Here is a 288,358-nt window from a genome sequence, read left to right on the forward strand (position 1 = left end):
ATTTCCTCAAGCGTTCTATTGGTGCTGGAACACTGGACCGGTCCCTTCAGAATGAAGAATGGAGAGGGGAAGATATGATCGGTGGAGGTATGGAACCTTATAGAGTGGGTTACCGCAGCATATGAAATGAATTTAATCTCACGTCTTTGAATGTGCTACCACAATATGGCCCGGGATCAGGAGCTAATATTCTGCAGAAAGTCCCTTTATAGAAGCAGCACATTCCTTTAACAGAAACCTTCGCAAAGAGGTTCAGAGAGCTCTTCTGACAATGCCGGTGTGGGAGTGTTTGAATCAGCTGATCATAACAGCAATGTAAACACTCCCAACAGCACACGGTAGTTGGTACTGGGTGTGTCATATTTCAAACACAACAGTTTTGCTTGGCTGATAATTAACTTCTTCCTGAGGCCCTTCCACATTTTAGAGCTGAACTGACAGGCACTCCTACAACTATCATGATCTTGAACGTTCAAGGAGAGAGAAACGTGAGGGAGTACAACACATGAATTTGCACTGTGGACTTTCTCAGGTATGTATAGTTTACAGATTAAGAAATTATGTATATGACTGTTCCTTTGACTATGTCTGTGTTAAATTGGTCCAGGAATGAGAGATCAGAATCGAAACGTATTCACCAGGTTAGTTTTGGTATTCTTTGTATTGAAAGGTATTCACCAGGCTAGTTTTGAACAAAAGCATCCAGATCAAGTTCTTGTACTAATCCTGAAATTTTCTCAGCTCCTTAAATTTTAATAGCGTCTGTTTGATGTGTGTAGTCATGGCAAACAACAGCAAGCCCTGGAGTAGGTTTACAGCTTTCAACGCTATCTGAAAGGCACTATGTTTACATCACAGGATGAAAGCTCATAGCACACTGTTGCAATAACACTGGTCATGTATTAATTTCCTGCATCATATTGAACAGCAAAGTAAGATTCTGCAGTGCTGTGTCTCTCTACATAGTTTATACATCTGCCACGTTGGCCTGATCAGTCTGGACTTCATTGCAGAGCTCGACATGTTATAACTTGAGAATGAAATAGCATTCCTGCTACTTAATCTTTTGCTTTTACTTCTTATTCGTGACTGAAATACTTTGTGGCAAATGCATGGTTTACTTTATTAATATAAATTGTGAATGGCTAATAAATAATTTTTAAATCTGTATTAAGAGAGTATGTAATGTAATCAAGTCCTTTGCTATTTATACAGCACAATCCAATGTCCCTTTTGCCCTCTCAGGTTGAAAGTGTTAATCATACAGCCAATATATGGTTCAGTTTTCCTTGTCTCCTGGTTAATATTTAGCATCAGACATCAAGGTTATATCTTAGTGCTATTTGTGGAACGTAAAAATTCTATTTTCAGCTGTGTTCTATGGCTAATGTAGGGAGACCTTTACCCAAGGAGGGGAGGGGGGGGGGGAGGGGGGGATCTAGAACTAGAGGGCATAGGTTTAAGGTGAGGAGAGAACGATTTAATGGGAACCTGCGGGATAACTTTTTCAGTCAGAGGGTGGTGGGTATATGGAATGAGCTGGCAGAGGGGGCAGTTGAGGCCGGGACTATAACAGAATTTAAAAGACCCTTAGACAGGCATATGGATAGGAAAGATTTAGAGGAATGAAGTCCAAACGCTGGCAATGGGTCTATTTTAGATGGAGCATTCTGGTCAACATACACAAATTGAACCGAGGGACCTGTTTCCATGCTGTATGACTACTCTCATCAATTGTTTAATTGTCAACCAGCTTGCTGGCTCTTTGTCGATGTGTTTTCTCTTAATTTGTTTCTCCTGATTAAAACCTGTTGTGTATTTTGGTTGGTGAAAAGTACAGCAAATGGCAATCTTTCAGATTTCAGATATTTTTCAGCACAGTGATGCTCCTAGTCAGAGAACTCCCACATGCTCACTATCAAAACACCACCTCATTCTCAAAATTCAAAAAATGGATTCATCAATTTGATTTAGTTTTTTGAAGAAGTCACCAATGAGGTTGATGAGGGCAAGGCTGTATATGTTACCTCTATGGTCTTCAGCAAAGCCTTTGATGAGCTTCTACGTGGTAGGCTGCTCCGGAAGGGTAGATCGCATGGGATCCAAGGATCCCTAGCTAACTGGATAACAAGCTAGGGTATCACAGATGGAAGCAGAGGATGATGGTCAAGGTTATTTTTTGGACTATGGTCTATGATGAGTGGTGTGTTTGAGAGATCGGTGCTGAGCCCATTATTCCTCTTTGTGGTTTATAGCAATGATTTAGATGAGAACGTACAAGATTAGTAAGTTTACAGGTGACACTAGAGTAGGTGCTTTAACAGGTGTACCAAGGTACAGTGAAAACATTTTTTTTGATTGCTATTCGAACAGATCAGACAATACTGTACATAAATACATTCAAGTTCTATTCAAGTACAATACATAGAATACAGGGGGAGATACAGAATGCAGAATATAGTTTTCAGCATCAGTTCCATAGACAAAGTCCAATGTTTTTAGATTAGATTAGATTAGATTAGATTAGATTAGATTAGATTCGTTTATTGTCATTCAGACCTTTCGGTCTGAACGAAATTTAGTTTTCCTGCAGTCATACATATAATAAAAAATGACAAAAACACACAAATTTAACATCCACCACAGTGAGTTCACCAAACACCTCCTCACTGTGGTGGAAGGCAAAATCTTAAAGTCTCTGTCTCTTCCCTCTTTGTTCTCCCTCTGCGCCGAGGCGATCCAGGCTCCAGATGTTGTGACCCCCACCGGGTGATGGTAAATCCCGCGGTTCAACCGTGCTCCGCGAACGGGCCGGTTCAATGTCTGCAATAGGGTAGAGATTGATCAGACAGCACGCTAGCTTTTGGAAGGACCATTCAGAAGCGTGATAACAGAGGTGAAGATGCTGTTCCTATGTCTGGTGGTGAGCACTTTCAAGCTTCTGCATGTTCTGCCGATGGGAGTAAATGGGGTGATCTTATTGCAGTGGATAAAATCGTGAAGGGAATAGTTTGGGTGAATGCACAAAGTCTTTTACCAAGCATAGGGAAATCAAGACCAGAGGAAGACACAGAATGCTGGAATAACTCAGCGGGTCGGGCAACATCTCTGGAGTACATGAATAAGTGAGGTTTCAGGTTAGGACTTTTCTTCAGATCAGAGGACATTGGTTTAAGTGAGAGGGCAGGATTTAAAAGATGCCAAGGAGCAACTTTTTCACAGAGGGCAGTGGGTATATGAAATGAGTTACCAGGGGAGGTAGTTGAAGCAGGTTCTATAATAGCATTTAAAAGACACTTAGCCAGCTACATGTTTAGGAAAGGTTTAGAATGATACAGGCCCAATGCGGGCGAATAACACTAGCTTAGATAGGGCATCTTGGTCAGCATGGATGAGTTGGATCAAAGAACCTGTTTCCATGCTGTATGACTATGACTACAATGGCAGCTGAAATGAAAATAAGAACAAAATAAGTACCATGGATGAATTATGTATTAGAGAAGCGGGCTGAATATGTGTTGCGATGAATGAAGTAGCATCCGATAGTAATCCGCTGAGTGTTAAAGGTTAGATACAATTCAGAAAGAATACTTGGTCTCCAATCATCTTTGACTATTGGCCATTGCAGGAAGATTGAGTGGTACAGTGGTGCAGCTACTAGGGTGCAGCTTCACAGTGCCAGAGATGTGGGTTCAATCCTGAGCTCCGATAATGTCTGTATGGAATTTGAATCCTCCCTCTTTGACCCCATGTGTTTCCTCCTGGTGCTCCAGGTTCCTCACACACTTTGAAGATGTGCAGGTTTGTAGGTTAATTTGCCTCTGCAAATTGTCCCTAAAGTGTGGTGTATGTGAAAATGGGATAGCATGGAACTAGTGTGATGGGTGATCGATGGTCAGTGTGGACTTGATGGGCTGAATGGCCTGTTCATCTCAAAATTAAGCTAAAAAAACTAAATCTCACTGAATCAAGGTGTGAAACAGCCATGACAACTTAAAATAATTTATTTCACTGTGGGAGTAATCATTGACCTGAAAGGACTGCTCAGGAGGAAGAAAGAGGCATAGATTAGATTGCATTGATCATTTTTCAACAAATACAAAGCCCCTTGTAAAAAACAGGACAGGACAGGCTCTACAACAGGTTATCCATTTGCTCTTTCCTGGCCAAGGAAAAGCTTCTAAAACTGTTGTGGGTCATTCAACCTTTGCCTGAGGGCTTGAACTTTCTCCACGAGAATAGTTTGCCTATCATTTCCACATGATACAAACGTAACCAGCAAAAATTCTATTTTTAAATATCCCTACCCAGAACTTGTCTGACCATTCTCTCCACAGATGCTGCATGGCCTGTTGAGTTCCTCCTGCAGTCTGTTTTTACTCAAGTGTCTTGTATCTGCTGTCTCTTGTGTCTACAGAAATCAACTTTCACTGTTTGCAATTTGTTGTGTTTAATGCAAGGTTCTGAAGTCTCTAATTTGCAGACATTAAAATCATTTTACAATACATCTGATCTCTGGAATTTAAACTTCCCCTGGGCCATGCTAGACAAATAGTAAGAATTGGAGTAGAGGCAATCTAAACAAACCACTTGTAGACACAAAATGCTGGAATAACTCAGAGGGACAGGCAGCATCTCTGTAGAGAAGGAATGGGTGATGTTTTGGGTCGAGACCCTTCTTCAGACTGATGTCAGGGGAGTGGGCAGGGCAGATAGAATGTAGTCGGAGACAGTAAGACTAGTGAGAGAACTGGGAAGGGGGAAGGGATGGAGAGAGAGGGAAAACAAGGGCTATTTGAAGTTAGAGAAGTCAATGGTCATACCGCTGGGGTGTAAGCTTTCCAAGCGAAATATGAGGTGCTGTTCGTCCAATTTGCGCTGGCCCCAACTCTGAAAATGGAGGAGGCCCAGGACAGAAAGGTCAGATTGGGAATGGGAGGGGGAGTTAAAGTGCTGAGCAACCGTGAGATCTGGTAGGTTAAGGCGGACTGAACAGAGGTGTTCAGTGAAACGATCGCTGAGCCTGCGCTTGGTCTCGCCGATGTACAGTAGATGAGGTTGGTGGAGGTGCAAGTGAACCTCTGCCTCACCTGAAAAGACTGTTGGGGTCCTTGGATGGAGTCGAGGGGAGAGGTGAAAGAGCTGGTGTTGCAGGGGAAAGTACCAGGGGAGGGGGTGGTTTGGGTGGGAAGGAACGTTGACCAGGGAATTGAAGAGGGAATGGTCTCTGTGGAAAGTAGAAAGGCGGGGGGGAGATTGGAAGATGTGGCCAATAGTGGGATCCCGTTGAAGGTGGCGAAAATGTTGGAGGATTATATGCTGTATGCCATGGCTGGTGGGGTGAAAGGTGAGGACAAAGGGGACTCTGTCCATGTTGCGAATGGGGGGAGGGGGAGCGAGAGCGCAGCTGCAGAGCTCCTAGTGAGTGCCTCATCTATAATGCTCCATCTGCTCCAACATGGCCCATCTGCACTAGTCCCACCTGCCTGCCTTTAGCCCATATCCCTCTAAACCTATTCTATCCATGTACCTGTCTAAATTTTTTTTTAACATTGTAATAGTACCTGTCTCAACCAACTCGTCAGGCAGCTTGTTCCATACACCCACAACACTTTGTGTAAAAATGTTATCTCTTCGGTTCCCATTAAATCTTTCCCCCCCTTACCTTAAACCTATGTTCTCTGGTTCTCGATTCACCTACTCTGGACAAAATAATCTGTGCATTTACCCAATCGATTCATCTCAAGATTTTGTAAATCTCTATCCCTCATCCTCCTGCTTTCCAAGAAACAAAGCCTTAGCCTGCTCAACCTCTTCCTGTAGCTCAGTCCCTCAAGTCCTGACAATATCATGGCAAATCTTCTCAGAACCATTTCAATCTTGACATCATAATTTCTATAACATGGTGACCAAAACTGAACACAATACTCGAAATGTGGCCTCACGAACGTCTTATATAACTGTAACACAACCTGGCAACTTCTATGCTCAATACTCTGACTGATGAATCATGATATTTTTCTATAGCATCCCTCAGGGTTGATTTAGTTCCATCTGGTTCTGAGATCTCTGAGGTGACTGAAGAGTCTTACATAGTCATACAGCATGGAAGCAGGCCCATCAGCCGAACTCAACCATGCTGACCAAGATGCCTCATTTAAGCTAGTCCCATTTACTCAGATTTAAACATATCTCTCAAAACCTTTCCTATACATGTTCCTGTCCAAATGTATTTTAAATGCTGCTATAGTACCTGACGCATCCACATTGACGGGCAGCTCATTCCATCCACATACTACCCTCCCTCTGCGTGAAAAGGTTGCTAATCAAGTTATAATAAAACTTCCCCCCTCTCACCTTAAATCTAAGCCTTCTAGTTCTTGATCCCCCATCCCTCATGGAGAACAAAAACATTGTGTATCTACCCCATCTATGCCCATCATGATTTTATACACCCCTAAAAAAAACCCTCAGTCTCCTACAATTCAAGGAATAAAGTCCTAGCCTGCCCAATCCCACCCTATAATGCAGTCCTGGCTACATCCACGTAAATCTTTTCTGCTCATTGCAGATTAATGATATATTTCATGTGATCCATAGATTCCGGTACAACAATGATAGGTTGAGTTGAACCAGATTGGCAGGTTTGTGATGTTATACACACGCTCCACTGTTTCCAAACATCCTCACCCTGCTCCCATTGTAGAGACAGGAGCCACTTAGTTATTTTGAGCAGCCACAACTCAGGGAAATGAATCAGACATTCCGTCAAGAAATCCAATAAATAAGGGATGACAAAGAAATTGGAATATTCATTCGGCAAAAGTATTCTACTCATTCTCATTTCTGTTTCAAATTCTCATTGGAGTTATCTTTGTTGACTTAATAAACCAAGGTATCACCAATGTCAAATGCCAGACGAGTTTTGAATGTTTGTGTACCCTTAGGTTGCTAGACTGGTTCTCCTCCAAGTGACTGAGTCCTATTCTAAGGTTTCTCCTTGCTAGCAAATGAATTGATGTACAGTGTTACTGGAGTGAACACAGCAGTAATCCCGGGCAGATGAAGTGAGCCTTCAGGGAGATGGAGGGATTCTGGTTACCCTCTGTGCTGTGGCAGGAATAATATAGAGGCTTGGCACTAAAGCAGGGGAGGTGGATTGAATCAGTGTTTTGCAGTAACATCGAGGAGCTTGCAGTCCCTTTGCTGGGGATCGACTTTTGGGAGCTCCAGCCGCGGGAGCCTGCGGACTTAACATCATGGAGCTGGCAGTCCCTTGGTTAGGGATCGACTTCGGGAGTTCCAACCACAGGAGCTTTGACTGCTCCGATCGCGGGAGCTTCAATCGTCCCGACGCGGGAGCTTCGATCGTCCTGACTACGGATGGTTCGACTGCCCCAACTACAGTAGAAAAGGAGGGAAGAAGATAATACGTTATTGCCTTCCATCACAGTGCGCTGTGGTAGATGTTTATGTTAGTTTTTATGTAGTTGTGTGTCTTGTTGCTTTTTTGGTATGACTGTATAGCAAATCAAATTCCTTGTATGTTTTTACATACTTGGCTAATAAATTAATTCCAATACAATATAATTAACATTTTATTATTCCTGACTTTAAAAAAATATATAAATACTGGTTCTGTTATGTTCTGTTGTTCTGTTGTTTTGCACAATCCCACAGGCACTGCTACTTTAATTTCACTGTACATCTTGAATGTGTATGTGACAAATAAAGGTGACTTGACTTGACTTGACTTGACTTTACAGTCTGGAAGTGACTGTGTTTGGTCCAGTCACATCTTTTTTTCAAATTATATTAGTTCAATGTCAGGGATACATGCTGACAGTGGCGTAGCGTGAGGGGGGGCCAGAGGGGCGGTTGCCCCGGGCGCTAAATTTTTAAGGGCGTAAGAAAATTGTTGGATAAAAAAAATTATAAAATGGCAAAAAAGTTTGTTCTAAAGGCACGCTGCACCTCTTTGGCAGGCTTCCCCTGAATTATTGTAATAAAATGTAATTTTTTTTGCCATTTTATAATTTTTTTTAATCCAACAATTTTTTTGCGCCCCTAAAAATGTATCGAACAATTTTAACCAACCAGTGATCTCTGCGCCGAGGCCGCTGCCGCTGTCGTCCACTTGCCCGCAGTTGGGTCGACTGGCCGCTGCCGCCGGAACGTGCCCCAGCTCCGAGTTCTGGTCGCCGCTGCCGCTGCTCCAGCTCCGATGCCGTGTGGCCGCTGTCGCTGATCCCGCTCCGAGGCCAGGCCGCTGCTGCCGCCGCCCCAGCTCCGATGCCAGGCCGCCGCTGTCACTGCCACCGTCCCAGCCGCTGCCACCGCCGTCCCAGCTCCGATGCCGTGTGGCCGCTGTCGCTGATCCCGCTCCAAGGCCAGGCCGCTGCTGCCGCCGCCCCAGCTCCAATGCCAGGCCGCCGCTGTCACTGCCACCGTCCCAGCCGCTGCCGGGCGGCCGCTGCCGCTGCCCAGCTCCGAGGCCAGGCTGCCGCTGTCGCTGCCACTGCCACCGACCCAGCCGCTGCTGCCGCAATCCCAGCTCCGATGCCAGGCCGCCGCTGCCGCTGTCCCAGCTCCAAGGCCAGGCCGCCGCTGCCGCTGTCAAAGCCGCCGCTGCCACTGCCCAGCTCCGAGTTCTGGTCGCTGCTGCCGCTGCCACTGTCCCAGCCACCGCTGCTGCTGCCCCAGCTCCGAGGCCGCCAGCTCCGCCATTAGGCCTCGGCGCAGGCGGAGACGGGGGATACGACAAAAGAAGTCGCATCCCCCGAAGGAAGAGACCAAAATCGTGTTCACCCCCCCCACATACACAACATAATAAACCAAAAATCAACTAAACAGGACAAAAGAACAACACAAAAAAACACAAAAAAACCAGACAGACTGCAGGCGAGCCGCAGCTGCTAAGGCAGCGCCGCCATCTTTTTGTTAGGTTGAGAAAATAAATACAAAACTTGGATTTATAACAGCTCATGGGCCATGGCTAGCCGCTAATGAGGAGGCGCAATATTTTAAACTGCCCCGGGCGCTCAAAACCCACCCTAAGCCATTGCATGCTGATGACAGTTTGAGGATTAATAATGGCTGCGTATATGATTTTTCTGTGGAATTTTGATTTGATCTTGAGTCAAGCAAAGTTCTATAGGCACATGTCAGGCCCTGTATGGGCATTCAGCTGTGTTGCTGAAAGGAAGTTAGAGCAGTAGGTGTGAAACACAAAAGCAAACACACAACATTTCCTCACTCCAGGATATCGACAAAGGTCAGTGTCATCTAGTCCTTTCATTAGTTACTTCTTCCTACAGCACCTTTCCCAACTTACTGCATAAGAAGGAAGTGAGAATGCTCAGCAAATGAGGGAGAAAATCAAATTATTTTTCTGAAAAAACTCCCTCGAGAGATGCTGCCTGATCCAGTGAGTTGCTCCAGCAGTTTGTGTTTCAAACAGTAAGAACCTTGTCTGCTCACAAGGTCAGACGCTTTGTTGATATATATACAATGTTTTTTTGGTCTCTACATTTTTCCTGGTGCTGCCTTAGGGAGAACATCTTGTCTATCATTGACCTTTCTGCCCTAACGCTCCACCGAGGCCCGGATGCATTCAATGAGTCGGCATCTGTGGTGTCTTCCACAAAACTCCAGCAAATTGTTTTCCCACTGTGTGTGTCAAAGAAATCCCTCAGACATTGTCACAGTTGCTTCAGTCCCCTTTGTTCTTATAACGTGTCACTAGGTTTACATCTTTCACATCTCGTGGCACATCACGACATCAGCATTCAAGGAACAGTTTGCGTTGCCATGGCAGTGCGACCTTCTTCTCACGTTTGATCACGGAATTCCATCGCCGGCTGCTGCTTTGTTGTGTGTGCGTGTGTCTGGAATTTGATTCAGTCCTTACACATTGTGCTCCAATTGTTCCGTTCACCCACCTTTCAATGGCACATAACTCTGAATAGCAAGATGCCCCTCAAATTAGACTGCAGTCCCTAAGACGCCAAAAAGGGCATTGTGCAGGCTGGAGAAAGTGCTTAATTTTATAGAGGGCAATATTAAATTGCTTTACACTGGAGGAAACAAACAAGAGAGGGGAAGAGAGGGAGATGAGAAGTAATAGTTAGGAAATGTAGGGTGACAATTAGAGGCTTGAAGAGAAAGGGAGAGTAGCAAGTGAAAAGAAAGTGACAGTGGAGATATCCCCATCCAAGGAACAGGTCAAGTCAAGTCAAGTCAAGTTTATTTGTCACATACACATACGAGATGTGCAGTGAAATGAAAGTGGCAATGCTCGCGGAACAACAAAAAAACAAAACAAATTATAAACACAATCATAACACACATACTATTTTACATAATAAATAATAGAAGGAAAAAAGTTACATATCCTAAAGATCTGCTTCTCCACCTCTTATAACAGATGTTAGGTTACCAGAAGGCATCTGATCAGTACTTTTGATTTGTGTCAGTCTCCGTCAGGAGAGACTGTGCTGCAATACTGTGAAAGGCAGAGCTAAGAGATTGCTTCCATCCTCTTACCCACAGGGCTCAGGCCTTGCAGCTGCCCCGCACACACTCCTGGGATGCCAAGATTACAGGCAAGATCAGTGGTGCCATATCAATGGGAAGTTAGTTCATAGTTTACCATATATATTAATGATTTGGAAGAGGGAATTAGGAGCAACAATAGCAAGTTTGCAGATGACACAAAGCTGGGTGGCAGTGTGAACTGTGAAGAGGATGTTAGGAGGTTGCAGGGTGACATGGACAGGTTGCGTGAGTGGGCAAATGTGTGGCAGATGCAGTATAATATAGATAAATGTGAGGTTATCCACTTTGGCGGCAAAAACAAGGGGGCAGATTATTATCTCAATGGGGTTAGGTTAGGTAAGGGGGAAGTACAGTGAGACCTGGGCGTCCTTGTACACTGGTCACTGAATGTTGGCTTACAGGTACAGCAGGCAGTGAAGAAAGCTCATAAGAATGGCCTTCATAAGAAGAGAATTTCAGTATATGAGTAAAGAGGTTCTTCTGCAGTTGTATCTGGAGTATTGTGTACAGTTTTGGTCTCCTAATTTGAGGAAGGACATCCTTGTGATTGAGGCAGTGCAGCGTAGGTTGACGAGATTGATCCCTGGGATGGCGGGACTGTCATACGAGGAAAGATTGAAAAGACTAGGCTTGTATTCGCTGGAGTTTAGAAGGATGAGGGGGTTCTTATAGAAATAAATAAATTATGAAAGGACTGGACAAGCTAGATGCAGGAAAAATGCTACCAAATTTGGGCGAGTCCAGAACCAAGGGCCACAGTCTTAGAATAGTGGGGAGGTCATTTAAGACTGAGGTGAGAAAAAAACTTTTTCACCCAGAGAGTTGTGAATTTATGGAATTCCCTGCCACAGAGGGCAATGGAGGCCAAGTCGCCTACAGGGATGAGGTGGGACAGCTGACAGTGTGGTGTGGAGAGAATAACCTGCTCCTCAACACCTCAAAGACCAAGGAGCTCATAATAGACTACAGGAAGAAGAAAACGGACATTACACCATTAATCATCTGAGGGGACTGTGTGGAGAGGGTGGCGGATTTCTGCTTCCTGGGAATCCACATTGAGGAGGACCTGACGTGGAGCGTGAACACCTCTGCGCTGCTGAAAAAGGTCCAGCAGAGACTGCACTTCCTGAGGGTGTTCAGGAAGAACAACATCACCCAGAGACTGCTGCTGTCCTTTTATCGGTGCTCCATAGAGAGCATCCTAACATACGGTGTATGCGTGTGGTACACCAGCTGCACATCGGCTAAGAGGAAAGCGCTCCAGAGGGCTATTGACAACGCCCAGAAGATTGTCGGCTGCCCTCTCCTTACCTTGGAGGACCTACACAGTTCTCACTGTCTCAAGACATCCCAGAACATTATAAAGGACATTTCTCATCCCGGACACTCCCTGTTTGAACTGTACAGATCAATGAGGACAAGGACAAACAGACTCAAAAACAGTTTTTATCCCACAGCAATAACTACACTTAATATAGCCACCAAATGAGCGCGGGTGCGCTACATACCAAAGGGATTGTGCAATTGACAGAAGAATGTATGGTTGTGTGTTTATGCTTGTTTTTTTTCATGTTATTTATTTTAGTTGTTTATTTCAGATATTTCTCTTTTACGTATCGTTAGCTTTTAAATAATGTGTGAATGGTGCACTGACTGGTTGGCATTTTTAATTTCGTTGTACATGTTTACATGTTATAATGACAATAAAGAACCTATACTATACTAAGTCACTGGATGGATTTAAGAGAGAGTTAGATAGAGCTCTAGGAGCTAGTGGAGTCAAGGGATATGGGGAGAAGGTAGGCACGGGTTATTGATAGGAGACGATCAGCCATGACCACAATGGGCCGAATGGCCTCCTCCTGCACCTATGTTTCTATGTGCTCTCAGTGTAATTACAGGTCTCCACAACACTTCCCATGTTTAGACCCAAAGGATTAGTACTTCCTCCTTTAATCTTATTGTCAACCAATTGTGTTATCAGGCAACTGAACATTATATTTGGTTTAAACCAGCATCTGCAGTTCATTCCTACATATTTTATCTGCTCCACTGCAAAATCTCCTCTAGGTATGCCTGGTTTGAAGAAGTTCTCATCCTGTCTCTGACAATAGTTTTGCAGCACCCTCTCTTGCTGCTCCCCTCTGTGACCTCCTGCTCTCAATCACATTTTAACCCAGACTCGCTACCACTGTATAACTCGTTATTGCCTACTCCACAGCCAACAATGAACCATTGTGGGCTCCACCTTTCCTTGATCATCGTTGTTTTTTGCATATATTTTATTCATTTGTTCTATTTACCATTCATATCTCCTGTTTTCCTTTCACCTGACTGTCTGAAAATGGGTCTCGACCCAAAATGTCATCTATTATTTTTCTCCAGAGGTGCTGCCTGGCCCATTGAAGCCTTTTGTGTTTATCTTCGGTGTAAACCAGCATCTGCAGTTCCTTCCTACACAAGTCCTCTCATCAGTTAATGCAGCCCTGAGCTCCCATCTACCTCATTGGAGACATTTGAACTCGCCTTAAATTGGACTTTTATGGATTTCAATGTATATCTTGCACTAAATGTTGTACCGTTTATCATTTACCTGTGCACAGTGGACAACCTGGTTGTATTCATGTATAGTATTGTCTTTGATTGGACAGCACACAAAACAAAAGCTTTCCACTGTACCTTGGTATACATTTTTTTAACCTTTATTTAACCAGGAGAAGTCTCATTGAGATTAAAAATCTATTTTACAAGAGAGTCCTGGCCAAGACAGGCAGCAGCACAGTTCCACAGTGACAGACAATAATTTAAAAACAACAGAGAACATATAAATAGTCACAGTCAAAACATCATCAAACAAAGCATGTACAGACATCATTAACATCATTAAGAAGGGATTTAAATCTGTTTATAGAAACCAGCTCCTTAAGTTTCAGTTCATTCTGCAGCTGGTTCCATGCGAAGGGAGCAGCATAACTAAATGCCCTTTTCCCCAGTTCAGTATGGACTTTAGGTACAGTTAGTAAGAACAAGTCCTCAGAGCGCAGCTGATAAGTTCCTGTGCTTTTTTGAATCACATACTTCTGCAGGTATGAAGGAAGAACACCAAGGATAGTCTTATAAATAAGGATATGCCAATGATGGAGTCTGCGGGTGGACAGGGTAAACCATCCAACGAGCATACAAAGAGTAGAGGTGCGTGAGGGTTTTAAAATTAGTAACAAATCTCAGTGCTCCGTGGTAGACCGTGTCCAAAGACTGTAGGCATTTTGAAGATGCATCCATATATAAAACATCACCATAGTCCAACACAGACATAAACGTCTGTGTTGGACTATGACGATAATAAACTAAACTAAACTGTCAGGCACTTTAGAATCTAGAACAGTACAGCCAGCATAGGAACAGGCTCTTCAGCCCATAATATCTGTGCCAAATATGATGCCAAGGTAAACTACTCTCCTCTGCCTTCACATAAGTAAAGAGTAGGAGTAAACGGGTCCTTTTCACAATGGCAGGCAGTGACTAGTGGGGTACCCCAAGGCTCAGTACTGGGACCCCAGCTATTTAAAATATATATTAATGATCTGGATGAGGGAATTGAAGGCAATATCTCCAAGTTTGCAGATGACACTAAGCTGGGGGGCAGTGTTAGCTGTGAGGAGGATGATAGGAGACTGCAGGGTGACTTGGATAGGCTGGGTGAGTGGGCAAATGTTTGGCAGATGCAGTATAATGTGGATAAATGTGAGGTTATCCATTTTGGTGGCAAAAACAGGAAAGCAGACTATTATCTAAATGGTGGCCGATTGGGAAAGGGGGAGATGCAGCGAGACCTGGGTGTCATGGTACACCAGTCATTGTAGGCATGCAGGTGCAGCAGGCAGTAAAGAAAGCGAATGGTATGTTAGCTTTCATTGCAAAAGGATTTGAGTATAGGAGCAGAGAGGTTCTACTGCAGTTGTACAGGGTCTTGGTGAGACCACACCTGGAGTATTGCGTACAGTTTTGGTCTCCAAATCTGAGGAAGGACATATTGCCATAGAGGGAGTGCAGAGACGGTTCACCAGACTGATTCCTGGGATGTCAGGACTGTCTTATGAAGAAAGATTGGATAGACTTGGTTTATACTCTCTAGAATTTAGAAGATTGAGAGGGGATCTTATAGAAACTTGCAAAATTCTTAAGGGGTTGGACAGGCTAGATGCAGGAAGATTGTTCCCGATGTTAGGGAAGTCCAGGGCAAGGGGTCACAGCTTAAGGATAAGGGGGAAATCCTTTAAAACCGAGATGAGAAGAACTTTTTCCATAGAGAGTGGTGAATCTCTGGAACTCTGCCACAGAGGGTAGTTGAGGCCAGTTCATTGGCTATATTTAAGAGGGAGTTAGATGTGGCCCTTGTGGCTAAGGGGATCAGGGGGTATGGAGAGAAGGCAGGTACGGGATACTGAGTTGGATGATCAGCCATGATCATATTGAATGGCGGTGCAGGCTCGAAGGGCCGAATGGCCTACTCCTGCACCTAATTTCTATGTTTCTATGTTTCTATGTTTCTATAACAATATCCCTCCATTTCCTGCATTTTCATGTACCTATCTAAATGCCTCTCAACTCCACGGTCGAAACTGCCTCCACCACCATCCCAGGCAGCAAGTTGCAGACACACAGTCTCAGTGTAAAACATCTGATCCCATACATTTCCTTTAAACTTTCCCCCTCTCACTTTAAACCTGTGCCCTCTAATCTTTGACATTTCCACTCTGTAAGAAAGGTTCTGACTGTCTACTCTATCTATTCTACCCAATATTTTATGAATTTCTACCAGTTCTCCATCCGCTCCTTGTAGCTAATATCCTTCGACTGCCACATGTCCATGGCTGATGCCATCTCCCTGTTGATGTTGCCAGGACTCGAAGGACTGAGCTATAGGGAGAGGTTGAGCAGACTGGGACTCTATTACTTGGAATAACACTGGGTGGCGCTGTACATGGCAGCCTCGCCCACAGCCTGTCTCGTCACTTTCTTCTTTTGTTATTTTTAGTCTATTTTTATTTGTACGTTTTAGTGTATCTTTAGTTTTTGTATTATGTGGGGGTGGGGTGGGGGGGTTGAGGGAATTTTTTTAATCTCTTCCTTTGACGGAGATGCAACTTTTTCCGTATCGTATCTCCATCCGCACTGCCGCCTTAACATCGTGGAGTTGGCGATCCCTTTCTTAGGGATCGACTTCAGGAGCTCCAACCACAGGAGCTTCGATCACCCCGATCGCGAGAGCCTCAATCACCCCGAGGCGGGGGCTTCGACCACCGACTGCGGGAGGTTCGATCGCCCCGACTGCGGATTTTCAATTGCCCCGACCGCGGGAGAAAAGTTGGAAACAAGGTACAAATTATTTGCTTTCCATCATAGTGGGGAATGTGAGGTCCCCGAAAAACAAAATGGACGTGCAGACTGCACTGGTGAGAACTCGGAGGGATTGCCGTTAGTGCACTGATCTCAGTATTTGCTGGGACATCGCTCCATGAGGACATCCTGGAGTCGGCCGAACAGGCTTTCTGACTGTTCGGGCGAGCTTGGACTGCAGAGAGAGTGACAGCGGTCGGTACAACTCTGGTCATATCACGGTGAAGGTGCATGTGTGTGGCCCAGACATTGAACTGATGGCTCTCTGTCTCCGCTTATGCTATGTGCCCTGGGGATTCTCACATGCCACCATGGTGGCTGTTTAAGTCCATGTTTAATCTTTACGTGTTTATTTATCTTGTTGCTTTTTTTTGTATGATTATGGAAAATCAAATTTCACTGTACCTCGGTACACATGACAATATAGTACCATTGAACCATTGGTTCACAAATGGACGAGGGGTGACCTTATAGAAGTGTACAAAATCTCAGCGGAATAGATCGGGTAAATGGGGTAAAAGTCTCTTGCCCAAAGTAGGGGAATCGAGAACAGAGGACATAGGTTTAAGGTGAGAGGGAAGATTTAATAGGAACTTAAGAGGTACCATTTTTACATGAAAGGGTGATGGGTGTATGGAAGGAGCTGCCGGATGGGGCCGTCGAGGCAGGTATTATCGCAACGTTTAAGAAACATTTAGACAGGTACATGGATAGGATAGGTTTAAAGGGATATGGGCCAAACGCAGTCGGGTGGGACTAGTGTGGATGAGACATGTTGGTCGGTGTAGGCAAGCTGGGTCATAGGGTCTGTTTCCATGCTGTATGACTCTATCATTTTGTCCTATTCTCATCATTTCTCTGCAAGGTATCCGGTGGGCGGCGCGGCTCTGGCCAGCAGCGGCCTCTGCAGCCTGTCCGCGTTTTTATTATTTTATTATTATTTTTTGTCTGTGTTTTTATGCATTTTATGTTGGGGGGTGTGTGTGTTGGGGGGAAGGGGGGGGGGAAACTTTTTGAATCTCTCCCTGCACTGGAGACTCGTCGGGTCTCAGGTGTCGTTGAGGCCGCAACGAGGAGCGGCCTCCAACTGGAATAGACCGGGGACTCAAGTGTCGACTCACCGTTGCCGTCGCGGAGCTGGCCGAGACCGTCGGTGGAGCGGTAGAGGAGCGCTGCTGCTGCTGTGGCTGTCGTTGCTGTCATGCTGCTGCTGCTGCTGCTGCTGCTGCTGCTGCTGCTGCTACCGGAGAGTCGGAGGCTCCAACGACGGGTCTGTGGACGACGGCTCCGGGGCCCACGGCTCCCTGGAGGGAGACCGCTTCTCAGGGCTCCTGCAACGGCGACTTCTCCTGCCCGAGTTGCGGGGTTGAAGAGCTCCTGGAGCGGGGCCTGACTCCACTGCCCCCCGCGCGGCTGGAATGGCCGCGGAATTGCTAGCGCACACCGGGGGCTCTAACACCAAGACCCGGTGTGCGACCTCGCACCACCCGGCGTGGCTTTAATGGCCGCGGGACAATCGCCATCGCCAGCTGGGGGCTATGACTTTGACTCTGACATCGGGGGGGGGAGAGTGCAGTGGAGAGATAAGTTTATTTGGCCTTCCATCACAGCTATGTGATGGATGTTTATGTTAAATGTAATTATTGTTGTGTCTGGGGTCTATTTGTATGTAATGTATGGCTGCAGAAACGGCATTTCGTTTGGACCTCCAGGGGTCCAAATGACAATTAAATTGACTCTGACTCTGACTCTGACTCTGACAAGACACTAATCCCATTAATTGTCTGCAATCCCCTACATACCCCCACACAAACTCATCTGTCCCCCTAGTTGTCGTCTCCATTTGTCTTCCCTCCCACCTCTTGTCTTCTCTTCACCTGATCCAATCTGTTCACCATTCCCTCCTCATCTGTCTCCACCTGTCACGCACCAGCCTCTGTCTTCTCCCTCACCCCCTGCTCTGCTCTATATTGGAAATCTTCCCTGTTCCTCTCAGTCTTGATGCAGGGTCTCAACCCGAAATGTTGACCTACATCATTTGCGTCTCTCGCATCTGCCCAACCCGTTGAGTTCATCCAGCCTTCTGTTTTTGTTACTTCTGAATCTATAATTGAAAAATAAACTGCAGAAGCTGGAAATTTTAAAATGTTGGAAACACTTAGCAGTTCAACCTGTGGAGATGGAAACATTCTAGATGGGCTAAAAATGATAATTTGAGAGGTATGAATGTTTGCTGCCCCAAAATAAATAAATCACCTGGATTGCTGAGGGAAGGAAGGGAGAGTATTGCAGAAGTCCTAGTCATAACCTTTCAACTCTCTACAAACTCTGCTGGTTTTAAAAACAGAAAATGTTGGAAAGGATCAGCAGATCAGGTATCATCTCTTCAAAGAATTGATGATGCGTTTTCTTCCCTGTCCCACTTAGGAAACCTGAACGGAAACCTCTGGAGACTTTGCACCCCACCCAAGGTTTCCGTGCGGTTCCCGGAGGTTCCCGGAGGTTTTTGTCAGTCTCACTACCTGCTTCCACTACCTGCAACCTCCGGCAACCACCCGCAACCTCCGGGAACCGCACGGAAACCTTGGGTGGGGCGCAAAGTCTCCAGAGGTTTCCGTTCAGGTTTCCTAAGTGGGACAGGGTGATTATTATTCAATCATGGTTGATCTATCTCTCCCTTCTAACCCCATCTAGAATCTTCACCATATCTTCCTATGAATTTTTATATAAATAAATTACGGCCTGATAACTTTGCCTCAAGGCATTGGAACTGGATAGGAAATCTCCGCCATTCCGTGTTGTGCTAAAAACATATATCTACAGTTTTTTAATTATTTGTGTTTGCTTTAATTGTCTTAATTATTTGATAGTGTTTTTAAGTTATTTTAATTGTAATAATTTTAATATTATTTGTTCACTTAATTAAAAAATATAAGAACAGAGGGTATATGGCACGATCTGTCAGAGGAGGTGGTTCAGACAGGTACTATAGCAACATATAAAAAACATTTGGATAGATACATGAATAAGAAGGATTTAGAGGGATATGAGCCAAACATAGTCAAATAGGCCTAGCGTAAATTAGGCATCTTGGTCAGCATGAGCAAGTTGAGCCTAAGGGCCTGTTTCCATACTGTATAACACCATGACTCTAGGGGCATTCAGCCAACTTCAGCAGCATTCACACAGCTGATGAAAGCCAAAAGTGGAGATGGTATTTTAGAGTTTATTGATTTCAAAAGTTTCATGAGCTGAGCTTGTTCGGGCCAATGTGACTAGTCACACTGTGCAGGACTCGGACTGGGTGAACTAGATGTTGTCACTCAGGGAGTTCAGCTTCCCAGTTATCACCTCAGCATTGAATGTGGATACTTTCAGAAAGTTTCAGGACTATATATGGCTCTGTGAAGAATATCACAATAATCATTGCATGTTGTAATATAAAAATCATTTTCTTTTATTTAGCTCCTTAGGTTTCCATCCTCTCTGAATAAATGTACTTGTCATGAACACTGTACATCTGCAGCCTGAAATCCAAGTTCAAAAAGGCAAGACTATTTCCAGGTACCAAGATTCCTTTTAGAAGGCTTACTTATCTTTGATTTCTTTGTAGTCAATACTATAAAGTAATGATTTTTGGTGGAGCATCCTTAATATATGAATGAAAACAATATTTGTAATACAAATTCCTTGTTTGTGTACGTACTTGGCCAATAAACGTATTCATTCATTCATTTTTGGCTGTAACATAGTATGCAAACATATGAAGCACATTCATGTTGAGTTAGAATATTTGTAATTGAAAGCTAACAAAAAAATATCTGGATGCCTTAAGTCTTTTAGAGTTTTTCCTGCCATGTAGCTAACAAGAAGTAATCCAATCCTCTGCTTCACGCATGCTAACCCTCACCCCTTAATCATGACCATTCATCACCAAAATTGTCTCCTGCATAAGCAATACCTCGATTGCAAATCATGGAATTCCTCCTTGTTATTGTTACAACCTTCTATAGCTTTTGCCCTCGCAAAATATCTGCCCTCCTATAATTGTGCATACAATTTGATCATATTTAATGACTCCATCTGTAGGCTCTGCTTTTAGTCGCCAAAGCCGAAAGTCTGGAATTCTCCCCCTCAACCCCAGGCCCACCTCACTTTCTTCCTTTAAAACCTACCTCTTTAACTAACATTTTATTCCAGACATTACTTTAAATGATTCTATGTAAATTTTTGTTTGATAATCCACCTTGCAACATTTTTCTGTGTTAAAACTATGATGACAATAGATATTGTTACTGAGGGCACTTATCGGGAACTTGGTTCCAAAAGCCATGAATGCCAGATTAAGATGATGCGAATCAATACAATAATTCAGAATAATTCAACAGAAGAACATAGAAAATTGTAAATAGAAGCAGCAGACGATAAGGCTTTTTAAGACTTTTCAGCCATTTGGTATAATCGTGGCTAACCTGGTCTCTATTCTCCTGCTTATGCCTTCAGTCCTCAATGGCTCTCTGAACTAGAATATTCAAGATACAAGAAACAAGATACGAGATTTACATTCACTGAGAGATTAAATTATCCCTTCTTTCGAAATCTCTGCCATCTGATTCAAGATATTCTGTGTATAGTCACATTTCCTGGTAATGTCTGCCAACTGGAACTAGAAATAAGCAACCCCTCTGCACTGGATCCTTGACTTCTTGACCCATAGAACACAATTAGCAAGCACAGGCGATAAGACATCCTCCACAATAATTCTGTAAGGATGGGTTCTTAGCCCCTTCATATACTCCATGTACACACACAGTTTGTATGGCCGAATTCTGCTCTAAATGCAATAATAGGTTTGCAGATGACACCTCTGTAGTGGGTTGGATCTGAAACCATGACAAGATAGAGTACAGGAAGGACATAGACAAAAAATGCTGGAGAAACTCAGCGGGTGAGGCAGCATCTATGGAGAGAAGGAATAGGCGACGTCGGCTATTCCTTCTCTCCATAGATGCTGCCTCACCCGCTATGTTTCTCCACCATTTTTTGTCTACCTTTGATTTTTCCAGCATATGCAGTTCTTTCTTAAACAGGCAGGAGATAGAGAGCTTAGTAGCTTGGTGCCTAAAATCATTCTTTGCTGCAAAAGAGTTGGTCATCAACATCAGGAAGCGAGATAGAGTAGACACCCCAGTTTGCATTAATGGTGCTAAAGTGGAAATGGTCAAGACCATCAAGTTCCTAAATGTAAATATTCCCCTGATCCAACCACATTGACACTAATAACCAAAAAAACACACAAATGCCTCTACTTCCTCAGAGGTCTAAGAAAATGTGGCATATCTCCAATGACTCTAACCAATTTCTAATTGCATCAGAGCTTGGTATAGTAACTGCTCTGCCCAAAACCACAAAAAATTAGAGAGTTGTTAGAGAGTTGTTGAGAATTAGAACGCATCCCAGTACATCATGCAAACCAGACTCCCTCACATCAACTTCATTTACACTTCAGACTACTTTGGGAAAGCAGCCAAGAATCACTCACATCCTGGTCATTCTCTCTTCTCCCTCTCTTGTCAGGCAGGAGATACAAATGCTTGAAAATACATACCAGAAAAGTCAAAATAGAAGGATATGAGTCAAACGCAGGCAAATGGGACAAGCTTAAATGAGCTTCTTAGTTGGCCTGGATGAGTTGGGTCAAAACTCCAATCTCCAATCTACCGCTTTGCACCCCTTACTTTTAACTGCCCTTTCTCTGTAGCTGTAACATATATTCTGCACTCTGTTTCTTTTTCCCTTTTGTGCTGATGTCCACATGCATGAAATGATTAACCTGGATATCACACAAAACAAAATTCTTCACAAGAAACTGCAGATGCTGGAATCTTGAGCAAACACAAACTGTGGAGAAACTCAACTAGTCAGCCAGCATCTGTGGAAGGAAGGTTTTTCTCTATATTTCCATATAAAACAAACAACGCCAAAATAACCTTATTTGAGGTTGTAGTGTTTAATAGCCTAATGGCTGTAGGGAAGAAGCTGTTCCTCAACCTGAACATTACAGTTTTCAGGCTCCTGTGCCTTCTTCCCAATGGCAGGAGTGTGGCCAGGGTGGTATGGATCTCTGTTGATACTGGCTGCCTTTTTGAGGCAATAACTCTGATAAATCCCTTCGATGATGGGGAGGTCAGAACCCGTGATGGGCTGGGCAGTGTTCACAATATTTTGCAGTCTAATTCGCACCTGGGCATTCAAGTCGCCGAACCAGGCCGTGTCGCAACCAGTCAATATGATCTCTACTGTACACCTGTAGAAGTTCAAGATAATTCTCTCTGACATAATGAATCTCCATAATCTTCTCAGTAAGAAGAGGCATTGATGTGCTTTCTTTCTTATTATGACTTGTTCTTACATGGAGAAGTTATGAACTCAACTCATGCCTCCTTCTGTGCTGTAACCATCTGTGATTCTTAGGGACTTTGCCCACATTAACAGATCCAACATTTTCCCAACAATGGATGTTAGACTAACTAATTTTGTACTCTATCTACCCCCATTTTAATGACTATGGGTATATATTTGCAATTTTTCTATTAACTCTGACCTTCCAGAATGTAGGGAAGAACAGAACTAACATATCTGCTATCAGTGCTAACATATCAGACTATAGGATGCAGGTGGGAAGGTCCAGAGGATCTGCCAGCCTTCATATTTATTTGTACTCTCTCCATCACATTTGAAACAATGATTATTAATGTGGAATAAATCTTTCCTATTATTGGAATGCTTTAACATCTTCAACTGTCAAAACAGATACAAAATACTTGTTCAAGATCTCATCGATTTCTTTATTTCCTATTATTCAAACCTCGAAGAGAATAATATTTCATTGGTCTCTCTCTTTTTGTAGTGTGGACACTCTTATTGCACAATTTTATTTATCTTGTTAATTTTCTCCCGCAATCTATCTTGCCCCTCTTATTTTCTTTTATCACCCTAACAGTTTACACATTTTCTTCACTACCGCTACCCTTTTACTATCTTCTATATTACTAAAAGTCTGATCTTGACCGCTTTTGACTCGCTGTGCTGTGATTTCCGAGAGAACGCCGCCACCTACAGCCGTCATTTTTGGCCACCTCGCTCAGAGCCCTCCTCCGCCTTTCGGGACCGGAGGACGATTTTCCCATCGATGAAAAATCAGAGATATATTAATGTTTTTTTAAAATGTTGCCATTCTCTCTGCTGCCCCTGCTGGTGGGAGGGGGGAGGGACTATAAAACCTGGAAGTTGTGTGCCTCACTCAGTCTGTGCAAGATGGAGGAAGCGAGAGGTTCATGTCTCTCTGAATAACACTGAACACATGTCTACTCAACTGTGAGTGCCCTTAATGTGGTTTGAAAATGAAAATATGGTTGGTTTGAAGTAAAAAGGCAGTGCAAATGGTTGTTTGGGGGGGGTTTGGGTTGAAGTAAAAAGGCAGTGCAAATTCCAACAGGTCCCACTTAGTCTAGTTTATATATATTTCCTTTCAAGCTGACACTATTCTTAGTTTTTTTAAATATCCATAGATCAATTATCCTTCTTGAAGAATCTTTATTTAGCAATGGAATACATTTGTGGGGAGATGTAAAATATTATCTTCAACATCTGTTAGGTGCTTCTCCACTGTCTTGCCATTTCACCTTTTCCTAGTCTGCCTTAGTCCACCTCATAATTGCCTTTCTAAAGTATAGGACACTGATTTCAGACTTAGTCTCTCAATTTCAAACTGAATATGAAACTCGATCAGTTTATGATTATCCTTTCCCAAAGGATACTTTCTCATTACACGTGACTTTATTCAAAATGATCTATTTTCTGATTGGTTCCTGGATATACTTAATGAACTCATCTTAAATTTCACCTTGGTAGACACAAAATGCTGGAGTAACTCAGCGGGTGAGACAGCATCTATTGAGAGAAGGAATGGGTGACGTTTCGGGTCGAGACGCTTCTTCAGACTGAAGAATCACCTTTTTGATTTATCCAAATAATATGAACATTTAAGTTACCAAGAATATTCCATACAAGCTCATTATTTCTTGATATAAACACTGTGCTGCACTATGGTTACTTTTGCTCTGGTATTTTATTTAATTCACATGTCTAATCAATAATGATTTATTATTAATGTTTAATGTTTATTGTATTATTCCTAACTGTCACTGTATGTCTTTTTGTCACTTGCAGGCGGAGCACCAAGGCAAATTCCTTGTATGTGAATACTTGGCCAATAAACTTATTCATCAATTCATTCATTATGGGGCTCATTCAACCATTGCATGTGTTTATTTCAAACTCCCAAGAAAACTGACCTTGTGATCTTCCCAAGATCATTTATCCCCAGGTTACAATCAGATCATTGAGATTTCACTCACATCAGCCATGACCTTATTATATGGAGAAGCAGACATATGGGGTCAAGCAGCTTATTGCTGGTCCTAATTCTGAAGTCTGTCACTTTGTATGTTCTCCTATATCAATCCAATCCTTTATGAAGAGACCCACCACACTTCCTATTCATACTGCCTCTCCTTTTAATCACATGAATGATAAGACAGTTTCATTACAAAACTATGAAAAACAATTCTGATAGCTGGAATGGATTCTGAAAAATGCATTTTTCTATTCCTCAGGCTTGAGTTTTTGTCATTGTTAAAAACATACAATTGCTTTCATGAAGATAAGAAGAATTTTCAACTGTCATATTATGATGTAAGTACAGTATATTTTATAGACCATTCATATTGTCCGGAAGTTAAAGTTATTTAATATATCCGCCCATTTTCTGGTAAAAAATAGTTAATCTCCAAGCATGAATGGAAGCAAACCTGGAAGCAAAGTACAATGTAATGGTAAGAAAGCAGCTAACATAATCAATGCAAACAGATACGATCGACAGAATTAACTGCCCAACAGTACCTGTAAGAAATGTAAGATACATTCACCACTTCTTCTAAGGTATAATTGTCTCCATCTTTGACTCTGCCTAATCTATTTCATTTGTTCCGAAAGAATCCTGGAGTATTCATCGTTGATATCTGGCTTTGCCTTGGTGTGTTAACATAAATCAAGATTACTAACCTCACAAATCAGATAACAGATATACTATTCCCACATAAACATTGATAAGTGAAATGAAGTGGTTGATGCAGCTTGATTCATCCACTCAACATAAACTGTAAAAAATGGTTGGGAATGGCACTGAAAATCCAAAGGCTAAATAGGGATATGAAAGTCAAATGTTTCATTTGTAAATGCCAGCAGGAAGAATGAGAGCAACCTCATCTGTGAAAAACAGTGCAAAAAGAGTTAAGAAATGGAATTGAAATATTTTGGGTATAATCTTCGAGAAGTAAACACTTCATGGAACGTGAAGAGAACATATTTCAGTTATAATAATAATAATGGATGGGATTTATATAGCGCCTTTCTAGATACTCAAGGCGCTTTACATCGCATTCTTCAATCACTCCTCAGTCACACTCGGTGGTGGTGAGCTACTTCTGTAGCCACAGCTGCCCTGGGGCACACTGACGGAAGTGTGGCTGCTAATCTGCGCCTACGGCCCCTCCGACCACCACCAATCACTCACACACATTCACACACATTCACACGCAGGCAAAGGTGGGTGAAGTGTCTTGCCCAAGGACACAACGACAGTATGCACTCCAAGCGGGATTCGAACCGGCTACCTTCCGGTCGCCAGCCAAACACTTAGCCCATTGCGCCATCTGTCGCCCTAAGCTGTTGAGCTCATTAGGGGGCTGAGTGTAATGTTTGAATCTATTTAACTAAAGTTAAGCATTTAACTTCAACATTTCGCTATGTAGATCAATGGAAGGATTGTCTTGGAAGGATTACTGGATATTTCGTGGGGTGTACACCAACCAATAAGATTACAGATAAATGATGAGAAATCCAAGTCACAAGCAAAAGGTGCCCAATCCCCAGACCCTGTGATGAACAAAAGGTGGGTTAAGCTCTGCAACATGGTAGATAAAATGTACAGGGTGATACATTATCCCAGGCAAGTTTCATTGTGGGATTGTTGGGCCAAGAATTATATTACATATATTACTGTATTGTTGTTCTTCAGACTATACGTCTGCCAGATTCTATCCTCATACTCCAGCTTCAATTCTACCTGATGGTGTCCTCTGTACAGAATAGTACTTATTCTCAGTTCCCCAAGCTGTACTGTCCTTCTAGACTAACATCTTTCTCCAGAAATATCTTACCCCATCTCCCTTGGACCTCATACTTCAGTGCTGTCAAACCAGCCCCTCCCCCAGATTCAATTCACCCTAATTCTCCATCTTAATCCACCAATAGGCTATTCCCCACCACCCTCAAACTATCTTTCCTTCTCAACCCAATGGACATTATCTCCATCACAACCCCACCATTCATTGCAGTACTACCTTTGAGTCATTTTGACCCACTCCTGAGTCTTATTCAACAAGTGGTTAGTGAACATATATGCACTGCAATGTTAGGGTTTCCATATTTTGAATGAATTGTTAAATTGAGATCCTCAATTGAGATCTGCTCTCCTCAATGGATACAAAAGATCACGTGGTGCTATTTGAAAGAAAAGCAAAACCATTGTGTCCAGCGTCCTGGTCAATCATTATCACTTGAATCAATTATCAGGTCACTCAAACATTGCTGTTTGGGAGAGCAATTATGAGCAAATTGGCTGTTGCATTTCCAAATTTGAAATACTTCATTGGTTGCAAAGGCATTTTGTAGGTTTTGAAAAGGACACAACAGAGACCTAAGGTAGCCACAAAATGCTGGAGCAACTCAGCGGGACAGTATCTCTAAAGAGAAGGAATAGGTGATGTTTCGGGTCGAAACCCTTCTTCAGAGACCTAACATCTTCTTTGCCATTTCAGTAAATTATTTAACTTGTGCTTGCAGAGGAATGACGCGATGGGGAGAGTTTGATAATTTGTGCAACATTGCAGAACTAGAAGAGGAGTCAGGGTCGGAAACTGATGAACAAGAGGCCGCCCGGCAGCCGGGTAAGGTTCCTGAGTCAATATTTAATGGCTTTCCACAGCACTGGTCTTCATATGCTGGAAGATTGAATGTTGTTGGGAAAGCAGAGATTTTTTAAATTTAGGTCAATTTTGATTAAAAAACGATGCCATCAATCTTTCTGGATAATGTTCCTGAAATTATGACCAATTGTGCAAGTGAATAAGAAAAGTCTCTTTCTTCCAGTGTACATTAGTAACGGTGAGGGAGGGTCAACAATGTAAAATTGCACTGAGATTGAAGAGGGAGACTTAGGAAAAATATATTTTCATTAAGTCTACAATCCTTTAAAACTGTGGTGCTGAACTCATCTTTCCATCACACCACAATCTGGTGTTTCCAGTCATTATTCAATTAATTTCTGATTTAAAGAAAATATAGTAGATAAAAGTGCTAGCAGTCAGCTTGGTTCTGTAATTGGATATTCTCTTAACTTAGAGTTATGATCAGAAAATTCCAGCAGTCTGATTTTAACAAGCATTTATGACGTTTGTTCATTTAGCAATGATTTTGTTCCAGACAATGTGAGGACAAAGGATTAACCAGCTTGAGCTCTTGGGGGGAAAGGTGGGACATAAAAGTTGCAAATTAATCCATTCTTCTCTCATTTTTAAGTCTTTGAAAGCAGTACATTAAAGCCTCAACGGAACCGAGAGCCAGAAAGTGGCATTTTAATACGTACCCGGAGTGATGTGTCGCTGGTGAAGATGAGGGTAAAGAACCAGGCAGTGGCTGCAGCACAAAAAGCCAAACGCCATCGCTCTTCCATCAATGGCCATTTTTACAACTACAAGGTATGAGGACAGAATCCAGTTATTTTCTACAAAAACAAGGACAATAGACAATAAGTGCAGGAGTAGGTTGTTCGGCCCTTCGAGCCAGCACCGCCATTCACTGTGATCATGGCTGATCATCCACAATCAGTACCCCATTCCTGCCCTCTCCCCATATCCCTGGTCTGCATTATCTTTAAGAGTTCTATCTAACTCTCTCTTGAAAGCATCCAGAGAATTGGTCTCCACAGCCCTCTGATGCAGAGAATTCCACAAATTCACAATGCTCTGTGTGAAAAAGTTTTTCCTCATCCCAGTTCTAAATGGCTGACCCCTTATTCTTAAACTGTGGCCCCTGGTTCTGGACTCCCCCAACATCGGGAACATGTATCCTGTATCTAATTGTGTCAAATCCCTTAATAATTTTATATGTTCCTATAAGATCCCTTCTCATCCTTCTAAATCCCATTATATACAAGCCCAGTCGCTCCATTCTTGCAACATATGACAGTCCAGTCATCCCGGGAATTAACCTTGTGAACCTATGCTGCATTAGCAAGAATGTCCTTCCTCAAATTTGGAGACCAAAACTGCACACAATACTCCAGGTGTGGTCTCACCAGAGCCCTGTACAACTGCTCCTATAACTCAACTACCCTTGTTATGAAGGCCAACATGCCATTAGCTTTCTTCGCTGCCTGTGTACCTGCATGCTTACTTTCAGTGATTGATGTACAAGGACACCCAGATCTCATTGTACTTCCCCTTTTCCTAATGACACCATAATAATTTGCCTTCCTGTTCTTGCCACCAATGTGATAACCTCATATTTGTCCACATTAAACTGCACCTGCCATGCATCTGCCCATTCACCCAACCTGTCCAAGCCACCCTGCATCCTCGTAGCATCCTCCTCACAGTTCACACTGCCACCCAGCTTTGTGACATCTGCAAATTTGCAAATGTTAGTTTTAATTCCTTCCATCCAAATCATTAATGTATATTGTAAATAGCTGCGGTCCCAGCACCGAGCCTTGCAGCACCCCACTAGTCACTGCCTGCAATTCTGAAAGGGACTTGTTAATCCCTACTCTTTGTTTCCTTTCTGCCAACCAATTTTCTATCCATGTCTAGCCTCAATACCATGTGTTCCAAATTTGCCTACTAATCTCCTATGTGGGACCTTATCTAAGGCTTTCTGGAAGTCCAGGTACACTACATCTACTGGCTCTCCCTTGTCCATTATCATTGTAACATCCTAAAAAATTCCAGAAGATTAGTCAAGCATGATTCCACTTCGTAAATCCATGCTGACTCGGACCAATCCTATTACTGCTATCCAAATGTGCCGCTGTTTCATCTTTTGTAATCTCCAGCATCTTCCCCACCTGGTCTAACTGGTCTATAAATCCCTGTTTTCTCTCTCCCTCTTTTCTTAAAAAAGTGGGATAACATTAGCTACCCTCCAATTCACAGGAACTGATCCTGAATCTATAGAACATTGGAAAATGATCACCAATGTGCCCACAATTTCCAGAGCCACATCCTTGTACCCTGGGATGCAGACCATCAGGCCGTGGGGATTTATCAGCCTTCGATCCCATCAGCCTACCCAACACCATTTCCTGCCTAATGTGGATTTCCTTCATCACCCAAGGTCCTCTGGCCATCTGGGAGATTGTTTCCTTAGTGAAGACAGATCCAAAGTAGCTGTTCAATACGTCTGCCATTTTTTCCCCCATAATAAATTCACCAGTTTCTGTCTTCAAGGGAGCCACATTTATCTTAACTATTTTTTCCTCTTCACATACCTAAAGAAGCTTTAACTATCCTCAAGTTCAAGTTCAAGTTACATTTATTGTCACATGCACCAATTGGTACAGTGAGATTTGAGTTGCCATACAGCCATACAAATAAGAGTTTAACATGAACATCCCACACAGCGGAATGATCATTTCCCACTATGAGGGAAGGCAATAAAGTTTAGTCATCTTCCACTTTGTTCACCCGTGGTCGGGGCCTTTGAACCCTCTGCAGTCGTTGCTACAGACAGCCCGCTGTTTCAGGCCCTCTTGCCGGGATGATCGGAGCTCCGACGTTGGAACGGAATAACACAATCAGCAGCTTGGAATTTCCGAATCGGCTGCTTCCTACCAGAGACCGCGGCTTCCGAAGTCCACGGGCCGAGCTGGGCAGAGCTCCAACACTGGCGACGCTCGGCAAGGGATCCCAGACCTCCGCGATGTTAAAGTCAGCGCCGACCGCGGTTAGAAGCTCCGCAGACCACAGCTCCACTGTGTTAAAGTCAGCAGGCCCAACACTCCGGAGCTCCAACACGGGAAATCCCCAACAAAGGATCAGCCCACTCCACGATGGAATTCAGTGCTGCATCGGCTGCTGAAGCTCTAGCTGGTCTCCAGCTAGAAAAGGCCGCACCAATCCAGTTGGTAGGCCCCAAGGGGGGGGGGAAGTTGCGACATGGGGAAAAGACGCATCTCCGTCCAGGTAAGTGACTGAGAAACGGTTTCCCCCTATCCACCCCCCCCATCACCCACATCAAAAAAGACTAAGAAACCTTTAGAACATACTTTTAGACACATTTAAAATAACAAAAAGGGTGAAAGGACTAACAGCTGCTGGCGAGGCTGCCATTACGGTGGTGCCACCCAATGGAACTTGAACTTGAACAAAGATCAGCAAGGATATCTTCTGGCATTCTGTAATCTCTCAAGCAACATCAAAAACAGAGATTAATTGCTTACACAATTTGATGTGCGTGGAACACATTTCATGCAAATTAACTACCACATCTAACAAAATAATGGCAGAGATAAAATTTCAAAATGTTCCTTATTGATGGTGAAATGCTCTTTACATCCCAAATATGTAAGAAGCGCTTAAAAGGTTTATTCTTCACAGAAAAAATCAATCAAATCAAATCCAGGATTTTATTATGCACGTAACAACCGAACATTAAAATTGTAGAGTAATGCCCCTGTCCCACTTAGGAAACCTGAACGGAAACCTCTGGAGACTTGCGCCCCACCCAAGGTTTCCATGAGTCGCCAGGGGTTTTGGTCACTCACCTGGAAAGACTCGACCGAAGCGTGAGCTGCATCTACTGACCAAAGATCCTATAGGATCATTGCTACCGACCACACACACACACACACACACACACACACACACACACACACACACACACACACACACACACACACACACACACACACACACACACACACACACACACACACACACACACACACACACACACACACACACACACCGCGAAGGTGGGGGCCAGGGACAACGGAAGAACGCTGTCTGCGCGATGAAGAGGAAGGTAAATGGCTGCCACAGAGCATGGTAAATCCTTTAGAGAGTGCGGGACGGAGGGAGAGAAGGGGAAAGAAGCGGAGAGAAGGCCAGAGCAGGGGAGAGAAGGGGAGAGAGAAGGGGAGTGAAGGGGAGAGAGAAGGGGGGAGAGAAGGAGTGGAGACAGTTTTAAGAAGTTTAATAAAGTCATCGGGCATTTTACCTTCCAGCGGATCTTCTAGGTCCTGAAAACCAAAGATCCTACAGGATCTTTGCTGAAAACTCCAATGAGCCTATCAAAATGTCCGGTCAGCGAAGGAGATTGCCTTCAACTGCCTGTAAGTAAATAGCAACCCCACTCCACTGGCTTCGACCAAACGGCAACCTATTTTAAGTCGAGGCCGGTTTTGGTTTTGGTTTTGTTGAAATAATCGCAAGAACATAGATTAAGCCTCGACTACGCGGAAACCACTTTGGACCATTAGGAGAGTGACCAAAACCTCCGGGAACCTCACGGAAACCAGAGATTTCCGTTCAGGTTTCCTAAGTGGGACAGGGGCATTACTGCCAACAGTTCCTCCACAACACTCCACTAAGTTCTCATAAAGCAAGACTAGTGGCCATAGGTCCCTGATGTCAGGTTACCTGTGCCCCAAGATGTAATTCCTCCTTCCCCATCTCCCAAGTTGAAATGGATCTTGTTTCAAGTGCTAATTTTCTTCACAGGTAACACACCAAAGTTTGTACCTCGCTCCCATTCCTAATAATTTGTATCTCTTAGAAGGTAATGGGGCCAACCTCATGTGTAACCCCTTCCAAAATAAATCTTGCGTATCCTTCAGCAAGTATGAAAGTTTACATGGATAAAATCAGAATAAACGACATTGTTTCCTTGACATAAGCCATTATTTTCCTAATCCCCATCCACTAAATAAAAATTAAGTAAAGAAACTGGACTTAGGCAAGTTCTGAAGATGGATTTTAATAATAGCGACAACTTCTGTCCACTTTAAGCAGATTCCTCATTGAGATTCTTTAAAAGCTTCAGAATATTCCACAGCAAAAATGAGCACAAATTGTATAGGAAAGAACTGCAGATGCTGGTTTAAATCAAAGATAGACACAAAATGCTGGAGTAACTCAGCGGGACAGGCAGCATCCCTGGAGAGAAGGAATGGGTGATGTTTTGGGTCGAGACCCTTCTTCAGACTGAAATCCGAAACGTCACCCATTCCTTCTCTCCAGGGATGCTGCCTGTCCCGCTGAGTTACTCCAGCATTTTGTGTCTATCTTCAGCTGCTGGATAAATGGGTAGAATGTATGGATAAAGTGTACACTCACAATCTTTATTCCCAGAGTAGAGGATTCTAAAACCCGAGGGCATAGGCTTAAGGTGAGAGAGGAGATATGTAAGAGGGACCTCAGAGGGGGGGACTTTATCTCTCAGAGAGCAGTCCATATCTGGAACAAACTGACAGAGGAAGCTATAGCGGACACTCTTACGTCTAATAAAAGACATTTGGACAGACATGCACATACGAGGGGTTTAGAGGGTGATGAGCTAAATGCAGACAAATAGGACTCACCCAATATGCCAACTTGGTCAGCATGGACAAGGTGCGCCTCGTTAATATATAATTTGTCATGAGCTTGCTTCTACTTTTTCCTAATGTAGACAGTCCTGTAAATCAATATTTCATGCTGCTCAGGTGCAGTTTAAAGAGTAACTGGACACTGACCAAATGTTGCTGTTCATTCAGGCGGTGTGGCTCACAGCACAATCTGAAGAAGGACTTTGTTCATTAACAGTTAAATGAAGCAAACACCATTAATCATTTTACACACACACAAATCTTAGTTAAAGGTCTTACTGAATATATTATTTGTGGTGAATGGTTTGAAATTATAATTGGAAACATTTGGGTATAACTTTTAAATTCATGTCACCTTGCGCTGGCGAGGATGATCATGAAGTTCACACATGAATAATTCCACCTATCCAAAGCATAGAAGATAGATTAAAGAAAAGTACCATATGTTGGAAATAATCCCCATCAACTATATTCAGTTTTCCCAGTGATCTGCCCATATTAGTCAAACAGTAATAGCTTTTTCTCTTCATTAAGAGTGTCAATTACAATGGTGTTATTTAAACCTTATTAAGGGGGCAAGCTATTTTAGGCTGTTGAACAGCTGTTCAATAGTTATATCATGCAATCCTCTCAGGGTGCCAAGTGACAAACACGTGACCAAGCCTGGTGAAACTCATTCTGTATTCACTGGAATTCTGGGATGGTAGAAAAGGCCAAAGGGAAACATTTTCTGAGGCACAGCTTCTATAGAACTTTTTAGCAAGTATATCAATAAGAAATATTAACAATGTTGAATATATCACTGAAATCACATTTTAGCTAGGAGGAGGGGGGAAATGAAATACCTGGAATATGGCCACTTCCTGGCCATTGAACGAAAGAATATTGAGATATAATTTCTAGAAATGACAAAACATTAAAGTCAAACAAGTTCTCGAGTTGGTAAAATTAACTTGATGCAGGGGTCAGGTTTACATGCATGTTTCCACTGTAAACAGCAGGAGCTAAACAATCTCTGAGCACTAACATCCCCATTGGGATATATTGGACTTTGAAGGCATGCAATGCATTTTGATTTTGAAGGTCATAACAAAATGAAGGCAGAGCAACATTCTCATTACTTCCCTTTAAAAGAGAAAGGCAATGGAGAAAGTAGTCTGGCATTTGTTCATGTGTATTTGCTTATTCCTTAGAAAATGTTGCATAAAACAATCCAATCAGAAAGATTATTATAGTCATACAGCATGGAAACAGGCCATTTGGTCCAACATCCCCATGCCGATCAAGGTCCCCCATCTACGCTAATCCCACTTGTCTGCGTTAGGACCTTATCTGATCTTCTGGCAGCATACACCATCTACCCACTACCCTCTGTGTGAGAAAGATTGCCCCACAGGTTACTATTAAATTTTTCCCCTCTCACCTTAAACCTCAGTCCTCTGGTTCTTGATTCCCCTATTCTGGATGTAAGACTGTGCATTCACCCTTTCTATCCCCTCTCGGGATCTTTTACATGACAAATAAAATGAATCTGGGTCAATTGGTCTAGTGTTCATAAGAATTCTGAAGAATTAGAGGGAATCTCATTGAAACCTACACAATTCTAACAGAACTGGACACATCAGATGCAGGAAGGATGGTCATGATGGTGGGAGGTCATTGTCTAGAGGTAAGGGATAAGCTAACAAGGACAAAGATGAGGAGAAACTTCTTCACCCAAAGAGTGGTGAACTAGCTGCACAGCGGCTCAGAGGAAAGTGCTCCAGAGGGCCATTGACAACGTCCAGAGGATTGTCGGCTGCCCTCTCCTTACCTTGGAGGACTTACACAGTTCCCGCTGCATCAAAAAATCCCAGAGTATCATAAAGGACATTTCCCACCCCGGACACTCCCTGTTTGAACTGTTGCCGTCAGGCAGACGGTACAGATCTACAAGGACAAGCACGAACAGACTAAAAAACAGTTTTTACCCCACTGCTATAAAAGCACTAAATGTAGCCGCCAAGGAACGCAGGGGCGATACATACTAAGGGACTGTGGTACACTGTGAAATCGACAGAAGGATGGAGGGTTGGGTGTTTATGCGTGCTATTTTCGTGATATTTATTTAAATCTTTTAATATTTTATCTTGTATGTATCGCTAGCTTTTAGAAATGTTTGAATGGTGCACTGACTGGCTGACATTTTTTAATTTCATTGTACATGGTTCATGTTACAATGACAATAAAGAAACTATTTTATTCTAGTGGAATGTTTCACCACAGAAAGTAGTTGAAGTCAAATAATTAAATATATTAAAGGAGGTGCTGGCCTTATGGTTATTGGGATCCAAGGATATGGGGAGAGAGCCGGAACATGGTGGTAAATGTGGATGATCAGCCATGATCATAGCGAATGGCAGCTTAGGCTGAGTGACCTACTCCTGCCACTGCTTTTCATGTGTCATGAACTCTCAGGCTGCCTATGATTTTTGTACCGGGTGAGTCTATGGGTCACATGTGGACTGACTGTAAGAGATGCCAGCTGGTGTTATGCTACATAAAAAGTCTGCTTTCTTATTTCTGATTTCTCTTCTGTCTCAAGCTCATGATCTTTGGCTTCTTGAATTAGAGGAAAGCTGACATGGTGGAGAACCTTTCATAGATTTTCTCCAGGGCCTGGCAGGAAGAATCTATGACCTTTCACTGTGGCTGATTACTGCTCTTCCACCAAGTAACCTGGGAGAGAGACATTGCTGTGTCCACCGGTGTAATTGAGGCCTTCCGGAGAAGATGATGACTATTATGGGCACTGTTTCATGTTTCTTTTTTTTAATTTTATCATTTGGATGTTTATTTTTGTACATCTCCAAAAATATTATTTTTATCTGAGTTTATTTCTATTTGTTTCTGACAATGAGGCTACTCCATGATTCCTATTGGTCTAATGAAAATGACAAACAGTTAGCTCCTGATTGTATCTACCTATGCTATCCAATAAAGATCCATCCCAATAAGTACATATTTGCAACCTATTATTGCTGCTTATAAATCAAATATATTCAGATTTTAACCAGAAGCAGATTTCTGGGAGAAGAAGGGTATGCAAGTGTCTAAAGTATCCAATGTGTTAGCCTGAGGTTTCAACTCTTTAACTTTGATAGAATGCCTAAAATGGAGTTTTGCAGTGCAATACAACATACAATAATTAAAGTGACAGTCCAGACAATTAAAGCTTATTACCTGCAGTATAAAAGTATTGGTTTTGTGTTTTGCAGACATCCATTTTCACACCAACCAAAGGCTCCGTAACCAGTGTGAGAATCAACAGCACATTGACAACCAAGGAGGTGATAGCACTGCTCTTACAAAAGTTCAAGGTACATTTTTTAAATTCTAAAGCATCTGTAATGCTTCTGATCACCGCCATATGCTAACACCCTCAGCACCCATTTATTTATCACCCTTTCTTGCTCACTCGTTGTATTTTCTCGGTCTACTATTCACATATTCCTTCACAATCATTCTCACTCACATTTTTTTTTGTTCCCACACCTCTCCTTCCAATCCTCTTGAGCCTTCATTCCACAGACCCTCCACTCCCAAAAGTTCTTCGTTTCTACTCACCTTGTTGTGCCAATCCCCTTGTCGTCCACTCCTCTCCTCTCACCCATCTAACCTGCTACAACCCCTCATTCTCCCAATCTTTCACATGGACCTGCTTCCCTTGCAGCACCTATTTCCGTCATGAACCCGCTTGTGGAGCTATTCAATCTTTCACTCTGTTTTCTGGGTGATGTACTGACTTACCCTGTTTCTCCTGGATAACAGCCGCTGTTCAAACATAGCTTGTGTGTTCCCTTAAGCCATTGCTTTTCCCAAAGCATTAAAAATCTATAGTAAGAGCAAAACTGGTATTTAATTTTCTGACACTCAACCCCTTTAAAATATATAAATGATGGACCAACCTACAGAAAGCAGTGTAGGCATTCATACCCAACTTAACTCTGTTAAAACCAAATGTGGCCACTATAATTTCTATTCCAGGCCAGACAGGTGTCTGGGAGTCACTGAAGTCTCTGATATTTTGGGTAGCACGGTGGCGCCGTGGTATATTTGAAGCCTTACGGAGCTTGCAGCGCGAGACCCAGATTCGAGCCCGACTATGGGTGCTGTCTGTACAGAGTTTGTACATTTTCCCCGTGGCCCCGTGGGTTTTCTCCGAGATCTTCGGTTTCCTCCCACACTCCAAAGATGTACAGGTCTGTAGGTTCATTGGCTTGGTGAATGTGTAAATTGTCCCTAGTGTGTGTGGAATAGTGTTAATGTGCAGGGGTCGCTGGTCGGTGCGGACTCGGTGGGCCGAAGGGCCTGTTTTGCGCTGTATCTCTAAACTAAACTAAAATATCCCTGTGGTGTCTCCAATCAATCTTTAAGAATTCTACCTCAATTCTGTTTTAAAAAATTGTGTTTTGGATTTTCTTTAAATAATTAGGAAATCATTTGAGAAGAAGTGCTAGTGTTCTTAACCATTAACTTATAGCTCCTGAAGTTATGCACACTGAACCCAACTTTAGCTAACACTGCCAAAGAACTGGGATAAATAAGTCCCACAGTTCGAAGTTAGATCTTCTGGTAGAGGAGTAACAAAATCAGTGGATAAATTGTAATACTGTAATTATTGTTTTCTTTTGCTGGAAAACATCTATGGTCATGAGAAAGTTTAGATAGTGGGAGGACATGTTCACAAAGCCATTTTAAAGAAGCGTGAGGACATGTTGCTACAATCTGAACCAGAAAGTGATTTTTTTACAAGAAATTTAGGGTAAGAATTTATGGAGAAAGCTGACAAATTAAGTGTGAAAGAAATATGATGAAAATAATGTAAGTAGCACAAATAAGACAGTGCTCGTGTATAGCACGTGGTTGTGGTATATCATAATTTATCCTCCCTTGACACATCTTTATTTCTTGACAGATAGAAAATGACCCCAATGATTTTGCACTATATGTTGTTCATGCCAGTGAAGGTAAGTGACCTGCACAATTTTCCATTTGCTATTGGCTGAGCCAGTGGCTGGAGTGGGGTGAGGGGCCAAGCTGACATGCGTATGTGCACAAACTAATGTGTCCTAAGCCCCTGTCCCACTTAGGAAACCTGAACAGAAGGTCTTACCTTCCACTACCTGCAACCTCTGGCAACCACTTGCAACCTCCGGCAACCACCTTCAACTAGCATCGCAAGCGGCTTAGACTAAAAAATCACCGATTTTTAAAACGGCAACCTATTTTTAGTCGCAGCCGGTTTTGAATTTTTTTAAATAATCGCCGGAACATAGAAGAAGCGGAAACCACTTTCGCCCATTAGAGAGACTGACAAAAACCTCCGGGAACCGCACGAAAACCTTGGGTGGGGCGCAAAGTCTCCAGAGGTTTCCGTTCAGTTCATTAAGTGGGGCAGGGGCTTTAGTGTGTGTCACAGTACCTTGGACCTCCTTGCAATTGCTCTTAGACCTCGCTCTGTCAGGTCCATGGGGTGTATGGTGTGGAACAGCCACGACACATTAAAGGAATTTACACACGGGAATCTTCCCCTTTTTGGAACAGGAGTGGAAGTATGCCAATTTGTATCCTGAGGAACATCCCGAGAAGAGGGCCAAGTGGCAGCAGCAAGTAAACTTCAGCTTGCTGGTTGTTATTTGCCTGCGCAGACCCCGAACCTCCTCGCCTCCTCGCCTCCTCGACTCCTCACTGTTAACCCATAGAATTTAGCAGGCAGACGCTAAAGACACGAGGTTTCTCACTCCTCCCACAGACAAATGTATGTTACCCAGCAGTTCATCTGAAGCTCCGCTGTAGGGTCTTGTCACACCTTTGCTTACAGGGGCCTTAATCTAACCCTCCCTGCAGTAGGTAAAAGGGGATATCTTTTAAAAAGTTACTTTCTCTGCAAATAACATTGTTACAGAAAAAAAAAAGCTCAAAGATACGTCGTTTCCATTATGGGAGAGACTGCTTCATGGACCATCACGGAAAATAGTCAAAATATATTTAATGGACAAAGATGCTGAGGAAATTAGCATTGACGTAAGTAAGAGTTTAGCAACCACCCATCTGTATTCTCCTCCATGAGTTTCAAAGTTCTGCATTCTAACTGCTGGTTATTGTTATTGTTCCTCTACAGGTAGCTCAGTACATCAAGTTTGAGCTTCCCGTTTTAAATGCAATTCTTCAGAAACTAAATGAAGAGGAGACAAAGTACATTGAAAATGCTCTGCTACGGTGAGCTTTTAATTGTAATGAAGTATTTTACGTTTACTCTGTGAACCATGTGCTAGTTTCTTCAATGATTTGTTGAGCAAGAGGAGGCATGATAGTCTCAGGTTTACTTTGGCAGTTCAGCTTTAGGCTTGAAGAGACGGTGTCTGGATTATCCTGGTGGCTCAGCCTTTGCCTCTGTGGGTGGGCACAGTCTCTCGTTGCCCATGGGCAGGACGTCTCAGGATCGCCCCGGTCACTCAGTCATAGCCTCGGGTAGAGCCCTATCAGTAAAAATATGTTTCTATATCATCCTGCTCCATTAGCTTAGTGTGAGCCATGGCCATGGGCTGTATGTGCGCTCCCACCTGCATCCCTGGGGCAAGTGCCTTCACTGGCACAAAGCAAGAGTGGTTCCATTACTCAAACAAAGTTGTGGGTCAACCTTTGAGTGGCCCACTGTTGCTCCAGGGAGACTTGCAGTAAATGCTGGATCAGCTCCTTCATCATGTGAGTAACCAGGTGGCATCCTGCCCGCATTCTCCACCATTGTGGCATTAGGGATGATGTCGGTTTGACAATGACTACACTGACACACTCGTGGTAGGGGGAACTCACATGATAAGATTTATGTTTGGTGAAGTCTAATGGTGACGAGAAAGTCCAGGTCTATATGGGGGCGCAGTCACTCATCAACTGTGGGCGAGTGAGAGGTCGCAGGCAATTTCAGGCTTGAGCCGGCAGCTCAGTCTTGGCCTTGGAGAGGAGGTGCAGGCTATTATGGGCTTGTCCCAGCATCTCACTCTTGCCTCAAGAGGAGGCACTGATAGTGTCGGGCTTGTCCTGACAACTCAGTCTTACTCCAAGCCTGCAAAAAGAGGCGCAGTGAGGAGGGAGCCCTCCACTTTATCTCCCTTTCTTTCTCTCCTGCCTCTCTCTCTATGTCCTTTGGTTTACATGGAGGAGGTGATGATGTGCAGGTGAGTTGATCCAATAACAGTTAATTGGGCAGAGCTATTTAACTATGACCTCAGCTGAGACTAGATCTGTGTCCAGGGTGCCAGTGCTTTCCACCAGACAGTTGCTGTTCGTGGTTCTGATTGTTGGCTTCTCCTGGCCTGGCCAGTGGTGGAGATCTGATCTCCTCTTAGGGAGGATGCGTCATCACTCTCTAAACCTTTCCTATCCATGGACCTGCCAATGAATTCTAAACATTGTCATTGTAAACAACACTACCACTTTCTCTGGCAGCTCATTTTATATACCCCCAGCTTCCACGTGAAAATGTTGCCTCTAAAGGTACCCCTTTCACCTTAAACATATATCCTTTAGTTTTACACTCCCTTATCCATGATAAAAGAATGACCATCCAGCTCATACGTATATTTGGTAAGGTCATGGATGTCTTTATAATCAGCTCTAAAGAATATCATCGATGTCATATAAATATACCTCATGATTTTATAAACCTTTATAAATTCCAAGAAAGGCAGTCCCAGCTTATCCAGCCTCCTTATTATTCAAGTCCTACAGTCCTGGCACCTTCTTGTAAACCTTTGCTGCATGCTCTCTGGCTTAATCACATGCTTCCTATCATGTGGTCACCAGAACTGCACACAATGTCTCATCAATGCCTAGAACAGCTGTAATAGGATGTCCCAATTCTTGTGCTCTATGTCCCATTTGATGAAGGCAAGCATGCCATATGCTTTCTTCATCGCCTTGTCTACATGTGACACCGCTTTCAGGGAGCTATGTAGTTGTATCCCTTGTTCTCACAGTTCCACAATACTCCTCAGGGTTCTGTAATTTACTGTGTATGTCCTTCCTCGGCTAAACTTCCCAAAGTAAATCACTTTGCACTTGACCGAGTTAAATCCCATCTGTCATTCCTTGGTCCATGTTCCCAGTTTCTTCTAGATTTTATTGTAGCCTCAGATGATCTTCTTCCCTGTCCACCAATGGCACCCGGGTTACTTCATGGTAGTTGGTTACTCCGGCTGCTCCTGTGTGGTAGACTAGTCCAGAAGCTGAGATCACATTGGATCCAGGGTGAGTTAGCAATTGGATATTTAATTGATTTTTGGTGGAGAATGCGGGCAGGACTACACTGGCTACTCACCCAACACGATACATCACTTATCCTCCAGAGATGCTGCCTGACCCACTGAGTTACTCCAACACTTTGAGTTTAGTAGCATTTATTTGGTAAGGTCATGGATGTCTTTATAACCAGCTGTAAAGAATATCACCTATGTCATTTTTACAGGTACAGAATGGAGAAAAAGTCTTTAGTTCAGCAACTGCGAAGACGAATGATGGTGAGGGCAGAAACTTCAGTTTAAGAAATTGTCAGGTCACGATGAAGCTGGATGTCAGGAAATGGCAATGTTCCATTCCATTCTTTTCCATTACACACTGAATTGTGAAATTAGTTACCTAAAGGTCTATAATGATGCATCAACAGGTTTTAATTCATGAACAGTGCATGGAGAGCAAATCACTGATGACATTAATTGAGCTGTACCATATTAATTGAGCTGTACCATATTAATTGAGCTGTACCATAGGGGTATTTCTGCTGCGACCTCCATACCATCCGACTCAATAGCAATTACTTGGCAATTGTGTGAAACAGAACCAGTTTACCCACTTGTCTTTATGAATGGCTTCCCACAACATTTATACAAGTCTACCACTAGAAGTGTTGCCTGAATCTGCCTGAGCCTCAACTGCTGAAACCCTTGCCCACATTTGTTATATTTATACCTAAGTAGTCCATAGTCCCATTGACCTGCTTCCCTCAATCTACCTGCTATATTAGAGCTCTGGGAGGCTGGTGGAATCAAGGGATATGGGGAGAAGGCCGGCACGGGTTATTGATTGGGGATGATCAGCCATGATCACAATGAATGGCAGTGCTAGCTCAAAGGGCCGAATGGCCTCCTCCTGCACCTATTTTCTATGTTTCTATTTTAAAGTAATTGAAACTACTTAGTTCCCAATTCCTAACACACACAAAATTCTGTTCAACCACTGTGCTTGCTTCCTTTCTCTGGATCTTACTAAAATGTTCACACTTGCTTTTAACTGTCTCCATGAATGTTGCATCCTGTTCTGCCCTGAGATAGCTTCCTGTTCTGATTCTGGCATCTTGCCCAACCTTAACTTTAATTACCATCAGCCACGAATAACTTCTGGGCTGAATTGCTGCGAGGTTTTGTCTGATTAAGCTCCTGGATATTTTTCTGTGGGGTTTTTTGGTGCAATTCCATAATGATCCTCAAAGAAATCTGAAAAGATGTGGTTGTAGCTCTGCCTTCCAATGTTCATGAAGTTCATGAAGCTAAGTCACATTTTATATTGTTACTCATAAAACTGAAAGTAAAAGAGAAACAATAATGATTACTTTTTGGTTACTGGTTCAATTTTAAATAAAGTCAACGATGCATGAAACTCAAGCAACAATATATTCTGTTTAATTGTTCTTTCAGGTACGTCCCTGGTCCATTTTTTCTAAATTAAAGACATGTAAATACAAGTTGTGATAACATTGAATGGTTCCAAAATGGAGTTTCTGGGGATATATCAATAACATTAATAATCAGGAATTACACCAAGGAGTAAACAATAAACTACTCCAAGAACTTAGTGGGTCAAGTAGCATCTGTGGAGGCAAAAGGGGTGTGTCAACATTTTGTGTCAGGACCTTTCGCCTGCACAGATGGTGTTTGACCAACTGAGTTATTTTTTTTCCCTCCTGAGTTTGGCATCTGCAGTCTCTTGTTTCTCCCATTGTGCCAAGGAGTTGCGTTTACCAGCAGCTGTTCATTTCTTTACTTTTGGGTACAAACAAAAATTAGCTTCAAACAATTTGATTTAATGATCATCTTATTTAATGTTACTTATTTAAATTAAATGTGCAATGGTCCAATTACCGAAGTAAGACCAATGGCTGAACTCTATTCCAGTTATACGTCTTTTCCCTATTATATTTAAATTATATACTTAAAAGTAAACAGTGAACTTTAACGATCAATTTGTTTGACATTCAGTGTTAACCTGGACATTCCAATGCTACATAAATATCTATTGACCTTTTTTACACAAATCAAGTCCATATGAAAAAATAAGTAAATAATAGTTAATAATAACCTTTTGTAGTTCAATACTGGCACATGATGCTCGGCACAAACATTTGGTGAAATCGGGTGTGACTCTACCACAGGAAGATCAGGTGTAACAAAGGGCTGGATCATGCACAATCTGGTCTGATGGTGTGCTTTTTTTCACAGCAGCCCTTCCATTTTGCATCCGACAAGTTAATTACAAGGCCCAGATACCTGAATCATCATTTAAAATGGAGCAGCCTTCAAATGGAAACCAAATCTGGCATGACCCCACCCCAGGTCATTTTTTATAGCCAGGTGCAAAGATTATTCAGTGCGGAAACATGCCCTTTGGCCCAACTTACCCGCGCTGAACCAATATACCCCATCTACATGTCCCACCTGGCTGCATTTGGTCCATATCCATCTAAACATGTCCAATCCATGTACCAGTCCAAATGTTTCTTAAATGTAGCGATAGTACATGCCTCAACTACCTCCTCTGGCAGCTTGTTCTATACATCCGCCACCCTTTGTGTAAAAATGTTACCCTCCTGGTTCCAATTAAATCTTTCCCCCCTGGTTCCTATTAAATCTTTCCCCCGCACCATAAACCCATGGTCTCTGGTTCTCAATTTCCCTACTCTGGGCAAAAGACTCTGCGTATGTACCCAATCTATTCCTCTCATTATTTTGTACACCTCTATAAAATCACCCCTCATCCTCCAGCGCTCCAAGGAATAAAGTCCTAGCCTGCTCAACCTCTATAGCTCAGGCGCTTGAGTCCTGGCAACATCCTCATAAAGCTTCTCTGCACCCTTTCCAGCTTGACAACATCTTTCCTATAAAATGGTGCCCAGAACTGAACACAATATTCAGTTTGTTTAAGAAAGAACTGCAGATGCTGGAAAAATCGAAGGTAGACAAAAAAGCTGGAAAAACTCAGCGGGTGAGGCAGCATCTATGGAGCAAAGGAATAAGCGATGTTTCAGGTCGAGACAGTTTTTCAGACCTTCTCCAGCTTTTTTGTCTACCTACAATATTCAGGTTAGAACTTTAACACAATACTCAGTTCAGTTTAGTTTATGGTCAAGTGTACCGAGGTACAGCGAAAAGCTTTTATTGCTGCTATCTAGTCAGCAGAATGACAATATATAATTACAGTCAAGTCATTTACAGTGTATAGATACATGATAAAGGAATAAAGTTTAGTGCAAGGTTAAGGTTGTTGCTCTAAATGTGGCCTCATCAACATCTCATATAACTGCAAAATGACCTCCTATGCTCAATACTCTGATGAATGCTAATGAGCCTAAAATCTTTTTTACCATCGTTTCTACCTGTGACACCACTTTCAAGGAACTATGTACCTGCACTCCTAGACCCCTCTACTCTACAACATTCCCCGGAGCCCTATTATTTACTGAGTCGGTCCTGCCCATGTTAAACTTCCCAAAATGCAACTACTCACATTTTTTCATTTCATCAACCATTACTCAGCCCACCTGCCGAACCGATCATGATCCTGCTGCAACTTTTGACAATTATCTTCAATCATGCCATATACATTACCATCCAAATCATTGATATAGATGACAAACAGCAATGGGCCCAGCCCAAACCCTGAGGCACACCACATAATCACAGGCCTCCAGTCAGAAAAACAACCTTTCACCATCATCCTCTTCTTCCTTCGATAGACAATTTTCTATCCATTCAGCAATCTCTCCTTGGATCCCTTGCGATCTAACCTTCCAGAGCAGCCTACCCTGTGGAACCATGTCAAATGCCTTGCTGAAATCCATATACAAAACATTTGCAGCTCTGCCCTCATCAACCTTTTTGGTCACATCTTCATCAGACATGATCGGATTCGTGAGACACGACCTCCCACGTACAAAACCATGCTATCCCTAATCAGTCCTTCTCCATCTAAATACGTGTATATCTTATCCCTCAGTAAACTCTCCTGTGTCTTTACAACCGCAGATGCTATGCCCACTGGCCTGTAGTTCCCAGGCTTTTCTCTGCAGCCCTTCTTGAATAGAGACACAACATTTCCCATCCGTATTTAATAATAAATCTCAGCCAGGGCTCCTCCAATTTCCTCCCTATCTTCCCACGGTGTCCTCAGATATATCTGATATGGACCAGGAGATTTGTCTACCTTCAAATGCATCAGGACCTTCAGCACCTCCTGGACCGCAATAATGACTGCTCTCAAGACATTTCCATTGACTGAACCAAGTTCCTCGGTCCTCACATCTTTTTCCACAGTAAAAACAGTGATATACTAATTGAGAATCTTGCCCATCTAATGTGGCTCCACACAGTTGACTGCTCTGATTCCTGAGGGTTCCCATTCTCTCCCTGGTTACCCTTTTTCCATTTATGTATTTATAACATCTCTTTGGATTATCCTTATTGTTATCTGCTAGAGCTATCTCCTGTCCCGTTTTTGCCCTCCTGATTTTTTTTTGCAGCTTGCTCCTCTGTTCTCGAAACTCCTCCAGGGATACACTTGGTAAGGACATCTGTGCAAATAGACATAAACAAATAAAATTATCCAAAATTATAAATTTACTTGAAATCACGTTTAGGTGTTGGAAATCAATTAACAACTTTGTCAAATAGTGAAGGAAAACAAATGACTTACCTGGACTTACAAAGTCAATTACTGTATTTGAATATTTTCTTCAGCCATGGTTGACGTAAACTTGAGGAGCTGATTGCAAAGTGTGCAGGACATTTAACCTCCATGCTTAGTCTCATGGTGGAGTATTGGTTACATGCAATCCAGCCTATTCTGACCAATGTCAGTGTTACTATTCCATTGAAATGTTTCAACATTTCCATCTTGGTTTTATTGTTTAAACAAGAATTTAACATGTTATTGGAAACTCATTGAAGACTATTAATTCTCTCACATGGGCCAAGTGAACATATCACTAAATATGACTGGATCCATTATAAGGTGAGTCCACACATCTACAAATTTGCCACAGGTTCTCTCTGTTGAAATGCATGGGCACGATGTCATGAGGAATACACACTGACATTAAATGACATGCAGCACATTTTTTTGATATCATTGTTGTTAAATTGAATTGTACAACTATGCTCTTTATGTTGACAGGATAGTACTGTTGGCTTTCTGCAGCACCCAGGGATTAGATTACACACCCCTGCATTTCTCGGCTCTCTGTGTTTGAAAATTGAATCCAGAATAAATCACATTTCCAACTATTTCCAACTCAAATTACACCAATTATGAAATTTAACCGTTGATTCCTGATAAGTCACCCTTGCAATCCCAATAACACATGGGATGATGTAATTTGCTGCGTACCTTTTGCTTGGCCCTTGTTAATCCTCTAAATGCAATATGGAAGTCCAACAGTTCATTAAAATGGCATCTAAGCCCCTGACCTGCCATCTACCCTCAAACTATGATAAATCTCCCCCTAAAGATGATCTTCCTAATTCCCCTCTCGCAAAACTGTTCCCAATTCCCAATGCTGCTCTTAATTATACAGTGCCCTCCATATGGTTTGGGACAAAGACCCATCATTTATTTATTTGCCTCTGTACTCCACAATTTGAAATTCGTTATAGAAAAAAATCATATGTAGTTAAAGCGCACATTGTCAGATTTTAAAGGCCAATAGACAATAGGTGCAGGAGTAGTCCATTTGGCCCTTCGAGCAAGTACCGCCATTCAATGTGATCATGGCTGATCATCCCCAATCTGTACCCCGTTCCTGCCTTCTCCCCATATCCCCTGACTCGCTATTTTTAAGAGCCCTACCTAGCTCTCTCTTGAAAGCATCCAGAGAACCTGCCCCCACCGCCCTCTGAGGCAGAGAATTCCACAGACTCACCACTCTCTGTAAGAAAAAGTGTTTCCACGTCTCCGTTCTAAATGGCTTACTCCTTATTCTTAAACTGTGGCCCCTGGTTCAGGACTCCCCCAACATCGGGAACATGTTTCCTGCCATTTATATACATTTTGGTTTCACCATGTAGAAATTACAGCAGTGTTTATACATAGCCCCCCAATTTCAGGGCACCATAATGTTAGGGACACATGGCTTCACATGTGTTTGTAATTGCTCAGATGTGTTTAAATGCCTCCTTAATGTAGGTATAAGAGACCTCTCAGCACCTAGTCCTTCCTGCAGTCTTTCCATCATCTTTGGAAACTTTTATTGCTGTTTATCAACATGAGGACCAAAGTTATGCCAATGAAAGTCACAGAAGCCATTATGAGACTGAGAAACTAGAATAAAACTGTTAGAGACATCAGCCAAACCTTCGGCTTACCAAAATTGTTTGGAAAATCATCAAGAAGAAAGAGAGCGCTGGTGAGCTTACTAATCTCGCAAAGAGACTGGCAGGCCAAGGAAGACCCCCACAGCTGATGACAGAAAAATTCCCTCTATAATAAAGAAAAATCCCCAAACACCTGTCCGACAGATCAGAAACACTCTTCGGGAGTCAGGTGTGGATTTGTTAATGACCACTTTCTGCAGAAGACTTCATGAACAGAAATACAGAGGCTACACTACAAGTTACAAACCACTGGTTAGCTGCAAAAATAGGATGGCAGGTTACAATTTGCCAAGAAGTTCTTAAAAGAGCACCCACAGTTCTGGAAAAAGGTATTTATGGACAGATGAGATGAAAATTAACTTGCTGTATATCAGAGTGATGGCAAGAGCAAAGTATGGAGGAGAGAAGGAACTGCCCAAGATCCAAAGCATACCACCTCATCTGTGAAACACGGTGGTGGGGGTGTTATGGCCTGGGAATGTATGGTTGCTTTAGGTACTGGCTCACTTATCTTCATTGATGACACAGCTGATGGTAGTAGCATAATGAATTCTGAAGTGTATGGACACATCCTATCTGCTCAAGTTCAAACAAATGCCTCAAAACTCATGGGCCGATGGCTCATTCCACAGGAAGACAATGATCCCAAAGATAGTGCTAAAGCAACAAGGTAGTTTTTCAAAGCTAAAAAATAGTAAATTCTTGAGTGGCCAAGTCAGTCACCCGATCTGAACCCAGTTGAGCATGCCTTTTATATGCTGATAGAAAACTGAAGGGAACTAGCCCCCAAAACAAGCATAAGCTAAAGATGGCTGCAATACAGGCCTGGCAGAGCATCAGCAGAGAAGACACTCAGCAATTGGTGATATTCATGAATCGCAGACTTCAAGTACTCATTACATGCAAAGGATATGCAACAAAGTACTAAACATGACTACTTTCATTTACATGACATTATTGTGTCCCAAACATTATGGTGCTCTGAATTGGGAAGACTATGTATAAACACTGCTGTGATTTCTTCATGGTGAAACCAAAACGTATGAAAATGGCTTTTATTAAAATCTGACAATATGCACGCTAACCACATGTGATTGTTTCTATTACAAATCTCAAATTGTGGAGTACAGAGGCAAATAAATAAATGATGGGTCTTTGTCCCAAACATTATGAAGGGCATTGTATATTACAACCCTCATAGAATGTTGCTCCCAAATCCCCATACTTTATCCTGATGGATCTACCTCTTCAATGTTGAAGCCTAGCATTCACAAGACCCCCACCCCCCAAGAAAAGTCAGCCTCCACCATCACCCACAATGGTAAAGGTGAAAACAACCCAAACCATCACCCATATGTTGTGCTCAGATGACCCTAGTGTGAATCTCTGGAATTCTCTGCCCCCCACATTGTGGAGGTTGTTTCATTAAAAGTATTTAAACTGGAGGGAGATAAATTTCTGCATGTTTGATAGATTGAAGGTGATGTTGATTTGGCCTAGAGGAGGGGTTGAGACAGGGTAGGTCATTCATGCCGTGTTTCCACTTTGAAGGAAATTACCCGAAATTTGGGAAATTCTGGTTGTCCGGGTAATTTTAGGTAAATTGAATAGTTTTGGGAAATTTCCGCATCCGGCCCGTGAAGGGGTGTAAAGGTAATACACACAGCACTGCCGGTTTGGATCTCAAAGGTTTAAACAGAGCGCTGTCAGTTTAATGCATGGGAATTTAAACAAAAAGCTGTTGGTTGCAGCGCTATGGGTTCTAAATAGACAATAGATAATAGACAATAGATGCAGGAGTTGGCCATTCGGCCCTTCGAGCCAGCACTGCCATTCAATGTTACCATGGCTGATCATCCCCAATCAGTACCCCATTCCTGCCTTCTCCCCATATCCCCTGACTCCGCTATCTTGAAGAGCCCTATCTAGCTCGCTCTTGAAAGTATCCAGAGAACTGGCCTCCACCACCCTCTGAGGCAGAGAATTCCACAGACTCACAACTCTGTGAGAAAAAGTGTTTCCTCGTCTCCGTTCTAAATGGCTTACTCATTATTCTTAAACTGTGGCCCCTGGTTCTGGACTCCCCCAACATTGGGAACATGTTTCCTGCCTCTAGCGTGTCCAAACCCTTAATAATATTTTATGTTTCAATAAGATCTCCTCTCATCCTAAACTCCAGAGTATACAAGCCCAGCCCAGCTGTTCCATTCTCTCACTATATGACAGTCCCGCCTTCCCGGGAATTAACCTTGTAAACCTACGCAGCCCTCGCTCAATAGCAAGAATATAGCACTACCAGCTGCAGCGCTATGGGCTTTAAACATAGTGCTATGGCCACAGCGCTATGAGTCACAGACTGTATAACAATGAGTTTTTCGAATTCTCTTTCTCAGTGGAAGTTGAGCCTTTGATTATTTTTCAGACAATGGTAGAATTGTGGATAAGCCTAGTGATGAATAGTTACCATTGGGCGGTGGGATACAGTTTCATTGGGATTGGACTTGATTTTACAGAACGGTGGGTGGGCTCAAGGGGCCGAGATGGAGAGAGGGGTGGAGAGAGGGAGGGGTGGAGAGGGGGAGGGGTGGAGAGAGGGAGAGGAGGGGGAGGAGAGAGGAGAGGGAGAGTGGGAAAGAGGGAAACATAGAAACATAGAAACATAGAAATTAGGTGCAGGAGTAGGCCATTCGGCCCTTCGAGCCTGCACCGCCATTCAATATGATCATGGCTGATCATCCAACTCAGTATCCCGTACCTGCCTTCTCTCCATACCCCCTGATCCCCTTAGCCACAAGGGCCACATCTAACTCCCTCTTAAATATAGCCAATGAACTGGCCTCAACTACCCTCTGTGGCAGAGAGTTCCAGAGATTCACCACTCTCTGCGTGAAAAAAGTTCTTCTCATCTCGGTTTTAAAGGATTTCCCCTTTATCCTTAAGCTGTGACCTCTTGTCCTGGACTTCCCCAACATCGGGAACAATCTTCCTGCATCTAGCCTGTCCAACCCCTTAAGAATTTTGTAAGTTTCTATAAGATCCCCTCTCAATCTCCTAAATTCTAGAGAGTATAAACCAAGTCTATCCAGTCTTTCTTCATAAGACAGTCCTGACATCTCCGGAATCAGTCTAGTGAACCTTCTCTGCACTCCCTCTATGGCAATAATGTCCTTCATCAGATTTGGAGACCAAAACTGTACGCAATACTCCAGGTATGGTCTCACCAAGACCCTGTACAACTGCAGTAGAACCTCTCTGCTCCTATACTCAATCCTTTTGCAATGAAAGCTAACATACCATTCGCTTTCTTTACTGCCTGCTGCACCTGCATGCCTACCTTCAATGACTGGTGTACCATGACACCCAGGTCTCGCTGCATCTCCCCCTTTCCCAATCGGCCATCGGAAGAGGGAGGGAGAGAGGGAGAAGAAGAGAGAGAGGGAGGGAGCCGGGAGGGATGGAGGAATAAGAGAGGGAGGGAGGCAGGGAGAGAGAAAAGGAAGGAGGAGAGAGAGAGGCAGGAAGAGGGGGGGTAGAAAATGGGGGGAGAGAGGGGGGAGAGAGAAGAGAGGAGGAGAGAAAGAGAGGGGGAGAGAGGGGGGGGGGAAAGAGAAAGAGCGGAGAGGAGTGAGAGAGGAGAGATGGAGATGGAGGAGCGTGGGAGAAGGAGTGGTGGAGAGGGAGGGAGGGAGGGACGAGGAGAGGGGAGAGAGGGAAAGGGGGAGGGAGGGAGAGAGGGGAAGAGCAGAAACTGAGACACATGAGAGCAGGTTGAAAAAACGAAGACAACTGTTGGAGGCAATGAAAACTGCCTTGCATAACACTGTTAAAGTGAATAACAGAAGCCGGCAGGTACGGTGTAGTTACATAAATCTGTTTTGCCTTGTTCTTCTTTGTGTTGTTAACTTGTGCCCGCAAAAAAACCCAAATAGCACGCATTTTTGAAAATTTCAGGAAATACCATCAAATTCCAGGAAATTTGGGATTCTATTTAAGGATTTTTTTTTGAGGTGTGGAACCACTGCATTCATGATCGTATTGAATAATAGACAAGCTTCATTGGCAAGGCGACCTACTCCTGCTCCTATTTTCTTTTACTGTGATCTGCACTGTAACCTTGGTCACAGGGGTTGACTTGGGCTTCAGGAGATGAACACTTGCAAACAGGTTTGAGCCCGAGAGCAATATTCCGGTTGCAATGAAATGACCACGTTCACATCATGAAGGAAAAAAAATTGGGGCAACATCGCCAAAATGTTTCACCAAAGACCTAAAATCCCAGGGTCAATTTGTCCCATTAAGTACTTGCAATTAAACGCTGCTCGTTTTTTTATAGCAGGCTCTGCAATGCAATAGTTTTTATTTCACAACTTCTGCACTACGAAGAAGAGAAAACGAAAAGCACAGCACAAAGCAAAGATCCTATGGCAGAGCTCTGCTACAGGATCTTTGGCACAAAGCGCGCGCCGCCTGCGTCACAGTCCGTGACGTCATCCGGCCCCAGTCGCCGGGCGGGCGGGCGTGTTCAGCGCATGCGCGTGGGCTGCCGGCGGCTCGGCTGCTCGCGGAGCCATGGACGCGCAGCGGGTAAGTTGCCGGCACCACACGACACACGGCACGGCACAGACACGGGGGCGCCGGGCCCGCCTGGACCACCATCACCATCACCGTCACCGCCGCCTTGCCACTGGACCCCACTGTCTGGGAAGGCGGAGCCGTTGTTCCCGACAAGTACAGCCCCCGCGACCCTCCCCACCCCGGCCCTCTCACCCATCACCTCCGACCCGACCTCATCCCCCCGCTCTATCCCCCCTGCTCTCTCTCTCCCCCCCGGCCCTGCTCCCTCCCCTCCCCTCCCCGCAGCCTTCTCTCCCTCCACCCGGCCTCTTCCCAACGACCCTCTCCCTGGCCCTACCCCCTCCCCACCATCCCAACCCTTCCCTCCCGGTTTTTGAAACATGCTGTGGGTTGGGTTGTTGGAGAAAGCGACAGGTTATAGTACAATACAATACAATACCTTTATTTGTCATTTGTGTTATGAGGGGAGAGGAGGACGGGCTGGGGTGTTTTGGGAGGACAGTAAGATCGTGATGGAAGACTCCCTCGTGTGTTTGGAGGTAGTTGAGGCCAGTTCATTGGCTATATTTAAGAGGGAGTTAGATGTGGGCCTTGTGGCTAAAGGGATCAGGGGGTATGGAGAGAAGGCAGGTACAGGAGTTGTATGATCAGCCATGATCATATTGAATGGTGGTGCAGGCTCAAAGGGCCGAATGGCCTACTCCTGCACCTAATTTCTATGTTTGGGGGTGGGGGAAGAAGAAGAGGTGGGCTGGGGTCTTGGCAGGTAGGGCGGTTGTCAGATTCAGATCAGATTCAGAGAGATGTTGGTTGTCTTGCTTTTGGAGAATCTGATGAAGATAAGCATGGTGTTGTGGGGAAGGGGGGCGCAATGTATGTATGCATGGTCTGATTTGGTGGGGGTTGGTCATGGAGAGGGAGGTAAAGAAAAAGGTGACCTGGTGTTCTTTTTAGGGAGAGTAGTGAGAGCAGAGGATTGAGCCAAAGTTTTTTGGGGACAAAGTAGAGAGAGGACAAACTCCCACATTTTTTGGGGGATGGAACAGGGCAAGAGATTGACTCGAGTTTTGGTAGGGGTGGCAGATGTGATGGAAAAAGAGATTGGATGAAGTCTGTCTTGTGTGCGGATGAGAACGAAAGATGGGCTGCCTGGACGGCTTTGCTAAATGAAGCAAACGGTGTTAAAATCACAGACAATCAACATGTGACAGTCCAGATTCTGAATGCAAGTGGTTTATTTGCATGGGAAACAGCTTGCCGGCTGTTCGACTGTTTCATACGATCACGGTTTCTCTACAGACAATGCAGCTACATACTCTGCATGGTAGACAATTAGCCATTTAAACATTGATCAACAGTCATTCAAGTTTTTTTTTTCTCCCCAAAAATTAAGAGAACGAGTGCTGTACCATGAACAGAAGGCTGTCTCAATTTATTTAAAATTTAGGGGTGCTATACAATCCCAGGTCTCGCTACTCAACGTTATAGACTGGTTCTCACCAGTCTGTAATTGCATCCCAGTTTGATTCCAAGATATTTCCCATTTTGGGGGTGACAGAGGATTTGCATTAAATTTCTTATCTATATTCAATCGTCTGGGACAATCCGATCACCTCTCACTGTTTCTACTGCCTGCATACAAACTCTTCATCCGCAAGACCAAACCTGCAATAAGGACGGTCAAAATATAGCCCGAGGACGCCACCCTACAACTCCAGGACTGCTATGATCGCACAGACTGGGACCTGTTTGCACAACAGGATACCAGTGGTACAGAGGTAGATTTGGAGGAGTACACATCCACTGTGCTCTCCTACATCAACTGCTGTGTGGAGACTGTCACAGTGGACAAGCAAATTAAGATGTTCCCAAACTGGAAACCCTGGATGAACAAGGAGGTTCAGAATCTGCTAAGGGCACGCAACTATGCCTTTAAATCCAGGGACACTTCTTCCTACAGTGCTGCCAGGTCGAACCTGAACAAAGGCATAAAAAAGGCCAAAGACATCCACAGGCAAAGGGTGGAAGACCACTTCAATACCGCGGACACCAGAAGCATGTGTCAGGGACATCACTGACTACAAGAGCAGCCCCGCCTGCCCCCACGGTGATATCACACTGGCCAACGAACTAAACACCTTCTTTGCCCGCTTCGAAATTGGCAACACCACCAAGAGTGGAATAACCCCGGCCATGGCGGAGGGACAGGCCTTAACACTGAGCACTCAGGAGGTACAGTGCGCTCTGCGTAGGATCAATCCACGCAAGGCTGCAGGCCCGGATGAAGTCCAGGGAAGGGTACTAAAGGACTGTGCTGTACAGCTGGCAGAGGTTTTCAAGAGAATCTTTAATTTGTCTCTATCTCTGGCAACGGTCCCCAAGTGCCTGAAAACAGCCATCATAGTGCCATGCCGAAAAAGTCTAAAGTCACCAACCTGAACGACTACAGCCCGGTTGCCCTAACTCCAATCCCAATGAAGTGCTTCGAAAGGCTGGTCCTCTCCCACATCAAATCCAGCATCCCTGCCTCACTGCACTCTCATCAATTTGCATACAGGGCAAATAGATCGACAGAGGATGCCATCTCTCTGGCTCTTCACACTGTCCTGACTCACCTGGACAGACGGCACGTACGTGAGGATGCTCTTCATTGACTATAGCTCTGCATTCAATACGGTCATCCCCACCAAGCTTACCACCAAACTCCACCAGCTAGGCCTTAGCTCGCCGATATGCGATTGGATCCTGAACTTTCTGACGGAGTGACCGCAGGCAGTGAGACTGGGACTGGGCCCGCACCTGTCCTCCACTATCACCCTGAGCACTGGCACACCACAGGGCTGTGTACTAAGCCCCATGCTCTACTCCCTCTTCACTCACGACTGTGTTCCTGCATTCGACACCAACACCATCGTGAAGTTTGCAGACGACACAACAGTGATTGGGCTGATCACCAACGGTGATGAAACAAAATACAGAGCGGATGTGCAGAACATGGCGGACTGGTGTGCACGTAACAACTTGTCACTAAACACCTCCAAGACCAAGGAGCTGATTATTGACTTCAGGAGGTCCCATAATGGAGAATACGTCCCAATCTCCATTTACGGGGAAAGTGTGGAGAGTGTCCAGCTTTAAGTTTCTGGGCACTCACATTTCAGAGGACCTCACATGGTCCACCAACAACGCTGCGATGGTCAAGAAGGCACAGCAACGACTGTTCTTCCTGAGGACATTAAAAAAGACTGGTCTGCCCCAACAGCTGCTGACAACCTTCCACCGCTGCACCACAGAGAGCATATTAACGTATGGCATCTCTGTGTGGTATCTCAGCTGCACGGAGGCGGAGAGGAGAGCTCTTCAGCGCGTCGTCCACAGAGCGCAGAGGATTATTGGGACACAGCTACCTGCCTTGGAGGGCATCTACCACACACTGTCAGCATCCATAAAGACTCCTCACACCCTTGTAACGGACTGTTTGAACTACTTCCCTCCGGCAGAAGTTACAAGGCCTTCTACGCCCGAACCTCCAGACTCAGAAACAGCTTTATTCCCAGAGCTATAGCGGCTCTGAACCGGCCCTGCTGAGTGCCCCCCATCCTCCCTGGACTGTCTCCCTCAGATGGTAACGCCGCACAGTTTATTTATTTATTTATTTTGACATCAGTTGGAAGCTGCATACTAAATCTTGTTGCACTGATGTGCAATGACAATAAAAGATATTATTATTATTATTATTATTGTCTTGGTTTTCCTGCAGATCCCCAAGTCTAACTAAGTGAAAGGCAATGAGTAGAGCATCCATTGTATCTGTAAAGAACCAACCATATATATTACTCCTTACTATATCTAAGTATTATCCATACAGGCAGGTGAGGGTGAATGAGTTGGAGGTAGTGTAGGGAAAAACTGTATAATTGGCAGTGGCCCAAGAGGACTGAAATTAGAAATGAGGTGGGAGATTTTATTTTCTGATGATAAATCTTGTGGCAGAACGAAAGTGCTGTATCACTGTGGTGTACTAGCACTGCCCATTGTAATTAAATTTGAGTCGTTGGTTTGCAGTATTGTATGTAGTATAGTATGTTAGTCTTGACGGAAGATCAATCATTAAATTAATTAATTAAAGTTTTTGGCCCTATTGGAGCCATTGTTATAGTGCGGGTTTACTTTGTATCATTCAGAAAAGCTCAAAAACTTGTATCAATACTCATATTACAAGCTTGCTTCCAAATGACACAATATTACTTTTTCCAATGATTAAATGTTTTTTAAATATTTATGTACCTATGTGTTGACGCTTGATAAATATAGTCTCAGCAAATATTGTCACAGTGGTGTAACTTGTAACAATGCTCTCCGTGTGACTGCGTCGATTTCTTCTGGGAAGTTGGGTGTCCTCCCACATTCCAACAACGTAGGGTTGTAGGTTAATTGGCTTCTGTAAATTACTCCATTGTGTACAGATAATGGTAGATTCTGGGGGAAGTTGATTGGACTGCGGCAAAATTGTTTTAAAAAGTGATTAAACCAAGTAGTTGATTCTGGACTTCAGAAAAGGAAAGCCCAGGGTCCATGAATATTTCTTTATCGGTGGAGAGAGTCAATATCTTCAAGTTCCTGGGTCTGCTTATCATTGCTCCCAGTATATTGATGCAATCGCAAAGAAACTTCATCAATTCCTCCACATCCTCAGAGGCATGAGTAGATTTGTCCAGTTACCAAATATTCTATCTAACTCGTACATGTGCATGATTGAGTGTATACAACCTGGTTTGGTAACTTGATCGCTCAAGAATGACAAGATCTACAGAAAGTGATGTACATTGCCTGGTCCATCACGGATATTGACTGCCCCACTATCAAAGGGATCTACAGGAAGCACTGGCTCAAGAAGCTAGCTATGGGGCAGCACTGTGGCACAGTGGTAAAGTTGCTGTCTTACAGCGCCAGAGACCCGGTTCAATCCTGACTAGTGGGGTGTTTTTTAATGGAGTATATGCATTCTCCTTGTGACCGAGTAGGTTTTCTCCGGGTGCTCTGGTTTCTTCCCGCACTCCAAAGCCGCCCATGTTTGCAAGTTAATTGGTTTCTGTAAATTGCCCCTAGTGTGGGACAAAACTAGTGTATGGGGGTGATCGCTGGTGGGCCAAATGGCCTGTTTCCGTGCTGTGTCTCTATCTCTAAAGTCTAAAATGTAATATCATCAAAGCCACACTAGTTACACTAATCTTGTTGCTACTTGGAAAGAATGTACAGGAGCCTGAGAACTGCTACCTCCATGCTCAAGAGCAGCTTCTACCCGCAATCATCAGGCTCTTGATACTTTGTGTTATAGAAAATTGTATTATATGGACAATTATGTCAATGGCGAGAAGGTGATTAGGGTCTGGAGAGTTTCAAACTTGCATTAGCAAAGCTGCAGGACTTTCAAAAATAAAGATATTTTAAAGAATTAAGTTTTTTGTTAGGTTGGAGTTTACATTGATTAATTGAGTAATATTGCACAAGTGTCAATAACTAATTTTTCAATTTCCATGACTCCCCAATGTAAAATTAGCAGTGTGTTCTTAAGAAACAAGTGTTTGATTTCTGTGGAGCAGCTACATGGAAACATTTATTTTCCAATATAGATTTTATCCACTTGCAATTTCCAAAGTAACTTTCACATGGTTCACCAGTTCCAAATCAAGACATTCAGTCCATGTAATGCAAATAGTGTTCCCTAATTCATTGATCATGTTATATTCAATGTGTAATGGAAACCAACATTATAGCAGAACGTCAGATTGTTTATTGAATGTAGCTTGGGGGTTTCTGCTCATCCTATATAATTGGATCGGCCAGCCCCTATCAGTGTGAATTGGCAAATAGATTTCCTCTTTAATAACTGTCAGCATAAGACCACCTCAAGACTATGCTCAATCTCCTGTTTGAATCCCCTGGTATAGCCTAGACCAGTGGTTCTTAACCTGGGGTGGTCGTGACCCCCTATGGGAGTCGTTTGGGGCTTTGCCGGGGGTCATGAAGGGGTCATAAATAACATAGAAACATAGAAAATAGGTGCAGGAATAGGCCATTCGCCCTTCGAGCTTGCACCGCCATTCAATATGATCATGGCTGATCTTCCAACTCAGTATCCTGTACCTGCCTTCTCTTCATACCCCCTGATCCCTTTTGCCACAAGGGCCACATCTAACTCCCTATTAAATATAGCCAATGAACTGGCCTCAACTACCTTCTGTGGCAGAGAGTTCCAGAGACTCACCACTCTGCGTGAAAAATGTTTTTCTCATCTCGGTCCTAAAGGATTTCCCCTTTATCCTTAAACTGTGACCCCCCCTTGTCCTGGACTTCCCCCAACATTGGGAACAATCTTCCTGCATCTAGCCTGTCCAAACCCCTAAGAATTTTGTAAGTTTGTAAGTAACATATCAATTTGTTGAGCCCATGTTTAGGAATCTAACAAAGGTACATACCACATACAGTATTTTGTTCACGTGTGAGTGTACTAGTGCCAAAAAGGTTAAGAACCGCTGGCCTAGACCCAGTTACTCCATCTTTAAATTTGTTTATGATACCACTGTTGTTGGATAGTGATGAGTCGGAATATAGAGGGAGATTGAAGGTCTGATTTAATGGTGCAAGAACAACAATCTTTCATCAATCGCTAGACCAAAGAGCTGATTGTTTACTTTGGTAAGGGAAAGCCAAGAATCCATGAACTTGTCTTCATCGGCGGGAAGGCAGTGGAGAGTCTACCGCTTTAAATTCCAGCACATGCATATCTCTAAAGATCTGTCCAGTGCCTAGAAGATTGAGGAGATTTGGTATGTCAACAAACTGGTTGCATCACAGCCTGATTCAGCAAGTTGGAAACCCAGGAGTGAGGAGACTATAAAGAGTGGTAGACACTGTCCGGTCCATCACATGTACTGAACCTCCCTATCAGCAAAGTGATCTACAAGAAATACTGCCTCGAAGGCAGCCAACAACGCATATCAGCTTGGCCATGCTCTCATTTCACTCCTAGCGGAAAGAGGTGACCGGAGGCAGAAACTGTTCTCTTCAGGTTCACGAATAGCATCTTCCCAATAACCATCAGATTCTTGGAACACTGCACAATAACTTCAACTATGAACTTCTGTGGACTTTCTATGGCTGCACCGCGGACTTTTATTTTGTACTAGTACCGTTATTAATTTATTGGACGTGTATTATCTGTGTGTGCAGGCTTGGTACACTGCTACAAATAAGAAATTAATTGTTCTGTTGTCAATGCTTCTGACAATGAAACACACTTGACTGTTGAACTTCTTATACATCTTGTTTTTTTAATGTCTGAAATACACACAAAGCCTGTCTGTAAGGCCAGGTCCAAAAATAGTGCGTTCAATTTTAATTTGGGCATGAAATCCACTAGCCACAAATTTGGTGGATTGGCAGACTTCAAATATGTGACACTGGTAACTGTGCAACAGCAATAAAGAGCTTCCAATTTAAGATTTATACTTGACTATTGGTTTGGATAGAATTTGATTTTTGGTAATGAGATGTGTGTATTCTTGGCACAAATGTACAGTGGTCTGCCCTTACTTTTGCCCAGCACTATAATAATATGAAGGTAGGAAGATTACTAAGGATGAGATTAGCAGTGTCAGTATTGATTAATGCAAGTCCAAGCTGTCCTTTTCACTATTCTGGGTAATGAATTTTGGGTGGTTGAGTCTCCATCTTATTCTTTTCTTCATCAACAAACATGCTGGTGGGTAGCAGATTGACTTTGAAAAGAGAAATAAATGGAGCTAAGAGAAACGTCCATATGTATTATGTATCTGAACAAGATGATCAGACTCTTTATGTAGGTTAAAAAATGGGGTAATAATTCTGAAGAACTTGGTTTTGTGAGATTTTTTTACTGACATTAAATATTTTCAGGATGTTACTGGAGACTGGGGTTGCAGTGCCTTAATTCCAATACTGTAGTTAAAGATCGCACCAGCATGTCAAAGGATGAGCTTGTTCTACTGCAGATTAGTTTTTACTGAATTTAATGGAGGTAAATTAATTTTGCATTTTCATTTTACCTTGCACATTGGTGGATTAGATTATTAAGAAACCTAGTTAGATAAACATGACTTCAATCGGACAGAACCAGTGTTTTGATAAAGCTAAAAATAAAAAAGGAATTTTGTAATATATTGAGCATGGGTAAGGTTGGCTAAGAAATCAGGAAGCAAGAGAATAAATTTTCCTAATCCTAGAATTAACCCTAGTTAGATATGGAGCCACAAAGGTTGGGATTGAAATCAAAGAATTCTTGAATTCTTCTGAATTTGGAAACTGAGAGATGAAAGAAGGTAACTATAGACCGGTTAGCAGAGAGTGGCGAAAGTTCAATGTCAACAGTTAAGCAGTTTTTGTGAAAGAGCGTTTAGAATCTGAATCTGCTCGAATTCTTTGCCACAAACCCGGGTGGGGAACCGGTGGATGGGATTGGAAATTTTGAACAAGGTGCCACATAAAAACTTTGCAATTCTTGAATATTCATGGGTAGAGGAAGCAAAATAGGAAGCAGAGATTGGGGATAAATGGATTGTAAACCGGTAACTAGCGGGGTTCCGCAAGGGTAAGAGAATCAGTTGTTCACAATTTATATAATGAAAGAAGGGAATCAGTGTAATATATCAAAATTTGCGGCTGTAGGGGGAGGAAAAGTAGGGGAAGGAGGAAAGGTGTATATTATAGTGGATGGACAGCTTGGCATACGAGGACTGTAATCAAGTTATTTTACAATGATAGACATGCAACGCAAATTAGGGGTATTAGTACATTTGAAAGCTAAAGACATGAGATCTGCCTTTATTGCTAGGGGGGATTGAGTATTCATTTCTCAAACCACATTTGGAATACTTATCAGCTTAAGAAAGGATTACTGTAGGCAGTAGCAGTGAAAATTTGATAGAGAGCAATGAGGGGATGCTGGGACCTTTGAGGATAGAAGATGAGGCGATCTAAAGCGCCTAGAGGGCAAGAACATTCAACTGAGATGGAAGAACTTTTCACCCAGAGGGTGGTTAATTTTGAATTCACTGGAAAATATTGTGCAATGTGCTGTGTCTATGTTTAGGGTCGGAGATGAGCGAATGGCCGGCGGTTTTTGCCCCTCGTCCGCCCGAGTTAAGTTAAGACTAAAAATAGATGGTTTTTTAGCTAGCTGCCAAGGGGATAAGGGGCTACGGGGAGAGGGCAGGGATATGGACCTAGGTATATGGTTAGTATAGTAAGACCCGAGTGATCTCCTGGACAAGTGTCGATCGCCTAGATTGGGGTCGGAGAGGAATTTCCCGGATTTTTTTCCCGAATTGGACCTGGGTTTTTATCCGGTTTTTTGCCTCCCCCAGGAGATCACGAGGTTCTTGGGGTGGAGAGGGGTGATAGCGGTATATAAGGGGAGGGTATGGACCTGGTGGTCTGCTCTCGCACCTACTTTCTATGTAACATAAAGGCTGTAGATTAAAAAAAGGTGTATATTATAGTGGATGGCAGCTTGGCACAAGGACTGTAATCTTACAAATAGACATAATTTGCACTTGCTAAAGACATGAGATCTGCAGATTCATTTCTCAAAATTAGTTATCAGCTTCTTTTGTAGGCTAGGTGAAATGATAGAGCTATGCTGGACCTTGAGGATTGATGGTATAAAGCGAGAGCAAGAACATTCAACATTGGAAAATATTGTGCAATGTGCTGTGTATCATATAGTAATATGAGCATTCTGCATTAAATAGATACCCATTTGACATTTCTGGTGATTCTCATGCTAGACAATAAAGAGTAAAACGTATGGAATGTGTGGTTAATTCATTGTTGTTGAGCAGCGAGAGCAATAACATCGTAATAGTGCACATGTATTGTGTGGTTTTGTTAGGTAGTTAACTTGTGTTTTTCTCTAATTACAGGAAGAATTGCAAAGGATAATCTCAACACTGGCAAACAAAGATGATGAAATACAGAATTTCATTGAAACATTAAATCACACTTTACAAAATGTTCAGGTAATACTCATGTCTAATTATATACTAGCATTCTTTGCTTTGCTTTTGAAATGTACATTAACATACTTGCAGGTTTTGGTTCATTTAGGCCAAGAGTTCCCAACCTGGGGTAAATTCCCAAGGGGTAAATTTTGCCTACCCAGGGGGTAAATTTGTTGATTCTGGATTTGTACATATTTTTTCTCATTGACTGACTGTTTGGTTCTGGTATTGGTTTCTGTTCGTCATTAGTTGTTCATAAATGAAGTTGCGGTAAACGGGATGAAAAGGTTTGGGGACCCCTGATTAGGCTTTTCTGCAGTCTCATTTCTTTTGTTTGGCTATTCAGAAAGTTTTGTATATGCAGCCCACATGTTTAAAAAGTAAACAGGTGAGAGTAGTATACAGTGGTATCCTCAGGATTCAATATTGACGTTGCAATTTCAGAGATGTAGTGCAAAATATCAAAGTTCACAGATGACGCATTTAGAAATGTCAATGGAAAGAGATTTCAGAATGGCACAGGCAAACAGCAGGTAAAATTTACAGAAACATAACAAAAACATTCCAGCAGTTGAAGGCTGTAGACTGGACATCTCAGGATGAAATCAATAGCCTGGAAAACAATGGCTTAACACCTGTTGCCATTGTCACAATGTTCGAGAAGGCATGAGGAGATGGCAGAGTTGGCGATAAGCTAATGTGATGCAAAGGTTGGTTTGCCAATGAACAACAGTTTAATTTTTAACAGCTGGTTTATTGTTCTTAACGCAAACATAAAATGCATATGCAGGACACTCAAGGTAAGCCAAAACCTTTAGAGCAAAGAGGTTAGAACTGGAAAAGTAAGAAAACATTTTTATGCTACAGATTAGGGTGGGGTGATGAGATCAAAGCAAATATTAGTGATAGGGCAGAAAGCAAGTAAATCCAGATGATGTGTTGCCGATGCAGTCAGTGAGAATGTGATGATGGAGGAGGAGGAGGTAAACAGAATGTGGAGGAGAAAAGGAAAATAAATACAACAGATGAGAAAATACAACACATTGGAAATCTGAAATAAAGCTGAAAGTATTCGGGTTGGGTAACATCTGCCAAGAAAGGAAAAACTAAGCTAAATTTGCAGTATTGGAAGGTGGCAGAATGCAGGAATCTTTTCTTGTGGGGAAATTTTTAGGAGCTAATTAAAGATTTAGTGAGTGAGAGCAAAAAGTCAAGTTACCTAGGCATTGTCAACATGGTTTGGTGAAAAGGAAAGAGTCCAATTTATTAGAAGATGCTGCATCAAATGTTATGTATAAATGAAAACATGATATAGATGGTAACCTGCTGGCTATGAAGAGACTGGGTGTAAATGGGCAAGATGGCCCAATGGATTGGCTCTGGTGCATCCACTTTGACAATTTATGTAAATAACTGAAGGGACCGGAGGTATTGTTCTGAAATTTGTTAATGTACAATGACAGCCAATTTATGAAGGAGACGGGCTTCACTAGGTAAATCGGTCAGGAAATGGCAAAAGTTGAAAAAATGTGGAATTGGCCATTATTGTGGAAGTATATTTAAATGACAAGATTACAGAGGAATCTCGTCTCCTGACTATTGGGAAGCTGATATTGCTACAGGAATTAAATGCAAAGGAATAAAATTAATATCAAGGGGATATTATGGGGATGTATGATCAGAATATAAAATGCAACTAGTTTCAAAAATCTAAACTGAAATTATTAAGGAATGAGAGGAGTTGATTGGAAGGACAGTAAAGCCTTATTATTATGGACCACTTTATAATGGATTTCAGATATAGCAGATTGTCTCTTTAAGATCACAGACTGCTAGTTACACTGCAGAAATCATTGAAATTGACAAGCAATTGCTTTAGTATTTAGTATTGTTAGCTTGTAGTAACAAAGATATTTTTTTAGCTGTTAAAAAGAAACTTGTACACTCAACGGGTTAGTGTCTTTGGAAGTAGAAGCGAAGTTAATGTTTACAGTTGATGTCCTTTCACCCTGAACTCCGGGCGGGCAGTTGGTCATGTAATTCTTAGAGTGGGACAGGGTTTCTTCACCCCGCCACACAGTCATTTTGCCGTTCCTCAGCTGCACTAGAGAAGGTGGTTGCCGGACGACCTTGGGCTGCTGCGCTCTGGTGAGGGAGGTTCCACTGTGCTCACAGTGACTTGGCTCCAGGATTGTGACCCAGTGATGTCAATGGAGGGACCTATTAGTCAGTTATAGTGGACAATTGGCAAAAACTGACAACATTTCTCCCCCCCATGGTCTGTAGAATTAGAATTAGATCCTTTATTTGTCATTCAGACCTTACGGTCTGAACGAAATGTCGTAGCCTGCAGCCATACATATAATAATAAACAACAAAACAGACAGTAAACACAAATTAACATCCACCACAGTGAGTCCACCAAGCACCTCCTCACTGTGATGGAGGCAAAAAATCTCAGGGCTGCTGTCTCTTCCCTCCTCTTCTCCCTCTGCGCTGAGACGATACCCCACCGGGCGATGGTAAGTCAGTCCCGCGGCTCACCGAGCTCCGCGAACGGGCCGGTTTAAACTCCGCGGCCCGGGGTGGTCGGAGCTGCCGCCCTCCAGTCCAGCGGACGCAGCTGTTGACGATGTCGTCCACTGGCCCGCGGCCGAACCCCGGACTCAGGCTGCCGCCGCCAGAACGCCGTCTCAGCCACCGGAGCACCGTTCCAGCCCCGAGCCGGGTCGCCCTCACGTGAGCGCCGTTCCACCCTCGAGCCAGGCCGCCCTCACGGGAGCGACTCAGCTCCGCGTCAGGCTGCCCTCACGGGAGCGCCGTTACCCTCGAGCTGGGCCGCCCCCACGGGAGCGCCATTACCCTCGAGCCAGGCCGCCCTCACGGGAGCGTCTCAGCCCCTCACGGGACGGCGTTACCCTCGAGCTGGCCGCCCTCACGGCAGCGCCGTTACCCTCGAGCTGGCCGCCCTCACGGGAGCGCCGTTCACCCTCGAGCGCCGTTACCCTCGGCCGCCCTCACGGGAGCGCCATTACCCTCGAGCCAGGCCGCCCTCATGGGAGCGGGAGCCCCTCACGGGAGCGCGGTTACCCTTGAGCCGGGCCGCCCTCACGGGAGCGCCGTTCAAGCCCCGAGCCGGGCCGCCCTCACGGGAGCGAGCCCAGGGCGAGTCCTGACAGGCTCTGCCTCCGGAGCCTCGAGGTCGCCAGCTCCGCCATTAGGCCTCAACGCAGGCGGAGGCAGAGAAGGGGGATACGACAAGAAAGTCGCATTCCCCCGAAGGGAGAGACAGAGAGCCCTGTTCCAAACCCCCCCCCCCCACCCCCCCCCCCCACACATAACACAAACCTAAAAACCAAAAACGTAACTAAACGAAAAAAAACAACATAAAAAAGTAAAAACAAACGGACTGCAGGCGAGCCGCAGCCATTCACCAGTGCTTGGTATCTGCAGAGATTTATTGTAAAACACCTAATTTTAAGGCACAAACTTCAAAGAAAATTGGTTTAAAGATGTTATTGAATCAAAGATAGCGGCTCTTAAAGATAGTGGAGTCGGGGGATATGGGGAGAAGGCAGGAACAGGGTACTGATTGTGGATGACCTGGAAAACAAAATTAGTTGCATTTACAGAGGATGGGAGGGATGTTTAGGACAAAAGCAATATCTCTAATGGAGAGAGGCCAGACTATCCTAGAGATGGATGGTTGATAAATTAAACAAGACTATTAGAGTAAACAGAGGAACATCAAGTCTATAAAATGCAGTACTTTAGGGAATACCCTGCAGGTCAGGCCAGTGGAGAGGAGAAAATGAGGCAACATCACAGATGGATGATGCACCACAGGCCAGTTTTGATACAGAAAAAGTGAGTTACCTGAAATCGTTGAATTCAATGTGGAGGCTAAAATGTTGTAATGCATAATACCTGAAGGCTCCTCTTGCATTGGCACTCATAATAACAATGTAGGTGCCCACTAACAGCTTTGAATGCAAATAATTCAAGTGGAAAGCTCTGGGTAGCACTTTTGGTTTGAATACAGTACTCTGTAAAACAGTTATCTAATCTGCACGTGGTTTTTCCAATGTAAATGAGTCTGCATTGTGAGCACTGAATGCAATACACTACATTGGAAGAATGCAAATAAATTGCTGCTTCATCTGGAAAGAATATTTGGATTCCTGGATGAAGAACAGAGTGGCTTGTTTAAACAGAAAAACATACTAAGGAACTGTAAAGGAAATAGACTAGAAAGTTGAAAGGGGAGCGGAAGTTGCCTGGTGGTGAAATCTCATTGAAACTGGCAGAAATTGGGAAGGATGATCTGTTGGATGTGAAAAGTGAGAACCAGGGGAATTCTATCCTTCCTCTACTGGGGGATGAGGTGTTGAGACTGAAAGTATGGAAAATAAATAAGATGTGAGCTAGGGCTCGCGACTATAGGAAAGGACACCCATGATTCAGGAAGAAGGCATCTTGAAGATCTGTAGAAAGGCTCATCTCAGTAAGTATTAGGATGGTAGAGATTGTAATCCTTATGGATGCAGGGTGGGAGGAAGTATGGTTGGGTTAGCTGTAGGCTTGTTTTGGATATTTGTTACAAAAATTCATCTCAAAGTTACTGTAAAGTCTCTTGAAGTTAAGATCTATTGAACCCATCATTTTTCAATGACTTCTTCCAATATCTCTCCGTAAATGAAGTGGTATATGGATGGTAATCTCTCAGCCGTCTTCTGAGTCTTTCTGATGTTTTCTACCTAGCTGTATTTAAGTATTAAGCTGTATGCTCAAGCTGGTCCAACCAACAATGTATAAAACTCTACAAAATCTCTTTTGGATTTGTATTAATTCATAACTTATAAACCTAAATAATTACTATGATTATCAGAGGTGTACTTTAGAGAACATAGTTATTTTTTTCAAAAAAAACCTTAATTATTTTAACTTAAATATGCCATTTATGGTTTAAGTAAACCAAAACTCGTAATATTCCAAGTTGAGTCGCATCTATGGAGGTGAATCGATTAACATTTCAGATGTTTGATTGGATAAAGCCCCTGTGTACGGGGATCACTGGCCAGCGTGGACTCGATTGGCCTTTTTCCGTGCTGTATCTCTAAACTAAACTTAAAAGCTCCTTTTAAATACAGCAAGACCTCCTCATCTGTACTTCGAAATATCCTGTTTAACTGCCGTTCCATTTGAACACCTTTGCTACTCTGCCATCCATTTCATCATTCTATCTGTTTTACAAAGTCTACTTCTCTTGCTCTAAGTAGAAGGCATATGTTGAGTGTTCTCTACAAGACTTCCTTGCATTGTACAATAATTTGCGAAATACTGATGATGGTTTTGAAATGCCTGCTTTAAAATGGTAGTAACTGTATCTATTTTCCTAAAATGACCAAATACTGAACCGTATTGTTTAGCATAACTTGTCAATGCTGAGACTTTAAACTGGTTCTCCTGCTCCGTAGACTCTATTCTCTACCGTTCATTTTGCGCGGTTTTTGAGCCTTCTAATTTTATCATTTTTAATATTTAAGTATTCACTTTATTGTCATTTCACTGAGTACTTGCATACACAGGAGAAACGAAAAATTGTTTCTCATCAGTTTTGTCATCAGTGCAATTAATAAAAACAGAAATAAATACATACAAGTAAAAAATTATCATCTCTAAAATAGAACTAAAACAGTCATTCAGACAGAACAATCGATCCCTAACATAGGAACAATTTAAAGTGCTGATCAGTGGCTTCACCTTGACAGGTGACTAGCTGTCAAGGGGTTGGGGGGGTTAGATGTGGGTGTGTGTGTGTATGGGGTGGGGGACACAGTCCGTTAACCATTTCAAAGGTTCAAAGGTTATTTTATTAGTCACATACACCTAGGTGTAGTGAAATGCTTCTTGCCAATGCAGCACATAAAGAAAGAATACAAACATAACAATAATAAAGAAATGTAAACATAAAAACATCCCCCCACAATGGCTCCCACTGTGGGGGAAGGCAAAATGTCCTGTCCCCATCCCCAGTTCACCCATAGTCGGGCCTATTGAGGCCTCCACAGTTGCCTCTACGGAGGCCCGATGTTCCAGGCCGTTTTCGTCGGGTGATGGTGCTCCGGCGTCGGGAGAATCCTCACAGCAGCTTGGGACACCTGGAACAGCCGCTTCCTTTACCGGAGACCGCGGTTTACGAGGCCAACAAGGCCGCGCTGGATGGAGCTCCACAACTGGTGATCTCGCTGAGAGATCCCAGGCTCCCGGTGTTAAAGTCAACGCCGCTGGCCGCTCCACAGACCTGCAGCTCCGTGATGTTTCATCGGCAGTCTCAGCTCACCGGAGTTCCAGTGTGGCGACCTAGGAAAGGCATTGCCCGCTGCTCAATAGCGCTCCAGCGCTGTGCCGCTGCCGAAACCGAGGTTCTGGGCGGTCCCCTCAGGAAATGCCGCTCCAGGCCCGCTGGTAGGCCGCGAGGACGGGTCGAAATTGCAGCCCGGAGAAAAGCTGCCTCTCCGACCAGGTAGGAGACCCAAGAAAGCAGTCCCCCCCCCCAACCCCCACATAAAGGCTAGAACTCCTAAAAACAAAACACTCAACTAACTAAAAATAAGAAAAAAGATGAAAAATAGACAGCTGCAGGCTGGGCAGCCATACCACACAGGACGGCGCCCCCTAGACTCCATTTATATTGCTTGTGGGAAGCTGTTTAGCATCCTGCTGGTTCTACAGCTGATACTCCTGTACCTCTTCCCAGATGGCAGGAGGGAGAAGATGTAGTGGGAGGGGTGGTAAGGGTCCTTAATGATGGAGATGGCTCTGCGGATGCAGCGCTTCTGGTAGATCTCCAACAGGAAAGGGAGGGGGGCACCAATGATCCTGCGGGCTGTCATCACTATCCTGTTTAGCTGTCTTTGTTCGTAGGCCTTGCAGCTCCCAAACCAGGAAGTGATGCCGTAGGTCAGTATGCTTTCAATGGTACCCCTGTAGAAGGTGGTAAGGTGAACAGTGGGGAGACCTGCTTTTCTGAGTCTCCAGAGGAGATGGAGCCGCTGCTGTGCTCTTATTTTTCTGTCCTGTATTTTTAACCTTGTATATAAAAAGAAGCTTGGCAGTTCCTAATTTTTCTGTCCCATATTTTTAGACCTTGTGTATAAAAAGAAGCTGGCAGTTCCTAATCTTTCTGATTCATAGTATTCTACAACATTTTTTCTTGTTTACTATATAACAAAAATATGATTTTAACTTTCACATTTCATGGCAGATCAATACTGCCAAGGTGCTGTTAGACTTGGAGCAAGAATTTGGTACTCTCCAGACCACCCTGGATGAAATGAAGGACAGTATGGCAAACAAAATTAAACAAGAACAAGCATACAAAAGTCAAGAACTCCAGGTAAGTGATATGCACCCATCATGTGTTATACCTATGTTGTTGTAATCGACTGCAAGAAATACATTTTTACCAGGGTACATTGTGTTAAATTTTATACACAATTTTATTCTTGTATCTTAATTATATCTTTTATCAATTCAAACTGCTAATTTGGAAACACTATCATGTTGCCCTTAATTTAGCGTTTCTTGGTATTCAGTTATAAAGATGAATTATAAATTCAAAGCATCTATTTCAACCATTTTGACAAATTTGTTGATGATTTGTAAGTTGAGCACAGTTTGACTCATTTGTCAGCTACCTATGAATGACCTGAACAAACTGATGGCAGAGGCATGGATTTTATTCAGTAACAGTAGAGAATTTACAGATACTTTTAGTTATGTGCGTTTCATGAAAATGCACATAAAGTGCATACTTAAGCACTTTTATATAGTCACAGTCAATGCCTAAATGCAATCAAATAATCGAATCATAGAAAGTTTATAGCCATAGCGATATTCAACACAGAAATAGATCCTTCAGATCATCAAATGCACTATCTACCACCCATTTTTAAGTTAATCTTCCATTACTTTGCTTCTGGATATTTTAGTTGCCAAAATCCTCTTCACATTATGATCAAGATGGACTTCACTGCTGTCCATGTGCTGTTGACACACTGAAGCTCCCCTTTTGGTTGTAAGTGGGTCTTTTAGGCCTTCCACATTGATTTTTCTGATGCACTTTGTTGTTGTCATAGTTTTGGAGCCACATTGATGAAGATAACATACTATGGTCCATGATAAGAATGGGCATATTTGCCATCTCGTTTTGACAAAGATATAATCTAATGTGTCTGCCACCTGCTGTGTCCTAGTGGTGTTGCTTTCCTTCTTGCTTGAATGAAGCTAATCTACTGGACCAATGGGTTACCTCAATCTCAGTGGTGAACTGCAGTGGAAATTATAAGAAAATTGAACAACTTTGTAATATGGTTAACTCAAGAACATTACGGGTGTCACACACTGGCGCAGTATGATGCGAAATCAGGCCAACATAGTGAGCTAATTCAAAGGTCATGTTAGGAGAGGCAGTAATCAGATTAGGACAGTGCTTAGGTTGTAAGGTATAGCTAGCTGAAGTAAAGGTAAACATAGGATATTGGTAAACCAAGCTTACCTTTAATGCCTTGGGGGGGGGGGGGCTGCCATTGGGCATTCCACTGCAGGCACGTCTTTCCAGCACAGCCCGCCTGCATTTCCACCCAACGCATTTGATGGAGGCGATGGGCATTGTGCGTCCCTCCGATAGCCCATGGGCATCACCGCTCCACATGGTCCCCAAGGCGGACAGGGGCTGGCGCCCGTGTGGGGATTACCGTCGCCTGAATAATGCAACCGTCGCCGACAGGTACCCAGTCCCGCACATTCAGGACTTCAATACCCATCTGGCCGGATCATCTGTATTCTCCAAGGTGGACCTCGTGCGAGGGTACAACCAAATTCCGGTCCGCCCAGACGATATCCCGAAGACGGCCATTATAATGCCATTTGGTCTATTTGAATTTGTACGGCTGCCGTTTGGGTTTGGGCAGGCATTTCAGTGGCTTATGGACTGTGTGCGCCGTGGCCTGGACTTCGTCTTCGTATACTTGGATGACATACTCGTGGCCACTCGCTCGCGACAGGAGCATTGCATTCATCTCCGTTGGCTGTGTCAGCGCCTCAGCGATTTTCGTTTGTCCATCAACTCGTCCAAGTGCCGTTTCGGGGTGACGGCTATCAGCTTTCTCGGCCACCGCGTAGCTCCACAGGGGGTGGTGCCTCTGCCGGCCAGGGTGGACGCTGTCCGCAGGTTCCCCTGTCCGACCACAGTTTGGGGCCTACAGAAATTCGTGGGGATGGTCACCTTTTATCACCGCTTCCTGACGGCAGCGGCCGCAGTCATGCGTCCGCTTTTCCACCTGATTGCTGGTCATCGCAAGGAGGTTGAGTGGTCCGTGGAAGCAACAGGGCTAAGGAGGCACTGGCTGAGGCCACGATGCTTGTCCACCCACGAGTGGACGCCCTGACGGTGGACGCTTCTGAGGTTGCGGTTGAGGCAGTGTTGGACCAGCTCGTTGACGGATGCTGGCGGCCACTCGCCTTCTTCAGCAGGCATCTCAGTGGTGCTCAGCGCTGTTACAGTGCTTTCGACCGCGAGCTCCTTGCCCTGTATCTCGCCGTACGCCATTTCCGCTACTTCCTGGAGGGGAGGCCTTTTACGGATCACAAGCCGCTAATCTTCGCGTTCGCCAAGGTTTCAGACCCGTGGTCTGCCCGGCAGCAGAGGCAGTTGGCGTATATGTCCGAGTACACCACCTCCATCTGTTTCGTTGAGAGCAAATTCAACAGGATGGCCCACGCGGTTCTCCAAGTCACTGAGGGTATTCATTATTCCGCCCTGGCAGTCGACGAGGAGATGGCCGCCTATCGTACGGCAGTTTCGGGCCTGCAGTTGGAGGATGTTGTCCGTGGTCCTGGGGGGCGCAACGCTGCTGTTCCGCGACCCATCGTCCCCATCGCCTGCATCCCATGCCCGACTGCCAAGGTGCAACGATGCGTGCGCGCGCCATTGCAGGAGTTCATCATCCCTCGGCAGCAGTTCGACCACATTCACGTGGACATCGTGGGGCGGGGCAGCTGCCGCCGTCCAAGGGCACGACCTATTTATTCACCGTCGTGGACCGCTTCACGCGCTGGCCTGGAACCATTCCGCTACCTGAATCTTCGACGGCCACTTGTGCTCGAGCCTAGGTGGCGCACTGGATCGCCCGGTTCAGGGTGCCACTTGACATAACATCCGACCGGGGGCCTCAGTTCACGTTGGAACTGTGGTCGGCCAAGGCACGCCTCCTGGGTGTTCGTCTACACCACACGACGGCGTATCATCCACAGGCGAACGGCCTGGTGGAGCAGTTTCACTGTCAACTCAAGGATGCCCTGAAGGCACGGCTCACTGACCCAGACTGGGTGGACGCTCTGCCGTGGGTTTTGCTGGGGATCCGCATTGCACTGAAAGAGGACTTGGCCTCCTCCTCCGCCGAGTTGGCGTATGGCTCCTCGTTGACGGTACCCGGGGAGTTCATCCCGCCGGCACAGGGCCAGGTGGAGCAGCCTTCGGACGCTCTGCAACGTCTTCGGCAGACGGTGGGCAAGTTGGCGCTGGTGCCCACGTCTTGTCATGGGTCCTTCCGACCGCACGTACCCTCTGCTCTGCCAGTTTGTCTTCCTGTGCAGGGATGCGCATCGGCCACCTCTCCAGCGGCCGTACGAGGGTCCCTTACGAGCCCTGGAGCATGGCTCGTCCACATTCGTCCTGGACATGGAGGGGGTCGGCGTGAGACTGTTTCGGTTGGGCGGCTGAAGCTGGCACATATTGATATTGATCAGCTGGTGCTGGTAGCACGGCCCCGTAAGCGAGGGCGCCCTCTGTCTAGGGTACCTCCTTCTCTAGCTACTCCGTCCCCTGCACCTGTTGGACAGTTGCCTGTTCCTGTGCCGGGCATTGTATGCACCCGGGCTGGCTGCCGTGTACGCCCTCCAGTCCGTTTCATGCCTCGGGTACTGGGGGGGGGAGGTCCTGTGGCGGTCCCTGGGGGGTAGGCCACTCCTTGGATCATCCCCCTCGCCGATTGGGGGACAGGGGCGTTGGTCTGCCACGGGGTTTCCAGACCACCCTGTGTGTGTGCTCTCGCTGTGTGGATTAAAGACTACTGTTTGAACCTGCCTGGCGTCTGGCCTTTTCCTGACCTCGTCCAGGCTGCTACAACATCAAGTTTTTTGTGTGTTTATGTCCACTGCTGAAATTCAAATTTATCAAATCCTCTTGGGCGGGAGAAGTTAACTTTTTATTGCGATATGTGGACATTAAATTTAAATTGAATTTAATTTTCTTTGATCTTTTTTTTTACTTATCAGAACCAACTGACTATATGCAGCAATGCATTGGAAGGCTCAGAGGAGCTGTTGGAGTATGCAAATAGGACACTGAGCACAAAGGACTCTGAAGCTTTCACTAAGGTATTGATTTGACTATTTGGAGAAATGACCGCGATAATGTTGAACACGGTCGAGAGAAGATTTTTAAAAATTGGCATCTTTTGGAATTTAAATTAAATATTTTTAAGATTGGTTAAAAGTGTCCAATGCAATATGGCATCCTTATTCTAAACCGAGAGTTTATCATCTTTTTCCACTGGCAAACCATGTGGCATTACATCAACCAGGATCAACATTCCTGGCAGATTTTCAATTTGCCCTTTTAAATGGAGACAAATGTCAAGTATCAATGGCACAGTGGCGCAGCAGTAAAGTTGCTGCCTTACAGTGCCAGAGACCCACATTCAATCCTGACCACAGGTGCTGGTTTGTAGATTAATTGGCTTCTATAAATTGTCCATAGTGTACGGGGGTGATTGCTGGTCGGCACGGACTAGATGGGCCAGTGGGCCTGTTTACGTATCTCTAAAACTAAAACTAAATCGCATGAATCCATTTTAGGGCACATTGCAGAAGTGGAAACTAAAGTGTGTCTGAAATAAACCAGAGAGAGAATTTCACTGGGGACTGTTGTGTATTACCTGTGGTTTATAAGATTGACAGATTCTTCAGTTTATTCCCTGTCTCTGTCCCCTGCCTAGGTGCTTTTATTGTTTCTCTACCTGATCTACCCAGTGACATTTACAAAATATGGAATCTGCACTAGGACATTGTCAGGTTGGACATTCATGCCCAAGAAAGGCACTTCCAGCACAGACAAGGTTGCTCTTTCATGTGCACTTTCATGTGCTCTTTCAGCAGCTGTCGTGGCTTAAATGTGGCACTGAGGCAGACCTGAAGCTGATGCCCAGATTCAGACGGTGCTTTCCTGGACTATGTTCCATTTGCATTCCCTTGTCAAGAATCACATCCTGTCATGGACAGAAATAAATTTGAAACATTATATTTGCATCTAGGCCAAGTTAACCCACTTGCTAAATATTTAATTAACACGCTATTAACATGCTGTTGATGGTGACTGATAAAATACTGATAGGTTCTGACCCACCCAAACCTTACATGTAGTTGCTTCCTTCCTATAGATTGGCAATTCTGGTCAAGTAGTCAATCTGTAGGTTTCAAATGGTGGAAAGTACTGGCGGTCCTCGAAGAATAGGTGCAAATAGAGCATAAATGATCCTGGGAATGCTGTGTTTGATCTATAATGTGGGTTTCCTTATCTTGAATATATATATTTTTTAAATTAAGAAACCACATTGATGTATGAATTTTGAGACAGTACTATATTTTAATGAAAGCATTGTTGCTTTCACATTGGCTTAATTATGTGATTACTTTGATCAAATTTTGAGATACAACCAACTTATTATCTGCTAACACTTCATAATACTAAAATCAGAAATTTAAATTTCTGTGCTAACTTTTCTGCTTGTAACTGATGAGAATGCCTGCTTTGGTTTCGGGTTTCTTGTTGATACAGTAAACCCTCATTATAACGGACCATAGTGGGGGAGAATGGTGTATGGTATTCCCGATTGTCCAAGTAAGGTATTATTGTATGTAATAGAAACAAAGAACTGCAGATGCTGGTTAATACACAAAAGAACACAAAGTGCTGGCATAACTCAGCAGGTCAGGCAGCATCTCTAGAAAACATGGATAGGTGACATTGCAGGCCCATACGAAGCTTTTCAAAAAGGAAGGTGGCATGACAGGATTTGCGAAGTTTGTGGAACCAGGGTTGGTATATAGGGTAAGGCCAACAAATGCCCTTGCATTAGTAGAAGTAGTGGTAAATAGCAATATACATTCAGGAGAACCTGTTCCGTTGTTTTGCACAATCCGCAGGCATTGCCACTTTCATTTTACTGCACATCTTGTATGTGTATGTGACAAATAAACTTGACTTGACTTGACGAGACGACTTGACTTGACGAGACGACTTGACTTGACGAGACGACTTGACTTGACGAGACGACTTGACTTGACGAGACGACTTGACTTGACGAGACGACTTGACTTGACGAGACGACTTGACTTGACGAGACGACTTGACTTGACGACGACTTGACTTGACGAGACGACTTGACTTGACGAGACGACTTGACTTGACGAGACGACTTGACGTGATGACTTGACGTGACGTGACGACTTGACTTGACATGAGGACTTGACGTGAGGACTTGACGTGACGTGATGACTTGACTAGATGACTTACCTTGACGACTTGACTTGATTTGGCAGCATCATGCCAATCACATTTTGCAGATGCATTTTGCATTTGCATTTTACTGTCATTGCTCATGGAAGTCCTGGTGTAGTGTTGCAGGCGACGACACTCGTTACTTGGATGACCTGAAATTAAAGCATATAATTAGTTACTTACCTAATTGTAGCTAATTACAAAATTGACCGTTGTGACGGAAATAGTAATAAACACCCAGACTGCCTTGAAAATTCAAAAATGTGATATTCTCAAGATCAGAACTTTAATATTATTGTATTATATGCTGTAAGTCCATAACAGATAGGTAAATAAATTACAATTTCTAGCAATAGTCTTTATGGAGAAGATCAGTTGCTAGCTGGTACAGTGGTATACCATAATCAGTAGCATCATCATACTCCTCAGATTGTAACCAATAAGCAACTCTGTACACATTGTTTTTCTTCAACTTTTCAAGTTTTTGCTCTTCAAACCACGCATGACATGCCTTTCTGCCCACTACTTTCCCCATTAAGAATGTCCTGTAGATTCCATTTCTTAAGGAAAGGATTTTTTTTTTAAATAGCCTAAGTATCCAAAAAAGAAACTAATCCCATTCACACAAGAATTCACAATATAACATGATTTTTAAATCTCACTGCCATGAACATATGCCAGATGGAAGGAATTTAATGTTTAATTCCCATAAATTAATCTAGAAACATCTACTTTCAATATAATCAAGATTTTTTTTTTTTTTTTGCAAAATATCCCTGTTGTGGATATTTAGTATAAAATATTGACTATGGAGACAATTACACAAAATATAGATGATTTAGATGCTCTTATGACATCATTGTCCAAAAAAAAATGAGGATTTAAATCATCTTGCGAGTAGGTGTTTCTGGAATGTGATCGATTGGAACGTTGCATTTGCGGTGAATTTGAACCCCAAATCGGCAGGATACACACGGGCGAATCGTATGGGGCCCAAATAACATGTTTGCAACGTAAAATTAGATTAAAGCCACCCCAAGACGCAAGATTATATGTAAAATAAACGACTTACCCTTTGTTTTGTCCTGTTTTTGCGATCTGTCACGTTATAGGCGTTGAGGGCGTTAGAAGTCGCTTTTTACTTTAATCCAACTATTAAATTGTCCAGCGATTTATTTTAGTAACAAACCGGGAACGCAAGTCCGATCGATTTTTTTCTTCATCGACTAGCAGCCGAGGAAATCCCTCTCCGACAAGCAATACAAACCTGCATTTTAATCCCGCGCGCACAGCCCGTGACAGATCTGCCGCGTTGCTGAAGGTAGGTTTTGTAACATCGCTACATTAAGGCGAATGCAGACAGCTTGTCATTGATCATGGAAGTCCTGGTGTAGTGATGAAGGGAACGGACACTCATGGCAAGCCAGCATATAATGCCATTTAGCCATAAATCATGTTTTTCCAGTTCTATTTACCAAGAATGTAACTGCGCAAGCCTTATCACCACTTTGTCCGTGTTATGGGCAAAGTCATAGTAAATGTGGATTAAGGCACGTGCAGACAGACTGGCATTGTTCATGGCAATCCTCATGTAGTGATGAAGGCGAAGGACATTCTTTGCAGACCAGCATATATTGAGCCACGAGTCACATTTTCCAGTTCCATTTTCCGAGAATGTAACTGCCCAAACCTAGTGTTTAAGAAGGAACTGCAGATGCTGGAAAATGGAAGGTAGATAAAAATGCTGGAGAAACTCAACGGGTGAGGCAGCATCTATGGAGCGAAGGAAATGGGCAATGTTTCGGGTCGAAACCCTTCTTCAGGCTGATCAGTCTGAACGTTTGGAAACGTCATCCCGTCACCCATTCCTTCTCTCCAGAGATGCTGCCTGTCCCGCTGAGTTAAAGAGTGCCCTCACGAGTCACTACGGTAAACTCACGGGCTACTGCATTCTTACAACAAGTTTAAAAGTTTAACATTTTTACTTCAAGAGTAAGTTTGACTCGTGAAAATCTTTCATCATGTTGAAAGATTTTCACGAATTAACAAGTTTCCTGAGTACCTGCCGTTAGCGTTACGAGTTCCGACATTCCCACTACGTTAATTCTATGTGATTACCACGAGTTTGATTTGTTTTAAACTCGGGATCACTCGTAGGTGGTCTCGCACCGTGAGACAGGGCCACTACTTGTGAATTGATGTTGGAGCTCAGATATAATGTGGTCCACAAATGGAATGGTGTAGTTGACCAGGTGGTATCTCTCCACTCTGTGCAAGCATCTGCCAGAATCAACAAATTCTGGTTCCCAGCTGCAGCTGACGGTGCTTGGGGCATTTGGCCACCTTGTTTGTCTAGTGTTGGTTCTCGGGGTGGTTACTGGGGCATGTATCAGTATCACATAGAATAGCATCTACTAGAAATTATGTTTTTTTAATGTGCATTTTTATAGGATCATATTCTTATTATTATAGAATTACATATTCCAACAGATCAAAATAATCAAATATAATGCAATCTGCAGCTTCTTTACCTAGCATATTTAGGAAAAATTACCTTGTTGGCCATTCTGCATGCCTGTTGAAACTACGACTTAAAACGGGACTCAATGTTGTCACACAGCCTTTTGTACGAGGACAAAACGTCATCAACCTGAAAGATATTAAATTCCATATTGATTAAAGGGAATATTAAGTACTGGAGGGGGGGGGGGGGGGTTGGATTTATTACCACATAAAACCTGTTCTAGGTTTTATGTGGTAATAAATTATGTGGAATTATTTCTGGAATGCTGATGTTATTATTAAGATATAAGCTATTCTTCAGCTCAAGTTCATTGTAGGTTTAGATAGACAGCCAAGATTTAGCCATGAAAATGGTTGATATTTAATTAATCCATCATTTTACATTTTACAAACTTTATTTTACACAAATTATCCGTTACAAAATAACCATTAGACATAAACTTTAAGCAACCAAAACTCCTCTTCCTCTTCAATATCAATTGCTGTGCCTGAGGGTCTGACATATTAAAGTTGTATGTTGTATGTAAATCTCGTATTTTCATTTGTAATACTTTGTAATGTATCAATATAAGGAAAAAGAAAAATATGATGCCAATGTGAATGATGAAAGAAGGATTTTTAGCTCCTCAAAAAAAATGAAAGTGGTGAGGGTCCAGCGGCAGCGGAAGATGGCTTCCCCTCTGACCTGTTTCAGGAGCTAAAGACACGAGTCAGTCCTCTTCTGCAGAAAACGGACATCTTCATGAGAAAGGCACTGGAACCAGGCCTGCGCCTGGCCATCACCCTCCGCTACCTTGCATCAGGAGACTCCTACAAGAGCCTCTCCTACAACTTTCGTGTGGCTCACAACACAATCAGCAAGGTTGTCCGAGAGACGTGACACCATCAACAATGCATATGAAGAAGAAATGATTGACTGCCCTAGTACACCTGACAAGTGGAGGAGAGTGGCGCACGGCTTTCAAACCAGATGGAACTTCCTGCACACATGTGGGGCAGTTGACGGGAAGCATGTGTCCATCCGTGTCCACCCAGGGGTGGTTCTATGTACTTTAACTACAAGAGGTTCCATTCCATCGCGCTGTTAGCTGTGGTTGATGCAAACTACAACTTCCTGTTTGTGGATGTGGGCACATCTGGCAGTGCCGCAGATGGAGGGATCTGGAGAGAGACCTCCCTTGGGCAAGCACTGGAAGAAGGGAGAGCGGGCCTTCCTGATCCAGTACCTCTGCTGGGAGAAGACAACCCTGACATCCCCTACGCACTGGTTGGTGATGTTACCTTCGCACTCAGGCCATGGTTGATGAAGCCATACACTCACAGGCGGATGTCAAGGGAGCGAAGGATCTTTCATTACAGGCTGTCCAGGGCTAGGGGGGTCGTGGAAAATGCTTTTGGTATCCTTGCTAGCAGATTCAGGTTCCTGCTGACTACAATGGAGCAGGAGCCCGAGAATGTGCAGAACATTGTCTACGCGGCATGAGGTGCAGCAGGTGACACGTTGGACAAACAGACAGGAGACGTCACACCAGGTTCATGGAGAGCTGGAAGACAGGCTGCACCAATGGTGGCACTAGGCACATTGCAAGGAAACACCTGCAACAAAAGAGCCAAGGACCAGAGGGACCATCTCTGCACTTACTACAACTCCGAGCTGGGCAGTGTACCCTGGCAGAACGACGTGCTGAAGATCAACAGCAAACATCCCACACCACAAACGGAAGATCACCACTACAGATCTAATAAAAGGAGGATCTATGTATGTTAATAGAGGATTTTTGTATGTGAAACTAGTAATACTGTGATAATAATAATAATAATACCTCACGCATCGGACTGTCTTTGAACTGCCATCATTTTAAAAGCGGTTAAATGCCTTTGTCTGCTTTATATGCCCTTTCATGACATTTTGCAGTTCAATGTGTGTGTTTATTTATCTAATAAATCGAGGCTTTTATATGTGAGATGCATTCCATGATTAGACGTGGTTTCCATATGTGAGATCAATGCCATGATTAACAAACTGCTTTTCCCACTACAAGAAAAGGTTACACTGAAGTTTAATAATCAAGTTGTAGGTGAACTTGTAGGTAAATGTAGGCGGCGCGACTCTCGTCAGCAGCGGCCTCTGCAGCCCGTCTGCGTTTTTATTATTTTTTGTCTATGTTTCTATGTAGTTTTTTGTATTTTTTGTTGGGGTGTGTGTGTGGGGGGGTGGGGGTGGGGGTGGGGTGGGGTGGGAGGGAGGGGGTAACTTTTAAATCTCTCCCTGCACGGGAGACCCGACCTTTTCTTTGTCGGGTCTCCGTTGTCGTTGGGGCTGCAACGTGGAGCGGCCTCCAGCAGGAAGACCAGGGGCTCTGGTGCCGACGACTCACCTCACCGTCGCGGAGCTGGCCGAGTCCAGAGAGCGGGTGGAGCGGTGGTGGAGCGCTGCTGCGGCCGGACCTCCGGAGATTCGGAGATTCGGAGGCTGCAACAGCGGGTCTGGCGGACGGCGGCACCGGGAGCCCGCGGGTCCCTGGAGGAAGACCGCTTTTCAGGGCTCCCGCAACGGCGACTTCTCCTGCCCGAGTTGCGGGGTTGAAGAGCTCCTGGAGCGGGGCCTTACGGTACTGCCCCGCGCGGCTTGGAATGGCCGCGGGACTCTGCGAGCGCACTCCGGGGGCTCTAACATCAAGAACCCGGTGTGCGACCTTGCATCACCCGGCGTGGCTTTAATGGCCGCGGGACAATCGCCATCGCCATCGCCAGCCGGGGGCTTTGACTTTGACTCTGACACCGGGGGGGGGGGGGGGGGGGGAGTGCAGTGGAGAGATATGTTTTTTGGCCTTCCATCACAGCAATGTGATGGATGTTTGTGTAAATTATGTTGTGTCTTGGGTCTATTTGTTTGTAATGTATGGCTGCAGAAATGTCATTTCGTTTGGACCTCAAGGGGTCCAAATGACAAATAAATTGAATCTAATCTAATCTAACTTATTTACGATAAATACAAAGACCCATGACTTTATAAGAATTAAATTGTTTATTTAGTGCAAGCAAACAAATAAAGTATTGAAGAACAACAAGAAACAATATTTTAATGTGCAACACAAGTGAACAGAATGGTGAATGTTGGTTAGAGAGTATCATTCTTTACGGCCAATTTGTGCTGGGCCATCATCAATCAAATAGTCGGAGAGATTCAGGTTCAAGTTGGCACTTATGTCGTGACTCTCCAATCGCGCCAGGAATTCTGTTGATCCAGGCGTATCCATGCCAGATGCCGCATGATGTGGCATTGAGCTGGCTGCCCTGACGTTGGGCGGGTGTGCCACAGGCCGTGATCCTATCATTGCCTGTGGGTAAAACACATAAGCCTATCAATATGTATGGGAGGCAAACAAATCATATAAAACAACTCGCAACCTCTCGCAAGCTGTGTGTCACAGACAATCTTGAGTCAGACTCTGACTCAGAAAGGTTTCACAGTGTACCTGGTGAGCATGCTGTGGTGCCATCATCCCCATATGTTGGAGGGGCATGAATGGCATGTGTCTCATCGGACTCTGCAACACCAAGGAATTCGTAGTGAGTAATTCATAAAATACATTAGTCAAACGTTTTATAAATCCAATAAACTTTGTTTAAAAGATTTTACTGGCTGAAGATATCTGTGCGCCCTTGCCAAAGGCATCCGAGGAGAAACTGAGTCATTGCGATTCAGGGATTTACAACATCTCCCTCAAGAACGTTGTGAAGGAGTAAACGTTTCTTTCGTGCAACGTCCTTGGGTGCGACAAGACGTTTATTGTGTCAGCAGTAGTCTCAGCCTGTTGCATGATCTGCAACAAAGTGAGTACAATCCTGGTAAGTATTTTTTTGGGAGGCGATGGAGAAACATGGACGTAGGGCGGATTAAATGAGAAATTTGCTGGTAGTTCACCCAAAAGCACTTACATCCGCGAATATCTCCCGCTGAAGTTGTTCAACAGGCGTCTCAGATTCTGCCGCAGTCGTGCAGGCTGGCTTCCACTTGGCGTGCACCTGTTTGTCCGCAGTGCCGGACCCAGAGGATCCCTCTGGGGGATCCGGCTCGCCCTCACTCGAGGTAGCGCACGAGGATTTCCCCATGGTAAAACTGGAAGAAAGTAAATGTGTATCAGAAATGTTCTAGACCATCAGGACGCAGCAAGCACGGTGACCACCAAGTTATCATTGTCAAATATAATTTTAACTATGTCACTTTCCAACAAATTATAATTGTTACCTTCTTGCCGCTCTCCTTCTCCACTCGAACTATGTGGTTCTGCACGAACCCCCATTTCTACACAATCCATTGCTGTCTGTCAGCTAGACTTACCAAGACTGTGGGACAGCCTCCCGAACCGTGTCCTCTGGCTCTTGAACCATTGACACAGTTGGTCATCTGGGAAAACATAGAATAAATGAAGATCAGTGTTGAGCAAATTGTAATCCTAATTGGAACTGCAATTACAATCACAGAAATGTAGACAAACTACGAAGTATGTACTTACAAGTGCAGCCAGAGAACTCCTTTGCCTTGTCTTCAAGCAGCGCGTTGCGAAGATCCGTGCTCCTGAAATTCCGATGTGCTTTATCGTAGAGTTCTCGGTGGGCCTGATAGCATTCTACCAGGTCTCCCTCTTGTTCCTTGGTAAAATCATAAGGCTTTGTGGCCATCCTCTTTGTAGATGGTTTATGCATGCAACCAATAATATAGCTACCTCAATACCACTAACCACGCCTTAGTTACCAATTATAATAACGCCGCCTTCTACTTCTGCGCGGTACAGTAGCAGACTGGAGACAGTGACTGCTGATGTGTGTTTAACCCTGTGTTCTCATTAAAGACTAGTGTAAAATAAAAGTGTGTTTGATCACTCATTTACATGGTGTCAGTCGGAAAAGACTCGCGTCTCCTGTTTCCCGGGTTTTATTTCTTTTTTTGAGTTTTATTTCTATTTCTCTGAGTTTTGCTTTCACTGACCATGGCATCCTCGTGCCGAAAGCCCGCACCCCTCATCTTTGATTCTGACATCGCAGAGCGCTGGGCTACCTTCGAGTTGGACTTCAGCCACTACATCAACATCGCACATCGGAACGAGCCCGATGCGGTCAAAGCCTCTCTACTTCTCAACCTTGCCGGCCCCGATGCCATGAGAAGAGCAAGAACCTTCACCTACGACCCGTAGGTCTTGGGTCCCGATGATCAGGTACAGATACCTCTAGAGACTGCTGACGACCCGGTATGCCTGCTGCGCAAGTTCAGGGAGATTTGCGACCTGCCCTCGAACCGTATTTTAGAGAGGGTGGGTTTTTTCACCAGAAAGCAGCTGCTGGAGGAACCTGTTGAATGTTTCATTGCTGACCTGTGATACCTAGCCCGTTTCGGTGCAATGACAGACCAGCTTACCAGGGACATTTTAGTGACGGGGATGCTAGATCAGAGGTTAAGATCGGAGCTCCTCAGGAAACCAGATCTGACTTTGAGCGAGGCCATGCACGCCTGCAGAATGGCTGAGGTCGTTGACCCGCAGATCAGTCAGCGGGGGTCGGACACAAAATCGATCAATCTGACCGGGTTTAATAGACCGCGTCCTCGAATGGATAACACAAAATTTGTGCCACGGGCCAGCTACGGTCCCAGCGGGGTGCCCCCCAGTAAGTACCCCAGTTGCAACTACATGCAGCAAAAGCAGTCGCCGTGCCCAGCTTACAGCAAATCCTGCAACTTTTGTAAGAAGTTAAATCATTTCTCTGCAGCTTGCCGCTCCTGTGGGAAAGTTCCACAGGCTTCTAGACCTAACTTAAACATGCTGATGCAAATTGATAACCAGTATGGTTCCCAGTCCTCGCTAGACATGGCCCACGATTCTGATCCAATTAATTCTCAAGGGGAGGCGAGTGTGTTCTCACTCCTCCACGCACCTGGCCAACTACCTGATCCGACTTTCCTGGTTACTGTCAACAATTGCAGTTTCCATGCTAAGCTCGACACGGGTGCCAAGGTCAACGTAATGTCAACAAGCCTGTTCAAGAAGATTAGAAACAATGAGCTCCTAACTGCAGACCGCTCCACTCTGCATGCTTACGGGGGCGAGTTGCTGAGACCGATGGGAAAGGCCACCTTCAATTGCGTGCTGAAGAAAACATCATGGGCCCTTACGTTTTATGTCTTGAACTCTGACTGTGTGACTCTATTGGGCAACCAGGCATGCCAGGACCTGGGACTGGTGTCGTTCGACCGAACGGTCCACAAAGTGCTGATTTTGCTGGATCCGATATCGGAATACCCCGACCTGTTTAACGATGAGCTGGGCAAGCTGCCCATCACCTACAAAATTGCCATTGGCCCGAAGGTGGCGGCCGTGGTCCGCGCACCGCATAGAGTGTCCCACGCCATGAAAGACAAAGTTGAGTCGATGTTGAACGACATGGTTGCCATGGGAGTGCTGGAGGCGGTCAGCGAGCCCACCGAGTGGGTCTCCACCATGGTTGCTATCCTGAAAAAGGACAGAAACGAAATACGGGTGTGCATTAACCCGAAGGATTTAAACCCCGCAATCAGGCGCCCCCACTACCCCATGAGGACCATGGAGGACGTTGCAGCCCAAGCCGGACAGGCCACCGTTTTCTCAGTCCTCGACGCGAAGAGTTCCTTTTGGCAAATACCACTGGACAAGGGCTCCTCCGACCTGACGACGTTCTCGACACCGTTTGGCAGATTTAAGTTTCTGCGGATGCCATTCGGCATCAATTCTGCAAGCGAGGTGTTTCAGAGGGCGATGGAACAGTTGTTCTCCAGCCTGCCATGCGCCATCATCGTGGATGACATCCTGGTTTATGGAAAGGACGTTGCCGAGCACGACATGAACCTCCGCCGCGTCCTGGATCAGGCTCGGTGGATCAACCTGAAGCTGAACTCTAAAAAGTGCAGGTTCCGGGTCTCGGAGGTCACTTACGTCGGGCATGTCCTCACTTCGGAAGGACTAAAGCCCGACCCATTGAAGGCTGCCGCAATCACCGAGATGCCGGCTCCCACCGACGTGCTCGGTCTGCAACGATTCCTGGGTATGGTGAACTACCTAGGGAAGTTTATACCCAATCTCAGCGAGCTGAGCTCATCCCTGCGGCAACTGACCAGAAAGGACACCGCTTGGCCCTGGTTCCCGCAACACCAGCAGGCGTTCGACTGTCTGAAGTCCAAGTTGATCAGCACCCCGACACTAAGGTTTTTCGACCTACGGCGCCCGATCACTGTCACCTGCGACGCCTCCAGTTTCTGGCCGGTGTGGCCTGCCTACAGTCCTTTGATGATGGATCGCTGTATCCTGTCTCGTACGCCTCCCGCACCATGACCGACACCGAACAACGGTATGCTCAGATCGAAAAAGAGCTGCTCGCGGTTGTGTTCGCCTGCTCCAAATTCATGGACTTCCTTTTTGGCAGCCGTTTTACGGTCGAGACTGACCACCAGCCGCTGGTGACCATTTTAAACAAACCGATCCATGTTGCTCCTGCCAGGCTGCAACGCATGATGTTGCAGCTACAGCGCTTTGACTTTAAACTAGTCTACAAGAAGGGCACGGAGATGCACGTTGCCAACACTCTCTCGCGTCCCACGTGCTTCCTGCGACCGCCACCCCTAAGAACAAGAGGATCTACTTGTGCTTGGCGTTAACTTTGTTCCCACTAAGCAGATCCTGGCCGAGCACACCGCTGCTGATCCCGCTCTGCAGCGACTTTCTTCCGTGATCAAATGTGGCTGGCCAAGCAAGCGCGCCAGTGCACCGGCTGAGGGTCGACCCTTCTTCCTGGTCCATGACGAGCTGGTGATCCAGGACGGCATCATAGTTAAGGGTCACAAGGTCGTGGTCCCTTCCTCCCTGTACGACCAGCACATCAACGTGGCCCACAGCGGGCACCCTGGGGCTGATGCGCCGATTGCCCACGCTCAGTGCCAATTCTACTGGCCTGGCATGGCCAAGTACATCCGAGATCGCATCTCGTCCTGCTCTACCTGCAACAAGCTTGCGCCCCACCAGCAACGGCAGCCACGTTTACAGCAACCGGCGCCTGCCATGGCCTGGACTTCGCTGGCTGCTGACATCTTCGAACGGCGTGGCAAGCAATATCTCGTCCTGGCCGACTCATACTCAAACTGGTTCGAGGTGGACCTTCTTACTTCCCTCACGTCCGAGATGGTTATCTGCAAGCTGCGAAGACGTTTCTCCACTTTCGGCAACGGCAGGCAGTTCACAAACAACGAGTTCACGGCATTCGCCAGCAAATGGAACTTCCACCATTTCACCAGTAGCCCGGAGTACCCGCAGAGCAACGGTCTTGCGGAGCGGGCTGTCCGGAGTGCCAAACTTTTAATGGAGCAATCGCGCCTGACAAACTCCGATTTTTACCTAGACCTCCTGAACCTCAGAAATATCTCCAGAGACCCGACCATGGGTTCACCTGCCCAGCGCCTGATGTCCAGGACAACCAGGCCACCGATCCCGATTGCTCAACACAAGCTGCTGCCTCAAGTGTTGGAGCCTGCCTCCGTCCAGAAGCGCATACAGAAAAAGCATGACGTCCAACGGCGGTCCCACGACAGGTCATGCAAACCTCTTAAGCCTTTGCTGCCAGGACAGGTCGTTCGGCTGCAGACTGCCAGCGGCTATTCTCGTCTCGCAACAGTGGTTGGCGTGGCCGAGTCTCCCCGCTCCTACCTGGTTGACTTTGAAGGAACTGTTTATTGCAGGAGCCGTCAACATCTGCTTGCCGTGAATGAGCCGAGACCGCCGCATGACGGTCCATACGCTCCGCCACTGCTGTTCCAGCTACCGACAACCGTCCCGGTTTCTGACCCCTGCATGCCCCAGACCCCTCGCGTGCCGCGATCTCCTCAGCGTGGGTCGCCCTGTGCCGACCGCGTTTTCACCCCATCTGCATGTCGGTCCCCCCTACCGTTCTCAGTTTCCCCTGTGGCTTAGCCGTCTCCAGCTCCCGCTGATTCCTCTGTTCTTTCCGGTGAAGGGGGGGGAAGGCGCTCGGGTCGGGTTAGTAGGCCGCCTGTTCGTTACAGCGATTTTGTTTAACTCTGTTGCCATGGTTCCATACCATGTTTGATTTTCTAAGGGGAAGGATGTAGATGGTTTATGCATGCAACCAATAATATAGCTACCTCAATACCACTAACCACGCCTTAGTTACCAATTATAATAACGCCTTCTTCTCCTTCTGCGCGGTACAGTAGCAGGCTGGAGACAGTGACTGCTGATGTGTGTTTAACCCTGTGTTCTCATTAAAGACTAGTGTAAAGTACAAGTGTGTTTGGTCACTCATTTACACTCTTCTTCTTTTTTGCTGGCCCAGCTGAGGCATCAGTCTCCTGAGCCAAATCTGAGTCCCATTCTGCAGCAGCAGTTGGAGCAGGAGATGGGGCAGGAACTGGGGTAGGAACTGGTGAAGGAGCTGAGGCAGAAGATGGGGCAGGAGATGGGGCAGGAACTGGAGCAGGAGCAGGGTCAGGAACAGCAGCATAGCCAGAAGCAGTGGCTGGACCCTCCAGGATTTGTACCTTGTCCTGCATGGATTGCTTCTTGATGTTCTTTTTGGAGCCATGTGCTCTGTGAATCGTTACAGCTGGGACGAAAAACGACTCTGTGGTGAGTGTGGTGAGGATTTTCAAATCGCGCGCGCTTTTATTGCTGACGTGAAAAAGGCAGGCCAACTGATTGTGGGCGTCGTGTGGTGACATCATCATGCCACCCGCTACGCTTACGATGTCAAGACGCTTGCGTGCGTACGCGCTACGTCAGGCCGGAGGCACGCGAAGATTTTGTTTGCTACAAAATCCCGGAGCGCCGCACGATACCGCGCACAACTACATACCCCTCCGTACTTCTCAGTGGGACCGGCCCCGCGCGGCCACACAATGCCCGTGCGCCTCAACGTGATGAAGAGGTCACGTAATTAGCGTGCCAAGGACACGCAAGTGGGACTGGGCCTTTACTCTTGCTGTCATTGAGGGAGAAGTTGTTGCCTAACAACATGTTACTTAGTTCTCTATCTCCTTCGTGTCCTCCGTGTCATCCTCATTATTTGATCAGGCCTAGAACAGTAGTGTAACCTGCAAACTTGTAGATAGAAGTTGCATAAGTCAAAATGAATGTTACATTATTTAATTGAGTTTTTAATCAGATCTTTGAACTGATTTCTCTGTCTTGTTGGACATTGCCGTAATGGAGCTTGACATGCCTCTTGGGAATCTTGTAAAGGGCATGTGGGGCTGTCTCCTGCAGCCTAATCATGGCCTCTGTACTTCTGATATTTTTCCTGGTTGATGGTGCTGAAATTACTTCACTTATCCTGCCAATGGTTTTGCAAGATTTTGCAGTGACAACATTAGTGCCATTTCTCCATTTTTCTTTCAAGTGCATTTATGCTGTAAGCTTCTTTGGTTAAAACTGGGCATGATTTATTGCTTGCTCTGTAGAGAATGAGCCTATTGCACCTTTTTTGAATTGCTCCCACAGTTGTGCAGGCACACTGGAGGCGAAGATGAATTTCATCACTTGACGCCTGCTGTCATTACAAGGTGGCCTCTCATTATTTACTGGTACTTATTTCTTAATCCAACAGCAGAAAACATATCTCACTTATTTCGTTTGTGGAATTTACAGCGGATTTTAGCTTATCTTGCCAGCATCCTTGGGGAAAAAATAATGCTTACATTGCCTGTGATCATTCATCATCATTGGAATCATTCACGGGCACGGTGCCTTACAATGCTATGTATGACAGTGATCGCAACTTCTACTGAAGATGTACTGTGATCATTTCTCATAGTGAAATATCAATATAGTTTTTGGTGCTGCTTTTGAGATGATGTTGGGTGCATTGCTTTTGATCTGGAAATAAATGTGCTTCTTATGTTATATTGGTGTGAGTAATCTGTTCTGTCCCTTTCCCTTGGGCAGTCTGAATATCTGTCTCTCCAGTCCCTTTGGAGAGCTGTCTAAACTGGGGATTGTAATAGATTAGAGTACATAGAAACAGAAAATAGGTGCAGGAGTAGGCCATTCGGCCCTTCGAGCCTGCACCGCCATTCGATATGATCATGGCTGATCATCCAACTCGGTATCCCATCCCTGCCTTCTCACCATACCCCCTGATCCCTTTAGCCACAAGGGCCGCATCTAACTCCCTCTTAAATATAACCAATGAACTGACCTCAACTACCTTCTGCGGCAGAGAATTCCACAGATTCACCACTCTCTGTGTAAAAAATGATTTTCTCATCTCGGTCCTAAAATACTTCCCTCTTATCCTTAAACTGTGACCACTAGTTCTGAACTTCTCCAACATCGGGAATAATCTTCCTGCATCTAGCCTGTCCAACCCCTTAAGAATTTTGTAAGTTTCAATAAGATCCCCCCTCAATCTTCTAAATTCTAGCGTGTACAAGCCGAGTCTATCCAGTCTTTCTTCATATGAAAGTCCTGCCATCCCAGGAATCAGTCTGGTAAACCTTCTCTGTACTCCCTCTATGGCAAGAATGTCTTTCCTCAGATTAGGAGACCAAAACTGTACGCAATACTCCAGGTGGGGTCTCACCAAGACCCTGTACAACTGCAGTAGAACCTTCCTGCTCTTATACTCAAATCCTTTTGCCATGAATGCCAACATACCATTTGCTTTCTTCACTGCCTGCTGCACCTGCATTCCTACTTTCAATGACTGGTGTACCATGACACCCAGGTCTCGTTGCATCTCCACTTTTCCTAATCGGCCACCATTCAGATAACAGTCTACTTTCCTGTTTTTGCCACCAAAGTGGATAACCTCACATTTATCCACATTGTACTGCATCTGCCATGCATTCGCCCACTCACCCAACCTATCCAAGTCACCTTGCAGCCTCCTAGCATCCTCCTCACAGCTAACACTGCCCCCCAGCTTCGTGTCATCCGCAAACTTGGAGATGTTGCATTCAATACCTTCATCCAGATCATTAATATATATTGTAAATAGCTGGGGTCCCAGCACTGAGCCTTGCGGTACCCCACTAGTCACGGCCTGCCATTCTGAAAAGAACTCGTTTACTCCTACTTTTTGCTTCCTGTCTGCCAGCCAGTTCTCTATCCACATCAATACTGACTCCCCAATGCCGTGTGCTTTAAGTTTGTATACTAATCTCTTATGTGGGACCTTGTCGAATGCCTTCTGAAAGTCCAGATATAACACATCCACTGGTTCTCCCTTATCCACTCTACTAGTTACATCCTCGAAAAATTCTATAAGATTTGTCAGACATGATTTACCTTTCATAAATCCATGCTGACTTTGTCCAATGAATTCACCACTTTCCAAATGTGCTGCTATCCCATCTTTAATAACTGACTCCAGAATTTTCCCCACCACCGATGTTATACTAACTGGTCTGTAATTCCCCATGTTCTCTCTCCCTCCTTTTTTAAAAAGTGGGGTTACATTAGCTACCCTCCAGTCCTCAGGAAATACTCCAGAATCTAAAGAGTTTCGAAAAATTATCACGAATGCATCCACTATTTCTGTAGCTACTTCCTTAAGTACTCTGGGATGCAACTTATCTGTCCCTGGGGATTTATCGGCCTTTAATCTATTCAATTTACCTAACACCACTTCCCGGCTAACCTGGATTTCACTCAGTTCCTCCATCTCATTTAACCCCCGGTCTCTTGCTATTTCCGGCAGATTATTTATGTCTTCCTTAGTGAAGACAGAACCAAAGTAGTTATTCAGTTGGTCTGCCATGTCCTTGTTCCCCATGATCAATTCGCCTGTTTCTGACTGCAAGGGACCTGCATTTGTTTTAACTAATCTTTTCCTCTTCACATATCTATAAAAACTTTTGCAGTCAGTTTTTATGTTCCCTGCCAGTTTTCTTTCATAATCTATTTTCCCTTTCCTAATTAAGCCTTTTGTCCTCTGTTGGACTCTGAATTTCTCCCAGTCCTCCGGTAGGCTGTTTTTTGGCTAATTTGTACGCTTCATCTTTTGTTTTGATACTATTCCTGATTTCCCTTGTTATCCACGGATGCACTACCTTCCCTGCTTTATTCTTTTGCCAAACTGGGATGAACAATTGTTGTAGTTCATCCATGCAGTTTTTAAATGCCTTCCATTGCATTTCCACCGTCATCCCTTTAAGAATCATTTGCCAGTCTATCTTGGCCAATTCACGTCTCATACCCTCAAAGTCACCTTTCTTTAAGTTCAGGACCCTTGTTTCTGAATTAACAATGTCACTCTCCATCCTAATGAAGAACTCAACCATATTATGGTCACTCTTGCCCAAGAGGCCACGTACAACAAAACTGCTAACTAACCCTTCCTCATTACTCAATACCCAGTCTAGAATAGCCTGCTCTCTCGTTGGTTCCTCTACATGTTGGTTTAGAAAACTATCCCGCATACATTCCAAGAAATCCTCTTTATGGTCACTCTTGCCCAAGGGTGGCACAGCGGTAGAGTTTCTACCTTACAGCGTCAGAGACCCAGGTTCAATCCTGATTTTGGGGGGGGGGGGGGGGGGGGGGGGGGGGGGTCTGTACGGAGTTCGTACGTTCTCCCCGTGACCGTGTGGGTTTTCACCAAGATCTTTGGTTTCCTCCCAATCTCCAAAGACATATAGGTTTGTAGGTTAATTGGCTTGGTATAAATGTAAATTGTCCCTAGTGTGTGTTGAATGTGCGGGGATCGCTGGTCGATGTGGTCCGAAGGGCATGTTTCAACACTGTATCTCTAAGTTGAAACTAAACAAAATATATGTACTACATGGTATATACAGACAATCATCCCCTTCTAATACTTCACTATAACTGGAAATTCTGATTGTAGTTGGAAATCACAACTTAAAGGCATCAAAGTTGTAAAACCTGAAATACGTTGTGAGACTAACAATTTATGCTGCAGATATGACAAGAATCAACCTCTCATAACTGCAGGTTTGAACTTCATAATGTGAAAGCAGTTGTTATAAGGTGTTAAAATACTGCAAGCTGTACATCGCTAATAATTTGGAGACACAAAGAACTGCAGATGCTGGAATCTTGAGCAAAACACACAGTGCTGGAGTGAATCAGGCAGCATCTGTGAAGGTGACATTTTGGATCAGACCCCTCCTTCAAGCTCTATTGGGGTTGTCTAGTGTGGTAAATAATTTATACAATCTAAAATATGGAATTAATCTCTGGCCCTAACATTCTATGAATGTTTACCAATGGTAATTATCTCTAGTACAGTTTTATAGTAATTATATCTTTGGATTTAAAGTTGTGCTGTAAAAATTCAAAATGTTGTGTTGGGTATGTAAATTTCAATTGGGCAACTCCAGAATCAAATGCACATTATGTAAGCACAGACTGGTAAGTCAATATTCATATTAATTCTTGGAGGCTGCTTTTTGACAATTGGCTTTAAATGCCCATTGTGGCCTAATGGCACATGGTATAACATTCACAATAATGTACTTTGCAAGCAGTCTCTCTGTAGAAGTTAAAAGTTACAACTGCTTGGGTTTGGGCCAATACATTCTGCTTTTTATGTTTGTCATTTTTGCATGAAATATTTCAATACATCATTTTTTTTTAAATTGGACACATATAATGTACATTAAATTATCTCTGAACGATTGTTGATTATTTCTTTTAAAGCCCTGATCTAAAAGCACTTTCCCTAAAGTTGATGTGCTGCTTGAATAACTGGATATGTTATGTGCTAATGAAAGTAACAACTTTGGCTTCTGCAGCTCTAACTGACTAACGGCTGCAACAATACGTGTATTGTAATCTCTCTGCTGTATTGCATTAATAATAATTGTCACTTTTTTGTTGAAGAAAGACTCGAGTTTCTGGAATAAATATTTACCTTACTTTTGTACTTTCACCTCTTGCCCTTCAGCATGATGTTTCAGTCAACTTGCATGAGTGGAACTAACATCCTCTTTTCCTCTTCCTCTTTCACTCCAAGGCTGCCAAGCAGATCAAGGATAGGTAAAAACACTTATTTATCTTCTACAGCAATTGTACAATAATGTATGTGTGTAATATATATTATAACTTTAATACTGTCAGGCCTGGAAAAAATAGGAATGCGAGTAGATTTTCCGCTATTTTCCTTTTACTGTGGAGGGATGGAATATCTGCATGGGAGGGAAAGAAGAAAAGAAATCCTAATTTTGCAATATAATCCACTTACTTAAACATACTGGCTCTCTATTTAAAGAGTTTGCCACGTGTCAAGTTACTGAGCTGGAAAATGATAAGTGGTGCTTAGAGATAACATTGCTCCAATATTGGGGTATGCAAAATGCTTTATTCATGCCGAATGTCTATGTTTATTAGTAATCACTATAGATTGCGACTTAACAGGTCCCTTGCATTTGCTTACTTGCTTTTATTGACTTTGGGTTAGTATCAGAGATAGTGTCATTGGTTCTTTTTAGCCATCATATAAATTCAAGATCAAAAGCTTCAACGTGTCTCTTCAATTAGATACCTTTGTTATGATTCATTTGGCTAACAGCCACTCATTAATGGTCTGATTATTCTATATTGAGAGCACTAGAATGTTGAACAGCAGAAGCAGATTTTCACTTATTTGCGCCTGCTCTGCCATTCATTAAAGTTATGGCTGATCTTTTGCTCTTGTATGCTTTTCTGCATTAACAATTGTTTCCTTTAGTCTGAAAACAATCTTCTCATCTTTCCTGAATATACCTGGCTACTGAGCTTCCTCACACCCCTAGGAAGATATTTCCAAAGAACTCCCTACTTGGTGGATAAAGAAATATTTTCCCATTTCTGCTCTGAATGGCCAAGCCCTTGTATTAAGATAATGAACCATAATTGTGATCACCCTTGCGATTGGTAACATTGCCCTTGCATCTATCCCAGCAGGTCTCATTAGATTTTTGAATGCTTCTATGAAATCTCCTCTCATTTTCTCAATGCTAGCAAGCACAGGCCCACTCTCGCACAACAAACCTGCCCTCTCAGTAATTGGTGAACTTTTCCAGCTCTTTAATGGCAGTATTTTCCCATTGGTAGGGAGATCAGATCTACACATTTTTACAAAGGTGATCACAACAGGGCCTGTATAACTGGAGCAAGATGTGACTACTTTTGTACTTTTACAATAAAAACTAATGTCATTTAACTTCCTAATTGTTTACTGCCTTGCATATTTCCAGTTCATATTCTAGATACATAGAAACATAGAAATTAGGTGCAGAAGTAGGCCATTCGGCCCTTCGAGCCTGCACCGCCATTCAATATGATCATGGCTGATCATCCAACTCAGTATCCAGCACCTGCCTTCTCTCCATACCCCCTGATCCTTTTAGCCACAAGGGCCATATCTAACTCCCTCTTAAATATAGCCAATGAACTGGCCTCAACTACCTTCTGTGGCAGAGAATTCCAGAGATTCACCACTCTCTGTGTGAAAAATGTTTTTTCTCATCTCGGTCTTAAAGGATTTCCCCCTTATCCTTAAGCTGTGACCCCTTGTCCTGGACTTCCCCAACATTGGGAACAATCTTCCTGCATCTAGCCTGTCCAACCCCTTAAGAATTTTGTAAGTTTCTATAAGATCCCCCCTCAATCTCCTAAATTCTAGCGTGTATAAGCATAGTCTATCCAGTCCTTCTTCATATGAAAGTCCTGACATCCCAGGAATCAGTCTGGTGAACCTTCTCTGCACTCCCTCTATGGCAAGAATGTCCTTCCTCAGATTTGGAGACCAAAACTGTACGCAACCAAAATTCTACTTGCAATCTCTTTTATCACCTTTCAGTCCCCTTGCTTTCTTCGTTTGTTAAATTAATACTAATTTATAGAAGTTCGAGAGAGATAACATGTTTAATTACCATATGTACCGACAACAGAACAATGAAATTATTACTTGAAGCAGCATCACAGGCTCGTAAACACAATACATACATATAATAGATAAGAAATAACAATACAATAGCCCCAACACTACTGAGAAAAGAAAATCCCTGAAGCCTTTAGTTCAGACAACTTGTTTATTTTAAACTTCTTAGCTACATTTCAAGCCTTTTCTTTGATTTTTATATTTACTTTCCTGATAGCTGCACCCGTTTTATTGCTTTAAATGTTAATTAAATTCTACTTGTAACCTATTTTTAAAATTTCAACAGTAGCCATTGTTCACGTTGTTTGTAGTTTTCTTAATCTTCCAAATCATATTTTATGCTTTCATTATTTACTTTTTTCAGTTTTTGTGCCCAGATTTCTGATGGAACAGACTCACTTTCAATTTTTACATAATGTTGTCATATTTTGTTTATTATGCTGTAGCCCCAAAGTTGAGAGCATCATTGCATTCATAACAAAGTAATATGCCTTAAGTCACACCAATAAAAGAAGAAAAAGAACATGGGGACTATATTCTAATAGCTAAGCTGGCATATTTCTGATCCACCTAACATGATTCCCAGCTCATTCACTTGTGTATATATTAAAACTCAATCTTTAGCTAGTGATTTTGCATTCAGATGTTTGTTTTGCTGTGAATAAATCATTTTTTTTTGCATCTGTCATGTTCTCCCAGTGTCACAGTAAAAACATGTATCAATGTGTAATTTTGGACCAGCCCTAACTGTTCCACTGCATATTGAATCTGCAATTAAAGTAGCACTTTCCTCCAATTATAAAATGGCCAAGATTTCTACAATCTGTAGAAGAAGACAGAAGTACTGCTTAACCATTTGTGTAGCAAGGTTGCTGGTAACTATGTGATCCATTAACTTGCTACAATTTAGTTGATGGATTGGGTGGGATGGTGTGGGAAAATAGTTGAGGAGGGGCTTTTTGGAAACAGTTAAATGGCTTTAAATTTGTTTTTCATTCAGCTATGTGTAAATGCATACACTGTACATCTAATAACGTAGAATTCACATTAATTTCATAGGGTAACAATGGCTCCTGCATTTCGACTATCTTTGAAACCAAAGATTAGTGACAACATGACTCATTTGATGGTTGATTTCTCCCAGGAAAAGCACATGCTTAAATCACTAAAATTTTTACCAGGTAAGAATTTGTTTTATTTGCCTATCTAAGTTGATCACATGGCTTCTGTGGTGTTGCTTCCATTGATGTAAAAATGTGAACCATTATAATAGCTGGCATTAAACAAAGGTGGTTTATTTCATAGCGTGCTCTCTTAATAATTGAAACTAGACGACTCGTGCAAATATACGATCTGTTCAGACGTCTGTCCAATGGTTCCAATGTTTAGTTCCATGTCAAGCCAATGGTGCTCTGTAGCTCTGGTAGAAAAAGAAACACAAAACTTCAATATAGACGTGGCAATTATTCTCAGACCCTGTAATACAGTATTTCCCCAAACTTTATCTAGTTACCCATTTGCAAATGCTTGTTAGTTTGCTCCTTTTGAACAATTGTGCTTTGATATCTGGGGAAATATTAATCCTGAATTAAATGAACATTTTTCAAATCTTTCTCAATTCCATTCTGAGAAAATTATATAAATCTGAATGTGTTGTTTAAAAAGAGCTTTTGAGAGCAAGCTTGTGAGCATCATCGGGAATCTAGAAATTCCATAATATAAGGTCGAAATATTACTAAAGCTGTATGGAAGCTCTCAGTTCTTTTTTATAATTGGTTTATAACTCAGATTAAAACCATCTGTAGATTGTGTATTGGCCCTGATATGATTTGACTAATGAATTTGCTTCTTCCTGCAGTTTAATCTGCGGTGATTGTATTGGCATTAAACAAACAAGATAACTAAAACAGTTAAAGTAGAGGCGATGCTGTAATAAATGTTAGGAAGATGAGGAATTTCTTTCAAGGGTGGTAAAGCTTTAGCATTCACTATTCTGGAGAGATGGATAGCTTAATCATTGAATATATCCAAAGCTGAAGGATCGATATTTGCTCTGCAGCAAAGGGGGGAGCAGGCAGAATGCAGAGCTGAGACTGGTCTGATCAGCCATTATTGAATGCTGGAGTAGACTTGAGGGGTCATGCGGTTTACACCTGTCCTAATTTCTTTTTTTTTTTCATACAGACTTTTTTTAATCTGTTCTCTTTCCATATGGATCCTGTGGCGTAATTAATCTATGCTGCACATATGTCCATGATGGAAATATCAACATTTCTTTAAAAACACACTCTGCTGCTTTCAAGAAGATAAGTTCATAAAGGATCCTGCACTGTAGGTCTAGTTATGCCACCTGTCTGTCTAGACTGTACAGACTCACATTCATCAGATGTCTGGCATCTTTCCAGTAAGGTTTTGTCATTTATAACAATGGAGATTATTGGGTTTCCCAGGTGGTTATTTTACTCCCTTAAATGAGTAAAAGATTTTGAAAAACAGGTTGCCATTATTTAGAATATATAAATACCATGCTGGCTTTATCCCATATTTCCACTGGACCTCTTTATCTGTACCTCTTATTACTGAATTGCAATGATCTCTTTACATTCCTCAGGACACAATCTTGTACCTCCTAAATGTTTCTGAACCTACCGCCTTCCCCATCTCCACTCTTCTGTAACCTTCTGAGAAACCTCCTTCCCTCCCCCACCCCAATTGTTCCCCACCTAGCTGCCTTTTTCTTCAAGCCCATCCCTTTCACAAAACTTTTTGTCCTTTTTATTCATCTTGCACTTTCTTATACCATTGAGAAGCATTTAATACATTCCTGTGCAATAGACATTTTATACAGTGGCTATATACATGTTTTAATTTCAAATTATTTTTTATTCATCATAATTATCCAAGTAGATTCATATTCAGGGAAGTTTCTGTTGCATCACTGTGGCCTTCACGAGTGGTACCAAAATCATGATTAATAGACCTGACCGTTATCTAGCAGCTTGCAAAAAAATTCTCTGATCTGTCATTGCAGCTATGGCTAACTGTTATTGCCATTTGGTTTAAGGATCTGTTTGGAAACTTGTTTCTTTCCAGAACAGGAAAGATTCAAAATCAGTCCACTAGTTTTTAATTCCAGACTATGACATTGCCTAAACCTGACTCCTAATTGCCCCTTCATTTGGCACTCAACAGAAGCTGTTTGTGTGTGTGACCAAAAGCAGTAGTTGGCGTTCTTGTCAAAGAGGTAGGTGACCTTAATGATTTCATTGAGTCTTGGGTAAACCGTGTCTCTAATAACTATAATAAGAAGATAGACACAAAATGCTGGAGGAAATCAGCGGGACTGGCAGCATCCCTGGAGAGAAGGAATGGGTGACGTTTCAGGTCGGGACCCTTCTCTAATATCTATCATTATCTTAGGTATCATATGGTCATGTTTTTTTACTATTTGTTTTTGGGGTTGATGTTGTTGGAATATATGGAAAGTGATCTGCTGTCTAGAATTATTCCCACACTGCTGCTGGACTGGGAGTTCCAGAATTGAACCGAACAATGCTGAGATATATCCAAGTCAGGATGGTTTACGACTTGAAGGGATCTCAATTGTGGTGGTAGTCCCATTTGGCTGCTCCTATTATTCTAGGTGGTAAAAGTTGAATGGGGGGTGCTGTAGGAATAAACTGCGTGAGTAACTGGTAAATGTAGGTGTGTACACAATGCAACCACTTTGAATTACTGCTGGGAGAATGAATATTTAAGGGCCTGTCCCACGTGGGCGTCATTTACGCGACATAATTTACGCGTCACGACGCGAGCACATGATGCGCGTAGGGCATGCTTTATGCGCGGATGGTGTGCATTACGTGTGCATGGTGACGTAGACAGGGACGCATGGTCGCGCGCGGTGCCCCAGGATTTTGGGATAGTTTTGTATTATGTGGGGGGTGGTGGGGGAAACTTTTCATATCTCTTTCCTCGACGGAGATGTGACTTTTTCCGTGTCGTATCTCCGTCTGCACTCTGGCCTAACATCGTGGAGTTGGCGGCCTCGTGTTTTGGACTTCTAGAGCTCCAAAATCTTGGAGCCTGCGGACTTTAACATCTCGGAGCAGGCAATCCCTTTGCCAGGAGTCGGCCTTTGGTGTTGCAACCTGCGGGAGCTGCGGACTTTAACATCATGAACCTTGCTGCAGCTTGGAGTACCCGATTTCGGGTACTCCAAGCTGCAGGAGTTTTGACCGCCCCGATGCAAGAGCTTCAACCGCCCAGATGATGAAGCTCGATCATCGGCTGCAGATAGTTCGACTCCCCCGATCACGGGAGGAAAGGAGGAAATAAAATAAAACTTTATTGGCTTCCATCACAGTGAGGAATGTGGAGGAGCCGCTGTGGTGGATGTTTATGTCAATTTTTATGTAGTTGGGTGTCTTGTTGCTTTTTTGTTATGACTGTTTGGCAACCCAAATTCCTCGTATGTTACAAAACATACTTGACTAATAAATTACGATTATGATTATTATGATTTAAAACTTACTCAATCCTTTTCTTGGCAACTTATTAGAATCTTTAACCTCAAGTCATTACAGATAGATATATTTATTGTTAAATGAATTTGTTTTGCATTTTCTAGAAAGCATTAACAATTTAGTTTTTAACTTGCTACTTTAAAAATAAACATTTGAGGCTATTAGCTTTGGCAAGGCTCTTTCTGCTGTAGTGTCTCATTTTGAATGATCTATGGTTAAATGGCTTATCTTGTATTTTCAATGAATCAAGCCAAGTAAAGAAAAAGCTTTTTAGTCTTTCAATCTGGTATGACAATTTAACCAAAAGCAGGACAGAGGCCGGCTATTTTGTGGCAAGTGACTTACCTACTGACCCTCAGAACCTTTGCTCCATCTTCCAGAGCCAAGTTAGGAGTGGGGGAATACTCTTTGCGCATGGATACATGCAATGCTGACATCTCTAAAGCAGCCTAACTCCACCCAGAAACAGTAGCTACTTGACACCCTGCCAAACACCCTAAAGGCCCTGTCCCACTTGGGCGTCATTTGCGCGCCACCTGATATTTCCTTGATATTCCTAATCCATCAGTTCGTTGCTATGAAATGCATCTTGCTCAAACACCAACTGCTTTTGCTTTTTTTATTTATCTTCCACAGATTTTAAATTCTTCTAGATTTTTTTATCCTGCATATTTCCCTCTCCAATTATTATTACTATTTTAAAGGGATTTATTAAGCACTCCAACCACTTCTTCTATGCTCCAACTAGTGCTTCCCGTACTTCTGATCCAAGATAACTTCTCACTACTGATCGTGTGATCCTGTATTATCATGTCAATGATTCTCGGTTTCCCCATTCTTTAAATTGAGAAAGTATTGCCCTCAATTTTTCCCTTAAACATTATTTATATATTAGAAGATTTGGATTTAATAATGTGAACCTGAGTTATTGGCGATACCCAAGAAAGTTGAAGTACTGATGTAAATAATGAAATGTGTAATTCTTCCCACAGTCCCACGAGCTCCGGAGGTAGACCCAGCTGATTGTTTGGTCGCTGATAATTGTGTGACGATAATGTGGAGCATATCAGAAGATGATAAAAAAATTGATCACTACATACTAGAATACAGGAAAACCAACCATGAGGGACTTCCTAGAATTAAGGAAGAAAAGAACTGGGACATCATTGATTACATCAAGACTACTGAATACACACTCTCAGGTCTCATCTACTTAAAGCATGATTATAATGTATGTGAAACCATAACTAGGACATTTCTACTGACCCACAGATGCTCCACTTAATGCACCTGCCATTCTTTCTATGGGTCCTCTATCTGTCTATCAGAATTAGGGCTATGTGGTAAATTGTCATAGATGTAGCTATTCATCATTCAAGACATTCATTAGATAATTGAATTTTTAATTTGTTGATTATTGGTCTTCTGTTTTGACAGAATTTTCTTGATGCATGTGGCAAATGACACTGCTTCGCATTAAGGAAAATTGCAATTCAGAACATTTCTAGCAACCCCCACCCCATGCAGAAGAAAACCATTGTAAATATTTTTCAGGGCCGAACAAAGTGGTTTGCAAATTCCATACAAATCTGAAAATAATGTTTACTAAATGTATAATTGGTATTATTGCTGTTTGACATGAGGTGGAGGAATGTTTTAAAAAGAACGATGGAGCGAAGGAATCTATGGAGCGAAGGAATAGGCGACGTTTCGGGTCGATACCCTTCTTCAGACTGATGTTGGGGGGGTGGGTGGGGTGGGAAAAAAAGGAAGAGGCGGAGACAGTAGGCTGTGGGAGAGCTGGGAAGGGGAGGGGAAGGAGGGAGAAAGCAAGGATGACCTGAAATTGGAGAAGTCAATGTTCATACTGCTGGAGTGTAAACTAACCAAGCAAAATATGAGGTGCTGTTCCACCAATTTATAGTGGGACTCACTCTGGCCATGGAGGAGGCCCAGGACAGAAAGGTCGGATTCGGAATGAGCGGGAGGAGTTGAAGTGCTGAGCCTCCAGGAGATCAGGTTGGTTATTGCAAACTGAGCAGAGGTGCTCGGCGAAGCGATCGCCAAGCCTGGGCTTGGTCTCACAGTTGTAGAGCAGTTGACACCTTGAACAGTGGATGCAATAGATGAGGTTGGAGGAGGTGCAGGTAAACTTCTGCCTCACCTGGAAAGACTGCTTGGGTCCTTGGATGGAGTCGAGGGGTGAGGTAAATCGACAAGTGTAGCATTTCCTGCGGTTGCAAGAGAAAGTACCGGGGGAGGGGGTGGTTTGGTTGGGAAGGGACGAATTGACCAGTGGAGGAATAGTACTTTAATCAAAGCATCTGTGGATTTCGCTAATTTCCACCATGCAATTATCAATGGAAAGCAACTGAGTATAGAGGTCTGGCAGTAGATGTGAGGACCTTGTATTCTGACTGTGTTTTCCATTCCATTATGACCCAAGTTTCGGTCAGTTTTAGAATATAGAATCCTTCAATTAAGCTTTATCAGAATGGGTTATGACCTATTTTTTGCAATATATAAGAACTGCCAGTACTTAGTAACATTTTCTCCATTAGATCGATCACTATATTGATTCTTTACTACAAATAACCTCCTGTTACTCAGCTCCCTAGAATTCAACCGAGAGTAACTGTGTATCAGTTTTTAACGTAACTATTGGCCATGTCCCATGATGCGAGTTCATTCAAGAGCTCTCCCGAGTTTAAAAACAAAATCAAACTCGTGGTAAGCACGGAGGATGAACGTAGCGGGTATGTCGGAGCTCGGGGACGTCTCTTAGCGGCTCGTAACGCTAACGGCAGGTACTCGGGAAGACTCGCTAACAGCAGGTAAGCTCGGGAAGACGCGTGAAGATTTTTCAACATGTTGAAAAATGTCCACGAGAGCCCTGAGTACCGACAAGCGGCCATCACCGTAAATCTCCGACTTCGAATCAGGGCAAACTCGGGAGAACTCTTTGAATGAACTCGTACAGTGGGACAGGGCTTTAAAGTAGGTGAACTGCTCTCAGTTTTGACATTTTTTAAATTGTCAGAAAAACTGAGATTGCAGAGCAGATAAAATCTAGGTTTGGGTTTGCTACAAAGAATAAATCGAAAGGAAGAAAACTTATTTCAGTATGCTAATAATGGTATGAATCAAAACAGGAAATAAGCTGTAATTTATTTTAGAGATACAGCGCGAAACAGGTCCTTCGGCCCACCCAGCCCGCGCCGACCAGCGTTCCCCACTCATTAACATTTACCAAGCTAATTAGCCAACAAACCTGAACGTCTTTGAAGTGTGGGAGGAAAGAGGATCTCGGAGATAACCCATGCAGGTCACTGGGAGAACGTAAAACTCAGTACATACATGATGGAGGAAGATATTTCATATTTGCATGTTTTGCATTTGTGTGGAGCATCGGTGACTTATTGTTGGTCCTTGTTCTTCAGGATTAAAGTTTGAATCCAAATACATGAATTTCCGAGTAAGGGCGTGCAATAAGGCTGTGGCAGGGGACTACTCTGAACCAATAACCTTGGAAACAAAAGGTGATCTGCTTGCATTTATTTATAATTAGAAACGACTGCAGTTCAAATGATTTTCTAAAGGAATGTTTATGATATTGGTAAAAGTCTCAATAAAAACTGAGAATAATTCCCAAAGTGTGTGCAAAGTGATATGTGAACCTTTATTAAATAGTCTTGAATTCTTCAGTAATTATATTTTGTTCCCAATTAGCTGATACTGTTGGACATGTACCCCGAAAATACATTGCAGCCCCATTAAAGAATGCAAGCAACCATTTTAAGTGCAATACAGTCCACTGTTCTTTTCAAGAGGAATGGTTCCCACTGCACACATGCTAAAATGGCATCATGCATTGAATATAAATTTTCATGCAAGATTGGATAACAAATGTGGAGCTACTATGCTGGCTCTTTGCTGCTAACGGGGTCGATAAAAATCAACTAATGACTATGCTAATATTCTGAACATCTTATGAGCTTCCTCCTTTTACAATCCTCCTCCCCATCGAAACATGCTAATTCTTCCTTAATGCCTCCTCTTCCAATGGCTGAAAGGTAGGAAATGACTTGACAAAGTCAATGCTTTTGACTCGGTTTTGTTCAAGTTTTGCAAAATCGGTTGTTTAGGCAAAACAATAGAGGATAGTTACAGGAAGGTATCAAGGGTTGTGGAATATTTCTTGTTGAATCTCTTCATTTGTTGGAACGTAATCAGAGTTTTTGATATTTGCTTAAGGAATAATTTTTCATTTTACTTTCTGATGATCTAGAATTTTGCTTGGTTATTTTTATATTAATTTATTCTCAGGTTTCAACTTTAACTTTGATGGTACAACTTCACACCAGAACTTAAAAGTTGATGATTTCAGTGTTGAATGGGACTCTTCAGGTGGAAAAGGACAGGAGAATAAAGTAAAAGGGAAAGAAAATAAGGGCAGGTAATCTTTGTTGTATCAAGTTAATTTAGAATACACGTTCCAAGGGTTCTGTACCTCATCTGTTACTGTTTTCCAGAATCATTATACATGGAGTGAACTGACTTCAAGAAAAGGTTTAATATTCAAAGATGTTTCTGACACAAAGTTTATTTCAACACGCAATGAACTGAATGAAACAAAATTGTATTGCCACAGAACAAGCTATTTTAAAACATGTATGCTGTAGATGGTGGATTCAGTACAATTTGTTTTTTGGGGGTTGAATATTTGTGAACAGTTATCCTTAATTGGAAAGCATTTGAATTCCTAATGTTTGTCCATGTTGCATGGTTAACAGCAGACATAATTACTTGAACATTTTGATCATTTCCTTCCCCAATCCCCATGGCTCCAACACTAGAATTTCCATTTAATCAGATTTTGGTAAATTTACTATGCAGGAGCAAGAGAAGCCCACGGAAGTTAATTCAGCATTTAGAGTTATTACTACACACAGATCAAAACAGAAACCTCAAGATTATAAGCTTTAATGCCTGTGTTGGCTTGTAGGATCTCAGTATTTGGTTTTCCATGCCCACTCTCACGTAATAATATTGTGCAGGGAAAATATACACGTCCACTTTCTGACCCTTCAGTAACAACAATGATTTGGAATCTGGTTTTCCATGCTCTGGATCTCCTGCTCCCAACACTTTCTCTATTTCCCTGCACCTCACACAACCACAAATTTCCCCTCAACTCTTTTAATAAGCACTAAAAGTGAACTGGTTCTCTTCCTTTTCCCCCCTTCCCTTCCCTTTATCCATTGAGGCCACCTTTCCCGTAACTCCTTTGAAGGTCCACTGTGTAGTTTGCTCTCTCCACTCACTCCCTTCAAGCTTGACTGGTTCCCCTCTCTCTCCCCTTGTTTTTGTTAAGCTGTAAGTGCCCCACCCCTTCAAGCTCTACTGGGGCACTATTTTCCTACGCTGTTGCCTTGGAACTTGACAGGTTAGCTGGAATATTTTTAATACTGTTGTTCAAAAATAAGTATGTTCAAAATGTATTGATATTAATTGGAATAACATCCAATGGTCCAGATATAGTTTATGTTCATAAGTTCTTGGAGCAGAACAAGGCCATTCGGCCCATCAAGTCTACTTCGCCATTCAATCATGGCTGAACTATCTTTCCATCTCAACACCATTCTCCTGCCTTTGCCCCACAACGCCTGACATCCTTACTAATCAAGAATCTGTCAATCTCCACATATCTGTCAGTAATCCAGTGATATTATCAAGTGCATATACAAATGCTGGCATTGCTGATACCTTTCTCCAGATTATACACCACTTCTGCTTTTAGTTTTTGTTGAAAAACATTAAAGTTGAGGTAAATTATGCAAAGGTATCACAGAATTCCCCTAATTCAGTAAGTGCATTTATGGAGTAGTCCAAAATTAAGACTCGCATCTGCTTTTTGCTCTTGCAATCTGAATATATTTTTGTTAACCAAGAACAAAGTAGAATGTAAAAATATGTCCATGTGCAATTTTATATTTTCCCTAATGTTCACGGTATATTGTGCTAATCCCCTTGTTTTCATCTCACAGTGGCCAGGTTTCCTTGCTGAAGAGGAATATGAGGTGAAATGTGATAGTTGCATAGTTTGAGCTTAGTAGCAATAGCGTGCTGATAACCATACTTGTATTTCCTGCGCCAATGGAAATATTGTGATACTGATCTGCTATCCTTGTCCGATTCAGTTGCTTTTTTAAGTTTGGATTATATCCACTTTATCCAAGTTGCATTTGAGAAGACCAATCCTTGGTTTAGGCCACAAATACTAATTTTATTTGACCAAAGTTAAGGCTGTTTAGATTAGATATTTGGCCACTTTGTGATATATCACTAATGTTCCTGACCATTTAACTAGTATTTGAAAGCAACTTGAAATTAATATTAATATTCCTTAAAATCAGAGTGAGCTTATCTAAATTTTGTTATGATAAAAAATAATGGCTTTAAATCATACTAATGCAATGCTTCAGACCATGGAATACATATCTTTGAAACCCAAGGAATTGAATTCTAGTAGAACTATAAAGCAAAGAAAGTGCAACCCAGTATTTTATTTCTCTCAGATGATGAATCGTACGTTCCTTGAAGTGTAATACAGTCTACCCTCATTGTTACGGACCTCTTTATAATGAATTTCATTTACAGTGGACAAAATCTGTTGTAACTGAGGCATCCGTATTGGGAACAAAGGACGGAGTTTGTTGTTTCACGGAGTAACTGCTAGGTGGTTGAAGTGAATCTTGTCTCAGTCTGTGTTTACCGTCGTGTTTAGTGTATGTTTACTTGCTGTTTTTCCAATACTGTACATATTTACCCCCCTTACCCAGTTATTGCCGCCAGTCTGCAATAATGAACGCCATTCTCCCCGCCTCATGATCCATTATAACAAGGGCTATCTGTAGTTGGTAGAAGTGGGACCTGAAGGTTGCTGGCAAGGCGAACGGTTATTCTTCATCCCTAATTGCCCTTGATGGTGAATTGCTGTCTTCTGTTAAATGTGGTATTGCTGGACCTACATGGATCAATTCAAGTAAAGTTTATTCGTCACATACACTTACGAGATGTGCAGTGAAATGAAAATGTATGAACTTACCATTTCAGTTCAGTTACCTGTTCAGTACAAGTAGCGAATCATAGTTTCTTCCTGAAATTCGAATTGCAGTGCTTTTGCTTTCAATTTTTCTACTAAAATGTCTAAATAACACTTCTTAATAAACAGAAGATTCTTAAAGTGTAGACTATGCAACATCTGCATAGGCAGAAACAATGATCAAATCAGAACTGGAAAATATTGCAGAGTGTACAGGGCAATGCCGAAGATGTTATTAAACAGCAAAAAATACCAGGAAACATGCTGATATGTATTCATCTTTTAAATGGTTAGAGAATACTTCGAAAATTTGACTGTACAGAATGAACATGAAGTTTGACGCATCTTTTAATTTTCTGAGATTGTAATTAACCAAATAGATTGGGGTAAACCAATTGAGGTATTTCTATAATGTATTGTGCAAGAGATTTAAACAAAATTAGAACACATACTGTACTGTATTGATTACAGGGCAGGAGTGAAGATTTCAGATTGGGAAACAGTGACTTGATGGGTGCCACAGCTGTACTGTGACCACAGCTGTTTGTTACCTGTATCCATGGACCGTGCAAAGAGAAAAATAGATTGCAGAATATAATGTTAGTATTATAGCATTACAGTTACAGAGAAAAAGTGCAAGGTCTGCAATGGGGTAGGTTGGAAGATCGGAACTCCACCCCAGCTAATGGGTGGACTGTCTCGTAGTTTTTATAAAAGTGGGCAAGAAGTGTTCCTGGATCTGGTGGCACACCTTTTCATGCATCTGTATTTTGTGCGTGATAAGAAAAGGGCTAAGAGGGAATGACTAGGGTGAAAATGGTCCTTTTTTTTGTTGGCTGTTTTCCCAAGGCAGCATGAAGTGTAGATGGAGTTGATTTGGGGGAGGCTGGGCTGTGCAATGGACTGGGCTACATATACAACTCAAAAAATTCTTAGTCTTGGGCAGAGCTGTTGCCAAACTAAGCTGTGCTACATCCAGCTAATATGCTTTCTGTTGAAAGTTGTTGAGATATGTTGAACTTCCTTAGTCTTCTAACTACTGAACAGTCCTCCCATTAGCTAGAGTGTAGCTCCGATCTTCCAACCTACCCCTTAGTCTTCTAAGGAAGTAGAGGCAATTATGTGTTTTCTTGCATGGTTGACCCACGATAAATTGTTGGGAGATATTTAGGCTGACGTTCTTGGAACTCTTGGCCATTTCCACTTCAGCCACAGAAGGCCGTGGAGGCCAGGTCAATGGATATTTTAAAGACAGAGATGGATAGATTCTTGATTAGTACGGGTGTCGGGTGAATGCAGGAGACGAGTTGAGAGGGAAAGATAGATCAGGTATGATTGAATGATGGAGTAGACTTGATGGGCCGAACAGCCTAATTCTGCTCCTATCGCTTATGAACATATGAGCAACATTGATGCTGATAGAAATATGTATGGCAGCTTGTTTCCTGAAGTCAGTAACTAGCTTCATGTTGGAACTGAGGGAGAAATTGGTGTCCTAGCATCATGTTACTGAGCTCTCTCTCCTTCCTGAACACATCATTGCTCGAGATCTGGTCCACTCAAGTGGTGTCATTAGCAAACTTGCAAAAGGAGTTGGAGCAGAATGTTGCCGAACATTCATAAGCATATAGGATGTACAGCAATTCACTGAAAGCCATCATTGTGGATTATGTTTTGTTGCCCTTCCTCAGTGATTGTGGTCTATGGATCAGGAAGTTAAAGTTCCAGTGACTGAAGGGTTGCTGGCTTCCTGGTCCAGGAGTTTGGAGATGAGTTTGAATGAGTTCATGGTGTTGAAGTTGAGCTATTGATAATAAATAGGAGCCTGATCTAGGTGTCCTTTTTATCTACATATTCCACGGTGAGTGTAGGGCCAGGGAGACTGTTTGTCTATTTGCAACCATACGCAAACTGCAGTGCATCAAGGCTGTATGGGAGGCTGGAGTTAATGTGCATAATGACCGGCCTCTTGAAGTACTCATTTTAATCTGGCTTACTTGGCTTTACCTTAAAGACACAGCGTGGAAACTGGCCCTTCAGCCCACCACGTCCGCGCCTACCAGTGATCTCCCCGTACACTAGGACTATCCTATACGCTAGGAACAATTTACAATTTCACTGTAGCCAATTAACCTACAAACCTTTCCGTCTTTGAAATGTGGGAGGAAACCGGAGCACCCGGAGAAAACCCACACGGTCACAGGGAGAACGTACAAAATCCGTACATTTAGCACCTGTAGTCAAGATTGAACCCAGGTCTCTAGCGCTGTCAGGCAGCAAATCTACCGCTGCACCACTGTGCTGCCTGTAATAACGCTGTCCATAATGGTGGATGTCAGGGCCACTGGACAGTAGTCATTAAGGCACATTACCTTGCTTTTTCTTGGCACTGGGATGATAATGAGCATCTTAAAGGAGGTGGGAATCTAAGAATGGAATAGGCAGAAGCTAAAGATGTCTGTGAATAGTCCTGCAAGCTGGTCCACGCAGTCTGAAACTCCAACCATGACAGTTACTTTTATGGATTCTGTCTCAGGAAGGCCAATCTGACATCGGTGACAGTGACTGTAGGTTCAGGCACAGCCGAGGCTGACTGGACAGGTATAATTTAACTGACCATAAGTGACGTAGAGCCAAATAGAGCCCAACATTGAGCTTGTTGGAAAGGGTTACATTGCTAGCAATACTGCCTGACTTCACTTTGCAGCTTGTTAGAGCATGCAATTCATACCACAACCGACCGATCGCTATCTCGTTATCCTTGGACTCGAGCTTGATCCGGAATTTCCTCTTGGCATGCCTGATGGCTTTGCGAAGGTTGTAAGAATTGGTGACAAACTGCAAGGTATTAGTATTCAGGGGGAACCAGGTCCCTCGTATGTAATTCATAAATTTAATGTGCAAATATAGCAAGCAATTAGAAGGCCAAAACTTACACCGGCTCCACTACAAAGGGACTTTAGTACAAGGGTAGAGATATCTCACTATTGATTATATAGGCCACTGGAATATTGTTTACAGGTTTGAGCTCCCTTCAAAGGAAGGATATGCAGGATATAGTGCAAGAAAACTTTCGCCTGATTGATTCCGGAGAGAAGAGGGTCGAGGGGGTTGTCTTGTGAGAAGTTAAGCAGACTGTGCTGCACTCTTGAGTTTGGAAGAATGAGAGGTGATCTCTAAAACGTACACATTTCTTAAGAGGCATGGCATGCAAATTGAGAATTTCAAGGGTTTATCATCTCAACAAGGACTGAGCCATTTGTTGCAGAAATGACCCAGAGGGGAATGTATTTGGAATTCTTTATCCAACTTCAGGGAATTTCAGTTAGCGTGAATATATTGAAGCAGCACAGATCCTCAGGCTGCTACCTTGCATGTCTGAACTCACTCAAAGTGAGAAGAGAAAACTTAATGTTCCCATTGGTCAGATATTTAAGAGAGAGAGACTGAATGCTCAAGTATGATGGATGAATCCTTTCCAGAATACCAAGTGATCTATTAGCTGAAGTTAACCAAATCCTGTTGTTAATTTCTCTCAACTTGCAAACACTTTAAGTGAATAACCACAAATCACCTTTTAATTATGGTTGACATTAAGACAGTTATCCATAACTGTGGGCTTCAAATGAAATGTTACACTTTTGGGGCAGAGTATTTGCTATCCTATGAGCAAAGCTGATAACTTATTAAAGATGGAGCAGATCGAGTTAAATTTTAATTGAAAGTGCATCAATTATTTGGATTATGTGGTGATGGTCTTCAGCGACGTGCAATTTTTCATACAAATCAGATCAAATCAATTACACTCAAAGAACACGACTTTTGAATGTCCCTTTGATTTTACAATAGACAATAGGTGCATGAGTAGGCCTCCTCGAGCCAGTACTGCCATTCAATATGATCATGGCTGATCGTCCACAATCAATACCCTGTTCCTGCCTTCTCGCCATGTCCCCTGACCGCTATTTTTAAGGACTCAATCTAACTCTCTTGAAAGCATTCAGATAATTGGCCTCCACTGCCTTCTGAGGAAGAAAATTCCACAAATTCACAACCCTGTGTGAAAAGGTTTTTCCTCATCTCCGTTCTAAATGGCTCACCCCTTATTCTTAAACTGTAACCTCTCGTTCTGGTCTCCCCCAACATCGGGAACATGTTTCCTGTCTCTAGCGTGTCCAAACCCTTAATAATCTTATGTTTCCCTAAGATCCCCTCTCATCCTAAATTCCATAGTATACAGGCCCAGCCACTCCGTTCTATCAACATATGATAGTCCTGTCATCCCAGGAATTAACCACATGAATCTACTCTCCACTCCCTCGATAGGCATATTTGGAGACAAACTGCACACAATACTCCAGGTGTGGTCTCACTAGGGCCCTGTACAACTATAGGACTTATTTGCTCCTATACTCAACTCCTCTTGTTATGAAGTCCAACATGCCATTTGGTTACTTCACTGCCTGCTGTACCTGCATGCTTACTTTCAGTGACTGATGAACAAGGATCTTGTTGTATTTCCCCTTTTCCCAACTTGACACCTTTCAGATAATAATCTGCCTTCCTGTTTTTGCCAGCAAAGTGGATAACCTCACATTTATTCACATTGAACTGCATCTGCCATGCATCTGCCCACTCACTCAACCTGTCCAAGTCATCCTGCATCCTCATAGCATCCTCCTCACAGTTCACACTTGCCACCCAGCTTTGTGTCATCTGCAAATTTGTTAATGTTACTTTTAATCCCATCATCTAAATCATTAATGTATATTGTAAATATCTGAGGTCTCAGCACCGAGCCTTGCGGTACCCCACTGGTCACTGCTTGCCATTCTGAAAGGGACCCGTTTATCCCTACTCTTTGTTTCCTGTCTGTCAACCGATTTTCTATCCATGTGGGTGGATACCATATTTCATCTACCTCATTACCAAATTTCATCTACCGCTCCTTGCCAGATCTTTTGATAGAACTGGATAGAGAGTTCTTGCAAGCACAAATTTATTGCCATAATCATCTTTATTTTCCATGCGCATCAAGATATCTAAACTTGTGTAGGTTTGTGGATCCCACGACCATGGAGATTTCCGTGAAATTATAACATTTAATGTTTATTCAATGGTGTTTTTTTATCACAGCCATATATAGACAATAGGTGCAGGAGTAGGCCATTCGGCCCTTCGAGCCAGCACTGCCATTCAATGTGATCATGGCTGATCATCCACAATCAGTACCCCGTTCCTAATAGACATGTGTAGAATAAAATACATTTCTAATGAAATAAGCCTGCTTCAATATCTGCAGTTGATGTGAGTGAATTCTTGCATCTATTAAGTATTAACAATTTAGAATTTTTAATTATCCCACTTTCTCTGTAATTGCTGTCATCTTTACTGCATGTTTCCTTAATTCTTAGCTTTGCACAGCACACCTGAATACTCAATGCTCCCAATAATTCCAAATGCTGCAATTCAGGACATTTCAATTCAATGTCTCATTTGAGTGGACCTCAAATAAGATATTGGCATATCATGTTCAGTTATGTGCTGCATATTAAGAGAGCATGCAGAAAACAAGTATGTTGCTGAGATTGGAGGGCTTGAGCTATAAGTAGAGACTCGGGCTGTTTTCCCTGGAGTAGAGTTGAGGGGTAAATGTGCTTATAAATCTATAAAATTGAGAGGCATAGGTAGCTTAGCTGGTCTTTTTCCTAGAGTAGGTGAGTCAAAAACTGAAGACTGTTTCAAAGTGAGAAGAGAAAGATTTAACAGGGATCTAAGGAGCAACCTATCACACAAGATGGACACAAAAAGCTGGAGTAACTCAGCGGGACAGGCAGCTGAGTTCTCGACCTCTGAAGAAGGATCTCGATCCGAAAAGTCACTCATTACTTCTCCAGAAATGCTGCCTGTCCCGCTGAGTTACTCCAGCTTTTTGTGTCTATCTTCGGTTTAAAACAGCATCTGCAGTTCCTTCTTACCCATCCTACAAAGTGGGTTATGTGGAATGAGCTGTCAAAGGAAGTGATAGAGGCAAGTAAAATTGCTGTTTAAAAAACATTTAGACAATTAGGTGGCTATGAATGGTTTGAAGAGATGTGAATTGAATATGGCTAAGTGAGATTATCATGGATAGGCATTTTAATTGGCATAGGCGAGTTGGACTGAAGGTCTTTTTTCTATGTTATATCTTCTATATATTACTAAAAGTCTGTTCTTGACCGGTTTTGGCCATCTGTGCTGCGATTTCTGAGAGAACGCTGCCACCTACGGCCGTCATTTTTGGCCACCTTGCTCAGAGCCCCCCTCCGCCGTATGTGCGCCGAGGATCTTTCCCGTCGATGAAAAATGACAGGGATATTAATGTTTTTACAAAATTCCCCATTCTCTCTGCTGCCTCTGCTGGCGGCAGGGGGAGGGGGGGGGACTATAAAACCAGGAAGTGGTGTGCCTCACAGTCTCTTCAAGATGGAGGAAGGCAGAGGGTCACGTTTCTCTGAGCTGTGAATAACACTGAACACATGTCTACTCAAATGTAAGTGTCCTTAGTGGTTCTAAAATGTTTGCAGAATGTGTCTATTGGTTCTAAAATGTTTGCAAAAAGTGTCTATTGGTTCTAAAATGTTTGCAAAAAGTGTCTCTTTTAGTTCTACAATGTTTGCAGAATGTGTATTTTTTGGTTCTAAAATGTTTTTTTAGGTTCTCCCTCCCCCCCCCCCCCCCCCCCCCTCCCCCCCCCCCCTCCCTCTCTCTCCTCTCTCCCCCCCCCTCTCCTCTCCCCCCCTCCTCTCCCCCCCCCCTCCCCCCCTCCCTCTCCCCCCCCTCCTCTCCCCCCTCTCCTCTCCCCCCTCTCCCTCTCCCCCCCTCACCTCTCTCCCCTCTCTCTCTCTCCCTCTTTTTCTCCCTCCATCCCCTCCCTCCCCTAAACCCCTCTCCCCCTCCACACACCCTACTCCCTTCCCTCCACCCTCCCTCCCCCCCCTGCTCCCCACCTCTCCCCCTCCCCTCTCAGCACACACCTCTCTCTCTCCCCCCTCTTTACCCTCTTCCCCCTCTTTCCTCTCTCCCCTCTCCCCCTTCCCCCCTCGGTTAGCATAGTTGTAATAATCCAGGGGAAAAAATGAGATGTAGCATATATAGCGGAAAATAAAGATTTGCACAGTGTCTTCTCAGAAAAAGCAGTGTTGTCACCCTTTTGTTATAATTAAAATGCTATTGATTAATTATATAATAAAAGCATGCTTCTTAAATAATAATTTATTGCATTAGCCCTCAGTGTGATTGTGCAGAAGCATTGCTTTCTGCAGTTGAATTTATCAGCTGTTTTTGGTTTTTACCTAATTCCTGCTTTATGAAAAAGATCAATGATGTAAGATGATGATTCCTTAAAATGTCCACTGAAGCTATAGCATTCATTGTGATTATGTACTTCATTTGAGGGACTTATTTTGTGTTTAAATTTTAAATAAGATGCACTTAAAGAAGCAATTTGAACTTCAAAGTAAAGATATTTTATAAACTTTTAAACTTGACATCAGAGACTGAAGATGTGGCGCAAAATTTGATTTTTCAATACAACAGGAAATTCACTCTGGTGGGGTTATCTGTTAAACTCTTAATATTAAATCATTTTGTTTTGGGAGCTGAAGTGAACAGTTTATAGGCAATCCTCTATCAATCCATCATAAGTTCAAAGTTAACTTTTTTACTTTTCCTTTCCTGCGGATTCATTTTTTTTGTCTGGTAAGTTTGGCTTGCGTTAAAAGGTATGCCTTTTCTCTTTTTTTTTTTAATGAAGCCCTCACCCCTGCATGTGCATGTATGTGTTTCACTCTTCATATCCTGTCTGTGTTTTGCCCAAAATATTAAACACTGGACATAATTCAGTAAATCCTTGCCATAGTCCTTGAACAGCTGTTTGAATGTGTTTATAAAAACAGGATTGGACTGAGGAAGAGTTGTACAAAAATGTTATCAAATGCTGAATAAAGCATTTATAAGTTTGTTGAGATAAACTTTGTCCATAAGTCCCAGGAATGTTGCTATTAATTTCTGCTATTCGGTTATCCTTTAATTACTACCTAAAATCATTTTAAACAAGCTGTTTTAAAAAAATACAGCTAAAATAGCACACATTCAGATTTGTACATTTAATAATAATAATACATTTTATTTATGGGCGCCTTTCAAGAGTCTCAAGGACATTTGTCTGAAAAGAATGTAATCTTCTCTCAGTTTGTGATTTTGTTTCTATAACTTCTTTTCATCTTGTCTTCACTTACTGTATATCATTTGACTGTTTCCTTTTAATTTTCCTATAGAAGTGGTACGCCATCACCCAAAAGGACATCCGTATCCTGCCGACCAGGTTCAGGAAGAAGTAACAGAGATCGTTTTTCTGGTGAATCATATACAGTATTAGGTAAAATCATGCCTGTATGTTCATGAGAACTACAGGATAATCTCCTACTACCAACCCCCATGAGCAATGTACATTGAATATTGCATTTTCTTTATACTTTCTGCATTACTGAAGAATAAAAAAGATTCAGAAAGTGGTTTGTGCTTAAAGGAAAAAGAATGCAAAACTATTTGTTGATTATTTTGCGCAGCCGTTGGTGTGAAAATGTGAAACAGTCTGGAGTTGCGAAGGAAGCACCCAGTGGAAAAGTTATTAGAATTAGAATGATATTTAAGGCAGTGGGTGAATGCTTGGTTATTTTTAAGAGGGGCCTAATTACCTACATGGTATTCTGGCCCTATGCTCTTGTTTTCAACTCTATTTTAAATTTAAACTAATTCCCTTATAATTATTAGCAACCTTATCAGCTTGAAAAAAATTACTGTTATCAATATTGACTATATACTGTTGATTGAGTTGCTACTGTTAACATCAAATGGGCAACTATCTACGCAGTTATAAAGATTCTGAAACAGTTATTTCATAGGGCCAGTGGTTCAATTACTGGACGAATAACTTCTGAGTAACTCGGAGAACTTGAAAGACAATCCAGACAATATAGTTTTATCCAGATTTTAAATCCAGATTTAATCCAGATAATAATATAGAATTTTTATAAATTTAAGCATTGCTAATGAACACAAAACCTGCCATAAGTGATTCATTACCCATTGCAATGTGGTAAACTGAAATATACAGGTAGTTTTGCTCTAACATGATAGATGCAATCTTAAGAATTTTTTAGCAAAAAAATCACAGTATAAAGGCAATTATGTCAATGGGACAAGGTGATTAAGGGCTGGAGAGTTTCAGACTTACAACAACAAAGTTATTTTTCCTGCAGGATTTGCAAAAATAAAGGTATTTTCAATAGCAATACGTTTATTTTTGTTAGTGCTTTCTAAAAATACTAAAGGTTACATTGTTTAATAGTATCATGCCTTAATGGAAGCGATTGCTTATCAATTTCAACAACCACCAACTATTATGGTAGCAGCTGATTGCTTGTCAATTTCAACAACCAACAACTATTATGGTAGGTACACAAAATTGCTGGAGAAACTCAGCGGGTGCAGCAGCATCTATGGAGCGAAGGAAATAGGCGACGTTTTGGGCCGAAACCCTTCTTCAGACTGATGGGGAGAAGGAAGGAAAAAGGGAGGAGGAGGAGCCCGAGGGCGGGGGGATGGGAGGAGACAGCTCGAGGGTTAAGGAAGGGGAGGAGACAGCAAGGGCTAGCAAAATTGGGAGAATTCAACGTTAATGCCATCAGGACGCAAGCTACCCAGGCGGAATATGAGGTGCTGTTCCTCCAATTTCCGGTGTTGCTCACTCTAGGAATGGAGGAGACCCAGGACAGAGAGGTCGGATTGGGAATGGGAGGGGGAGTTGAAGTGCTGAGCCACCGGGAGGTCAGGTTGGTTATTGCGGACTGAGCGGAGGTGTTCGGTGAAACGATCGCCCAATCTCCGCTTAGTCTCCCCGATGTAGATCAGCTGACATCTAGAGCAGCGGATGCAGTAGATGAGGTTGGAGGAGATACAGGTGAACCTTTGTCACACCTTGAACGACTGCTTGGGTCCTTGAATGGAGTCGAGGGGGAGGTGAAGGGACCGGTGTTGCATTTCTTGCGGTTGCAACGGAAAGTGCCTGGGGAGGGGGTGGTACGGGAGGGAAGGGAAGAATTGACAAGGGAGTTGCGGAGGGAGCGGTCTTCGCGGAAGGCAGACATAGGGAGAGATGGGAAGATGTGGCAAGTGGTGGGATCACGTTGAAGGTGGCGGAAATGGTGGAGGATTATGTGTTGTATTTGCCGGCTGGTGGGGTGAAAGGTGAGGACCAGGGGGACTCTGCCCTTGTTGCGAGTGCGGGGATGGGGAGAGAGAGCAGTGTTGCGTGGTATGGATGAGACCCTGGTGCGAGCCTCATCTATGGTGGCGGAGGGGAATCCCCGTTCCCTGAAGAACGAGGACATTTCCGATGCCCTGGTATGGAATGTCTCATCCTGGGAACAGATGCCGCGTAGGCGGAGGAATTGGGAGTAGGGGATGGAGTCTTTACAGGGGCCAGGATGGGAAGACGTGTAATCCAGATAGCCATGTGAGTCAGTTGGTTTGTAGTGTATGTCGGTCAGAAGTCTGTCCCCTGCGATGGAGATGGTGAGGTCAAGGAATGGTAGGGAAGTGTCGGAAATGGTCCAGGTGTATTGGAGTGCCGGATGGAAGTTGGTGGTGAAGTGGATGAAGTCAGTCAGTTGTGTGTAGGTGGCTCCAAAGCAGTCGTCAATGTAACGGAGGTAGAGGTCGGGGATGGGGCCCTGGTACGTACTGAACAAGGATTGTTCAACGTACCCGACAAAGAGGCAGGTGTAGCTGGGGCCCATGCGTGTGCCCATAGCTACGCCTTGTGTTTCGAGGAAATGGGTGGAGTCAAACGTAAAGCTGTTGAGGGTGAGGACCAACTCCGCTAGGCGGAGGAGAGTGTCAGTGGCTGGGTATAGGTTGCTCCTCTGGTCGAGGAAGAACCGGAGGGTTTTTGAGGCCATCCTGGTGGGGGATGGAGGTGTAGAGTGACTGGACATCCATGGTGAAGATGAGGGGGTGAGGGCCTAGAGAGCGGAATGCGTGGAGGCTGCGGAGTATGGAGTCAAGGTATGTGGAGATGAGTTCGGTGGGGCACGAACCGGCAGAGACAATGGGTCTTATGGTAGCTCTAGTGTTCTTGAGAGACATTGATGCCTGTTTACTGTGGGGAAATTATATGAAACAGGTTTTGCTGTTTAAATCAAACAGCTTTTTTTTCTGCTTGTCAATTTCCAAAGTAACCTGAGTGATTATTTTGTTCCCAATCAAAATCGCATCATAACTAATTCGACCCTTGTAAAGCAAGTAGTGTTCCCTAATCATCACTCACGATGTGTCCAACGTGTTATTTAAACTCACATTATAGCAGTACTTTGAAATGTCTGGTGGTCATCATCCTGACTAAATAAAAAAAAATAAAGTTTCATTTAAAGCAATAAATGCTGTCATTTCAAAATCTTAAGTATGAGATTAATACTCTTTTTTGATAAATGGTTTCATTGATGCTGCTGTGATGTGACGTGATTTGTAGGAAATGTCTGCTAATTTGTAGAACATTGCTCAAATTAAAGTGAATCAGTTAGATTTTATTACCCGGAACTTCAGGCAGGCAGTGACAAAAGAGACTAACTTAGGGAACTTGATTCCACCAGCGGTCAGGTAAAACCCGTTTTATTTTGGTTAGGAAAGTTGGGAATACCGAGCATATTGTTCAAAGTGAAACATATCTAGTTCAATAGCAAGGCCAATCTGTTCGTCTTCACTTGATGGTACAACCTCACAATCAGTGGTCTATTATAATTTGATACTTTGGCAGGAAGAATATAAACAAAATGCCAATGTTTTAAAGTGTGCAGAAACACATGGAGCTTGATGTAAATTTACAATTATAATTGGAGGAAAGGCTTGTTGAGATTAACACGTAGATATATATAAAAATGGGTATATTATGTTGAACGAATAGTAAACACAGATAAGGCCACAATTATTGTAACCAATTTGGATTACCATGTTAAGAAAGAACATGATGGTCCTAGATAGAGTACAAAAACAGATTCCCGAGAATGGTTCCAAGGAAGACAGTTATTTTTGTTAAATTAGATTGGAGAAAATGGGAGCAAAAAAAGATTGAGGAGATTTTGCTGAGGTATACATGAGTAATTCAGATGGGATAAATGGAGAGAAGATGTTCCGATTGACTGATGGCCCCAGTAACAAGAAAACTGGGTTTCTTGAGAAAAAGATGGTGATAATACAGAGAATAAAAGTGTGAACACATTGGGTAACTCATTCCGTGGAAGTAATGCCCAACACCTTAACTTCGTGGCAGTCCGGTTTGATATTTAGCCAGTGATAAAAGGTTTAAAATTGGTTCAAAGAGTGAAAAATCCTATACAAATTCAAGTTTTGTATTTTTCTTGAAGTCTTTTGCATCAATGTAAATGTTACAATTAATTTACATCTTTGCTTGTACTTCACAGGTGATGGAGTGATTGAAAATGGTCAACATTATTGGGAAGTGAAGTCTCAAAAAGACTGTAAATCCTATAGTATAGGTGTATCTTACAGGAATCTTGGAAAGTTTGATCAGCTGGGGAAGACAATTACTTCATGGTGTGTTCATATTAACAACTGGCTGCAGGCATCCTTTGCTGCTAAACACAACAACAAAGCCAAAGCCATGGATGGGCAGGTTCCAGATAGAATAGGAGTATACTGCGACTATGATGGAGGTAGTATTTTTTTAATCAAAGCTTTATTTATATTATTTTCCCATCCTAATTTCTCAAAACTTTATTCTAGTTAGAGTCTCCCAGAGATTTGTGATGATTGTGATTTCAATTACTTCCCCACAGCCATCAGGCTATTAAACCTGGCTCGGACAAAACTCTGATTATTAATAACCACTTTCTGCTATTTGCACTTTATCAGTTTATTTATTCATGTTTGTATATATTTATATCATGGTATATGGACACATTTATCTATTTTGTAGTAAATGCCTACTATTTTCTGTGTGCTTAAGCAAAGCAAGAATTTCATTGTCCTATACAGGGACACATGACAATAAACTCACTTGAACTTGAACTTGATAGTTGTGATGTGAATTGTCCTTTGGGCTGCATCATGCTGTACCCATCCTATAGCCTGGATTCTCTTTCCACAGTACCATAAGAAAGAGCATAATAAAGATTTTATGTTTTTTTAAATTCTGAAATAATTGATTATTTTATGATGGGCAATTTGATAGATTAGGTTTATATTCTTTGACTTTGGAAGGATAAGGGGTAAACTAATTGAAGCATAACTTTAAAAAACTTTCCCCTTAGCTGGGGAGTCTAGAAAAATTAGTGACCATTTATGAATAGGGAAGCAGCCGGTGAGTGAAGTAATTTCTTACCTTAGTTCTCAAAGGGATGTGTACAGTGCCCTCCATAATGTTTGGATCAAAGACCCATCATTTATTTATTTGCCTCTGGACTCCACAATTTGAGATTTGTAATAGAAAAAAAATCACATGTGGTTAAAGTGCACTTTGTCAGATTTTAATAAAAGCCATTTTTATACATTTTAGTTTCACCATTTAGAAATTACAGCAGTGTTTATACATAGTCCCCCCCCCATTTCAGGGCACCATAATGTTTGGGACACAGCAATGTCATGTAAATGAAAGTAGTCATGTTTAGTATTTTGTTGCATATCCTTTGCATGCAACGACTGCTTGAACTCTGCGATTCATGGACATCACCAGTTGCTGGGTGTTGCATTGAGACCAGGCAGGTTGAACGAAATATTATTTATTAACGATAACAAATGATCGAACTACCGCGTACCTAGTCAAGAATTAACGATTAAAGCTCCTGTTGATGCGAGGAGCACTAACTACTGATTGCTCTCAAAAGCCCGCGAACGAACCACCGGTCAAGTGACATTCCGACCAATGATGAGGGTTCTGAAAGCCCAGCTTCACCACTAGGTGCCGCTACAGGACCCCCCCCCCCCCCCCAGAAGCTGAGGAAAGAATCAAGCGGGAGCCGAATTAGGCGGACAGACCGAGTGGAGACAGGATGAACAGGTGCAACAGGCGAAAGCGGGAGTGCCAGCGGACGACCTCTACGATGGGGTTGGCCACCGGTCGACATCCAGGTGGGCTGGCTTGAGGCGGGCCACCAAAATGACCTCCTGCCAGCCCCCGACATCCAGAACAAAAGTCGTGACGCCGGGTTGCAACACCTGGAAGGGACCCTCATAAGGGCACTTCAGCTGGTGCGTCTGGTGCGAGTCTCTGCGGAGGAAAACAAATTGGCAGTCCTTGAGGGCAAGTGGGACATAGGATGGAGCAACCCCGTGGCGAGAGGTCGGGACAGGGGCCCGCCTGCCCACTTTCTCACGGTGGTATGTCAGCACAGGCGGAGGGAGTTCCTGCTGCCTCCAGGCCGCTGGAATAAGATCGCCAGGTACCTTCAGCGGGGAGCCATAAACCAACTCAGCAGATGACGTGGCCAAATCTGCCTTGGAGGCCGTGCAGATCCCCAGCAAAACCCATGGCAATTCATCCACCCAATCAGGGCTCGTGAGCCGTGTCTTCAATGAGGACTCCAGATGCCGGTGGAAATGCTCGACCAGGCCATTGGCCAGCGGATGGTACGCTGTAGTGTGGTGCAGCTGAGCACCGTACAGCTGGGCCAAGGCCGACCACAGCGCAGAGGTAAACTGAGCACCATAATCCGAGGAGATGTCGGAGGATACACCGAAACGAGCCACCCAGTGGGCCGTGAGAGCCCGTGCACAAGTCGCGGCGGAGGTTTCAGGGAGCGGGCCACCGCGTGAAACGATCCACAATGAGCAGGCGGGTGACACCTCGGGACGTTGGCAGAGGATCCACCAGGTCAACGTGGATGTAGTCAAACCGGTGCTGAGGAACGACAAAATCCTGGAGAGGCGCATGAACGTGGCGCTGGACCTTGGACGTTTGGCAGGGCATGCAGGCTCAGGCCCCGACCTGCTTGTGGAGGCCATGCCAGACGAACTTGGCCGCCACCAACACAGTAATTGCCTGGAATGGAAAGGTGGCCAAAACCGTGGACGGAGTCGAAAATGCGATGTCGCCAAACCGTAGGGACAATGGGTCGCGGCTGCCCGGTGGAGACATCAGAGGACAGTAACGCCCGAGGGCCCTAGCGGGACGTCCTCCAATACTAAACCTGAAACGACAGTGCGATAGGAAAGCATCTCGTCCCCGTCCCGTTGCGCAGCGGAGAGTCCAGAATAATCAGTGTGGCGGCGCCTAACGGCAGCGGCTCGACTACAGTCATCTGTCTTTTTTTAATTTTTGTCTTGTTAAATGTATGTCTTGAGCTAGTTTTTATTATTTTTTTAGCTGTGTATATGGGGGGTGGGGGGGGGCTATGGGGGAAACCGTTTAATCTCTTCCCTGTGCGGGGACCCGACTTTTTCCCGGTCGGGTCTCCGATGTCGTTGGTCCTAACATCGAGGAGCCGGCGGCGGCCTCTGGCCGGGGACTAACCTGAGGGCTCCAGTCGCGGAGCCTGCGGACTCACAGCTGGCCGACTTCGGAGCGGGAGGAACTGTTGCGGCGCGCAGCTGCGACCCGACTTTGGAGCTTCGGAGGCTCCGGCCGCAGGCCCGGTGGACTGTAACATCGGGGGCTCGCAGGTCCCTGGTGGGAGACCGCTTTTCCGAGCTCTGCAACTGCAACTTCTCCCGCTGGAATAGCGGGATTTAAAGGACATGGAGCCGAGGCCTAACATCGTTCCGTGTGGCTTAAATGGCCACAGGACTTACCATCGCCCGCCGGGGGCTTAACATCGGAGCCCCAGTTCGCCTTGACGCTGCAGTTGGACTGCTGGGCCGCGGGAGAAGAACAAAGGGAAGAGAAGTGGCGGCGCTGGTGAACGGCTGCGGCTCCCCTGGAGTCCGTTTGTTTTTACTTTTTTGTGTTGTTTTTTTTCGTTTTGTTTAGTTACGTTTTTGGTTTTTAGGTTGTGTTTATGTGGGGGGGGGGGGGTGGGGGGGTTGAAACGGGGCTTGCTGTCTCTCCCTTCGGGGAATACGACATTTGTGTCGTATCCCCCTTCTCTGCCTCCGTCTGCGCTGAGGCCTAATGGCGGAGCTGGCGACCTCGAGGCTCCGGAGGCAGCCTGACAGGACTCGCCCTGGGCTCGCTCCCGTGAAGGCGGCCCAGCTCAGGGCTGGAACTGCGCTCCCGTGAGGGGCTGTGACGCTCCCGTGAGGGCGGCCTGGCGAGGGGCTGAGACTCTCCTATGAGGGGCTGTGGCGCTCCCGTCGAAGTGGCCCAGCCCGGGTGTGGAACGGCACTCCCGTCGGAGTGGCCCAGCTCGAGGGAGGAACGGCACTCACGTGAGGGCGATCCGGCTTGGGGCTGGAACGGTGCTCCGGTGGCTGGGACGGCGTTCTGGCGGCGGTGACCTGAGTCCTGGGTTCAGCCAGTGGCCGCGTCCGCTGGACTGGAGGGCGGCAGCTTCGACCACCCCGGGCCGCGGTGTTTGAGCTGGCCCGTTTGCGGGGTTCGGTGAGCCGCGGGACTGTTTATGCCATCGCCCGGTGGGGAATTGCCTCAGCGCAGAGGGAGAAGAGGAGGGAAGAGACAGTAACCCTAAGATTTTTGCCTCCACCACAGTGAGGAGGTGCTTGGAGGATACACTGTGGTGGATGTTAATTTGTGTTTATTGTTTATTATTGTATGATTGTATGTATGACTGCAGGCACGAAATTTCGTTCAGACCGTAAGGTCTGAATGACAATAAAGGTATTCAATTCAATTCAATAAGACTTTGGCTTCCATCACAGTGAGGAGGTGTTGGATATTCACTGTGATGGATGTTTATGTTAAGTGTAGGTCTTGGGTTTTTTTGTAATGTAAAAACTGTAGAAAATGAAATTTCGTTCAAACAAAGTTGTTTGAATGACAATAAAAGGCATTCTATTCTATTCTATAATCAATACCCAGGGCTATGGTCAGCATGGCATTAATGGCAGGATGTGATAAGGCATCAGCGACCTGGTTGAGCTTACCCGCTACGTGCTGAATACTGGCGGTGAACTCCGAGATAAAAGCCAGATGCCGTTTTTGGCATGTAGACTAGGGATCGGACACCTTTGCGAACGTAAACGTGAGGGGCTTGTGGTCGGTGAAAGCTGTGGAGGGTCTGCCCTGCAGGAAATATTGGAAATGCCAAACAGCCAAAAAGAGGGCCAGGAGCTTACGGTCGAAAGCGCTGTAATTGCGCTCGGGGGGGGGGCGCAGGTGCCGGCTGAAAAGGGCGAGTGGCTGCCAGCGACCGTCAATGAATTGTTCGAGGACCCCCCTCGACAGCGGTGTCAGAAGCATCGACAGTGAGGGCGGTAGTGGTAGTGGCCCACAGGTGAACGAGCATAGGGGCATTAGCTAGCCTCTCCTTGGCCCTGTCAAAAGCGGTCGTGGTCGCCGTATCCCAGACCAGGTCCCGCTGTTTGCTTGCCAGGCACTGGAACAAAGGCCACATAACCAGGGCTGCCGCTGGCATAAAATAATGATAAAAATTGATCATGCCCACAAATTCTTGGAGCCCTTTAACGTTGCCCGGCTGGGAAAACTGCCGAATTGCCTTCCCCTTGGCAGGGAGCGGAGTTGCGCCTTGTTGGGTAACGTGGTGGCCGAGGAATGAGATGGAGTCGAGACTGAACTGGCATTTGGCGGGATTAATGGCAAGTCCATGGTCATTGAGGCGCTGGCACAGCAACCGGAGGTGCGCGCAGTGCTCCTGGCGGGAGCGGATGGCGACCAGAATGTCATCGAGATAGATAAACACAAAGTGCAACCCCAGGCCGACCATGTCCATAAGCCGCTGAAAGGCTTGGCTGGGCATTCTTGAGGACAAAACGGCATCCGCAACCATTCAAACAGGACGAAAGGGGTAATGATGGCGGTCTTAGGCACATCATCGGGGTGGACGGGGGTCTGGTGGTACCCTCATCCAAATGGGCCGTGAAATCCTGAATGTGCGGGACGGGGTAGCGGTCAGCAGTCGTGGCGTTATTAAGGCTGCGGTAATCCCCGCACGATCTCCACCCGCCGGACGACTTAGGGGCCATATGGAGTGGGGAAGCCCATGGGCTGTCGGAGCGCCGCAAAATACCCATCTCCATGCGCTGGAACTCCTCCTTGGCCAACCGCAGCTTGTCGGGCGGGAGCCTGCACGCTCGTGCGTGGAGCGGAGGACCGGTGGTGGGGGTGTGGTGAACGACACCGTGTTTAGGCGTGGCCGATTTAAAAACGGGGGGGGGGGGGGGGAAGGATCAGAATTTAAGTGAACTCGGCCAGAATTTGGGCATAAGCATCGTCCGTGTCAGACACTGAACCGAGGTGTGGGTTGGAGGGTCTCGGGATGAACGAGGCGCTGGCCCTTGACCTCGACTTGTAGGGAGTAGGCCCATAGGAAATTGGTGCCTAACAATGGTTGGGAGACATCGGCGATGGTAAACGGCCACATGAAATATCGGGAGCCGAAATGAAGGGGAACAGTACGAATCCCGTAAGTTCGGATGGGGCTACCGTTGATGGCGGTCAGGGTGGGACCTCGCTTACCAGAACGGGTGTTGACCCCGGACGGAGGCAGTATGCTGATCTCTGCCCCCGTGTCCACGAGGAATCTGAGCGATGCTTCTGGCCGACCGCGTTAGCCTTTACTGGCGATCGGCCAGAGCATTTCCCGGATCCGAGCAGGGGGAACGGCATTGGCGAGCCTCCTCACCCCAGCGTTGGTGGTAGTAACACCACAGGTGCTTACTGGGATCCACAGCGGTCGGTTGTGGTGTGGTGTTGTCGGTAGATGGTGGAGTGGACCGTCGAGGCCGCCGCGGAGTTGTAGACACCTGGCTGACGGAAGCGCCGTCCTGTTGCTTGGCGAGCCACAGCTCGTTCGCCCGCTTGGCGAGTTGTAGGGGGTCGGTAGTCACTATCGGCGAGGAGCAGGCGGATGTCATCGAACATCTGCTCGGAAAGGCTGCTTGAAGAAGAGACAAGGCTGGTGGCTCATCAGCACTGATGGCTTGCGGTCACCGAGACCGTCCATGTGCAGGATCCTGGTAACGCGATTGCGGCGGCTGGGCCCGAAGGTACGCAGCAACAGGGCCTTGAGGTCCTCGTACTTGTTCTCGGCAGGCGGATTTTGGAGGTAAGGAAGCAATCGGGTGGCAGTTTCTTGTTTGAATGCGCCGACCACGTAGAAGTATTTAGTGGAATCTGACGATTTGCCGGATTTGAAACTGGGCCTCAATGTGTTGGAACCACACATGAATCTGTACTGTCCAGAAAACAGGCAGTTGAAGCGAAACCGCGTTCTGCTGGGCGGGGTTGGCGTCGAGGTTCTCGACAGCGTTCATGATCGGACCCGAAATACGTTCGGATCGATGGGGTCACCAATGTAGTGAGACCAGGCAGGTTGAGTCAAGAATTAATGATTAAAGCTCCTGTCAATGCGAGGAGCACTAACTACTGATTACTCTCAGAAGCCTGCGAACGAACCCCCGGTCACGTGACAGTTCCGACCACTGACGAGGCTCTGAATATCCAGCTTCACCACTAGGTGCCACTACAGTGTCTTCTCTGGTGATTGCAGCCATCTTTAGCTTGTGCTTGTTTTGGGTGCTAGTCCCCTTCAGTTTTCTCTTCAGCTTATAAAAGGCATGCTCAATTGGGTTCAGATCAGGTGATTGACTTGGCCATTCAAGAATTTCACAGATGAGGTGGTATGCTTTGGATCTTGGGCAGTTCATTCTCTCTTCCAAACTTTGCTCTTGCCATCACTCTGATATAAGTTAATCTTCATCTGATCTGTCCACAAGACCATTTTCCAGAACTGTGGTTGCTCTTTTAAGTCCTTCTTGGCAAACTGCAACCTGGCCATCCTATTTTTGCCGCTAACCAGTGGTTTGCATCTTGCAGTGTAGCCTCTGTATTTCTGTTCATGAAGTCTTCTGTGGACAGTGGTCATTGACAAATCCACACTTGACTCCTGACGAATGTTTCTGATCTGTCGGGCACGTGTTTGCGGATTTTTCTTTATTATAGAGAGAATTCTTCTGTCATCAGCTGTGGAGGTCTTCCTTGGCCTACCAGTCCCTTTGCGATTAGTAAGCTCACCAGTGCTCTCTTTCTTCTTAATGATGTTCCAAACAGTAAGCCTAAGGTTTGGCTGATGTCTTTAACAGTTCTCTAACAGTTCTATTTTGTTTCTCAGTCTCATAATGGCTTATTTGGCTTTCATTGGCGCAATTTTCGTCCTCATGTTGATAAACAGCAATAAAAGTGTCTAAAGGTGATGGAAAGACTGGGTGCCGTGAGATCTCTTATACCTGCATTAAGGAGGCATTTAAACACACCTGAGCAATTACAAACACCTGTAAAGCTATGTGTCCCAACATTATGGTGCTCTGAAATGGTGAGACTATGTATAAATACTGCTGTAATTTCTACATGGTAAAACCAAAATGTATAAAAATGGCTTTTATTAAAATCTAACAATTAGGCTGTGGGCCGAGCATCAAAAATGTGTCTAGAAATCAACTTTCGTGACCCATGTCTCGGAACTACATTAAATTTTGCACGGATTTAGATAAAATATAATTGAGAAGGAAGTCATAACTCGTCAGTGCCAAAAGTTGCATGTTAATTAATTAAACTAATTAGAAAATGAGATCGGAAAAGTATATATATATATATATAATGAATATAATTGTGAGGTTTTTTTTCAATGAGACTGCCGCAGAGGTCCTCTTGAACCAGCCTAATTAATAGGTCAGGGCAGTTCTTCTGGGTTCCCCTGTTTACTGAACCCCACTGACTGCCAGTATGCAGAGTGGGGTCATGGCCATGGTGGGACTGGGGCAGTGCCAGGCTGGTAAAGGCTAAGACAGGAAAATGCCTAACCCTAACTCGCCCTCCTTCCAGAGCTGCCCATGGCTGGAGCTGGAGCCGCTTTTGGGACCGGCTGCGGGCTCCATACATGTGGCCCGGCAGCGCGTCCACCTCGGCCAGCATGCTCTTCTGGTTGTGACAATAGTGGGGAACAGCACTGCCTTGCACTCCGCCCGGGCCGCCTTCAGCACCCAGATAGCGCCGGCTCCGTCAGACCGCCCGCTCGCTTGCTGCAACACCAGCCGGCTGACGGCCCGACCGACTCCTTGCAGCACTCACCGGAGGTCCGGCCCAATGCTCACCTCCCGGCGGCCCAACCCTCACCTCCCAGCAGAGGCCCGGCCCAACCGTCACCTCCCGGCGGAGGCCCGGTCCAAGGCTCACCACCGACAGCCCCACCGACAGATTGACAGAGAGACAAACAAACTGACAGACTGACCCTAATTCTAACCCTAGCTCTACATTTGTTATTTATCATTTTTATTTACCAGTACACATTATAACATTATAAAGATAAATCAAATGAAAAACAAAATTATCAGCAAGGCTAGCATTACCTTTATTCCTTGGAAACCTTGCTATTGATATTGATGTAATGAGGAGGCAGCCATGATCCTCACTGCCTTGCGACCATAAAACAGAGTGCGGGATTGGTCAATTTGCGTCTGACCTCAATGTCAAACATGCATCGATTGGTCAATTACTACTCAGAAAATTTGAGGTTTTTCTCATATTTCTTAAAAATGTGCAGGTTTTGGTCTTGACGAGTTTCAGGTATGATTTATATAATATTTTTACACGATATATGTTAAAAATTCAGGTATTTCTGTGAGTTGGGTCATGAAACTAAACGAAAAAGCTCCTCGGCCCACAGCCTAAATGTGCACTTTGACCACATGTGATTTTTTTCTATTACAAATCTCAAATTGTGGAGTACAGAGGCAAATAAATAAATATTGGGTCTTTGTCACAAACATTACAGAGGGCACTGTATCTTTGGCATTCTCTACATCAGACGGCCGTGAATACTCAACTATTTGATAACCGATCAATTGCTTGGTAGGGGGTATTGGATGAATGAAAAAAGGTGGAGTTCAGATTAATTATCAGACATTAAATAATGCATTGGGATCGAAGGGCTACAAAATCTACACTCCTGTTTTCATGTAAGAGAAGGAAATAGAAAATAATGAGCTTTAATAATAAGGAATAGGTGTAAACCTCTGTCTGGATCATAATTGCTAGCATGGTGCAACCTGAGCTGTTTTTTTCTGTTTACTTTATGTAACTCTATAGAGTCCCTCAAAATGTTCCTATTTGACTATATATATAATTGTACGCAAGTTAATGTGGAAGTCATCTTTTTTTAGTTCATTTCATGATCTGGTGCATCTTAAGATAACTTTGTTTTGTTTCCCTTCTAAATTTCCATTTCCATTTTGTAGGTCAAATTTCCTTTTATAATGCTGATACAAAGCAATTATTACATACTTTCAAGACAAAATTTACTCAACCAATAATTCCAGCATTTATGGTAAGTGACGAATCAAGGATTCAAGAGTGTTTGGCATATGCAGTAGATATGAACTGAAACAGTATTATTCTTGATGCAATGGAGGCAACAACAACAAAAATAAAAATTAATATACAATAAATTATCTATTCTAAGTAAACAAAGCCATGATAGTACAAATGCCAAAGTACATATAGAGTATTTAATGTTTTACTGAAGAACAGTTTTGGATAACTATTTGTAAATTGCATAGTTAGAATCTTGCATCTAATGGTAAAACAATTTTGATTTTGTAGAATTTTGTTATCAGTTTATTTATTCATGTGTATATATTTATATCATGGTATATGGACACACTTATCTGTTTTGTAGTAAATGCCTACTATTTTCTGTGTGCTTAAGCAAAGCACGAATTTCATTGTCCTATACAGGGACACATGACAATAAACTCACTTGAACTTGAAATACACCTCATCATTTAGACAATAGAGAAAAATTTATAAAATTAGTAATTGAAAATGTATTTAATATTAACTAGACTAAGTGGGACCCGTTGGGTCCCATGTTCACACGAGAGGGCTGGTCCCCCTATGCAATATTCCACCTCTCCACCAATTCCAATATTGGTGGCCAGTAGTGGGCTTTCTGCAGCATTGGTATGGGTGTTGTTGGCTTCAGGGACTACTGGTCTCCAGAGAGCTAGTATGGACATTGTGGGCCAAATGGATTCTTGGGGTGGCAGCTCAGTCCCTCAAGCCTGATGTGCTGGCAGTTCACTCACGGCTGGTGGGCTGGCAGTTGATTCACGGCTATTCCTTGAAATTACATTTCAAGCAGAGTGCAAGGCCACCAAATCCAAATCCATTTTCCTACCATTTCAAGCAGGGTGCAAGGCCATCAAATTCAAATCCATTTTCCTACCATTTCAAGCAGAGCGCAAGGCCACCAAATTCAAGTGCAGTTTCTTACCTCTTCGGGCAGCGTGCAAGGCCACAAAATTCAAGTGCAGTTTCTTACCACTTCAAGCAGGGTGCAATGCCACCGAATTCAAGTACAGTTTCCAACCACTTGAAGCAGGGTGCAAGGTCACCAAATTCAAGTGCAGTTTCATACCACTTCAAGCAGGGTGCAAGGCCACCAAATTCAAGTGCAGTTTCATACCATTTCAAGGAGGGTGCAAGGCCACCAAATTCAAATGCAGTTTCATACCATTTCATGCAGGGTGCAACAACACCACATTCAAATGCAGTTTCATACCATTTCATGCAAAGTGCAGGCCACCACATTCAAATGCAGTTTCATACCATTTCAAGCAGGGTGAAACCACCATAAAACCACATAAAACACCACACTCACAGTTCAATAGACATTCAGTGTGTTCAGTTGATTCACAGCTCAGACAGAGTTGTGAACTCTCCCTCCCCCATCATGCAGAGACTGAGCCACACCCACATTTCCGGGTTTTATAATCCCTCCCCCTCACACTGGAATAGGTGTGGCCTTCATGGCGTGATTGACCAGAGAGAGATTCTCAACATTTTTTAAACACTAATAACACTTTCATTTTTCATTGATGGGAAGAATCCTCTGCACCCGATGAGCGGAGGGGGACTGAGTAAGATGGCCAAAAATCACAGCCGTAAGTGGTAGCGTTTTATCTAAAATCAATATAGTGCAAACAGAAAGTTGTCAAGTTTAGACAAACAATCATTTGCAGTTCCTTTTCACTTCAACGCAAAACACCCCAAACAACCATTTGCATTTGCAGTGCCTTTTTACTTCAACCCAAAACGCCCCAAACAACCATTTGCCCAAAATGCCCCCAAACAACCATTTGCAGTGCCTTTTTACTTCAACCCAAAACGCCCCAAACAACTATTTGCAGTGCCTTTTTACTTCAACCCAAAATGCCCCAAACAACCATTTGCAGTGCCTTTTTACTTCAACCCAAAATGCCCCGAACAGCCATTTGCAGTACCTTTTCACTTCAACCCAAAACACCCCAAACAACCATTTGCAGTGCCTTTTTTTTTTTACTTCAAACCAACCATATTTTCAATTTCAAACCACATTAAGGGCACACAGTTGAGTAGACATTTCAATGTTATTCAGAGCTCAGAGAGACCCTCTCTCTTCCTCCATCTTGCAGAGACTGAGTGAGGCACACCACTTCTGGATTTTATAGTCCCTCCCCCCCTCCCACCAGCGGGGGCAGCAGAGAGAATGGCAAAACATTTAAAAACATTTATATCTCTCTGATTTTTCATCGATGGGAAGTATCGTCCGGTCCAGGCAGGCAGAGGGAGGCTGAGCGAGGTGGCCAAAAATGACGGACATAGGTGGCGGCATTCCCTTGGAAATCAAAGCACAGAGAGCCAAACGCCGTCAAGATCTTACTTTTAGTAATATAGATATGCAAAATTTAAGATTTAAGAGGGGGAGGGGGTGTGGGCGGGGGTGGTGAGCCTTCTGGACTCACAGTTCACTCACTCACGGCTTGTGGACTCACCGTTCACTCAGCCACGGCTTGTGGACTCACAGTTCACTCAGCCACGGCTTGTGGACACACAGTTCACTCATGGCTTCTGGACTCAGTTCACTCAGCCACGACTTGTGGACTCACAGTTCACTCGGCCACAGCTTGTGGACTCACAGTTCACTCAGGGCTTGTGAACTCACAGTTCACTCACTCACGGCATCTGGGCTCACAGTTCAATCACTCACGGTTTGTGGACTCACAGTTCACTCACGGCTTGTGGACTCACAGTTCACTCACTCACGGCTTGCGGACTCACAGTTCACTCACTCACCCACGGCTTGTGGACTCACGGTTCACTTACTCACGGCTTGAGGGCTCACAGTTCACTCACTCACGGCTTGTGCACTCACAGTTCACTCGGCCACGGCTTGTGGACTCACAGTTCACTCAGCCACGGCTTGTGGACTCACAGTTCACTCGGCCACGGCTTGTGGACTCACAGTTCAGTTGGCCACAGCTTGTGGACTCACAGTTCGCTCACGGCTTGTGGATTCACAGTTCACTCACTCACGGCTTGTGCGCTCGCAGTTCACTCACTCATGGCTTGTGCACTCGCAGTTCACTCACTCACAGCTTGTGCACTCGCAGTTCACTCTCACGGCTTGTGGACTCGCAGTTCATTCACTCACGGCTTGTGGACACAGATCAGTCGGCCACGGCTTGTGGGCTCACAGTTCAGTTGGCCACGGCTTGTGGACTCACAGTTCACTCACTCACGGCTTGTGGACTCGCAGTTCACTCACTCACGGCTTGTGGGCTCACAGTTCACTCGGCCATGGCTTTTGGGCTCGCAGTTCACTCGGCCACGGTTTGTGGACTCACGGTTCAGTCGGCCACGGCTTGTGGACTCACAGTTCACTCACTCACGGCTTGTGCACTCTCAGTTCACACGGCCACGGCTTGTGGACTCACAGTTCAGTCAGCCACGGCTTGTGGACAAACAGTTCACTCACGGCTTGGCTCACAATTCATTCACTCACGGCTTGTGGACTCACAGTTCACTCACTCGCGGCTCGTGGACTCGCGGTTCACTCACGGCTTGTGAACTCACAGTTCACTCAGTCACGGCTTCTGGGCTCATAGTTCAATCACGGCTTGTGGACTCACAGTTCACTCGGCCACGGCTTGTGGACTCACAGTTCGCTCACTCACGGTTTGTGGACTCACAGTTCACTCACTCACGCCTTGTGGGCTCACAGTTCACTCGGCCACGGCTTGTGGACTCACAGTTCAGTCAGCCACGGCTTGTGGACAAACAGTTCGCTCACGGCTTGGCTCACAATTCATTCACTCACGGCTTGTGGACTCACAGTTCACTCACTCGCGGTTTCTGGACTCACAGTTCACTCACGGCTTGTGAACTCACAGTTCACTCACTCACGGCTTCTGGGCTCATAGTTCAATCACTCACGGCTTGTGAACTCACAGTTCACTCGGCCACGGCTTGTGGACTTACAGTTCAGTCAGCCACGTCTTGTGAACTCACAGTTCACTCACTCACGGCTTGTGGACTCACTGTTCACTCACTCACGGCTTGTGCACTCTCAGTTCACTCGGCCACGGCTTGTGGACTCGCAGTTCATTCGCCCACGGCTTGTGCACTCTGAGCGGGGTGAGGGGGGGTGTGTAGGCTCGGTGACTCCCGGCCTCGGCTCCGACCACACTCACCGGCTCTCGGCCCCGGCTGCACAGATCGGCACCCAGGTCATGGTGGTGGTCGCAGAACAGAGCCCCTCGCTCGCAGTCCACTTCAGCTTTATTCTCCCCGCTGGACAGTGGGTGCCGGAAGGGGCGTTACCTTCATGGTGACTGACAGGTGAGAAGACCAATCTGCTCATCACACGATTTTCTAAACCTTCATAACTTTTGTAATATTTTACCGATCGAATAAAATACAACGCACGCCGGAAGTGGTCAAGATGAGAGTTTTAGTAATAGTATAGATAAAGATAGATATAGAGATAGAGAGATAGATAGAAAGAAATAAATAAATGCTGCTTTAATGCCATATTCTCCTGTCAATACCAGAGCTTTTTAAATCAGCTGCAATAGTGATGAGCAAACTATTTTAAAACTATTGCTATGTGTTGAATGTTGATGTGTGATTGTGCAGTGTGTCTGTGAAATGCGTGTGCTGGTTGATTGTGCAGTATGCGTGCTGCTTATGTTTGTTGATTGTGTCCCTTTTTTAAAAAGCTACTGTAATGCACCTTTTTAAATTGCCCCTCGGGGACGAATAAAGTGCTTTGAATTGAATTGAATTGAATTGAATGTGTCAACTGCATACTATAGGAAACGTTCTGTTATATTGATTGACATTTTCATCCTCTTGCAGGTCTGGTGTGGTGGCCTAAGCTTATACACAGGACTACAAGTACCAAGTGCTTTAAAATCCTTCCAGAAGGGCAATGGTGAATTAAGCAACTCTGCGAACAGTTTAATTACTCTTGCTCAGTAACGAAGTGTGTGAGACTAACCTACATGGAGTGGTGTGATTTATTGTTTTTAGTTTCTCATTGAGTTGAAAATCTGTCGTACAAGCAATGGAAGCCAGGATACAATGGACCAATTCCACTCTTTGTTTCTGATGCACCCAGTTATGACGGAAATTTTCAGCGGGTACTGTACAAATGCTGAATCGTAACTCAGGGTAACATCCATAGTCGGCAAGTCCACGTCCTCATGAATTTCAAAATAATACGTTTATATATAGTTTACACTCATTATTTAAAGATTTTATCCTCTGTGTGCACTCTGTACTCCTATTATTCCTTTAGCTGGAAGGAACATGTAAAAATCACAAAAGGAGCTAGTTTAGATTTTAGGCTTGGCTTATAAAACTGACCTGTGGTGGAGAAATGTAACATTCCTTCTGGGTGGGATAATTTGGCTATGATGCCAGGAATTGATTGAATTGGAATAGTTTGTAATCAAGCTGAATGCAATGATTGCACAAAACTGATAACACCAAAGCATGATGTTTAAACTTATCTTTCAGCAAGTACATGTTTTAAAGCTGCCTTATTTATTGCAACTTGAAGTGTAAATTAAGGGAATATAAAACCACCAAGATAAATGGTCATTATAAAAATATTGCTAGTGAGAGGTTTTTATTCAAGCTAAGGGAATCTGCTAAACTGCTTAGTAGAGGTGCTTCAGCACAACGGCTGAATTTCTAAACGCATTGGATTCAGTTGGACTTCACCAATGAATCAAAAAAGCTGGAATCTGTTAGTGTGCTTCCTGAGCTATATCAACTAGCATTGATAATTGTTAAACCTGTTAAATGATAAATTTGCATATCACTTGAATAAAAATGCACTGATGCTGTCAGTAAAGGTGGAATGACAACTGATCTGCCTGAGCTGTGTTTAAAGAAAAACTTGTAGCTTCTCTATAATACAGTGTGCATGCTCTTTTAGTCTAATATTAGTGCCTATGAAGCCATGGCTTCACTAAGTTGTCAGATGGATAAGTGTCCTGTAAAATAATTCTTGACATTTACCCTTGTTGTATACAGGATAAATTGATCAACTAGTATTACTATTTTGTCCACTGGGTTTCATCAGACAACTTGTTTTCTAACATTAATCTGTTGTTGTAAACCATTCCCAGCATATCTTTAATCATCACCTCCAATTCAGTCTGCAAAAAATGAATTTCTATTGCTGGGAGCTCATAGCTCACATTTCACAGCTTCATGGGGCAAGATAGGATACCAAGAGGCCTTCATTCTCCTGTTGGAATAGGTGAATCTGAGTTTTGGATCTAATTTTGATTAGTCATATACAGTTGATTGAAAATAAATGCTCTTAAGTAAAATGTGAATTAAGCGTAATTGCAAGTAGTAGCACTTTAAAAGTCATGTGTTTATTTCCATTCCAGTTTCTTGCTCTCCACCTTCACTGGGGTATTTGTATTAATATTCAATTTATTTACTTGCACTGCTGTTTTGTAATGGTTCTAAATGGTTTTACTAGTTTACCTAAAGTATCTTAATCGGTATTCTACAATTATAGATAATGGGAGATAAATTGGAAGAACTATTTATTTAGAGTTATGAGCAGGGCAAATGATTGCAGGTTTAATGTTGCCGGAAGGCGAATAGCTCTGCACTGGAACATCTTTATCTGTACTTTGGTCAGTAATAACAAAAAAATGTTTTGTCAAGACCATGAAGTCAGATTTTCATTTAATGAAGCATAGGATATCAAACTGAGGATTTTCAAATTATTGAAATAAATCTGCTGCATCCTTGAACCACGAAACATCAATATTGCATGGATTGTTAAAAGGATTCTCTGTAAATCCTGAAGTATAAAAAATATATATAATTGCAAGTGATCCTATTGAAGAATATTACCGTGAAGAAGTTGATTACCTTTGGTCTGTAAGTGTTTATTCTTTGAGTAATCTACTGTTACACCAGAACTTGCTGCAGACTAATTATTCGTTGATCTCTTTAGTTTTCATTATATAGTTGAATAATTTTGTATTTATGATCTAAAACTGTTGGGAAGTATATCCCTTGTATGTATTAATACCTCCAGAATGATATCACCCAGAATGTGAGCATTAGTCTTTGCCCAAACAAGGCTTGATTTTATTTCCTGGAGTGAATAAAATGATAAACGACACTTAATAAGAAGACAGTTCAAACTTATGGAATTTTAATGCTGCAAATATCCAACCTTACTCCAGTTAATGTGGAATAAATTGAATAATCTGTTAAACGGTTCATGCATTTGGCTTTACAAAAGGAAATATGGTGATAGCAATTTTTTGACCACTTGAAGGTTTTACATAGAAGATACTGATCAAGAAACTATTTGTTTCAGCTAAATATTTATTACTTGTAATTACCACCTAACTTGTATAATATCATCAAACAGTACTATTTTTAAAATAGATTTTGCGTTACTGCAACGTGCTATATTTTGATCTGTGTGCTGTTGTATTTTTGAATTGTAGCAGGTAATTCTGCTTTATCTCGCTGCATTGTGTGGGCTTATGACTGTCCCGGTTGCTGTAAATTCATAGGAAATGCCCGTTGATGGCCAAAGTGATATTTGTAACTTATACAAGTGAGCTATAATTTTGCAGACTGCAACAAAGTACTGTTATAAATGAACATCATGTGATCTATTGAGAATTCACTGTAAAAGTAAACAAACCCCATTCTCTGTCTTGCATATCCCTGTCCTCCACCGAGACCATAAACGATGCAGTTTCAACCATATGGTTTAGTTCCTACTGAGTGAACAATATTTGTTTTAATTAAATCTTCCCCATTTTAATGTTATGCTTGTTTCTTATTGCTAAGATGGAATGATTTACCGACCCACAAGACTGTAAAACTAGGAAGAAAGAGTCTGTGCGACAGATGTTTATAAATAAGGATAGTTTAATTTACTCAGGGTTAGAGAAATTACCAAATAAACAGCAAAAAAGTAGCCATGCCATCTACACAATAAAACTTGCTTTAAAACAACTGTTTACATTGCATCATTTATTTTCATCAAATTGGTGATGAGGGAGAATGTTAAAGACACCCATTGCTTAATACCCAGTGATCGACTGTCTTGAAGAGGGGGAAAATTCTGGTCATGTTTGGGTGAGCTGGAAAACTATTGAATAAATTAGTTGCGTTTATGGTATGTTACCCCATTTAATAATAGATTACAATAGAAAAGTTGGGAAAAGGGGAGGTACAATGGGATCTGGGGATCCGGGGATCCTTCCTTGTTCATCAGTCAAGTAAGTATGCAGGTACAGCAGGCAGTGAAGAAAGTGAATGGCATGTTGGCCTTTATAACAAGAGGAGTTGAGTATAGGAGCAAAGAGGTCCTTCTGCAGTTGTACAGAGCCCTAGTGAGACCACACCTGGAGTATTGTGTGCAGTTTTGGTCCCCTAATTTGAGGAAGGACATTCTTGCTATTGAGGGAGTGCAGCGTAGGTTTACAAGGTTAATTCCCGGGATGGCGGGACTGTCATATGCCGAGAAAATGGAGCTGCTGGGCTTGTATACTCTGGAGTTTAGAAGGATGAGAGGATATCTTATTGAAACATAGAAGATTATTAAGGGTTTGGACACGCTAGAGGTAGGAAACATGTTCCCGATGTTGGGGGAGTCCAGAACCAGGGGCCACAGTTTAAGAATAAGGGGTAAGCCATTTAGAACGGAGACAAGGAAACACTTTTTCTCACAGAGAGTTGTGAGTCTGTGGAATTCTCTGCCTCAGAGGGCGGTGGAGGCCGGTTCTCTGGATACTTTCAAGAGAGAGCTATATAGGGCTCTTAAAGATAGTGGAGTCAGGGGACATGGGGAGAAGGCAGGAATGGGGTACTGATTGGGGATGATCAGCCATAATCACATTGAATGGCGGTGTTGGCTCGAAGGGCCGAATGGCCTACTCCTGCACCTATTGTCTATTGACCCCTAAATGGTATGCATTTTATTACCTTTTACCTCTATGGTGTCAGTACATAGGTTTTTAATTTCATGTCCATGAATTTTGGGTATTGGTTTCTGCATTGTCAGTCTAATCTGAGATTTTTAAAACCAAGGCTGCGACTACAGTTTAGTATCCAATGATTTGTAAGTGGCAATGTATTGATCTATTTGCACGGCACAACATACAGTCTATGGTTTTTTTTGTTTTGTATTAAGATCTAGTATAATTCTTGTTGCAGTTGTCTCCATTTAAATTTAAAATCACCGCTTTGGCTATTATTTTATTGTTGTATCTAACTGTAGAACTGCATAAATGGTAGTTTTTTCTTTTCAAATCTGGTTTTGCTACATTTCCGTTTACATTTAAACATTTCAACAAATCAAAAATGTAATCTGAAATTTGCCCCTCCTTGTAGCTATTAAATGGAACACAAATCTAACATGGGATTGCAGTCAGCAAATGGTAAAAGACTACAAAGTTTGAGATCTCCACATTTGTTGGTAGTCCAGGCCTACCTCACAATTATGATAGCATCATAGAGCATGGAAACAAGCCAAGCAGCGCAACATACCCATGCCTACCTGTGGGAACTCTTTCATATCGATCCCTTTTTTTAGACCATAGACCTAAATGCCAAGTGCTTGTCCAGGCACTTCAATGCCATCAGTGAGCCAACTTCAACCACTCGCTCAGCAGTGCATTCAAGATATTTACCTCTTGCTGCGTGATGGTGATCTGCTCGTGTACCTTTAAAATCTCTTCCGTTGCACCCGGCAGTCGCCTGAGATAACTCTCATCCAATCTGGGTGATTTATGCATCTTTGAGCCTACCAAGGCATAGAGTATCTTATTCATAGAGATTTACACTAGACTTTCACCTACCCTTTCAATGAATTTACCAACTGCAAAATCTGGTTCCTTTGTGAATACCAACAAGAGCCGAAATAATGGCTGTCCAAGTATAACTGTCGTTCTAGATTTTCCAAAAAAAAAGAAATGCTGCATTTTGTAGAGATGCGTGAAGCCCATTCCTTCAGACAACCTCACAACATTTAAAAAGCAACATACAATGATAGGAAAAACAATTAACCCTTGCACCAAGGAGGTTCCTATCAATCCCAGCCATCCCATTAAGAGACTATTGCTAAAAATAAAAAATTATGGGATTGGGGGTAATATATTAGCATGGGTAGAGGATTGGCTAACAAATAGGAAGCAGAGAGTGGGGATAAATGGTTCATACTCGGGATGGCAACCGGTAACTAGCGGGGTTCCGCAAGGGTCGGTGCTGGGACCCCAGTTGTTCACAATTTATATAAATGATTTGGAGGAGGGAACCAAGTGTAATATATCAAAATTTGCGGACGATACAAAAATGGGAGGAAAAGTAGGGGATGAGGAGGATAGGAAGAGTCTGCAAAAGGATATAGATAAGCTAGGTGAGTGGGCAACAACTTGGCAGATGAAATTTAATACTAATAAATGTGAAGTCATTCACTTTGGGAAAAAAAATGATAGGGCAAGTTATTTTCTAAATGAGGAGGAGCTGCGTTGCAATGCAACGCAAAGGGATCTAGGGGTATTAGTACATGAATCACTGAAAGTTAGTATGCAGGTGCAGCAAGCAATCAGGAAGGCCAATGGAGTTTTGGCCTTTATTGCTAGGGGGATTGAGTATAAAAACACGGAGGTCTTGCTGCAGCTGTACACAGTATTAGTGAGACCACATTTGGAATACTGTGTACAGTTCTGGGGTCCATACTTAAGAAAGGATGTACTAGCCCTGGAGGCAGTGCAGCGAAGGTTTACAAGATTAATTCCTGCAATGAGGGGATTGACATATGAGGAAAGGTTAAGTAGGCTGGAACTCTACTCTTTGGAGTTTAGAAGAATGAGAGGCGATCTCATTGAAACATATAAGATCGTGAGGGGCCTTGATCGGGTGGATGCACCGAGGATGTTCCCAATGATCGGGGAAACTAGAACTAGGGGACATAGTTGCAGAATAAGGGGGGCTCTTTTAAAACTGAGATGAGGAAGAACTTCTTCACCCAGAGGGGGTGTTAATTTATGGAATTCACTGCCCCAGGGAGCAGTGGAAGCAGAAACTTTAAATATATTTAAGACTAAAATAGATGGTTTTTTAGCTGCCAAGGGGATAAGGGGCTACGGGGAGAGGGCAGGGATATGGACCTAGGTATGGTTAGTATAGTAAGACCTGAGTGATCTCCTGGACAAGTGTCGATCGCCTAGATTGGGGTCGGAGAGGAATTTCCCGGATTTTTTTCCCGAATTGGACCTGGGTTTTTATCCGGTTTTTTGCCTCCCCCAGGAGATCACGAGGTTCTTGGGGTGGAGAGGGGTGATAGCGGTATAAAGGGGAGGGTAGTGTCTTGTGTTCTGTGTCTTGTGTCTACTGTTTGTGGGTAAGTGTGTCTGTTTAGTGTTCAGCCATGAGCGAATGGCGGTGCGGGCTCGATGGACCTGGTGGTCTGCTCTCGCACCTACTTTCTATGTTTCTATCCCATTGTCCAACCTCAGAGACCACATATCCCTCATTTCCGCTACCTCCAACGGGATCCCACCACTAGCCACATTTTCCCATCGCCATCCCTTTCCGCCTTCTGCAGAGACCATCCGCAGGTCCCTGGTTAACTCATCCCTTCCCACCCAAACCACCCCTCCCCAGGTACGGTTTCCCCTGTAACCGCACCTGTCGTAATCACCCTCGTTAGACCTCATTTGGACTACGCAGTTGCAGCATGGGACCCATACACAAATAAAAACATTTCTTCCATCGAACGTGTCCAAAGACAGGCAGCTCGATTTGTTACTAACACCTATGAGAGAGAAGCGAGTGTCACCAAACTTCTGAATTCTCTGGGGTGGAACCCTCTCCAAGACAGACGTGAAGCTCACCGTTTGACCTGTTTTTACAAAATGTTAAATGGTCAGCTGGACATAGATTACAAGACCTACACCAAACACAAACCAATTAGGAGCAGACGAGGGCATTCGATCCAATTTGTGATCCCAGCTACAAAGACAGATGTGTACAGCAATTTGTTCTTCTCACGCACAATTAAAGCATGGAATAATCTCCACCCAACTACAGTTACCCAACCAGTTGCAACTAAATTTAAAGTAGCTCTTTCTTCCCAATAACCCTTTCTGGCTTAATCCCTCCCTTCACCACCTCCAGTTTAAATTCCATTTGGAATATTTTGGAGGACCAAGAACCAAGAAATACCTCCTCCCTCAACTCTGTTCATGGACCCCGACAGTCCTTTCAGGTATAATGACCTGTTTCCTTTATCATTGTTACTTTTTTGCATCTTTCATTCATTGTTCTATATCTCTCCACATCACCATCTCTATCTCCTGTTTCCCTTATCCTAACCAGTCTGAAGCAAAGATCAAAGAGCAGAGCAAGATAGACCACTCCTGCAAAATCCAGTGGAATGACGTGTAGCACGCAACGGAGTGGAACCACCGCCATTATGGAAACCCGACCCAACTTCCGTTATGCCTCTCGCAGTGTAATCAGCGTTGCGGGGGAACAGTATGTGTGTGTGATATAGATCATCTACCAAATTCATAATTTTGTTGATTTTCTTTTTAAATATTTTCCTCCCTGCTTAATCTATCTGTTTCTGTTCATTTCCCTCCCATCCTTCCTCCCCATCCCCCTGTTTCTGCAGTTTCCCTTGTATTGCTCGCAGTTTCCCTTGTATTGCTCTAATGCACAAATATAACTTTTATATATATATATATATATGTGTGTGTGTGTGTGTGTGTGAGAGAGGCAAGATAGAGATAATAGACCTCAAAAGCAACTTTTAAATCAACACTCTATTTCTCTTTATCTTATTACTCATGATGTACGTAAACCATAAACAGAGCTGCCAAGTAGTACGGATTTTCCGTATGTTGTATGTAAATACGATAAGAACACGGATTTGCTTTGTAAAATACGGATTTTTAAAAATCAGCCCGACTTCCTGTTTCATCTTGCTGCTTAAAAAATGCAAGGATATAAAACGTCATACTGTAACACTAAAAATTGTAGCAGATTAAATCTATTAGTATTTTAAATTTCAAGATCTGGATGATTATTTGTGTAAGCTTTGATCTGCCTGTCCCGCTGCAGGTTTAAACAACGCTGTCAGTTTAGCATTGGGAATTTAAATGAACAGCGCTATGAGTTCTAATTAACCATATAATATAACCATATAACAATTACAGCACGGAAACAGGCCATCTCGACCCTTCTAGTCCGTGCCGAACACATATTCTCCCCTAGTCCCATATACCTGCGCTCAGACCATAACCTTCCATTCCCTTCCCGTCCATATAACTATCCAATTTATTTTTAAATGATAAAAACGAACCTGCCTCCACCACCTTCACTGGAAGCTCATTCCACACAGCCACCACTCTCTGAGTAAAGAAGTTCCCCCTCATGCTACCCCTAAACTTCAGTCCCTTAATTCTCAAGTCATGTCCCCTTGTTTGAATCTTCCCTACTCTCAGTGGGAAAAGCTTTTCCACATCAACTCTGTAATTATAGTGCTACCAGCTGGAGTGCCATTGCCTTTACACGTAGTGCTATGGGCTTTACACATAGCGCTATGGCCACAGTGCTATGGGTCACAGACTGTTCTGGGAGGGAGAGGGAGGGAGGGAGAAAAAAAGGAAGGAGAGAGGTAGGGAGGGAGGGAGATGGAGGCTTCCAAAAATGGCTTCTACATCATCATCTGGTGCTAAAAGCAGGAAGCAGCCTTTCAAACAGAAGTATACAAAGAGATGGCAATGAATGCACTGTCAAGTAAGGTGCGTAGAAGACATGTCAATTGGTAGCAAAATTATGCATTCTTGTACTCTTACCGCACATAAAAAAAATGACTGCGTAAATTTCAGCAAAATGACTGCGTAAAAATACTGATTTCCTCAGCAAAATACTGATTTTCAGGTACTAGAATACTGAAATGCTATGACAAAACTTGGCAGCTCTGCATAAAGGCAATTATATTTATAGATATATATACATGTGTGTGTGTGCGTGTTATGTATTTATATACATCCATCACACACATATGTGTGTGTATATGTGTGTGTGTATGTATGTATATATATATATGTGTGTGTGTGTATATATATATGTATATACATGTGTGTGTATTTTATATATATATATATATATATATATATATATACACATTCATTTAATATATATATATATATATATAATACACATATATTTATTTATATATGTGTGTGTGTATGTGATGGATGTATATAAATACATAACACGCACACACATATATTTCTCTAGTTTCTTTGTGATTTCCTCTAATTATTTGTTGAGCAACCTTTTTCGTTCTTTCAACCTCTCCCTCTGAAATCCTAATATTGTGAATAAAATATCAATGAACACATGCCAAGATATTTTATCATACTTTCATTCTATATTAGTATAATAACATGTAGTTTATACATACCTACACTGATACAGAAGTGTGAGCTTTAGACGTGAATAATGTACATTGCTACCATAGTTTAGTTTTTAATTTAACATACTATATATTTGAGGGGGTTGGTCCAATATAGTGCTACCTCAAAACACCAATTTAACCTGATGGCGATCTCATGTTAAGAACCACGCAGCCAGTCTTTACGCAGCAGGTCACGTTGTGATATTTTAAATTGAAATGGTTGCTTCTGATTTTTGCATGTTATAATCTAGAAATACAGTGTGAACTATTTTGTGGACAAATGGCAGGAAATCACAGGCTCTGACAATTGATAGATTATAAACAGCATATGGCTGTTACTGATATTTTAGTGACTATGAAAATGAATCCTAAGATAGACACAAAAAGCTGGAGCAACTCAGCAGGACAGGCAGCATCTCTGGAGAGAAGGAATGGGTGACGTTTCAGGTCGAGACCCTTCTTCAGCTTCAAATGAACCCTTCTTGGTCCAATAAGGGAAATTACTCCTGATGTATTTGCAGGAATCTGCAAGTTACTGCTTTTTATTTTATTACAGGATGGGAACTGGAAATTAATAAATAAACTTTATTACGGACTCGAGGTCCAGACAAGGGGCAACATTACATTAAAAAAATGCATTGAATATTAAAAAATATATCCGGTGGGCGGCGCGACTCACGTCGCAGCGGCCTCTGCAGTCCGTCTGTCTTTTTGTTATTTTTTGTCCCGTTTTAGTGTAGTTTTTATTTTTTTTTGATGGTGTGTGTGGGGGAAACTGTAAAATCTTTCCCCTGCACAGAGAACCCGACCTTTTCCCTGTCGGGTCTCCGTTGTCATTGAGGCTGCAACGTAGAGCGGCCTCCAGCAGGAGCGACCTAGGGCTCCAGTTGCGGAGCTGCGGACCTACTCACCATCGTAGAGCTGGCCGAGTTCAGAGTGGGTGGAGCGGTGGTGGCGCGCAGCTGCGACCTGACCCCGGGGATTCGGAGGCTTACCGCAGGTCCGGTGGACAGTGACACCGGGAGCCCGCGGGTCCCTGCTGGGAGACCGCTTTTCGGGGCTTCCGCAACGGCGACTTCACCCGCCCGAGTCGCAGGGTCGAGGAGTGCCTGGAGCGGGGCCTTACATCACCGCCCGGCGCGGCTTCAACGGCTGCGGGACTTTCCTAGCGCCCGCCGGGGGCTCCAACAACAAGACCCGGAGCAGGGCCTTGCATCACCCGGCGCGGCGTTAATGGCCGCGGGACAATTGCCATCGCCCACGGGGGGCTTTGACTCTGACATCGGGAGGGGAATGGGGAGTGCAGGGGAGAGATAAGTTTTTTTGCCTTCCATCACAGCGAGGAGGAGATGCTCTGTGATGGATGTCTGTGTAAATTGTGTTGTGTCTTGGGTCTTTTTTTCTTGTGTGTATGACTGCAGAAACAACATTTCATTTGAGCCTCTTTAAGGTTCAAGTGACAAAAAAATTGTATTGTGTGTAAAGTACATATAAAATCTTAGTATATCACTTATAAAAGCATCATAAATTATATATTTTTTAAAACACAATACATGTTAAAAATCCAGATTCAAAGAATGATCAATGTCCTACAACGAGACAACGATACCAGTGTCTCCACAGCTGGGATTCGTAGCGTGTAGTGCTAACCCTTATGTTTGACAAGGCCACAATAATTACATTTTTAGAGTCATTTATCCTGCAAATGAATTTATACATGTGATTTCTTAGGATAGCTTCTAAAGTACTGACTCCTGCGGCCACAAACATATATTTTTGATATTTTATGACTAACAAAATACTCCGAGGAAGTAATTTCTCCCAAGTTTGACCATGCAATTATACTCGGAGATAACGCCGTAAGTACACATAGAAACATAGAAAATAGGTGAGGAGTAGACCATTCGGCCCTTCGAGCCTGCACCGCCATTCTATATGATCATGGCTGATCATCCAACTCTGTATCCTGTAGCCTTCTCTCCATACCCCCTGATCCCTTTAGCCACAAGGGCCACATCTAACTCCCTCTTAAATATAGCCAATGAACTGGCCTCAACTACCTTCTGTGGCAGAGAATTCCAGAGATTCACCACTCTCTGTATGAAAAATGTTTTTCTCATCTCGGTCCTAAAAGATTTCCCCCTTATCCTTAAACTGTGACCCCTTGTTCTGGACATCCCCAACATTGGGAACAATCTTCCTGCATCTAGCCTGTCCAACCCCTTAAGAATATTGTAAGTTTCTATAAGATCCCCCCTCAATCTTCTAAATTCTAGCGAGTACAAACCGAGTCTATCCAGTCTTCATATGAAAGTCCTGACATCCCAGGAATCAGTCTGGTGAACCTTCTCTGTACTCCCTCTATGGCAAGAATGTCTTTCCTCAGATTAGGAGACCAAGACTGTACGCAATACTCCAGGTGTGGTCACACCAAGACCCTGTACAACTGCAGTAGAATCTCCCTGCTCCTATACTCAAATACTTTTGCTATGTATGCTGACATACCATTCGCCTACTTCACTGCCTGCTGCACCTGCATGCCTACTTTTAATGACTGGTGTACCATGACACCCAGGTCTCGTTGCAATTCCCCCTTTCCTAATCGGCCACCATTCAGATAATAGTCTACTTTCCTGTTTTTGCCACCAAAGTGGATAACCTCACATTTATCCACATTATATTGCATCTGCCATGCATTGGCCCACTCACCCAGCCTATCTTAGTCACCTTGCAGCCTCCTAGCATCCTCCACACAGCTAACACTGCCCCCCAGTTCCGTGTCATTCACAAACTTGGAGATGTTGCATTCAATTCCCTCGTCCAAATCATTAATATATATCGTAAATAGCTGGGGTCCCAGCTCTGAGCCTTGCGGTACACCACTAGTCACTGCCTGCCATTGTGAAAAGGACCCGTTTACTCCTACTCTTTGCTTCCTGTCTGCCAGCCAGTTCTCTATCCACATCAATACTGAACCCCCAATACCGTGTGCTTTAAGTTTGTATACTAATCTCTTATGTGGGACCTTGTCGAAAGCCTTCCTAAAGTCCAGATATAACACATCCACTAGTTCTCCCTTATCCACTCTACTAGTTACATCCTCAAAAAATTCTATAAGATTCGTCAGACATGATTTCCCTTTCATAAATCCATGCTGGCTTTGTCCAATGATTTCACCACTTTCCAGATGTGCTGCTATCCTATCTTTAATAACTGATTCTAGCAGTTTCCCCACTACCGATGTTAGACTAACTGGTCTGTAATTCCCCGTTTCTCTCTCCCTCACTTTTTAAAAAGTGGGGTTACATTAGCTACCCTCCAATCCTCAGGAACTACTCTAGAATCTAGAGAGTTTTGAAAAATTATCACTAATGCATCCACTATTATAAGCACTCTGGGATGCAGCCTGTCTGGCCCTGCGGATTTATCGGCCTTTAATCCATTCAATTTACCTAACACCATTTCCAGGCTAACCTGGATTTCACTCAGTTCCTCCATCTCATTTGACCCGCGGTCCCATGCTATTTCCGGGAGATTATTTATGTCTTCCTTAGTGAAGACAGAACCAAAGTAGTTATTCAATTGGTCTGCCATGTCCTTGTTCCCCAAGATCAATACACCTGTCTCTGACTGCAAGGGACCTACATTTGTTTTAACTAATCTTTTTCTCTTCACATATCTATAAAAGCTTTTGCAGTCAGTTTTTATGTTCCCTGCAAGTTTTCTTTCATAACCTATTTTCCCTTTCCTAATTAAGCCCTTTGTCCTCCTCTGCGGGACTCTGAATTTCTCCCAGTCCTCTGGTAGGCTGCTTTTTCTGGCTAATTTGTACGCTTAATCTTTTGTTTTGATACTATCCCTGATTTCCCTTGTTATCCACGAATGCACTACCTTCCGTGATTTATTTTTTTCCCAAACTGGGATGAACAATTGTTGTAGTTCATCCATGCAGTCTTTAAATGCCTTCCATTGCATATCCACCGTCAACCCATTAAGAATCAATTGCCAGTCTATCTTGGCCAATTCATGTCTCATACCCTCAAAGCTACCTTTCTTTAAGTTCAGGACCCTTGTTTCTGAATTAACGTCACTCTCCATCCTAATGAAGAACTCAACCATATTATGGTCACTCTTGCCCAAGGGGGCACGCACAACAAGACTGCTAACTAACCCTTCCTCATTACTCAATATCCAATCTAGAATAGCCTGCTCTCTCGTTGGTTCCCCTACATGTTGGTTTAGAAAACTATCCCGCATACATTCCAAGAAATCCTCTTCCTCAGCACCCTTGCCAATTTGATTCACCCAATCTATATGTAGATTGAAGTCACCCATTATAACTGTTTTACCTTTGTTGCACGCATTTCTAATTTCCTGTTTGATGCCATCCCCAATTCCGCTACTACTGTTAGGTGGCCTGTACACAACTCCCACTAGCGTTTTCTGCCCCTTAGTGCTTCGCAGCTCTACCCATATCGATTCCACATCCTCCAAGCTAATGTCCTTCCTTTCTATTGCGTTAATCTGCTCTCTAACCAGCAAAACAACCCCCACCTCATTTCCCTTTATGTCTATCCCTCCTGAATATTGAACATCCCTGGATGTTCAGCTCCCAGCCTTGGTCACCCTGGAGCCATGTCTCCCTGATCCCAACTATATCATATTCATTAATAGCTATCTGCACATTCAACTCACCCACCTTATTACGAATGCTCCTTGCATTGAGCCACAAAGCCTTCAGGCTTGTTTTTACAACACTCTTACCCCTTATACAATTATGTTGAAAAATGGCCCTTTTTGATTTTTGCCCTGGATTTGTCTGCCTGCCACTTTTACTTTTCACCTTGTTACCTATTGCTTCTACCCTCATTTTACACCCCTCTGTCTCTACGCTCACACATTTAAGAAACCCTTTCCCTTTAACTCCATCCTCAACGATCCCATTCGACCCCCCACCCCCCTTATTCAGTTTAAAACCACCCGTGTAGCAGTGGCAAACCTGCCTGCCAGAATGCTGGTCTCCCACCTGTTAAGATGCAATCCGTCCCTTTTGTACAGTTCCCCCTTACTCCAAAACAGATCCCAGTGATCTAAGAATCTAAATCCCAGTTCCTCAGCCACACATTCAGGTCCCGTATTTCCCTGTTCCTGCTCTCGCCAGCACGAGGAACTAGAAGCAAACCGGAGATAACAATCCTGGAGGACCTGCTTTTCAGCATTTTTCCGAGCACGGAGCTAGGAACGCTGTTGCTATGGTGCAAGCTGACTCGAATCACGTAATCATGGCTGCAAACTAATGGGCCCCCCCATTAATGTGCCTTAGTATAAATAACATTTACGTGCGGCACTGGCATTTCTAACGTGGCGCTTGGACATATGATGGGAAGTGGGGCAGAGAGCTAAGGATGATAAACAAGCTGTCATCTGTTGTTTTGAAAGAAATAATAATTTCTGGAGCTTCTGTTCACGTTCTTGCCATTCCGTAAAGAATCAGCAGAGATACTGTTTGAGGAAAATGACATTTTTAATTTTGATCATTCCTAAACAACAGAGTTGAGATCAATGAAGCTACAGCTAGCCTGCGAAAAATGGGTTAATATTTATTCATCTATTTCTGCTTGGCCAAACGCAATAAAATATTTTTAGTTTTGGTTTTGAATTGCTTTGCACAGACGAGGTTTGCATACAAAAGAACAAAATGATACGGAAACAGTTGCTTCACTTTTCATATAACCTGAATGCACTGAAATTAGAGAGAACATTTGAATGATAATTTTATTTTATGATTTGTTTTTTGTGATATAGCCCAGCGACTCAAGTATAGAAATTCTTTGTTGCCTGACTCTTGCCTTCCTGATTTAGGTTAATAGCAGAATGTCCATGCCTTTACACCGGCCAGTCCAACTGATATATTCTGGAGAAAATTGTTGAGGGAATTAAATGGGGGTGAAGGGATAAAAGCTGATTTATTTCTCTCCATGGGGACACCTCACTGCTGTTCACAGCGTTCCTCACGAGAAATTATTGGTTAGTCCTTTCATATTTACTTGAATGCAAACTTTAACCTAATCAACCTTTAATGTTGAAGGAATTAAATTGAGGGAAGGTTGGTGGCGCGACTCACATTGCAGTGGCCCCTGCAGCCTGTCTGTCTTTTTTTATTTTTTGTCTAGTTAAATGGAGTTGTTGTGTTCTTTTATACTGTTTTTAAATTGTGTATATGTGGGGAGCGGGGGACTTTTAAAATCTCTTCGGTGCACGGGAGACCCGACCTTTTTCCTGTCGGGTCTCCGTTGTCGTTGGGGCCTAGTACCATGGAGCGGCCTCCAACCGGAATGCCCTGGGGGGCTCCAGTCACGGAGCCTGTGGAGCTGCGGACTTACCATCGTGGGGCTGGCCGGCCTCGGAGCGTGGGGAGCGGTGATGGCGCGTTGCTGCCGACTCCGGAGCTCGGAGGCTCCAGCCTCAGGCCCGGGGGACAGGAACATCGGAAGCTCGTGGGTGCCTGGTGGGAGACCACTTTTCGGGGCTCCGCAACGCAACTCCCGCCCGTGTCGAGGGGTTGGAACGATCCGGAGCGGGGCCGTACATCGCCAGGGGCGGCTTTAATGGCCACGGGACATGCCAACGCCCGCCGGGGGCTCCAACTTTGAGACATTAAGACCTGGAGCGGTGCCGTACATCGCCTGGCGCGGCCTTAACGGCCGTGGGACTTACCATCGCCGCCTGGGGCTTCAACATCAGGAGAAAAATGGTACACAGAAAAGACTTTGCCTCACATCACAGTGAGGAGGAGATTCACTGTGATGGATGTTTGTGTGAATTAAATTGTTTGTGTGTCTTGTAGAAATTGTTTTGTTTGTATGGCTGTAGAAACGGTTTCGTTTGAGCCTCATTGAGGATCAAATGACAATGAATAAATATTGTATTGTATATATTGTGCCTTAATATAATAACATTAATGTGCGGCGCTGGCATTTCTAACGTGGCGCTGCATACTCTGCGCTTGCAGGCAAAGATACTAATCGCGAAGCCAGTTCTGAAGATGGTGCTAATAATTACCCCTAACCTACTACGGCTTTTTCGCTGAGTGAACCATCTATGATCGTTGGTCTGAAGAAGGGTCTCAACACGAAACGTCACCCATTCACTCTCTCCATAGATGCTGCCTGTCCTGCTGAGTTACTCCAGCTTTTTGTGTCTATCCCCTCTTATTACCATCAGGTATCATGACGATCTCTTTTTGGATATGTATAACATTCAGATTCTATCACAACACATGTTCCCCCTCTTTCCGCTTGGAGGAAGTCCAAAGCTATTTTTTTCTGCAGAGCAATTGTCCAGATGGCCACTATCTCTTCATTTATTTCTTTAAAGGCTATGAAGGTATCCATTAGTAACCTTTTCTAATGCAAAGGCTAGATTGATGCTTTTTCTCTTCACCGTTGCTATCCCGAACCATGGAAATGCAATGGCAAAGAATCTTTCAGTCTCAGTGAAAGCCCTTTTCATCTGTGTTTACGGGGAGTACGTTTCTGATAAGGAGGTGGAGTGACAAATGAAAGGTGCCACATAGGCCAAATAACAGGAACCAATCCTGAGGCAACCAGGCATAAGTTTTATGGTCGCAAACAAAGTGGGTACCGTTATCAGCAGTAAAGGCTTCTACCGAGAGGGGAAACCAGGCGGCCTGAAAAAGGTCTCCGGTTAAACGGTAAAGGGCCATAATGTGACTATCTCGTACATGTACCATCATATGTAGTGATACAGTGTGGAAACAGGCCCTTTGACCCAACTTGCCCACACCGGCCAACATGTCCCAGCTACACTAATCCCACCTGCCTGTGTTTGGTCCATATCCCTCCAAACTTGCACCTGCCTTAAATGTTTCTTAAATGTTGCGATAGTACATGACTCAACTACTGTAATGTATTCATGCATATGCATGTATATGCTAATGAGTTGGTGTTGTATATAAGTAGGGGATGTTGGGTAATAAATCTCTCTTGTGATCCAGCCAGCCTGCGTGTAAGTTGGTATTTATTCTGCTGTCCGGAATATAACAAAATTGGCGACGAGGATGGAATAGAGTTTGTGAACACATCCTTTAAATACAGTGCAGGACTGTTTTGCAACACGCAGTATTGTTTAACAGTTTAAACAGTAAATACGGAGTTGTGCCGCAGTTGTTTGCGAGCTGGACATGAGAGGCCTGCAGATCCTTCTATGTTGGGGACTGTAGTTTAAAACATCATCTGTACAAGTCCGCGAGTTTGTCAGGCTATCTCTATGTTGTGTCTACGTGACAAAATGTCGTCTTTCGGATTGTTACACATTTTAGACTTTTTTTTTGTTGAATTCCTCAAGCTTAATAGCCTTTGTACAGCTAAGTTTTAGGTGAATTGTTACACCAGAACAGACAGGAATTCGGGGTTTTTGAACGGACCTTTTATTTATTTTTTTAAAAGAGCACGACACGATAGCAGCGTCCACGGGCTACATTGGAAACCTTGGCACTTTTGATAAGAGTAGAGAGCCATTCAGCTCCTATATGGAGAGAGCAAACATGTTTTTTCACGGCAAACAATATATTGGAGATTAGTGGTGAAGGAGAGATAGTGGCTGAAACAAATAAGGCCGTTTGCGTACGCATGAAAGCAATTCTGCTCACGGAGATCGGTCCTGAAGTGTACGGCACACTCGTGAATCTCCTTGCACCCTTAAAGGCAAAAGATGACAATGACATTATAAATAGGTTGGAGGAGCACTTCAACCCAAAGCCTCTGGAAATTGCAGAAAGCTATAAATTTGGCACTAGAAACCAGAAGCAGAAGGAGACAATCAATGATTACATTGTTGCCTTGAAAAACTTAAGTCTACACTGTAACTTTGGAACATTTCTTGGACGAGCACTACGAGACAGATTTGTTTGTGGTCTAGTGGATGAACGAATTCAGTCCAAACAGATGAACACTCCAGATCTCACATTCAAGAAAGCATACAAGATTGCTACCACAATAGAGATGGCATCAAAGAATGCTCGGGAGTTTCGCCCACCACGAACTGCAGTGGCCGTTTACAGTCACAAGGCAGTGCCTATGGCCAAACCAAGAGGCGCTAAACCAAAACCAAAGTATGGCGGGGAGCCGAGTTTAGCCAGTTGTTATCGTTGCAACGGTAATCACTCATCCCAATTTTGTCAGTTCAAAATGGCCAAGTGCTATAACTGCCAGAAGAAAGGCCACATCGCCTCAGCATGTCGGGCCAAGCATAAAACAGGAAACCAACAATCTGCGGAAATCAAGCAACAACACCGAAGAGGAGTTCACAACTAGGTGGTGAACGCAGATGGAAATGAACTTGGGTTGTGCACCATTTATACAACCAAAATCGATAAGCCTACACCCAGCCAAGGCAAGGACTTTCGAACTAAACTATTGATTAATGAACAGTTAATCGATATGTGTATTGACATGGCAGCAGATTGTTCGGTCACGAGAAAAGATCTGTACGAAACAAAGTTCCCACAGATACCATTGTTTGAGAGTAAGGTCAAGCTGAGAACCTACTCGGGCGAAGTTTTGGAGACTTGTGGACAAATGAACTGTAAAGTTCAGCATAATGGTTAGTCTGTAACACTGCCCATCATAGTGGCCAGCTACAGAAATAAACCAACCTTCCTTGGAAAGGATTGGCCGAGTAGAATAGAATTAGACTGGAAGAACATTTTCAGCGTCAATTTGTCCAAATCACGTCTTGAAAAAGTCATAAGCAAATATGCAAACATTTCTGCCGACAGTTACACGGGAATAACAGGGTACTCTGCACACATTCAACTTAAAGAAGATGTGAGGCCTGTGTATTGTCGACCAAGACCTGTACCATATACACTAAAGCACCAAGTGGAGGTAGAACTCAACAGGTTAGAGCGGAATGGAGTACTTGTGAAGACTGACCAGAGTAACTGGGCAACGCCAATTGTTCAACTGTGGTGATTACAAAGTCACAATCAACCAAGCCGTTGTTGACGAACAATATCCGTTACCAACCTCGCAAGATCTGTACGCAGAACTTAGCGGAGCAAGAGTCTTCACTAAACTGGACTTGTCTCACGCTTACGCCCAACTCAATGTTGACAAGTAAAGTCAGCAGTACTTGACTATCAACACACATAAGGGCTTGTATTCATATACAAAACTGCCCTATGGCGTGACATCCTCCCCGAAAATGTTTCAGTCTGTCATGGACCAAATATTACAAGGCATTCCGCACTGTGTGTGCAACCAGGATGACCTATTGATATTTACAGAAGGCAAGGTAGAACATCTGGAAATCCTAGAGCAAGTTCTCATAAGACTGAACTGCCACAATGTCAAACTGCGTCAAAGTAAATGTGCATTTGCATAGTCAGAGGTGGTCTACCTTGGACTCAAGGTAGACGCCAATGGACTTCGCCCAGTGAAAGCGAAAGTTGAAGCAATTGTGAATGCTCCAAAACTCAACAAAGTGTCAGAGCTACGATCATTCCTTGGGATGGTGCAGGTCTATGCACGATTTCTTCCAGATTTAGCAACTGTGCTAAAGCCACTACATCATCTGCTACAAAAAGACGTGAAATGGACGTGGGGAAAGGAACAGCAACGTGCATTTGACATCTGCAAGGAAAACTTGCCAAGTGACAAACCTCTTGTTCACTATGATACGACATGCAAGATGAAACTTAGTGATGCTTCAAGTTATGGTGTAGGTGCAGTGATCTCCCACATAATGAATGATGGACAGGAAAAGCCTATTGCTTTTGCATCCCGCACCTTGTCATCGAGTGAACGCAACTATGCGCAGATAGAAAAGGAAACACTCAGCATCGTGTTTGGAAACAAGAAATTCCATCAGTTTCTTCTCGGCAGACCATTCACCCTAGTGACTGATCACAAGCCACTACTAGTGATACTGGGTCCCAAGTCAGCTATACCTTCCATGGCGGCATCAAGGATGCAGTGCTGGGCAATTTTGCTGTCCCAGTATGACTACAAGGTGGAGTACAGGAGCTCCAAGTGCAACACAGTTCCAGATGCATTGTCCCGGTTGCCCCATGAGAACCCTGACGTGGGAAGTGAGAACTCAATCTACACAATGCAAGTGGTAGATGAAGACTTTCCAGTGACTGCAACAGAAATTGCAGCAGAGACAAAGAAAGACAATGTGCTGAAGTGGGTTTATGAACAGACATTGAATGGTTGGACTGAAATCGATAGTGGATTGAACTCAGTTCTGAACTCAGAGCTGAAGCCTTTCCATAATCGATGCCATGAATTATCATGTGAGCAGGGATGCGTTAAATGGGGTTACAGTGGTTGTACCAGAGTCTTTGAGAAACAAAATTATGAACGAACTTCATGCCGAACATCCTGGCATAGTAAGCATGAAATCAATTGCCAGAAGTTTTGTGTATTGGCCTGGTATTGACAGTGACATTGAGTCACTGGTGAGCAAATGTAGCGTCTGCCAAAATTGCCGGAGTAAACCACCAAAAACACCACTGCAACCCTGGTCATGGCCAAGTGAACCTTTTCAGAGAGTTCATGTAGATTTTTGCGAAAAGGGTAATGATCACTTTCTGGTGCTGGTAGATAGTCATTCCAAATGGATTGAGGTTAAACATATGGGGTCAAGCACTACTACTGAGCATACCATAGATGAGTTGAGATCCATGTTTGCATGCCATGGTTTACCTGAAGAACTTGTTTCTGACAACGGGCCTCAGTTTCGTTCAGAACAGTTCAAAGAGTTCATGCAGCGGAATGGTGTAAAACACACACTTGTTCCCCCATGCCATCCAGCCTCTAACGGGGCGGCGGAAAGGTCTGTTAGAGTTGTCAAAGGCGCTCTCAAGAAACGGGTTTTGCAGGGTAGTTCAAAGCTCAGCATGAAACATCGTTTGGCTAGTTTCTTGCTGAAGTACAGAACCACACCACACACAACAGGTTACTCACCTGCAGAACTGTTGATGAAGAGAAGGCTAAGAATACGCTTAAGTTTAGTTCAACCCAATTTGGCTTTGAGAGTTGAACAAAAACAATTAAGTCAGAAACGCCATTTTGACTCCCAAAAAAGGAGAGGTACTTCAAGCCAGATGAGCAGGTTTGTGTTCTCAGTCCTCCCACGAAGTCCAGTCGTGACAAATGGGACGTTGGGAAAATAGTGGAAGTGTGTAGAACAAAAAGATGCTTAGTTGAAGTTGGAGATAGGATCAAAAGTTTCATGTTGATCAAATGATTCCAGCCAAAGATGAGCCAAAAACTGAGCATGAAGTCCTAATCCCCGAGTCTTTATCTGAAAGTGAGTTGGAAGAGCCAACTGTGATTGAAACACGGAGTTCAGTTAGTACAGACAAACAAAAACAAATCCTCTGGTAAAGGTCAGGGTACTTAAACAGTTAAACAGTTGAGTCAATACCTAAACCTGTTACACCTGTTACTGTTAGACGATCAGGCAGGATCTGTAAACCAGTGGTCAGATTAGGTTTTTAAGTTAAGTAACTCAATGTCTAGGTAGAATGAAAATGTGTAAATATGTAAAATAAATATATTGTGTTATCATTTAAGATTTAATGAAAACTGGTTTAAATCCAGTATCACAACAAGAAAATTGTTACTGTGTACTTAGATTTAATACTTAAAAAAGGGGAGAGCAGCGTAATGTATTCATGCATATGCATGTATATGCTAATGAGTTGGTGTTGTATATAAGTAGGGAATGTTGGGTAATAAATCTCTCTTGTGATCCAGCCAGCCTGCGTGTAAGTTGTTATTCCTTCTGCTGTCCGGCAGCTCGTTCTATACACCCACCACCATTTGTGTGAAAAAGTTATCCCTCAGATTTGTGTTGAATCTTTTCCCCTTCACCTTGAGCCTATGTCCTCTGGCCCACGATTCCCCCACTCTATTCCTCACATGATCTTATACACCTCTATAAGATCGCCCCTCATACTCCTGCGTTCCAAGGAATAGAGACCCAGCCTACTCAATCTCTCCCTAGCTCAGATCCTCTAGTTCTGGAGACATCCTCATAAATCTTCTCTGAACCCTTTCAAGCTTTGCAATATCTTTCCTATAACATGGTGCCCAGAACTGAGCCCAATACTCTAAATGCAGTCTCAATCCTCAACACATTGCTGACCCCTACCTCACAGACGCCTACCGCACAGCACTGGTTACAGGCTTTCAATCACAAAACCAACCATCCACAACTACCTCCCGCAGAGCTGGAGTGAAACCAAAGATTTAACAGAGTCTTTCATAGGTGACACCATCAAAGAGTGGGCAACATTTGCCATGTAAGAAATGTCCAATTACCACAATTAATATATTTGTTTCAAGCGATCCCAATATATATTCCAAAATATTTTTTCAAAAAATTACATTCCACTATCACTAATTTTATATGGGACTACAGAACACATAGAATTCAACGAAAGCATTTGTGCAAATCTAAAGAAGTTGGGGGTTTATCATTACCTAACTTTATATATTACTACTGGGCAGTGCATATTAAGAACATAATATACTGGCTGGATAGTTCCACTCAGCAGTTGGAGTGGATAAGAATGGAGAAAGAGGAGTGCTATCCGCACGATATAGGAACGATCCTGCTCTCACCGATAAAATTGAATAGTATAATATATAAGAAGAACCCAATTATTCACAATATAATAAGAATTTGGAAACAAATAAAAGTATCCTTGAAATTAAATAATTTATCAGTACTAACCCCACTATTGAACAACCCCGCATTCAAACCTTCTCTCATCGACAAAACATATCAACAATGGGATAGACTGGGGATTAGGAAAGTAGGGGATATGTATGAAGTGGGCAAACTGTTATCATTTCAACAACTAAAATTAAAATTTAAATTGAAGGATAATCAATATTTTAAATATATACAGGTATGTGACTTTATGAAGAAATATACACATAGATTTCAAACTGTATTTTTAGATCCTTTGGAAGAAGCAATGAATATTAAGGCTGATTCACAAAAATTAATATCATACTTTTATAATAATATATTAAATAGAGAATCACCCTCAACAGAAGCATTAAGGGAAGATTGGGAACAAGAGCTAATGATAAAGATCTCGAAGGATAGATGGGAAAAGTATTTGATGAATACACATAACTGTTCTATTAATGCAAGACATAATTTAATTCAATTCAAATTATTACATAGACTATATTATTCAAAAACGAGGTTGAATAAATTTTATCCAAACGTCTCTCCCAGATGCGATAAATGTTTGTTTCAAAACGCTAATATAACACATTCATTTGTAGGATGTACAAAGTTGAATAAATTTTGGAGTGATATATTTGATATATTTACAAAGATTTTCAAGTCAAGAATAGAACCCAAAACGGAATGGGTTATATTTGGAATAATAGGAGAAGATACCAATTTAAATAAAGATCAAAATGTTTTTTTTAATTATGGGTTAATAAATAGAAAGAAATTGATACTTAAATTTTGGAAAAAATACAACCACACCAACTGTTAAAATGTGGATTAGGAATATGATGGACATAGCACGCCTTGAAGAAATGAGACTCCGACTAATAGATAAATATGACCAATTCTTAAGGAGTTGGTCTCCTTTCATCGACTTTTTGGAATCATGTGATGCAGCGGTACCGTAAGGATTGCTGATTTCAGTTCATGACGCGGATAGAGCTACATCTCCGAATACAGATTTGAAAAATTCTCTTTTAAGGGGCCTTCTCTTCTATTTCTGCTCTCCACTTTCTCTCTTCCTTTTTTTTATTTTTTATATACACACTTCACGTTTTTCTACTCTCTACCATCTATTTTTCCACTTTTTTCCCCTTTCTATTGTTTTCTTTTTCTTGTCCTGCTTACTTCCTTCTTATAACATAAAACTAGAGGTTGTACATAGAATGGATTACGGTATTACATAGTTGGCACCTAAAATTAGGTTCCACTGCACTGTTTTGTGCTGTATTAACTTCTAATAAAATAATCAAAAAAAAAACAAAAAAAGAAATGTCCAATGCCATATAAGAAATGTCATTGTATTTGGGGTCTGACATAACAAATATCTTTTGATGGGGTAAAGCTCCATTTGGGAGTTTGCCAGCATTAGGAAAGTTTCATGATTGTATTTTAGTCAAGTGATTACTCTGAAGGTACCCACTTAAGGACTGACTGAGAACAAATGCAGACGTTGAAATCGCTTGTAAATCTCATTGATGTCCGGATCACATTTCAGTGAAGGAAGCAAGCAGTTAAATTCCAATAAACACATTCCTGATGTGCATTCGTCATTCCGTCTAATCATGTCCTTATATTTCTTGGGCGTGCTTTGTATTTCCTGTCTAAAGGAGCAAGCCAACATTTCGGTTCGAAGCCGTGCATCAGGACTGAGGGAAGAGTAAAGATTGCCAGTAAGTAGCCGTAAAAGGGATGGGAAAGAGGCTGGTAAGTGATAGGGGGAACGGGGGTGTTAGTGAGAGTAATGGAAGCAGGTGGGTGGGAGGGGATGGAATAAGTGAACAAAGAATGAGAAGAAAACGAGATGGACAGGAAAATGTATGTGGAAGGAAAATACAGCAGATGTGGGAGGGATGGGTTGAGTTTTGATTGGAAGGATACAGAAGATAGAGTACAGAATATAGTTCTTCGCATTGTAGTGTATCAGTTCCATAGACAAATTGCTCTGTAGGGTAGAGGTGAATGGAAAAGTATCCTACCTTATTGAGGACTGTTCCGAAGACTGGTAACAGAGGTGAAGAAGCTGTTCCTGAGTCTGGTGGTGCCCCCTTTCAAGCTTCTGTGCCTTCTGTTGGAAGGGATCAGGAAGAAGCAATGACTGGCGAAAAGCTCCTTTTGCAAGCTAGTGTGAAGTGTAGATGGAGTCAATGGTGGAAAGTCTGGTATGTGTAATGGACTGGGCTACATTTACACCTCTGCAGTTTATTGTGTTCTTAGGCAGAGCAGTTTGAAAACCAAGCTGTGATGCAACCCAGCAGTATGCTTTCTATAGCGCGTCTGTAGAAATTGGTAATAGTCACTGAAGTCTGCTAAATTTCCTCAGATTTCTCAGGAAGTGGACGGGTTGGTGTGCCTTCCTGGCTTTCGCTTTCATGTGGTTGGACCACTGCAGATCATTGGTAATATTAACACCAAGCAACTTGAAGCTCTCAACCTTTTCCACTTCCGCACCATTGATATTGATTGGGGCATGTACGTTATCATGCTTCCCGAAGTCAATAAGTAGCTCCTTTACCTTGTTGACATTGCAGAAGAAGTTATTGTCCTGATACTATGTCACTGGTTCTCTCTCTTCTTCCTGTACTCCATCCTCATTGTTTGGAATTCATCCCACCACAATGGTGTCATCTGCAAAACCTGTTGACGGAATTAGAGCCAAAGTTTGCCATACAATCATGAGGGTATAGCAGGGAGTATAGTAGTGGACTGAGAAAACATCCTTATGGGGTACCAAAGTTGAGAATTTTTGTGTATGTGTTGTCAACTGTCCTTGCTGAGTGAGGTCTGTGGGTTTGAAGGTCAAGGATCCAGTGGCAGAATGGGGGAGCTGATTCTTTGCTCTAAGAGTTTGGAGGTGAGTTTGGATGGGATTATGGTGTTGAAGGCAGAGCTATGGTTGATAAATAGGAGTCTAGTGTGGGAGTCACTTATCTAGGTGTTCCAGTGTTGAGTTTAGAGTAAGGGAGATGTTGTGTGCTGTGAACCTGTGACGTCGGTAAGTAAACTACAGTGGATCACGGCTGGCTGGGAGGCTGGAGCTAATGTGTGTCATCACCAATCTCTCAAAGCACTTCATGATGGTGTATATGAGAGCCACTGGATGGTAATCATTAGGCACACCACCTTCATTTTCTTTGGCACCGGAGATGACAGTGGTCTTTTTGAAGCAGGTGTCAGGTGCTTAAAGATGTCTGTGAATACCTCTGTGAGAATCTAGAAGTATACGTGTCCTTGCCTCATGACACCAGCTCAGCCCAGAATTTCCTTTTGGCATTCTAGCTCTGCGAAGGCCGTGGATAGATTTCTTGTTCTGCTCAGGATCATTTCACACGACTGCTGCAGATTCAGACTTTAGCTGGGAGTGGACCTTGCAGTTCATCCATGGTGTCCGACTGGGAAATATGCATATCATCTTCTTTGGTACATTATCCTCAACACATTGCTGATAAAGTCTGTGGCATATTCGTCTAGGTTAGCCGCAGTTTCCTTGAATACAGACCAGTCCAGTCCACTAATTGAAAACAGTCGCAAAGGATGTTAATTGTTTCCATTGACCAACACTTCACGTGTTTCTGTACCGGATCTTCTCACTTCAGTTTGTGCAGTGAATAGCTTGCAGGTTGTTCAGCAGGGAATAGAAGCACAGACAGGTGATCAGATTTACCAAAATGCAGTCTGCGAAAGGAGCGGTATGCGTTTTTTGATGATTATGTAGCAGTGGTCGAGGGTGTTTGGTCCTCGGGTTGGGCAGGAGACGTGTTGATAATATTTTGGCAGAACGCTCTTGAGATTAGTCTGATCACCGGCTATTGTGAGCAAGGCCTCGGGGTACTTTTTTTTTCAAGGATATTGATGAGTGTGTTGTTCCTCAAGTGAGAGCTTAGTACCAGTATGTAGTTTGCAGTCGGGATCAAAGATCTTATAGCAGAGCAAGATGGCCTACTCCTACACAAAACACGTAGTACGGTCATGGGCAGATTCATGGGTGATTATAGGACCCATGTTAGCAACCAGCCTCCGCCATCTTGTTCTGCCATCTTGCTCCGCCATCTTGCTTCCGGCCAAAGATCGGATCTTTGCTTCTGCCTCCGCTCCAGTATCTTCGCTTTGGTCTTTGACTTGGGCAGGGAGAGAGGGGTGAGCGGCCTGGGGCAGCAGGGAGGCCTGGGGCCTAGGTGGGGAGAGGGGGTGCGCGGCCCGGGGCAGTGGGGAGAGAGGAGGGGAGTAGTGCAAGTGGGGTAGTGGTGGCGCAGGAGTGTTGGGTAGGGCCGGGGAAGGGAGAGAGCAAAGATCTTATAGCAGAGCTCCGCTATAAGATCTTTGGGAGAGAGAGGTGGGGTAGGGGCCGGGGTGCAGAGCATGGGGAGAGATGTGGGGTTGGGGGCTGCTGGTAGTTTAAGGGACTACAGCATAGGAGGGGGGGGAGACGTTGTAGTGTGGGTGGAGGCGCGGGATGCCGGGGGCGGGGAGTTGAGGGGTGGGATAGGGCCGAGTGTGTGTGAAGTTGGGGGGAGGGTTACAATGTTTATTATTTAATGTCCCTTGTCTAGTCTGAAATAAAGTTCATCATTGGATATAAAAATCAGAAGAAATATAATTGTGTGTGTTATATGATTATAAACATCTATATTACATTCATGTATGTGTGTTCTTTCCAGCACAATCTAGTCAGTTGTATGCTTATGGAATAAAACCATCCTTAAGTTATTCAGCTTTTGTAAATCTTGCTCAAAACAAATTTAATTTGGTGAAATTCTTCAATTAGATAACCCCACCATTACAGGCAGATCTCATTTCACTCTCTGGCTATTGGGAAGACCAGACCCCTTTTTATTTGTGGAGAAACAACTCCATAGAAAATAGAAAATAAGCACAAAAACAGGTAAGTAACATTCCAGGGCTAGAGCAACTGGAACCTTCATATTGCTATTATTTTCCCAAATACTGCAGATGTGAACAGTGTGATTACATTAATGTGATTAGATGAATGAATTACAGAGTGGAAGTGTAATACAAAATCCTCAAACACAGCATATGAGCCATTTAAAAATAAATGATTTAAAAATCATTAAAAAAGAAAATTACCAGTCAAAATTTATAAACATTTTATTCCTTAACAAGAATTAACAGAATTATGAACTAACAGAATTATGAATCTAACCCTATATCACACACAAAAACTGTCCCCCCGCAACGTTGATTACCCTGCGATTCGGGTCGGATCGGGTAGGTAAAATGGGCGGGGGAAATGCCCAGGATCCCCTCCGCAACGTACTACACGTCAGCCCATTGCATTTCGCAGGAGTGGCCAAAGGTCACTCTATAATCTTTGGGAGTGGCCTATCTTGCTCCGCAACAGGATCTTTGGCCGGGATCAAAGATTATAGAGGAGCTTGGTCGGGATATCCAAAGTGAATTCCCATGGCAGGTAGAATGGACAATCCTTCACCGTAATATATCCCAGATCTGGAGAGCAGAACCTCACCAGGACTTTTTAATCAGTGAACAATGAAATGAGGTGGTGGCAATACTAAAAACTGCAGCTACCTGTGTTTTACTTTTGCTACTGGACACACTATCAGAATAAATATCACCTAGTTATCTATTGGTTCATTCCTAATGTGCACAATTCAGGTACAAGTTTCAAAGATAATTCTGAGCAGCTTTCTCCTTCTGCAGAGACGTTTATTTATAACTACACGCTATTCTAGTTTTCTACGATGGCTTCTTCAGAATCTGTTGACACAACCGACCTGTTTGAGAAGGACCAAACTGAGGGGTATCGTATTCCTGCTCTGCTCCACATTCCAAACGCAAACATACTTCTGGCGTTTGCTGAGAAGAGAAGCGGCCTCCGTGATGAAGATGCCACCAAGCTGTACATGCGTGAGGGCACATATGACAACCCTTCAAACAAATTTCAGGTAAACAAAGTCGATCCCTAAAAGGGTCACATTTTTGAACCTGCCTGGCGTCCAGCCTTTTTCTGACCGCATCCAGGCCACAACACTTGACTATTTTGTTTGCATTTCTAAGAATGAATGAATTAAATAAAACATTCTGCCCGTACAGTCACAATGTCTGTATGGATTACAGTAACTGTCCAAAATTGCAACCCCTCAATCACTTTATTTGTGAATGTCAAGGTACAAACCACATGACAAACTTACTGGTCTAGGAACTGCCTCCAATGGCAAATCATAAATGGAGAAACCAGCTCTTCCTCTGGGAGAGAGGCATGGTAGATTCTGTTTCCTCTCTCCTCGCAAATCATTTGTTGTATGAATCTCATAACCATATAACCATATAACCATATAACAATTACAGCACGGAAACAGGCCATCTCGGCCCTACAAGTCCGTGCCGAACAACTTTTTTTCCCCTTAGTCCCACCTGCCTGCACTCATACCATAACCCTCCATTCCCTTCTCATCCATATGCCTATCCAATTTATTTTTAAATGATACCAATGAACCTGCTGACACCACTTCCACTGGAAGCTCATTCCACACCGCTATCACTCTCTGAGTAAAGAAGTTCCCCCTCATATTACCCCTAAACTTCTGTCCCTTAATTCTGAAGTCATGTCCTCTTCCGAGACTTTTAAACATTCTAAACGCATCAAGTTGAATGTTTCCACCTCTGTTGTCCAGTTGCAAGAGACCACCCCTTTCTTGCTTAGGTTCTGGACTTGGAAACCACCGACTTGAAAGTACACAACTTGTGTTTATGCAAAGAAGATGGAACAGCACAGCACAAGAAATGTCATTCGGCCCACAGTGTCCATGATGACAAATTAATCGTCTCTGCTTGCATGTGACTCCATTCCCTGCATATTTGTGTCCCTACATTGGGGGTTCAGTATTGATGTGGATAGAGAACTGGCTGGCAAACAGGAAGCAAAGAGTAGGAGTAAACGGGTCCTTTTCACAATGGCAGGCAGTGACTAGTGGGGTACCGCAAGGCTCAGTACTGGGACCCCAGCTATTTACAATATATATTAATGATCTGGATGAGGGAATTGAAGGCAATATCTCCAAGTTTGCGGATGACACTAAGCTGGGGGGCAGTGTTAGCTGTGAGGAGGATGCTAGGAGACTGCAGGGTGACTTGGATAGGCTGGGTGAGTGGGCAAATGTTTGGCAGATGCAGTATAATGTGGATAAATGTGAGGTTATCCATTTTGGTGGCAAAAACAGGAAAGCAGACTATTATCTAAATGGTGGTCGATTGGGAAAGGGGGAGATGCAGCGACACCTGGGTGTCATGGTACACCAGTCATTGAAGGTAGGCATGCAGGTGCAGCAGGCAGTAAAGAAAGCGAATGGTATGTTAGCTTTCATTGCAAAAGGATTTGAGTATAGGAGCAGAGAGGTTCTACTGCAGTTGTACAGGGCCTTGGTGAGACCACACCTGGAGTATTGCGTACAGTTTTGGTCTCCAAATCTGAGGAAGGACATTATTGCCATAGAGGGAGTGCAGAGACGGTTCACCAGACTGATTCCTGGGATGTCAGGACTGTCTTATGAAGAAAGACTGGATAGACTTGGTTTATACTCTCTAGAATTTAGAAGATTGAGAGGGGATCTTATAGAAACTTACAAAATTCTTAAGGGGTTGGACAGGCTAGATGCAGGAAGATTGTTCCCGATGTTGGGGAAGTCCAGGACAAGGGGTCACAGCTTAAGGATAAAGGGGAAATCCTTTAAAACCGAGATGAGAAGAACTTTTTTCACGCAGAGAGTGGTGAATCTCTGGAACTCTCTGCCACAGAGGGTAGTTGAGGCCAGTTCATTGGCTATATTTAAGAGGGAGTTAGATGAGGCCCTTGTGGCTAAGGTGGATCAGGGGGTATGGAGAGAAAGCAGGTACGGGATACTGAGTTGGATGATCAGCCATGATCATATTGAATGGCGGTGCAGGCTCGAAGGGCCGAATGGCCTACTCCTGCACCTAATTTCTATGTTTCTATGTTTCTATAAAACCTGCACCCCCCCATTGTATCAGTCTCCACCACCACCCCTGGCAACATGTTGCAGGCACCTACCCCTCTCTGTGTAAATACTTGCCCTGTACATCTACTTTAAATGTTGCCCCTCCCAATTTAAATGTATTTTCTCTAGTCTTTGACATTTCCACCCAAGGAAAGTGGTTCTGTCTACCCTATCTGTGCTACCCTATAATTTTATATACTCTGCCTTTAACGTCCAATGCTCCAGAGAAAACATTCCAAGTTTATCTAACCTTTTCTTTTAGCTAAGATGCTCTAATCCAGGCAACATTCTGGTAAAACCTCTTCCAACGGCTCCACAGCCTTTCTGTTATGGACCAGATATGCCACAATTCTCCAAATATGGTATAACCAGTCCTATAAAGTTGCAACTAGACTTTCTGACAAACATATCACACACCTTCTTTGCCACTTTCAGGGAGCTATACACTCTACATATGAACTATCCATTCTCTAATCACAGTTGACATACAGGAGGCATCTTCAGATTCTTCCGATGCACCTGTTTTTATAACATATCTTTATTGCAGCACCTGGAAATTAATGATCAATAGAAGACATTTTGTATCATTTTACTATTGTTTTTGTTCCTTCTCACAAAACCTCTCTAAATTATTGGTCTCTATTCCAAAGAACAAACATTGGGTCAACCTTGATATGTACTAATGTTGCTAATATCTGTTCCTGTGGATTTGACCAAAAATATGGTAACCAAAGTTCTATAAACAAAGTCCTATAAACTCATAACTTTTTGAATTTTCCCTTTCATTTTGGCCAACTCTTCGTCATCTGTAACTTTTTTACATCAGCCACCTACACGGGCCTTTACGTTTACTATGCATGAGTAGCTTACAGTGTAGGTATGTTGCTAAGCCTGCCTGAAGCGTCGTTGAAAATCTGCCCCAGCCCGTGTGTGTGATTTTGGCGCTGTTTTGAGGGGGCGGGTTTTTTTTTTTTTTTTTTTTTTTATTTTTAAAAAGATGAGAATAAGAAAAAGAGGTTAGATAGTAAAGGATAGAAAAATGTGAAATATATAGTGTGTGAAGAAAGAAAACGAGTAAATGAAGAAAGTTGAGAGAGAAAATAGTGAAAAGAAAAGGAGATCATTATTTATAGTCTTGACCAACCCTCGTCCAGTCCTGAAACAGTTATTTTTTACAATTGTGTTGCACCATATGATTCCAAAAAAACGACGAATGGAGACCAACTCGTTATGAATTGGTCTGATTTATCCGGGGGCGGGTTTAAAACGCGATTTTTACTAGGCTGTTGCAATCGGAAATGTTCAGCCTAGTAAATCATTATGAAAAATCGCTGAAAGACCCCATCGCAAAAGGTAATATTAGTTTTTATGGCCTTGTATAATAGTTATAGTAGTTTAAAAATCACTCTCTAAACCACGACCTCTCGCAGCCCCAGGATTTTATAAAGCAAACAATTAAAGGTATGTAGCTTATTTTTAAAGGGCTTCTTAAGAACCCTATATACAAAGTTTTCTATAGCGAGTAGCTCATTTTGGGCTCTTTATATCCCGCAGTATTTTTCTGGGCATTTGAGGGCACAAATCCAGCGCAATGTGAGCGTTCTAAACCAGCGCGTTCACGTGAACCCACTAGAAAGCTGATTTAAATGGACTAATTTACAGCAATTGAACACTAAATTCCTTCCATTTGGCCTATAAATTAATGTAAATGAGATTTCAAAATCATGTTTTATTGTGAATTATTTATGAATATTATTTGGACACGGGCTATTTAAAAATGTTAATCATTTATTAAGAAATGGATAGATGTTTAGATCTAGTAATTGAAGTTTGAAATTTGCTACACTTGGGTAACTAACTAATTATATGTTTCAATTTCAGGTCATCCAAGTAATATTATTTTATATTTGTTTCAGAATGCTTCAATCTACGATAACTGAAAATTTCATTCAGTTCTCTTAATTTTTAAGAAGGTTATGGGCTTTTGACTGCCCACGATCACAGCTTTTTTGTAATGTCCATAGAAAATCAATAGGGAACAAGATGCTAATTTCCGAGTATGAAAATGTCCATAACTTTTTAAATACTTGAGATATGAAAGTGAATTAGGTGTCAAATTAAACTTCATTTTATGCTTTATCTGATGGGATAAATTGCAGACTTGATTTTTTAAATCTCAAAATTTTGTAACATTGCTATACAGTGGAGCAGTTCCCTCATTGAACATAGCAAATATGGGAGTTGGCTATAAATCCCTCACGGCTGCTTCACCTGCAGGCATCAGAGATCTGACCTTCAACCTCAGGCACTTTTAACTACCTGCCTTGAAAGCTTTGATTCTCCAGTCTCCGGAGTTTTCTTTAACACGGCATCTTCAGCTCAATGGGGTAAAGAATTCCAAAGGTTTACAGCTATCTGAATGAAGACATTTCTCCTTATCTCTTGTTGCACAAATGATCTTTGTTTTGAGCTTATGCTCATCTCTACTAAATTTTCACTGTATCCATGCTATCAAGTCACCCCTTAACTTTCAATAATATCACCTTCCCTTTTGCATAGAGGCTCAAACTGTTCAATAAGATTTGTGTCATAAAATTAAGAGAGATGCATTCACAACTTTAACTTCAAGGAATATGTGTATGCACTCAATCTAGTTAGAGATGTGGGCAGTAATTACATCCTGGCTGAAGGTATGTGCACCAGCAATAGTTGTATTGATAGTAAAGATGTCCTACAAAATAGTATACAATTGTTTCCTGAGTATCCTACCACCAACATAGGAACAGAGACTTGTAGAAACATGGAGCTGTAGATGCTGGTTTACAAAAGAAGACACAAAGTGGCTGGAGTAACTCGGTGAGTTAGGCTGCATCTCTGGACAGCATGGATTGGTGGCATTTTGGGTTTTGACCCTTCTTTTGATTGTGGGGGCAAGACAAAGTCTGGCAGGCAATAGACCGATACATGTTCTTCTGAGATGCTGCCTGACTCCTGGGTTACCCTAGCACTTTGTATCTTCTTTAGGTTTAGAGCAGTCTGTTTGGTGATGATTGCACTGTCCAGTTCTGTCTGCAACTCCCCAGACAATAAAGTCATTTTTGCATGCAACAAAACTAGATGACACTCAAATTTGCACTAATTGGCCAGTAACAGTTTTGTAACACTTGCCAGCTGCTGACCATCTCAAAGGAGAAAACTACCATCCCCTAACATTAAATAAGGTTACCATTCTCATATTTCACAGTATTAACATGCTTAAGGATAACCAATGGACCCTAAATTGAATGGGACCAGTCCCGCAAATACAGTAGCTACAGAAACAAGTCAGCGATTGGGTTTTCAATGGCAGGTGAATATCCTCGATATTTCCCCAAAACCTTCTGCCATCCAGAAGGCGTCAGGTTTGCGATGGGAAGTTCCCCACTTTCCTCAATGGTAGAGCTCTCATGACATTCAAAAAAATTGATTTAATCTCCAAAGGAATATTTGAATATCAAAATTGCTACAAATCTGTGTTATGTGACTCTTTTGGTCTTACTTTTTAGTGGAAGGAAGTGAAAGCTATCCAGTCTGCCACCAAGGAGGGGTATCGATCCATGAATCCTTGTCCCGTCTATGAGAAAAAGACGAACACTATCTTTCTCTTCTTCATTGCAGTCGAAAATCATAAGTCTGAGCAAGATCAAATCGACCAAAACAAAAATGCTGCACGACTTTATTATGTTACCAGTGCCGACCACGGGCAGAACTGGAGTGAACCTAGTAAAGATCTAACAGATGATTTCGAGTGTGACTGGGCAACATTTGCCTTGGGTCCCGGCCATGGCATTCAGCTAAGTAATGGCTGTCTTATTATCCCTGCCAATGCTCACGTAAAAGAGTCAGATAAACAAGTCAGGGTACATGCTTTCACTTTCTTTAGTGAAGATCGCGGAAAGACCTGGCAGTTAGGGTCCTTTGTTTCTGGGGAGGAGTGTGGAGAATGTCAGGTGGCGATGGTGCACGAATACAAAGTATCTAGTTCCAAATGCTGCAAAGTTAGCAATTGTAGACGACCTCTAATCTATTGCAATGCTCGGAGCAATAAGAATGGTGAGAAACAGTATCGGGTGGAGACTTTCAGTCAGGATGGTGGAAAAACCTTCACAGAAGGGAAACTGATGAAACGGCTGGTTGAACCTCCCAAAGGTTGCCATGGCAGTGTCATCAGTTTTCCTTCCTCTGTAGTTTTGCGTGTCAAAAACTACTCTGAAGTTGAAAAGTATCACGATGGACAGGGAAATAACTCCCAAGAGTTTGACATTATACTGTTCTCGCACACCACAGACACAAAATCACGGAATGATTTAGGAATTTACCTTGCTACCTATTCTGGTAATAGTCCAATCTGGACTAATCCTTGGGTCATTAGTGCAGGTAAATGTGGCTATTCAGACCTGGCATTTATTCAACTTCCTAAGAAAAATCCTGTTGTTGCTTGTTTGTTTGAACAAGGGAGCACAAATGAAAAAATCTCATTTTGTCTTTTGCAAATCGATGATATTATTGTGAACACTATAAAACGCTGATTGATTTCAGTGTCCTTTATTGCGTATATTATGAATAAATCTGATTGATTGATTATTTGATTGATTGATTGATGGGAATCCAGATTCTGACAGTAACAATTTGAAATTAATTTTTTTTCATTTCAACAATTACAACTGAAATATAACTTGAAAAATAATCGATATTTTAAATATCTTCAAATCCGTGATTATCTGAAAAAATATACAAAGGACTATTATAATGTGCCCCCAGACTTATTAGATGAAGCCATGAAGATAAAGGCTAAATCAGCAAATCTAATGTCATACTTATATAATATTATATTGAATATAGAAATACCTACAACAGATAATATTAGAAGAGATTGGGAACAAGAATTAGCTATAAAAAATTTCAAAAGAGAGCTGGGATAAACACTTAAGATATGTGCATAAATGCTCGATCAACGTACGACATACTCTAATCCAATATAAAACATTACATAGACTATATTATTCAAAAACTAAAATAAATAAACTCTTCCCCAATGTCTCACTCATTTGTGATAAATGTCAGGTACAAGAAGCTAACATAGCGCACTCTTTTGTTTTCTGTACAAAAATTCAAAAATTCTGGAACAAAATATTTGAAATCTTTACAAAATTATTTAAAATAAAACTTCTACCCAGAGTAGAATGGATCATTTTTGGAATATCGGAAGCTAACCCTGAATTAAATATGTTTCAAAAGAACTTACTTAATTATGGGCTAATAATCGGAAAAAAGCTTATACTTAAATTTTGGAAAAATGCTCCAATACCAACAAAAATGTGGATTTCAAACATGTTCAAAACATTACACTTGGAAGAGTTGAGACTCCTCCTAGCAGGTAAAGCAGATCACTTCCAAAAGACGTGGTCTGCATTTATGGAACTATTACAAGCTAAGATGCAATAATAAGTTAAAATATAAAGGCTACCAGGACCGGGTAATGGGGGGTATAAAATACATTTTTAATAAAAACATGGTTGGTAGATCCTTTTTTGCGGAGTTTTGTGTTACAATAGAGCGACTGATTTTCCTTTTTTCCTTTTTTTTCCTTTCTTTCTAGGGTCTTAATTATTTTCTTTGCTTCCTTCTCTAATTCCTTCCCTAAGGGGTTCTTTTCTCCCAACACTTTCCTGCACCTTCACGATTCTTGCTTACTTTTCTTACTTCTTTTATTTCTTTCTCTTTTACAGCTCAAAAAATGAAGTGGTACAACATAATGTAATAAGATATATGCGATGTATTAATGTGATTTACTGTACTGCTAATAAAAATAAAATAAAAATAAAAAATTTTTTTTAAAAAGAAAATAAATGTTTTGGTTCCCAAACAGTACATTAATCATTTGTAATATCACGTAGCATGTTAAGGAACTTCGTAATACTTGTTAACTTTGAAATAAAAATGGAGATAAGCGACTGAAGCACTGTTATGCAGCCAATGGCTGCACAAACTTTCCAATAATTTTACAATGCCTTCTGCTATAATTTAAACATTTTCTCAGCATTATGATTTGCTCACACCAGGGTCAGATTCCTTCTGCAGAGAGCAGAAATAATGTGTAAAAATTACAGCATTCCCTATTTATGCCAAAGTTAAAGAGCAGTAAGAATGCTAATTCGATTTATATAAAGCACCATAAAGCAAAACGTTTGCAAGTTTTAGACCTTAAGAATGCAGTGATAGTGGATGATGAAAATTAACTGACTAGCATACACAAAGCAGCTGTCTAAAAGTTAATGACCAGGTGTTATTTGCAATGAATCGTGTCTCAGACTCGAAATACAAACCGTGTAACTTATATTAGATTAGATGGGTGGCACAGTTTGTGGAACTGCTGTCTCGGCATCAGAGAACCAGGTACAATTATGACCTTGAGTCAGGCGGGATCCTTTATCAGAATGATGGTCTTCATGAGCCAAAATGCTGTCTGTCCATTTCCCTCCATAGATGCAGCCTGATCCACTGAGTTCCTCCAGCATTTTGTTTTTTGCTCAAAATGTCAGCACCTGGAGTTTATTGAGTCTCCTCTAACCATTAGTGTGTATTTAATTCTCATCATAGGTTTACATCATGGCAGGTGGCCATTATTCTGTATGATTGATTTCTGAAGAAAATTGAGATAAATGTTTTTTGTCATTATTTACATTTGCTGAGACTATGGGGCTGATCTTCTGCTGTCCTTAGATCATTAGCCGCCTGGTTTGGGGCCATGCTGTTCCTTCCAGTGCTGTTTGCTGTTGGCTCCCTGCCCATCGGCTTGGTGTGGGGCAGTGTAGGAGGCATCTCAGTTCAAGCTGGTCACACTCCCAGAATGGCTGGTGACGCCCACCGCAGACTAACTGGCTGTCAGCTCTGTCACTCTTATTCAATGTTTGTAATACAATTGTGCCAAAGTTACTTGAGAAGTTTTGAAAACAGAAAATCAAATTAAAATCTTGGAACCAGTAAAGCAATTTCTTTCTGACTCTTCTCCTCCTCTTCCTTTCTCCTTTCTGCCGCCCCTCCCCCCCCTCTCCCCAGTCTGAAGAAGGGTTTCGGCCCAAAACGTTGCCTATTTCCTTCGCTCCTTAGATGCTGCCTCACCCGCTGAGTTTCTCCATCATTTTTGTCTACCTCTGTTTCTGACTGCTGGATTTGAAAGTCACTGTACCCTTGACAACTTAGCCTTGTACCCTTTCCGACATTCCATCCACCCTATCCCTTGCAACTTAAAATTATTGTGTTTTCTCATTTTTCCAGATTTGATGAAGGGTCAATCTTGCTCTCCCCAATTGTCCTGCTTCAATTGCTGAATGCTTCCAGCACTTCCTATTTTCATTTCAAACTTCCCGAAGCAACAGACATTTTTCTCCAGTAACTTTACTTACTTTTGCCCTGTAGCGACTTAACCTATGCATGTTAATAGGACTGCTATTGCTTGCACCAAGCAAAGGCTAATGGGACAAATTACTCGGACTGCTGTCCTGCTGGTTTGTCCGAGTGGTCCAATGGATGAGTGACAAAGCTATGCTATTATGGGACTTCGGACAGGTGTGGTGCTGAGCCTTGAGGTTATGTTGAGCTGCAACAGAAGAGTGTGAAAAGGACTGGGATAAAGAGGTGAGAGTGGAGACTCGGGAATTGCAGATGCTGGAATCTTGCACAAAACACAAATTGCAGGAGGAACTCAGCAGGTCAGGCAGTATTTGTGGAGGGATTGGACAGACTATGTTTTGGGTTGAGACACTTCTTCAAAGGTTAGAGTGCATCCAGGATGAGGTATTGAAGTAACAGTTAACTGAAAGATCAGGGTTACCCTTGCAGAATGAACAGAGTTGTTGCGTGAAGTAGCCGTGGATGCCACACTGCGAGTACTGAACACAGCACACTAAATTCAAAGAATTACAAGTGAATCATTGCTTCACCTGATAGGAATATTTTGCACCCTCAAATTATGCTGATGATCAAACCACATTGTAATATCTACAGCAACTGAAAAATTATGTTCATGATAACATCAAAAATATCACCTACTCAACCTTAAAGCTTGTAGATTCGATGCTTGCTGGATTATTTCATATCAACACTCCAATTGTAATTTGATACTTGTTCTGGCATATTCTAGCAAAGTCCTGTGCTTTCCTGTACCATTTATATTCTTAACTACTGTAATTACCAATAAAGATTTGTCATGAAATATTGCAGACTTCTTCTTTACTGCTCTCAATATAAATCACATAAGATATTTAGAAATTTATAATTTCGCAGAAGTCTGTTTCATAAACAATATGCAGTGGATTACATTAAGATAATTCAGTGGTTTAGCTATTTTAGCCTGAGCTTTAGATTTAAGCCAATTAGTATTGTAACCAAATTAGTTACCATATTCTTATTAGAAGTAAAACATAAGTAAAGTGAAGTATCCTTTATTGTCATTCAGACTTTTCAGTCTGAACAAAATGTTGTGCCTTGCGGTCATTACATAGAATAGAATAAAAAACACACAATAAACACAGATTTAACATCCACCACAGTGAGTCCACCAGGTCCTCCTCACTGTGATGGAAGGCAAAAGTCTTAAGTCCTTGTCTCTTCCCTCCTTGTTCTCCCTCTGTGTTGAGACGATCCAGGCTCCGATGTTGCGACCCCGCCGGGTGAGGGTAAGTAAGTTCCGCGGCTGAATCCGAGCTCCGCGAATGGGCCGGTTCAAACTCCGCAGCCCGGGGTGGTCGAAGCTGCGGAAGCTGCCACCATCCAGTCTAGCGGACGAAGTTGTTGTTGTGGGAGCTCTGGAAAACAGGTCACTGGGCCCGCGGCCGAAATTGGGTCGCCGTCAACGCAACGCCGCTACAGCCCCGAAGTCGGCCAGCCCCACGTTGGAAAGTCCTGGCTCTGCCTCCGGAGCCTCGAGATCGGTCCCAGTTGGAGGCCGCCAGCTCCGCCATTAGGCCTCAGTGCAGACAGAGACAGAGACGGGGGATACGACAAGAAAAAGTCGCATCCCCCCGAAGGAAGAGACAAAAAACATGTTTTCTCCCCCCCCCCCCCCCCCCCCCACCCCCCCCCCCACACACACATACACAACCCAAATAAACTAAAATTAACTAAAACGGAACAAAAAGAAAACAAAAAAAAAGAAAAGACAAACTGACTGCAGGCGAGCCGCAGCTGCAAATTGGTACGGAACATTTGCATTTTCCAGTTTGAAATTGTGCAATATGGTGCATACTGTAGTGAGTCTTTTAACTTACACTTGAATGCAATATATATGCTTTAAATTGGATAGAAGCGTTTTTGAAAGGGGGGAGGCTGTGCGATCACTGATCACTGGCCTTGGGGTTACCCGGTAAGGGACTGGAGCAACCGAGTGGGGAGAGAGTGTGGAAGAAGGAGTGTGTCCCCCCTCCCAGGGTAGAAACTTTTTGAAATTTGTTGTATTAAAATCATGTTTTAGTGCACTGTAGAAGTATGATTTCAATGTTTTTTGTATTAAGTATTTTTAAGAGGTAACTTTTTAAGGGGTAACTTTATCCACACAAAGGGTGATGAGTGTATGGAACAAGCTGCCAGAGGAGGTAGTTGAGGCAGGGACCATCCCAACATTTAAGAACAAGTTGGACTGATACATGGACAGGTTTGGAGGTATGGACAAAAAGCAGGTAGCGTAGCTGGGACATGTTGGCGGGTGTGGGCAAATTGCGCCGAAGGGCCTGTTTTCACACTGTATCACTCTATGACTACATTACACCTCCACCATGCATGAATGCTTCAAAATCAAGTGATCGAGTTTTATTGCCATATACTCAAGCACAGAAACTTAGAAAATAGGTGCAGGAAAAGGCCATTCGGCCCTTCGAGCCAGCACTGCCATTCAATATGATCAAGGCTATTCATCTAAAATCATTACCTCTTTCCTGTTTTTTCCCCATATCCCTTGATGTCGTTAGCCCCAAGAACTAAATGTAACTCTCTCTTGAATACATCCAGTGAATTGGCCTACACTGCCTTCTGTGGCACAGAATTCCACAGATTCACAACTCTCAGCATGAAGAAAGTTTGGCCTCATCTCAGTCCTAACTGCCCCCCCCCTTTATTCTTAAACTGTGACCCATGGTTCTGAACGCCCCCAACATTGGGAACATTTTTCCTGCAGTTACAGTAAGTAAAAATCTAGCAGGCAAGCAAGATGCTTTCACCAACCTCCCCCATTTGAAGTCCACTATCTTCCACCGTTTCTATCCAGTGCTTGGTACTTACTTCCAGCAGCCACTGGTTGTCCTCCAGGATGCACCGAGCCACAGCTTGATCCATGCCGGTCACTTGGGCGAATTCGGCACAGAGACTCTCAAGGCAGCGGCGCAACACTTCGACGCCTCCGACAGCCCGGGACTCTTGCACTGAGGCTGCTCCATGGCCGGAGCTGCAGTGAGCGACTCGCCAGCCCGGCAAACACTCGCCAGCCCTGCTCCCCGTCCACATCTGTACCCACCGCTGCTTCTTCTTGCAACACCCGCGGCCCATGCAATTGATATGAGTTTTGAATTTTTTGTTGATCACAGAATTTCTCACAACAGAGCGTAAGAAATTTGTGATCAGCGTGAGAATTTGGTGAAATGCGTGATTCTCACGCTCAATGCATGGGATTTGGCAGCCCTGACTCTCCCCTCTCTCTCTCTCCCCTCTCTCTCTCTCTCTCTCTCTCTCTCTCTCTCTCTCTCTCTCTCTGTCTGTCCCCCTCTCTCTCTCCTCCCTCTCTGACTCTCTCTCCCTCTCTCTCCACCTCTCTTTCTCTCTGCCCCCTCTCTCTCCCTCCCTCACTCTCTCTCTCTCAATCCCTCTCTCTCTCTCTCTCTCTCTCTCCCCCCCTCTGTCTCTCTCTCTCTCTTTCTCCCTCCCTCTCTCTCCCTCTCTCTCTCCCCCTTTCTCCTCTCTCTCTTTCTCTCCCTCTCTCTCTCTCTCCTCTCTCTCTCTCTCCCTACTCTCTACCCTCTCGCTCTCTCTCTCTCTCTCTCTTTCTCTCTCTCTCTCTCTCTCTCTTCCCCCTCTCTCCTCTTTTCTCCCTCTCTCATTCTGCTCCCCTCTCTCTCCCCCTCTCTCTGTCTCTCTGCTCCTCTCCCCCCTCTCTCCCTCCCCCTCTCTCCCCCCGTCTGCTTCTCCCATCTGTCTCCCTCTCTCCCCTCCCTCCCTCGGTACCTCTCCCTCTCTCCCTCTCTCTCTCCCCCCCTCTATCTCTCCCCCCCTCTTCCCCTCTTTCTCTTATCTCCCTCTCTCTCTCTGCTCACCCCCTCTCTCCCTTGTCTCCCCCCCCTCCCCCCTCCTCTTCCCCTCCCTCTCCTCTCTTCCCCTCGCTCTCCCCCCTCTCTCTATCCTCTCTCTCTCCCCTCTCACTCCCTCCCTTTCCCCTAACTCTCTCGCCCCTCTCTTCCCATTCTCTCTCCCCTCTTTCCCCTAACTCTCTCTCCCCCCCTCTCTTTCTTCTATCTTTCTCCCTCCCTATCTCCCCCTCTCTCTCCCTCTCCATACACTCTCCCCTCTCTGTCTCTCCTCTCACCTCTCTCTCCTCCCCTTCTCTCTCCCTCTCTCTCCCCCATTTCTCCCTCCCACCTCACTCTCCCCCTTAACATCTTGTTCCCTATTGATTTTCTATGGACATAACAAAAAAACTGTGATCGTGGACAGTCAAAAGCCCATAACTTTCTTAAAAATTAAGAAAACTGAATGAAATTTGCAGTTATCATAGATTGAAGCATTCTGAAACAAATATAAAATAATCTTACTTGGATGACCTGAAATTAAAGCATATAATTAGTTAGTTACCCAATTGTAGCTAATTTCAGACTTCAATTACTAGATCTAAACATCTATCCATTTCTTAATAAATGATTAACATTTTTAAATAGCCTAAATGTCCAAATAATATTCACAAATAATTCACCATAAAACATGATTTTTTAGTCTCATTTACATTAATTTATAGGCCAAATGGAAGGAATTTAGTGTTCAATTGCTGTAAATTAAAGTCCATTTAAATCAGCTTTCTAGTGGGATCTTGTGAACGCACTGGTTTAGAACGTTCACATTGCGGTGGATTTGTGCCCTCAAATGCCCAGAAAAATACTACGGGATATAATGGGCCCAAAATTAGCTACTCGCAACTTTAAACTTTGTATAAAGGGATCTTAAGAAGCCCTTTTTAACGTAAAAATAAACAGCCTACCTTCCGTTTTCCCCTGTATGAGCTCCGGCCGGTTGCTGGTGGTCGGGGGTTTAGAGGTTAATTTTTAACCTACTATAACAAGTATAGAAAGCCCTTAAAACTAAAAATAGCTCCAGCTACGGAATCTTCCAGCGATTTTTCGTTAATAATTAACTAGGCTGAAAAACCTCGATTTGAACAGCCTAGTGAACCCGCCCCCCTCTAAACGGCGCCAAAATGGCGCACATGGGCTGGGACAGATTTTCAGTGACGCTTCAGGTAGGCTTTGCAACATACCTACTTATAGTGCTCCGCTATAAGATCTTTGGTCCAGAGTGCTCCATGGCCGGAGCTGCCGCGAGCGACTCGTCACCCCCCGCAAACACTCGCAGCCCAGCTCCCCACATCTGTTCCCGCCGCTGGTTCTGCTCCCATCCCTCCCTCAGCCCCGGCTCTCCAACACCCGCGGACCATGCAGTTTATCCCAGTTTTTAAATTTTCATTGATCACAGAATTTCTCACCCCAGAGCGTGAGAAATTTCCGATCAGCGTGAGGACGTGAGAGTTTGCTTGAGGGCGTGATTCTCACGCTCAAAGCGTGAGAGTTGGCAGCCCTGGAATAACAAAAGTAATCATCTCCCAAATAACAATTCAATTTTGTTCATTTAAAATTAGTAGAAATCTCACATAAGAAATAGAAATTCACACAATTCACTGGAATTGCATTGGCCATTATGAAATTCAGATTATTTTATGTTCCACTGCACATTTAATGCATCCCCATCCCCCATATCCTCTACTGGAGCCATTTTATTTTGTCTTTGCAGGCTGAATAATCAGGATATTTTTAAATCTTCAATCTACATTGGAGAAACCAGACACAGATTTGATGATTGCTCAGTCCAGCACCTGCACTCAGTCCGTAGGGGCAACAACAAGCTCCAGATGCTTGCCAGTGTAAATCTCAATGCTGTTACTACTCTGATCATAAGTGTGTGGCCTTCTGCACTGTCATATTGAGGCCCAAAGCAAGCTTGAAGAATAGCACCTCAGCTGCCATCTGGCTATGATGCAACCCTTTGAGTTTTAAAGTAGCTCTTTCTTCCCAATAACCATTTCTGGCTTAATCCCTCCCTTCACCACCTCCAGTTTAAATTCCATTTGGAATATTTTGGAGGACCAAGAAACCAAGAACCAAGTTTCAATTTCAGGGAACTTCTGTGTTTTCCCTGTCTGTGTTTGTTATACAATTGTGACATTAGAGTCATGCAGCCTCCAAAATGTCATCAGTGATTTTGCTTCCACCACTCTCTCAAATGGTGTATTCCAGATACTCAAATTACTTATAAATCTCTTACCCTTTTACCATAAAAACAATGTCCTCTGGTTTTATTCATCTCTAATAACGTGGAACGATTCCAGCAGAATGCCCCATCTTTATCCATCATCATTTTATATAATTCAATTGTCCCCTCATAACTTACTGCACCTGAGTCAGAACAAACCTTGCCCCTCCAGTCTTCCCTCGTAACTACAACACTCATCCCGGGTCACAAACCAGTCTTCATCGACAGGACAGTGGTGGAGTCAAAAACTTCAAATTCCTGAGCAACCATATCTCTGAAGATTTGTCCTGGACCCAGCACATGATGCAATCATACAGAAAGCTCATCAATGCCTCTACCTCCATAGCTGACCGTAATACAATATGTCAAAAAAAAAACTCTCTTGAACGTTAATAGATGAACAGTAGTGAGCAACTTGTAGAAGGTTCCTAAGATGCGTTGCACGGCGGCAGAAGGCTCCTGGGATGCACCGAGCAGTGGCAGATGGTTCCCGAGATGTGCTGCACGGTCGTAGAAGCGAGGTCCTGTGCCACGTGCTGTGGCAGGTCTGGTTCTTCTTCTAAGAACTTTTGAAACTTTGTCAGTGCCAGAAATATGACGGGGAAATTTGCAAAGGCTACTGGGGAGACTTTAAACTAGAATGGTTGGGGCGAGGGACTCAAATAGCGAAAGCTAGTAGACAGAATGGGAGGCAGGAAGCAGAAAAGGGAAGCACTCGGACACAAGAGGAGAAAGAAAAAAAAGGAAATAAACAGAGAATAAGAGACGGGGGGGTTTCTTAAATGTGTTAGGAAATGAGACGGGACAGGTGGCGGAGATGCGTTGGGGAGCACTTCAGGTCCAGTGATCACAATACCATTAGTTTCAATATAATTATGGAGAGGGTCAGAACTAGACCTAGGGTTGAGATTTTTGATTGGAGAAAGGCTAACTTTGATGAGATGCGAGATGATTTAAAAGGAGTGAACAGGGACATTTTGTTTTATGGGAAAGATGTAGAAGAGAAATGGAGGACATTTAAAGGGAAAATTTTAAGAGTACAGAATCTTTATGTTCTTGTTCGGTTGAAAGGAAACAGTAAAAATTGGAAAGAGCCCTGGTTTTCAAGGGAAATTGGACATCTTGTTCGGAAAAAGAGGGAGATCTACAATAATTATAGGCAGCATGAAGTAAATGAGGTGCTTGAGGAGTATAAGGAATGTAAAAAAAATCTTAAGAAATAAATTAGAAAAGCTAAAAGAAGATATGAGGTTGCTTTGGGAAGTAAGGTGAAAGTAAATCCAAAGGGTTTCTACAGCTATATTAATAGCAAAGGGATAACGAGGGATAAAATTGGTCCATTGGAGAGACAGAATGGACAGCTATCTGCAGAGCCAAAAGAGATGGGGGAGATATTGAACAATTGTTTTTCTTCGGTATTCACCAAGGAGAAGGATATTGAATTATGTGAGGTAAGGGAAACTAGTAGAGTAGCTATGGATACTATGAGGTTCAAAGTAAAAGAAGTACTGACACTTTTGAAAAATATAAAAGTGGATAAGTCTCCAGGTCCTGACAGGATATTCCCTAGGACATTGAGGGAAGTTAGTGTAGAAATAGCCGGGGCTATGACAGAAATATTTCAAATGTCATTAGAAACGGGAATAGTCCCCGAGGATTGGCGTACTGCGCATGTTGTTCCATTGTTTAAAAAGGGTTCTAAGAGTAAACCTAGCAATTATAGACCTGTTAATTTGACTTCAGTGGTGGGCAAATTAATGGAAAAGATACTTAGAGATAATATATATATAAGCATCTGGATAAACAGGGTCTGATTAGGAACAGTCAACATGGATTTGCGCCTGGAAGGTCATGTTTGACTAATCTTCTTGAATTTTTTGAAGAGGTTACTAGGTAAATTGACGAGGGTAAAGCAGTGGATATTGTCCATATGGACTTTAGTAAGGCCTTTGACAAAGTTCCTCATGGAAGGTTGGTTAAGAATGTTCAACTGTTGGGTATAAATGCAGGAGTAGCAAGATGGATTCAACAGTGGCTGAATGGGAGAAGCCAGAGGGTAATGGTGGATGGCTGTTTATCGGGTTGGAGGCAGGTGACTAGTGGGGTGCCACAGGGATCTGTGTTGGGTCCTTTGTTGTTTGTCATGTACATCAATGATCTGGATGAAGGTGTGGTAAATTGGATTAGTAAGTATGCAGATGATACCAGTAACTCACCCACTCACCACTGCCGCGGCTCTCCGGACGCGGAGCCACCGCATTGTAGCCGGGGATAGAAGCAGCTCGGGTAGCTGCGAGCGTTCGCCGGGACCCGACAGCAGAACTAGCCGCCACTTCTGTGCCTTGTGCCGGCCCGCTCACCTATGGCAGTGCTCCCTGTCTGAACACCTCTCACCTGCCGCTCGCTCATGTCAGCTGCTTACTGCAAATTCTTAAATTCCCACAGCGGCAGGAGGGTTTTAGACGGAGAGCTGCCAGAGGTGAGCGGGGGCCGGCAGAAGGCGCTGAGGTGGCGGCCGGTTCCGCTGTCACCCGAAGTAGCTCGCAGCCACCCGAGCTACTTCTCTCCCCCCCCCCCCGGCCACAATGCAGTGGCTCCGTGCAAGGAGCGTCGCAAGTGGGTTACTGGTATGTTATATTTTTGAAACGTCACCCATTCTTTCTCTCAAGAGATGCTGTCTGTTCCGGCTGAGTTACTCCAGCTTTTTGTGTCTATCCAGGTTCAGAAGCATTTCTTCCCAACAACCATCAGGCTATTAAACAATACAACCTCCACGTAAGCTCCAAACCACATAGATTTTGGGGGCGATGGGGGATTTTTTAGATCTTTGCACTATTGCTATTAGTAGATATGTTGCAAAATGTACCTGAAGGTCGCTGAAAATCTGTCCCAGCCCGTGTGCGCGATTTTGGTGCCGTTTAGAGGGGGCCGGGTTTAAAACGCGATTTTCCCTAGGCTGTTCAAATCGAGCTTGTTCAGCCTAGTTAATTATTAATGAGCTGGAAGATTCTGTCGCTTGAGCTATTATTAGTTTTAAGGGCTTTATTTAATTGTTATAGTAGGTTAAAAATTAATCTCTAAACCCGCGACCGCCGACAACGGGCCGGATCTCATACAGGGGAAAACGGAAGGTAGGCTGTTTATTTTTACGTTAAAAAGGACTTCTTAAGATCCCTTTGTACAAACTTTTATGTTGTGAATAGCTAATTTGGGCCCCATCATATCCCGCAGTATTTTTCTGGGCATATGGAGGCACAAATCTACCTCAATGTGAACGTTCTAAACCAGCGTGTCCTCGAAAGCTGATTTAAATGCCATTAATTTACAGCAATTGAACATTAAATTCCTTCCATTTGGCCTATAAATTAATGGAAATGAGATTAAAAAATCATGTTTTATTGTGAATTATTTGTGAATATCATTTGGACACTTAGGCTATTTAAAAATGTTAATCATTTCTTAAGAAATGGATAGATGTTTAGATCTAGTAATTGAAGTTTGGAATTAGCTACAATTGGGTAACTAACTAATTATATGCTTTAATTTCAGGTCATCCAAGTAAGATTATTTTATATTTGTTTCAGAATGCTTCAATCTATGATAACTGAAAATTTCATTCAGTTCTCTTAATTTTTAAGAAATTTATGGGCTTTTGACTGTCCACGATCACAGCTTTTTTGTTATGTCCGTAGAAAATCAATAGGGAACAAGATGCTAATTTCCGAGTATGAAAATGGCTATAACTTTTTAAATACTTGAGATATGAAAGTGAATTCTCAATTCTTAAAGCACAAGGCATTGGGGGTTCAGTATTGATGTGGATAGAGAACTGGCTGGCAAACAGGAAGCAAAGAGTAGGAGTAAACGGGTCCTTTTCATAATGGCAGGCAGTGACTAGTGGGGTACCCCAAGGCTCAGTACTGGGACCCCAGCTATTTACAATATATATTAATGATCTGGATGAGGGAATTGAAGGCAATATCTCCAAGTTTGCGGATGACACTAAGCTGGGCGGCAGTGTTAGCTGTGAGGAGGATGCTAGGAGACTGCAGGGTGACTTGGATAGGCTGGGTGAGTGGGCAAATGTTTGGCAGATGCAGTATAATGTGGATAAATGTGAGGTTATCCATTTTGGTGGCAAAAACAGGAAGGCAGACTATTATCTAAATGGTGGCCGATTGGGAAAGGGGGAGATGCAGCGAGACCTGGGTGTCATGGTACACCAGTCATTGAAGGTAGGCATGCAGGTGCAGCAGGCAGTAAAGAAAGCGAATGGTATGTTAGCTTTCATTGCAAAAGGATTTGAGTATAGGAGCAGAGAGGTTCTACTGCAGTTGTACAGGGTCTTGGTGAGACCACACCTGGAGTATTGCGTACAGTTTTTGGTCTCCAAATCTGAGGAAGGACATTATTGCCATAGAGGGAGTGCAGAGACGGTTCACCAGACTGATTCCTGGGATGTCAGGACTGTCTTATGAAGAAAGACTGGATAGACTTGGTTTATACTCTCTAGAATTTAGAAGATTGAGAGGGGATCTTATAGAAACTTACAAAATTCTTAAGGGGGTTGGACAGGCTAGATGCAGGAAGATTGTTCCCGATGTTAGGGAAGTCCAGGACAAGGGGTCACAGCTTAAGGATAAGGGGGGAATCCTTTAAAACCGAGATGAGAAGAACTTTTTTCACACAGAGAGTGGTGAATCTCTGGAACTCTCTGCCACAGAGGGTAGTTGAGGCCAGTTCATTGGCTATATTTAAGAGGGAGTTAGATGTGGCCCTTGTGGCTAAGGGGATCAGGGGGTATGGAGAGAAGGCAGGTACGGGATACTGAGTTGGATGATCAGCCATGATCATATTGAATGGCGGTGCAGGCTCGAAGGGCCGAATGGCCTACTCCTGCACCTAATTTCTATGTTTCTATGTTTCTATGAATTAGGTGTCAAATTAAACTTATTTTTATGCTTTATCTGATGGGATAAATTGCAGACTTGATTTTTTTTAATCTCAAAATTTTGTGACATTGCTACTACAGGTATTAGCATATTTTTGTATCTATCTATCCATATATAACTACAACGTATCTATCTATCTATCTATGATGAAGCCGAATTTTAGTTAAAAATATAAGAAGATATTAAATTGGTTTCTGGGCTAGCTTACAGCTTATATTTAGTGTCAAATTAGGCTTGCCTCAGGTTGCGGGGTGTGTGAGATAATAAATCCTATAACATTGTCTCCCAAGTGACAGGCAGAGGAGAAGCTATAGAGATAGCTGGTTAAATCTTCACAGTGAGATGCCATAAACCAAATGACCAATGTTTATGGGGAGGAGGCAATAAAGGAAGAGAGAAATAGCCAGTCACATCTTTGTAAACAAATGACCTATGTTTATGAGGGACCAAATGACAGAGGAAGCAGCGAAGAGAGCTAGGGTGGTCTATTTGGAGATAACGCAAATGGCCAATGTTTTCAGTATATCTTGTACCATGTAAACAAAAGGCCTTTGATGTGATGCAATCTGTGGAAACCTTTTCCTGTACCTCTGACATGATTAATGTCTGTGGAAGGTGTTAAGGGAACAAAAAAACCCTATTTAAGGCAATGTAATTCTGTTGTTCAGAGAAGGTGGCTGAGGACAGTCAAGTGTCTGTGTTGGTCACTTGACTGGAGTTCTCCCTCCCTTCCATCGGCCGATGTTAAGTAAAGTTTTGAACTGGTCTACCAAACAGTTTGTGTGGTGTCTGTTTATTAAGAAGCGAACCTGGTTTAGTAGTTAAGATAAGTAGCTTTTTCATTGGCGTAGTTATGCAGGCCTCGCTGGGACCACATCAACGGTTGACTGTGCAAGCGGTTGCAGAGGTTGCCGGGATTGGAAGGGAGATAACTGAGCTCTATCGGCCCCCTTGTAAGACCGACTCCCTAGCAACTCCCGGTAACATCTGTGATCCTTCATCAGAAATTGAATTGGTTCCCTGCCGAGGTTCTTAGACACTAGACTAGACATAGACTAGACATAGACACAGACTAGACATAGACACAGACACAGACACAGTTGGGCTTTATATGTTTTTTTTAAGAAGGGATTGTGTATGTATTTTTAAGACAGAATTGTGCATGTATTTTTAAGAAAGGTCTTATGTATATTGTTAAGAAGGACGTGAGTGGTTCCTCTCTCTGTCTATCTCTCTTTGTTTTCCTTTTCTCTCTCTACTAAGGGCTCATCAGCCTTGTTGAGATATCCGTGATTTGTCGGGTTGAGATACGGGGGTTGAGGTGTGTGTTTGGCTTATTGAGACATCCGAAGAATTGTCGGGTTGAGAAATAAGTGATGTTGTATATTACAGTATTAAAAAGTCTGCCAAGTTGAAAAAAAACTGGGGTCTTGGTTAGCGAGTCGGCCTCGTTGAGACACTTGGGTCGTATATTAAGGAATTAAAAAGTCAGCCAAATTGAGAAACTGGGGTCTCATTTAGTGGGTCGGCCTGGTTGATATATTTGGGACGATTCGGAATTAAGAAGTCTGTTTTCTCTCTCTCTCTCTTTCTATCTATCTATGGGGAATGCTATGGATACCAGTCCTATATATGTGTTATTTGAATCCTATGTATAATAAGAAATTTAGAATGTTAAGTTACAAGTTGACCAAATGGTTGGGGGATGAAGCCTGGCCTGTAGGGGGCACATGGTATGTTGAGACAATTAAATAAGCAGAGGTGTTGATATGGGAAAGGAAGACAGGAACCCACTAGAAAGCCGATTTAAAATAGACTTTAATTTACAGCAATTGAACACTAAATTCCTTCCATTTGGCCTATAAATTGATGTAAATGAGATTTAAAAATCATGTTTTCTTGTGAATTATTTGTGAATATTATTTGGACACTTAGGCTATTTAAAAATGTTAATCATTTATTAAGAAATGGATAGATGTTTGGATCTAGTAATTGAAGTTTGAAATTAGCTACAATTGGGTAACTAACTAATTATATGCTTTAATTTCAGGTCATCCAAGTAAGATTATTTTATATTTGTTTCAGAATGCTTCAATCTATGATAACTGAAAATTTCATTCAGTTCTCTTAATTTTTAAGAAGGTTATGGGCTTTTGACTGTCCATGATCACAGCTTTTTTGTTATGTCCATAGAAAATCAATAGGGAACAAGATGCTAATTTCCGAGTATGAAAATGGCCATAATTTCTTTATTACTTGAGATATGAAAGTGAATTAGGTGTCAAATTAAACTTATTGTTATGCTTTATCTGATGGGATAAATTGCAGATTTGATTTTTTAAATCTCACAATTTTGTAACATTGCTAGATAGAGTTAAGAAACAAGGATAGCACTAGGAAAGGATGGAAATTATTGCAACTAGAATGCCAGTGGGCAGAGGAACAAGAGAATAAAATTAAAAGACAGGCAGGAGGTGAGAAACAGGTGATGGTTCGTAAAAAATAAACCCAGTACTGGTAAATCCTCTGGAGGAGACTTCATGTCTGGCACGACTTTGGTAATGAAGATGAGGCGTTAGATAATCTTGGGAGATTTCCCCCAGTAGCAATGTCATCTTTACCTGGGACAGTTCCGTCAGTAACATCCCTATAACTTGAAGTTCTGACCTTACAATGCTCTCCAGGAGTGGGAGCACGGGAATGCCTTTCTGTGCGTAATTTGTTTAAGGCATTGATGCTACCAGAACAGCTGATCATTGTTAAATGTACTGCACACACTGGTGCTGGGGACCCTATAGCAAAAGGTAATGATTTGCCGATAGTGTATCCAAGCAAGCAGCCTGTACATCCAAATGCATAGTGACAGCAGCTAAACAGATGCTAGCAAATAGAACGGTCTTGCCAAACATGAGGGAGGTATGTACATTACAGAGGGACGCCTCTTGTATATAATAATAACTATGGAAACAAGTGGGCTGTGCCATTGATTCAGCACACCCCGCTTGGACAAGTTGGTGTATAACGATACATTTTTACCCGTCTTACCCATGCTGGTAAGGAGGGAATGATAGGATAACAAAGGAAATGTGGTGGCACCCGAAAATTTGATAAGAAGCACTGAAGCAGGCCTCTGAATGTAAAATTTGCCAATGATATAATCCAGGCAAACCAATTAGGATACCCTCAGGGGTGACGCCAATGCCATCATGATCGTTTGAATGCATACAGATTGATTTTATTGAGATGCCAAGGGCCCAGTGTTATAAATATTGCATATTGATTTTAGATTTATTTAGTAGGTGGAGTGAAGCTCTACCAACCACCAATAATAAGGAAAAATGTGCACATTTTAATATCCAACAGCAATTCACTGTGTACACCACCCACAGGCATCTGGGATGGTGGAAAGAGTCAATGGGGATTGCAAAACAAAATTACCCAGGAGGTAAATCCTTTTTCTGACAAGCAACTATGTTATAAAAATTGGGGATGAAGGAAAATTCAATGGAGAAATGAGGATAGGATAGGGAGACTGAAAAGTCAAGGGGAGTCTGACTAATCATGATCTGAATCAATGTCCAATTAGGGTTAGGTAACCAGGATTTTGGTAAACAGAAGTCTTGTCAGAAAAAGGGAAAGTAAATTACAAAGAGACGTCTTTGAAGATGAAATATTATATACTGCTGGTAAAACAATGGTTTTGTATATGTACTGCTTGTAAAACAATGTTTTTTGTATGTGGAATGTGTGAAATTCGAAGCAATGAGCAAAGTTGTGTGTCACTTTTTAAGAAGTTGTCCTTTAAAATGCAAATCTACAAAGTTTATGGTGTGTCCGTTAAGAAACAGGCATGAATGGGGTGCGGAGCTATACTCGATGGATAAAATGTGTTGGTTGATTATAAATCTTTTGAACCAAGTAAAAAAGACTCATCCCGATTAAAGTGTTAAATGAGAATGGAAATGTCAAAATTACAGAGAAAAGTAAATGTATTATTGATTACTGATTCTGAATGAGTTCTTTTGGAAAAGATTGTTTTGATATGATAACAGAGGTTGTCTTTTAAAATGCAAATGAAGCAAGATTACTGTTTTGAAGCAAACAAAAAGATGTTGAAGCATGTGCTGTGTGAGAGAAATGAAGGTAGATGAAAAATTGTCTTATGACTTACAAAAAGGGGGTTTGAGGGAACTCACAATGAGGGATGAAAGGTGAGAAGATAAAGTAAATTGGGGAAGAGAACATATTTGGAGAATTGAATATTTAGGTGGGGAGAGCCTCTTCGGATATAATCGGATTAAAGAATAAATTCACAGCGAAGGAAGTGTTAGGAAGGAACATGCAGGATCAAAGGTAGACAAAAGTGCTGGAGAAACTCAGCTGGTGAACAAGATTTACAACTTTTTATTGCCCCTGGAGAGTGGGGGGAAGCCACTTACAGGCCCTGGGCAATTAACTAATTATGTATGGTCGGCAATTAACCCATGTCTTGCCAGATCTACATTCCCAGGTTGGAGGAGCTTTGCTGGGAGCCATAAAGGCTATACGATGGGGGTGCTGGGACAAGAAGAAATTGAGACTGTTGAAAGAAACAACCAAGTGTTGCTAACAACATGAACTGCTGTAAAGATGAAAGATCATCGTCGCTGGATACATTTGATTGACTGTGAACAGTTTGTGGAAATAAGGACAATGGGCTATTGATGCTTCCTTTATTCTGGGGTGGCCCAGCCCACATGGACTGAACTTTCTTCAGAATGGCAAACTTGCAGACTAACCCACATTTAAAGGATGGTACACACCTCCTTTTAAACAAGATTGAAGTCAAACATGACAAGCGCAGCAAAGATACCCGTTAACAGGCATAGTTGATTTAGACTAGGGATAGAAAAATAACTTAGAAAGAAATAAGGCAGAAACCAGACTGCTAGTAGATTAGAAAGTAACGATATAAGAACAGAGAGAAATTCTAGATAAAAAGTAGCAGCAGAAAGACTTCAGCACGAGATAGTAAAGAAATTAGAACGAAGGGGAAAGGGACACGAAGTCACGCTCAACTACGCATGCTTGATGAGATTACATGAATATGTACGCACACCCACTATGACAAGATGCCTAATTTAAATGCACATGCGATGCATGATATGGGAGGTGTCTTTGACGTTAGGTGGGCGTTCCGAGACGTTCTCGTGGGAAACAGGGCTTTATGTTATGATTGGAAGAAGCTCAATGGGGAGGGATGAGAATGTGATAATAATGAAATGAACTGTATAAAGATAGAAAGCATCTCCATCTTCTTTGTGCCTCCAGTGGACATCAGAGGAGAGGCACCTATTCTGCAGAATATGAAATTAATAAAAACACTTCTTTGTCTGAATTTGTCTCAAGAGCATTTGTGATTTTTGAATCTCACAACTTGGGGGCTCGTCCGGGATCCAATACTCTAGACAGCTGACGGGAGTAGACGGACGAAGGGAAGGTGCACCCTGCTGAGTTCAGCAGTCTCAGACTCCTTGCTTGCCATCAGCTGTTTAAGCAGTAGTATCCGGACCACACAGAGACTCGGCAAAGAAGTGGGAGTAGTTGGAAATCGTGAAAAATCAATCGAGCAATTTCTGTGCACAGAACCCAGGTAGGAACAATGACTAATAAAGTACTTCCTGGGCGATTGTGGAAAGACCTTGTGGTTGACGCCCTGAAGGATTCAGGGGGCTGTAAGGTAACCAGAAGGGAGGGGAAGATAAGAAGTTCTGTAGAAATTAAGACCTTGTACGGGCAAGGCAGGTATGATGAACACTGTATTGAGAATATGATGAACATGGTATTAAGAATATGATTATGATAAATAAGGTAATTAAACACGGTGTTAAGAAAAAGGGAGGGGAAAAGGCTGTGGGCCAAATCCCCGCATTCTGCCCAATAGTCCGTTGGGGCAAATGCTGGACCCTGGAGGGCAGGAAATACCCAGGGGTTGGAGAAGCCAACAATGATAAGGTATAGTCCGTTGGGACAAATGCAGAGCCGGAGGGGGCCAAAATACCCAAAGGAAAGAGAAGACAGGGGCCGGGGTGGACGAAGATCACCCGGCCAACAGGACGGGGAGTCAAAGGGCAGAAGGGGAAGATAAGTTCGGTTGAAATTAGACCCCCGAGGGAGGTACCTAGGAGAGGACCCTGAGGGGGAAGGGGGTTTGTTAAATAGCCTCCTTGAAGATCCTTTAGGTCTGACAAGAACAGTTAGATCAATTCCTTTTCACAGAAGTGAAAAACAAGTAGTAAAGATTATGTTGCAGGCAGTAGAAAAACAGCAAATAAGGAACAGAGAGAGACAGGATGATGAGGGAGTTACTCCCGAAAGTAGCAGATAAGAAGACGGCAAAGGCCGGGGACAAGAGTGCAGGACAGGGAGAAAATATAAAATGAATAATCTATTTGAAGTAAGAACGGAACGAATGTGATTTGTATGTAAAAACCGGTTTGGAACGAATGGTTGTAAGATGAAAGGTTGGAATGAGCAAGTTGTAAAATTGAACACAGTGGCGGGAGCGAGTATTTCCACTGTAGTTCAAATTGGATTGCGAACAAGCTGTAAAATTAACTCTTTGTATCCTCGTAACCTGAAAAAGGGAAGTTGTAAAAATCAGCTTTTGATTTTCTTTTAATCGTTTCTTGATGTTCTTTTAGATTTCTTGTCAGTAAAGTTAATTTGGAAAATTGTTACTAGTGCTAGGAATTGGACATTTAAAATAATGGTGAATATGGATTGAAATAATTGGAAATAAGTTAATTGATGAAACATGACCAGCTTTTATGGTTTGTTGTTTTATGGTAGACATTCAAGTTGAGAAACAGAGAGAGAGAGAGAGATACAGACACCGAAACACAGAGATAGAGAGAGAGAGAGAGAGCCAGACACAGAGATACAGAGAGAGAGAGAGAGAGCCAGACACAGAGATACAGCCAGAGAGAGAGAGAGCCAGACACAGAGATACAGAGAGAGAGAGAGAGCCAGACACAGAGATAGAGAGAGAGAGAGCCAGACACAGAGAGAGAGAGCCAGACAGCTTTACTCAGAGAGTGGTAGCTGTGTGGAATGAGCTTCCAGTGAAGGTGGTGGAGGCAGGTTCGATATATGGTTATATGGTATACCCTTAGAAAGTATTTGCTGATGTGGACAATTTGTTGGTTTGTTCCACAAGTGAAGAGAGAGAAATACTTCAGAATATAAGACAGCAGATGATGACCTTGGGAAAGGCAGGATATAGTTCAGACTAGATTGGAAATTTTGAAATTGTATGGTGAAATGGAAAAAGTACATGTCAAAGAAGTTAAATTAAAATGCAGACAAAGCAGCTGAAACAGCATCTGGAAGAGATGTCCAGGGTAAGTCTGAATCGATTTAGGTATGAGCACTGTAGTGTCGTTTATGCTGAATAAGGTAATTAAGAGGTTTGGTAAACCCACAGAAATCAGCTTTGACAACGGATTGTTTTCATTTGATGAAAAGAATAAATGGAACATTGAAGGTAAAATAAATAAGATTTGTGTAATGCTCTGCCATTGGCACTGAAGAAATGTTGCATGCAAACTAACCAGCAGGTGACACAATGGAGAAGTTCCTGCAAGGGACCGAGTTTGGAACAGTTACAGATAGAATTTAAAAAGTATATGAAACAGTTAATAATGATATACAAGTCTATTTATGAACAGGTAAAGTAAAAGCTGTCGGAGATGGACCAGGAGGAAGGACCCTTTAAACCTGAAGACAAGGTGTATGTATTTATTCGGCCAAATTTTAGAGCAGGTATTGGAGGATTTCCCAGGTCACGGGGAAACGCAACTATTACAGTATGTGGATGACCTCCTTTTGTCAGGAGCAAGAGAAATGGAAGTGAGGGATGCCACAATAAGCCTGTTAAACTTCTTGGGAAGGAAGGGGTTAAGAGTGTCCCGTAACAAGCTTCAATTTGTGAAACAAGAGGTAAAATATCTGGGACATTTGATAAGTGGAGGAAAGAGACGAATAAACCCCGAAAGGATAGCTGGGATCACGAGAGTACCACTACCAAAGAATAAGAAAGAGATCCGAAAATTCCTGGGATTGATAGGATACTGTCGACTGTGGATAGATGATTACTCCAGACAAGTAAAATTCCTGTATGATAAATTGGGAGAAGAAAAAGACAAAGTTCAGTGGACTCCAGAACAGGAGGTGAAATTTGGGAAATTAAAGAACAGTTTGATTACTGCTCCCGTGTTGGCTCTGCCCTCAGTAGAACAACCTTTCCACCTGTTTGTAAATTCAGACAAGGGGGTGGCACTAGGGGTACTCACCCAGAAAAGAGGGGGAAATCGACAGCCAGTGGCCTTCCTCTCAAAAATATTAGATCCAGTCTGCAGGGGATGGCCGGGATGCATACAAGCGGTAGCAGCTACCGCAATATTGGTGGAAGAGAGTAGGAAATTAACCTTTGGAGGCACTCTGGTTGTTTCTACACCACACACAGTAAGAACCATACTCACTCAGAAATCCAACAGATGGTTAACAGACTCCAGACTTTTAAAGTATGAGGCCATCCTGATGGAAAAAGACGATTTGATGATAATTACGGATAAGAACCTTAACCCGTCCCAATTCCTGTATCCAGCAGAGAAACAGGGTGACAAGGAAGAGGGCCCAGTACACTGCTGTAGTGAAATAATAGATTTACAGACAAAAAGTAGAGAAGACTTAGAAGAGCAACCTCTGGCTGAGGGCAGCCGGTGGTTCATAGATGGATCCTCCAGGTGCATAGATGGAAAAAGACATAGTGGGTACGGTATAGTGAACGGGGAAACTATGGAGGAAATTGAAAGCGGCAGGCTGCCTGGTAGTTGGTCAGCTCAATCTTGTGAATTATATGCATTAATGAGAGCTTTGGAATTATTGGAGGGGAAGGAAGGAACAGTATATACCGATTCAAAATACGCTTTTGGAGTAGTACACACCTTTGGGAAGATCTGGAAAGAGCGAGGAATGATAACAACTCGAGGTAAAGAACTAGCACATGAGCAATTGATAGGACAGACACTGGAAGCATTGCAAAAACCAGAACGAATAGCCATAGCACATGTGGCAGGGCATCAGAAGGGTAACACCCTGGAGGCCAGAGGAAATAGGGCAGTGGATGAGGTTGCAAAAAGAGCAGCCACAGAACAGATGGTAGAAATGAAGTCACTAATACCGTTAAGGGAACCAGAGGAAAAGATACCTATCTTTAGTGAGAAAGAACAGGAAAACATGAAAGATATGGGGGCTCAGCGTACTTCGAATGGGAAATGGTGGACACCAAATGGAAAGCAGCTATTGAACAAAGAAATAATGAGGGAGTTATTAGGGAGATTACATGGACAAAGCCATTGGGGAACACAAGCCCTCTGTGACACCCTCCTCAGAACCTACGCTTGCTGTGGGATGTTTACCATGGCCAAACAGGTCATAAGGGGCTGTGTGATATGTCAGCGAATTAATAAGAAAATCATGAGAGCAGTCCCAGGAGGAGGACAACCATTAGCAGTTAGGCCCTTCCAAAGAATACAGATAGATTTTACCGAGCTGCCCCGGGTACGAACATGGAAGTACCTGTTAGTGGTAGTGGACCATTTCACCAGATGGGTAGAGGCATTCCCCACGGCAACTGCCACCGCACAGGCGGTAGCCAAGATATTATTAGAACAAATTATACCCAGATATGGGATTGTGGAAACAATAGACTCAGATAGAGGGACCCATTTTGCCTCAAAGACACATGAAATGATATGTGAAGCACTGGGAATAGAATGGAAATTGCATACACCATGGCATCCCCAGAGCTCAGGAAAGGTGGAAAGAATGAATGGCACCTTAAAGACCCAAATTACCAAGTTGATAGAGGAAACGAGACTCCCCTGGACTAAGTGCCTCCCGATAGCCCTGTTGAGAATCCGAACGGCACCTCGAAAAGACATAGGGATATCACCATATGAAATGTTATTCGGGCTCCCATACTTAGGGAAGATAGAAGGAGTCCCAACAATACAAGGGAACGATGTGTTCCTGAGGAACTATTTACTGGCAGTGTCCCAATCTCTTGCAGAACTAAAAATTAAAGGATTGCTGGCCCAGAGCCCACCACTGGACTTTCCAATTCACTCAGTCAAGGCTGGAGACTGGGTATTAATAAAAACGTGGAAAGAAGAAAAGCTGCAACCTAAGTGGACTGGACCCTACCTGGTGTTACTAATCACCGAGACAGCAGTACGAACAAAAGAGAAAGGGTGGACACACGCAAGTCGAGTTAAGGGTCCTGTGGAGGCCCCACCAGACGATATCAGCCCGTGGACAGTGCGCAAAGGAGAAGAACCATTGACTTTAATATTTACCAAGAACCCGCAGGAAAAATGAAGATTTCGTGTTGGTGGGTCGTGTGTTGGGTGGTTACCCAACTTGTAAGTAATGTAACATGCATAAAAATCACAATACCACAAAATAGAAGGTCCACCACCATCCCATTTAATGTATGTAAAGGAAAAAGGTGGTGCGGCTATAGAATGTATGTATGCACCCATCCCTGTAAAGATTGGCACGCGGTGTTTACTTCATCAAAATATGGGTGGCATCGGACCACCTATCAAACTGATAGGTGGAGAGTATATCAAAACCCAAACGAGAAATTGCCAGGACGCGTATATGTGAGCATACAGAGTGTTCAGATACAGGAAAGTGGTAGGTATTGGATATGTGCAGATAAAACAGGGAAGGACGCATGTCTGAAGTTTGAGATAGAAGTAAAGCGAGATGGGAAGATGGTAATATACGAGGATAGGGGAGAGGTGTTCAAGATAGATGACAGTCAGAATAGGGATCCCGGGGCAACACCTGCACCACCAGTAGTCAGCAATGTCACCAGGGAAAATGAGTCTAAGAAGCTGAAGATAATGATAGTAGCAGGAGAAACAGGATTAAGGCAGTTATATGAGAAGGGAATACCAACAGGGGGAAAAGGAGCCAACACCTGGCTTGCCTGGATGATGTACACAGCCAGAAGTATGCAACAAACCAATTGTTACGCCTGCGCCGGAGCTAGGCCTCAGCTGGTCCCAGTACCATTTCCCCTGAATTGGGATAGAACACCTAGGGCTATGACATGTATACTACAGCTATTCACGAATCCCCTCTTACCAAAAAATGAGATATGCCAGAGTTATCATTACCTATTTCCGGCCAGCAACAACAATACGAAGGGCCGAAGGGAAGACCCTCGACCTCCTCCATTTACCATTCCTTTTGGGGAGGAGGGGTTTGAGTGCTATACAAGAAATAACCCAGAGGGACAGGACATGGGGGAGGTGCTCAACTGCAATCAGACGTATAACATAACGGCTGAGGAACAGGGGCCACTGTTCAATAGCTCCTGGCTGAAAAAGCAGATAGTCAGTAGAGCCGATGTCTGGTGGTGGTGCGGGGAGAATACCCTGTGGCCCCGGTTACCAGGGTCATGGACGGGAACCTGTACCCTCATACAACTGATGATGCCCTTCACCATAGCAGTAGAACATGCTGTAGAACTCAATAAAGGAAGCAGACGACAAAAGAGAGAGGTGAAAGGATCATTTGACACACACATCTATATAGATGCGATAGGGGTGCCAAGAGGGGTACCCGATGAATTTAAAGCCAGAAATCAGATAGCTGCGGGCTTTGAGTCCATACTCTTCTGGTGGTCCACAATTAATAAAAATGTGGACTGGATCAACTACTTATACTACAATCAACAACGCTTTATAAATTACACTCGAGATGCAGTTGAAGGATTAGCGGAACAACTGACAGCTACCAGCCAAATGGCCTGGCAAAATCGCATGGCCTTGGACATGCTACTGGCTGAGAAGGGAGGGGTGTGTGTAATGTTTGGCGAACAATGTTGCACATTCATCCCCAACAACACTGCTCCGGATGGGTCAGTGTCAAGAGCCCTAGCAGGGCTCACCTCTCTGTCTATCGAATTGGCTGAGAACTCTGGAGTTGACACCTCCTGGACCGGGTTTCTAGACTCCTGGTTTGGGAAATGGAAGCACATCTTTACATCTGCCCTAACATCAGTGATAGTCATGGTGGGGTTACTGTGTTTGTTCGGATGTTGTATCATTCCCTGCGTACGGGGATTGGCTCAGCGATTGATAGAAACAGCCCTGACGAAGAACAGTGCAGCCACCATAATGGCCCTCAGAACACAGTATGACCTACGAGAGGAGGATAGGGAGGTGAAGAACCTTCTGCTAGCATTAGAAAAGGAGGAGATAGTATAAATCAAGGGTGCGTAGCAAAAAGAAAAGGATGGATTGTGAGGAAAGAGTTAACAGGCATAGTTGATTTAGACTAGGGATAGAAAAATAACTTAGAAAGAAATAAGGCAGAAACCAGACTGCTAGTAGATTAGAAAGTAACGATATAAGAACAGAGAGAAATTCTAGATAAAAAGTAGCAGCAGAAAGACTTCAGCACGAGATAGTAAAGAAATTAGAACGAAGGGGAAAGGGACACGAAGTCACGCTCAACTACGCATGCTTGATGAGATTACATGAATATGTACGCACACCCACTATGACAAGATGCCTAATTTAAATGCACATGCGATGCATGATATGGGAGGTGTCTTTGACGTTAGGTGGGCGTTCCGAGACGTTCTCGTGGGAAACAGGGCTTTATGTTATGATTGGAAGAAGCTCAATGGGGAGGGATGAGAATGTGATAATAATGAAATGAACTGTATAAAGATAGAAAGCATCTCCATCTTCTTTGTGCCTCCAGTGGACATCAGAGGAGAGGCACCTATTCTGCAGAATATGAAATTAATAAAAACACTTCTTTGTCTGAATTTGTCTCAAGAGCATTTGTGATTTTTGAATCTCTTTTGATAAAAGGATGGAATGATGAAGCCGAATTTTAGTTAAAAATATAAGAAGATATTAAATTGGTTGCTGGGCTAGCTTACAGCTTATATTTAGGGTTAAATTAGGCTTTCCTCAGGTTGCGGGGTGTGTGAGATAACACTGTCTCCCAAGTGACAGGCAGAGGAGAAGCTATAGAGATAGCTGGTTAAATCTTCACAGTGAGATGCCATAAACCAAATGACCAATGTTTATGGGGAGGAGGCAATAAAGGAAGAGAGAAATAGCCAGTCACATCTTTGTAAACAAATGACCTATGTTTATGAGGGACCAAATGACAGAGGAAGCAGCGAAGAGAGCTAGGGTGGTCTATTTGGAGATAACGCAAATGGCCAATGTTTTCAGTATATCTTGTACCATGTAAACAAAAGGCCTTTGATGTGATGCAATCTGTGGAAACCTTTTCCTGTACCTCTGACATGATTAATGTCTGTGGAAGGTGTTAAGGGAACAAAAAAACCCTATTTAAGGCAATGTAATTCTGTTGTTCAGAGAAGGTGGCTGAGGACAGTCAAGTGTCTGTGTTGGTCACTTGACTGGAGTTCTCCCTCCCTTCCATCGGCCGATGTTAAGTAAAGTTTTGAACTGGTCTACCAAACAGTTTGTGTGGTGTCTGTTTATTAAGAAGCGAACCTGGTTTAGTAGTTAAGATAAGTAGCTTTTTCATCCATCCATCCATCTATCTATCTATCTATCTATCTATCTATCTATCTATCTATCTATCTATCTATCTATCTATCTATCTATCTATCTATCTATCTATCTATCTATCTATCTATCTATCTATCTATCTATCTATCTATCTATCTATCTATCTATCTTTCCTTCCTCGTGTTCCTTAACTACGCCAAAACGGAACGTGATAGCCCTTAAAATTTTGCACCACCTGACTCACCATTGTCCCGTGGTCTTTTTTTTGTCAAATTCCGTTCAGATTGATGTTAAATTTCACAAGTTATTGATATTTAAATGTTTTAAAAAACCCACTTTGAGAAGAATAACTGTGTGTGGTGTGAGAGTTTTCTGGCAGTTTCCAGCTATGACGTCACAATGGCATCTCACAGTCCTCCAATCACAATGGGATATCATTTACATACGGTGCCGTGAACATTCTGCCACCCGACAATTACATCATAATGGGATCTCAGCTGCCAATGAACAGTGTTGGGATAAGACAATAGACAATAGGTGCAGGAGTAGGCCATTCAGCCCTTCGAGCCAGCACCGCTATTCAATGTGCTCATGGCTGATCATCCACAATCAGTACCCCGTTCCTGCCTTCTCCCCATATCCCCTATCTATAAGAGCCCTATCAAGATCTCTCTTGAAAGTATCCAGAGAACAGCCTCCACCGCCCTCTGAGGCAGAGAATTCCACAGACTCACAACTCTCTGTGTGAAAAAGTATTTCCTCGTCTCCATTCTAAATGCCTTACCCCTTACTCTTAAACTGTGGCCCCTGGTTCTGGATTCCCCCAACATCGGGAACATGTTTCCTGCCTCTAGCGTGTCCAAACCCTTAATAATCTTTTATGTTTCAATAAAATCCCCTCTCATCCTTTTAAATGCCAGAGTATTCCATAGTATACAAGCCCAGCCGCTCCATTCTATCAGAATATGATAGTCCCACCATCCCGGGAATTAACCTTGTAAACCTATGCTGCACTCCCTCAATAGCAAGAATGTCCTTCCTCAAATTAGGGGACCAAAACTGCACACAACACTCCAGGTGTGGTCTCACGGGGCCCTGTACAACTGCAGAAGGACCTCTTTGCTCCGATACTCGACTCATCATGTTATAAAGGCCTTTCTTCACTACCTGCTGCACCTGCATGCTTACTTTCATTGACTGATGAACAAGGAGCCCCAGATCCTGTTGTACTTCCCCTTTTCCCAAATTGACACCATTTAGATAGTAATCTGCCTTCCTGTTTTTGCTATCAAAGTGGATAACCTCACATTTATCCACATTAAACTGCATCTGCCATGGATCTGCCCACTCACCCAACCTGTCCAGGTCACCCTGCATTCTCATAGCATCCTCCTCACTGTTCACACTGCCACCCAGCTACCCAGCTTTGTGTCATCTGCAAATTTGCTAATGTTACTTTGAATCCTTTCATCTAAATCATTGAGGTATATTGTAAATAGCTGCCATCCCAGCACCAAGCCTTGCGGTACCCCACTAGTGACTACCCGCCATTCTGTAAGGGAGTTGTTAATCCCTACTCCTTCTTTCCAGTCTGCCAACCAATTTTCTATCCATGTCAGCACTCTACCCCCAATTTTTGCCCACTAATCTCCTATGTGGGACCTTATCAAATGCTTTCTTAAAGTCTAGGTACACTAGACTAAACTGGTTCCCCCTTGTCCATTTTCCAAAAAATTCCAGAAGATTAGTCAATGCTGACTTGGACCGATCATGTTACTGCTACCCAAATGTGCTGCTATTTCATCTTTTATGATTGACTCCAGCATCTTCCCCACCATTGATATCAGGCTAACTGGTCTACAATTCCCTGTTTTCTCTCTCCCGCCTTTCTTAAAAAGTGGGATAACATTAGCTACCCTCCAATCCACAGGAACTGATCCTGAATCTATAGAACATTGGGAAATGATCACCAATGCATCCACAATTTCTAGAGCCACTTCCTTACGTACCCTGGGATGCAGACCATCAGGCCCTGGGGATTTATCAGTCTTCAGTCCCATCAGTCTAACCAACACAATTTCCTGCCTAATGTGGATTTTCTTCAGTTTCTCCGCCACCCCAGATCCTCTGGCCACTAGTACATCAGGAAGATTGTTTGTGTCCTCTTTAGTGAAGACTGATCCAAAGTACCTGTTCAACCCATTTGCCATTTCCTTGTTCCTCATAATAGATTTAACTTTTTCAGTCTTCAAGGGTCCAACTTTGGTCTTAACTATTTTTTTCCTCTTCACATACCTAAAGAAGCTTTTACTATCCTGCTTTATATTCTTGGCTAGCTTACCTTCGTACCTCATCTTTTCGCCACCGTATTGCCTTTTTAGTTATCTTCTGTTGCTCTTTAAACATTACCCAATCCTCTTGCTTCCCACTCATCTTTTCTATGTTCCAGCCAGTGCAATGAGGAGAGGAGGTGAGGAAAATAAATGTTATTTAACCATTGTGTGTAATGGGGGAGTGCGAAAGGGGAGAGTTGAAGAAGGGTGTGACTGAGGGTCGGGTCATCAGCAGCTCTCACCTCAATGTGGGTAAGGAGGGAGTTAGATTTTTGTTTACATCTGTTTTAATCAGATTCTTGGGGATGTGAGAAAAGGGTTAATAGAGATGGTTGATTTATACTAGAATTCTGAAATATAACTTAGAAAGAAATAAGGTGTCAGCAGAAGCCAGACTGCTAGTAGAATAGAAAGTACCGATATAAAGAACAGAGAGAAATTCTAGATAAAAAGTAGCAATAGAAATACTTCAGTAGACGTTTTAAGAAAAGTAAGGCAGAGTTGAAAAGGGCGAGGGGTTAAAAACTACGCATGCCTAATGAACTTTCATGAATATGTACACACATCTACTATGACAAGATGCCTAATTTAAATGCACATGCGATGCATGATAGGGGAGGTGTCTTTGACGTTGGGTGGGCGTTCCCGGACGTTCTCGTGGGAATCAGGGCTTTATGTTATGATTGGAAGAAGCTCAATGGGGAGGGATGAGGATGTGATAATAATGAAAAGAAATGTATAAAGATAGAAAGCATCTCCATCTTCGGTGTGCCTCTAGGGGACATCAGAGAAGAGGCACCTATTCTGCAGAATATGAAATTAATAAAAACACTTCTTTGCCTGAATTTGTCTCAAAAGTATTTGTGATTTTGAATCTCACAGGGAGAACATTCCTTTATAAAAATAAATTCCAGAATTTTCCTTGGTGAGATGGGGGAGATGCCCACGTGGGGGGGTTCATTGGAGGGGCGGAGGGGGAGTGGAGGAGGGGAGAGATTTAATTTCCAGAATTTTCCTTGCGGGGGGGTGGGGGAATGTGAATCCAGTTTGAGAAAGATTCAGCAGCGTGGCATTTAGAACTATGACATCACGATGGGACCTACCCGTGAACAGTCTTCCAGCCCACAATGACATCACAAATGGGATCAGCAGCTTCCACCTCATGGGTGGTAAAAGGAGGGAGTGAGATTTAACCATATAAACATATAACAATTACAGCACGGACACAGGCCATCTCGGCCCTTCTAGTCTGTGCCGAAATCTGATTTACAACAAATCTGTCTTAATCAGATTCTTGGGGAGAGCTTTCTTTATAAAAACAAATTCCAGAATTTTCCTTAAGGGGGGAGACGTCCCCACGGGGGTTTTCAATGTGTGGGGTGGAATATGGGAGATGTTTCGTTTCCAGAACTTTCTTTGTGGGGCGGTGTGATGAGGGGTGGGGATCTTCACGTGGCAAGGATTGATTGGCGGTTTACTAAAAATCCATCCCAGAACATTCCTTTGATGGCGGCCCCCCCCCCCCCCCCTTTCAACCTGAGAAATATTTATTGGCGCCGACAGCGCCCCCAACGTCGAGCCCACTCATTGCATCTGGGGAACGCAGAAGCCGACCCCAAAGTTTTACAAAAATAGATTTTTGAACTTTCCTCCGACCCCGCCCCCGGGTGAGTGGTGCAATATTGCGTTGGGGGAATTGGCCCCAATGGATCCCACTTGGGCTGGTATGCTTCCTTATCTATATACTATTAAAACTCTGTATGTGTCTATGTGTGTTCATTTGTGGGTGCCAGATTTGGCCTTTGATTCCTTGGTCCGCCAAAACCACACACGAAAACTGTGATTTTTTTTCCATTTCGCTAGCGAATTCTCTTTTACATTCACTAATGCACTCCTCAAAACATTTGGACATTTTTATGTACACATTTTTGAATAAAATCCTTCCCCCCCATCTCACTCATTTTGTCGCCTCCTGCTGGCCAGCGACATTTTTCCCAACGGCTGGTGCCCAGCCCGGCTCTCTCACGCTGCGTCAAGCCAAACATCGGGGTCTGAAGCACGTTCGGGGACCAGACCCATCGGGTCTGCACTTGGTCTAATATAACTATAAAACTCTGGTCTTGGATATGTGTGTGTGTGTATTTATTTATTTGTTTGTGTGTGATCACATCTACTCGAAACAATGACGCGCGAACGGGGACTTTTTTCATATTCTGGTAGAGATTTACCGCCTGGAGTCAAAAATCGGCTTACCTGAACGTTTTGTGCTTTATTTCTTGAGTTATTAATAAAAATGTTTACAAATCTGATCCAATTTTGAATTCAAAACAGCTCTTTTATTTCACTGATGACGTAACAATGGATCTGTCTGCCGTCTGCAAGGGCTGGGACTGACGTCACCTCCCACCCCTCGCTCCCCCCGTCGTTCAAAAGTCGCCCCTGTCGACTGAAGACTAAAGACCATCGTTGAAGACTTCGTTGACCCATCATGCACTCCTTTGGTCAACACTCGCTCGCCCACCAATCATAACTGAAGACTGCTTCGGCCCAACCGACACTCCTTGGGTCGACACTCGCTCGCCCACTCGCACCTCGGCTTGCGCCTTGGCTTGGGTTTCTCCCCCTCCCCTCTCCCCCCCACTCTCTCTCGCTCCCGGGCCTCCCCCCCTCCACACTCCCCTTCCTCTCTCTACCCCCTCTCTCTCTCTCTCTCTCCTCCCCTCTCTCCCCCTTCGCTCTGGCTTGGGCCTCTCCACCCCTCTCTCTCCCCCTCGGCTCGGCCTGGGCCTCCCCCCCCTCTCTTTCTCTCCCTCGGCTCAGCCCGGGCCTCCCCCCCCTCTCCCCGCTCCACTCTCGCTCCCCCCTCTCCCCTTCTCCCCCCTTCTCTCCCTCCCCCTCCCTTTTCCCCCCTCTACCCTCCCCCCCTCCCTTTTCCCCCTCCCTTTGCCCCCTCTACCCTCCCCCTCTTCTCTGCCCCCCTCTCTCTGTCTCTGCCCATCCATCTCTACCTATGCCCCCTCTCTCTCTGCCCTCTCTCTCTCTACCCCCCTTCCTCTCCAGGCGCACTTGCGAGTTGGGGGCTATGCGTGAGTGGATAGGGCGCGAATGGGGTAAAAAGAGTGAATGAATAATATTGATTTAATATCAAGGACGGTGGTTAGTGTGCGTGTGTGTGGGGGGGGTGGGGTGGTTAGTGTGTGTGTGGAGGGTGGTTAGTGTGTGTGTGTGTGATGCCGCAGGCCACCCCCCCCACCCCCCCACCACAACTGTGCGTTGCGTAGACGGGACCCAATGGGTCCCCCTTGGTCTAGTATATTACTAAAACTCTCATCGTGCCTGTGTGGATGTCTGTGTGTGTGTCCGTCGTGCCCTGAGTTATGCCAAAACAGTACATGATAGGACCACCTTACTCACCATTGTCCTGTGGTGTGGTGTATCAAAGTTTAGTTCAGATTGATGTTATATTTTATAAGTTATTTACATTTTTAACTTTATAAACTCCCACTTTGAGAAACGATTCTTCCATCTGCACTGGCAGTTAGCAGCTATGACGTCACAATGGGATTGTAGCCCTGCCTGCTACAATGTTGTAGCGGGCAGGGTCCTGGAAGAAAGTGCAATTGGAATTTATTTCCAGGCCGCACGTACAATTGGATTTTTTTTTTTAATTGAAAAATAGGGAGGGTGAATAAGAGAAAATGAGCCGCCCCTGCGCAGTTGTGGGCTATGGATGAGTGGTGGATTATTGCGTTGAGGAAACGGGTTGCTTTGGGGGAACGGGTGAGTGGTGGAATATTGCATTGGGGGAACGAGTTGTGTTGGGGGATCAGGCCTCCCGTATGACAGGGACCCAATGGGTACCAATTGGTCTAGTATATTACTAAAAGTCTCGTCTTGTTTGTGTGCGTGATTGAGTGTGAGCTCCTGGACCTACACCAAAACGGTACACGGTAGCGCTAACCCGTGGTGGTTTGTATCAAGTTTCGTTCAGATTGATGTTATATTTCACAAGTCATCACATTTTTAAGTTTACTAAATTTACTTCGAGAAAGACCAGACACCCCGTGTGACAGGGGTCCCAGTTGGTCCAGCATATATTGAACTTTGTTGTTATTTATTCTGAAGTTTACAGAGCACTATGTTTACATATTTGTTTTTAAAAAATTGCCGTTCCATTCCAGGACATATAACAATAAAATACTTTGGTGCTGGTGCATTTCCTTTGCAGCTTTTCCAATGCTATCACGTTCTTCCTACAAAATGGTGTCTAAAACTGCACACTGAACTCCAGCAGAGGTCTGACCAACGTTTTATAAAGTTGGAGCATAACTTCCCTGCTCCTGTACCAATACCGTTTCTAATGAAGGTTCGCATCCCTTCTTAATAATATCAACTCCCGGCGCTGCCACCTTCAGGAATACTTTCACTCAGTCCACCTTGGCCTACGCAATCTCCCAGTTGCTAAACAATTTATTTTCCCCTCCCAACCGATCTTTCTGTTCCGGGCATCCTCCATTGTCAGAGTGAATGTACGTAAATTGGAGAAATAGCACCTCATATTACGCTAGTGCGTCTTACAACCCAGCGATATGAATACTGAAGGTAGACAAAAGTGCTGGAGGAACTCAGCAGGTGCAGCAGCATCTATGGAGCGAAGGAAATAGGCAACGTTTCGGGCCGAAACCCTTCTTCAGGTGATATGAATATTGATCTCTCTAATTTCAAGTAACCCTTGCATCACCTCTCTCTCCATCCTTCCCTAGCCTAGTCGTCATATTAGTTTCACTGTTTGTATCCACTTGTTATTACCTTCTACACAGGCAACAATGAACCATTGTGGACTCCACCTTTCCTTAATCATTGTTGCTTTTTGCATACATCTTGCATTCATTTGTTCTATGTACCTCTTGGTTCCCTCTTCCCTGATTCTCAATCTGACCCGAAACATTCCCCGTCCCTTCTTCTCTCCAGAGATGCTGCCTGACCCGTTGATGTTACATATGCTGCATATTCATTGTAGCAGTCCCAACCTCCTGCACTACTTTGTATCAGGCACACTCACCCCACACACACACACACTGTGATTAGGTATGTAAGCACTTTTAGTATCACAACGCCACACAGAGAAAGCAGCTGAATAAAGGAGTACAATAAGGCAACCAAAACAACCTGAATTGTGTCGTTTATTATCAGGATATCAAACACGAAGACACAACATGGTGGCAGCGGTGACTTTCGAGTACAAAACCGCGCTATTGTGAATCACTATTGGGAATTAGGAACAGCGGCTGCAGAGACATTGATTTTTTTTTTGTGCACCGGCCTAACAACACAAGATGGCGGCCTCCACAGCAGCTGTTGCAGCAGCAATGAACCTCCACCCTAAGATGAACTGGGACGCTGATGATGTGGGGGAGGCGTTCAAGAAATTCAAACAAAAGAGCCAGCTGGCATTCAAAAGCTTCCTGAAAGGAACTACAGATGAAGAGAAGGTCAGTTATATTTTACTATGGCTCGGGGAGAAGGGTCTAGACATTTTTAACAGTTGGAGCTTAACAGAGCCCGACTGCAATAATCCGGGAATAGTCCTTGAAAGGTTTGCGAACCATATGGAGCCCAAATCAAACCACAGAATCCATCGGTATGAGTTCCAAGGGCTAAGACAAGACCCACAAGAAACAACCGACACTTTCCTGTCGAGACTAAGGAACGTGGCCAAGAAATGCAGATTTGGTGATGAAGATGACAGAATTGTCGACCAGCTAATATGGGGGTGCACCCACCAAGAGGTACAAAAGTCCCTAATAGGGAAAGACACCCTCAACCTAAAAGACGCCGTAGATGCTGCCAGAGCTTTCGAAGCCACAAGGAAACAAATGTCCTCCCTCTCCCTTCAAGTTGGCTCATCTCAGAGCAGCACCAGAGTGAATATAGACGCTCTCTCAAAACGTGGCCCTGGCTCCACCTTAAAGGCTCCAAAGCAGACATTTTCTAGGCATGCAAACAAACAAGCAAGCCAAAGAAGCTGCTGGAACTGCGGTACAGAGCATGCATTTGATGATCGCAGGGAGTGCCCAGCATACGGGACTACCTGCAACTCCTGTGGGAGGCCTAACCACTGGAAGAAAATGTGTAGGTCAACAAAATCATACAGCACCAAGCCAAAGCAGCAGTGGTCAAAGAATGATAGAAATACGAGAAGGAAACAAATACACGCACACGTCCAACAGGAAGAGGAGATAACCTCAGATACCTCTGAGGAAGAATTCCTTTCCGTTGGGACCATTGACGTCCACGAAATGGGAAACAACAAACCACATAGCAACAGAGATGAAGCATATACTATAATACAACTACAGAAAAAAGTGGGAAAGAAAAGAACAACGATTAATCTAAGGCTCAAAATTGATACTGGAGCCCAGAGCAATATCTTACCAGTCAATCTTTACGGAAAGATATTCCCTGAACACATGACAAAAGATGGCAGCGTCAGGAAAGGAATCCTTGGAAGTAGCGATGTAGTCCTAGCTGCATACGGAGGTTCCATAATCCCACAGCTAGGCAAAACAATCATAGCAGGAACATACAAAGGGAAAGAAGTGAAATGCCCCTTCTACATCACTAAATCGAAAGGACCTGCTATTCTCGGCCTGAACACGTGCCAAAGACTGAAGATTGTGTCAATCAACCATGAAATCAAGACAAACTCCTGCAGAATTGACAGAAACATACCCATCAAAAACCGGCCGCCCATCAGGAACAAAGAAGAATTGATTGACATGTACCCAGAGTGTTTTGACGATACCGTTGGTTGTTTTGAGGAATACGAATACCATATCACAGTAGACCCCAGTGTGAAACCAGTGATCCACCCACCCCGCCGTGTTCCCCTTGAACTGAAAGAGAGGCTAAGGGAACAACTAAACGAAATGGAAAAAAAGGGCATCATCACAGCAATAACTAAACCAACTGATTGGGTAAATTCAATTGTTGTCAAAGAAAAGCCAAACGGAAAACTAAGGATATGCCTTGATCCCAGGGATCTGAACAATGCATTGAAGCGCGACCATTATCCAACTCCAACCCTTGAAGAGATCACACCAGCACTGGCCGGTTCCAAGGTGTTCAGCAAGCTGGATGCTAGCAATGGATATTGGAACATCAAAATAGACCGAGAGTCATCAATGCTCACCACTTTCAACACGCCATTTGGCAGATTCAGATTCAACAGGCTCCCATTCGGGCTGAAGGTGAGTCAAGATGTCTTCCAGCGGAAAATAGATGAAACATACAAAGGCTGTAAAGGGGCAATCGGGATAGCAGATGATATCCAAGTATACGGCAGAGATGAAAACACGCATGATTACAACCTCCATGAGGCTATGGAAAAAACTCGAAGAGCCGGCATAAAGCTCAATGCAGACAAATGCATAATCAAAGAAAGGGAGTGCAAATTCTTTGGACTGATTTACTCTGCAGAAGGAGTGAAACCGGACCCTACAAAAGTGGATGCTATCAACCACATGGAGGAACCCAAAGACAAGAAACAGCTAAGAAGTTTCCTAGGGCTCATACAATACATGGGAGTCTTCATACCTAAGCTTGCTAATCACACAGCAAATCTCCGTGAATTGATGAAAGACGACGCTGAATTTGATTGGTGTGCTTCACATAGCCAAGATTTTGAAAAATTAAAACAACTCATCAGCAAAGAAACGATCCTGCAGTACTATGACAGGCAGAAGCCTGTAACACTCCAAGTTGATGCCTCCATGAGAGGAGTCGGAGCAGTACTGATACAAAATGGCCGACCTATTGCGTATGCATCCAAAGCACTCACTCCTACAGAATCAAGGTACGCAAACATAGAGAGAGAACTCTTAGCAGTAGTCTATGGCTGCGAGAAATTTCACACTTACCTATATGGAAGGTATTTCGACATTGAAACAGACCACCGCCCTCTAGAACAAATCGAAAAAAAAAACCTCACCAAAGCACCAGCCAGACTACAGAGACTATTACTGAGGCTACAGCACTACGACTACAACATCAGATACAAGCCAGGAAAAGACCTGCTGCTAGCTGACGCCCTATCCAGACTATCAACACATGACAAACAAGAGATGGAAGGGCTGAGCATAAAGATCCACCACATTGTGAGTGTGACAAGCGTGAAGCTGGAACAAATCAAAGAGGAAACAGCCAGAGATGAAGAACTCCAGCTCCTCACCCAAATGGTAATACAGGGGTGGCCAGAAAAGAGACAACAAGTTCAGCCTCTCCTCCGCGAATACTGGACCATCCGTGATGATATTTCGGTAGAGAATGGAGTCCTGATGGCCGGATCACGAATCATCATACCCAAGTCCATGCAAAAAGAAATCCTCGAAAAGATCCACCAGGGACACTTAGGAATGGAAAAGTGCAGACTCCGTGCTAAATCCGCTGTGTACTGGATAGGCATGTACAAGGACATAGAAAAGCTGGTATCTACATGCCACATATGCCAAAAATACAGGAATTCACAACAGAAGGAGGAAATGACACCCAGTGATATCCCAAGCCGGCCATGGCAAACCATCGGAGCAGACCTGTTCACAGAGAACCAGCAATGGTATTTGATTATGGCCTGCTACTACTCCAAATTCCCATTTGTGAGAAACGTAAAGGATCTGAAAGCTAAAACAATTGTGTCAATTGTTAGAGGGTTGTTTGCAGAGCAAGGAATACCTGAGCAGATCGTATGTGACAATGGAACCCAATTCACATCTCGGGAATTCAGAGAGCTAGCCACCGAATACGGGTTCAAAATCACAACATCTTCACCACATTACCCAAAGGGCCATGGGTTTATTGAAAGGCAAGTACAGACAGTCAAGAAAACACTAATAAAATGCCGAGAGGCACAGAAGGATCCAAACCTGGCACTTTTATCCTTACGGGCAACTCCACTAAAGGCTGACATGAAGTCTCCTGCAGAAATGCTAAATGGCAGGAAATATAAAACCACCCTGCCAAGCAAAATCCAACCCCCTATCGACCAAGAAGAAACAAGGGCAAAATTGGCAGCTGCCCAGGAGGAGGGGCTGAAACAATACAACAAAAATGCACAGTACTTGCCTGAACTATTTCAAGGCCAAAACGTACATGCTCAGGATCCAACAACAAAGAAATGGACCCCAGCACAAATCACCAGCAGGGCTGGAACCCCAAAATCATATATCATAGAGACAGAACCGGGCAGGCAGTTGAGACGAAACAGAATTCACATCCGCCCGACACCTGAAATGTCAACACCTGCAACTTCAAAGACAACACCAGCAACTCCTAGGACACCACCCACAGCAGCAGCAACACCTACCATTGATGACAACACATTCTCACAAACTGCTACCAGTGAGTCATATAGTCAACCAGCACCAACCAATGGTCAGGAAACAACTCAACAAGTTACCAATACATCGAGTGCAACACTGCAGGCAACAACCAGATCTACTAGATCCAGGAGCAACATCTTACCCCCAGCGCGTTATCGCTAGCACTGGAAGGGACAAGTCACGCCAAGACATGACTCTTGACTGGCTACGCACTACCTGAAAGAAAACAAGCTGCCCTTATATATTTTGTTGTGTAGTATAGTAGAAAGCAGAATGCCATGAATGTGGGCAGAATAATCCCACGGTATCTGCTACAGGATTGCCACCCTCGCTCTGGCAATCCTCTAGTGTCACTAATTTTTGTTCCTTTCTTTTGAGAAGGGGGGATGTTACATATGCTACATATTCATTGTAGCAGTCCCAACCTCCTGCACTACTTTGTATCAGGCACACTCACCCCACACACACACACACTGTGATTAGGTATGTAAGCACTTTTAGTATCACAACGCCACACAGAGAAAGCAGCTGAATAAAGGAGTACAATAAGGCAACCAAAACAACCTGAATTGTGTCGTTTATTATCAGGATATCAAACACGAAGACACAACACCCCTCATTCCCTTCTATCTTTTATACACTATCCTCCCCCCTTTTGCTTCCATATTTCGCTCCACATTTTCCATCCTTTCTGGGTGCTGTCTGTATGGAGTTGGTACGTTGACCTGATGACCAGCGTGGGTTTTCTTTGGGTGCTCCGGTTTACTCTCACACTCCAAAGACATCCAGGTTTGTAGGTTCATTGGCTTGGCATAAATGTAACATTGTCCCTAGTGTGCATGCGGTAGTGTTAATGTGTGGGGATCGTTGGTCGGTGTGGACTCGGTAGGCTGAAGGGCCTGTTTCGAAACATAGAAACTAGGTGCAGGAGTAGGCCATTCAGCCCTTCGAGCCTGCACCGCCATTCAATATGGTCATGGCTGATCATCCAACTCAGTATCCTGTACCTGTCTTCTCTCCATACCCCCTGATCCCTTTAGCCACGAGGGCGACATCTAACTCCCTCTTAAATATAGCCAATGAACTGGCCTCAACTACCTTCTGTGGCAGAGAATTCCAGAGATTCACCACTCTCTGTGTGAAAAATGTTTTCCTCATCTCGGTCCTAAAAGATTTCCCCCATATCCTTAAACTGTGACCCCTTGTTCTGGACTTCCCCAACATTGGGAACAATCTTCCTGCATCTAGCCTGTCCAACCCCTTAAGAATTTTATAAGTTTCAATAAGATCCCCCCTCAATCTTCTAAATTCTAGCGAGTACAAGCCGAGTCTATCCAGTCTTTCTTCATATGAAAGTCCTGACATCCCTGGAATCAGTCGTGAACCTTCTCTGTACCCCCTCTATGGCAAGAATGTCTTTCCTCAGATTAGGAGACCAAAGGGTCACATCTAACTCCCTCTTAAATATAGTCAATGAACTGGCCTCAACTACCTTCTGTGGCAGAGAGTTCCAGAGATCCAGTTTCTGCACTGCTTCTCAAAACTAAACTAAACTAAACCTTTCCTTAATTCTCTTTACTTCCTTCCCCCTACCCTGCTCCATCAGTCTGATGATTTAATGTGTTATTAGTCTTGGCCCTATATGTTATTTCTCCATGTCCCTCCACAGATGCTGCCTGTCCTGCTGAGTTTGTGTTTTGCTGTTGAAGTACATTTGCTTCACTTGATTTGCCATAGACTCTCCTTGCTGATAATAATAACATTAATCCTTTATTTACTCCTGAACCATGAATGACAGTCAAATGACATTGATGTAGAATGAATAAAGATCCGATCTCATCTCTCCTCTCTTCCTCTCACTGCTCTCATGCCCTCGGGACATTTACAGAAATTGGATTTGAAACAAAAGAAAAACAAGATGTTCTCACAACAGTGATCAACAAAATTACTCAAACAGCAGCCTCTCCTGTTTGGGTAATCACAGTAGTTTCGAATTAGCTGGGCTCATTGCCAGAGCTCTTTCATGCAATAGCAGTGACCTTTGGCATTGACAAAAATAACAAATTCATCAAAATAACAAATCATCTGTTTGTGTGCTTTATTTTCTATATATTATTTACAAACCAATAATGTCTGCTTCGGTGAGGTCAGAGGCAATATTTTGATAAAACTGTGTTAAGGATGATGATAAGGTCGTAAAAGTTTAAATCCTGGCTCTCATTCATGATCCTGTGTGATCCATACTTCAGGCACAAGAGACAAGACAAGGATGTTTAATTGTCATATGATGGAACAATGAGATTCTTTCATGCAACAGCATAACAGGCCTATAGGCACAATACAAATAGAAAATATATAATAAACAAATAAATAAAATAATAATAATAATAATAATTTTATTTATAGCGCACTTTAAAAACAAACATAGCTGCAACAAAGTGCTGTACATCACTAATCATTGACAAAAAAATAAAATAAATTAATAGCCCCAATGCTCTTGCAAAAATCCCACAAACTTCTTAAACCCTAGTCTCACAGTGCAAGTCCACCCACGAGTGATCCCGAGTTAAAAACAAATCAAACTCGTGGGAATCACGTAGAATTAACATAGCAGGAATGTCGGAACTCGTGGACGTAATTTAGTGCAACCAAAGTCAGCCCACTGTCCATAATTTGGGTATCAATGTCCATTTTTCCCACTTCATACATAAGCATAGAAATCGAAAGTATAGAAAGTTGAACCTGAGTTTAGTTTGGTTTAATTTAGGGATACAGCACTGGAACAGGCCCTTTGGTCCACCGAGTCCGCACCAACCAGCGATCCCCACACACACACACGAACACAATCCTACACACATACTACGGACAATTCTCAATGTTACTGACGACAATTAACTTACAAAACTGTACGTCTTTGGAGTGAGGAAAGAAACCGGAGCACCAGGAGAAAACCCATATGGTCACAGGGAGAACATACAGACTCCATACAGATAGCACCCATAGTCAGGATCGAACCCTGGTCTCTGGCGCTGTAAGGCAACAACTCACCTTGCTGCCCCTGAGCTTATTATTTTCTACATGCTGCTACCTACTGCAACCCCCATCAATATCTCACTCTTCCCATCAATCTAACACTATGTTTAAGGTGGATGGAGGCTGTTCACCTTTAAGACATGCACAGAAACTGTCATTGATTTATTGGTTTTATTTAGAAACTATAAAAATCTTAAGAGCAAAAGCATCCCTGCTTTTAACTGTTAGTGCTGAGGTAGAAATCCTACTTCCTTCCACAGTCAGCCCACATGACAAAAATACAGTGAAGGTTTAATGTGTAATTCATTAGTGCTGTTGCTAGGTGGCAGAAGTGGACTTTAATATACAGGAACTCTTCTACAGTTCACAAGCTCAACCCCAATTCATTAAATTCAGAGTATTGAATATTAATGAAATATGATTCTGAGAAACTGCATGCTAAGATTGCATTGAATATTAGGCCATCTTTCAGAAAACATTTTATTACTTCAATGCTCTGTGAAATGAAAAAAATCAGTCCTATTGAATCTAATAATGAATGAATGAATGGATGAATGCATGTATGAATGAATAAGTTTTAATGAATAAATAAATGTATTAGCCAAGTATGTACACATGCATGGAATTTCTTACTGTGAGAATTCTTATTGTTTGCTCAATCTATCTCACTGCTTTCATTTCTATTATCTAAAAAAAAGCAATTGCTTTCCAGGAAAGTTTTGCATTCTTAAATTCATCTTTCGAACTGTAAAGAATTTATTTTAGAATCACTTTGCTGTTCGTTTAATGCATTTTTGTATCACTGCAATGACTGAATAATTTGCACCACCAACACTATGGTCCCATTCCAGAGGAAGTAGCTGAGGCAATTATAATAACGGCATCTAAAAGACATTTGGACAGGTGCATGGATAGGAAATGTTTGGAGGAATATTGGCTAAACATGGGTTAAATGGGACCAGCTTGGATGGGGCTTCTTAGTCGGCATGGATGAGATGAGCCGAAGGGCCCGTTTCCGTGCTGTATGATTCTGCGACACTCACTGAATTCAATTTTGCTCTGACTATATGACATTCCTTACACATGTGGCGGGACAGTCGCTCAGCGGTGGAGTTGCTGCCTTAGAGCACCGGAGACTTGAGTTTGATCCAGGGAATGAGTGGGTTAGCATATTGTTCCCGATGTTGGGGAAGTCCAGAACAAGGAGTCATAGTTTAAGGATAAGGGAGAAATTTGTTGGGACCGAGATGAGAAAAAAAAAATTCACACAGAGAGTGGTGAATCTCTGGAATTCTCTGCCACAGAAGGTAGTTGAGGCCAGTTCATTGGCTGTACTTAAGAGGGAGTTAGATGTGGCCCTTGTGGCTAAAGGGATCAGGGGGTATGGAGAGAAGGCAGGTACAGGATACCGAGTTGGATGATCAGCCATGATCATATTGAATAGCGGTGCCGGCTCGAAGGGCCGAATGGCCTACACTTTCACCTATTTTCTATGTTTCTATGTTTCTATGATGAGCGTTTGGCAGCACTGGGCCACTACTCGCCGAAGCCTCGCGTTTCTGTGTGTGTGTGCACGTGTGGCCACCAAGAAATTGTGTCCCTCCCATATTTTGATAGCTATTTCCACCCATGCTCTAAACCTATCCTATCCATATATCTATCTAAATGTTTCTTAAACTTTGTGATGGTATATTCTATGTCCAGTTAAACATTAGATTTGGGAGGAGCTTTCCAGGAAGTGTTGATGAGTTACACCAGTATATCTAGGAGCAATGAATGTGGGGGAGTGAATACTTGAGATATTGGATGAGTTGTCAAATAAGCGTCTCATTAGCCTAGACTTTTCAATTGTTTTGGAACGGCATTTATCTTGAAATACAGAGAGTTGTAGCGGCACCAAACGTGGTCAGGAAAAGGCCAGACATCAGGCTGGTTCAAAGAGTAGTTTTATTCAGGTGTTACATGTTAGTTTAGTCCGCTAACGTAATTGTCATTGCTGCTGTAGCTGGGCGAGAGTGTTGTCTCGAGCTCAGCTACCTGTTGACTCCCCAGATCTAAGGGTGAGCTAAGCTTATGTAGCAGGACTCAGCAAAGAGTAGGAGTAAACGGGTCCTTTTCACAATGGCAGGCAGTGACTAGTGGGGTACCGCAAGGCTCAGTACTGGGACCCCAGCTATTTACAATATATATTAATGATCTGGATGAGGGAATTGAAGGCAATATCTCCAAGTTTGCGGATGACACTAAGCTGGGGGGCAGTGTTAGGTGTGAGGAGGATGCTAGGAGACTGCAAGGTGACTTGGATAGGCTGGGTGAGTGGGCAAATGTTTGGCAGATGCAGTATAATGTGGATAAATGTGAGGTTATCCATTTTGGTGGCAAAAACGGGAAAGCAGACTATTATCTAAATGGTGGCCGATTGGGAAAGGGGGAGATGCAGCGAGACCTGGGTGTCATGGTACACCAGTCATTGAAGGTAGGCATGCAGGTGCAGCAGGCAGTAAAGAAAGCGAATGGTATGTTGGCTTTCATAGCAAGAGGATTTGAGTATAGGAGCAGGGAGGTTCTACTGCAGTTGTACAGGGTCTTGGTGAGACCACACCTGGAGTATTGCGTACAGTTTTGGTCTCCAAATCTGAGGAAGGACATTATTGCCATAGAGGGAGTGCAGAGAAGGTTCACCAGACTGATTCCTGGGAAGTCAGGACTGTCTTATGAAGAAAGACTGGATAGACTTGGTTTATACTCTCTAGAATTTAGGAGATTGAGAGGGGATCTTATAGAAACTTACAAAATCCTTAAGGGGTTGGACAGGCTAGATGCAGGAAGATTGTTCCCGATGTTGGGGAAGTCCAGGACAAGAGGTCACAGCTTAAGGATAAGGGGGAAATCCTTTAAAACCGAGATGAGGAGAACTTTTTTCACACAGAGAGTGGTGAATCTCTGGAACTCTCTGCCACAGAGGGTAGTTGAGGCCAGTTGAGGCCAGTTCATTGGCTATATTTAAGAGGGAGTTAGATGTGGCCCTTGTGGCTAAGGAGATCAGATGGTATGGAGAGAAGGCAGGTACGGGATACTGAATTGGATGATCAGCCATGATCATATTGAATGGCGGTGCAGGCTCGAAGGGCCAAATGGCCTACTCCTGCACCTAATATCTATGTTTCTATGTTTCTAGGACACACCCCCTAGCCCATGACATCACGTGCCAGCCCTCATAGCTACTAACGAGGGTTCGACCATGAGTGGCTGTGTATCAGCTGACGCTACAGAGTATTCCCTTACACCCATGACTTGTGCCATGTAGACAAATATTTAGAGAGTTAGCAGAAGAGTCATAGACTGCATATCCTGCATATCGCTTGTATCTCCATAAAAGGCATTTGTTTTGTGGATGAAAGAGAGATGAGTGGAAACTGCTGTAGAGAATGAAGTCTGCAAGAATCGGATAGCCTGGGGGCTTATTTCTTTGATGCGAGTACAGTAATACACAAAATGTTGTAACATCCTTTCCTGTCATTCTTTCTGTCCTCTGTGATCATTGATTCTCTTCTTATTCATCCTCAGTATCCTAAATTATACTGAAAGTTGTTCAGGTAAGTCATAAACTGCCTATTTTTTGAGACCAGGTCACTGAACACTGTGCAAAAAGTTAACAAACATTCACATCATTGACCCTAGACTGATTGCTCATACACTGCACTCCCTCAATTGTAATAATGTCCTTCCTCAAAATAGCTTTCTTCACTGATTGCTGGAACTGCATGCAAACTTTCAGTGATGATGTACAAGCACACCCAGATCTTGTTACACCTCCCCTTTTTCTAATCTGACTCCACTCAGAAAATAATCTGCCATCTTGCTCTTGCCACTAACTTGGATAAGCTCACATGTATTTACATTATACTGCATCTGCCATGCATCTGCCCACTCATGCAACCTATCCAAGGCAGCCTCATAGCATCCTCCTCGCTGCTCACAATGCCACCCACCTTTGTGTCTTCTGCAAAGTTAGAGATGTCACATTTAATTCCCTCGTCTAAATCGTTAATATATATTGTAAATAATTGGGGACCCAGCACCAATCCATGCGGCACCCCACTAGCCTGCCATTCTGAAAAGTACTTGTTAATTCTTACAGTTTTCTTCATGTCTGCCAACCAGTTCTCTATCCAAGACTATACCCTACCCCCAATACCATGTGCTCTAATTTTGCACACTAATCTCTTGTGTCGGACCTTGTCAAAGGCTTTTTGAAATTCCAGATACACCACATCCACTGGCTCTCCCTTATCCATTCTACTTGTTACATCTTCAAAAAATTCCAGAAGATTAGTCAAGCAGGATGTCCCCTTCATAAATCCATGCTGGCTTTGGATCCATACCTAGCATAGCAGAGTTCAGAAACAGAGGGCACTTGTTTAAGGTGAGAGGAGAAACATTTAAAAGAGACCTGATGGTCAATTTCTTACAAGATACAAGATACAAGATACAAGATACATTTAATTGCCATTTGGACCCCTTGAGGTCCAAACGAAATGCCGTTTCTGCAGCCATACATTACAAACACATAGACCCAAGACACAACATAATTTACATAAACATCCATCACATTGCTGTGATGGAAGGCCAAATAAACTTATCTCTCCACTGCACTCTCCCCCCCCATGTCAGAGTCAAAGTCAAAGCCCCCGGCTGGCGATGGCGATTGTCCCGCGGCCATTAAAGCCACGTCGGATGGTGCGAGGTCGCACACCGGGTCTTGGTGTTAGAGTCCCCGGCGTGCGCTCGCAGAGTCCCGCGGCCATTCCAAGCCACGCGGGGCGGTGATGTCAGGCCCCGCTCCAGGAGCTCTTCAACCCCGCAACTCGGGCGGGGGAAGTCGCCGTTGCGAGAGCCCTGAAAAGCGGTCTCCCTCCAGGGACCCGCGGGCTCCCGGTGCCGCCGTCCACAGACCTGCCGTTGGAGCCTCCGACTCTCCGGTCGGGCCGCAGCAGCAGCAGCAGCAGCAGCGCTCCTCCACCGCTCCACCCGCTCTGGACTCGGCCAGCCCCGCGACGGTGACGGTGAGTCGGCACCAGAGTCCCCGGTCTCTTCCTGTTGGAGGCCGCTCCTCGTTGCGGCCCCAACGACAACGGAAACCCGACGAGAAAAGGTCGGGTCTCCCGTGGAGGGAGAGATTTTAAAAAGTCCCCCCCCCCCCCCCCCCCCCCCACCCCCACCCCCCCCCCCCCACACACACCCCCACACCCCAAAAAAATAACAAAAACATAAACATAAAAACACCGTACACATTCTTCATGCAGATGATAGTAATGATCCATGATTCTATTCCTCCTATCTATGTCTGTGTGACTCAAATTATGGTCACTCGTCACATTAACAGTTCAGTCACTTGATCCACCTTCCTGACAGCTGTGGACTGGGAATGTAGCCGGAGACCTTAATAGAGATCGCTGGATAGAAGCCCGGGTCAGGGCTGGCTGGGGTCTCGTGGGTTGGTTGGAGGAGCCATGCCTCGCAGGTTGTAGTCGGGTCAGCAGAGCGGTCGATGGACCCTGCGACTGGGGTACGGGTCAGCTCCAGGGAGGCATGAAGTGGGGCATCGACAGTGGTGCACCTCGCGATGACGGGGCCTCACGGGTCGATGCCTCACGGGTCGGCAGTCGATGAAAGCGTGGAGGACCATCATGAGAGGGGAGGGGAAGAACAATGGAGGACCTGGCGGGGGGAGGGGGACCGCTGTGAGGGAGAACAATGGACAATTGGGGAGGGGTGGGAAACAAAGGACAATAAGGAGCTGGCGTGAGGGAACTGCTTTCAAGTGAATCTGAGTTTTTCCATGAGAACCACTAAAATGAAATCAGATGGATGCATGGGAGAGAAATTGAAATGTAAGATTGTCCCATCTAGTGCTTCAACCAGTACACTCAGCCCCCCACGGCCCAATGCCAGCGGCAGCAGCCAAAGGCACGCCAATCTCCCGTAATGGGAACAGCTGTGCCCGACTTCGCTCCCGACTTTGCTCCCGCACTGGCCAAGCCGGGCGGGCGAGCAAAGCAAAAACTAACAGGGTCGTTGACTCCGAGGAGTCCGACTCTGAATAGCCGCGAGCGGCCAGTGCCCGTGCGCATTGGAGCCAGTTGGAGCGGCTGCAGGAGGAACAGCTTCAAGCAGCCGCGATGGCCAGTGCCCGTGAGCATTGGAGCCGGTTGGAGCAGCTGCTGGAGGAAATACCCCAAAGTGGCAGGCTCCGGGAGATGGAGGCTAGGCACAGTGGGCAGTTAGTAAGCCCCACAGCAGTACCTCTTGTAGGGCTGCACAGTGTTTCTCCCTCATCAGAGGGGAACACCGGGGGTCAATCCTGGGCTGGCTGCAGGAGCTGGAGCAGGAGCGGCTTCAGGAGCAGCCGCGACGGCCAGTGACCATGTGCATTGGAGCCGGTTGGGTGCCCGAGAGCATCGGAGCCAGCTGGAGCGGCTGTTGGAGCAGGTAAGTGGCAGGCTCCGGGAGATGGAGACTAGTCACAGGGGGCAGCTAGTAAGTCCTACAGCAGTACCTCTTGTAGGGCTGCACAGTGTTTCTCCCTCATCAGAGGGGAGTATAGGGGGTCAATTCTGGGCTGAACCTGAACAGGGGTGCAGAACATACCCCTAGTGCACATGGGGTGCAGAAAACCTATTGGAAGACACTTACCATCAGGGAACTGCAAAACACTGAATGTTCCCAGTATCAACCAGTGTATTTGAAAACATGGCAGGGCAGGGACTTGAAACAAAAGAAAGTTCCAAAAGTCCTAACAGCGGGTATTACGGGTTTCGCCCGCACAATAAACAAAAAAGACATGACACTAGATCACCAAGATGCACTGGCCTTATTTTGCAAACTACCAATACGAGTAACAGCATTAGGAAGAAGTACCATCCAACCGGTTTTAGACCCTAATTTGCAGGCCTATGCAAACCTGGAACCTCCATACCACCAATATTAAAATTTGGAGGCAACTTATCTAAACAGGTAAAGAACTTGACATAGAGGGAAACCCTGGGGCTCATTAAAGCAACGTCTAATAACTACTTCTTGGGGAATGCTCTAACCCTCAACACAGACCCAACTACACAAACCCACTTATAGTAACCATGGAGGAAGAAGTATAGGGTTATACCATAGAATTATTCAAAACATAATCCTCCAGTTCAGCATGTACCGAACTGAATGTTCATGCTTACAGGCAAAGAAATAATCATAAGCGCATAATGAACTACAGTGCCCAAATAAAAAAGGACTAATGGAGGACATCCAACACGAATCACAGGAATTCGTGTCCAAAAATCTTTAAAATAAAATAGATGGTAGTTGCCACATCATCATAGATTTGACTAATTTGAATACTTTCGTACTTTATATTCATTACTAGATGGGAACCTTTGTTATTGCAAAGGTATTGATCCAAGGTTACTACATGGCAAGCATCGTATTAAAAAATGCTTACTATACAGTACCCATTAGAGGTGACCACTGATGTATTTAACACAATGGATCATCTGCGGTTTCACTCTTAACTCAGCTCACATGTCAGTGACTTTGCTGTAAGAAAAGGTTACAGCCTTAATGGAGGCTTGCAGTAAACTAAACCATCCATCAGACTGATTGGCATTATAGTGGCTGTGTTCCAGCCACATAAATCGGACCTTTACATTATAACATTACTGAGCGCAAACATGTGTGCACTCAAAAATTATGGGGGTCATTCTGACAGACCAAAGAAGCTACCAACAGAGGCCACCATGATACTAAAATGGTGGAAACATAACATTAGGCATTGTTCCAATCCAAACATTAACAGCTACCCGTCTATGGAACTACATACTGATGGGCACTTGGATGGGATGCTACCAATTCCATCTCCAGCTGTGGGGGAGATGGAATGCACAGGAGGCATCATTACAAACGCTGGGCATAAATACCTGGGAAAGTTGGGTGCATTCCATGGCTTTAAGTCATATTGTTCTGGGTTATATCACCAGCATGTTAGATTACTAATTGACTACACCACCGTGGTAGCATATGTCAACCATATGGGTGGAAACATATCGACATCATGTGACAATCTGGCCAACACAATTTGGCAATAATGTATCCAGAAAGATATTTGGATATCAGCTACCAAATTACCAGGTAAACTGAATTTAGTGGCAGACAACAGGTCACGCTAAGTCTATGAAAACACTGTATGGGTGTTGGGGAAAGTATTGCTGGAATTACAGCACAGTATGGAACACCAGATAACGACCTATTCACATCCATGCTCACACCAGTTATCGAATTAGCTTCTTGGGAACCAGAACCTGTGGCAGTGGCTATTTTCGCTGCATTGGGGGATTATTTATGCATTCCCTCCTTCTGCCTCATCAGTCGGGTATTTAGGAATAAACAGTAGACTCCGCGTCTGATATTTTGATAGTACCCTATTGGCCTACTCAACCATGGGTCCCGGTGATACATGACATGGTTTTAGAACCATTCATCACCATCCATCATAGACCTAATTTACTGGTTCTTCCCGCAACAAGGGGAGTTACCCATGTCATAATTATATAAACCTATAAATTTATAGAGTTGAAAGCACCTCTACTACGCCTGGGACTGACGGACCGAACAGTGGAATTATTTTAGCGGGCCACAGACAGTCCACCAAAAAATCAGTACTTGGTGTCATCAAGAAATGGGAAGTACTGTCAATAAACATCACCCACCGATCTATAAACATCCCGTCTGTTCTGGAATTCCTGGCAAGCCTCCATTATGATGAGAGGCTCAGTCATAGTGCCATCAACTGCACCAGAAGTGCTCTGTCAACATACATGTGGCAAGGAACAGAGCGGCATTCTGTTGGGACACACCCTGGTAACCAAACTCATGAGGGGCATTTTAATATTAATCCCCCAAGAACCAGGTATTCCCAAATATGGGATGTGAGCATTGTACTGACCATGTTAAGAAACTGGTCTCCAGCTACAGCTCTGTCCCTACAGAAACTGACTATGAAAACAGTCATGCTGATGGCCTTGGCCACGGCACAAAGGGTCCACTCACTACAGAAACAAGGTTGGACAACATGATTATTTCATCTGGAAATTTAACTTTTCACATTAATGAAATAGTCAAACATAACAGACAGGGGTCAGCGGGCCTAAAAACAGAATTCAGGGCCTACCGGACAGATGGTCGTCTCTGTATTGTAACACACTTACTATTATATATGGAGTATACTAAGATCATCAGAGGAAAGAAATGTCACTTTAATCAGCTACAAACGGCCACTCAAAACAGTGACAGTCCAGACCATCTCTAGATGGCTAAAACAGGTCCTAATAAAGGCTGGAGTAGACACTAGCATTTTTAAATCTCACTCCACCAGGGCTGCAGCTACATTGGCAGCTATGAAGTTGGACCAAATCCTCAAGACAGCAGGATGGTCAACGGAGGAAACTTTCCAATGACTTTATAACAATCCAGTCATTGAACCTGGAATATTTGCAGAAACAAATTTAAGTTCTGTAATATAATTTACCCCATAAATAGGGGCAATAATTGGTGTTAATATTTTTATCGTTGGGTTTCAATATCGTATTGATGTCTAATGATAACTCTATTTTTCCCATAATCAAGGCAGATGTGATGCATGGACTTGTTTCCATGGCATGAAATCACAGAGCTTTAAAATCTTCACGTACTCACTCGTGTGACTCCGAAGTAAACTAGTAAGATTAAACGAGAACTTACCAGTTTGAAGTTTGATCATTATTTTATGAGGAGTAATGTTGAGGGAATACGTGCCCTCCGCTCCCACCCTTGATCATATACTCAACTGGTATCTCTTCTCTAATCTTACTATGTTTAGTCATTACAGTTATCTGTGATTTCACACCGCTGCTTTGAAGAATGACACGCATGCGTCCTGGCGGGGTTTTTCACGTATTCCCTCAACGTTACTCCTCATAAAATAACAATTAAACTTCAAACTGGTAAGTTCTCGTTTAATCTTACTATTAACCTCTGTACCTCCTCCCTGTAAGCTGACTCATCGGCCTTAGTCATCAACCCCGCCACTGTCGTGTTGTCTGCAAACCTAATGATGGTGTTCATGCTGTGGGTCAGTATGCAGTCATAGGTATAGAAGGAGTAGAGGATGGGACTCAGCACACGACCTTGTGGAGCTCCTGTGCTGAGTATCATAATGGGGGAGTGGTGTGATCCCATCCCGACTGACTGGGGCTGGTCCATAAGGAAGTCCTTAATCCAAAGGCAGATGTGGTGTTCGAAGCCTAGGTTGGACAGCTTGGGGACCACTCTACTGGGTCTACGATTGTGTTGAATGCAGAGCTGTAATCCACAAATAGCAGTTGTGCGTTTGCTTCCCATTGTTCTAGGTGGAGCAGTACGGTATGGAGGGCAGTAGCAATGGCCTCGTCCATTGATCTGTTTGATCTGTACGCATGTTGGTGTGGATCCAGGGTTGATGGGAGAGTGGCCTTGATGTGGTTAAGGACCAATCTCTCCAGGCACTTCATAATGATTGGTGTTAGTGCAACTGACCTGTAGTCGTTCAGGCAGGTTATTGCTGTCTGGTTCGGAACTGGCACTATTTCCAATGTTTTTAAGCATTGTGCCAGGGATTGATTGAAGATTTGTGTGAATATGTCAGTTCACTTATCAGCACAGTCTCTGAGAACCCGTCCTGGGGCTCTGTCCGGACCGGCTGCCTTCCATAGTGTGTGTGTGACATCAAATAGTCTGTATGAGTATCTGGCTGTTGGGTGTGGGAGCTGCAGTTGTGGGCATGTCCGTATCTCTCCTCTCATGGCGGCCAAAGAAGTGGTTGGGCTGCTTTGCCAGAGAGACACTGTTGCTGGTGGATGAGTTAGTACTGTTTTTGTAGTTTGTGATGCACCGTATACCTTGCCATACGCAACGGGAGTCTGAGTTGTTGAAGTGACTCTCGATCCTTCGTTTACTGTGTGGCCAGGGTGGTGTGGGTCTCTGATGATGCTGGCTGTCTTTTCGAGGCAGCGACTCCCCACTGTGTGGACTTCATTCAGTTTTACTTATAGTATGGCAATTGCAATTTCCTGTTTGATTGCAATTGGGAGAATGACGAATGAATGGAGATAGGTGTGAAATTTCAAGCAGTTCCCATTTATTAATCATCTTAAAAGGTACGGGCGATAGAGATTGCTGTTGGCAATAACAGAAGATAATTCTTAATGCATTCTCATTTCTGGAAGCCGAATAGGAGGGATGAATAAATGGGTCAATATTATGCAACCACCAGCAAGGAATATTAAACATTTTAAATTAATCAGCTTTGTAGATTCCATCAAAATGGTGTGTTTTCTGGTAGTGTAAAAGGCGCTTCGATCGTACATAAAAGGATAAATAAAAGTCCTTGTAATAAAATTAGATGTAACAGTGTCAGAGAACTGACATTTCACATTCAGGTAGAACAGTGATTATCTGTGCTCCGTTATACTCTGCTTATTAAGTTCATCCCTTGCATTTTGAATAGCCGGATTTGGAGGTTCCTTCACAGTTATTTTGATTACTGGAAAGGCAGTACAGTTACATAAAATTATAGAATGTATTTTTTAAATTGCAGAACATTTCTGTGTTCTGGTCCAGCACTCATGGGATTACGTTGTGTAATCCACACATCATAGAGTCATAGTCATGGAATTATACAGCGTGGAAACAGGCCCTTCGGCCCAACTTGCCCACACCAGCCAACATGTCCCAGCAACACTAGTCCCACCTGCCTGCGTTTAGTCCATATCCCTCCAAACCCTGTCCTATACCATGTGCCTGTCTAACTGTTTCTTAAACATTGGGATAGTCCCAGCCTCAACTACCTCCTCTGGCAGCTTGTTCGATACACCCACCACCCTTTGTATGAAAACATTACCACTCAGATTCCTATTAAATCTTTTCCCCTTCACCTTGAATCTATGTCCTCTGGATCTCGATTCCCCTACTCTGGGCAAGAGACTCTGTGCATCAAGTAAAAGGAGAGGATTGCAACAAAATGTCAATTACAACCTCAGGATATTCCGATTGAGTATTTTTTTAAAGTGGAGAGTGATCGGTTCTTGAACAGTAAGGGCGTCAATGGTTACAGGGAGAAGGCAGAAGAACGGAAGCAGAGAGGGAATAATAGATCAGCCATCAGACTCTTTAGACTTTGGAAATACAGCACGGAAACTCGCCCTTCGACCCACCAAGTCTGCGCCGACCAGCGATCACCCCGTAGACTAACACTATCCTACACACTAGGGACAATTTACGATTATTTACAGGTCAATTCACCTATACACCTGTACATCTTTGGAATGTGGGAGGAAACTGGAGCACCTGAAGAAAACCTTGCGGTCACAGGGAGAATGAACAAACTCCGTACAAACAGTACAAAACACTTGTTTTTCAGTAATGTTAATTAAAATATAAATATTATCAAGAACACTGGAGATAATACCCTGGGGTTTTTTACAAAACAGCATCAAGGAATCCTTAAATAACACAAATCTGCACTTCTTTGAGTGTGGGAGGAAACCAGAGCAACCAAGGACAGCACACTAGGTCACAAAGAGAGCACACAAACTTTGTACAGACAGCATCCATTGCCAAGATCGAACCCGGGTCTCTGGTGCTGTAAGGTAGGAACTCTACCGCTGCGCCATTGTGCCACCGATGCGTCAACATGAACAGGTTTACCTGCTCTGCAACACTCTCCATTGTGTGTGTCCTTACTAAAGTGAAACACCCCCCGTATGTGTAAGAAGGAACAGCAGATGCTGGTTTAAACCGCAGATAGACACAAAAAGCTGGAGTAACTCAACCGGTCACGCAGCATCTCTGTAGAAAAGGAAAAGGCGATGTTTCGAATCGAGACCCTTCTTCAGACTGAGAATCGGCAGACAGAGAAACGAGAAATGTAGGCGGTGATATAGAAAGATGTAGAACAAATGAATGAAAGATATGAAAAAAAAGTAACGATGATTAAAGAAAGGTGGAGCCTACAATGGTCCATTGCTGGCTGTGGGATAGATAATAACAAGTTATACAGAAAATGAAACTCACCAGGATGACAGCGAAACTAGTATGATGACTAGGGTGAGGGAGATGCGGGAAGAGAGGGGATGCAAGGGTTACTTGAAGTTTGAGAAATCAATATTTATCCCACTGGGTTGTAAGCTGCCCAAGCAAAATGTGAGACGCTGTTCCTCCAATTTGTGTTTGGCCTCATTCTAACGACAGAGGAAGCCCAGGACTGAAATAGGAATGTGAAGAGGAGTTCAAATTGTTTGGCAAACAGGAGGTCACGTAAACCAAACCAGAGCAAAGGTGTTCAGTGAAACATTCCCACTAAAAGTATTAAACCACACCCCAGTATTTTTCTCCCTCCCTTCATTGGCTCCCTGTGAGATCCAGGCCAAGATAGTATTCCATCCTACATTGCTTTAAACCTGCAGATAAAGATGAAAAATGACTAAAATTGATTCTCCACCCTCTCCCCCTTCTCTCTCACAATCTCTCACCATTTTTTGGCTGAATTTCTGGCTGTTTATAAGCTGCCAGCCCACCAGGCCTGAATGACTGAGCTGCCACCCCACCAGGTCTGAGTGACTGAGCTGCCAGCCCAAGAATCCATTCAGCCCACAATGCCCATACTAGCCCACTAGAAGCCAGTCCCTTCGGCCCACAGCACCCGTACTGTAGGCCAAGGAACACTGAAGCCTCCTCTTCAAGGCCCAAAGCCTCCTCTTCAAGGCCCAAAGCCTGCTCTACAAGGCCCAAAGCCTGCTCTACAAGGCCCAAAGCCTCCTCTATAGGCCAAGGAACACTGAAGCCTCCTCTATAGGCCAAGGAACACTGAAGCCTCCTCTACAAGGCCTGAAGCCTGCTCTACAAGGCCCAAAGCCTCCTCTTCAAGGCCCGAAGCCTGCTCTATAGGCCAAAGAACCCAGAACACTGCTCTACAAGGCCCGGCCCTGAGGCCAAGAAGCCTTTGGGCCTAGTCCAGGGCCTGAAGCCTGGGCCACGGTGATGGAGGCAGCCGCTTGGAGTAGTTTTTATCTTCCCTACGACCGGCGCTGACCAACCGACCGCCCTCCAGCCGGTCTTCCTGCCCCCCCCCTCAGCCCCTCCCCCGTGGACCCCCCCCCTCCCCCCCCCCCCCCCCCCCCCCCTCCCCCCTCCTCGGCAGCCAAGACGCCCCACGTCTGCCCGCTCTGCTCCAAGTGTTTCCGCAACAACTACAACCTCCGCCGGCACCAGCAGACCCACGGGGCCCGGCCCAAGGGGCGGGAGGTCGGGGGGGGCGGGGGAGTCGGGGCCGCCGGTGCGCGCCCCATCCGCAAGGACCACGCCTGCGAGCTCTGCGGCAAGGGCTTCCGTGACGTCTACCACCTCAGGGTATGGAGAAAAGGCAGGTACGGGATACTGAGTTGGATGATCAGCCATGATCATATTAAATGGCGGTGCAGGCTTGAAGGGCCGAATGGCCTACTCCTGCACCTAATTTCTATGTTTCTATGTTTCCTAATTTCTATGTACTAGCACTCCAGAAAGCCCCTCCACTGGCCACCAATATTGGAATTGGTGGAGAGGTGGAATATTGCGTTGGGGGACCAGCCCTCCCGTGTGAACATGGGACCCAATGGGTCCCACTTAGTCTAGTATTTCTTTAAATTCTTGAGAATTGTTCTTCCTTTTTACTGGTGTTAAATATTAGGTTATGTTGGTACGGTTGGGCACTAGGGTATGTGTGAGATCTTCTTTTAAATATGTAGGAGTAGGAATACTGAGGAGCAGCCTTCTTTGTCTGTTGGCCTTTCCCAGATGTTAGATGTTAAAGGGACAGGACTGTATCACTTCTTCCTTTCTGTTTGTTTCTGTCTCTGCTGAGCCACCTGGATGGAAATGGTGATTACATATCGTACCTGAGCTGTGTCTTCTGCCCGTTCTTGAGGGTCCACATGCCCTTTTACCTCTGAAGAAGGGTTTTGGCCCGAAAAATTGCCTATTTCCTTCGCACCATAGATGCTGCTGCACCCGCTGAGTTTCTCCAGCACTTTTGTCTGCCCTTTTACCTCATTCCCCCGACAATGGCGTTTGGTAGGTAATACTGTCCTGGAGGCACAACATCTTGACAAAAAGTTATTAAACACGTTTACAATTGTTCCTATTCCTTAATCCTACACATCCTGCAAATTATATTATTTTTCTTCCTTCCCTAGTGCCACTATGTTTCTTTGTCCTTTTCTTTTGACACCAGCTACTCTGTCTTTTTTCTTAGTTTCTTTATTGCTCCTTGATTTCTCCTTCACTCTGCTTTATTCTGTTTTCTGGATGGGAATTTCTTACTTCAATAACCTAATTGTTTGCAGATACAATAAGCTCCTAGATCTACAGTATTTTTTTCTTTATGTTTTTTTCTTAGGCAGTTATAGAGTTGCTTACAGTTTTTCCATGTATGATCTTCAGTTTTCACTATAATAGTACATTCAATTCTTTCATTTTGGTAAATTACTTGTGTAGGTTCAATGGTAGGGGTCATGTTACTATATCCGCAATTCATGGATGGGTTGATAAGTCAGGACCAAAAGAATGGATTGGTTTGAGTAAACGATGTGTATCTTCTTGGTTCCTGACATCCTGACTGGCTCTCTCTCTGTTCTCTTGGAACCCAAAAGTCTTTTGAAACTAAAGACCTATAATTGCTGGGATCTCAGATGTTTCCATATATTCTAGGATACCGACTTTCCCCATGATCCTGGATCATTTTTCCTTGATCCCTTTCTCTCACTCGCTCCCTTGTCGGACAGGCTCGGCTCCAATGACCCATCCCCCCACAAGTATAACATTGATTAGGTAACGTTGTTGAATTTCTTTTCTTATTGAATTCTGGTAGAAATGGTTCTAAAATAGGAGTATAATTGTAATAATAATCTAGGTAGTCTGGGACTCTAATTTCTCCCAATTAATTATTTGCTAACATTCGAGGATTTCATGGCCCTGAGCCAGAGCTTGGTCCCTCCTTCTTAACCATACATGCAGTTCTTCTTCCAGTTACAGGATAATCATCCTGTTTCCTACCATCCTTCCAATGGTGCCTCACAGCTCTGACCATTTGACTGGCGTGGTTCTCAGACCAGTCCCTGTTATTAGTCTTAATTAAGTCAGCTACCGTAGTGGGGAGATAATCTCCAAATCTGAGGATTCCCTCACTCTCCCTCATTCTTGCCATAGAGGGAGTACAGAGAAGGTTCACCAGACTAATTCCTGGGATGTCAGGACTTTCATATGAAGAAAGACTGGATAGACTCGGTTTGTACTCGCTAGAATTTAGGAGATTGAGGGGGGATCTTACAGAAACTTACAAAATTCTTAAGGGGTTGGACAGGCTAGATGCAGGAAGATTCCCGATGTTGGGGAAGTCCAGGGCAAGGGGTCACAGTTTAAGGATAAAGGGGAAATCCTTTGGGACCGAGATCAGAAAAGCATTTTTCACAAAGAGAGTGGTGAATCTTTGGAACTCTCTGCCACAGAAGGTAGTTGAGGTCAGTTCATTGGCTATATTTAAGAGGGAGTTAGATGTGGCCCTTGTGGAGAAAGGGATCAGGGGGTATGGAGAGAAGGCATGTACAGGATACTGAGTTGGATGATCAGCCATGATCATATTGAATGGCGGTGCAGGCTCGAAGGGCCGAATGGCCTACTCCTGCACCTATTTTCTGTGAATCTATGAATAATTCAATAAGATGGCACAATATTGTGGGGAACTCACTCATTTTGATAGTTTAAGTCTGATTGGTCCTTGAGAATCATTCTAAAAATTCATCCGCTCCCTCTCCCTTTTTTGTTTTTATCTCCAGAATTCTTGTTAAATCAATTGGCTTCTGAAGGATGTTTGCAAGGGCCGTTAAAACAGCCTCTTCTCTTGCACTATCATCCACTATTATGTTTGCCAAGGTTTCATGTGTCGGGTTTCCCAGTGCTGATAAAAACTTGTTGTTTTCAGCTGGAGTAATTATTTGTTGTATGGCCGCCCGCAGTTCTCAGGAGTCTGCATGATATACACGCATTGTGGTTCTTAAATAATCTACAAAGGCAGTAGGTGACTTCTTCTTATCAGGGATTTTATTTAACACTGCTATTATTTCATGGGGTTTCCATGGGGTATGGACATCTATAGTGTGGGAATTATTTATACCTATTGCGCTGGTCGAATCAAAGGCAGGATTTTGCACTTCCCTGACTGGGAATTGTCCATGGGATATCTGTAGACTTTCTGTCAAATCAAAATCTATCTCGGTATCTTCAATTACTGTGTCACCTTCAGATGAACCTTCCTCCTCACTATTACGGGACCTTCGAAATGATTTGTTCCTTTTTCTTGCCACTCGGTTGTTTCGACAATAATCGACCAGGCACCAGGGTTGCTTTAAACGTACGTTTTATTGAGCAGGAATCTCCACACAGGTTACAACCTGGCAAAGAGTCAAGCTGCCTGCCCTTAATTGCAAGGCTCTTTATATGTTAATGCCACCGTTTAGCACCTCCCACATTCCCCCCCCCGATCAAAGGACCAACACGTTGGGAGAAAACAGGAAACCAAGTATGTCCATATAAGGGGATGTTAGAGGAACCACGCATAATCTCAGACCAGTACATTCCTTAGTCTTTCTGGCTAGGGGGGGGTTGTGTATTCCTCAATCTTGTCAGACTGGGCCTGTGATCCTTTATTCATGACTACACAGTAACTGCAAGAGATTGTGTATTCGCTCCTAGGCTGCTGTTCCAGCAAGTCTGGTCAGCAGCCATCTTATGTCCTTTGTTTCAGTCTACCTGGCCAACCATTTTGTCTTTCAGAACAATCTTATAACATTGATTCAGAATTTCTATTCATCATTCCCCCCTTTTGCCATTCTTATGGCAACACTCATAGTCCATTTAAAAGTCCCATTCGCCGAATCTCGTAACCTTTTAGTTCCCTGGCCAAGGCTTCTTGGACCGTCCAACCTTTATCCCCAATTCTCCTTCCTCACGCACTTCATCGTTTTCGCTGTCGTTGGGGAATGGTAACAGTCTCTGCTGCTCACGTTGTAAGACCATCATTCGTACAGAACTTTTAGCTTCCTCGGGGGTGGTCCCCAAACCCAATAAGGCCACCATTAATCGGGCTTGACAGGGACCGGATTTTTGTCCTGGCACTTCACCAGTCGTTCAGTTCTGCCCCATGCAGGGGATGGGGTAAACAGGGAGGTAACTGATGTCATTTGTGGATAACAAACCACCTGCCCCTTCCCGAATAGCTCGTTGTGTCCCTGGATGAATAAATTGGAGTTTTCTCGTTCCCCTCTCTTTCCTCGTTTGTTCCGTCCGTGTTCAGGCTTTGTCCATTTCCAGCCAAAACCGATTAACCTGGCAGTGGTCGCCACACATATTAATGCCACAAAGACCCTGATCTCAGTGAATTATTTCGTATCTGTGAAGACAAGGGAGTGAAAAAGAAAAGAACGTGCAATTTCATGGCAAAATTAATTCGTGCCCTGCTTTCCGTGGACTGGATCCCCCTCCCTGACCTCGACCTCCCCCCTTTGCTTGGTGTCACCAACCACTTTGCAATGGTGCAAATGCACCCATGCCGATCGTCCTTCTACCTTTACTGCGGTGGGAGTGGTGAGGAGAACCTGGAAGGGGCCCAACCATCGAGGAGAAAGGGTGTCCTTACAAATCCAATTCTTAATCAACACATAAGAACCCGGGGTGATCCGTCCATTAACGGGAAATTCTATGTCGCCCACATAAGCGGCCTTGACCTCCCCATGAATCTCACGCAGGGCCCTTGTAAGGGCAAGGACGTAAGAGACCATCTCCTCCGTCATGTGATGCAACGTCATTGTGGCCGGGATAATGTCTGTCCAGGGTTTGCACAGAGGTCGGCCATAGATGATCTTTGCAGGAGACAACCTTGTCTTCCCTGCTGGAAGGACTCTGATCTGGAACAAAGCAACGGGCAACATTTTAACCCAGGTGGAGCCTGATTGGTCCACCAGCTTGGCAAGCTTGGTCTTCAGGGTCTGGTTCAAACGTTCCACCATTCCTGCAGCTTGTGGGCGATAAGCACAATGCAGCCGCTGGGTTACGCCCAGCTGTCTGTACAATTCTTTATTGATAGCGGCAATGAAGTGAGGGCCGTTATCCGAACTGATGGTGTTTGGAACCCCGAAACGAGGAACAACCTGCCGTAATAAAATAGACACCACCGTAGAGGCAGTGCAATCAGTGGTTGGAAAGGCTTCAATCCACCTAGAAAACACATCAACAATAACAAATACATGTTTATAACACTGACACTTAGGCAAATCAATAAAATACATCTGCAAGGTTTCAAATTAGCAGTAGGTAATGGAGTACGACCCGTCTGGCAGACAACTCCTTTACCAGGGTTGTGTGTAGCACAGGTGAGGCACCGCGCACTAGTTTGGGCTGCCAAAACCTTGTCGAGGATGCCACCATGCCTGTAAGAGAGCGTCTACTAGCAAGGTGGCCCCACAGTGAGTGGCTAACTGTAGGCAATCAACGACCCAGGTCGCTAACTGGTCTGTCATACAGGTCTGTCCGGCCGGCGTGAGCCACAATCCAGAGTCAGCCTTCCGACAGCCCAGCTGCTCCCATTCCATTATAACATTAGCAGAGGCGTCCCCCTGTAAGAGCAATACATCATTTATGGTTGGCATAGGTTTCTCAGATTCAGACGAGCCCATATAAAGGCTTTTCACCTGCCTCATCATACTACCCACCACTTTAAATCTACCGCGTGAAGCACACTTAGCCGCATCGTCAGCCAACCTGTTACCGAACAGGACTGGCAACGGGGGCAGTCTGGTTCAACGGGGGTGCTCCACGGACTCCCCAAGGATAATCCTCTACCTCCTCCTCGTCATCACCTCCCAAATCTATGCCAGCCACCGACTTACGTAAGTCTTTATCTACCTTGGCCATATTTTGTCTCTCTCTCTCTCCTGACGATCCTTACTTTCCTTAGCATGCCTGCATTCCTGTTTTAATACTGTCACTGACTTCTCCTGACCCCCCTCGGTCAGGGGTATTCCTGTTTCAAGGCATTGCTCTGCCAACTGGCCGTTAAAGACCGTGCCTTTTCTTTGTTACAATGATCGATCCACAACTGAATGGCCCTTTTACATTTTTTTTTTTTTTTTTTTAATCCGTTCTCCATATTACACTTTGGGCTCTTGATAACACACTCATAACCCCCTTCAGGCCATTCATCCTTCCCCAGTTTATGAAAGAGTCCTCCCGACATACGCCTAAAGGTCTCCTCCATTTCTGGATGCAAGAAACATAGCTGATGTAATGGCCGGTCTGGGTGACAACTGGTGTCCATACCATTACCCATTTTTAAACTTATTACTATTACACACAATATTTCAGGGTTAACCGCGAGTCCTTGGTTCCACCGTATCTCACTCGGTCACTTCAATTCCTGACCTTCGCGTGGAGGATTTCCTCTCTTAACAACCAGTCTAAGGCGGACTTTCTGTGAGATACGGAGGTACTTTGGTCTCGGCTAACACTCAACACTTGCTAACTCTTTCAGGGTTAACCTAGAGCCCTTGGTTCCTCCGTATCTCACTCGGCCACTTTAAAGTGGACTTTCTGTGAGATATGGGGGTACCTTGGTCTCAGTTAACGTCTCAACACTAGTTAACTTTATTACACAATTATCACAACAAAATTTCAGGGTTAACCGTGAGTCCTTGGTTCCGTCGTATCTCACTCGGCCACTTTAAAGCGGACTTTCTGTGAGATATGGGGGTACCTTGGTCTCGGTTAACACGCATCACTTGCTAACTCTTTCACGGATAATCTACCTTTCTAGAGCCCTTGGTTCCTCCGTATCTCACTCGGCCACTTTAAAGTGGACTTTCTGTGAGATATGGGGGTACCTTGGTCTCAGTTAACGTCTCAACACTAGTTAACTTTATTACACAATTATCACAACAAAATTTCAGGGTTAACCGTGAGTCCTTGGTTCCGTCGTATCTCACTCGGCCACTTTAAAGCGGACTTTCTGTGAGATACGGGGGTACCTTGGTCTCGGTTAACACTCACCACTTGTTAACTCTTTCAACTAGTTAACTTCCTATACACAGTTATCACAACAAAATTTCAGGGTTAACCGTGAGTCCTTGGTTCCGTCGTATCTCACTCGGCCACTTTAAAGCGGACTTTCTGTGAGATACGGGGGTACCTTGGTCTCGGTTAACACTCACCACTTGCTAACTCTTTCAGGGTTAACCTAGAGCCCTTGGTTCCTCCGTATCTCACTCGGCCACTTTAAAGTGGACTTTCTGTGAGATATGGGGGTACCTTGGTCTCAGTTAACGTCTCAACACTAGTTAACTTTATTACACAATTATCACAACAAAATTTCAGGGTTAACCGTGAGTCCTTGGTTCCGTCGTATCTCACTCGGCCACTTTAAAGCGGACTTTCTGTGAGATACGGGGGTACCTTGGTCTCGGTTAACACTCACCACTTGCTAACTCTTTCAGGGTTAACCTAGAGCCCTTGGTTCCTCCGTATCTCACTCGGCCACTTTAAAGTGGACTTTCTGTGAGATATGGGGGGTACCTTGGTCTCAGTTAACGTCTCAACACTAGTTAACTTTATTACACAATTATCACAACAAAATTTCAGGGTTAACCGTGAGTCCTTGGTTCCGTCGTATCTCACTCGGCCACTTTAAAGCGGACTTTCTGTGAGATACGGGGGTACCTTGGTCTCGGTTAACACTCACCACTTGTTAACTCTTTCAACTAGTTAACTTCCTATACACAGTGCACTCCTCTTATATACCGTCTACGGTCCCCCTCTACGGGGTGTTTTATCCGCTCGATCAGACTAGGATAATCCTCGAGACGGCCCTATCCCCGTGCCCACAACCGGAATGTTCGGATGTCGTCCCACCAACTGACGCAAGTCAGCGAATTACCCTGCTACGCCGGGATACGAGGAAGGACCAAGAGGAGATTTAACTAAATCTACTCACTTGGCTGCGCACCCTTCACATCGATCCCGTCGCCCAGTGGATTCACTCGCCGGCTCGATCAGTCGCTGGTTGACATCCCACTTCTGACACCAAAATGTTGATTCACGTTTCTCTCTCACATCGGTTGTTTCGACAATAATCGACCAGGCACCAGGGTTGCTTTAAACGTACGTTTTATTGAGCAGGAATCTCCACACAGGTTACAACCTGGCAAAGAGTCAAGCTGCCTGCCCTTAATTGCAAGGCTCTTTATATGTTAATGCCACCGTTTAGCACCTCCCACATTCCCCCCCCCCGATCAAAGGACCAACACGTTGGGGGAGAAACAGGAAACCAAGTATGTCCATATAAGGGGATGTTAGAGGAACCACGCATAATCTCAGACCAGTACATTCCTTAGTCTTTCTGGCTAGGGGGGGGTTGTGTATTCCTCAATCTTGTCAGACTGGGCCTGTGATCCTTTATTCATGAATACACAGTAACTACAAGACATTGTGTATTCGCTCCTAGGCTGCTGTTCCAGCAAGTCTGGTCAGCAGCCATCTTATGTCCTTTGTTTCAGTCTACCTGGCCAACCATTTTGTCTTTCAGAACAATCTTATAACATTGATTCAGAATTTTTCAGTTTGTTTTTCTTTATCCAATTGAACATTTTTTATGCAGGTTCGAATTCAAAATTTGTACAGAAAGTCTCTCTAATAAATAAGGAGGAATTTATTTACATAGACACATGGAAATATAGAAAACAGGTACAGGAGGAGGCCATTTGGCCCTTCGAGCCAGCACCACCATTCATTGTGATCATGGCTGATCGTCGCCAATCAATAACCCGTGCCTGCCTTCTCCCCATATCCCTTGATTCCACTAGCCCCTAGAGCTCTATCTAACTCTCTCTTAAATACATTCAGTGATTTGGCCTCCACTGCCCTCTGTGGCAGGGAATTCCACAATTTCACAACTCTCTGGGTGAAAACGTTTTTTCTCACCTCAGTCTTAACTGGCCTCCCCTTTATTCTAAGACTGTGGCCCCTGGTTCTGGACTCGCACAACATTGGGAACATTTTTCCTGCATCTAGCTTGTCCATTCCTCTTATCATTTTAAATGTTTCTATAAGATCCCCCTCATCCTTCTAAACTCCAGTGAATACAAGCCTAGTATTTTCAATCTTTCCTCATATGACAGTTCCGCCATCCCAGGGATCAATCTCGTGGACCTATGCTGCACTGCCTCAATCACAAGGATGTCCTTCCTCAAATTAGGAGACCAAAACTGTACACAATACTCCAGTTGTGATCTTACCAGAGCCCTATACAACTGCAGAAGAACCTCTTTATTCCTATACTGAAATCCTCTTGTTATGAAGGCCAACATTCCATTAGCTTTCTTCACTGGCTGCTGTACCTGCACGCCAACTTTCAGTGACTGGTGTACAAGGACACCTAGGTCTCGCTGCACCCCCCCCTGACCTAACCTAACCCCATTGAGTTAATAATCTGCCCCCTTGTTTTTGCCGCCAAAGTGGATAACCTCTCATTTACCTATATTATACTGCATCTGCCATGCATCTGCCCACTCACTCAACCTGTCCAGGTCACCCTGCAACCTCCTAACATCCTCTCCACAGTTCACACTGCCACCCAGCTTTAGTTAGAGATTGATGAATCTGTGGAAATAATTTCTACAGACTGCTGTGGAGACCAAGTCAATGCATATTTTTAAGGCAGAGATAGATAGATTCTTGATTAGATTGGGTGTCAGGGGTTATGGGGTGAAGGCAGGAGAATGGAGTTGAGAGGGTAAGATAGATCAGCCATGATTGAATGGCAGGGCAGGCTTAATGGGTCAAATTGCATAATTCTGCTCCTATAACTTATAAAATTAGTTAAGCAGAAGACAACTTTGAAGATGGACTGGAGATGGAGTGGTGAAAGGTTTTTGAACAGAATTGTCTCTCCCAAATAGGAAATAAAAATAGGGGGAGACCATTCAGTCTCTTGTGCCCATTCTACCGTCCAATATGTTCATGGCTGATTCTTTTCTTCATAACTAAAGTGTTCAGTCAGCACATGTGATAGAACTAATTAGATTTCACGGAAACAGTTTCCCTGTAAAATTGCCACAAATTCCCAAACAAGTAACTTTTAAAACATTTGTATAGGTATATGGATAGGGAAGGTTTAGAGGGAAATGGGTCAAAAACAGGCAGGTGGACCAGTGTAGATAGAGCATCTTACTTGGAATAGGTACATTGGGCATGTTTTCATGCTGTCTGATGCTATGACAAATATATCCCATTATTATCCCCTCTTCCACGGCCCACAATAACCATATAACCATATAACCATATAACAATTTAACCACAATGGACCATACAAGCCATAATCGGTGCCGGCTCTGATTCGTTCTGAACCATTTCATACCACTAGTTTCCCTCCCCCATAACTCTCAGTCTGAAGAGCAGTTTTGACCTGAAACGTCACCTATTGCTTTTCTCCAGAGATGCTGCCCGACCCACTGCGACCCACTGATTTACTCCAGCATTTTGTGTCTATCTAAAATAAAATGAATTTACTTGGGTTCATTTCCATCATGGGCCAAAGCATTGCAAGGCACTGAAAGTACCTGATGTCTCTTGTTTGTGATGTTGATCTTCAATTATAACCAACTTCTATGAGATAGATTACAGCTGGGATTTGGCATTGAAAGTAAATGTCAGCACAGTGTGCTACCTACCATTCATTCATGCTACATACGTAGATGTTTACTTCAATCTGCTTTCATGAAGAATAGATTATGAAATGTCTAATTTGTTAATGTATTGTGTTCAGGTATCAATTTATTGTACTTGTCTGTTATATTTTATGATTGATTATTAAATATTTATATGTATGTCATAGCGCTAACAGACCTGTTTAGTTGCAACCCAGTAAGACATTCATTGTTCTGTTGCTGGTTAACTGCCAATAGACTTTCAAGATTCAAGATTCAAGATTCAATTTATTTGTCATTTGGACCCCTTGAGGTCCAAACGAAATGCCGTTTCTGCAGCCATACATTACAAACAAATAGACCCAAGACACAACATAATTTACATAAACATCCATCACATCGCTGTGATGGAAGGCCAAAAAAACTTATCTCTCCACTGCACTCTCCCCCCCCCCCCCCCGATGTCAGAGTCAAAGTCAAAGCCCCCGGCTGGCAATGGCGATTGTCCCGCGGCCATGAAAGCCACGCCGGGTGGTGCGAGGTCGCACACCGGGTCTTGGTGTTAGAGCCCCCGGCGTGCGCTCGCAGAGTCCCGCGGCCATTCCAAGCCGCGCGGGGCGGTGATGTCAGGCCCCGCTCCAGGAGCTCTTCGACCCCGCAACTCGGGCGGGAGAAGTCGCCGTTGCGAGAGCCCTGAAAAGCGGTCTCCCTCCAGGGACCCGCGGGCTCCCGGTGCCGCCGTCCGCCAGACCCGCAGTTGCAGCCTCCGAATCTCCGGAGGTCGGGCCGCAGCAGCAGCAGTGCTCCACCACCGCTCCACCCGCTCTGGACTCGGCCAGCTCCGCGACGGTGAGGTGAGTCGTCGGCACCAGAGTCCCCGGTCTTCTCCTGTTGGAGGCCGCTCCTCGTTGCAGCCCCAACGACAACGGAGACCCGACAAGAAAAGGTCGGGTCTCCCGTGCAGGGAGAGATTTAAAAGTTACCCCCTCCCTCCCACCCCCCCACACACACACCCCAACAAAAAATAACAAAAACTACATAGAAACATAGACAAAAAATAATAAAACGCGGACGCCTCAGAGGCCGCTGCTGACGAGAGTCGCGCCGCCTACCGGCGCCTAGCCGTTCTTGACGTCTGACACTAAAAGCAATACCAAACATTAAATTTCCATCAACCTTATCTCCAAGTATGTTTGTAATAATGAGCAGATGAGCAATAAAAACCTTCACTGCATCACATCTAAATCTTAGAAGGTGCGAAAATATTATAATGTTTCTGTTAACAATTGTCTGGAATTGGTGCATTGCGTTTTGTAGCATGAGATGACTGAGTGACCAGCACTTTTGCCTCTGAGCAAGGCGATTGGGAATATAAATCACAGTGAACCAAACTAACAGCTGAGCTCTGCATTGAGGATGTGAAACTTAACATGGTCAGAGATTTCAACAAAACTTTGATCCCAAAATTCACCAGTCCGTTCCAGTGGATATTAATGGAAGTTAATGATTGCAGGAACTATATGAGAATAAAACAAATTCTCCCTAGTCTCCTATACAGTATTTATATTTCATATATTTATATTTCATACTGTATCAACATTTCATTAACCTGGGCAAAAACATAAAGTGCAGGAGGAACTCAACGCTAGAGGCAGCATCTGCAGAAGGAATGGATAGAGGACACTTTGGGTCATGATGACTTATTCCCTCTCAAGATGTTGCCTGACCCGTTGACAATATACAATAGACAAAAGACAATAGGTGCAGGAGTAGGCCATTTGGCCCTTCGAGCCAGCACCGCCATTAAATGTGATCATGGCTGATCATCCGCATTGAGTTCCTTCAGAACATTGTACTTTGATCATGATTGTAGCATCTGTAGTTTCTTGTGTCTCCATTTTATAACATTGGCATTTGAGAGACATGGGTCTGTACAAAATGGTTGCAACCACCGTTGCATTACAGTGGAGATGAGACTTCAAAAAGTTCCAGCACATTGTATTTATAATGATGCTCTTTCCAGCATTTTCTGTTTTTACTTATAGGTCCAGACTAATTCACTGCAGTGGATACATTTGCTTTTGGTTGGAATTTTCGAGGTCTGTCTGCCAGAAATGAGAAAAGATCTTTCAATAATAATTGGAGGGTAGCTAATGTTATCGTACATTTTAAGAAAGGCGGGAGTGAGAAAACAGGGAATTATAGACCAGTTAGCCTGACATCGGTGGTGGGGAAGATGCTGGAGGCAATTATAAAAGATGAGATAACCAAACATTTGGATAGCTGTAACAGGTCGGTCCGAGTCAGCATGGATTTACGAAGGGGAAATCATGCTTGACTAATCTTCTGGATTTTTTTGAAGATGAAGGTAAATGGACAAGGGAGAACCAGTGGATGTAGTGTACCTGGACTTTCAGAAAGCATTTGATAAGTTTCCACATAGAAGATTAGTGGGCAAAATTAGGGCACATGGTATGGGGGTAGAGTGCTGACATGGATAGAGAAGTGGTTGGCAGACAGGAAACAAAGAGTAGGGATTAAAGGAACCCTTTCAGAATGGCAGGCAGTGACTAGTGGGGTACCGCAAGGCTCGGTGCTGGGACCACAGCTATTTACAATATACATCAATGATATAGATGAAGGGATTACAAGTATTATTACAATTATCCATTTTGGTGGCAAAAACAGGAAAGCAGACTATTATCTAAATGGTGGCCGACTAGGAAAAGGGGAGATGCAGCGAGACCTGGGTGTCATGGTACACCAGTCATTGAAAGTAGGCATGCAGGTGCAGTAGGCAGTGAAGAAAGCGAATGATTTGGATGAAGGGATTAAAAGTAACATTAGCAAATTTGCAGATAACACAAATTTTATAACTTCTGAACACGCACTATGTAAGCCTCTTGCTGTATGATGAAAGGGAAATATCAAACAGATAATACAACAATTTCCATTTAAAATAGTAAATGAAAAATTTAAATATCTAGGTATTTATGTAACTAAGATATATACATCATTATTTAAAGCAAATTTCCCCCCATTACTGAATAAACTACATAAGAATATCCAATATCCAACACTACCTATCTCAATGGTTGGCAAAATGAATGCCATAAAAATGATTTTTTTACCGCAAATATTATACCTTTTTCAGACGATTCCGATATACCTGGCAAAAAACTTTAAAAAAAAATTGGACTCTATTGTTAATGATTTTATCTGGGATTATAAGAATCATAGGATAAACAAAAGACACCTATGTAAATCAAAAAGTAATGGAGGCTTGGTTTTACCTAACTTTTTGTTTTATTTCTGGGCAGTTAATATTAAAAATATGAATTTCTGGTTGGAAGAAATAGATCATCAACCAGACTGGTTAAAAATGGAAAAAGAAGATTGTCTACCTTTTGATATTGGTTCGATATTATTTGCTACGTTTAAATTAAACAAAAAAATTTATAGGGAAAACCCTATAATATTTAGTGCTATACGAATTTGGAAACAATTAAAAAAGACATTAAAATTAGATAACATCACTTTTTCTTCCAATTGTGAATAATCCTTTGTTTAAGCCTTCATGATTAGACGGGGGTTTTACACAATGGAAGAATTATGGAATTAAAAATATATGGGACAACTTTACAAGGAAGGCACTTTTCTGACATTTCAGGAGTTGCAACAGACTTATGGACTTCGAGGAAATGATTATTTCAGATATCTTCAACTTAGAGATTATGTAAAATCGAACTCAAAATTTTCGAATTAGAAAATCAGAAATTCTTGATGAATGTTGGAACAAACATCCTAATACAGAAAAATTAATATCTTATATATATAATATTTTATTAGACAGTGACATTCCTTCAACGGACTTACACAGACAAACATGGGAAAAAGAATTAAATCAAGTAATAACGAAAGATACTTGGGAAGAAAGTTTACAACACATACATCAGTGTTCACTAAACGCCAGACATTCTCTAATACAATTTAAAGTAATACATAGGTTACATTATTCAAAAACAAAACTACATAAAATTTTTCAACATATTTCACCTATATGTGATAAATGTCAATATTTAGAAGCTACATTATCGCATATGTTTGCAAACTGTACAAAAATTAAAAAAATTCTGGGTAAATATTTTTAGTATAATATCTAAAGTAACCAACACACAGTTGGAACCAGATCCAAAATTAATAATACTCGGAATATTAGAATTAAATCAAACATTTAGAATAACACAAAGAAACTTTATTGATTATAGTTTAATAACAGGAAAAAAATTAATTCTAAAATTTTGGAAAGGCCCTACGGCCCCCACAATCAAAATGTGGATTATAGAAATGACGGAGACCTTAAACGTGGAAAGAATCAGATTTTCCCTGTTGGACAAACAGGAATTATTCGTTGAAACATGGTCTCCTTTTATTGATTACTTAAAGGGTCAGAATAGTTCAGCACAGGAACCTGACTAGCACTCGGGCTAAAGATTGGATGAAATGCTACACTCTGAAATGTACGAACATATCTCGAACGATGTTTTTTATGTTAATAAATTTTTCCATTCTTCTTTAACTATCTCTTCCCCTATTTTTTTTTTTTGTTTTTTTTTGTTTATGTTTTTTCTTTCCTTTCTTTTCTTCCTTTACTTCATCTATCTCTTTAGTTCTATCTAGTTAAAAAAAAAATATATATTAAAAAAAAAAGAAAGGGAAATATCCATTCTATTAGCTGCTATTGAGCCATGAGTAATCTCTTGAGAGACTATTAACTAACAATGAAGAAACTATATTTCATCTCATAGTTTCTAGCAAGCTCAGTATACCTGTATACATAATAACACCCCCAATCTCTGATCTGCTGGGTATGCTGTCAACTCCAAATGTACGCAACCATGCCCGTTTTACTTTATGAGATCATTCCCATAACAAGCTACCCTAATGTCAGTGATGACCCGGACACCGAGCCAGAGATTGAGTAAAGACTGTGTCCTTTGTGCTGAAATCAGTTGCTAAAAGCATAATCAACTTAAAAGATACTGCTCCCATTAGGAATACAGTAGATGAATATCTGCATAATAATTTACTGATATACATTGCACACTATGATGAATGTAAGCTTTCAGAGCAGTCATATAGAAAACACCTTGCATAACGTTAGCAAACAGCGGGTGAATAGCCAATCATTTATTGTCCCACTTATGGAATTATAAAGAATGACAAAACAGCACAAGCAGTGTCAATTGGGCTATCACATAATCACTTCTCAAAGCCCAAACTGAAAGCAACACAAACCTCTGTTACTTCCGTTTAAAATTAACTCACATATCTTGTTCACAACCTTCCTATACCATTGTGGAGAGCTAGCTGCCCGAGAAAAAGGCTGCACCAGCCATCACTCGTGACCTCGAGTAAATAGGAGATTCTTCAGCCGTCTTACCATGGCCTGAATGAATAGGCAAAGTTGGCACAATTAGGTTTCATGTTGCCTCATCTTTAATGTCATAAGAGGCATCTACTAATAAACCCCTAAGTCTTATCAGCTGCAAATTTTGCATATCATCTAAAACTTGATGACACTATGCCCTTGGATCTGAGTAGGGCAGCTTTAGCTTCCACCACTGACTTTGTTATCAAACACCAAATATATCTGTGCCTCTTGTGCATAGATATGGCAAAGTATGCATCTTGAAGATCGATTCTCTGAATCAGCAAAATTGCTGAAAGCCAATCATCCATCTCAAACTGGGTAACCAAACACATGATCAGATTAGCCAAATCCTAACCTGATTTGGCATGCTCCATGTTCCTACAATCTTGGGAAATATCAGAAATATACCACTTTTGTTCTTGGGCAGACTACTCATCCTCTGTGAGATGTCACTGATTCCACTTGGAACTACCGTTCCTCTATTGACCACGCGGACGGATATTTTATGGCTTCTCTTCCCTGGAGGATGCATTATCTAGTTATTCATTCAATTTTCAGATAACATATAATCAGAACCTTATGACTAGAGGTGAAACACCGTATCCACTTGAAGTGGGAATACGAGTTCCATGCCAACTCTTGACTAAGAGTCACCACGAATCCTCAGCGTTCTTCCTCAGAGTGGAAATTAGCATAATGCAAGCCTGAACCAGGATTTGCTTTGCAGTCTTCTGACTGAAACCACCTGTCTGAGTCGCCAGTGTGCGCGGCACAATCTCTTCGCCCAGCCCCTCAATTAGGAATACTGGTATTGAGAGCCTACAGATTATTATATATACATTTTTGATTCACAACATGAACCTGCAGGTCAGATAAAATACTACATGCCAGACCGCTTCCTGCTAGCAGCTACCTATCCCAGAGAGAATGGCAATGATGTTTTCAACGAACAGGCAACTCCACTAACTGAGCAGAAATTCAATCATGTGTTGAGGAGGACTTCAACTACTTCACTCTACTGAGCAGCCTGATAATCTCAATTACAGATGTTGAGGCAGTACTTCCCTGGTCAATATAACCATTTAACCATATAACAATTACAGCACGGAAACAGGCCATCTCGGCCCTACAAGTCCGTGCCGAACAAATTTTTTTTCCCCTTAGTCCCATATGATAGTCCCAATATGACCCATATGGCCAGCCAGTTCCAGGATGGTCTACCCTGAACGGGTCACCAAGCTATTCCTACTTGTAACTTACATAGGTTAGTATGCAAGGCATAGAGACACAGAAAACATAGAAAATAGGTGCAGGAGGAGGCCATTTGGCCCTTTGAGCCAGCACGGCCATTCATTGTGATCATGGCTGATCGACCCCTATTAGTAACCCGTGCCTACCTTCTCCCCATATCCCTTGACTCCATTAGCCCCTAGAGCTCTATCTAACTCGCTCTTAAATCCATCCAGTGACTTGGCATCCACAGCCCTCTGTGGCAGGGAATTCCATAAATTCACAACTCTCTGGGTGAAAACGTTTTTTCTCATCTCAGTCTTTAATGACCTCCCCTTTATTCTAAGACTGTGGCCCCTGGTTCTGGATTCGCCAAACATTGGAAACATTTTTCCTGCATCTAGCTTGTCCAGTCTTTTTATAATTTTATATGTTTCTATAAGAACGCCCCTCATTCTTCTAAATACCAGTGAATACAAGCCTAGTCTTTTCAATCTTTCCTCATATGACAGTTCTGCCATCCCAGGGATCAATCTTGTGAACCTACTCTGCACTGCCTCAATCAAAACGATGTCCTTCCTCAAATTAAGAGACCAAAACTTAAGGGGTTGGACAGGCTAGATGCAGGAAGATTGTTCCCGATGTTAGGGAAGTCCAGGACAAGGGGTCACAGCTTAAGGATAAAGGGGAAATCCTTTAAAACCGAGATGAGAAGAACTTTTTTCACGCAGAGAGTGGTGAATCTCTGGAACTCTCTGCCACAGAGGGTAGTTGAGGCCAGTTCATTGGCTATATTTAAGAGGGAGTTAGATGTGGCCCTTGTGGCTAAGGGGATCAGGGGATATGGAGAGAAGGCAGGTACGGGATACTGAGTTGGATGATCAGCCATGATCATATTGAATGGCGGTGCAGGCTCGAAGGGCCGAATGGCCTACTCCTGCACCTAATTTCTATGTTTCTATGTTTCTATGAGACATCAGTTTATGAATTTGACCCATATTATTGAGGGTGGGAGCGGAGGGCACGTAATCCCTCATCGTAACTCCTCTTAAAATACAGATCAAACTTCAAACTGGCAAGTTCTCGTTTAATCTTGTTATATTTTACTTCGGAGTCACGTGAGTGATTCCGTGAAGATTTCAAAGCTCTGTGATTTCAAACTGTGTAACAGTTTTACTACATCACTGCTGAAGTCTTTGAGGGATGAAGTGTGATATCGTACCAACCAATTAATCTGTTTGTAGAAAAACACAATGGTATTTTTTAACAATAACAACAAAGAAATTAAATTGCTCCCCTGGGCTTAAATTAAATATTTGCAGTCGGTAAAATATTTCCTGCAAATAAAACAGGTTTTGCCAACGGCTTATTATAAAATTTCTGAACGGTTTTTCCCCCCACCATCCTGCTGTAGCCAGTGTGTGGTTTATAGGCACGTCCATTCTTTTAGCCGTCGACGTGGATGCTGCCCTGGTGGAATGAAATTTGTACATTAGTTTTTATCCCAGCAGCTTTTAGCACCTGCTTGAGCTATCTCGAAATGGCGCGTCACCTGACCATAAGGTTTTTTATGACTGACCCACAAGACTTTTCATCTTCCTCGAGTGTTTTGGTTGTGTCTATGTAGGATAGTAGGGTCATGGCACATAACCGTGTTTCTGACGGGTAAGCCCGGAATTCCACGACTAGATTAGGGGTTCCTGGTCTGCTCTGTTTGATCATTCCCTGGATAACGACAGAGATCTGGTCTGGAGCTGTGAGCATGGTGTCCAGTCGCAATAGGTCCCTCTGTGCATATACAAGTGCCATCAACATTAGTGTTTTGAGCATAGATGGTTCCAGGTTGAGGGATCTGGCTGGTGGCCATCCCCTGAGGTATGTCAGGACCACACTGACATCCCATATATAGGTGTACCTTGGTCTAGGGGGTTAGAGTTGTAAATACCCTTCATTAGTTTGACCACCAGCGGGTGGGACCCCATGGCCTGTTGTCCTGGAGCTGGTTTTAAATAGACAGGCAGGGCAATTCTAGCTGTGTTGATGGCTCTGTAGCTGAGTCCTTCATCGTGGTGAAGGTTCGCCAGGATTTCCAGTACGTTGGTAACTGTAGCGGTTGAGTAGGCGGTCCCTGTATCCAAGCAGTACTTGTCCCATTTTTTGATGCTGGACAAGTGCTGTTTTTTAGTGGATGTTCGGAGGGATGCTGACATGGTGTCGATGGTTTGTTATGATAATCCCAGTCCCAGAAGTGGTTTGTGCAGAATCTGCAACCTAGGAGTTTGATTTTTTCATGGCACAGGTGGCTTGTGCCCGACACTGGGTGTTAATAACTCTGGGTCACTGTGGAATACCATTGGAGTTTCAACAACCATGTCATGGAGTATTTGGAACCATGGCTGTGTAGGCCAGTCGGGTACTATCAAAATACCTGAACAACGTCCATTTTTACTGTGCATAGTCCCCGACTGATGAGGCAGAAGGGAGGAAATACATAGAAGAAGAATTTCCCCAATCCAGCGCAAACGCATCTACCGCTGCTGCCTCAGGGTCTGGTTCACAAGCGACATACATAGGTACCTGGTGATTTAGCCTTGATGCGAATAAATTGATATCTGGCATGCCATATTGCTTGACAATTTTTGCTAATATTTTGGGGTTTAACATCCATTCGATGTTGTCATTAAATTTACGTGACCTAGTGTCTGCCACTGTATTTAGCTTACCTGGTAGGTAAGTTGCTGATACCCAAATATGTCTTTCGACACACCGTTGCTAAATTGTGTTAACCAACTTGTAGCATGATAATGATTTTATGCCGCCCATATGGTTTATGAAGGCCACCACCGTAGTATTATCTATTTGTAACCGAACATGCAAGTGATGCATATTTGATGCATATGCTTTTAAACCATAGAAGGCACCCAACATCTCTAGATAATTTATGCCCAGTGTAAGTAGTAATGACGACTCAGGGTTAGTCCATCTATCACCTGTGCTGGATATGGCGTTAGTTGCTCCCCAGCCTTGAGCACTGTCATCTGTTTGGATAACTAACGTAGGGTTAGTGACGATAATAAGGCTGAAACTATGCCAAACGTTTTTTGTCCACCACTGTAGTTCTGATATTACTTCAGTGGGTAACTTCATGAAATGATCATGATGACCTGTATGTCATTTTTGGTACAAAGGTCTGAATTATGTAACTGGAAATGCTGCTAGCATTTTCCCAACTACTCTGTTACTTGTCGAGTAGTTGGTAGTTTGGTGACCATTAAATTATTGGATGACTGTGCCAATTCAACTATTTTGTCTCTTGGCAATGTTACAGTCACGTAGACTGAATTAATTGTGAAGCCCAAGTAGTCCATGATAGTGGATGGCTTCAACTTAGATTTATCTGGATGTAAGACAACCCCAGGGTTTCGAATAACTGTTTGGTAGCTGAACAGCTAACATAGTCAATTTCATGGTCTTGCCTACCATTTAGGATATCATCAAGATATGCCATGACAATATGTTTTTGTCTTCTGAATATTGCCAGAGCTGGTTTTAGTGTCTTGGTGACACTCTTGGCTGATGTGAACCCATTGGGTAACGCTTTAAACTGCTATAGCTGCCCCATCCAGGTAAATTTCTGCGATGATCCTTGTGAATGGTACTAAATAGTAAACATCTTTAAGATGAGTGCTTGCCATGAAGTATCCTTTGGAATTTAGTTGTTTGGCAGTAACAACCGGTTCCATTTTGAAATGTATATACTTAACAAACATATTTAGTGAAGTTAAGTCAATGATGATGCAACATCCACCATCTTTTTTGGGTTTAGTGAATATATTTGATACGAATTGCAAGGGTTCAGGTTTTCCCATGATACCCTTTGTAATTAGTCTCACCACTTCAGCTTGTCCCTCACGTTTCTTTAACAGAGAGGGGAAAAAAAATACCCTCTGGGGTGAATGTTGACTGGGTGGCAATTTTTCTAGTATGAACTGTATTTGTATTCACTAATGCCATTGAGTATATACTGATCACTCGTGATAGACTCCCATGTGTTAGTATTACTCTATATACTGGTAGGAACCAGACCCACCTACCTCCATGGTTATGGGTATTCTTCTGTTTCCTGCCGGTCCAACGAGTGTTGCACGTCGTCTGACGTGGCGGTGACGTTGGGGGGTGGCACATTTTCCATGGGGTCCGCTCTGGGCCCTGGTCTAAAGAAGACTTTCGGTGATAGATGCGGACCCCGAGCTTTCATCAGTCCGATATGGTAGACGTTGACTGATGGACACGATGGGGTGCTGCTGCGTAGGAATTACTATTTTTGGTTTGCTCGTCCCAGCCCTGCCCTCGTGAGCCGAAAGTTTTGTAAAACCTCTTGCATGTCCTTCATATGCTTTGTGAGGTTTTTGCCAAAGAGCAGTGGGTCTGGCAGTGGCTGGGGTATGCACAACCCAGCAATGGAGGATTTATGGCAGGTCTTATGACTTGTTTACGAAGGTTGTGGTCATCTCCGTATTTGTCCATGGAACGAGGAGAAACGATGTGATGGCTGACGTCAGGCTTTTAACGGCCTCCTGCACGTGGGGTTCCACGTAGCTGTCCACCACACCTAGCAGCTCTTCCTGTTCCTGCACCCCTTGCATACTCCCGAGATCTTCAGCCATTGCCCCTGTTCTTGACCAGCCCAGTCCTGGTCACCAAAGCTATCCTCTGGAAAGGAGGAAGCAATGGACAGTGCACAAAGCACTGTGGAGGGAGTGCCTGACCCCCTCTGCGAGAGCGCCCCTCCTGGGGTGCACTTCGCTGGAGCTCCTGCTCCAAGAGCCGCTCCATGCGGCTCAGACGGCTGTCCCTCCCCCGCCTGGGTGGAGAGACGTCCCCGTCTGACAAGTCGGAGCCAACGGCCGGGTGCCTCTTCCATGGCTTTACTTCCAGCCGGCTGCTCAGGCGCTAGTGGGGCTGGGCTCAGCGCGGTGTCGGGGTATAGCGGACCGCCCGGTAAGCCTTATTGCTGCCCCCGCGAGATGGAACGCTCCTCCGTGGAGTCGAGCGGGAGGCAGGTCTGTTCAGGCGGCTGTCTTTCCCCCCGTGCGGGAGGAAAGACGTCCCGTCCGATAAGTCGGAGCCACCGGCCAGACGCCTCTTCCGTGGCGGTACTTCCAGCCAGCTGCTCAGGCGCTAGCGGGCTGGGCTCGGCACGGTGTCGGGGATAGCGGAGCGCCGGGTAAGTGGTCCTACCGCCTTGATGCTGCCCCCCCCCCCCCCCCCAGATGGAACGCTCCTCCGTGGAGTCGAGCGGGGGACAGGTTTGTTCTAGAGCCTTTCTTCTCTGCCGGACAGCAGAAGGCTCCCTGTGAAAGAAAACCCGACGTCAGCTTACCTGACGGTCCGTTCTTTCACCTCTATTGCGGGAGCGCCTGACTCCCGCTGTGACGCTGTTGCTCTGCTGGACGTAATGCGGAGCATGCATGCTGAGCGGGTTCTTCACGGAATCACTCACGTGACTCCGAAGCAAAATTGATCGTTGTCATGCACACTTGTCATCAGCCCACCAGGGAATGCCTGTGTGTCCCCATGTTTTAAAAATCGATTTACTATGCCCCAAGCCACCTGTCCCCATGTCCAGGGCGGAGGTGAATCACCCGGTGTGGGTGTCAGGGTCCGGGGGTCAGAGCGAGGTGTGGGGGGGGGGGATTACCCTGGTGTGGGGGTTAGGGTCCTATGGCGGTGCACTGCGGTCAGTGACTTCGGGTGGGCAGCAGGACCAGCCTGTCCACCCAACCCACAGGCTGTCACAGTGCGGTCGCATGGGTGAGACGAGGCCGCATGGAGGGCGGCCGTGGCCATGGGAGAGTGGGGGCTGTCCTGAGGGATGCGCACCTTCGGCTGCTTACAACTTGGTGCTTGGGTTCAGATTGACCAGTCACCTATGGCTTTTGTGGGAAAATGAACCCTACCCTCGCGTCTCCACCGGCCAGTGTTGTGATGGACCAATCGCTGACAAATCCCGCCCCCCGGCAATGTCCTATCCGTTATTTGACTTTTCTGTTGGCAGAGTTGCCTGAATGCATTCAGTACAATTGTGCACATCATCCACCTTGAAGAAGTGTTCATCAAAAATACATCTGAGAAAACTCTGAAGACCTCAAAGATGTAAACCTCTTAATATTATTTTCGTGTCTTTTTCTAAGTCAACAAATTGATCTGCCTTATTGCTTCTGCTAGAGACATACTTGTCACGTACAGAAAACAATTTATTTTCAAGCTGTTCTGCCCCCATAACAGGGTGTAACCACCCAAGTGATTGGAATGATGGATGGAAAAGCATAATAGCAGATGAAGTACACTGCAGCGTCACTTCGCAAATCACAACATTTCTGCGATTTCATATTACCAATGCAAAAGAAATAGGTAAGTGACTGCGTTCAAAAATCTATACATAACTAAAACTCTGATCTTGTGCTCTTCCGGTTTGTGGGTGTTTTCCACTTGCGTAAAAACGGTACATGTTAGCGCTATGATTTATTTTGCCAGGTTACTTACCATTCTCCTGTGCTGCGAGTGCAAAAAGTTTTGTTCCGATCGCTGGTATCTTGTACAAGTTATCGAGGTTTAAAAATCGTAAAAAAACGCGCATGCACAGATTGGTCTCCTCTCCTGTCAGGAGATTGGTCTCCTCTCCTGTCAATCACCCCTTCCGGTGCACCATCGCTGCACTGATTGGCCGTCTCCTCTGTCACAATAAAGCTGGAGGAGCGGAGTGAGCAGAGTTTGTGCATCACCGTGGCCGGCGTGCGGAGTGGCCGGTGTACGGAGCGGCTGGAGTGCAGAGTGGCCGCAGTGTGGAGTGGCCCAGAGCCTGGCCGACTGTGAGGCCAACTGCTGCACCATCCAGATCCTGGGTTAGTGAGGAGGGAAATTGGGGGGATAAGGGAGCCGGGCGCTGGTGGGGCCGGGAACTGGCTACCTGACCCACTGATTTACTCCAGCATTTTGTGTCTATCTAAAATAAAATGAGTTTACTTGGGTTCATTTCCATCATCTGCCGAAACATTTAAAGGCACTGAAAGAACCTGGTGTCTCTTGTTTGTGATGTTGATCTTCAATTATAACCAACTTCTATGAGATAGATTACAGCTGGGATTTGGCATTGAAAGTAAATGTTAGCACAGTGTGCTACCTACCATTAATTTATGCTACATACGTAGATGTTTACTGCTTTCATGAAGAATAGATTGTGACATTTCTTATTTGTTAATGTATTGTGTTCAGCTATCAATTTGTTTGGTATATTTTATGATTGATTATTATATATTTATCTGTGTGTTATTGCGCTAACAGGCCTGTTTAGTTGTAACAAGTAGGACATTCATTGTTCAGTTGCTGGTTAACATTGCATTGCAATTAGACATTGACGTTTGACACTAAAAGTCATACTGAGCATTAAATTTCCATCGTCCTTGTCTCCAAGTATGTTTGTAATAATGAGCCCAGGAACAATAAAACCCTTCACTGCATCACAACTCAATCTTAGAAGGAGCGGAAATATTATAATGTTTCTGTTAACAATTGTCTGAAATTGGTGCATTACCTTTTGTAGCATGAGATGACTAAGTGACTAGCCCTTTTGCCTCTGAGCAAGGAGATTGGGAATATAAATCACAGTGAACCAAACTAACAGCTGAGCTCTGCATTGAGGGTGTGAAACTTAACATGGTCAGAGATTCCAACAAAAATTTGAACCCAAAATTCATCAGTCCGTTCCAATGGATGTTAATGGAAGTTAATGATTGCAGGAACTATTTGAAAATAAAATAAATTCTACCCAGTCTCCTGTACAGTATTTATCTGTCACGCAACATTTCATTAACCTGGGCAAAAACACAAAGTGCTGGAGGAAGGAATGGACAGACGTCGCTTTAGGTCATGATGACTCATTCCATCGCAGGATGGTGCCAGACCCATTGAGTTCCTTCAGAACATTGTACTTTGATCGTGATTCTGTAGTTTCTGGTGTTTCCATTTTATAACATTGGCATTTGTGAGGTATTGGTGAGGTTGTAACCATACTTGCATTACAGTGGAAATGAGACTTCAAAAAGTTCCAGCACATTGTGTTTCTAATGATGTTTTGGATAGGATCGGTTCTTTATTGTCATTATAACATGTAAACATGTACAACAAAATTAAAAATGCCAACCAGTCAGTGCATCATTCACACATTATCTAAAAGCTAACGATACGTAAAAGAGAATATCTGAAATAAACAACTAAAATAAATAACATGAAAAAAAGCAAGCATAAACGCACAACCATACATTCTTCTGTCAATTGCACAATCCCTTTGGTATGTAGCGCACCTGCGCTCATTTGGTGGCTATATTAAGTGTAGTTATTGCTGTGGGATAAAAACTGTTTTTGACTGTTTGTCCTTGTCCTCATTGATCTGTACCGTCTGCCTGACGGCAACAGTTCAAACAGGGAGTGTCCGGGGTGGGAAATGTCCTTTATAATGTTCTGGGATTTCATGAGTCAGTGGGAACTGTGTACGTCCTCCAAGGTGAGCAGAGGGCAGCCGACAATCTTCTGGGCATTGTCAATAGCCCTCTGGAGCGCTTTCCACTTAGCCGCTGTGCAGCTGGTGTACCATACGCATACACAGTATGTTAGGATGCTCTCTATGGAGCACCGATAAAAGGACAGCAGCAGTCTCTGAGTGATGTTGTTCTTCCTGAGCACCCTCAGGAAGTGCAGTCTCTGCTGGACCTTTTTCAGCAGCGCAGAGGTGTTCACGCTCCATGTCAGGTCCTCCTCAATGTGGATTCCCAGGAAGCGGAAATCCGCCACCCTCTCCACACAGTCCCCTCTGATGATTAATGGTGTAATGTCCGTTTTCTTCTTCCTGTAGTCTATTATGAGCTCCTTGGTCTTTGAGGTGTTGAGGAGCAGGTTATTTTCTTTACACCACACTGTCAGTTGCTCCACCTCATCCCTGTAGGCGTACTCATCCCCCCCAGAGATGAGCCCCACCACCGTAGTGTCATCCGCAAATTTGACAACGGTGTTACTGTGGTGGGCGGGGGTGCAGTCATATGTGTAGATGGTGTAGAGCAGGGGGCTCAGCACGCAGCCCTGTGGAGAGCCAGTACTGAGGCTGAGGGACGTGGATGTATGATGGCCCACTCTGACTCTCTGGCTGCCACCCAACAGGGTTACTGGGGTTATGTTGTAGGGTCATTGACTCAGGTTCTCCAACCACAGATGGTGCTTAACCTATTAAGAATTTGCAGTATTTTCTGTTTTTACTTATTGGTACAGACTAATTCACTGCAGTGGATACATTTGCTTTTGGTTGGAATTTTCAAGGTCTGTCTGCCAGAAGTGAGAAAAGTTATTTCAACAATAGCCAAGTTATGAAATGCTAGAGATTTTGATATAGTATTGTTAGTTCTTTATGGAATATACCGCCACCTATTGCCATCGATATTGAGTCAACTAAAGAAGCCCAGATCTGAAGAAGGGTCCCGACCCGAAACATGACCCATCCATGGTCTGCAGAGATGCGTCCTAACCTGCTGCGTTACTCCAGCACATTGTGTGTGTTTTTGTAAACCAGCATCAGCAGCTACTTGTTTCTACAAGCCCTAACCATTGGGCAAATGACGAATTCTGCAGATTTGTTTTGGGGTAGAAAAAAATAATATAATTATTGCCTAGCTTTGTCCCTCTCCCCTCCCCCTCCCCCCTCTCCCCCTCCCTCCGCTCCCCCTCCCCTCCACCCTCCCTCCTCCCTCCCCCCCTCCCCCCGGAGCTCCCTCACCCCCCCACCCCCCCCCCCCCCCCCCCCCACCCCCCCCCCCCCCCCCCCTTCCCCACTCTACCACTTTTCTAACTTTCTCCTCCCTACTACAATCAGTCTGCAGAAGTGTCCTGATCTAAAACATCACCTTTTGGCGGTCTCACGAACGACAACTGAAGTTTTAAACAAACTTTTATTCGAAAATCCACTTTTCAGTAAACAGGCTCTCTAGACACATCTGGCCACATTGGTGGTCGGCGTTGAACTAACGTGCGAAAGCAAAACCGCGCAAAAACAAGCAGCACCTCCCCAGTCACGTGACCGCGGCTTCTGAACACCCTCCTGCTGTACCTGCCTGCTGTACCTGCATGCTTACTTTGAGTGACTGATATGAACATGGACCCCCTGATCTCGTTGTACCTCCTCTTTTTCCCAACTTGACACCATTCAGATAATAATCTGCCTTCCTTTTTTTGCCAACCAAGTGGATAACCTCACATTTATCCACATTAAACTGCATCTGTCATGCATCCTTCCTATAACATTATGAACAAAACTGAACACAATACACTAAATGTGGCCGAACCAACATCTTATATAACTGTAACATGACCTCCCAACTTCTATACTCAATACCCTGACTGATGATGGCATCTCAACCCTATTTACCCGTGGCACCACTTTCAATTGTGCAGATAGAAGTCATTGTAAGATAAGGCACATCACGGGAGAAATGGAATGCAATACATTCCCAATATACTTGAAATGCACCTTCCCCTAAAAAGTGTTCTCAGCTAAACTCCAGTAAATATAAATGTTTTGTTAGAGTATCTCAGCTCATTCAGAATGACTGCCAATGGCAGCAGGGTAACTCCTTCAGTGCAGTCTCCCCAAAGCATAGGTGGCTGCCCATAGATGAATTCCTTAATGATATGGAGCTGTTGAACTTCTCAATGTTCATCAAACATGGTGTCTTCATTTTAATATCAAGTGCTTAAATAATCAGTTTCATTTGTCATGGTAATTTTTAAGGAATTTAAAACTAGTCAAAAGCTAATGGGCAAATATAATAAATTAAGTGTGGTCCACTTTCACCAAATTGTTGGCAGAGTTGCCTGAATGCATTCAATACAATTGTGCACATCATCCACCTTCTGAAGAAGTGTTCATCAGAAATACAGCTGAGAAAACTCTGAAGGCCCCAAAGATGTAAACTTCTTTAAATTAATGTTGTGTCTTTTTCTATGCCAACAAATTGTTCTGCCATTGATTCAAATTGATTCTGCTGGAGTCTTACTTGTCACGTACAGAAAACAATTTATTTTCAAGCTGTTCTGCCCCCATAACAGGGTGTAACCACCCAAGTGATTGCAATGATGGATGGAAAAGCGTAATAGCAGAGGAAGACCACTGCCGTGTCACCACACAAATCACAACATTTCTCCGATTTCATATTACCAATGCAAAAGAAATAGGTAAGTGGCAGCGTTCAAAAATATATTATCAAAATGTCGGCTGCTGCTGACAGTGAGAACAACAGAGCCTCTTTGAATAATGAGAACTTTCTATCAAGCATCTTTGATTTATTCATGGTGCTATATTCTTTCCAAAGAAACAGAAGATCATTTTTCATTCAGTCATGAGAAGGAGGATGGATGATTAAAGCTGAACCCACCCTCAGCAGGATGGGACCAGGGGGATGAAAAGTAGGTTGTCTGCATAAAGGATTTCCTTCAAAACTTTGATAGGTACAAGCTACTAGAAAAGATAGACATAGAAACATAGAAATTAGGTGCAGGAGTAGGCCATTCGGCCCTTCGAGCCTGCACCGCCATTCAATATGATTATGGCTGATCATCCAACTCAGTATCCCGTACCTGCCTTCTCTCCATACCCCCTGATCCCCTTAGCCACAAGGGCCACATCTAACTCCCTCTTAAATATAGCTAATTAACTGGCCTCAACTACCCTCTGTGGCAGAGAGTTCCAGAGATTCACCACTACTGAAAGGTTTGCCAATTGAGAATTTAAAAATGGTTGATTTCTTCTGGATGAATCTCACGATAATGTTTAATGGATTAAGTTAGAGAAAATAAACAGCTACACTTCCAACACTTTGGAACTATATTGGAGAACCTCTGACTTCATTGGAGATCCTTGGACTATCTTTAAACTTATTCCTTTTATCATTTGTGGGAAGGAACTGCAGATGTTGGTTTACACCGAGGATAGACACAAAATGCTGGACTAACTCAGCGGGTCAGGTAGCATCTCTGTAGAAAAGGAATACAGTAGGTGGCATTTTGGTTCGATACTCTTCTTCAGTCTTGACCCGAAAAGTCACCTATTCCTTTTCTCCAGAGATGGTGCCTGAACCCGCTGAGTTAGTCCAGCATTTTGTGTCTATCTTCCCTTTATCATGTATCTGTACACTGTGGATGGCGCGATTGTAATCAAGTATCATCTTTCCACTGACTAGTTAGCATGCAACAACAGCTTTTCACTGTACCCCGGTACATGTGACATTAAACTAAAGTAAACTAAATACCTTGTTTAAGAAAGAACTGCAGATGATGGAACAATCGAAGGTAGACCAAAATGCTGGAGAAACTCAGTGGGTGAGGCAGCATCTATGAAGAAGGAATGTCGTCCCGAAACGTCACCTATTCCTTCGCTCCATAGATGCTGCCTCACCCGCTGAGTTTCTCCAGCATTTCTGTCTACCTCCTAAACTAAATACCTGATCTTATTGTCACCAGTCATATCTCCAGGCCTTGGTTTACTTACTTGCCAGAGTTCAAATGAAGCTGGCTCTATGATCTCAGGTGAGCAATGAGATGATAATATACGCTGCAAGAGTAGTTGAAGCTAATCTATGCAGCAGATACCAAACTTGTAAGAGAGTCAAGAGCGTTTGTTTGTCATATGCACCTAGAACAGAACAATAAAATTCATACTTTCTGCATCTTCACAAGCATCCAGAGCTCGATGGCTGTTGCTTATATATCCAGGGTTTTTATGATTATGCCACCGGAAATACAAACACCTATTGTCCAAAGTAGGGCAATCGAGAGCCGGAGGACATGGGCTTAAGGTGAAGAAGAAAAGATTTAATAGGAATCTGAAGGGTAACTTTTTCACACAAAGGTGTGGTGAGTGTATGAAGCGATCTGCCAGAGGAAGTTGTTGAGGCAGGGACTATCGCAATGTTTATGAAACAGTTAGACAGGTACACGGATAGGACAGGTTTAGAGGGATATGGACCAAGCGTAGGCAGGTGGGACTAGTGTACCTGGAACGTGGGCAAGATGGGCTGAAGGGCCTGTTTCAACGCTCTCACCTTAAACCTATGTTCCCTTGTTTTTGATTCCATACCCTCGATAAAAGATCACCCTACCTATTTCCCTCATGATTTTATACACCTATATAAGATAACCGCTGAGTCTCCTGCACTCCAAGGATTAAGGTCCAATCTTTTTCTTTAATTCAGGCACTTGTAACATCCTCATAAATGTTCTCTGCACTCTTTCCAGCTCAGGGTGATCAGTATAGAATTTCCCATAGCAAGATGACTGAAACTGTACACAATATATTGTGCAACCCTGTCACATGATTGTCAATCGGATAGAAATAAAGTACAGCAACCACTCGTTATAACGGACTATAGGGCAGGAAATGGTGTCTGTTATTGATGATTGTCTACTATAACCAAGTAAGGGATTACCGCTCTATAGAGTATCGTTGTATAAGCAGTTGAAACAAAGAACCACTGACGCTGGTTAATACACAAAAGGACACAAAGTGGTGGATGAACTCAGCAGTTCAGGCAGCATCACTGGAGGACAAGGATAGGTGAAGTTTTTTGATCGGGGCCCTTCTTCTGACACGCGGTCTGGAACTGGGCCTGAAATCCCGGTGAGCTGATGGCCCTGTCTGGTGCCGGCTGGGGGAGAGGCGAAGATCAGTGGAGTCAATGGTCCTGGTCCACGGGCAGGTAAAGGTCGGTTGCCAGCACGGAATGCAAGTGGCCGAGGCAGCTGCATGGACCGGCGGTACTGGCAGTAGGTCTGCCCTGGGACAAGTTTCGGCAGCCTGGCATGGCAGCGAAGTTCGGCAGCCTAGTCTGGAAGTGGCCGGGGAGATGTTGCGGGCCAGTGGTGGTGATGGCAGCACGGCCTGATGGTGAAAGTCGGCAGGTCCGTCTGCTCTAACTAAAATCTGTTATAAAGAGGTTTGTAATCACAAGGGTTTACTGTAATACTTTCAGTCAAAAATAAATAAATTTAAGCGAAAATAATTCAATGGAATGGATATATTGCTGTATGCTTCATTAGAGCAGTTTGTAATTGTCAGATCAAGTCCTGAGATTATTACTTTGAGAAACAGTTTTGCTATTGAGGGCCTCAAGGGAAGCACGGGATGATTAACTAAATGGAATTGAGATTACCATGATCTAATGAATGGAGAGCATGCATGAGGGGATGAATAATCTCTTCTGTCACTACTTGCTTCGTTAGACAGGTACTGTGCTGGGCATGGTTTTAGCAAGAGGAATACCAACTTTTATTCAACAGAAATAGAATTTGAATTCATGTTCATAAGTGAGAGAACCAGAATTCAGCCATTGAGCCCATCAAGTCTACTCCACCATTCAATCATGGCTGATCTATCTTTCCCTCTCAACCCCATTCTCCTGCCTTCTCCCCATAACTCTTGACACCCGTACTAATCAAGAACCTATCAATCTCTGCCTTAAAAACATCCATTGACTTGGCCGCCACAGCTGTCTGTGGCAATGAATTCCATAGATTCCACACCCCCCTCCCTCCTCATCTCCTTGCTAAAAGTACGTCCTTTTATTCTGAGGACGTAAATGCCCTCTGGTCCTAGACTCTCCCTCTAGTGGAAACATGCTCTACAGATTCAATCTATCCAGACCTTTCACTATTCGGATTTTAGCAGGGGGCCATTCAGCCTGTTGAATCCCTGTTGGCACTCCCTAGAATAACCCTGCCAGTCTCGTTCTTTCAATCACTCCATGCCGCCCTTCAAATTATTTTTTCTTCAGTGACTTGCTGACTGCTTGTTGAAAATCAAGATTGGGTTAGCCGGTAAAGTCCAATCAAAGATAGTCTGAGGGTCACAAATGACGTAGAAAGTAGTTCAAAATTGCTCTCTAGTTGTGGTAGGATGGTTCAGTTGCCTGATAACAGCTGGGAAGAAACTGTCCCTGAATCTGGAAGTGTGTGTTTTCACACCTACACCTTTTGCCCGATGGGAAACATAAAAAATAGGTGCAGGAGTAGGCCATTCGGCCCTTCGAGCCTGCACCACCATTCAATATGATCATGGCTCATCATCCAACTCAGTATCCTGTACCTTCTTTCTCTCCATATCCCCTGATCCCTTTAGCCACAAGGCCCACATAGAAACATAGAAACATAGAAAATAGGTGCAGGAGTAGGCCATTCGGCCCTTCGAGCCTGCGCCGCCATTCAATATGATCATGGCTGATCATCCAACTAACTGCCTCTTAAATATAGCCAATGAACTAGCCTCGACTACATTCTGTGGCAGAGAATTCCAGTTTTTCTGAACCAAGATACTGATGCTGACCCTGGGTTCAGAAGTTCTGGTTTCTCCCTCCCCATCACATCAAATAACCATATAACCAATAACCATATAACCATATAACCATATAACAATTACATCACGGAAACAGGCCATCTCGGCCCTACAAGTCCGGGCCGAACAAAATTTTTTTTCCCCTTAGTCTCACCTGCCTGCACTCATACCATAACCCTCCATTCCCTTCTCATCCATATGCCTATCCAATTTATTTTTAAATGATACCAATGAACCTGCCTCCACCACTTCGACTGGAAGCTCATTCCACACCGCTACCACTCTCTGAGTAAAGACGTTCCCCCTCATATTACCCCTAAACTTCTGTCCCTTAATTCTGAAGTCATGTCCTCTTGTTTGAATCTTCCCTATTCTCAAAGGGAAAAGGTTGTTCAAAATATGAAGAAAGGTTCTGATCCAAAACGTTGCCTATCCAAATGAGTAGGGGGGAACTGCAGATATTGGTTTGCACCGAAGATGGACACAAAATGCTGGCGTAACTCAGCGGTTCAGGCAGCATCTCTGGAGAAAGGATGGGTGATGTTTTGGGTCGAGACCCTTCTACAGCTAAAGCTGAAACAATCTGCTGTAAAAAAAGGCTTCCTTATCTATAGGGGGTGGGGGGAGATAGTCCTTTGTAGTTCTGTCTAGGTTTTTATCTGTTGCAATCTCCCATTACAAGCTGGTTTTGCTCACCATGTTTAGCAGATACATCTCCCGGAGGTTAACAAATGATCTCTTTTACGGGGGGATTCATTTTGGCGAATAGAATCTTGACATTTATGATATATACATGTGGCTAAAGGTATCAGGGGGTATGGAGATATGTTAGATATGGTGGGAACATTTCTAAACAACAAGAAAATCGTGATTAAAGTTAACTTTGGGGAAACACAAAGATGAAAGTTTACTGAGACATTGATAAATGATTGTTTATTTCAATTCCACAAGTAACCTTTGTGACATGAGGCTATAAGAATCCTACAGTTACTGTAGTATTTGAAGTAGTTTTGAGCTGATCATACTGCTTCCCGATGTACATCGCTAAGGCCTTTATTAAACCGACTTGTTCGATCGACCCACCACTGATCTATGAGTTGTTTTATTTTGTGTCTGTGCCTATCTGAGTAAAGTCAGATATAGAATATGGATAAAGTACAAAATTCCCTCTAATACAAGGGTTACTTGAAATTAATGAAATCAATATTCATACTGCTGGGCTGTAAACTGTAAGCTGCAGTCTGCCTTAGTTTACATAGAAACATAGACACTAGGTGCAGGAGTAGGCCATTCGGCCCTTCGAGCCTGCACCGCCATTCAATATGATCACGGCTGATCATCCAACTCAGTATCCTGTACCTGCCTTCTCTCCATACCCCCTGATACCTTTAGCCACAAGGGCCACATCTAACTCCTTCTTAAATATAGTCAATGAACTGGCCTCAATTACCCTCTGTGGCAGAGAATTCCAGAGATTCACCACTCTGTGTGAAAAATGTTTTTCTCATCTCGGTCCTAAATGATTTCCCCCTTATCTTTAAACTGTGACCCCTTGTTCTGGACTTCCCCAACATGATCTCCCAGTTGCTAAACATTTTAACTCCCCTTTCCATTCCCATACTGACCTTTCTGTTTTGGGCCTCCTCCATTGTAAGAATGAGACTACACTCAAATTGGAGGCACAGCACCTTATATTTCACTTGGGCAGATTAGTTGGACCAAAGGGGCTGTTTCCACACTGTATGACTCTATATAAGACTTTATATGGGTCTCAACACAAAACACCAGCTATTAATTTTATCCAGAGATGCTGCCTGACCTGCTGAGTTATTCCAGCATTTTGTGTCTATCATCGCCTGTCCATGTTCTCCAAAGATGCTGCCTGATCCGTTGTGTTACTCCACCACATTGTGTCTATTTTTTCAAGCTTCAAAAGGCTTCTTCTCTCATAGAGAGCTTGGGTGATCATTGGAAATGCAGCAGTGAGCCACAGACTGTGACATGTGGATCAACAGTGGGTGCCTGCAAGCATCCTGAGTCTCAGAAATTAAGAGCAGTACTGGCACTGACTTTCACACTGTGATGAGTCCAGAGAAAGAAAGAACCATGGAGATATACTTCAGACTTTAGAGATACCATGTGGAAACAGGCCCTTCGGCCCACCTTGTCCGTGCCGTCCAATACACTAACACTATCCTTCACACTAGGAACAATTTTTACCGAAACCAATTAACTTACATACCTATACATCCTTGGAGTGTGGGAGGAAACCAGAGCACCCGGAGGAAACCCACCCAAACATATAAACTCTGTACAGGCAGCACTGCTAGTTAGTATCAAACTCGGGTATTTGGCATTATAAAGCAGCAACTCTACCGCTGCACCACTGTTTGCCAAATGTGGTAAACTCTCTGTAATTCTTCCCAACAAAATCAATGGACACTTGGTAACATTGGTTGAAGAGATAGGAGATAAAGATAGGCTCTGTACCATGCACAAAGCACAGTTGACTATCCCTAAATCAATCCTTTCCCTTCCTGCAAAATTACATTTATTAGTTGATATACAAGAAACTGCAGATGTAGATTTACAAGAAACAAAGTAGTGGAGTAACTCAACAGCTCAGGCAGCACCTCTGGAGAACATGTCTGAAGAAGTGTCCTACCCGAAACGTCAGCTATCCAAGTTCTTCAGAGATGCTGCTTGACCCTAGTGGTTCAATGGTTCTTTATTGTCACGTATGCACTGCACAGTGACATTCTATTTGCATAGCTCACACGAGCACAAGTCACCATATTTTGCCACCATTTACAATAGAAAAAACTACAAAGTCAGTTCCACATGCTGGATGTACTGGAGCGCCCCTGATCGAGATAAGCCCAGGTTAGCCCCAGGCTGGTCCCGAGTTAGTCCAGAACTTTGTGTCTTTCATTTATTAGTTGGCAGCCAAACCTCATTGACATCTCCTTCAGTGATGTAGGCATATGTGGGTTTAGTAGAATGAGTACATAATATATGCTTAAAAAGTACATAATATATGCTTAATATATGCATAATATATGCTTAATATATGCATAATATGCTGGCACCTCAGCACGGTGTCAAGAGAATGTTACTATGCTCAATGTTAAGCTGAGAAGTTAAACAAAAGCCCTAATCAGTCCTCCCTGTGGGGTGTAAAATCCATCTGCACTTTGTCTGGAGATCGAAGCAATATTTATCCCTCAATCAGCACCAATTAAAGCAGAACATATGGAAATTATCATACGTCTGTGCACAAATTGGCTGCCTCAGTCAGAATTTGGAAATGCTGAATTTGATTGAAAGCATTTTCAGAGCCATAACCATTAGACATCTTTAGCTTTAATATGTTCATTTGGAAGTAAAAATATGTTCATTTATCCACCCAAGAGTTTAGTTTATTGTCACGTGTAACGAGGTACAGTGAAAAGCTTTTGTTGCGTGCTAACCAGGCAGCGGAAAGACAATACGTGATTACATTTGAGACATCCACAGTGTACAGATACATGATCTGTTGGGAATAATGTGAATAACGTTTAGTGCATGGTAAAGCCAGTAAAGTCCGATTAAAGAGGGTCTTCAATGAGGTAGATAGTAGTTCAGGACTACTCTCTAGTTGTTGGTAGGATGGTTCAGTTGCCTGATAATAGCTGGGAAGAACCCCATGGGATGTGGCATGCTCTGGCAAAGCTCACCTTTCATTGCCCATCTTTAGTTCAGTTTAGTTTAGAGATACAATGTGGAAATTGAATCTGCACCGACCAGTGATCCCCACAAATTAACACTACCCTACACACACTACAGACATGCTTATACAAAAGCCAATTAACCTCAAACCTGTACGTCTTTGTAGTGTGGGAGGAAACTGAAGATCTCGGAGAAAACCCACGCGGTCACGGGGAGAACGTACAAACTCCGTACAGACAGCACCTGTAGTCAGATCGAATCTGGGTCTCCGGCGCTGTTAGGCACCTAGAATTGCCCTTTTAATTGCCCTTAACTGGATGAAGATCAGCCACACCCCCCTCCCCCCAAACCCACAGTGCTTTCACAGAGCTGAAAACTCGCTGACTTGAAACGTTAACTGTTTCCCTCTCCATAAATGCTGCCTGATCTGCTGAATACTTTCAGCATTTTCTGGTTTTTATCTTACTTACCTCTTGATTTTGAATGTCTGCTTCTGAGAAGCACATTGAATAACTTTATCTATAAAGTTCTTTAATGTTTGCCGCTGTAAATACTGCCATGATGCCTGATTTGAAAATAAGTAATGGGAACACTTCATCTGGCAGCAGTAAATACCAAATAAAATGACATATATGATGGAAATTCACAACAGGACCAGGAAACAGAGTTTTGACTGGCACTTTAATTACTAAAATCTAATGTAACTGGGCTGACATTTTTCACAAGGGCAAAGCTTGCTCACAGGGATAAATAAGGGTGGCGGAAAGCTAACTAGTCTATTAGTTTAGTATTTTAGTTTAGTTTAGTTTAGAGATACAGTGCGGAAACTTGCCCATTGGCCCACAGAGTTTGCACCGACCAGCGATCCCCGCACATTAACACTATCCTACACACTAGGGACAATTTACATTTATACCTAACCAATTTACTTACATACTGTATCTGTACGTATTTAGAGTGTGGGAGGAAACTGAAGATCTTGGAGAAAACCCACGCAGATCATGGGGAAAAGGTACAAACTCCGTACAGTTCAAAATATGTAAAGACCTGAGTGGTCTTGATGGGCTAGATGCGGGGAGTATGTTTCCATTTGTAGGTGAATCTAGAATGAGGCAGCTCTGTCAAAAAATAAGGTGTTGCCCATTTAAGATAGAGATGAGGCAAAAATTGATTTATTTAGTTTAGTTTTACTTTGGAGATACAGCGTGAAAACACTGAGTCCACGCCGACCAGCGATCACCCTGTACACTAGCACTATCCTACACACTAGGGACAATTTACAATTTTACCAAAGCCAATCAACCTACAGACCTGTACGTCTTTGGAGTGTGGGAGGAAACTGGAGCACCCGGATAAAACCCACGCTATCACAGGGAGAATGTACAAACTCCTTACTGACAGCACCAGAAGTCAGGATCGAACCTGGGTCTCTGGCGCTGAATGGCAGCATCTCTATCACTGCACCACTGTGCTGCCCTCTCTGTGATTCAGTGATCTGTACTTTCTCTCAGACGGATGTGAATCTTTGGAAGGCTCTTATTTAAACTGGTAGCAGAGGCTTTCAGTATTTTTAAGGCTGGAATACAAACATAAAACGTACCTATTGGGAGCAGGAGTAGGTCAATCTGCCCCTCAAAATTGCTCTGGCATTTAAAAATATCATGGTTAATCAAAAAGTAATTGCAGCACTGCATTCCCACCTACCCTTCATGACCTTTCACTGCCTTGTTAAACATGATTTTTTCTATATCTGCTGTAAAAATCTCAACAAAAAGTCGTCTTACTTTATCCTTTTAGAAAGTGAATACCTATGAACTGGCAAAAATCAAATTGTTAATGTTATGCAGAGACTCCGCACTCTAGAATAGCTCATTGCAGATATCTTACAGCTTTTAAGATAAGTATATGACTCCTTAAAGAAATAAGTGATTGGTGGTTGGTGCAGTCCTGGTGGGCTGAAGGGCCAGTTTCCACGCTATATCTTTACACTAAACTAAACTGAATAGGCCAACATAGCAGTGTACGGGGAGCTACTACCTCACAGCACCAGAGACCAGGTTTTTATATTGACCTCGGCTGCTGCATTTGAATTGAATAATTCAAATTGAATTGAATAATTTCATTGAATTGAATTGAATTTAAATGAATTGAATTGAATTTAAATGAATTGAATTGAATTGAATTAAATTGAATTGAAATAAAACATATATCTATCTATACTATTACTAAAACTCTCATCTCGACCACTTCCGGTCTATGTTGTATTTAAACTTGCGCAAAAACTTGCCCTATATCGCTAGGATTTTTCGCCACCTTACTCACCATTCTCCTCTTCTCCAAGTGCACCAAGGTTTGTTCCGATCAGTGGAATATTACAAAAGTTATAAAGGTTTAAAAAATCGTGAGATGAGCAGATTGGTCTATTCGCGTGTCTGTCACCTTGAAGGTAATTCCCCTTCCAGCACCCGCTGTCTGGCGGGGAGAATATAGCTGAAGCGGACTGCGAATGGGGGCTGTGCTCTGCGAGTGGGGGTTGTATTCGGCCCACAATGTCCATACTTGCCCTCTGGAAACCAGTCCCTTATGCTCACAACACCCATACTAGCCCTCATGAAGGGCCTCACCCCACTGGCCACCGCCTGAAGTCGTCCCCCTCTGCTGGCAGCGGGACGTTCCCCGCACTGGCCCCCGACAGCCCCCACCTGAAGCCGATCTTGATCAGCAAGGGTGTCAAAGGCTAGATGGAGCAGGCAGGATTAATGGGGTTGAGTGGGTAAAATAGATCTGCCATGATTGACTGGCAGAGCAGACTCAATGGGACGAATGGCCTAATTCTACGGCCTTATGTTCTAATGGTCTTTACTTGTGCAAGGATTGTTCTATTGTGGGTGACACCTTGTTCCTTGAGCCTTGCATGACAACATTTGCCTGCAGAGGAGCCTCTGGTATGCATTCCCCATTCAATCCCCATTCTCCATGCTGCCCCTCCCCATCCTCTTACCATTTACCACAAATGCACCTTTAGAGATGCATTAAGAATTTCTGGTCCACTAATATACATAAATAAACTACAGAACCAGTTGAACCAAAAGCTGAAGAGGAAATCAATTTCAAATTATTTGCTTTGTGCCAAGAACTGAAACGTTATTTATAAACAAACGTGTTGGAGAAATTCATTCATAATCGTTCATTAACCTCAATTGAAAGAAAAATAATTCATTAACTCATTGCACCACGATTAATGGCACCTGGTTTCTGGTGTTAAATCGAGCGGGCTATTTTGGAAGCTAACAATGAATCCACACTGTTTCTGTGCAATGTTTTTCTGAGGTTGACTAACACAAACTCTATTTTTAGTTGATAGGCAATGCGTCAGGAAATGCTTTCTGAGTCCAAAGACGTGCAGGTTTGCAGGTTAATTGGTTTCTGTAAATTGTTTCTAGTGTGTAGTATAGAACTTGTGTACGGGTGATCGCTGATCGGCGTGGATTAGTAAGCCGAAGGGCCCGTTTCCTTGTCGTAGCTCTAAATCTAAAAGTACTGTAAAACCATGACATCAGTAATGGCTTGTCTCTTATCTATAAGGCCCTGCACTTCTAACTGGAAGCTCTGATAAAGATCAAGGCACATCTATTTTTTCTTTCATATAATCCGGCTGAGTATATATCCAGCATTTCACGTTTTCCATTATTATTTCAGATTTCCAGCGTCAAGATTTTGTTGTGCTGCTGCAATTAAGAATTTCATTGGGGATATGTGACAATATAACACTCTTGACTCTTGGCTCTTGACTCTCTTACCTTTCTGTCATCACTTTAACCATCATAACTTTATACATTATTTAAATTCTGCATGTAATCAACTTGAGAGATCAGTAGTGCATACTTTTTCGCTTCCTGAGCTGTTCTAATGCCTTCTAATATCATGAAGCAGTTTTGTGGCAATTGACAAAAAGGTCCCCAAAAAGAACAGATTGCCAATGAATAATAAATTGCAGAGTCACAGCTCAATTACAAATCTTTTGCTTGAAAGAATAATGAAGTAATTAAAGGGCAAATTGTTAACGTGATTTTAATTTTATTCATATTCTAAATGTTAATTGCAAAATAGAGTTTTAAAATGTATTGCAAAAACACGCTTCATTTATTGATTGTTTTCCCTTGCTCTACTAAATTGGCAGAGCTTAATGCTGAACTTAGACTTTCCATTCACAAGCAGTGCAACTGGCTTCAACCTTGAAGAATTCAATGGGGTTTGAAAGAAAATAATTGTATTTTTTAATGTGCAGGTTGATAGCAATAAGGATTGCTTTAGAGTCCTAGAATCATCATCGTGGCTATCCTACAAGGTTGAGGATGATGGTTTACGTTCTGTTGTTTTTTATAGACTCTCAGGTGGCTTATGAGTCCAATCCTGGCTTTGAAAGTTCTTCAGCATTCAGGACAGGTCATTCCAGATGGCAGATTGGTCTTTGGTTGTTGCTACCTCGTTTTCTGTTTTCTTCTCTTTTCTTCTAATTCTGAGCATCTCTTGGCTTCGAAGGTCGCTGTTAACTTCCTGGATGATGGTTCGCCAGAGTTTCCTGTCCTTGGCATTGGTTTTCCCAATTGTCGATGTCAATTTCACATTTCTTCATGCTGGCTTTTAAGGCGTCTTTGAATCTCTTCTTTTGTCCGTCTCTTTTATGTTTGTCTTCTTTAAGCTGGGAGTCGAAGGTTTGCTTTGGTAGATGCTCAGCGTCTTCCATCCGATTTTTGCCTCCACCACAGTGAGGACATGACTGACCCATTGTTGTTCTTATTGTTGGTTGTTGTATGACAAAAGCTTTGATGCTAAAGGATGTTTTTGCTTCATTCAGCACGCTGAGGTTTGTTGGTAGATCTCGTCTGTCCATCCCAGCCGACTGACCCATTTAGCTGCTTCTTGATGGACATCGTTGATGCTGATGGAACTTTTCAAGTGTTTTCAGCTTCAATGGCGTTGATGGAACTTTTCAAGTGTTTTCAGATGGCGATGGTATGTTGTCCAGGTTTCTGATGCATACAGGAGCGTTGGAATCACCACTGCCTTGTACACTAACATTTTTTGTCTGTTCGGATGTCACGATTTTGAAAGATTCTCGTTCGAAGACGTCCAAAAGCTGTTCCAGCATACTTACAACGATGTTGGATCTCGTCATCAAGGTCGACATTGGAGGTGAGGTGACTTCCAATGCACGGAAGGTGATCCACATTTTCCAGGGTTGTTTCACCAAGTTGAATCGATGGTTCTTTCCGATTTGTCTCAGTTGGTGACGATTGGTAGATAACCTGAGTCTTCTTGGAGTTGATGGTAAGTCCAAGTTTTGTGTATGCACTGGTGAAGACAGTCAGGATCTGTTACAGATGACTTTCTGAGAGAGCTGCAACACAGTTGTCGTCTGCGTATTGGAACTCGATGAGGGAGCTGATAGGTGTCTTAGTTTTGGACTTGAGACGGGCAAGATTGAAAAGTCTGACATCTGTTCTGTAGACAATTTTGATTTCTGGGGGTAGGTCATCCTGGATGATGTGGATGCTTGAATGTCGCAATGAAGATGGTGAACAATGGTTGGGGCAATCACGCATCCCTGTTTCACTCCTGATCTGACTTGAAATGGCTCACAGTTGCTGTGCTGGCTATGACTGTGGCAAGCATGTCATCGTGGAGGAGTCTCAACATTCTAATGTACTTTTCAGGACATCCATAGGTGGATAGGACGTCCCATAAGAATTCCCTTGATACCGAGTCGAAGGCCTTAGTGAGGTCAATGAATGCCATGTACAAAGGTTGAAGCTGTTAACAACATTTTTCTTGTAGTTGACGCATTGTGAAGATCATGTCGACTGTTCCACGTGATGGTCTAAAACCTCCTTGTGTCTCCAAAAAGACCTTCTCGGTTAAAGGCTTGAGTCGGCTGTTCATGATGCGGGCAAGGACCTTGCCTGCTGTTGCTAATAGGGAAATTCCACGATAGTTTCTGCAGTCAGATCGATCGCCTTTCCTTTTGTAGATGGTAACGATTGCTGAGTCTGTAAAGTCTCCTGTTACGTCTTCATTTATCCAGATCTTGATGAGAAGTTGATGCAGTTGGTAATGGAGCAGGTTACCTCCAATTTTGTAGACCTCACCTGGTATTCCATCGAGTCCAGATGCCTTGTGGTTTTTCAATGATTTGATGGCTTTCTATGACTTCTTCAAGTGGTGATATTCTACTTAGGGAGTAGTCAACAGGCTGCTTTGGAATGTGAGTTGATCACATTTCTGTCAAATGAGGCGGTTTGATTTGGAAGCTCTTCAAAGTGCTCCCTCCATCTAGAATTGATGTCAGCATTGCTCTTCAGGATGGTTGACCCATCTTTGCTTTTGAGAGGGGCTTGACCCTGAGTGGATGGACCAAAAATGGCTTTGGTGGCGTTGAAAACGGGTGTCATTGCCATCTGCTGGTTGCTGGATTTCCTGAGCTTTTTCCCTCCACCATTGGTTTTTCAGGTTTCGGGTGCTCATCTGGACTGCAACCTTGCATTCCTGATAGCACTTCCTTTTGGTAGCCGGCTGTTGGTCATTTTGTAAGGTGATGACAGCTTTTCATTTTTCATTGATGAGCTGTTGGAGTTGTTTGGCATTATCACCAAACCAACCCTGATGTTTTTTTTAACTTGAACCCAATTGTTTCCTTGCAGGAGGCGATGATAGCGTTCTTCAATAGATTCCAGTGTTCTTCGACAGATGGTGGGATTTGTTGAGACAGTTGTTCTTGAAGTTTTTGTTGAAACTTCTGTACATGGTTGATATCTTGAAGGATGTCAACATTGAATTTCTTGATGGTGTTCTGGTTTTGATCTTTCCTTTTGGGCCGAATCTTCATTCTCATGGTGGAATCACGGAGTAAAACAGGCCCCTCGGCTAAACTTGCCCACACTGACCAACATCTCATCCACGCTAGTCCCACCTGCCTGTGTTTCTTTTCCATATTCCTTTAAATCTGTACCATCCATGTACCCGTCCAAATGTTTCTTAAACATTGTGATAGTACCTACCTCAACTACCTCCACCGGCAGCTCATTCCATACACCCACCACCCTTTGTGTGAAAATGTTTTGCCAGTTGGGTGGTATCATAGGGAATCCTTGATCTGACTTTACTGGCTTTACCTTGCACTAAATGTTATTCCCATATCATGTATCTATACACTGTAAATAGGTCGATTGCAATCATGTGTTGTCTTTCCGCTGATTGGATAGCACGCAACAAAAGCTTATCACTGTACCTCAGTACATGTGACAATAAACTAAACTGAACTAAACTGAACTGAATCATGCATTAAAATAAAATGAAATAATATAACATCAAAGAGAGGAGGATATCTCAATTATTCCAGGCTGATATTATGATTCTTTGGGCATTACCTGGTTGATGGAACGGAAGACATACTTTTGGCATTCATAGAAACATAGAAAATATGTGCAGGAGGAGACCATTCGTCCCTTTGAGTCAGCACCACCATTCATTGCGATCATGGCTGATCGTCCCCAATCAATAACCCGTGCCTGCCTTCTCCCCATATCTCTTGACTCCACAAGCCCCTGGAGCTCTATCTAACTCTCTCTTAAATCAATCCAGTGATTTGGCCTCCATTGCCCTCTGTGGCAGGGAATTCCACAAATTCACAACTCTCTGGGTGAAAACGTTTTTTCTCACCTCAATCTTAAATGACCTCCCCTTTATTCTAAGACTGTGGCCCCTGGTTCTGGACTCGCCCAACATTGGGAACATTTTTCCTGCAACTAGATTGTCCAGTCCTTTTATGAGTTTATATATTTCTATAAGATGCCCCCTCATCCTTCTAAACTCCAGTGAATACAAGCCTAGTCTTTTCAATCTTTCCTCATATATAGCCCCGCCATCCCAGGAATCAATCTCGTCTCAATCACAAGGAAACACAATCAATTAAATTGCGCAACAATTAACTGCAATAAACGTGTATCGTGGTGAAATACATATGAAGGCATGCTTGATGGATTCATTTTCTCTGTCTACTTATCCTTCCTCCAAACTGATCAGCCATGAATTACAAGCCGTCACCTCCCTCAGTTAAGCATTAGCAGCATTATTTATGCCACAGCTCTTCCCCATTCTTTTTGTATTCTAATCACGCCATTGAGGGACCACTAAAATAAATAATAATAGTCAGCTTTAGAATGCTACAGCTGAGGGTCTGGAGAAGGGTCCACAACCCAAATCAGGCATCTGTTCATTAAGGTTCAAGGCAAGCAGAAAGGTCTCGGACTTTGCAGGCTTTATCTTGCACCAAACGTTTTTCACATTATTCTATTATTTCATGTACAGTATCTGTACACTATGAATGGCACGATTGTAATCATGTATTGTCTTTCCACTGACTGGTTAGCAACCAATGAAACCTGTTTTTTACTGTACCTTGGTACATGTGATAATAAACTAAACTAACTTGTCAAATTTCCAGAGCTTTAAGAATCACAGCTGAGTTCTTCATGTAAACTGCCTTTGAAATGTTTTGCTATCATAAAGTGCCAAGTAGAGAAGTAATGATTTAGTGATTATCCTGCACAAGTATTCTCATTCATGTGCTTCAAGATTTTGCTTGAAATCTTTCTTTGCCATCTTGCAGTGTAATCTTTGTGCTAATATTTACAGTGCATGTTTTTAAGGCCAGTGTATTTACAAGTAATAACCCATGTCATTTTGGAAGATGAGTTTATTTAAAATGAGTTTATTTAATTACTTTAGGCTTGAAGGCTACTGAAAGGCAAAGATTTGTTAACAGATGTCTTACAGGACACACTAAACAGACCACATGCCATATGTGGGAGTTCAGTGGCATAGTGGTTGTTACTGCTGTTGTAATCCAAAGACTAGGAATGATGTTCTAGAGCCAAGAAGTTAAGATATATCACAAAAGCAATTACAAATTTTAAATTGTTAATTACTGATATGGTATTAGAAGGGTGTATTTTATAGTATTTTGTTGCACTTGAGATTCTGTTTCTTTGAATAACTGGACAGAGAGAGGGAGCTAGAAATAACTTTATGCTGCTCTTTAAATGAATTCCAAATGATTTCAACCTCTTGCTCCAGCTGTACTATTGAGCTCACTGCTGCCAAATAGTTCATGAAGAAATCTCACCAATCATCAATTTATTCTGAATGTTATTAAGTAAATAAGAGATTAAGTAATTAAGTAAATAAGCACATAAGAGATTAGTATACAAACTTAAAGCACACGGTATTGGGAGTTCAGTATTGATGTGGATAGAGAACTGGCTGGCAAACAGGAAGAAAAGAGTAGGAGTAAACGGGTCCTTTTCAGAATGGCAGGCAGTGACTAGTGGGGTACCGCAAGACTCAGTTCTGGGACCCCAGCTATTTACAATATATATTAATGATTTGGACAAGGGAATTGAATGCAACATCTCCAAGTTTGCGGATAACACGAAGCTGGGGGGCAGTGTTAGCTGTGAGGAGGATGCTAGGAGACTGCAAGGTGACTTGGATAGGCTGGGTGAGTGGGCAAATGCTTGGCAGATGCAGTATAATGTGGATAAATGTGAGGTTATCCACTTTAGTTGGCAAAAACAGGAAAGTAGACTATTATCTAAATGGTGGCCGATTAGGAAAAGGGGAGATGCAATGAGACCTGGGTGTCATGGTTCACCAGTCATTGAAAGGCATGCAGGTGCAGCAGGCAGTGAAGAAAGCGAATGGTATGTTAGCATTCATAGCAAAAGGATTTGAGCATAGGAGCAGGGAGGTTCTACTGCAGTTGTACAGGGTCTTGGTGAAACCAGTCCTGGAGTATTGCGTACAGTTTTGGTCTCCAAATCTGAGGAAAGACATTCTTGCCATAGAGGGAGTACCGAGAAGGTTCACCAGACTGATTCCTGGGATGTCAGGACTTTCATATGAAGAAAGACTGGATAGACTCTGCTTGTACTCGATAGAATTCAGATAATTGAGGGGGGATCTTATAGAAACTTACAAAATTCTTGAGGGGTTGGACAGGCTATATGCAGGAAGATTGTTCCTGATGTTGGGGAAGTCCAGGACAAGGGGTCACAGCTTAAGGATAAAGGGGAAATCCTTTAGGACCGAGATGAGAAAAACATTTTTCACACAGAGAGTGGTGAATCTCTGGAACTCTCTGCCGCAGATGGTAGTTGAGGCCAGTTCATTGGCTATATTTAAGTGGGAGTTAGATGTGGCCCTTGTGGTTAAAGGGATCAGAGGGTATGGAGAGACGGCAGGTACAGGATACTGAGTTGGATGATCAGCCACGATCATAATGAATGGTGGTGCAGGCTCGAAGGACTGAATGGCCTACTCCTGCACCTATTTTCTATGTTTCTGTTTCTATGTTTCTAAATGCTATTTTTCTTTAAAGGACACAAACTGCTGGACTAACTCAGCAGGTCAGGCAGCATCTCTGGAGAATATGGATTGGTAAAGGGCCTGACCCACTTGGCAATTTTCTTGGCGGCTGCCAACATCATATCAGTGTCGCCAAAAGATTTTGAACATTTCAAAATCCAGCGGCGACAAAAAAAATGTTGCGACACTTGAAAAAACACCACACGTCATATGCCATTATGCCACATCACGCCGCATCACACAGCAAATATTTGGCGACCTGATACGTCAGTCAATGATGCCGGAAGTCGCCGAAAAAAATCACCAAGTGGGACAGGCCCTTGAGGAAAGTTGTCAAAATATACAACGGGATATAGATCAGCTACAGAAATGTTTAGAGAAATGGCAGATGGAGTTTAAACTGAGCCCAAGTTGGTGTTGCACTTTGGAAAGTTGAATGTAAAGGGAAAAAATATAATAAATGGCATGACCTTTAACAACACTAATGTACATTGGATCTTGGAGTCCGAATCCCTAACTTCCTGAAAGAGGCAACACAAGTTGATGGAGTGGTCAAGAAGGCGCATGGCATGCTTACTTTCATTGGGTGGGGCATTGAGTGCAAGAGTCAGGAAGCCATAATAAAGCTTTATAAGACTTTGGTTCGGCATTTAGATAATCATAATCATAATAATACTTTTGTAACATACGAGGAATTTCATTTGCCATACCGTCATACCAATAAAAAGCAACGGGTCTGGTTGCCCCATTACAGGAAGAATGTGAAGGCTTTGGAAAGGGTGCAAAGGAGGTTTACCAGATGCCTGGATTAGAGAGATAGGTACAGGAAGAGGTTGGACAGACTTGGATTGTTTCTCTGGAATGCTGTAGGTTGCGGGGAGACCTGATAGATCTATATTAAATTATGAGAGACGTAGATATGGTAGACAGTCAGAATCTTTTCCCCAGGATGGAAAAATCAAATACTAGAGGGCATAGCTTTTTAAGGTGAGCGAGGCAAAGTTTAAAGGATTTGTGCGTGGCAAATATTTTTCATAGACCGTGGTGAAAATCTGTGTCATTTAAATTAGTGGCATTTAAGAGACTTTTGGATTGGAACATTGATATGCAGGAATGGAGGGATATAGATTATGTGCAGGCAGATACATAGAAACATAGAAACATAGAAATTAGGTGCAGGAGTAGGCCATTCGGCCCTTCGAGCCTGCACCGCCATTCAATATGATCATGGCTGATCATCCAACTCAGTATCCCGTACCTGCCTTCTCTCCATACCCCCTGATCCCCTTAGCCACAAGGGCCACATCTAACCCCCTCTTAAATATAGCCAATGAACTGGCCTCAATTGGTCAGTTGATCAATACAAATTGATCTTCGCATCATGTTTGGCTAAGACATTGTGGGCCAAAGTGTCTTTTTCTGTGCTGTACTGTTCTCTGTTCTATGTTCTATGTATTACTGCCCATAGCAGTGGTCACTTAGCCACTCACACTTCCCTTCAGCTGCTGCCTTTTCATACGTTCTTAAGTTCATAAGTGATCGGAGCAGAATTAGGCCATTCAGCCCATCAGGTTTATTCAATCATGGCTGATCTATCTTTTCCTCTCAACCCCATTCTGCTGACTTCTCTCCATAACCCCTGACACCCATACCAATCCAGAATCTATCAATCCCTACCTTAAAAATATCCTTCTGTGGCAATGAATTCCATTGATTCACCACCCTCTGACTAAATAAATTCCTCATCATCTCCTCTCTAAAGTACGTCCCTTTATTCTGAGGCTATGGCCTCTGGTCCTAGACTCTCCCACTAGTGGAGACATCCTCTCCACATCCACTCTATCCAGGCTGTTCACTATTTGGGTAAGCATGTTAAAAAAATAATGCTTTTGATGCACTTGAGTCTGATTAAAGCATTCTTATGATCTAAAAAAGATAATTTTTCTTTTTTGTGTGTTAAATGTAGCCAGTGCAAGTTAATTACGATTCCAACTTAATGTACATTTGTTTCATATTTTGCATTATTACACAGTATGCTCGACTAATACCAAGTATCCGAGTCTCCAAGGATAATCAAACACATCTTTAGTTAGATTAAATGGAAAGCATTCATCAATCCCTCATGTAAATTGTAAATCAGCACTGCAATTAACCCAGGCTAATAGAATAACATGAGTAACTTCAAGGTCAGTATTGGAGCTGAGATTAGCATAATAAACTGACAGTCTCCAATGTGTTTTATTTTCATGTCTATCCTCTTCTCTCACTTCAGCTGATTCACTGTAAATCATGTTACAACTTCAGTTTAGTTTAATTTAGAGATACAGCACGGAACCAGGCCCTTCAGCCCACCGTGTCTGCGCCCGACCAGCGATCCCCGTACACTAGCACAATCCTACACACACTGGAGACAATTTACATTTATTACTGAAACCAGTTTAAGGTAAGTGGAGCAAAGTTTAAAGGAGATGTGTGGGGCAGTTATTTTACACAGAGGGCAGTGAATGCCTGGTAACAGCAGCAGCTGGAGGATGGTGGTGGAGGCAGATATGAGAGTATGTCTTTGGAATGTGGGAGGAAACCAGAGCTCCCAGAGAAAACCCATGCAGCTCACGGGGAGAACGTACAAACTCCGTGACACTGTCCTTGACACTGTGTGTGCGCAGCTAATGAGACAAGGTGATATAAGGAGTGCACTGCTGCATGTTACTGTGTTACCATGTTCAAGGAAGGTGCAGAGAGAAGCATAGAAAATAGAAGCAGCAATAGTCCCTCTTGAGCCTATGTTGCCATGCAACAAGATCACGTCAACCAAATTCACTGCACCCTTCCGGCTTGTTTCCCATAACGCTAGGTCCACCTTGCCCTAAAGAAACCATCTAACAATCTCTTGATTATATTTCAAGATTAGGGCGGCACAATGGCTCAGCGGGTAGAGCTATTGCCTCACAGCACCAAAGACCCGGTTTCAATCCTGACCTCGGGTGCTGTCTGTGTGGAGTTTGCACATTCTCCCTGTGACAACGCGGGTTTCCTTCAGGTCCTCTGGTTTCCTCCCTCATCCCAAAGACGTGCGGGTTTGTAGGTTAATTGGTCTCTGTAAATTGCCCCAAGTGTGTAGGGAATGGATGCAAATAGGATAACATAGAACTAATGTGAATGGGTGATCGATGGTCAGCGTGGACCCAGTGTGTTCCATGCTGAATCTAAAAACTAAATGTGGTTTCCATTGCCTTTTGCGGTCGGGAATTCTGCAGGTTCACCATTATACGAGAAACAATTTCTCCTCATCTTGGTCTTAAATGGCTTCCCCGTATCATTAGACTGTCACCCTTGGTTTTCTATGCCCAGGCCATTGGGAACATTTAAACCGTTCAAGTCCAGTTAGAATTTGTAAATTTCTCTGAGATCATCTCTCATTCCTTGAGTAAATTGCGTCCTTCGGAAATGTGCACTTTAATATTTTTAGGGGCTTCCCCCACCCAGAAAAATAGATAGTTTGAAATGAATAAATGTTATTTTTTACCCTGCTTGCCTGGGTCCAGCTATTCTACATTCTATGGGTTTTTTTCTGAGATCTTCAGTTTCCTCCCACACTCCAAAGATCATAATATCATAAGCCATAGGAGCAGAATTAGACCATTCGGCCCATCCAGTCTACTCCGCCATTCAGTCATGGCAGATATATCTCTCCCTCATAACCCCACTCTCCTGCCTTCTCCCCATAACCTCTGACGACCGTACTAATGAAGAATCTATCTATCTTTGCCTTAAAAATATCCACTGACTTTGCCTCCACAGCCTTCTGAACAGGTGACAGTACAGAAGACTTGCACAGGGAACAAAGGAAGAGTGGCGTGATGGCACCGCTGTGACAGAGAGGGAGGGGGAAGAACGAAGGATCCCTGGCGTAGGATCCTTGTAACTTTATCAGCACCCTTTATGTGGTGACTATTTGCATACTTGTGAGGTGTTGAATTGTTTATTAACTTAATTTGCTTGGTTTTGCTGCGTTGTTCGTACTCGTGTTTTATGTTTTTTAATTTATTGTTTGGATTTTTGTATGTAATTTATGGTCCTCGTGTTAGTTGTATGTTCTGTTGTTCTGCCTGTTTTATGATGTCTTGCTTGTTTTCTTTTTTCTGTACAGCACTTTAGTCAGCTTTGGTTGTTTTTAAGGTGCTTAACAAATAAAGTTATTATTATTATTATTATACTTTGGGTATGCAAGCAAAGAATTTCACTGCGACTTGTCACATGTGACTGTAAAGTATTCATTCTTATTCCTTTTCTCCAGAGATGCTGCCTGACCGGCTGAATTATTCCAGCCTTTTGTGTCTTCAAATCAAACTGGTTGCAGCTTGATTAAATGCCCCTTAACGATTCATCAATCCTCAATTAGATATGTAACTCATCATCTGCATGATTTTAATCCCCATAGTTGTCGTATGTGAATCAATGTGTAAAAATGTTTCCATGACACAAGCCTTGCCCTTCACCCACCCTGCTCTTGAACCTTAGTACAATGACCTCAAGTTTAAAAATATATATGGGAAAGTAATTATGTTGCTGTTTTGAAACAAAAGCAAATTATTATCCCGTACCCAACTTCTTAAAAGGTCCATTATTTTCAACAATGATACGTTGGTTTAGTGAATTGAGGATCTAAAGAATGATAATGACTCACATTAGATGAACGGTTTATTTAAATTGATTGACAAATTTCACAAACATCTCAAGTGAAAGAATACAGCCAGAATTGTTTCTGGGATGGAGTCGTGCAGCCATCATACTTAGTTCAACCTTTGCGCCGAATGAAAGAAAATGCTGCCCCGGAAATCTTCAACAAAATGTCAGAATTCATCAAGTACTCAGAATTGCAGCATTGCAAACCACATCCAAATGGAGTTCAGGGTTTAAGTTTAAAAACTGTCTAACGAAAGGCGTTCAACCTAAATATGTCATATTAGTAAGATTCGAGAATCAAGTTTGACTCAGGGAATTGCAGCATTGCTTCAAAGCAGCGGTGTGAGGTCACATACCTATAATGGAGTTCAGGGTTTAAGTTTAAAAACTGTCTAACGAAAGGCGTTCAACCTAATTTGTGGCCTAGTGATATGGGTGCTGCATATTCATGTCTCATTTTGCTGAGCCAGGCTACATTATATGTGTATTGCATGTTCATTCTTTTTGAAGACATGTTCTTCATCACAGAACGTAGAACATGGTGGCATCTTCTTCTTGATGGCACATTGCATTCTCCTTCTCCTCTTCATCCCCCTACTGTTCATGAATTCATAAGTTACAGGAGGAGAATTAGGCCATTCGGCCCATTGGGTCTACTCCGCAATTCAATCATGGCTGATCCATCTTTCCCTCTCAACCCCAGTCTTCTTCTTCCCCTTGTCTGTCCTTTGTTTTGTGGTAGCTAATGAGGACAATATGGGAGCCACAGATTGTTTCCTAGATTGGGCAGGTGGTGTTCAATAGGGCAGGCAGATGGATAATTCATGAGGCAATATGCTCCCTTTGGCCTATGCCTAATCCTAGTGTTTTTACAGTAAGTGTGAAGATACAGAGGATGGCACAAACATCGGTACAAGAGGTGACAGAGAGAAGCTTTGCATAGGAAAGATGTTGTCAAGCTGGAGAGGGTACAGAGAACATTTACTAGGATGTTGCCATGACTAGAGGGTCTGAGCCAAAGGAAGAGATTGAGTAGGCAGGAGGATGAGGTGTGATCTTATAGAGGAGTATAAAATCGTGAGGGAATAGGATAGATGCACAGAGTCTCTTAGCTAAAATCGGTGAATCGTGGACCAGAGTACATAGGTTTAAGGTGAATGGGAAAATATTTAATATGAATCTGAGGGGTAGCTTTTTCACACAAAGGGTGGTAGGTGTATGGAACAAGCTGCCAGAGGCGATAGTTGAGGCAGGGACTATCCCATCATTTAAGAAACAGTTAGACAGGTCCATGGATAGTACAGGTTTGGAGGGACAGGGGGCAGGTGGGGCTAGTGTAGCTCGGACATGATGGCCTGTGTGGACAGGTTGGGCTGAAGGGCCTGTTTCCACACTGTATCGCTCTATGACTCTATGATTCTATGACTAAGCAGTGACTGGAAGATGACATGTCTTCAGTGCTAAAGAAACATTCAACTGATCCAATCTGTCTTTAGCTCCAGGCATCAAGTAAACATTTGAAACCTCTTTCAGGTCTGGGAGCATCTGTGAAAAGATAAAGAGTTTACATTTCAGAACCTATTCATCATCCTGCAGCGAGAACTCTCGTTCTCTTTCCACAGATCACCTGACCCATCAAATAGATTTCCAGAATTGCACTAATTTGCTTTTGTAACTGGAATATTTTGCCCATTCTGTTCTGTTCTCATCTCTGCTCCACTCACTTCTAGTTTATTAGCCCCAGCATTAAATCTTTCTCTCAATCCGTCCCAGGATCTCCATGTCTCCATGGTCAGACTCCAGTGCATCTCCCACTTCCTCCGTGACACTGCGGCTGCTGGTCAGCAGGTCAGGCAGCATCCCTGGAGGACACGGATAGGTGTTGTTACAGGTCAGAACCGTCTTCAGAGCAGTATAAATGTTTGTCTCCAAACTGGATCATTGACTGTTTGTCTAACAACAGCTGCAGTCTCACCAGAAGAGTAGTTTAGTTTAGTTTAGAGATACAGCATGTAAACAGGTTATTTGGCCCACTGAGTCTGCTCTGCCATTCATCATGGCTGATTTATTTTTCCTTCTCAATTCCATTTCTTACCTTCTTGCCATAATCATTAATACCCTGAGCATCTGTGTTAAAATACCTAAATACTTAACATCAACAGCTGTTTGTGGCAATGTATTCCACAGATTCACCACCCTCTGGCCAAAGAAATTCCTCCTCAACTCCTTTCTAAAGATACATCCTTTTATTCTGAGGCCATGCCCCCCTGGTCCTAGACTCTCCCACTACTGAAAACATCTGCTGCACATCCACTCTCTCTTGGCCTTATATTATTCAGTAGGTTTCAATGTGATCCTATATTTAAGAGGGAGTTAGATGTGGCCCTTGTGGCCAAGGGGATCCACACAGCTCTAGGGACTAGCGACTGGAGAGACATGTCTTCAGGCATCTGGTACAGGAAATACTGAGTTGGATGTTTACATTTCAGAACCTATTCATCATCCTGACTCTCGTTCTCTTTCAGATCACCTTCAAATAGGCAGAATTGCACTACTTTGCTTTTGCTCGAATATTTTGCCCATTCTGGCCTACTCCTGCACCTAAATCTTTTCTATCCCTGATCTCAATGTTCATGGTCAGACTCCAGTGCATCTCCCACTTCCTCCTATGTGGTTCCCTCCCTGGATCCTTCTAAACTCCATGGTGAGTACAGCTGGTCTCACCCAGAGCCATCAGGTTATTTGGCCCAACCTCCTCATGTATTTATGTTTCCTTCTCAATTCCATTTCTTACTTCTAATTACTTACCCAGGATCATTCTACCGTAACAAAACTCCTTTTGACCCTCTCCAATGTCTTCCTCAGATATGGGGCCAAATTACCCACAATATTCCAAACGTGGCCTGACCAGTGCCTTATAAAGTCTCAGCATTGCATCCTTGCTTTTATATTCTAGTCCTCTCCAGATGAATGCTAATATTGCATTTGCCTTCTTGGATCAGTCATGATGTCAATGAACATCAAAGCAGGTTGAGAGTTCATCTGCTCTGATTCCTTATGTTCTTATGTTGGGATGGGAATAACTCATCCCCCTTCTTTCTTGTATATTCATTGGGGATGGGTCATCTTCTCTGGACTTTGCCGAGTGAGTTGGTTAATCAGAGATAAAGTGGCTTAAAGTTGAGAGATACAGCATACAGCGGCTATGTGGAAACCTTGACTGGCTGGAGGTCATGGCGTGTTATTGTCCATGGCAACCTAAGCTCCAAACAAAATCAACAGGCAGATCGCACACATACAGGATCTACACTTCCTTCTTAAACACACATTCATCAGCTTCTATTTACATTTTGTATTCAGGTTTGTTTGATGCAGTTAAGCAAATTATCTATTCCCTTCACATTGATGCCAACTTGATCATTAACTTTAGTTTTGATATTCACTTATCTTCCAGTGTTATAGTTGAATTAATTTTGTTCTAATGTGAGCAACGAGATGTAATATATTAGTGGCTACATGAAAGGCATTATTTAAGAATGCCTTCGCTAGGAAATATTAGGACCTGTCCATGCCAGAGCATGCCAGGTAAATGGGAAATGAGTAGAGAGAAAGTGAGGAGATATTTGGATCACAAATGCCACAAAATAGGTTTATCACACAGTGTGAAAGGAAAATATTGCAATTCAATATTTCCTTCCTCATCCTTCTCAAGACATTGCATGATGGCGCAGCGGTAGAGTTGCTGCCTCACAACGCCAGGGACCCGGGTTCGATCCTGACTACGGGTGCTGTCTGTACGGAGTTTGTACGTTCTCCCCATGACCTGTGTGGGTTTTCTATGGGAGCTCCAGTTTTGTTCCACATTCCAAAGTACAGGTTTGTAAGCTAATTGGCTTAGGGTATAATTGTAAATTGTCCCTAGTGTGTGTAGGATAGTGTTAGGGTGCGGGGATTGCTGGTCGGTGCGGACTCAGTGGGGCAAAGGGCCTGTTTTCATGCTGTATTTCTAAACTAAACTATGCTAAACATCCCAAAGCCCTTTACAACCAAAGCAATGCTTTTGAAGTGCAATTGTGTGATTGTGCAATCGTAAACACTAGGAATGTTTATTTTGTCATCTTCCATTACAGCCATTTCCCGACATTTATTTCTGTATGGCTCCACCACCCCAACTTCTTGCATCTATTCCTCAAATTACTTTCCGAACACATCCCTGACTTTTATTAAACATCTTTTCTGCAACTTTCTGCTTTCAAAGTCTTGATGGAAAGTCTGGGTGGACTCAGAGAGTTGTGAGTCTGTGGTAATCTCTGCCTCAGAAGTCGGTGGAGGTCGTTTCTCTGAATACTTTCAAGAGAGAGCTAGATAGGGCTCTTAAAGATAGCGGAGTCAGAGGAAATGGGGAGAAGGCAGGAACGGGGTACTGATTGAGGATGATCAGCCATGATCACATTGAATGGTGGTGCTGGATCGAAGGGCCGAATGGCCTACTCCTGCACCTATTGTCTATTGTCTATTGGACATATTCAGTAATGATGTGAGCTGGTAGTCGTGGTAATGTGCAGTCCATCTGAAGGTCATTTCCCTGCAATCATAAAAATATATATTGCAAAAGGAGATCATATTCATTGAATTCTGCCTGCGACTTTCAAGGTGCAATCCTCTGATCATTCCCCGTGGATCTGAAAATGTCTCTCTTCAAACTACGTGTTCTGATTTCCAATACACGACCATTGAATCTGCTTCAGTCACTAAATGTTACAGCATGCTGATCAAGTAATGCTTCCTTGTACCCTTCTGGTTCTTTCATTCTGGTCAACAACAGCTCCGCCACTGGAAGCTATACTTCCTTTTCCATCATAATAACACTGCTGAGATACTGGCTTCTATTTAACCATTTAATGGCGGCTAAGAAAATAACCAAGTCAGTGCTTTGCCACTGAGTAGCAACAACTATATCGACTCTCAATCTCATTTCAAGCTTAATCGGTCTGAGATGTGTCAAGCTGGAAAGGGTATAGAGAAGATTTACGAGGATCTTGCTAGAGGGTGAGAGCTACAGGGAGAGGTTTAGTAGGCTGGAACTCTATTTCTTGGAGCGCAGGAGAATGAGGGATGATCTTATTGAGGTGTATAAAATCATGAGAGGAATAGATGGGATAGATGCACAAAGTCTCTTGCCCAGAGTAGGGGAATCGAGGACCAGAGGATACAGGTTTAAGGTGCAGAGGAAAAGATTTAATAGGATTCGGAGGGGTAGCTTTTTCACACAAAGGGTGGTGGGTGTTTGCAAGAAGCTGCCAGAGGAGGTAGCTAAGGCTGGGACTATCCCACATTTATGAAACAGTTAGACAGGTACATGGATAGGACAGGCTTGGAGGGATATGGACCAAACATGGGCAGGTGGGCAGTGCCGGATTTAGATGAAGAGAGGCCCTAAGCTGTTCCACTTGTGAGGCCCCCAACGACCGGACAGCCATGGCGGCCAAATCTCCCACAATTCAAAGCGAGGGAGAAAGTGCCCAGCGCCGACCAGTTGCCGTTGCAGTGCGCATGCGCAGGGATATCGATGATGTGCTGGCCGTGGTTGTGCGCATGTGCAAGGCGGCGTGCCGTGCCGGCAGATGAGGATTGTACCCGGGTCTCTACCCTTGCACCACCTTTCTGCCCTTAGACTGTCTTCTATTTGACCATTTAATGTCATCTGAGAAAATAACCAAGATTACAACTTTACTACTGATTAGCAATAACCCATATTGACTCGCAATCTCACCTCAATCTTAATTGGTCTATGTGGTTAAAATCTGCTGAGAAGTTGGATTGATTCATAAAACAGGAACATTTTCAAATTTCTCTTTGTTCAGCGTTGAATATCCATATTCATAATTGTTACTTCCTTCTTTCCTGCTGTGAAGACACTTTTCACTGATGGATTTCAGCTGCGAAACTTGCACAGGCAGGGATGATGAGCATAAAGAAGGGGCACGGTGAAGTTGTGCTGGGGTAGGTTTTGGGCTAACAATCCCTGTGGGGAGTTAGCTGAACATGGGGGGGAGGAGAGGAGGGAGCACCCCCCCTGGAGAGATTTCACTATCTACATAATCCCTTCCACTTACAACATTAGGGAAGACTTAGACAATGGACAATAGACAGGAGCAGGCCATTCGGCCCTTCGAGCCAGCACCACCATTCAATGTGATCATGGCTGATCATCCACAATCAGTACCCCATTCCTGCCTTCTCTCCATATCCAGAAACGGGGGGTCATAGTTTAAGGATAAGGGGGAAATCTTTTAGGACCGAGATGAGGAAAACATTTTTCATACAGAGAGTGGTGAATCTCTGGAATTCTCTGCCGCAGAAGGTAGTTGAGGCCAGTTCATTGGCTATATTTAAGAGGGAGTTAGATGTGGCCCTTGTGGCTAAAGGGATCTGGGGGTATGGAGAGAAGGCAGGAACAGGATACTGAGTTGGATGATCAGCCATGATCATATTGAATGGCGGTGCAGGCTCGAAGGGCCGAATGGCCTACTCCTGCACATATTTCCTATGTTTCTATGTTTCTATATCCCCTGACACCGCTATCTTTAAGAGCCCTTAGCTCTCTCTTGAAAGTATCCAGAAAACCAGCCTCCACTGCCCTGTGAGGCAGAGTATTCCACAGACTCACAACTTTCTGTGTGAAAAAAGTGTTTCCTCATCTCCGTTCTAAATGGCCTACTCCTTATTCTTCAACTGTGGTCCCTGGCTCTGGGCTCCCCCAACATCGGGAACATGTTTCCTACCCCTAGTGTGCCCAAACCCTTAATAATCTTATATAAGATCCCCTCTCATCTTTCTAAACTCTAGAGTATACTCCAGACTTGATAGAAACATATACAATTATGAAAGGGATAGATAGGGTAGACAGTCAGAATCTTTATCCCAGGGTGGAAATGTCCAACATTAGAGGGACGAGCTGAAAAGTTTAATGGAGATGTGCGGGGCAAGTTTTCTACACAGAGAGTAGTGGGGGCCTGGAACCCTTTGAGGTTCAAACAAAATTTGGTTTCTGCAGTCATACACACAAGAAAAAGAACCAAGACACAACACAATTTACACAAAAACATCCATCACAGTGAATCTCCTCCTCACTGTGATGGAAGGCAAAGTCTTATCTCTCCACTGCACTCCTCATTCTCCTCCCGATGTCAGAGTCAAAGCCCCCGGCGGGCGATGGTAAGTGTCCCGCAGCCATTAAAGCCGCACTGGGCGATGCAAGGCCACGGTAGGCGGCACGGCTCTGGCCAGCAGCGGCCTCTGCAGTCTGTCCGCGTTTTTATTATTTTCTGTCTGTGTTTTAATGTAGTTTGTTATTTTTTGTTGGGGTGTGTGTGTGGGGGGGGGGGGGTGGGGTGGGAGGGGGGGGCGAAACTTGGTAAGTCTCTCCCTGCACTGGAGACCCGACCTTTTTTCTCGTCGGGTTCCGTTGTCGTTGAAGCCGCAACGAGGAGCGGCCTCCAACAGGAAGAAGCCGGGGACTCAGGTGCCGACTCCCGCCTCGCGGGTGGCCGAGACCGGAGCGTTGGAGGAACGCTGCCCTGCTGCATGCCGCTGCTGAGTCGGGGGCTAGCGGCGGGTCTGCGGACAGCGGCGCCGGGAGCCCGCGGCTCCCTGGAGAGAGACCCGGGGCTCCTGCAACGGAGAAAAACGGGGGTTGGGGAGCTGGAGCGGGGGGCGATGGCTGGAATGGCCGGCCCTTGCTCCAGGTAATTTTCAACCCCGCACCACTCGGGCGGAGAAGGACAATCGCCATCGCTCGTGACATCGGGGGGGGGGGGGGGGAAGTGCAGTGGAGAGAAAGTTTTTTTTTGGCCTTCCTCCCAGCTATGTGATGGATGACCTATTGTGTGTAATGTATGGCTGCAGAAACGGCATTTCGTTTGGACCTCTAGGGGTCCAAATGACAATTAAATTGACTCTTGACTCTTACTCCGGGGTCTTGGTGTTATTTTGCAAAAGGCCCTACTCCAGGTAATTTTCAACCCCGCAACTCGGGCGGGAGAAGTCGCCGTTGCGGAAGCCCCGAAAAGCGGTCTCCCAGCAGGGACCCGCGGGCTCCCGGTGTTACTGTAGGTATTTTGCAAAACCTACCTTCAGCGGGGCTGCAGGTCTGTCCCAGCCCGTGTGCGTGATTTTGGCGCCGTTGAGAGGGGGGCGGATTTAAAACGCGATTTTCCCTAGGCTATTCAAACCGAGGTTGTTCAGCCTACTTAGTTGCTGACGAAAAATCTCTGCAAGGTTCGTTCGCTGCGGCTATTTTTAAACTTAATTGGTTAATTTAATTGTTATAGTAGGTTAAAAATTATCCTCTAAACCCACGACCGCCGAAAACGGGACAGATCTCATACAGGGGACAACGGAAGGTAGGTTGTTTATTTTTACATTTAAATGGGCTACTTAAGATCCCTTTATACAAAGTTTTAAGTTGCAAGTAGCTAATTTGCGGCCCCATTAAATCCCGCAGTATTTTTCTGGGCATATGGGGTACAAATCTACCGCAATGGGAACGTTCCAAACCAGCGCGTTCCACAGAGTTCCACAGGATCCCACTCAAAAGCTGATTTAAATGGCCATTAATTTACAACAATTGAACACTAAATTCCTTCCATTTGGCCTATAAATTAATGTCAATGAGATTTAATCCACGGTAGGCGGCGCGACTCTCGTCAGCAGCGGCCTCTGCAGCCCGTCTGCGTTTTTATTATTTTTTGTCTATGTTTTTATGTAGTTTTTGTTATTTTTTTGTTGGGGTGTGTGTGTGGGGGGGGTGGGGGTGGGGTGGGGAGGGTGGGGGTAACTTTTAAATCTCTCCCTGCACGGGAGACCCGACCTTTTCTTTGTCGGGTCTCCATTGTCGTTGGGGCTGCAACGAGGAGCGGCCTCCAACAGGAAGACCGGGGGCTCTGGTGCCGACTACTCACCTCACCGTCGCGGAGCTGGCCGAGTCCAGAGCGGGTGGAGCGGTGGTGGAGCGCTGCTGTGGCCCGACCTCCGGAGATTCGGAGGCTGCAACTGCGGGTCTGGCGGTCGGCGGCACCGGGAGCCCGCGGGTCCCTGGAGGGAGACCGCTTTTCAGGGCTCCCGCAACGGCGACTTCTCCCGCCCGAGTTGTGGGGTCGAAGAGCTCCTGGAGCGGGGCCTTACAGCACCGCCCCGCGCGGCTTGGAATGGCCGCAGGACTCTGCGAGCGCACGCCGGGGGCTCCAACATCAAGAACCCGGTGTGCAACCTTGCACCACCCGGCGTAGCTTTAATGGCCGCGGGCCAATCGCCATCGCCAGCCGGGGGCTTTGACTTTGTCTCTGAGAGCGGGGGGGGGTGGGGAGAGTGGGGGGGAGTGCAGTGGAGAGATAAGTTTTTTGGCCTTCCATCACAGCAATGTGATGGATGTTTATGTAAATTATGTTGTGTCTTGGGTCTATTTGTTTGTAATGTATGGCTGCAGAAACGTCATTTCGTTTGGACCTCAAGGGGTCCAAATGACAAATAAATTGAATTGAATTGAATGAATTGAATAAAAATCATGTTTTATTGTGAATTCTTTGTGAATGTTATTTGGACAATTAGGCTATTTAAAAATGTTAATCTTTTCTTAAGAAATGGATAGATGTTTAGATCTAGTAATTGAAGTTTGGAATTAGCTGCAATTGGGTAACTAACCAATTATATGCTTTAATTTCAGGTCATCCAAGTAAGATTGTTTCTTTTTTGTTTCAGAAAGCTTCAATCTATAATAACTGAAAATTTCTTTCAGTTCTTTTAATTGTTAAGAAAATTATGGGCATTTCACTGTCCTCGATCACAGCTTTTGTGTTAAGGCAATGGAAAATCAATAGGGAACAAGATGCTAATTTCCGAGTATGAAAATGGCCGTAACATTTTTAATACTGAAGATATGAAAGTGAATTAGGTGTCAAATTAAACTTATTTTTGTGCTTATCTGATGGGATAAATTGCAGACTTGATTTTTAAAATCTCAAAATGTTGTAACATTGCTAGTTACTGCCCACCAGACCTGCGGTTGGAGCCTCCGAATCTCCGGGGTCGGGTCGCAGCAGCGCACCACCACCTCTCCTCCCGCTCCGAACTCGGCCAGTGGGTAGGTCCGCAGGCTCCGCAACTGGAGCCCCAGATCGTTCCGGTTGGAGACCGCTCCACGGT

General features: G+C 43.6%; 4 protein-coding genes across 16 annotated transcripts; all 4 read left to right on the forward strand.

Annotated features, from left to right (window-relative positions):
- Nucleotides 1-324: 324 nt before the first annotated feature.
- On the forward strand, nt 325-42,433 carry rassf6 (Ras association domain family member 6). Of its 2 annotated transcripts, none has more exons than XM_055632727.1 (11): nt 325-532; nt 19,423-19,521; nt 24,636-24,714; nt 25,833-25,972; nt 26,926-27,029; nt 27,661-27,839; nt 35,986-36,087; nt 37,686-37,737; nt 38,676-38,794; nt 38,892-38,989; nt 41,235-42,433. In XM_055632727.1, the coding sequence occupies exons 2-11, from the start codon at nt 19,463-19,465 to the stop codon at nt 41,308-41,310; spliced, it is 1,008 nt and encodes a 335-aa protein (XP_055488702.1). In that variant the 5' UTR covers nt 325-532; nt 19,423-19,462; the 3' UTR covers nt 41,311-42,433. The 2 variants fall into 2 exon arrangements, with proteins under 2 accessions (XP_055488702.1, XP_055488703.1); XM_055632728.1 differs by lacking the exon at nt 325-532 and adding an exon at nt 15,806-15,936.
- Nucleotides 42,434-51,146: 8,713 nt separating this feature from the next.
- Nucleotides 51,147-137,056, forward strand: fsd1l (fibronectin type III and SPRY domain containing 1-like). Of its 9 annotated transcripts, none has more exons than XM_055632729.1 (14): nt 51,147-51,255; nt 61,944-62,039; nt 69,289-69,420; nt 73,362-73,463; nt 93,184-93,206; nt 96,151-96,272; nt 100,610-100,819; nt 103,058-103,156; nt 103,944-104,073; nt 105,665-105,697; nt 115,041-115,141; nt 119,244-119,495; nt 129,148-129,236; nt 134,090-137,056. In XM_055632729.1, the coding sequence occupies exons 1-14, from the start codon at nt 51,205-51,207 to the stop codon at nt 134,210-134,212; spliced, it is 1,563 nt and encodes a 520-aa protein (XP_055488704.1). In that variant the 5' UTR covers nt 51,147-51,204; the 3' UTR covers nt 134,213-137,056. The 9 variants fall into 9 exon arrangements, with proteins under 9 accessions (XP_055488704.1, XP_055488705.1, XP_055488706.1 ...); XM_055632730.1 differs by having other exon boundaries at nt 115,044-115,141; XM_055632732.1 differs by lacking the exon at nt 51,147-51,255 and adding an exon at nt 51,902-51,990.
- Nucleotides 137,057-156,411: 19,355 nt separating this feature from the next.
- LOC129695621 (sialidase-4-like) lies at nt 156,412-171,357 on the forward strand. 4 transcript variants are annotated; one of them, XM_055632739.1, is made up of 4 exons: nt 156,412-156,504; nt 159,104-159,166; nt 163,173-163,417; nt 169,033-171,357. In XM_055632739.1, the coding sequence occupies exons 3-4, from the start codon at nt 163,214-163,216 to the stop codon at nt 170,053-170,055; spliced, it is 1,227 nt and encodes a 408-aa protein (XP_055488714.1). In that variant the 5' UTR covers nt 156,412-156,504; nt 159,104-159,166; nt 163,173-163,213; the 3' UTR covers nt 170,056-171,357. The 4 variants fall into 4 exon arrangements, with proteins under 4 accessions (XP_055488714.1, XP_055488715.1, XP_055488716.1 ...); XM_055632740.1 differs by lacking the exon at nt 156,412-156,504 and adding an exon at nt 159,817-159,892; XM_055632741.1 differs by lacking the exon at nt 156,412-156,504 and having other exon boundaries at nt 163,157-163,417.
- Nucleotides 171,358-191,086: 19,729 nt separating this feature from the next.
- On the forward strand, nt 191,087-194,469 carry LOC129695622 (protein NYNRIN-like). Its single transcript, XM_055632743.1, has one exon. The coding sequence runs from the start codon at nt 191,812-191,814 to the stop codon at nt 194,458-194,460; it is 2,649 nt and encodes an 882-aa protein (XP_055488718.1). The 5' UTR covers nt 191,087-191,811; the 3' UTR covers nt 194,461-194,469.
- The last annotated feature ends 93,889 nt before the right edge of the window (nt 194,470-288,358 follow it).

This window comes from Leucoraja erinacea, chromosome 3 (genome assembly GCF_028641065.1).
Source record: "Leucoraja erinacea ecotype New England chromosome 3, Leri_hhj_1, whole genome shotgun sequence".
In the NCBI taxonomy this organism is placed as follows: Eukaryota; Metazoa; Chordata; class Chondrichthyes; order Rajiformes; family Rajidae; genus Leucoraja; species Leucoraja erinaceus.

Bases quoted from the DNA above. Each gene is read 5' to 3' on its own strand.
- rassf6 (XM_055632727.1), top strand. From the start codon at position 19,463: ATGAACACTGTACATCTGCAGCCTGAAATCCAAGTTCAAAAAGGCAAG. The intron at 19,522-24,635 runs GTACCAAGATTC...TCTATTCCTCAG, and splicing joins AAAGGCAAGACTATTTCCAG to GCTTGAGTTTTTGTCATTGT. The intron at 38,990-41,234 runs GTGAGCTTTTAA...TCATTTTTACAG, and splicing joins ATTGAAAATGCTCTGCTACG to GTACAGAATGGAGAAAAAGT.
- LOC129695621 (XM_055632739.1), top strand. From the start codon at position 163,214: ATGGCTTCTTCAGAATCTGTTGACACAACCGACCTGTTTGAGAAGGAC. The intron at 163,418-169,032 runs GTAAACAAAGTC...CTTACTTTTTAG, and splicing joins ACCCTTCAAACAAATTTCAG to TGGAAGGAAGTGAAAGCTAT.
- fsd1l (XM_055632729.1), top strand. From the start codon at position 51,205: ATGAAAACTGCCTTGCATAACACTGTTAAAGTGAATAACAGAAGCCGG. The intron at 93,207-96,150 runs GTAAAAACACTT...TTAATTTCATAG, and splicing joins GCCAAGCAGATCAAGGATAG to GGTAACAATGGCTCCTGCAT. The intron at 119,496-129,147 runs GTAGTATTTTTT...TCCATTTTGTAG, and splicing joins ATACTGCGACTATGATGGAG to GTCAAATTTCCTTTTATAAT.
- LOC129695622 (XM_055632743.1), top strand. From the start codon at position 191,812: ATGTATTTATTCGGCCAAATTTTAGAGCAGGTATTGGAGGATTTCCCA.